The 262585-nt window shown below is 41.7% G+C and overlaps 4 protein-coding genes across 7 annotated transcripts; 2 read left to right on the top strand and 2 right to left on the bottom strand.

Moving 5' to 3' along the window:
* Positions 1-20663: 20663 nt before the first annotated feature.
* NAB1 (NGFI-A binding protein 1) lies at positions 20664-43701 on the top strand. The gene is made up of 8 exons (XM_080347057.1): positions 20664-20940; positions 26186-27019; positions 32207-32340; positions 33354-33405; positions 38572-38682; positions 41005-41146; positions 42299-42448; positions 43539-43701. Exons 2-8 carry the CDS (start codon positions 26201-26203, stop codon positions 43628-43630), a joined length of 1500 nt encoding a protein of 499 aa, XP_080203183.1. The 5' UTR covers positions 20664-20940; positions 26186-26200; the 3' UTR covers positions 43631-43701.
* Positions 43702-92312: 48611 nt separating this feature from the next.
* Positions 92313-151018, top strand: GLS (glutaminase). 2 transcript variants are annotated; one of them, XM_080346420.1, is made up of 18 exons: positions 92313-92713; positions 99669-99765; positions 100256-100377; positions 106086-106215; positions 106930-107009; positions 108251-108414; positions 114308-114366; positions 122159-122191; positions 122448-122506; positions 123309-123375; positions 123894-123944; positions 126320-126496; positions 127630-127761; positions 128848-128940; positions 146506-146567; positions 147194-147270; positions 147435-147498; positions 147761-151018. In XM_080346420.1, exons 1-18 carry the CDS (start codon positions 92376-92378, stop codon positions 147915-147917), a joined length of 1962 nt encoding a protein of 653 aa, XP_080202546.1. In that variant the 5' UTR covers positions 92313-92375; the 3' UTR covers positions 147918-151018. The 2 variants fall into 2 exon arrangements, with proteins under 2 accessions (XP_080202546.1, XP_080202547.1); XM_080346421.1 differs by lacking the exons at positions 146506-146567; positions 147194-147270; positions 147435-147498; positions 147761-151018 and adding an exon at positions 129778-132991.
* A 468-nt stretch (positions 151019-151486) lies between these two features.
* Positions 151487-176202, bottom strand: STAT1 (signal transducer and activator of transcription 1). Of its 3 annotated transcripts, none has more exons than XM_080346836.1 (24): positions 176144-176202; positions 173509-173637; positions 172850-172994; positions 171912-172010; positions 169973-170068; positions 169167-169245; positions 168647-168738; positions 167864-168015; positions 167506-167664; positions 166033-166125; positions 165851-165910; positions 164736-164765; positions 164558-164651; positions 163561-163602; positions 162981-163064; positions 162355-162453; positions 161731-161866; positions 159903-159958; positions 158865-158959; positions 156570-156709; positions 155094-155279; positions 154417-154492; positions 153864-153966; positions 151487-153059 (listed from the first exon to the last, which is right to left on the bottom strand). In XM_080346836.1, the coding sequence occupies exons 2-24, from the start codon at positions 173634-173636 to the stop codon at positions 153036-153038; spliced, it is 2268 nt and encodes a 755-aa protein (XP_080202962.1). In that variant the 5' UTR covers position 173637; positions 176144-176202; the 3' UTR covers positions 151487-153035. The 3 variants fall into 3 exon arrangements, with proteins under 3 accessions (XP_080202962.1, XP_080202963.1, XP_080202964.1); XM_080346837.1 differs by lacking the exon at positions 176144-176202 and adding an exon at positions 175534-175564; XM_080346838.1 differs by lacking the exons at positions 172850-172994; positions 176144-176202 and having other exon boundaries at positions 173509-173614.
* A 2479-nt stretch (positions 176203-178681) lies between these two features.
* STAT4 (signal transducer and activator of transcription 4) lies at positions 178682-213831 on the bottom strand. Its single transcript, XM_080346712.1, has 23 exons — positions 213561-213831; positions 211713-211857; positions 201545-201643; positions 200702-200794; positions 198345-198423; positions 196747-196832; positions 195639-195790; positions 194294-194452; positions 193516-193608; positions 193290-193349; positions 192548-192565; positions 192375-192468; positions 191613-191657; positions 188842-188925; positions 188033-188131; positions 186726-186861; positions 185560-185612; positions 184711-184805; positions 184132-184268; positions 183528-183719; positions 182276-182342; positions 181671-181779; positions 178682-179569 (listed from the first exon to the last, which is right to left on the bottom strand). Exons 1-23 carry the CDS (start codon positions 213686-213688, stop codon positions 179543-179545), a joined length of 2250 nt encoding a protein of 749 aa, XP_080202838.1. The 5' UTR covers positions 213689-213831; the 3' UTR covers positions 178682-179542.
* Positions 213832-262585: the final 48754 nt, after the last annotated feature.

Raw genomic sequence — 262585 nt, 5'->3', positions numbered from 1 at the left:
GTGTTTACTGGCTTACCTATTAAACCCTTAGAAATACGTTACTGCTCAGTTGTGTGTCCAAACAGCAACCATAGCCATGTTATTAGCAGAATCCCTTTCACATTTTCAATTTACAATATTTTTTCTGTTACATTAACCTTCTTGACAATATTTTTCCTGGGAAAGCACACACTCCCATGTTCAGTTCTCGCTTGTATTTTCCTTCCTAGAGCTCTTTGCGCTTCACTGCTAATTAACTTTCAATAACTGTCATAGGGTTACAGTCAGTCAGCATGAATCAGAGCGAAAATGTAGCATTAGGGGACCACACTCTGTCAAAAACTATTAGAAACCTTTGCTTCATTTCCAAGGAGAACGTACTTGCTCAAGCAGGATACAGCAGCTATTAGGCAGCGTTCTACCACAGTAAGAAATCCTTAATAACAGAGACTCAGTGCTTTTGCTACAGCCCTCCTTCCAGGGCGGCTCTGAGTAATTATGCGGCATTTTCTTCCTGTTTGCTTGTTTGACTTCCTGAATGGTGCTGTTGCTTAGGCCAAAGCTTGGGTTCTGAGCTTAAAGGTAGTATTTTTAACTGTTTGCTCACAAATATGATGCAAAATGAGGAGGTTGTTCACAGGTGCAGCTCAGCTCACAGAAGCTCTGCCATTCCCAGGTCTGAGGAGCTGGGGAATTGTTGAACATGACCAGCTTTTGGCAAGGAGAGCTCGGGGAAGAGCCGGCTGTGGCAGGCAGCGATGCTGGCAGTACTGGGAACGGGTTACGTTCCCGGGGTGCAGTGTGCAGGGCTCTCAATCTCCATGCTCTCCGCAAATTCCCACTTAAGGCGTTGGGAAGGCAGCAGGTGAGCAGCACAGAGCCGCTTCCCCGATGTGTGCGTTCCCCTTGGGCTGGGGGAGCTCTGGGTTATGCCACTCAATATGCACACGCTGTTTAATATCATTGGCAATACCCTTATCTAGCTGCTTAGAAGCTGACTGCAATGTCAGGTGTCATATCAAACACACTGCCGAGTCCCTTTTCTTCCACAAAGAGAGCAGTTGCTCACTGCTGATGATTTATTTGGCCTGTGCAACCACAGGAATAGGCTCCAGTTGTGCAAGGTGCTGGTGGGGAAGGTCCTCTGCTCCTCCAAACCTCACCTGCCCTGGGCCCTGGTGCTGCTGGAGACAGCTTTGAATTCCCATGCGTACCATTAAAATCTCAGCGTGTGCTCTGGATGACTAAGGATGCTTCCTCTGATTTATTGAATTTTATTTTATTTCCCCCTTTGCTCTCCCTTCCCCCTCCTTACGTCAGCAACGGGTGTAATTTGTTTGCAGAGTTACAGGGGTTTTTATCTTTCTTTGACCAGCCCCAAGTGGACGGGGGTTTGTTGAAGCGATGGCGTTCTTGCTTTCTTAGGGCTGGTGTGTGGGTGTTGGATTGTGTCATTCGTGGGAGGTAAACGTCAAAGGAAGTGGGATCGACTGCTGGAGGAGGTTTGTAAGCCAGGTACTTAATATTTGGTTTCCTGGAAAAGCAAGAAAAAAAATAGCAAAACAGGCAGCCTTTGTGTGTTTAGTTTTCCCATGTAATCAGAATAACACAATACCTGTGCGTGCTTAAGCACAGGTGGTGAGGGTTTTGTTGTTGTTGTTTTTTTTCCTTTTTTTTTCTTTGGTTTATTCAGGACGGGGAGCTACTGTATTTCCCTTTAAATAGTTTCAGGTGTTTTGGTGGATTCTGTTGAATGTTTATTCCAGTAATACAAATAATTCGTGTTCTGCAAGTGCCCTCGTGAATAATGCAATTTATTATCAGGTACATTATGTTATCTTTTTATTTGATGTAAAATGGTCTCTTAGAGTTAAAATTAGACAGAAGAGCCATTTGAGACTATTTTGTTCATCTTCAGCTGTTTTTTCAGGAGTGCATTAGTCTGAAGTATTTCAACGGGCAAAATCCTGAGTTATTTCTGGGGGAGAAAAATGATCTACAAAAGAAAAGTATAGCTCCCTATTTTTACAGTACTTTTATTGTAATTGCTATTTTATTTGACATGTATAGATACCGCTCTACTAGGAATACTTCTTTCTCCTAAACTACTCTAGGTACTCTTCTGCAATCCTTGTTCGGGCTAAGCTTAAAAATGAACAAGGGAAATGATTTCTGAAAGGTTACCTGTGTCTTGTCTTATTGATTAGGCAAAAGGGACCATATTTGTCCATTATGCTGTTTTTTCTTCAACCTTTGCCTATTTAATCTAAGTGCAAGACGCTTAGTGTAGCTCTCCATGCTTTTGAAAATCAATGTGCTCTGAGACAGTTTTTCCCATTGTAGCACTGGTGGGGTCAGGCGTGTCTGAGATGGGCTCCATGGGAATGTTTTTAGAGAAACCCCTTGGGTAAAGCAGCTTTTCCTTCTTGTAGGGCTTCTGATTTATGCAGCTTTTTTGGCATTTTAACCCTATTTTCATTTTCTCATTGGTAGCAAAGGGAGCTGTGGGTCGGGAGGAAGGAAAGCTCAGTCAGCCGACGGGAAAATATTCACAGGAGCACATGTCTGCGATTTTGGGAAACACAAACCCTCCCTCTGACTTCAGCAAAGTATTTTGGTGTAAATTCATTGAGCTCATCACTATTATTCCTGATAAGCAGCGAGTAAGTAAGCACAACAGTAAGTGAAGGAGCAGTGGGCCTTAAATATTTGGTTTATTTTTAGCATGTTAGTTGCAGCTATTTTTATCACAAGGAAGCAGTGATACAAATCTGACTGGATTCCTCCTTCACTTTGAATCTGCAGGAGAGAGGCAGTATTTTCTTTGACTGTGAGCTCTTAATATGTTAAATTTACTCTGATTAATGTTATAGAGTTCATTTTTCAAGGGCCTCACCTCTCACTTTAGAGCATAAGGGATCTTGTTATTTGTCTAAAGGAGCATTGATGCAGCTTGTGAGATTGCCTTGGGATGCTGTGCAGGATCTAATACCTTACATGGATTTATCCATGGGGAAAGGTCCCAAAATGGTGAGGACACTCCACGGCAGAGCAAACAATTTGAAAGGAGCCAGTACTCTCTAATCACATCTAGTATGGCAAAAAGAAAATGCACATTTATGGTTGGTTATATGCCTACTACTAACATCCTAGAATAAAATATATCTTCCTGTGAGAGGTTTTGCTGGATGTAGGAGCGGTGGATGGTGCAAGGAGATGCTGGAAAACTACGTGAGGTTGTACGTGCTAGCTCAGAAACCGTCACTTTTGGCTCTTAGGCTCTTTGTATGTGGCTCAGCTTAGTGGTTACTGACATCTATTGCTTTCTTTTGGTTACGGATGGTCTGTGGTGAATAGATTGGTGATCCCACCCTGGTCTTTCATTGGCAAATGACCACATCACAAAAGTTGAGACCTTCTGCTAATGTTGGTTGTCACCTTGCAGGAAAAGTTGTCCTGCTGCATCTGTCTTACTGAGAAACAGAGGACTTGCTTGCTGCCGCGGACTTTAAAACACCGTTCCAAATCACTGTGTTTGATTTAAAAACAAATGCTGAGAGCCAGGGAAGGAAAGAGAACTAACGCATGGAGTCAACTTCTGTGTCTGCTATGAGAAGCCACAGGAGGTGGCACAGTTTTGTAAAGAGGCCATGGGAACGAAGTCTTGTTTATGGCTGAGTATGTGTCTGTCTCGTGCCTTCAGATTCACTTTCATATTAACTGTTGTTGCTTGTTACTACATCTATGCAGTAGCCTCTAGTAATTGTTCTGGAATTTGACAAAAAACTCTTGGAAAAATGAATTGGTAGCAGTGTTAAGCAAACGGGAAAAGAATTTCCAACAGTTCTTGAAATGCAGTTTTAGCCCTGATGTGCTCAACTGTCTTCATGATTAATCTCTGTATTGTCAGAGGAGCCTGTCAAGCTCTTTTAGACCAGGGGATGCTGTTTTGTATTACGAAGATTCTGATAATATCTTCTGATAACTTTTGCATGAACGCAGTTGCTGGTGTGCCATTGCAGTGGCCAGGAAAAACTGAGGAGTTTTCATCAGCCATGTGCATGTTTGGTAGACACCTCTTCCAAACTGGGTCCATCCACAAACCAGTGACAGAGTTGAACTGTCTCAAAACCTAGTCCTCGTTCGTGCTCTGAGCTTGAGTAATTGGCTAACAGCTCGTTGTTTTGCGGAAACCTTTTTGTGAGGCTATTTTTTTGGGGCGGGGGGGGGGGGGGGGGGGGCATGTCTCACTGCTTCCTATTTTCTTTTAGGTGCTGGTCCTCCTCAGCCTGACTGTTGTTCACATGTCCATAACCAGCCTACTTCCAAACTACCTAAAACTTTTCTCCTTGCTCTCTCAGAGAGAGAGCCAGGCTCTCTCTGGCCAGGCTGGGTTGTTGATGGTTTCTTTTCACAGCTTGTCATTGCTTACCTGTGCACCGCTGTACCCCTCCACCCGACACCAACCTCACACCCAATGCTGTGCAGCTCCTTTTACTGGAGCTGGCATTTATCTCTTCACTTCCCAGTACGCTTGATGTTTTTAAATTTCTGCTTTTCCTGCTTTCAGACACAGTCCTCCTTCATTATAAAGTTTATATGCATCTCCAGTCAGGCTGCTTAATGACTTTGTCAACTCAGGTTTTCTTTTTGACTGCTGCATTTTTTCCTATCTCAATGTAAACATGGGAGAGACTGATAAATAAGTGCTATTGAATAATTAGGTAGTGATATGTGAGTGGCTTTGCTTGATTGATGGATTTACATTATATGTTACTCATACCCATCCAGTGTCTTTCCCTAAAAGAAGATAATTTACTTAAAGGGCTATCTTTTGTAAAACACTGGTGAGCAAGAGATACTTGGTACATGTGTGAATGTCTAAGTAGGGTGAGCCAGGATGTACAGTCATTTAGCCCCCGCTAGTCACCACCGCTACTGCAGGCCCTTGAGGAATGCAGGATGTGCCCCAAATAGGTCTTTACAAATACTCCCCCCTGCAGCCATCTCAGCCTTTCCCAGCATTCATATCAGTTCTTGCTGACAACAATAGGATCTTCCTGACGGTGACTTGCCGCAGAGTACAAATGCTTTTTTGCCTCTTTTATGCCACCCAGAAAGTGAAGGAAAAGAGTTGTTACACTGACTCAGATGAAAGGTTGAACAAGCCCGGGCTTCTTTCTCTAGCAGTAGCCAGAGAAGCTTCAAGAGAGTCAAAACCAAAGTGAGCATAAAGTAATACTTTTCCCCGCTCCATCCTCCTGGCAAAGTGAGTGTTTCCAGCTCTGGCATATATTCTGACAGGATAAGAAATAATAACTTAAAGAAACGGGGTGGCGAGGCAAGAAGAGAGCCGTTCTCTTCAAAGTACTGGCAGAGTTTAGTTTTCGGATCTGCTGCCAAACACAATGAAGGTACTTGCCAAACATCCTTGTGATGGGCTTGTCCTGGGGCTTTACAGCCTTGCACCTTGCTGTGTGCGGCTGCTCCGCTGCTGCTGGCCTCAGAGGTGTTCCTGCCGTCTACTTATGACCAACCTTGTATCATACTCCCATTTTCTTGGCATGAGGAGCCACATTCAGTCTGGTTATAAATGTGCTAAAGGTTGTGGCGTCGGTACCAGGCTTCTCTGAGGTGCTGGCGCCTGGACAGTGTCACCTCAGGATTAGATCTGCCGGATCATGTGTGTGTTTAGCGCAGGAAATGCACGAGATGGAGGCACAAGCGTGACTCCGGGTTGAAAGCCAAAACTCTGCTCTCATGAGATGCCAGCTTTTTTAGCTGCACAGCGCTCTTCTGGCCTTTCCAGCTGTATAACATGGGCATTAAAGCAAAGAGATATTTTATATGTCTGTCTGTCCATTTTAATGTCAAAGGGTTAAAGTTAACTGGAGAGTGAACTTCTGACTTAGACGTTTTCTTTCATCCCTGGAAAAAAAATAAAGAAGCTTTTTAAGCTTTTAATCTCAAAAGCAGCATAGTCTGAAAGCATCAGCCTTCCTTCTGTGTCATTAAACCTCAAATCTGAGTTTCCAGAGGAGAGCATCCATAAGTACTATTTGCTAGCCGATTTGGACCTTTGGCAGTTCCTAGCTCCAAGCAAGCTTCCTTGGCATGGAGACGCACCGCAGAAGTGGTAAGCTGGCAAACACCTTTCTCTGCTTCAAAGAAGTTATGAGTACCAAACACACCAGGGGACCCTGCCAGCTCCATGAGCCAAGCAGACTGCAGCCTAAGGAGGTCAGAAACAACTTAGTCACACCTGGAAACAATCCTAAAGGACTTGAGCCTCGTCAACGTTGCTCAAGGTGTCCAGCAGCTTTGCAAACATTCAAGCGATGTCTGAACCAGACAGGTGTGGTTTTGGCAGCTTGGATGCCCAAAGAAACTCAGTGGGCTAAAATCACACAGGTAACGCTTGTCTGTTTCTTAATTTGTTTGTATATGTGCTTCTATAGCCCTTACGTAGGGAGAGAAGATCCTGGCTTCTCAAGGTACTGGGGTGCAGAAAAAGCAGGAATAAAAGCACCTGTGGTTGTGTTGAAAGAGGCGGGAGAAGCAGTGCCTGCTGACATGGGGCTGAGGGAGGCTCAGAAATGTCCTGCTCCATGGGGGGTGGCTGCTGCCGGTGGCACAGCTCTGCTGCCGTCCTCCCTGTCCACCCTGCCCACCACTGGAACAGCATCTTCCAGCCCCAAATGCCCGTATTTTCTGAACCGATCCTGTGTGGCTGTGTGGTGCCTCTAGAAGAATGTTAATTTTTGGAGAAAGACATGGTGCTGCCACTTATTGAGAACTAGACACTTCTAAAAAGTCTCTAAGTGACTGAAACTTGCAGTGCTCAAAATCATTGGTACTTTTTGTTGCTGCAGGTTATCAGCCTTGTACCTGAAATGAAATGATGCTTGTTACAAAGCCAAACAGAGCACCTTTTGAGGCCCTCAATCTTGTCAGCAGCACTGCTGGAAGAGGCATTAGAGCATGTCAAAGAGCTGTCTGGACAGAGGAGAGGTGCTGGCAGAATGAGGCGAGGCAATGCAGTACCACTGTGGACAGGATCTGAGTGAGCTGGGCCTAAGGAGTCTTGGTTTGCTGCCGGTGCTTTCAAGTGAGGCTTGGCTACAAAATCGTAAACCTCACAGCTAGAAGCTGTGATTTCTCGCTTAAAACTGATATATTCCTTTCCACAGAAACTGCATTAACTCCTTTGGTAACAGTCTGTAGCACAAATCCTGGCTGTTTAATTGGATTTATCATGGTTATTGGGAGCATAAATGTGTTTACAGATTTGTTGTGAAAGCTTTGTTGTGTGTTTTTCTCATAGCAAGTCAACTTCCATGTGGTGCAATTATGTTCAAGATGTTCCCTGTAGCACTGGAACAATGTCAGATTATTCTGTGTGTGCATGTTGTTCTTCAAAGGGATTTTATCTGAGACACAGTACACCATGTCAGAAGGAGAAGGGAGCTTAGCCTTTTATTAAGAAAGGCAGGCAAAGCTTAAAACACAATAAATTCTGTCAAATCCTGTTGTCTTATAGAGAAATGCTTATCTCTGTCTATTGAAATGTGAAACTTTTTCTCCATTAACTTCCTTCTTGCTCAGTCCAACTTCACCAGAAGCGAGTCTGTCCATCTGCAGCTTGCTGCTTGTGTGCTGCAGCCTGAAAGGTTTAGGAAGTTTCTTAGTTTTCATTTGTTTTGTCATCTTGTGTAGTTTGGCCTAGAAACTTGCAGTGTGTTTGATGCTGTTGTACAGAAACCCTGTGTGAATCCTGCTCCCCACCGAGGGGATGCCATGGTACGGGACCTGCCATCGGATGTCAGGGGCTCCGGAAAACAGGGATGAAGCTGGTTGCTAGTTCTCACTGTCAAGCTTGTAGGTTTTGTGGGGTTTTTTATATTAACTTGGGTAACAATGCAATTTAACAATGCAATTTCCTGTCTGGTGGCAGCTCAAATATTATATGTCACATCTGCTGAATACTTTCATTCTTAGCTATGACAAGTTTTCCCAGTGCTTCTAAGAGACAGTCGTGATATGTTTCATTCCCTGCTGAATGACAGTCAGAAACACAAATTTCTTCTGTAACCCATTATCGGTATTACTAAGTGTTGTTATTAGCAAGCCTTGTAGAGGAGTTACCCGGCACAGCAGCACGACGATTCTCCCTGCCATGTGAAAGGTCAGGATTTTCAGGTGACACCATTTGGAGCCTGTGACCTGTCACTCCCGTAGGAAGCGAACATAAGATGGGCTCAGTGCCTGCGATGCACAGAGCATCGCTGTTGCGATAGGCAGAGTATCTGTGCTGCAAAAACACGTGTACAAAGCAGGAGGAGCTTGCAGCTGCAGGAGGTCCTGGCAATTACCCGCCGTTCTGCCTAAGTGCTAATGAGGGAAGGGAGCAGGAGAAAGGACACGAGCAGATCAAAGCTAAGCAGAAGGGAAAATCCATATGGCAACTGCTTGCTGATAATAATGGTGAGGCGTTGCTGGCAATTGGATTTCTGGTGGCCCTACGCACATTCACAGCAGCTGAGAGTCTGAGTGGGGCTCAGCTGAGAGCAGAGTAGCCGTGTATGCAAGCTTCAGGTAATAGTAATATTTCTTATTGGCTTAGTAAACCCAAATCTGCAGATCTACTTTCCCGATTTAAAATTTGGCTGTGATTAAAAAAAAAAAAATGCCTGAAGCTCTCTGCAGGTATGTAAGAATGTACCCAAGAATGTAGAAACACAACTTTGTGGGCTTCATCAGGTAGATATTTGCCAAATTTTCCAGAACAGTTTATACATTTGGAAGAAAATCACCATTAAAAAGCACAAGGTATACTTTACAGAAGCTCAGTGTCCAGGCCATTTTACGGAATTCAGGTTTTTAATCTGCTCCAAGCTGGTTAAAAAGCCTGAAGGATTTCACAAGACTTCGTGAGTCATGCAAAAATGCTATTGCATTTTTCCCTCTGGTTGAAATCACAGAAGTTACAAATAGTAGAAGAGTTATTAAATCACAGATAAAGAATGCTGCATGATGGGTTGGTAATAATAAATAAATTCATTTTAAAAACTCATTTTTCTTCTAGTTTATAATTCCCTGGGAATTAATTCAACAGGTAAGAGCGAGGTATTGCAGCTCACCCCCAAAAAGGAGTGGCACGCAGCTGCATCGCTCGCAGAGTCGCTATTCCTTCTCTGGCTTTCCTTACCGCTTCAGGCAAATGGATATTTTAATACCGCTCCTTTACCTAGCACAGGTAATTTCCCCACCCTGTACCAGCTCAGCTTCTCTGGCAGGTATGTTGGGGGATGGTGGACCCAAGCTTTCATCTTCTCCCAAGTCTCCTGCTAACAAAATTGCCTGTTTGGGATCCCACAGAACCTGCTCTGCGCCTGGAGCTGCTACTTCTGCACTGTTAGGAGACCTGTGTCCCTAGATTTATTTATTATTATTATTAATATGCTTATTACTAGAGTAAATTCTGCCTAGAACTACTGCTGTGATCTGTGGGTAAGAATTGGTCTGGCATTTTAACATGGTTTTTTTCCCCCCTGTATTCTTACGCCACTGTAATTGTTGAAATCCTTCTCCTTTTAGTTTCTTTCCCAAGAAGCACTGCAGTCAGACTTCCCAGATGTTGTGTTTGTTAGCCACGAATTTCTAGAGACTAAGGAGGAACTGAAGGTAAGCACTAGACAGGGGGTCTTATGTCACCATAACCCATAATCAAAGGGAAAGTCTCACTATTTATTTCAGTCACTGTTTTTGGAGCACATATTGGAGGTCAGAAACTACTTTTAGCACAAATAAAAGTAAATTCCAATAACAGGGAAAACATTTTTGCCAGTATTTTGCGAAAAAATTGAGGGGAAACCATTATTTTTTATTGCTTACATGGTTGAAATCTGTATGATTAAACTGTTTTTTAGCTCAGGGAAAATAGCATAGTTCAGCAACTTGGCTTGTGGCTCAGGGAGAAACAGTTGTGCTTCTCAACAAATCGGAAATGTTGTCACTATTGAATAGATTTCTAATGACTTCTCCTTGCTCCTTTCTTCAGGTTCCCATTTTCACACTTTTTTTTATTATTTCCCACAGTCACTTCATCGTGTCTGTAACCAGTTCCTGCTGGAGAAAAAAAAGAATGGAAAAAAAGAAACCCAGATCGTGTAAGTCACAAAGTTAGAATTGCAGACAATGTTTTTGATGACATTCCTCAGAGCCAGATCATTGCCACCAGCCATGCGATGAACAGGGAACCCCAGGTCCTCAAAAAAAAGTCTCAATGTAGAGAAGGCATACGGGATGAGCAAAAATGTGCATTCCCACAAAAATTTCATCTGTTGCCAGAAACATCTGATCATCTCTAGCTCTCTGTTTCTTGTGGAGTAACACCAGACCTACTTACACCCCACTCCTACATGTAGTAGGGTCTGGTGGGGGATAGTTATGTCTTATATAGCAAGGATATTGATATAAGGCTTCAGAAAACAAGTGCAAAGATGTATTGATTTTAAGAAATCAACTTGAGGTAAATACCTGGCACGGAAAACTCTAATCCAAATGTTTAAAGTTTAGCCAAGATCAAAGCTTCTGAAAACAAGGTTTCATTACAGGAAATTTTAGGCAAGAGACAAAGCTCTCAGCCCAGCCTGTAATCAGCACTTGAAGATGGATCAGCCACCTTGAGAAGATCCTGTATTGTTTTGTCTTTGAAAAGCTGGCGGCTATTTTTGAAAACAAAAAGGCCTCTATGGTGATTACTGGGGTGAACCATGCAGCTATCCACATATTACTCAACAATAACTGTGTCTTTTCTGCTTTGTTTCTCAGCAAACCCCTTGGATGAGGTTCTGCATGTGTTTTTGCTGTGTCAAATCTGTGCAGAGGAAAGCAACCGTGGGCTTTGCTTGTGTCTGTTGCTTAAGGCTAGCTCTCACCTGTCTGTGTTGGCCACCAGCTGCTTTCCACAAGACTGGTCTTTGTTCAGTTCATCCAGTTGTCCTTGGTGCTCTCTGAGGCACCACCACCTGGGTCATATAGCAGGAGAAAAACAATTTTGCTGTTCTACCTCAAGGAACCTAGAAGAAGAAAAGGGTGGGACTCCTTACTTGAGGTCCAGTGAAGGCAGCCAAGAGACTGGTCACAGTTGTCAGAGCCGCTGATGCTGTGACGAATGCATCCAGTTGTATCAGAGGGGTTTGCTTTGACGTGAGGACGTGAGGTGACCAAATGTCTTTATGAAGAAAAGTTGTGGTTGGTTTGTGTGTTGGTAACACCAGGATATCCCAAGCACGGGTCAGAACACCATAGCGCTGGATCCCGTTGAGAAGACAACCCTGGTTTGAAAAAAACCACAAAGTTTAGCAGAAGAAATAAAATCTTCATTTCCTAACAAGAGTAGCTTGTAGGCATTCTGGCAGGACTGCCTTAAAATAGAGCAAGATACTTGCTGTATACCTCTGGACAGATGTTTTGCCATGTGAAGAGCACTCTCTCTCAAGTGCAAAGCGCATGTTTCTTGGTTATTGTGCTGTGGGTTTTCCCTGTGCTGACTTGTCACCATGGCACTGGGCTGGGAAAGCAGCAGATCAAAAGCTTTATGGAGCTGTACAGCTGAAATGATTCTGCTTTCATTGTCCATTAAAAAAAAATATATCTAAATTGAAGATGAGAACCTGCCCGCTTTGGGTTCAGATGCAAGTAATTACAGGACCAGGCAACAGCAAGGTACTTTCTCAAAGATGTGTAAATGGTTGGGCCTCTTCAGGAAATTAGCAGCAAACAGGTGATTCAAAAGTAACTTTTTGAAGCTATGAAAAGTGGGTAAAAAGAAATGGCTAATGAAACGCTGATGAAAGGAAGTGTTTTATCTGATATCAGAAACTGTTTGCTTTCATTCTGATCCTGTTGGTTTTTTATGTAGATAGCTTTTAGAGTGCCCTTAAGTCTTCTCAAAAGGTTATTACTTTTACAGTGGCATTAGAAGGGCTGAAATGATATTTGCAATGAGTGTAAGTGACTCTCTTGAGGTTTTGGCACCCACAGCTCCAGATAAACCAGAAATGCAGGCATTTAGTAAATCTGAAAATCAGTGCCTCTCGGCCCTGCATGCTCCAGAAAAGCCAACCTAAGTTTTGTGAGTAAGACCAGAACAGAAACACAGTATATGCCACAATGAACATACATCTGGAAAAATTAAGCCACCCAGAATGAATGCCAGCTCATAAGGTGGTGGCCTCTGTTCTTTTTGTCTCATCGTTGGAAGTCATGGAAGCCCTGCTGTTGGTTGCATCGATGGGAACAGCAAGACTTCTCTTTCTGGTGTTAGTTTTGGCTGGCCAGAGATGTAATTCTTACCAATTTCTGTACTTTAAAATCACCTCGGGTTTCTAGTTCCCAAAGTAGAAGAGCTCCTTTCAAGGTCTAGAGTTGATTAAAGCAGTGACTACTAATCCAGACCTGGTTCTTGAGATGCTCTGAGTCACCCACGACAAGGTGAAAGGCCAGGGAGGACCTGACAGTCAAAAACCAGCACAGGGGACAAAAGGAGGTATACCCATGAGATATGTGTCTATACATACACCCATATATACAGCTGTATCTCGGTTATAGAGAATGTTCCCTGCCTCACCAGCAGTTACCAACTCGCAGTTTTCATTCCAGAAAGAAAATCCGTGACAGACTTGAAGTGATGAGTAACTATCCACTTTCTTCCATTCCAGCTGCCACACAGGCATGTACATTGGTCCCTTGCTGGCCCAGCAAATTTGAACATCTTAAATGTTCCTTGTTGTCTCACGTCTGCCCTGTCACTAACTGGTTGCTCGCTGTTGCAGTGTATGCACCCTTGAGCTGGGTATGGCAGGGTCTTCTCTTGGTTGTTACAGTGATTATTTTTACAAGAAGAAAGAAAATATCCTACTGGTAAACAGCGGTACATGTCTAGGGAAAATGTCAGCGCTTAAACCCGAGTCTTGCTTTTCCCTCTGAGTTGTCATCGCTGGATCCTCTGCCCTTCCTTCCAAGTGGGTTTGAGGAGGTGGTTGTTTTGGCTGGAATTGGAGAGGCACAGGTGGTACCACCAGCTGTAAACTGGAGGAGGCACTTCCTGACCATGACCACTGCCTACACGCAGATCATTGCCAAGAGAGGAGCTGGAAGGCACAGAAGCCTTCTCCTTACTTGGAAAAAGGGCCTGGAGGATAATCATCACTCCTCTCTCCCGTGGGCTTTCACCTCTAAGCTTCAGGCTTCTCTGCAAGTGCTTGGCTTCCCAAAATGCTGTGGCATGAATAACCCCCAGCTGTCATTGAAAGGTGGATAAAATGAGGCATTGAGTATTTAAACTCATGCACCTGATATTTAGGCACTGGGATTTGCATAAAGGCACCGAGAGCTCAGGAGAGGCAAGTGCATGGATGCATTTGTAAGCCAGACTTCAGTGTGGATTCAGATGTTTGCTTAACTACCGCTAAGTAATTGGCGAATGAATAGGTCCTTGATCTCTGCGAGGTCAAGGTTTTGCCCTCTGGCTTTAAATGCTCGTGGCGAGAGGCTTGTCCCAAGCTGCAGATCCAGCACATGCTGGGGTCTTCTGGGCACAGTTTGGGGTGTTGCTCTTGCAGGTTTGTTTTTGGAGGACGATGCTGGCCATGTGCATAAGCAGGACCATCCTGGTCTCAACTGCCAGCACAGACCCCCATTTGCAGTTATATATTTTTATTGCCAGATTATATATGTTTTGAATTATTGTCTGGTGCTCCTATCTCCATCTTGACATAATGAAGGCTTCTGCTTCTGGCCCTGACTTGCCTTGTCTTCAGGAAATTTGGGGTGCCATGTCTCCTCGTTTGCTGAAAGCCCTTTCCCTGGTCCCTTCAGCCCATTGCTGTCTTGGTTTCCATCTTTTCGGGTTCCCTGCACAGCGAGCAGCCGGCACAGCAGAGGCGTCGGCAGATCAGCCCACCACCGCGTGCTCCTCGCCCACGCGCAAGCTGAAAGATTAAAGTTACAAACCAAAATCCCCCTTGGGCAACTGGTGAGGTCTGAGTGGCTGGCGGCAAAGCCGAACACCCACTTGGGAGGTGCCGGCTGTCGCTCCTGCCGGAGCCACCGGCTCCCGCCATCCCTTCCTATTTTTACAGACTGAGAATTAAATAATAAACCTGAAGGAAGGTCCTGGCGGGTGGCTCAGCAGTACCCGGCGGCTCGGCACGCTCCTGAGGGTCACAAGCCCTTTGGTGGTTTCCTGTCCCCCAGTGAGGTCTCACACAAGGTTCACCCTATTGAACCTACCACTAGATGTGCCCACGGCTTTATATTCCTTTCTGCTGCTTGTTTGTGTAATTTCTCACGTTTTTTTTCCCCACCCGCCCTGTATCTTCTGTAGGACTGGGCAAAGAATGGCCTTTTTGGTTTTATGGCTGGAAGGCACAGAAGTAAAACTGCGTCCCAAACCACAGTATTATTTCTGTGTCTGTAGGTATGGTACAAAATGAAATTAAATTATTTTTGTTTGACCAAAGGAGTGAGTCTGAGCCAAGATGATGATTCCATTTAATACTTTATACTGAGCTCTCAAAAGTAATTTTTCCTCTTTTCTTTTTTTTATTGCTATTGTTTTTAAGTTTTGGGGTGACTTTATCAGAAACAGGCCATTTCAAAGCAAAAAGTTCAGCTCTGCTATTTTGAAAATGTTGAAATGGTATATTTTGGCATCTCAGAAGTTCCTCCTCCTCACTGTACTTTTCAGCCCTTTGTCAGACACAGACTGAAGCTGTGAAGATGTTCAGTTCTCCAGGGCTCCACGTTTCATCGTGTTTTCCAGTTATCGGATATTTTTCCCAGCTCTTCCCAAGCACTTGGGTGACGCCAGAGTGGAGCGAGCACTGGGACCTTGTCACCCTTGCAAGAAGTAGTGTAATTTCCAGGTTCGTGCCTGTTTTGCTGAAAACTACATGAGAAATTTTACTAAAGTTTTGTTTTATGAACTGTATGCTTGCACAGGTCTTTGTCAGTGATGAATCTGTAGCTTTCAACTGATTATAATTAGCACACTTTTATTTACATAGGATTTATCTAATTCAGATGACTAGATTAAATTATTTGATCTGCAGGGTACAAGAGGTGAGACTGTGATGACTTTAAGCAGTTGCTCCTGGCCATAAAATCTATTCATTTGAAAATCAATAGGAAGATACCACTTGCAGCGTTGATGAGATCATTTCCTCTGCTACTCAGCCCTGATCCTGTTCTCCTGGTTTGCACCCTCCTGTCAAGTTTAAATGTATTTTTTTTCTGGAAGCTCTGCCCCAGCCTATCCTGCACAGCTTTGTGTGTGTGCACACACAGTCTTTTTCATCTGAAACCACTTTCTGATTTACGTGCATCTAGCATGCACTCTTCTTCAAATTGTTTTCCCAACCATGCTTTCAGTCAGGTGTTGTAGTTGCCAAAAATACATCTCATTGCATATTTGTTCTGCATTGGGTTGAATGGATTTATAGGTAGTATTTTAGAGACTGTAAACTTTCTGGGATGTGGTCACTAACAAGTGAGGTTGTCTGTTCATCGAGTCGTCCCCATTGCACAATGGTATGAATATTTATGGTGCTAAATAATAAGAATAATCCTTGCCTCTGACCCAGGACTCTTCTTCGGCATATCTAGAATTGCGCCACTGAGGAAGCAGTCAGATCATTATCCAAATTTCCAGATGGGAAAACTGAGGTGCTGGAGGATGAAATAACTTGTCCGATGTTAGCAGAGGAGAGCTAAAAGGGAGAGTGCAGCCGTCTCTGGCCACAGCTACGTGGTCCAGGCAGCCTGCAGCATCCTCAATGGCAGGTAACAAAATTTGTGTTTCTGCACTGCATTTTTGCCATCTCTACTAGCAGTGAACAATTGGAGTGTTTCCTTCCCAGGCATTAATAGCTTCCCTGAGAAATATGTTTCAGCCTGCATTTTCAGCAGTATTTCTGCATGTGTTAGGACCAGCTGGCAGCTGTGCCCCGCTAGAAGGTGGCAGAGTGAGGTGAGGGGGAGAGGTGGTGGCACCCACGTTCCTGCACTCTGCTGCTGCTCCTCCTTGGGTGGCAGTTGGGGAGGCTGGGGACTGACCACGGGGGCATTCTGCGGGGAGCTCCCTGGGGAGCTGTACCAGTTGCTGTGTTGGCAGCCTTGGAGCTGCCTCTGGGTCTGACTTGCCGTCTTGTCTCCTTCAATATAATTGCTCACTGCTGAATTATTTTTTTTTTCCTTTCTCTTTGATTCTGTGACACTTGCATCCTCATCAGTCTTGCAATCTGGGGATTCTGAGGTAATGGAGAACTGATCATCTGCAGATTTCTTCTGTATATTATGAAAATGTCCCTCTGCCATGTGTGATTCCAGTCTTTTTGTTGTTGTTGTTTAATCAGAGGGACCATCAAGGAGTCAGGCTGTACCGGTGAGGTCTGTGCACTGAGCTGCTTCTGCAGAGATGCTCCCAGGTGACAGCACATCTATTGCTTCCCCCTTTCTGACCCTGTGCTTTACCTCCCCATACTCCACATTGCTCAGCCTTGCAAATTTTCTCTTTCCTCTCTTGCAGAGCCTGCTGGGGCAGGACTGCTTGAACAATGCTGGCTCTGGAGATTCCTTGAGGAGTGGCAGAGCATGTCTGCCTGCAGATCTGCTGTGCACGAGCCCCTTTCTCATTCTTTGGAAGTCCTGAGGAACCAAGCTGCTTCATGGAAGTGGCCAGAATTCTGAGAAGAGGCTTTTTTCTCTCTCCTGTGTGTAAATGAGAGCCACCCAGGTACCTTAGTACAGAGGTATCATAGAAAAAGCATGTGTAGAATGTTGGGTGGGTTTATTTGAGTTGCAAGGGTGTGTGTGCTCTGCGCATCACACCGAATGTTCATCACAAGCTTTTCAGCACTCTGTAGGGCTCGTGTCATGGAGCAGATCAGCCTAGATAGTCCTCACGCTAGGTAAGGGTCTTAAAATTGTACATTTATTCCCCAGGTTGCAAGCATTTTAGGGAATAAAGGAGATCTGAAATAGAGGTTGTCTTCTGAGCTGAAGTTCTGCTGTCTCCATCACTGGGTCCACCCGATTTATTTACGTTCTTTGCATTAGAATTTCTTGCTTTCACCTACCTACTCTCAGTACACTACAACTGTTTCACAATCAAAATATAATAGCGTGAAAACAGCTAAAAAATTACTGGAACTCTTTCCATCCCTCCATTCCCATTTGTGTAGGGAAGGCATCGTCTGAAGGAGACCGTTACCTCCAGATGTCAAGATATCTGGGAGAGGGGTCAGGCTTGGAGCTGGTTTGTCCTCTGTGAGATATAAGCAGAAGCAGTACCTGGGCAGGAAAGTGTTTGAATTTTAGCGGTAGGACAGTGCTAAAAAATACCGTAAAAACATTTCCTTGCTTTTTTTTTATTGGGGGAGTCTCTATTTGTCTCATCAGCTGCCTCTGGCTTTTTGCCCAGCGTTCTCGGATCTCCTGGTAAAGGGAGACAGCAGAGCATGTTTGTCCTATTCCTCTTCCCTTGTGCGAGATGCCAGACTGGAGCAGATAAAGGCACTGTTCCTGGTCTAAGCACACACCACAGGGGAGGCTCCAGTCTGCTCATCCCTCTCCTACATCTGCCCTGACACATCCAGTGGCCCAGGACAGGGCTGAGTTACCTCTGTTTGCTGGCAGCCCTCAGGAGCACAGCTCAGTGCTGTCAGCATCCCTGCAAACCTTTGTCAACACTCCTGAAACAGGGGTGGTGGTCTCTCTAGGACAGGCACACACAGTTCCAGGTGCACGGGATCACACTGGGTGGACTTCAGTTCCTGGGAACTTCTTGCAGTTGAAGGGAGTTGCATTGAGTGTTCCTGGTGAAAATTTGACTTCCCCTCTCAATGTGCACCGTCCGTGCTTGTTTTCACTGTAGGAATGGCTGTATTTCTGTTGCACTGGATGCATGGTATATAAAGCATTTGGGACGAAAAAGTCTGTAGAAGCGTGATACTAATAATATTTTACAGTTTTAATTACCATGATTGTAGTGCCTTGAGGCGTATGCAAAAACATTTTGAGTGGGAGGAGAGAAGGCAGCGCTGTGAACATTTTTGTGGTTTTGCTGGGCAATGTGTAATTGAGTTTTCTCATGGGAACCACAGCGTGCCAGGGAGCAAAGCTGCCCCTGCCTCCTCCCCTGCCCCGCCAGGATCCCGGACCCAACCCCAAAGTCAAGGAGATATAACCACAGTTACTCCAGTTTCAGGCAGAAGCTGGGCTGATGGTGCCTCAGCTTTGCAGAGGGGCTTCCAGTGCAGGTGCTGCCTGTTTCTGCAGGCAACAGGTTGTTTTTCCTCAGGCAACATCCCTTCTGTAAAATCAGTGGCAGTTTCGCCTGCGGGATGATTTTAGGATTGGGCAATGGCTGATTTGTGGCAGGGATTCGCTGGCAGCCTCGAGGGCAGCGTTGCCTGTTTCTCGGTCAGGGCACGCAGTGTAGCCGCCCACCCATCTGAGCAGTGCCTGCGTGGGCAGGGAAGGCGAAGGGACAGACAGAGGGACCTTGTGTGGCTGGGCGAGCCCTCCGGCACCCGCCTCGGCACCTTCCAGCACCCTTCCTGCGGGAGCCTGCAGGGCAGCAGCAACAGGCCTAATGCAAAGTGGTCACCACTAATTTAAAGGTAGGAAAATAGCCCATGCAGGAAGGGAAAGTTCTTAGATCTAGGTGTAAGAAGTAAAAATGATGTGGAATAAGGATGCTTGCATTTTCCTAGCTACAGTATATAGTCCTGCATCTTTAGAAAACCTTTTTTAAACTTTGTCCCTAGACCATATATTCATTTTCAGACATATTTATGTAGTTTCTGACAGTGATTTGCCATAGGTTCATAATTAGGATGCTACGAAGGCAGTAGCCCTTTATTTGAAAAACTGGAAGAGGGCATATTTAGGTTAGATAGAAGAAGTTCTTCCCCATGAGGGTGGGGAGGCCCTGGAACAGGCTGCGCAGAGCAGCTGTGGATGCCCCATCCCTGGGAACACTCAAGGGCAGGCTGGACGGGCTCTGAGTAACCTGGTCTAGTGGAAGGTGTCCCTGCTCATTGCAGAGAGTTGGAACCAGATGATCTTTAAGGTCCCTTCCAACCCAAACCATTCCATGATTCTATGAAATTCAGTTTTATCTGGTTACCAGAGTCAGTCTGTGACTCAACAGTTACAACGATGCCTTTGACAGCCATGGGATTGACTGGAGGGCAACAGAACCTAAAAGGAAACCCTGGTATTCCCAGCTAAGAGAAGAGTTGGACGTTGCCTACAAGACAAGTGCATTTTACTGAGGCTGTTTTTCCTCACATTCTATTTTCCCCTTCCCCCATTCCATACTTTTCTATTGTTATCTGCATTAAATATGATTTACGCTATTGAAAACTCAGATTTTAATCAACTCTCCATCAATTAAATACATGGTATTGTTTGTCCTCACTTGATTTGACATTTGGTATTTCTTACAGATTTTTGTGCATCTTTATTGTGTAGAGATTTAAAAACCTAAAATAAGAAATTCTCATGAAATCACAGTATCTTAAAAAAGGGATCGAGTTTTGACCCCAGTGTCACCAAGGCTCCTGTGAGGAGCAAGAATGCGATCTCCCATCGTTGCATTACGTGTTGTGCACCGAGTTTTTACAAAGGTTAAAAATCTACTAGCAGGTAATTGAATGGCTAACGGGGATGAGCTCATGAAGCTGTAGAATGAAATCCTCAGCATCGCCGTCGGCTGGTATTCCTGGGAGAACGAAAGGCGGGCAGAAAGAAGATGGACTTTTCCTTCTGCTTGGTATTTGAGCTCTGCCACTTGCCATGTTACCCGGAGGCACGTCAGGGGCTGGGGGTAACATCGCCTCGTGTACCAGCTGTGGGCGTCCTTCTGAGGGAACTTCCCACGCTGCTGGTGGGGGCCCTGGGTGCCAGGGGTGGGCAGCTCCCCAGGTGTGACACAGGCCAGGACCATCAGGTGCTCACACCAGAGGCGCTTCACACTCCATTAACCAGTGGAGCGGTTCCCAGTGCTGGTGCATTTGGGGTGCACGGAGGAGGACGAAGGGGAAGGAGGTGCTGTTCACCCCGGAGAGGTGATGCTTGGTGTCCGGCAACCCGGGAGATGGGGGACTCAGCCCGGTGAGTCTTCCCCTGTGGAGGCCGGTCCGGGGCAGCGGTGTCGCGGGGGGGCCCCGCGGGAGAGGGGTTTATCTCCAGACGCTACCCCGGGCCGGTCCGCCCCGCCGCGCAGGGCTGTCACGGAGCACCGCGTGCCTGCCCCCGCCCGGCGCGCACCCCGGAGCGGCAGCGGCGCCGGTGCGAGCGGGAAGTTCGAAGCCGCCTTCTCCGGCGGGGCCCCGAACCCCGGCCCGGGGCGCCGAGCGGAGCGGGTCCGGCCGCGGCGGGGCGCGCGCCTCCGGGGTGCGGGTGCCGCTCCCGCCCCCGCGCGGCGGAGGCCCCGCCAGGCGCTGCGTCACGCGGCGGCCGCGCGTGGGCGGGCGGCGGAGCGCGCGCGGGATCTCCCCATGTGACCGCGCGGAGGGGGCGGTGGGGGGGGCGGGGGCCGGCGGCGGGGCCGGGGCCCGGGGCGGGGGGGGGGGGCGGGAGGACGTAGGCCGCTCCCTCCTGCCCGCCCGCTCGGCCTCCGCGCTCGGCAGGCGCGGCCGCGGCGAGGCGAGCTGCGCGGGGCGGCCGCACGGCCCCCCCGGCGGCGGCAGCAGCAGCAGCAGCAGCAGCGAGGCGGTGGCGGGGACCGGCTCGCCCACCCGCCCCGTCGATGGGAAAGGAGGAGCCTGGGCCGGCGGCGCGCAGGCGGGGGGGGCGCAGGCAGGAACTTCGGCGGGGCTGAGTCTGCGGCGCCGGGACGGCATCGAGGGAAGCCCCGGGCGGCCGGCGGCGGCAGCCTACTGCAGAGTACGTGCGGGAACCGGGGCGCCGGGGCAGCGCGGGGCCGGCCCCGCGGCGGGCGGCCGGAAGGAGCGGGCGGCTGGTGCGTGGGAGATTCCCGGAGCAATCCGGTGCGGGGGGGGGGGCCGGGGGAGCGGGCGGAAAGTAGAGAAACGTCCCCGCCGGGGCTGCTGCGCGGGGGGGGCGGCGGCGCGGGGGCGGCGGGGCGGGCCGGGCCGGACGGGACAGCGGGGGCGGTGCCCCGGCGGCGGGGACTGGTACCGGGGGGGGGGGGGCGGCGCTGTGGTACCGGCCGCCCCCCCGCCCCAGGCAGTGCGGTGCCGTGCCCCTCCGCGGCCTCTCCCCCCCGCGCGGTGGTTCACCCCCTCCTCCCGCCCCGCGGCCGCTGCCGGGACGTGCCGGGCTGCCGGGCCCGGTGGCTGCGGGGGGGCCGGGCCGGCACCCGCGCCCCTCGGCGGAGCCTTCACGGAGAAGCGACCTGCAAACTTGGTGGCGGCGGCGTGTCGGGCCCCCAGCCCCCGCGGTGCCCGCGGTTCCCTCGCCTCCGTTCCCGTCCGGGGCCGGTCCCCGCTGACATGCCGGGGCGGTAGGTACCGCGCCCCGCGCCGCGCTCGGGTGGGACGATCGCAGCGAGCGGGTGGGAATCGGGAAGTATTTGGGTTCTTGTTCTTTTTAATCCTTAACGCGATTTTTTTTTTTTTTTTTAAACGTTTGAAGTTTCTTATTAGTTGGGGCGAGATACCCATCTGTATTTGAATGCGAAACTCACTTATTAGGTTGTATTTTGGCACATCTCAGAGCTAGACAAGACTGTTTAATTTGCTAAGTCTCGCTTCTGCAGCTACATGTAATTTTCTTCTGCTAAAAGTCCTCTGGAAACGCTGCAAAAATGTAATGAATATGCAAAGCAGCCAGCTCTCACATCCAAATCCAGTTCGTCTTCAGAGACTTCTCAAAACGCCCAAAGTGATCAAGATGTATTATGAAATAATCACTTTTGCCTAAAATACAGCAATGTGATGTTTCGCACTTACTCCTTGTGCGCGTTCCTAATTTAATTGGTGACAGCCCAAATAGAATTCACCTGAAATAAAAATCTCAGAATCAGTTGGGGTTGATCGGTAGCTTTTACATGTAGTGCAGCCTTAAAAAGCAGGAAAACTGCTGGTGAAGCCCTTGCCGTGAGCCTGTATCCCACAGCTCCCGAGTTCTCCTTCTCCCGGTACTTCACCCACCGCCACCACCTGCTCCCTGCAGCCGCGTGTCTTCCTGAAACCTCTGGGAATTGTGCAGCTTTGAACTGGGAGTAGGAGAATGGGAAGAAACAGGAGTTTTCCCTGGTTAAAGATGTGGAGCTGGGCTGCTTCTGGTTTGTCTTGATAAGAGGGCGCGGGTTGCAGGAATAGGTTGTGATTCCTGTGCTGATGGTTTACAAATATTTAGTAGTGCTGTGTGGTTTTTGTTTTCCTTTTTCCTCGGAGTTGTGGTTGTGGTCAGAGTTCAGGTGACATCCAGCGTTTGGAGGGGAGGGCACGGCGTGTGGGGTGATAGGTAATGGGGGATGAATTACAGTTGGACTTGATGATCTTAACTGTCTTTTCCAACCCAAGTGATTCTGTGAGAATGCATGGTTGTGGGTTGCAAAGGCTGAGTGAAAATCTAACCAGTGATTTCCTGGTTCTTCTGTGGCTGTAAGACTATATAGCCTTGCATGTGTTTTAAACAGCTTTTTGTGTTATGGGGAATTTCCTTGCTGCTTTGTTTGTTCTATATGTGAAAAATGTATAAGGCAGCTGCTCTTGCCTGTGTGTTCCCACACATGGACGATAAGCGAAGAAGGGGGAGAAGCAGCAGCTCAGCTGCCATTGCCTCATTCATTTATTCCTGCAGACCTTCCCATGTGTTCCTGGCTTTTGCCCCCAAAGATTTTGCAGTTGCCGATACTTTTGAAGATCTACTTGCTGGCTCCTGAGGCAGCAGATGGTTCTGGTTTAGCTTCTTGGGGTTTGCCAGAGGACACGATTAGCAGGCTGTCATTCTGAACCGGGTTTGTTTGGGGTGGCAGGTTAGAAAGCCTCAGACTCCGGGAGGAGGCTGTGGAAGAGGGGGAACGTGCGCGGTGCCCCAGGGTCTTACCCGAGGTGAGGAGTACACACGTCTCCTGGCTGTGAGCTCGCCCCGTGTCTTCTCGTTGTGTAACCTCCTCTGGTGCTCACCCTTTGCCCTGAAAGCACAGTTTCTGCTGCACAGAGGAAGGAGAACAGCAGTGGTGGAAAGCAGCGCTTTAGGTCTCTTAGGTGCGGTTTAAAGGCCGCCTGAAGGATGTGAGGTGGTGCTGAGACCTGAGGGGCTGCGCTCAGGCTTTGCGTGGCAGGATCGGTGAGCAGAGCCAGGCAGGAAGAGCGATGCCGTGTGTCCTTTGGGTTAACATCTCCCCTGGTTCCAGCAGTGCTTTCTCAGCAAACCTCGCTTGGTGCTTGTCCTCCTCCCAAGCCTTGTCTTATCCTCCAGGTCAACTAGCTTATCTGTTCTGTAGGCTGAGCTGAGTAGAGCCTGGAAAAGCAGCCCAGCTGCCTGGGAGAGAGGAGGGAGCCTTCCCCTTGTACAAGTTTAGGAAGACTTGGGCTGCCATTGAGGTGCGTGCAGAAGGAGCTCAGTTTAGTGAGAGGAGAAAAGAGGTCAAAAAGGAGGAGTGTTTGAAAATGTGTTCTCTGCAGAAATCGGTAACAATCTCAAATGGAAAATTCGCGTGGCCCTCTCGCAGGAGTTACTGTACTAAATTTGGAAAGCAGAATTGGTCTTCAAAGTACAAAACAAAAGGATTTCAGTCTTGCTTTAAATGCAAATCTCCATGCAGCCTGAACTGTGGACTTGCTGCCGACGCCTCCATAGTACATATTAATCCAGTTTTATCTGTCATGAGGAGATTTGTTGATTAGAAGCCTCCAGGTGAAGGCTGCTCGTGGACTGTTGCTGCTCTTCCAGCCCGTGGGCAGGAAGAATGAGCGGCGTGCTCCTGGAGCTGCGGGGCTGTGTAATTGCGCTGACACCGTCCTCCAGAGTCACTTTAGCTCTCTGCACAAAGTCCATTTGTATAGATTCATGTAGATTTTATGCTAAGATGGATTGCTTTCTGGGCAGATGGCTATTATTGTAACAGTTCTCTTAGTTAATTTGTGGTATTGTTGGTAGAAAGTCAACATCATTTGAAATAGGAAGGTAGAAACGGCTACTGAAATGCCACTAAACAAGACACTGTTAGTTTTGTTTGTCTTGTCAAAGTTTGTATGGAATGGGAGGATTTTTCTAGGAACCTCCATGAAGTGATGGCAATTTAAAAAATACTGAATTATGTACCATTTAAAGGATTACCTTCAGTGGTTTTCCTCATTTTCCTTGTTGCTGTAGGCAGTACTTAGCTGGTTTTGTGCAATTAACTATTATTTTTGAAAGCTAAACTGTATTTCTAGAATATGTAGCTCTTCAATGTTTCCAGTTTCAGCCTTAGTTCCAGAGTGTTCTGTTCATTGGCTCTTGAGCTCACCAGCAGCTCCTTGAGGTGGCTGCTCAGATCTAAACAGCTATTGATGTCCCTTCTTCTTTACAAATACTAGCGTACAAAGAATTATATGAACAGCTGCTTGTTTGGGGGTTTTGTGGGTTTGTTTGTTTATTTTTTTTCCCCCAGGCTTTTCTTCCTGAAAAGGTTGTTTGTAGATATTCTGTTCCTGCCATGTACGTTTTTCTAGAGTTTCTGTTGCCTTCCTAATTTTATTTTTCTCTAGTAGAGTTTAATCAAAGTTTTGTAGCAAAAGCCTGGTCTTTCAGATATTTCCTGAGTAGAAGTTGAGTTCCATTTGTTGTATCTGTACATTTATATTGAGTTAATAAAGAAAAAATGCATATTGTAAAAAAACCCAATATGCTGAAGTGCATACTTTAAAAATAATTTCTGCCTTAGTTTTAGTTTTGATTACCAGTCTCCCAGTGCCCCTAAACATACGTATATTCTTGCATCGGAGTTTCTAGGGGAGGGCGGCTACGTGTTATTAAAATGCTTTCCCCCCAGTGTGTGCAAATAATTCTGTGTGTGCCAATTTTTAGGTTACTACTGTGTGTTTCTTAAACTGCAATGTGATAGTAAAGCCAGAGAAACGTTAGCAGACCAGACCAACTCCGTGTTTTAGTCCTGTTACTTTCCCAACCAACTATAAATTACATGCTTTAGATCTTATTGATTGGTGGTTTAGCTTAACACAGTAATACTGGAAATTATGCGCTCGTGGTTGCGAAAGCCATCGTGGAGTGAAGATGTGTACGTGTGAGATCTTAGAATTCCCTGAAGAGTTTATGATTTGAGGGATAACTGTGGATAACGGGTTTTATGAAGTCGAAACTTGTGCAAATGGTTTTTCCGCAGCCGTAAAGGTAAAATACTGCTGCAGTTTGTCTGCTGGGAGCCCTTGGAGCGCAGTTCTGTGTTGCTGAACAGTATTTCATGTCGAAAGTGTCAGTGACATACAGGCCTGTTGGCAAATGCAACGGGCAGGTGAATTTAAAATACATTTTTTTAATTGTATGTGCTGGAGCCCATCAGTATTTTTGCTTCATCTGCAGACATGGCTGCCCTAATTAAGATCAGCAGAGGCATTAGGTAATTTTTTACATGAAATGGGGAAAACTGTAGAAATACTTTGTTCTGTACACCCTTTTACTGATCCAGCTTCGTTAATCCTCAGGTTCTGTGAAGTGCTTCTTTCTTCTTTGCTTTCCTTTTACAGTCCTCCACATCGCTATGAGGGAAATGATTTGAGAATTAAGGCAAATCTAAACTGATGAGTTTTATTTTCTTCAGGGGATCTAGTATTCAGTAATTCTTCGGCGTGTTTTGTGATCATTTTGATTTGAAGATATAAAAGAGGGTAAAGTAGAAGCAGTGAGCAATATTGAATGACATTCTTGGGAACAAACATGAAGTGGGAATGCTTAAAACAAACTGGCTTCATGTTTGAATCATCTTTTTTTTAGGTGCGTTGCAACTATCTGCCCATTTGTTTTTTCACAGATGTTTCCATTAAGTTAACCAGTCAAAAAATAGAGCTATCGCCCCTTTTTTCGTTTCCATACGGGTTCTTATAATGAAAGAAAAAATCCTATCTGCTGAGTAGAGAATCTTCTGGAAGGGTGGGTGTTGGGGCACCGCTTCTGGATGTTCTGGTGCTCACCTGCTCTCTGTGGTTACCGTTCGCAGGTTCTCTCATCCGTGATGGCGTCAGCTCTACCCAGAACCCTTGGGGAATTGCAGCTGTATCGAATACTACAAAAAGCGAATCTCTTATTCTACTTCGATGCCTTCATTCAGCAGGGTGGCGACGATGTCCAGCAGCTCTGTGAAGCAGGCGAGGAGGAGTTTTTGGAGATAATGGCTCTCGTAGGCATGGCTAGCAAGCCGCTTCACGTCCGAAGGCTGCAGAAGGCTTTGAGGGACTGGGTCACAAACCCCGGGCTTTTCAACCAGCCTCTCACCTCCTTACCGGTCAGCAGCATTCCGATATACAAGCTGCCGGAAGGGTCTCCTGCGTGGCTGGGGATCTCCTGCAGCAGCTACGAAAGGAACAGCAGCACCCGGGAGCCTCACCTGAAGATCCCGAAATGCGCTGCCACGACGTGCGTGCAGAGCGTGGGTGCGAGCAAATCTGACGTGGTGGGGAGCTTATCGCTGCAGAGCGGCAGCGAACCGAGACTCTGGCAAGGACACCACACCACCGAGAGCGAGCATAGCCTTTCCCCGGCTGACCTGGGCTCCCCAGCTTCACCAAAGGAAAACAGCGAGACCCTGGATGCCGCTGCTGCTCTATCGGTTGCTGAGTGTGTAGAACGCATGGTCCCCTCCCTGCCCAAAAGTGACTCGAATGAAGTCAAGGAGTTACTGAAAACAAATAAGAAACTGGCAAAGATGATTGGTCACATCTTTGAGATGAGTGACGATGACCCTCACAAAGAGGAGGAGATCAGGAAGTACAGTGCAATATATGGCAGATTTGACTCGAAAAGAAAGGACGGCAAACATCTCACCCTCCATGAGGTAAAACCCCATGAGTGACAGTGGCCTTTTTCCCCTATTCCTACACTTTCCATGAGCTGCTCATGGTATGTGCTTTTTGTAGGGGCCATTCTCACCAGGTGACAGGAGTTGTGTGTCGTACAGGAGCTGCAGGGAGCCCTGTCTTGGGACGGACATCTTGGGTGCAGCAGAACCCTTTGTGGGTGGCTGTGTGCACACACGCACTGGTGACTTGGTGTCGTCACACTGCTCGGTTGCTGACCCCCTGTCAGACATGGGGCTTAAACAGTTTGGCACTGAAATAGCAAACCAGGACTGCACCGAGTGTGGCCCTTGGGATTCCAAGCGTTTGGCGTATTTTTAAAGCAGTTCTGTTTTGATGTTCCTTTGCCTCTTTGAGAGCAGACTGGTTGGTTGGAAGATGAGTAACTAAAATTGCTTGTGCCTAGTGACAGGATCACCTGGCTTGGTTACAGCCTTCTGCCCCCTTCCCTCACCTCGAGAGCCTGCTCTGGAGCTTGTGCCCTCCAGGTAAAAAGGATTCTGCTGATGAGGTCTCTAAACCCAGTGGAGGTGGGATTGTTTGCATTTAAATTGTGGTGAAGCTTAATTATCCAGCCTGTGGGGCTTTTTGGGCATGGTGGTCTTAAGTGGTCAAGTGGAAGGGAAAGGACCATCTCCAGTGTTGATGAGTGGCTGTAATTTGAAGGTTTGTGCTTTAATACTTGTGTAGCAGCTGTTCCCTCTGGTCCTTAGAAGTCCACGTGGGCCTCCTTCGCTTCTCTGCTGGTGTTCTTGAGGCTCGCAGTGCGTGTGTTGTAACGCAATAGGTGTGTCTGGGTGGGAGCAGTGCCAAAGTACAGTACATGAGGAGAACAAACATTAACTCAAAGTGGTGCCAAAACTCTGATATGAATGCTGCATCAGCGTTTTCACAGTTAACAGTGATTGCAAAATTTCAGTTGGATTTAAGATTTGGCATGTGAGGCTTAGCTCCCAAAAGGAAAGGCAATGTTTATGTTATAGGAGTGCCAAAAAACTGTACTGGCTTTAGCCTTTTTTTGCTTCAAGGAAACGTTTTGTAGGTGTGTGATCCATAGCATAAGACTAGGTTCTCTCTATGCTTCTGAATAGAAGGGCAGAAGGAAACAAGACGCATTTCTTTACATTTTTGTTTAGGTATTTGCATTTATAAGGCAACTGCCCATCGCCAGCAGTGACTTCACTAGAGCTTTTACTGCAGGCTGGGGAGATGCTTCCAAGGGAACTTGTCCGTAGTCAACCGCATTTCTACCACACGGTTTTAGTTACGCAGGTTTGCTTATGTGCTTTGTGGCTTTATGTTGAACACTTACAACGTATGAATTCACCCAGTGTGCAAGAACAGATCTCTTCTTACTCTCCTGACCTTGCGGAAGCCTCTCCCAGAGCAGAACAAGTTGTGTGTGAGATGGAGGCAAGATTTGAAAGGATGAATTGTGTAGGTGCTCTGTACATCGCTGCAGAGTCAGGGTTTGAGGAAAGGGGGTTCTCCCCACCTGAGGATCGAGGAGCGAATAGTGGGGTGTTAGTTCCAGGGAGCAGGGTTGCAAAGAACTGGAAGAAAGGATGAGGGCTCTGCCTTGTTAATCTTTATTTTTCTTTTTTAGTACTGCACTACAGATCTTCTCTACATCATTGTAAAACCATGTTTAAAAATGGAATGAGAGCATGGTTTGGCTTTAGGAAATATTTCTATCGCTATTATGATTAAGGGCACAGGATCAAAGGAGTATGTGGTTGACTTATGCCTCACTTACGCATGTGGGGCCTCACTGAACTCGATGGGAACCGCACACATGCAAGCAAGAAGAATTTGCTCATAATTGGTTTACTGTTTGCTTAAAGAGGCTGGATTTCCCAAAGTTTTGTCTTGAACAGTTTTCTCTCCGCTTCCATTTTAAAGGAGAAAACACACAAATAGTAGCAGCGTGACATTTTTTTTGGTTTCAAATCTGCTAAACCAGAGTTTGCCTTCTGTAAACTCAACTTCAGTGGATTTTATTATTTTTTTTTGGATGGCTTAAACAATTTGCTGCTCAGAAGGCAGGACCTTGAACAACCAGGGAGGTAAGTTTCTGCTTGTCCAGGGACTGTGTTTCTGCACGTGTTAATACATTCCAAGGCTGTCATCCTGCCTCGCAGTTCAAGGTTTCTCCTTGCAGCTGGCAACAAACAGCTGAATAAACCTCGCTATGAATTTAAAAAGATGAAGTAGTGGTTAGCTTCTGAATGTGAAGATCAGGATACCTCCGGCTTCTCAAGCAGAGTGGAGTTGCGTGCAAACTAAACACAAACTTGCTGGAATTATTAGTGGTGAATTAGTGAGAATATTGTCTGTTTCACTGTGAACACTGACGCGTCTCAGGAGGTTTGAGCAGCCGGCAGAGGCTGGTGGGGGCTGTAGACACTGAGCTGGTTTGGAAGCGTGTGCTCTTGGTAGGATTATCCGCATAAGGTAACGCTCTGCCGTGAAATCCGATGCAGAATCTTTGAAAGATGTTCAGAACTAGTAAACATACTGTGCTTAATCCATCCCATTGTCTCAGTATTACACGGCTTTTCGAGCACAGAGAGCACTTTATGTTTGAAGCTGGACTGGAGGAGGGATGAACTCAGTGACCCATGTGTGTTTGAGTCAGGTTTGTAATTTGCATGTTAGTATTTCAGTACTTGTCTAGGTACCTATAAAACCAAAAAAAAATTCCAATTTAATAGTGTGGGAAACAGGAGTAAGAAATGCATGTAATAAATTTTGTCTAGCTTGATCTCTTCCTTTTGCTGACTTACCGAAAGAGTAGGACTTGGTATTTAATTATGTGGTTTTTTTAGTGGAGAAATCGATGAACCCCATCAGATGGGAATATACCCATTCCTCTCTGTGGAGCCTCTATGGTTATGTGCTGCTCCATATCATTAAGGCTTCCAGCAAACAATCTTTATTTTTAGGCATGCAGTTTTATGCCTCCTGAAAAGGCAGGAAGCCATGATGCACTTCAATTCAGTAAGTCTGGATGTGACCTGAAAGAAGAAACCAGGAAAAACAAACAAACAAACATTTGGCTTTTCTCATATATCAGGATAAACAGCATTTGCCTACAACTATCCAAAGCATGTTCAGTCACTTCAGCTCTTTGCAACCTTTCTGCACTTTATTGAGGGATAAAAACCATGCTTTGTAAGCATTAGCCATATTATTTATCCTCTGAAAAGTAATAGCTATCACTCTTACAGAAATCAATGCGTGCTTTGGGTGGTAGTTCTTCTCATCAGCGTTGTGTTAATCTTTTATTTCTGTGCTTTTTTTTCCTTGTGTTTTTTTTTCTGAAAAGACAGATATTGTGGAACAATTTTCCGGTCTAAGGGTAATGGTTTGTTATTCTAGTACATTGTATTGTAGGAACATAGTAACCTAGAGATGTTTCACAGATTAAAACCTAAACTTCCCAGCCTTGTGCATCTGATCTCTGTGAGATATTTTTTTTCCCACTGTACAGAGGCTGAAGGATTAGGCAACATATCTGGTTCACCTGTTAAAGACATGTTTACACTCTGATTAACATTCAGGTATCCCAGGAAATGCCCTACTCAGATCAGAGGTTTTTATACTAAATACAGGAAAAAATGCCTGTGATGTATTAGGAGCAGCAATTCTGTGAGAGGTTTTCCTAGACAAAGCCTATGGGCACAGGCCGCTGAGAGAATCTCAGCTCTTCTGATACGTTTTTGTTGTTTTCAGCCTCCCTGGAGAGCAAGTCTTGCGTTAGGAAAAATATGTTTTCCGTGGGATACAGTGGGGTGAGGGGGCGAGTTGGTCGCCCTCCTGCCCAGAGACACCAGTTCCCTGCCGACCTCCCTCCTCAGCCTCACCTTCCTCTCCTTGCACAAGCAGCGGTGTTGGTGTCCGAGCGCGCACTCATGTGGTCCCACTGTGCTCGGGCACAAACTCCGGTGCTGTGCACAGCCACATGGAGGGCTGGAGATGGCACATGGTGCTCCCTCATCAATATACCTGCCGTGCTGTGCAAAACTGGGCTGCACGGTAATATTCACCAGCCTGAGATGGGTACAGAACGTACTGTTGACAGCAGCAGCAAGGCTTAGGCTGGGCTCATTTGTGAGAAGCCAAGGCCATTCTGAGCAGCTTCATTTCCCCAAATAAAGAAAAAACAGCTGTATGATTCTGTTGGCCTCTTGCTGTTACACCTCATTACAAGCACTGGCTGTTCCTCAGCTGAGGAAGGGTGAAAACGTCTCTTGAGCCCCCGATCACTGCGGGAGGAGCAGGGAATCTCCAGCATCTCGGTTTTGATGTCTGTCCTTGAATTAATAGTTACGTTGTTTGTCCGTGGTGTTGATTGTAGGCTTTTCTGACAGCAGTATTGTTAAGCTCGTATAATTCATGACAGTGTCACCACTTTCTATAGGCTTCTGAAGAGCACTACAAAACCGCTTAGAGACTTAAGGCTTTTTTTGTTGTTGTCCCCCTCTTTATGAAACTATTGCCAGCAGCAGAGGGACTAGAAATGTGTCCCAGCAGGCTCAGGAAAACATCCTTCAAACCAGTTACATTTGATTCATGTCTGAAGATAGTCTTCACAAACATGAGGTTGAGAAACATAGCTAAAAACAGTTTAATCGTTTCTTAAACCATCACCTTCTACAGAATGTGTGCTGTATTCACCAGGGAAAGCCATCTGTACCCACACTGTCAGGGTGGTGGTGGTGCTGTGTTTTTTTGTTGTTTTGGTTTTTTTGTTGTTTTTTGCAACTCTTGGGCATATTGCATTTATAAAAATAGTATTCCCTGTAAACCAGGCTTTGGGAGCCAAATACTGTGAATGTTCAGAGCTACTGTTTTAAACTGAGATTTAATTAATGCTGGGATGAGGCACAAACGGCGCACATTGAGAGTCTTACAATAATGTTTTGCTTTAAAGGACATTAAATGCACCAACCACGTTTATATCTTTTCCTTCCCAGAGGCTTACCTGGCTTAGGAAGGGTATAGATAAATTGAAGAAACCCTCCAGGGCTTAGTATACAATTATAAGTAATTTTACTTGCAACTTCAATTTTTTATTCTTTCAGAAGAACAGGTACTTTTACAAGCACAATGGGTGGAAGTACGCAAAATCATGAATCCCTGGTGTTGTGTTTGATTTCCAGCTAACAGTTAACGAAGCAGCCGCTCAGCTGTGTGTAAAAGATAACGCGTTGTTGACCAGGAGAGACGAACTCTTCGCGCTAGCTCGGCAAATCTCTCGAGAAGTTACGTACAAGTACACGTACAGGACTACCAAGTAAGGTTTTAATTAACTCAAAGGACCTTTACTTGCAGGGAACTAATCAGTCTGATAGAATTTCTTCTGAAGCACTAGAGACGCTTTCTGCTTGCTCTTTAGCTAGCAAAGTGCTCTTCTGAGGAGGGCAGGAAAATGCTGTTTAAATCCTGAAGCTTTCACAATGCTACAATTTAGCTGTCTTGAATTACCCTGTCAATGGCTCTCTAGTTTTCCAGATTTTGGGATGATAGTGCTTGTTTCAAGGCATCCGAGAGGTTGACATTTGAAGTATTTGATGCATTTGTGTATTTCAAGGTTAATATCAGTCGGCAGGGTAGCCAAAGCTGTTCAATGTATAAATTTCTTTTTCATATACGGATTTGGTGTTTTAGTGTCCAGGAAGTGGAGGAGATAAGGTTGTAAGGAGAGGCTTACAGTCTTGTCTTAAAGGAACTGAAGCTCACTCCTAATTTCAGTTGTTACCGTTCTGTTAAGTTAACTGCTGTTACGAAACAGTAATGGAGGTGTCACAGCTTTTAAATATAAGTAAAACTATAGAATTAATAAATACAGTTTAAAATCTTGATACTTTCTATATATTGTTTTAAATGTTAACTCCCTGATATGTAATTCAATATTCTTTCAAAATGCATTTTCCTACACTCTACACTTCTAGGAGTTTTTTAAGGTTCTCCTTTGGTCCCTTTCTTCCATAGTGATTAATGTAAATATGCATCCATTCTGAGTAAGCAGTGCCAAAGGCATTTCTGTAATTCTCTGTGCTCAGGTAGCTTTCCCTTCTGTTCAGAAGAGTGCATGAGTCTCTTGACACTTACAAAAACAGCACAAGGTGCTTCTATTCCTCTATACTTGAGTGACATTTACCGCCAAGTCCAAGTGAATTGGAGGCTTTTTCTGTGCACCTCACTTGTTCTGGTATTTTTTCCTTGACTCTGTTTTTCGTGCTTATTTCTGATGGTCAGGGTTAACGTGCTGTTGTTCGCTGATTGCGTATGTGTTTTCTCTTCTAGATCTAAATGCGGAGAGAGGGATGAGCTGTCACCAAAGAGAATCAAGATAGAGGTACAGTATTGTGACTCCTGTATTCTGACCTATGCATGCTAAAATTCGCTGTGGTTTTGAAGGGATCTCTTAAGGGAAGTTTGTCAGAAAAACATTTGACAGACAGTTGATGGGTGTGAGAGAAAGGAAACATCACCACTGTCTCTGCAAATGGAAGCGCTTGTTGGAGAAGCCTGTGGGAGCAGGGGCAAAGAGTAGGATTTGCTGAATGGTAGAGTTACTCTCAGTGTTTTGCCCTCTGAGTAGGAGGAGGAGGAATGGGACTGACTGACATCTTGGGGTGGAATAAGCTCAAGTTCTAAAGAAAATGTCGTCTTATAAGGCCTCATGTATTTAAGTCAGCGCGAGGTGCGGTTTTCTTAATTTGCTTGAGTCAACTTTTCGTCACGTCTAGAATCCAAAATTCTGGGTACAAATTGGTGGCAGAATACTAGCCGTCTCTGGCTATGCTATAAATTATAAAACTAATAATACAGGAAAGTCAGAAGTTAACTAGAAACTATGTATGTCAACACAAATGGTTGTGCCTGTACATATTAATTTACGCTGTTCTGTAATTAGTTTTATATAAAAAACGTTTATACATGGCTAATGTATACACCTGCACAAGATGTTGCTTAGTGACATGCTGGGAGTTTCTTGTTAGGAGTGCAGGAGCAAGGTATATATAGTTCACCTTTTTCTTCAGTTATCACTACTGGAAAATAAATCTGAGGCCTTTTAAAAAATCACTTAAAAAAATATTCAAAAGTGTGGATACCTATATACCTCATAACAATAGCAGATCTTCCTTTTTAATTTCTTTTTAAAACAAATTACTCTTTCACTGTTACTGGGTATCTAATTCGTCCTTAGCATGTGGGGTTTTTTAAATTTGTCCTGTCTACTCCAAAAGATGTAGGCTAAATGTGCATTAGAATGTAAGCTAGATTTGTGTGACGCAGATATGTGATATATTCTTTAACCACAGAGGAAAGTTTCAACATATTGTGAAATGTATTTCTCATATGCAACTCAGTCTGTGATAAATGATGCACCAAATGTGAGGCTTTAATTTTTTCAGTAGTGGTATAGAGGAGTTAATATTTCTTATTTATTTTGTAAGTTCCATTAAGTCTGTGTTGAGTTGTAGTATGAGCTTATATAATATAAAATATGCATGTGTGTTGAGGATTTACTGGTAGCTTTGATAAGTCAGGAATGTCATTTAGATGTGTTGGGATTTGCTTTGACCTATGCTTGTACTTCAGCCCAGAAATAAGGGTGGAGAGAAGCTGTGTTAAATGGTTTTATCCACCTTCACCATTGTCTGCCTTGACCGACACGTTGCAGGATGGTTGCTCGAGTCTCCCCGCTTTTATTCAGTCTGGTCCTAATTTGTAGGAGCCGGTGGGGACCTGCTGCTTCTTTGCCTGAAATAGTATTTCACTGTTAGATTGCAGCATTAGCAAGTTTTTCCTTGCTTCACTGATAACTGATGATGAGCATGACACACTGCAAAGGAGGTGCTTTTTTTCCCCAGAATCTTCATTGAAAGAAAAAAATAAAATTAAAATATTGAAAAATACAGGCTGGAACTTCAGGATTTTTGGAGAGCAGGAAATCTGTGCGTTCTCTTATTTTCTGTGTGCTGAAATCTCAAGACCCTGGGAGGCCTGCTTTCTGAGAAAGGATGCTTACTTGGTTGTCTTTTTGTCTAAAATTACCAGTCATATTTTAAAATGTGTGTGAAAATTTCATGTCCTAGTGGTGCAAATTACTATTTCAGAGATAGGACTTTTTTTTTTTTTTTTTTCCAAAATAAGAAACTTTAAGTTGAACTAAATAATCTTTCAGCTGATAGCATACCATTAGTAATTATGAAATGACCAGTGTTGTCTCTTTCCTTACAAGTTTGGGAGCCTTCTGAGGAGTAAACCATTACTTCAGTGCATTACAAGTCTGAGTTACACTGGAGATCGTTTAATTTTCTTCAAAGAAATTTTAAAAAGATGCAGAATTAAAACAGTCGATCACCTTTACATGTGGTGTTTCGGTTCTTGTGGCTTGCATCTTTGAAAGAAAAAAAATAATCCTTTTTTAGCAGTATGTTTAGGGATTCTCTGGGTTTTTTTTCATTTGTTTTTAGAAAGCTAGAGGTAAAAATGAAAATAATAGCAAATGCTGCAGATTTTTCCTTTTGTTCTGGATGAGAGTTCTCTATCTTGTTTTTAAAATCGCGATGCTTCATTGTGGCTTGATTACCTCTCTGTCATGCTGGTATCATACAGAGGATCTGAACATGAGTGATGTTGTCGTGGTTGTAAGTAGCTCTGTCTTTTGTGTGTGTGTGTGTGTGGTAAAGGTCGTTTTGCCCCTTTCCGTTTTAAGGCTGAACTCTGTGTTTTGATTCACCATTCCTTTACCCATTAGTCATTAACGTTTCCTCAAAGCATGGCCTATAAAATACTGATGTTAGAATTCGGAAAGACTTCACACCCTGTTTGCGTAGTGTTGAAGATTACTTAAAAAAAAAAGGATGATGAGTTAATTTCCTGAGATATAATAACACTTTAAAAAACCTCCGGAGAGCCTCTGAAGGTCATCCTAGAGCAGAGCTGTGTGTGCAAGCTGCAGCCTTTCAGCCACCACTGTCAATTTATCCTCTTCAGGAATATGAAACGCTCCCGAGCATCACAAAGAAACAATATGCCATGAATTACATCAAATTACCTGTAAAAAGCGTTTCTCTCCCCCTGCGAGCTCTCCCCCGCGTATTCGTCGAGTGGGTGGGCGAGCTGTGGGAGTGAAGTGCGGAGAAGGAGGAGGGAAAAATTCCAGGCGAATGACAGACTAAAGGTGCTGAGGGAGTGAGAAAGGGAATGAGGCGAACTGAGATTTGGGAGCAGATTGTAAAAAGGAGGTTGTGGTTCCTAAATCTGCTCCGGAGAAAGAGCAGGAGAGGGAAATAGGGATGGAAACAGCACATCTTGTGCAGTGAGAGGCTACTCATCACTGCTTGGGAGATGATGGGGTTCCCCTTCCAGAGACAGCGTGAACAGCCAAGAGGGCAAAGAAAAGAGAGTTTTTAAAAATGTAGTATAAAGGAGTTGCTCTGCGTGTCAGCATCTCCGTTTGGCTGAAGGGGAGGAGTGGGGAGGGCTTGCAAAAGCAAATTTGCCACAGCTCCGTGGGAGTGGGGGGAGACAGGTGGGAAGACATGAGCAGAGGCTGCAAGGAAACGTCTTCTCTTGGTGCCGGTACGGGTGGAGGGAGAGGGGAGAAACGGCCCCGCTCCGCCCTCACCGAGAAGGTTAAAAAGAAAACCAGTCCACATGTGTTTGTCACAAAACCAGCAAAAGCAGTAGAAGCTACTGTTTGCATAGGAAAAATGTCATTAGAGGGAGCGAAAAAGCACATGTGGGACTGAGAACATCTGCTGCGCAAAGCCACTTGAAAAACAGCCGCGTGGCAAAACAAGAAGGAGCGGGAGGAACCGCCAGGCAAACGTGGTGCGGAGCAGGTCCTCTCCTGGGCCAGCCTGCTCCTCCTCAGCCCTCCCCGCTGGGAAGGGGTGCGGAGCGGCATCGGCACCCCAGAGTTATGTGACCGACAGGTGACAGTCACGGCAGCAGTGGGCAGTTGGCCCCGCTTCTAGGAAACAGCCTTTGGTTTTGTATCAGCAAGTGATCACAGATACATTATAAAGAGCCGTGTGACCTGTTTTGTTGCAAAAATAGGATCCTGAGTGTTAGGTTTTTGTGTATTCGGTTTCTCATCCTCCTACACATAATCGTTCTCTCCCAAACAAATTCAGGTCTAACTACAAAAATGGTCAGTGCTCATGGAAATGCGCTGCAAAGCCTTTGTTTCTAGAGGATGAGGTTTTGTGGCAATTTACCTAGTTATGAGGTTTTGCATACCTATCGTGTTTATTTTTCCCCTGAGGGAGTATGTTGGGTGGATAAAAGCTGTGTGCAGTGTTCAGACAGATTTTTGTTTTCTGTTTTTCCGGAGCATAAAGAGTAGCTTTATTGGCATTACGTTGCATGGAGGGTCTGGTCTGCTCTGCAGGTCAGTGAGCAGCTTGTGGCAGCACGGACCTTGTAGTCCTTCCACTGGGGTGTTCTGAAAAATCGCTTTTCTTTTTCTTGATCTGAAACATGATTGTCCAGCTGTTGTCAAAAATATTGTTTACATGCATGTGCTTTCAGAATGCACAAGAAAAATATAACTAATTTGGTGTACTTTTGATACCTGCATCTATGGATGCTCAATGACAGATGATGTTGTTTTCAGATTTGGGTCTGCCTTAAGATCTCTGGCTTCCTCTCACATTTTTACAGTCACCTATGTTGGGCTTTTGTAAACATTTCTGGACGTTCTTCTATTTTACATGTGCTTTCCTTTTATAATACCAAGCAGGATAAATTTCTCATCTTTAACCTTTGCTTCGATGATTAATATGTTTTAATGGAGTCTGGCAGGCTTTCACAGAGACTTTATTTGCTTGATTGGTACATATGCAAGCTGCAAAAGAGATTTGCATGTCATAAGGATTTGAGACTGAAAAAAATACTGAATTGTGTCAAAAGCATTTGAGACTGAAAGAATTATTGGATCGGGTCTTTGCTACCCTGCTTTTCAAATGGTCATGTTTCTTGTTGTGATACTAATACCAGTTCTATGTGAAATAATGTTGAATTTTGGGAGGCTTTGCTCAGTTTCTCAAGGTCAGTATGGGCAGCTACTGTGCCTTATTCTCAACTACATATAGACTTGGTATGTTAAGAATCTCCAAAACGGCTGTATGTAACGAGTGACAGAAACCATGGGCTTGAATCTGCCCGGCAAGATTGAATGTAAACTGGCTTGATGTAGTCTGGATTAACCTGAAACTGCCAGAGATGAGATATGATTGTCTGTGTGTGCCATTTTAGATATACCGCTGTTGTTGTAGAGGGGCTGTGTGTGTTTTTTGCACAAATTTAAATGAAGTAAATGGCACAAATATGGAAATTGCAGTCCAGAATTTTCACAGAGGTTCAGGAATGTATTTGTTTGTGTTGTTTGGTTTGGTTTGTTTGTTCTGTTGTTGTTGTTGTTTTCTTTTGAGTATACAAAGAGAGCGAAGAAAAACCAATAACATGCCCTTCTTGCTGTTTGTTTTTTTCTTACGCTCAATAGGATGGTTACCCTGATTTCCCGGACACAGTCCAGACGCTTTATCAGCAAGACAAAATGCCACTTGCTTTGGCTAAAGGGAAGAGTGAAGACTCAGCAACTCTTAATTCCCAGGTAAGTCAACCACACTGCACTGTGAATAGTACGGGCCATGTCTTTGTGCATTAATTTTGACGTATTTTTCTGGTGACTAAAGTAATTACTTTCAGTTTTCAAAGGCTACCTAGCTTAGCTGAGGTTGCATCACTCTTAATTTGAGTTTACCTTCTGAAACTGTTTTAACACTGTGCTACAGCTTTACCCTCGTTAGTTCCAAGGAGGTAGAATCTAGTGTAGTAGGTTTGAAAATACGTGATTGCATATTGGAAGCAAGTAGGGTGCTGTGTAGGGTACTATTGGTACAGTATGTGCTGTGTTACTGGCGCTATTAGCTATGAATAGAAAGTTCAGGTTGCTGAGTCTAGAGGAATAGAGCAGGCGATCTTGGAGTCCTCAGTTCTGACACTTCTTGTAAGAAGAAAGGCCAATATATTTAGGAAATTGTGAACCTCTGGATCGAGAGGATAAATTGACGTTCTAAATAACATCTAGCATGGTGGAAGTGCAGTGTTTTTGAGTATCCGGAAAGCTTTTTATAAATGAAGATGGGTTTCCAACTCTTTCTTTGTCTTTTCTGTAGTGTATCCCAGCCCAGAGGCAAAATACGCATCTCCTACTGCCAGTTGTTGCCAAGAAGGGATTTCATGTTAAGTTGCAACAGATTTATTTTGTGTAGCTGATTTGGGCAAATGCAATCACCAAATTTTCACAGGAGATTACATTCAGGAGTTAACGCTCCTGTTTTCTGAGACTAGGTGTGTTACCCTGTCTTTTACCTTCTTCTATTGCAAAATAGTGTAGAGTCATACAGATCTCTTCATCGTGATACACCAAAAAGCAATTAATGCTGCATGTTCTGATGTCACGTATTGAATAAATGAACTTGATTGTTTGCAAGCTCATTTTCATCTTGTATATGCTTTAAAGTTTTCATTGGTCACTGCTACATAACAACGGACTAGAGATTTATTTTAAGCTTAAATGTATGTGCAACTCCACAAGTTTTCCTATGGTGATCAGAAGCATCATTGCAGTCTAAAATTCTGCTTTCATACCAATTAAACAACAAAGATAGCATGAGTGAAAAAATTTTTTATTGTTTTAAAAAATGTTTTACAGTTCAAAAGTTGTAACAGGAGCGACAGAATATCAAAGTCAAAGCACACTTGAAAGTAAACTATTTGAAAATAGTTTCTTTTTTACTTACCTCCCAAGACCAAGCTTGAGCTTGGTGTTTTTCTGCAGCCTCGATCATGTCATAACCGGGCTGTCAGGGTCGTTGCTGTGCTGGAGGAGCTCAGGCTTTGCTGGTCTGTTGTACTGTCCTTGTATTTGTAAAGTGTCGAACTGTGCTGAGTAAGCAGACTTTTGTGGGAAGTCAGGGCTTTCATCATCTCCCATGAGAAGTTCAGTACTCTGCAATTAATAGACCTCTGTACTAGCTGAAACAATGGTGGCATTGCCTGAAAGAGAAATGAATTTTTTCCTATTGATCATAGATGCTAAGTTTGTACACTTTCTGTTCTTATGTTCATTGTGGCTCTTCTAAATCAACTTTCTTGACTTGTGATTTTCTTCTTATTTTTGCAAGATGCTTTTTTACATTCTCGAGAGCAACTTGATTATATGGAAAGTTAGAATTCTCTTGGCGTTCAAGTCACCGACAAACATTCAGACACCATTTCCTCCCACATTGCGCTGCATTGTTTAGCTTCACTCTCTAGAGGTGTATAGGTCTTGTTCTTCTTCTAGACAGACATTTCACACCTTTATCCCCCACAAACATACTGTCATCCTACACTTTCAGAATGGCAGATTTTGAAGCTTGTGTAGTGCTGTTTCCTAAAATAAAGACTCCAAGATGTCTGGTGAAATCTTGGCACAAGTTGTTAGCAGATGTTGCCATTGCTCTTGGAATACTTTGTGAAGACATATATTTGAACAGAGCTAACTGGATAATTAAGACCTTATTTTTTTATTTTCTTGAGATTCTTTTCACGTAACCTGCAGTCGTATAGTGCAGAAAGTGATTTTTGTGTGTTTTCGAAGAACAGAATTTAATGTTGCTTTTCCACATGGATGAACTACAGCAGCTTACATTTTAAGTATTCTCGAGTGACTCAGATCTACAGTATGAAAATCTTCATGGGTGCAAAAATATTTTGTTTGCTTGGTAGTTTTGAAGAAACTGTAAAGCACACATCTGTACATATGAGTCAACAAAAACCTATATCTAGGCTGTTAGGCTTATCGTTTGATATTGTTTTTTTCCCCTGTGTTTTGACTTGCTAAATGTACAGACAAATTTTTATTTTTTTTCTTTTGCTTTATTTGCAGTCGGAAAAGGTGATGGCAAAACAGATGGAGTTTCTTTGCAACCAGGCTGCGTTAGAGAGACGTCTTTCCACAGGGTGTTACCGGCAAAACTCGGAAGAGCACAGCCCTAATGGCATGTCATTAGATAACGCTGATGGACAAGGTACGCTGGCTTCCAGGCACATACATCTGATATGATGCAACTGCTGTCAGTGGCATTATTTACCTTCTACAGAACAGTGAGCACTGAATGGACAAGACAAGATCTCTGCAGTGCTCACAGTCTAAATAATGCAGTGAGATGTATAGGCAGATTCTGCTCTGTCACTCTGATGTATCTGGGCAAACGGCTTTCCCTATGAATAAAGGGGGGAAGGAAGAAAGGAGAGTGCACTGCTGGTATTGAAGGGTGGAACTTGGCTTTAGCTTCATCCTCAGTATTGAAAACAGAGCAGAATGTTGCATTTAATTAGTGTTCTTGCTTTGTGGGAACTGAAAGTAAAGCAGGTAATGTAGTCGTACCTCTTTTTGTTTACCTGTTTGTGCAGTCTAGGAACAAAACCTGAGGAGCTGGCTATGTAAATGAGAACTAAGCAGATTCTAATGATGTTTTTAGTAGCTTATTATTCTTCAAAAAGCTTACAGTTTTGTGGTTATCTCTGTGATTTACCAACTGGCTATTCCTTAGCTTGAATTAATTTTAGGAGTGTTTGTTTTGTTCAAGCGCTTGCTGTTTGGATTTCTTTTTTTACTGTTGTGAAATGAGACAAAATGTTACAAACACAAGAAATACAACCAGAAGTTTTTGTATTTGTTATTTAAGAGCTTGTTTGTTTAAGGAGAGGGAAGAGAAGCAGTAAGGGGAGAAACTAAGGGAATCAAGGTACGGACGTGTTAAAACATAGGTTTTCATTTGTGTGTATTGGTCAAGCAATGCGGTACACAAGTATACAAGAAGAATTAGGTGTGTGGATCCAGCTCTTCTTGGTAATGCCAGCTTCTTTACACCATGTATCCTTTGTGCAGTAGAAGTGGGAGTTTTTAGGATCTCAAAGGGTTATTTGGGCAGAATAAGAGAGATGATTTTTTTTTTATTATTATTATTTTTTCCCTGTATGGCTGAGTGCCCCATTCTAGCAGTGCCTGTGCAGCAGCATATTTACATAAGCCTTGTTTGGCTAGAAATCTTCCCTAGGCAGCTGGAATTCAGGGTGCACTTTTTGCTGATAGAATTACTATGTCTTTAAGTCTCTACCTGTCTTTTAATATTGCTTTGCTTTTAATGCATCAGTGTTTCACTGTGAACAACTTCCAGGTGAGAGGCCGCTGAATCTCCGCATGTCAAACCTGCCGAGCAGACAGTTGCAGCACATTTCACTCGATGGAGAGCAGCACGTTGGAAAACCTCTGTGCGGAGATTTGATCCGGCTTTACCCCAGCAGCGAGGCAAAGTCCCAGTCCTCAGGTTAGTGCTACCACTTGTAAATTGCTCACTGCTTCTTACAAAGCCTGGGATGAACTTACTGATATGTCATGTCTCGGAGTGAAGGAGTGAGTAGCTCAGCCTGGCGTGCTTTGTGTGTAACCCTTTAATCAAGGCTCTGCACAGAAATTCAAGAGGGGTGTTACTTGTTAATCCAGAACCAGATTGAATATGATTTGGGAAAAGCTTAGAAGATGCAGTAACTAGGTTTACATAAGCAGGTTCTGGCGCGTGTGTGTCCTTAGTGAGCAGTGTTGACCTAAACTACTCCTGTTAAATACTTGTGTTGCTGTCATTGTAATGCAGTTGGATCATAACGTGTCTTCACTATGTATAAAGCAATCTAACTTTTTATAGAAAGACTTTTTATTCAGGATTGTAAGGACCTGGCACTGTTTCTCTACTATGAACTAAATCATGCAGTATGTCTTTGGAACTGGGTTTCCCGTTCATTGACTTCTGCTTGCCGATGATCTTGTCATTTGTCTCTGGCACTGGGAGAAACTCATTTTGAGTCTGACAGAAGACAGCAAGAATCCTTTGTGAAATCTATATGGGTGTTTCCAGTTTAATACTCAGCACACTGAAATAAAGCCAGGAATTCTGCAGACTCGCAACTTTAGGAATAATAGTGAAATTCAATCTGAGTTTGGAAGATGCAACAGGAAAGAGGTTATTTGTGAAACAAGATGCAAAAGTAGTTGTTTTGAAGACTGGGCAGAATCTTGCATCTTCCGCTTTGCTATATCCCAATCGTCACCTTTTTTGCGGTGCGATCATTTTTGCCAGCGATAATTCACTTAGTGAAATTGGCGGTTGGGGATTTTTCCCAGTTCCCTTTCAAAATGCAACTGAAGTAAGTCTGTGGTGACGACTCTGTCATTGCCACAGTGTGACTGAGGTGCTTCTCACCCAGCTGGGTTAAAGCCCAGTAGGAGGAGGCAGAATTTATTGCTTCAACTGCTGCTATCCATATGGTTCATGGATTTCTTTTTTTTCCCTTGAATTAAGAACAGAATATATTTGTTTCCAAGCAGTGTTGTTTAACTTTTCTTTTTCTTTCTTAATGCAGAAGGCCTTGGTATTTTAAAGGATTTTCCTCATTCGGCTTTTAACAACATAGAAAGGAAGGTCATAAAAACAGAACCTGAAGACACAAGATAGTCATTCAGCTCTGGAAAACAGCGTCATAATAAAGAATGAAACTTCACAAGAGAAAAAAACCAGCCTTAATAACCAGCGTTGCCTCATTCAAATAAGAGATTTCAATAGCCAAAGCCTAAGAACTGGTACAGTAATCTGTGGAAACAGGAAAGCAAGAGACACTGCAAACTAAAACAGTGATACAGGCAGATAAACATTCCTGTAAAAGTGGTTTTATAACATGGGGAGATTCACAAATTAATATTGTGGGTCTTCATTATTTAAGAATGTATTATGTATTTGTATAACTTATCAGAGTAAATCTAGATGTTGGGACGTGTATTGAGTCCAGTAGATGTGGCTACAGTTCATTTTACTTGAAATTTCAATGTCTACTTTAAGTGTACCTAGCGTAGATATGGTTGTTAAACATTTGAATTTAAAAAATCCTTGGAGAATTAGGAATGCAAACCTCGTGACACAATTAACAGCAACTTTGCAACAATATTTGTAGAAAACAGGAAAATGCATAAAATATTTCATGGTTTAAAATGTTACGTGGATATAGCATTTGATAGACCTAGACCCTGATTCTGTATTATAGCAGACGTACTTGACACTTAACTAACGTGACATCACTTTAATGGTTTCAGCAGCCTTTGTGTAACACACTTACAGCGTAATTCCTACCTGCAGTTTGGGAGGGTAGGAAATGCCAGGTAGAGTATGGAAGAGTCCATATGATCGGCTCCCATTTTGTTGCGGAAAACTAAGGTTTGATATACTGTACAATTACTAAAATCTCATTTGGTAGGAAACCCAAGAGACCAAGTAGCGTGGACAGGGCTGCAAGAATTGTGATTCAGACCATTGTAAACTTTTGGACTTTTCTGTGGATCTTTAAGAAAACAAAACAAAATGCATCCCAGGTGTGGCAAAGATGAAATACAATGCAGGATTTATGCATTGGTGTAAAAGGTTGCACTTGATATCCAGAAACCATAAGATCTTTTGGAGGAGAGAGACAAGGAGTTATGTCTTCAGCATGTGACTCCTTATTAAGTGCTGTCCAGCCCACATGATTCTATGAATATACCGTATACTGCATACAGTATGCCAATACGTTTCTTTATATATGTGCTTAATTAACATCTGTATTCTTTATTTATTTGACAGTTTTTATTTTTTGTACATTTTCACTTTTGTCATTTTGACTAAGGAGAGACAGTTGGCATATAACTTTGGAATTTACCATGGTGTGTTTGCGTGCATCCATTTTTCCTCTGCGCAGCTCCCTCAATAAGAGTGGCTTTCCCACAGTCAAACTAGTTATATGCCTTAGTTTCTGAATACAGTTTTTGCCTACAACATGTTGGGGAGGGGAAAAGGAGGGCTGAAGAGAGTAAGTTGCCATGCCAGTGGGTAAACTTCCATGTTCAGGTGCGCACTTCATGTCTGCAGTTCGCTCTGTGTCATAGATGTGTATTAATGGTTCAGTCACAGTCTGTGTTGTGCTGAAACAATCAGCAAAATGTGAGCTGAAATGTCTACACTGCAGTCTCTTATCACTGTAAACATATCTAATTATTTTATCACTTTTGATTTGTGGAACAAAGCTTTATAGTAGAAACACCAGTAAACAACTTTTTATACTATTAAAATGTTTGGTTTTTTTTAAAAAAAAAAATTCTTGAACTGTATGGTACTGTTTCACTTACCGGAGTATCTTATTTTAAGCAATGGAGTTTGCAGCTTTGCTGTTAGAAATAAGGGATTGAATGTGTAGTTATATTTCCTCATTCCTGTTGTGTGAGCTAGTAGTACAGATAAGGTATTTCTCCAGTTTGTAACGTTTAGCCAGTGCCCTGGTTAGTATCTGAGTAGCTTTCATGAGACGTGTTTGGAACTTGCTAAAGGATGCGGCTTCAGGTTTGAACTGTACAGCTCGAGTGGTAGATGGTACCAAGCAACGAGGCTTTAGAGATGCAGGAAATGCTGGTTTTTTCAACATCTGGCACGGTCGAAAGTTGCGTGTGGATCGCAGAAGCTCTTAGCTTGCTGGTCTCTTCGCTTGAAGTGAGAGGAAGGAAGAAGAACTTGTTAAGCAACACGCTGTTTCAGTTGAGTCCAGAATTTATTTTGTAAACACTAATGTATTAAATTTGCTATAAATTAAAGTATATAACAGTTATATTTTTGAGTTGTAAATACAGTACTTTGTGTCACGGCCAGGTGGTTATCTCTAGAATGATATTTCAGTTTATAGTCCAACAGGCCATTTCAGTCTCAATAAGCTGGAAGCGATTTTTTTACTGGTTTGCAGCTGTATGGTTTTTAATTTTTTTTTAACCTGGAGGGGGAGGTGGGAGATACATTCCAAGATTGCACATACGTTTGGTAACAGCAAAGAATTCAAGCATTGGTCTTTCCATGACAGAGGCCTGGGTGGACTGCGACCTGGGCAGCCTCTGGAGCTGCAGGTGAAGGCTTGTCCACATCTGCTCTTGGAGGGTTCCTAGGCCAGCCCTGCCAACCATGCCTGTTCTTATTCACATGTTTATGTTGTTGCTTACAAAATAAAATTCACCGTGAGAACTCCTTAGTTTCCCCAGGGTTTTTCCTTTTTCTTTTTTTAATTGTGTTTTCCAAAAGGAGATGTTAATTTTCTGGGCACAGGGGAGGAGGGAGTAGCTTAAACTGCAGCTCTCACTGGATAAATCCTCTTCCTGCTCTTGAGGTTGCTCCTCGTTTATGGGGGCTTTGGTGGGCCAAGGCGAAGAGGGGGGAGCTATCACCCAGCAAAGGGCTGCAGCGTCGTGGTCTGAACGCCCTCTCTACCTCCTGTGCTCTTGTGTGTGCTTCTATTTGCACAAGAATGCAAACACAAATGGGAAGAGAAACAGACTGCAGAGCAAAAATATCAAAGAGAAGGAGTGGGGGGAAACCCCACCAAACAACTTCCAAAAGGTGCAGCTTGCTGAGGTGGCACAGAACGGGGAAGAGTCCCCTCAGCCCAAGGGGGCGGAGGAGGGTGCAGTCCCCCTGCCTTACCCCAGCCCAGAGGAGATGGAAGGTCGGAAATCAGAACCAATGGCTTCATGGTACTGTTTTTTTCACATGTTCAGTGTGATCTTGCCCTGTTCTGGGAGCAGAAATAGGAGGAAGAAGGAAGAAGCTTGTTACTGATGCTTCAAAGGTGCAAGGGTGGAACAGAATATGCCACAAATGATTGATCTTCAAGACTGCAGACATGTATAATTGGAAAACCTTATATATATATATATATATATATATATATATATATATACATATATATATATATATATATATATATACATATATTTTAAACTTGACCTAGGCAGAGCAGTGACTGAAGTTCAACAAAAGCACTGTGATGTCGGACTGCCACGGTCCTCCTGGGGCCCGCCACAGGCTTGTGCCAGGCCCACCAGATCCAGTGCCTTGTCGAGGTGGGTACTGTGAGGTCCTGGCTTGGAGAGCACTGTTGGATCAGACAGCTGTTACAGAAGGGTTCTTAATGTTAGTCTGAAACCTCAGGAGGTGCCTGTTTCTCATGCAGCCAAAAACCTCATAATTTCAAAGTTTTGTTGCTGGCTGCCTATCTAAAATTCCTGGGTCTTTTTCTCGATAAGCAATTTATGAGGGTCAGCAGGGAAAGCATGTGTGCAAGGCCATGCCAATGGCAATGGCTTTGCCCATGACAACACGTGCGGAACTTATTCCCTTCACGTTTTCTTTTCAAAATACAGAAAACTTGTACATAAGCACAACATTCAGATGTGGTGATGAAACACATTCCAGTGGGCCCCAGCTATTAATAAAGCACAAATACCAGGTTTATACGTGACAATGAAACATCTTCCAGTGGGCCTCAGTTAAAGCACTAATGCTCGTTACTGTAGTAATTGAGACTTGGCAACCTTTTGGCTTGTTTTTGGGGTGCCAGCTGGCAGGAGGGGTGTCTGCTCCCCCAGATGCGCCACTGCCAGGGCTAGGGGGCTTGTGCTGCTCCCCATCCTCGAGCTGGGGTACAGCCGGGCTCGCTGGCTGTCTCCTTCAGTAGGAAAACAAGGAGAAGTGCCATGAGTCTCTTTTCTGCATGTACAGAAGGGTTGAAAAGATGTTATGCTGCAGTGATTCAGTGGGGAAAGGATAAATCCCTCACATACACCTACGCACCACCACGAGAAAGAACTCTGTGGGCGGAGAAGGAGCAGAACATGAAATATGAATTTCCTCGAGCTGTTCAGGAGGGAGGGCTCTCCAAAGCCCCTCGTTTTGTAGCTCAGAGCTCTCCATCACCTGTACCTGCAGTCCTCCTGAAAGGCAAGACGCCTTCCCTCATGGTTTTGGGCAGTTCCCACCCAAGGAGATGGGTTGAGCCTGGCAGCTCCAACAGCCCTAGGGCTGAGGGAGGAGGTGTTGGAAATGGTTCCTGCTGTGGAAAATCTTGGGAAGCCCTCATGTAAGCTACTGCTAAATCCTCGGATTATCAGATGGTGCCCCAGACTACTGCTCAACCCAAAACCACTCCCTCCAGCCAAATCTCTGATGCTCACGATTCCCTGTTCTTTGGATATGTCCACAAAGAATCCTGCTCTTGGGTGGGAGGCTGCAGTTGGAGGTGCTGAGAGCATCGACAAATGCTTTCTCCCATTTAACAAGAGCGCTTTTGCCTGTTTAGCAAAATACTTGGAGATGTTTAAAGCGTGTTCGTCTGAGATGTGTGCCACCTGCGATGGTGTCTGGTGGAGCAGGGGCTGTGCAGGGCCTGATGCACATGTGGAGACCTCAAAGGTGTTGCAGTGAAGGTGGGTGCTGCTGGTTTGGGTGGATTTAATTTACATCACAAGGGGGTTTATTCAATTTTGTTTGGTTTCCTAAGTATTTTATATTACTTCCCAGTAAAACTGAATTCCTCCTATGTCTTTAGAGCGCATGTGTATGCAGTTAATTTCCCATTACCTTGGGGATTTTAGACAGCTTCATTCTCAGAGCTATTTAGAAAATTATTTAATCACCTTGGAAAATCCTGTGTAGCCAAAAAATCTTGTGTTTACTTATTACTCGGTTGTAAATTGGTGGTACAAAACATAGCAGTACTGGGTTGTAAAACTGCACAGAAGCCTCCACTGAAATCCAGTGCCAAAATTAAAAAAAAATAATAATTAACTCTTTGCACGCGGTGACACAAATGCAAATGAATTTCTTCATCAGAAGGTTGGGCAGGAATTTCCGAGGTTTCTGCAGAGCCGGTGAGCCCCACAGATTCAGGGTAGCTCAGCAGTGACACACTGAATTAGGATGTGATCGCATTTACGCATTTTGAAACCCCATAATGACTCATCCACATGCCCTGAAAGTTTGCGTTTGGTAAATGTGTGTTTGGCTGCTGAAAAGGGGCCCTGTTGAACGCCCACAGGATCTGGGGAAGGCGGCAGCCCTTCCTCCCTGCCTCCCTCCTGCCCCTGCCCGGGCTGGGGATGCTGTGGGGCGGTGGGACCTTGGACCTCCTCCTGCCTGTCCCCAAGCAAGGACTGGCACAGACACCGTGTCACCATGTCACCCCATACACAAAATGGAGCTCCTTGGGGGTCTGGTGGGCCCCCGACTGAGCCTGGAGGAGACACGGTCCCAGTCCGGGGGCGATGTGGCCAAGGTTTGGCGGAGTGGTGTCAGCGTCATGCTCACAGAGAGCACCCTTGGGATCCACCTCGGGCTCATTCAGCAGCTCCCGTGTTGCTGCCGCGCACGGCTGAGCTCAGCAGCATCATCCATCCCCCCAGCATCTCCCCTCCCTGCCTCCCTTCCAGCCTCTCCCGTGGGCATCCAGTTATTACTTTATTACTGTTGCATCCAGCGTGGTTTACTTCATATTCATCTCTTTTGCACATACCGACCCGCTCACATATTAGATCTGAATTTTTATTTTTTTTTTGGTTGTTGCTCGACAAAGCAGTGAGGCACGACACGCGGCTCTTGTGACACATCCTGACAGGTCTCGGCGGCACAGCACGGCACAGAGCAGCTGTCTCTGCTGTGCCCGGCTGCCTCTCTGGCTGGACCCGCCAGCCCTCGGCAGCAGCTTGACTTTGGGGAAGCAGAGGAAAGCGTTGGATGCTGTGGATGGCGGTGTCACCAAAGTTGTCTCGACTTCTGATATAAACCTCTTGGTATATGGCATGGAAAACCGCAGCTATTTGATGTGCCCCAAGCCTTGCTACTGTCTTTTATAATGTTCTGGCTTTTCTTTCTCACGGGCATTGGTGGTCATGTTAGCAGAAGGTGACTCTGGGGAGACCTGATTGCGACCTTTCCGTACTTAAAAGGGGCCGATAAGAAAGATGGGGACAGGCTTTTTAGCAGGGCCTGTTGCAATAGGACAAGGGGTGATGGTTTCAAACTAAAAGAGGGGAGATTCAGACTAGATATGAGGAAGAAATTTTCTATGATGAGGGTGGTTGAAACCCTGGCTCAGACAGCCCGAAAAGGTGGTGGATGCCCCATTGCCTGAAAACATCCCAGGCCAGGCTGGACGGGGCTCTGAGCAACCTGAGCTGGGTGAAGATGTCCCTGCTTATGGCAGAGGTGGCACTAGATGAGCTTGGAAGGTCCCTTCAGCCCAGACTGTTCTGTGATTCTACGACTCCATAGGGCAGGTTGGGGGTGCGTAGGATTCCCTGCTGTATCGCTAGCATTGCACGGTGAAATACCAGAAATACCGTGAACACAGAGTTTTCAAAGGATTGTGGTCTGTTAAGCACGTGGCCAGCTTTAAAGGGCTACCACTGTGCTTCTCGGGAAGACAAAGCTTTTAAATCTCGACAGGAACAGTGAATTACACATGGGAGGGAGAGTGGATTGTATCTTCTTGCGGAGGAGCTGCCACGAGTGGCTGGGGAAGGCAGCACGGGTGTGTGGTTGCGGCAGGGCTGGCAGCTCTGCAGCTGGATTTTTCCCTTTTTTACATCTTCCGAAAACTCGATTTTCTAGTTGCTGATTTTCCTCTGCTGGAGTGACCTACTCAAAAGGCTAAATAGTACTTTTGCTGGCTGGTGGAGTCTGGGTTTTATTTAAATTTGCAGAGTAAAAAGTTGGAACGATATTCAAAGTAGCCATTTTAAAGTATGCACCCATTGCAGGAGATCTCTGATGTAACTGTAGATGTTTTAGTTATGAGATAAGAGAAGAATTCATGTCAGTGCTTGAAACCAAGTTTAAATCTCATCCTCATGCAAACCACTTTCTCTTGCTGTCCGAGATGATCCCCTGGGTGCCAACAGAGCCAGGTCCCACATCATTTCCCAAATTTCTTCCCTCAAATAGAGATTTGCAGGCTTGAAGATGAGTAGACACTGTGCAAATCTCCTTACTGGCCCCCTGCATACCTGGAGCCATTTAATGTCACCCTTTGCTGTACCCATCACTGGCTGGATGGTGCTGGGTCTCCAGGTGAACACTTGCTGGGGTGGCTTTGGTTTTTGTCTGGGCCATTTTCATGCATTTGGTGGCAATCGAAGCGATTTGATGTCAGCTCCATGGCCGAGATGGAGCAGGTGAAGCAGGTGGCAAACCTGTGTTGGGTGCAGAGAGGCAAAAAAAAACCCCAACCCTGCAAACCAAACTGAAAGGCTTTTAATTAAAACAAAAGATTAGATCAACTAAGTATTACAACAGGTGGTTACATCCTGCGGCTAAACAGCCCGTGCTTTGTTCTCTGAGTCTGATGCATGAAGAGACACTTTCTACAGGGCGAACAAGGGATCCTGAATACATGGCATTAAAAGCTTGTTACTGGTAGCACAGCAAAATTGGCACCCGCATTTCTCAGGGAGAAAGCAGAGACATGTAAATGCACAGCATGCACCGCCAGGGCCTCTCAAACGATGTCAAAAGTTTGCATTCCCATGGGATGGAAGGAGGCTGATCTGGTTTGCTCCAAGCTGCTGGCACTGTGTGTGTGCCCAGAGGGTGTGCTGCTGGCTGGGGACACTGGGTGACACAGCTCCCTTGTGGCCTGCCCCTGGCTGGGCGCAGCCATCCACCCTCCGCTGTATACCCTGTTTGTTCAATCAATAGGAAGGATTTTGCTCCTCACGGGCTGTATATTTATGAAGTGCTTTGAAACACTTGTTGTTGGGACGGGCAGCTCTGCAGCCATGCTGAGGAAGAGGCTGGATGCTTCACCCTGCTCCCGGCCCCACAAGGTGCTGCCAAACTGCTTACCAGAGCTGCCTGGTTCTTTGTGGATGAGCTACACTTTGATTTTCAGAAATGCTGAGCAATGTTTTGGCCTCTTGATCTCAGATGCTTAACCTCATCTACCTAGAGAGAGCCTGAGGACAAGAGGCTGGGCACACCTGATGATGTAGCATCCCATCCCCAACATCCATGCAGGCATGCCTTGCACCTGGTTGCTTTTTAATGATTGAGATGAGGAGTCTCCAGGGCTGTGCTGAGCAGCACGGTGTCCATGACAGGAGACACCCAGGCCACCAGCATGCTTCCACTTGATCGTGCCAGTAGGTTGTCACCCTCCCAAAGGACCAGTCCAGATGGTGTGCTCCCCATGCTGGAGCTGCTGCAGGCGACCTCCATGGCTCAGGGCACTGGTACCCACCACGGCAAGTGCAGGCAGGGCAAGGGCAGGTGATGGCAACGCCGTGGGATGGAGTCGGTGCCGTAGGGACGTGTCTTTGCCGCAGCTGAGCAGCATAGACAAGCCTGAGGGTGTTCCCAGCATCTCTTGTGTGTCTTCCTCCAGTGGCGCCTGAGCATCAGGACTCAGGAAAATGGGGAAATGTTGTGTCTGCTAACCACAAATGATACCAGGAAAAAGAATTCCAGGTCAGAATTGTTAAAATTTTTCTTTGAATCAAGCCTGGATGGAGGGGGAAAAAAAAGAAAACAAAGAAACCCACCACCAAACTGCTTTGTTTGGTTGCTTTTCTCTGCAGTCTGCGTTCAACAGAATTTGGGGAAATGTCCATTTTCCTGAAAGACAGCCTTTCATCAGACAAAAACCCAGCCCAAACCCCTTTTTACAATGCTCCAGAGGGAAGAATTGGATTAGCTATGGCAGAAAAAAAAAACCAAACCAAAAAACAACAGAGCTATCACCCGATGTTTTTAAAGCATTTTAGAAGGCAGGTGAGTCTGGCAGGTCCCAGGGGAGGGATGCAGGGACTGGCAGGCACAGCCAGAGCAGGAACCCCGGGAAGCAATGCCATGCCAAGGCTCGGTGCTGTACCACAGCTCAGTGCCGCCTGCTATTTTTCATGGGATGAGGAAAACGCTCTCGCCTGACCCAAGGGCTTCTTCCCCCCAGGAGAGGACAGATGGTCTCCCGGTGAAGGCGTGGGACTGGGAATCGGGAGCTCTGGATGCCTTTCCCGGCTACATCAGAAACTTGCTATGTGGCACCACCTACTTCTGCGCCCACGTTTCCTCCTCCTCCTTCCCTCTCGCTCGCCGCTTTTTCCAGACCTTTCACCTCACTGCTCGAATGTTTTTTTTTCCTTTCGCAGAGTGCTTTTTGCAGCACTCCCAGCATGCTGTTGCCAGTACCTGGACCAGACGCCCACTCCTGCCCAGGCTTCTCCCAGCTCCTGGCTCTTCCCATCAATCTCATCCTTCCCCTTGCAGAGCTGCTAGAGCTCGATGGCTCCTCCAGACACTGCTTGTGGCCAAAACTTCTCCTCGCTCTGCTTCTGGAGGCACCACTATTGGTTTTGCTGCAGGAGGTGCACTCGGAGGCTTGGGGGATTTGGATGCTGAGGGCAGAGCCAGCACCGGCGGGCAGTCGGCAGCAGGCAGGGTTTAGCCCCCACTCAGGAATACCGTGATATTGGTAGCTGTGACTCACAGCAGAGCAGCCTGACTCAGCTGATGGGTTTTCTGCTCTGGACTGAACAAAACTTGTCCTTTCGGCTGCATTTGTCCCGAGGCTCTGGTGTTTTGCTGTAATTTGCTCTTCAAGGCGATGTTCTCCAGTTTTGGTCAGAAGCATGTGCTTGGTGGAGCTTAGGGCACAGGTTTTTACTCCCCAAAGATGATCTGTGTGACATGACACTGTTGCCCCCCACTTCCCAAGGGCAAAGGCTTCACTTTCCATGCTCCAGCCAGGCTGTGGCTGTCAACGTCAATTGATTTTAAGTGGCTAATCACAACATTTAGGTTATTTATTGCCGCCTCAAAGGATGAGACGCCCACTCCAAAGCAAAACCATCTACAAGATTGTTCAAGCCAGGTCCAGTCCCGGCTGCCCAGCTGCTCCTGTTCGCCTGGGGCACAGGTCAAGGTGATGAGCCATAGTTAGCAGTGCCGAAGCATCAGCAGCATCAAATCCTACAGGAGTGTCAAACCCTGGAGCAGCATCCTTCACAGTCACTGTTGCAGCATATTGCCCAAATCGGGCACGTGGGACCATTTGAGGCTGCGCTGGAGCGTTTCACAGCTGCTCCTGCTTGGTAGGCTTGCTCCTGCTTCAGCCCACGGTCACACAGTTGCGTCCCTTGCAGAGCTCTCTCCTGGCAGCCTTGAAGTGCCACTTGGTGTTTTTCTACCTTGGGCACACACAGCAATGACTCCATGTCCCCAAGCTCCAGTGGAAGCCTCCATGTGACAGACTGAGCATGGCTCTGCCGAGACACAGCAGCCGCTTGGTTAATTCAGGTTTTGGCATCGTGATGCATTGGGATAATAGAATAGAGTCATAGATTAATTTTGGTTGCAAGAGACCCTCAAGATCATTGATTCCAACCATAATTAACTCTGTCACTAAAACATGTCCCTAAGAGCCTCATCTATATATCTTTCAATCCCCTCTGGGGATAGTCACTATGCCACTTGCCCGGGCAGCCTGTTCTACTGCTTCACAACTCTTTCCATGAAGAAATGTTTCCTAATATCCAATCTAAACCTCCACTGGTGCAACTTGAGGCTGTTTCCTCTTGTCCTGTCACTTGCTACTTGGAAGAAGAGACCGACACCCTCCATGCTCTAACCTCCTTTCAGGCAGTTGTAGATTGATGCAACAGATGCTGCAGCCCTCACCTTCAGCAAGGCTTTTGGCAGGGTACTCATCGGCAACATCGTGAACAACCTGCACGGAGGTCTCCTAGATGCAGGATTGGGGCTAAAAAGGCCAGAGGTCCACATCCCAGTGGGAATGGGCTTAAAGAGGAGACTGGGGGCATTTCCCAGGACCATCAACCCTTCCCCAAGACACGAGGGTGAGGAAAACTGGCTCATTTAGTCTGCAGAGAGAAGCTGGGGATGAAGGAATGATGCCAGCAGGATAAGGGTGTGCCAGCAGATAAACCTTGAACTTGCAGCTCGAAACTTCAGTTTTTTGGGATGGGGTCTGATGCTGGCATGTCCCCGAGTGCTGCGGAAGAGCACATGGAGCGGAGCAGCTTGTGAAAGCAGGCAGAGCAAAAGGTGAACCGCAGGACTGCTTCAAAATATCTCTACTTTTCATAACCCAACAACACGTCTTGCATGTAAATGAGGTGTCTGGTGTGTTCCCACCACCATCAGCAGGATTTTTATCTGCTTGCGAGAGAGAGAGCTCAGTAAGAACCTTGTGTTACTGAATAATCCTGCAAGAGAGGAGAATATAAGAACTAATTAAATTAAATCTTATTTAATACTTGGCTCAGGGTTAGGATGGTAATAAAAGAAGAGAAACTGTTTCCTTGTTGTAATATGGTAGAGCGTTAATTAAAAAAAAAAAAAGCCCCAAAATTGTCACAATGCCAAGTTGCATTAATATCCAGCTGTTGTGCTTTGCATCTGCTGAAACAGTCCTTTAAAATATATGGCTTTAAGTCTGCATAGATAAAAGCAGCAACCAAGGCTGAGGGGCGGCAAACAAACGGGAAGGCAGAGATGCTCTGCGGAACAGGGACAGGTTGTTCTCCACAGGAAAATCCAAAGCTGCGGTCCTTTATTTTAAGTAATTCATACAGAAGTACTTTATTTAGATCTTTTTAGCAAATAAATGTTACTTTATTTTGATATTTTGATCTATAAACGTATCATAAATGCGAAGAAAAATATTACGTCATCTATCTTGAGACCTTCTTTATGAAACTGAAATGTGTCTTTGAAATATTCTGAATTTGTCTTTTTTTTTCATGGAGGTCTGCTGGTTCAGAAAGAATTTAGCAAATTCATGTCATAATACATTGCTAAACAAATTAGGTTTTAGCAGAAGTAATTTGAAGGTGATATTTTGGAAAATCAGTAAATGACAGAGAAAAAAAGCTCATCAGATTTCAGGATTCTTATGAAATGTCACAAAGGAAAATAATCTATAGCTACTGAATTAGAACAAATCCAAATATCTCCAGTTTTCAAAAGACTGGAATTTTTAATTTTTTTTTTTTGAATTTTCTAAAAAAATCTATTTTTTTAGAGTTTTGAGGGAAACTTGTTTGGGCATCTCAAAAGGTGGTTAGTGCATAGGGATGTTTTGCCATTTCAACTTTTCTTGTCACACCTGCGAAGGCGGCACATTACGTGCCTTACAATTACTGACACGTCACAGTATGACATAAGAGCTTCAACCATTTTTCTCTTTTTATTCCTTAATTAAGAGCAGTTTGGGCTTGATACTGAGTAAACTACCTTGCCTTTGTTTCTAGATCAAAGTGGCTCCTGTTTGTGTTGTAACAAAACAGTTCCATGGCTTTGCTGGGGCACAAACAGGAGCCACTTTGATCTAGAACAAAGAAAAGATGTCTCAAATAGTACCAGATAACAACTGCTCTTTGTGATTGTAATGGAAAATAAAATGAGAATATTTCAAGTATTCTTCCTGTCATAATATGACATGATACAATGACTATTTCTGACATGTAATTTAATAGGTAAAAAAAATATTATTAGTGGGAAACTCCATAAAATGTGAATAATTTTTTTAAATGAATAATCCATTTATAAAGTGGCAATTTTCGTCAACAAATGAATGCTGTTGCACATGCCTTTGTGATGGAAAATACTAAGTTTGGCCAAAAATAAAGAAACGGTGCGCAGCCGCTGGGGATGCAGAGATGCTCTTGTAGATGTCCCCGTGCTGGGGACCAGGATCAGCTTCGCTCTGCTGGGCCTGGGAGTGGGATGCGGACCACCATTAAAAAGTGAGAAAGCTGCAGGATTTCTTCCTGAGACAGATGCACCTACCCGGGCTTTCTTTCTGAAACTGCATGCAAACAGCTTTTGTGGTCTTAATTCATGACTTTGTGGTCTCGCCTTATGGTTTTAACTAACATCTCTCTGTGTGGAAGAAAGTTGGAGCTGGGGTCTCGCTTTCCTCGCACCAAACCCTGAGACTCCAGGCTGCGGACAGCTGTGGCATCGTGTAGCCACTGTCCATCAAATGTCCCCACTTGTCCTCACCTCATCCCCTCGCAGCTGGCTGGGATAAGGCAGTGGTCCTTCCCCCTGCCCCTTGGCATCCTGCTCCTGCTGCTCGGGGGTACAGCCAGGACCAGAGGAGCTTCCCAAGTTTGGGGGAAGGTTTTTATGCTCCTGACCAGGCGGTGAAGTCAGTTGAAACTTCGGGAGCCGCCAGTGAGGTTTCTGGCCAGCCCCGGCCTCGAGTGCTCCGGCGAGGAGCAGAGAATAAAACATTAATTATTTTGTGAATGTAAATTGTCTCCTGAAGCAGGCGTTTGGCAACCCTAATGGTTTTCTGCATGCCGGGGTGTAGCCAGGCACTAAAATAAATTGGTCTGTAGGAGGGATGGGAGGTGGGAGATAGGGAAAACTCTTTTTATGTTACTCCCCTTGCTATATTAAGAGGCACCATTCCCTTTCCTGGCTTGAGAAAAGAAGCTCTGCCTTGCCTTACAGACGGTCTCTCATCCCGGTTTAACCGCTCAGAAACCAGGATTTAGAAATCCTCATTCTGGGTATCGCCACCCACAACCCTGTGACCCGCAGGGGTGTGAGGAGGCTCTGGCTGGGCAGTCCGGTGCTGGGCAGGGCCATGGCGGGTTGGGATCTACCTCCTGTCCTGTCTCAACCTCTGGTTGGAGATGGACATAATGCGAGGAGCTGGGAGTTACAGGGAGGTCCTGCTCCTCCAGAAAAGTGTGTGGTGGCCAGGGGGACCTCAGGGACCAGGATTGCTTCGAGCTTTTCTCTCCTTTTTTCTTTTTCTCTCTCTTTTATTTTTTTTCCCTTTTCTTTCCCCGCTCCTTGAAGCTCACAGCTGGGTGTTGCCGGAGGCTGGATAACTTTGGATGTGCATGTTTTAAATAATGGCGCTGAGCCCAGAGCTTTTTGGGATGGGCGCCGCCTTCCTATTGTGGGAATCCAGGGGAATTAGTAGCAAATAAGTGACTGCAGCTCTTTGCTTGGTGTCTCTGCTCACGGCTAGTTACCCCTTATAGGTGAATTTTATCCCGTAACAACGACAATTTGCAACCCTATAACACCTACCCTTGGACGTGAATCGATGAACTGTTTAATTGTCGACATCCTCACGTATCTGGAGGTATATTTGCTCAGCTGACACGGCTTCCCTGCCTCTCCGGGAGCCTGCGGTGCTGCTGGAAGGCGAGAACGGTGAGCAGGCTGTTTTCCTCCCGCCGCGCGTGGGAGCAGCAGCAGGCGATGCTGAGCCCCCGCTCGGCGCTGCTGCCGCTGTTGGCTGCCAGGAGAGAAGCACAAATGGCGAGAGCTGGATCGCACCAAACCGCTGCTTCTCCCCCGCCCCCTCAAAGCCAGAACACGGCCTGATCCATCACGCTGCTCTGAGCAGTAATTAATGAGGGTATGCTGCTCCCAAATAGGGAAGCTCAGGTGAAAAGCAGAGTAGGAAAAACAATGAAAAGCAAGTCAGGGGAGTGACCTCACAATGACATTATATATATATAGCTATATATTTATTCACCCTGCTCAGGAGCACAGAAGCTTGTGAGCTACAGCCTTAACATAGGATATTTAACATAGACTTTTTGCAAGGCCTGTTGCGATAGGACAAAGGGTGATGGTTTTAAACTAAAGGAGTGGAGATTCAGGCTGGACAGAAATTTTTAATGATGAGGGTGGTAAAACACTGACCCAGGTTGCCCAGAGAGGTGGTGGATGCCCCATCCCTGGACACATAGCAGTGGTTGGACTGGATGACCTTTGAAGGTCCCTTCCAACCCAAACCATTCTGCGATTCTGTAGCACCAGAAATGAAACCACTTGTCTAGATATTGCTATTAGCATCTACCCATAACAGTAGCATCAGGATCACCCCCCCTATATTTTTGGCAGGGGTAGGGACAAGCAGGCAGTGAGGAGGAGGAGGGAGTGGGATGCTTTGACCCTTTCTCACAGGAATGAAGCTCTTTGCTGGGGCTGTCCCCAGTGGTACATCACACTGGGGGCCGGTAGACACCTGCTCCCTGTAAAATGCTGGTGACTTCCAGGAGTACAGGGAACACATCAAAGAGTTTCTATCAAGACTACCTTGATAATCACAAATTAACTTGCTTCTTTTAAAATGGGGCTTTTTTCAATAAGGCAGTTCCTCAGTGGTGTTTAGAGAATTTTCTCCCTTTGCTCACGCTCTGTAAACACTGATTTACTCAGGAAACCCAGCACGTGTTTTATAGTCTGATGCAGCATTATATTGACTTTGAGTATTAATTCCAGAAATTATCCATTCCCATTGTCGGAACAAAACTCCACCAATTTCCTCCATAGGGACCATTTTTACCTTGTGCTTTGTATAATAACAAGGCATCCAGTAGAGCCTCCAATACAGGAGCAAGGCTGAAACCGTATTTTTCTAAAGGCACGTTTCTAAAAGCAGCAAGTAAGCCATTTGTTAGTCGTTACATCTATATAAGTGTCATCCTGTGCTTTATTCATTTTTTTTCCTTCCTTCTTTCTCCAATCACTCACTTTTTTTTAAGCTCTTTAGAAAGGGCACTTGATGCTCCACGGAGCCCCAATCTGACAGTGTGAATATCGAGTACATCCAAGATTTCTTCTTACGGTATCAGGTATGCTTTGCGGATTAGACAGCAGAGTCCTCACCAGACAACTTAGCTCCGAAGCCTCCCGAAATCTGCTCTGACAGGGGCAGGCGGTCCCCGTGCAGAGCCTGCTGACAAGGCTGCCTGTGATGCGCCTTGTGATGCTTGGGTTTATTTTCAGAGCGCTCTGAGTCTTGAATGTGTGAGGCTTGGAGATGCCATTTTGTTTTCTCCCAAAATAAATTCACAGTCTTTGTGGTTGAGGGCAAAAATGTCGAGTTTATTTTTTTATTTCCATTGTTAAATAGAAAACAGAAGAACCATCTTTTAAAGCTATTCTTTATTTGTATTTCAAAGAAGGACAAGGCATGAGGCCCTTTTTGCTCTGCACCTTGGATTTCCATTTGCCATACCTACACAACCCTTTCGTTGCTTGGTGAATGGAGCCAGATACACTAATTTTTTACTTTTTTTTTTTTACATTTAGCTCCGCAGCTGCAATCAAAGGGGGGTGTTGGTACAGCTGGGAGGGGGGCAGCAGCTGGCCCCTATTTTGCACTGGCTTTGCTGATTACATTTCCTTTGGGCAGGGCTCCTGTCAGGGTCTCTGGTGAAGTTTCTCTTCTGGAATAAAGGCAAAAGCATATTTAAGCATTTCCTATGCTTTGACATCTTCTTTACTGTGTTGAGGGCTTTCCTTGGGAAAGGATGGAGGATGAAAGAGGATGGATGCTATCGCACTGCCTAAGATTTTGGTGTGATGGAGCCTTCCCCGCTGCTGCCAGCAGTCCTCAGCAGAAGGTAAAGGTGGGTGCAACTGGTTTTTGTATTGCTGAGCTTTGCCTTTTGTCAGCCTGTCCTGTGCCAGCCCAATCAGCAGCCCATCAGCAGGACACTGGCAGTCTTGTGACACCAATTTGTGGCAGAGGGCACCCAGTATGGGGACTTGTTCCCCTGTGCAAGAGAAAGAAATGCCATTTAATTCACTGTGGGCACAGCTGGGTCATATATCTCCCATATAGATGTTATGGGTTTCCTCACTGTTGTAGCTACATGGGAAATAAGAAGATACCTGGTGCTTAGGGACATGGTTTATTGGTGGACTTGGTAGTGTTGGGTTTACAGTTGGACTCTGTGATTTTAAGGGTCTTTTCCAACCTCAATGAGTCTATGATTCTAAGATAAATAAGAACCAGCATTCTGATATTAAAAAGGTAGGAGAACACCCCATGAGGTGTACACTGCCACTGGGGTTTAATCTACAGGACCGGCTCTCAGGTGCGGCTATGCACAGATTAGTTGAAGTGTTTAATCAGGATTATTGTAATCAGGTTTACTAGTGCCAGTGGAAAAGCCTTTCTGGCCGCCTTTGTTTAGAAACTACATAAATCCATCTTAAATAGACCAGAGCCACATCCGAAGTGAAATCAGCCATTCTCAAGCTAAATAAATGCTCAAAAAAGGGTTTGGGCTGGTTTGAGAGTTAGTGGCTGGGGTAACACAGCTGGTGGTGAGAGGAATTAAGTGCCAAGACCTGAAAACAGGTGTTCAAAGCCCATAGATGTGTGAGCCTACACCAAAGAGAAATAAATACCTGATCCCAAGAGCGGTTCAGTCCAAACCACTGACAATATGCATCTTGATCGCAAAGAAAAGACATTAAAAAAAAAAAAAAGGAATTTATAAATAAGCAGGGAATGTTGTGCAAGACCCTGGGAAGGCTCTGGAATGTAACATTCAGGCTGGCTCGCTGCAAACCTCTGCTCCAACAGGCAAACACCCACCTCTGCGCCCACACGTGCGGCTGTCACGTTCCCTCCACCTCCTGCATCCCTGGCAGCCCGGGATGCGAGGGATGATTAATGCCGGCAGCACAGGCGTGCGAGTAGTATTTGTCTCAATCTTGAATAAATAAGATGCGCATGGAAATAATTGAATAAACAACCATGTTTTAACAGAAGCTCCTCCAGCGTATCTCATTCAGAGCTGATGTGTTAGGAGTAAGAGGGGAAAATGGGTGCTTTCCATGTGTTTTTATGATTACTTTTGATTCTACTAGCATATTGCACGTCATTTATAGACCTGGAAGACAAGGCACCGGCAAGGGCCATGCGTTGCTTTCTCAGCAGTGCTGATGGCCATCAACACGCTAAAAAAATATTTGAGACCGCTGAGATTTAAGTTGCCATATAAATCCTTTTTCTTAAAGCCTCCAGTATTGCAGGTTGCAGTTTTGGCTATTCAAAAGACTTAATTCAACTTCCAACGAAGACGGTGAAAATTTGGGTTATGCCCAAGGCAGTATTTTTCAGGCTGGTGAAACAGGCTGTTCTCTCCAATTTGCTTGCGCCATTCCCATCGAGAATAAAGAAAAATATGGGGCAAGTGTGATGCAATTGAAATCAAATTACACAGTGTTTATTCTACCCCTTTCTCTTCCTTCTCCCCCAGTTCTCCTGAAAACAAACAAAAACAAAAGGAAAGAAAATGAACAAAAACAAGCAGGGGAAAAAAAGGGAGAAGGGGGTTTTCAGTACCAAAGTGCTACATAATCATAGGAGGATAGATGGGGGAAACAGAAGGGTGAGCCCAAGCCTCAGTCACTAGGAAGCTCTGAATCTAGTGGTGACATTCAGCTTTCAGTTACTAATCTGCAGTGCAGAAGGGAGTTAATCTGGATTTATAGCCAGGGAGCAGAAGGAAGCAATTTGGCCCCGGCTTTCCCATCTTTAATTGTATACCTGCAGCCCTCTTCTCGCAGGGAGATGATGGGAGCTTTGCCACCCATTTCAGGAAGCTCAGGTGTAGGCTCCAAGTTTCACATCTTTATTTTTTTTTCTTAATATTTAGCGTTTTAGGCATGTCTTAGAATGATGTATATGACAACTTCATGAAACCCATCTGGCTCATCTTTTTTTTTTTTAAATTATTTTTCAAATGTATCCTCGCAAATCTAAATGATCTATCAATAGTGACAAAATATACACGCTGTAGAAGAGTGAACTCTGTGTGCCCAGTGGTTATTATCACACCACCTAATGCAAATGTACTAAGTAAGGCATTTCTAACTGGCCATTCAGTCCTTGATAATTCAGGTAGTGTTTGTGCAGATAAATCAGGGCACCAAAGCATTTATTTGCTTTTAGTGACAGGCTCCATCTGCTACATGCCTGCGAAGCGTTCAGAGAGGGATCCTGCCTGTCGCATGCAGAGGCTGTGGTAATGAGAACGATAACAGCGGATTTAGCAGCGATATTTGCAGGCAGATGAAGGCAGAGGGTAGGTCTGCAAGGTCAAATGCAGGTATGGCAGGGGGGTAACTCAGGCACAGGCTGGTGGGACCTGTCAAACAGCATCCAGGTGGGAATGAGCATCCCCTGAGCATACACATCCACATAGCCCCTGAGGTTCCCAGGGCTCATCATCCCCACAACCTTCATTAAGCTCTGCTGCTTGTGGCAGGTTGGCTCTCATCCTACCAAAATGGGTACCTTAAGGTTTGGCACCATCACGTTGCCATTTGCGAAGTGAAGGAAAGGGTATCAGGGTGGGAAAGGGCTGTGTGGTAAGGCCGGTTTTGATTGAAATGGTTTCTGAGCATTGCTATGACCTTGTATCTCAGAATAATGCTGAGATTATATATATATTATAATATATATAATATAAAATAATATATTAATATATTATATACATTATATATATTATATATATAATTTTTTTAAATGATTTTTTTTTTCCAGAGCACATTAGGACTTTTTAATAGAAAATAATTGCTCTTCTTTTTGGACAAGTAAGCAATTCACTCCTGGAAGAGAGTTCCCAGGAATTTTCTGCTCCTGCGTGCCTGTGCCTTACAACCGGGTCAGCTCTCTGTGCAAGTCAAATTAATGCAAAAAAATCAACATACATGTAGGCTCTAGTCTACTGGGTTTAGATCAGAGACAGATCAGATGACTCACAGGAATCTATGGAAATAGATCAAAGTAGCAGCACACGTTTGAAGAGAGAATTTGTGTTCGGCAGGGAATGGGTTTTTTTTGTGGGTTTTTTTTTGACGACGGCTGGGAGCGTGAGTCAGAGCGTGGGCCGGCGTGGGCGGCTGCGTGGGCGGCCGCATCTGTGGGTGTTGGACCGAGACAGACGCGGATAGATGGCTGCAATTAAGTAGTTAGCAAAATGACTGTAATAGTGAAATGAATTTAAAGGGGCAGGTTGTGGCATTCCCAAATAGCTTCCTTCCCAGCAGCTCGGGATGCCGGCGGGCATTCCCTGTCGGATGCTCTGCTCCAAGAGCCGGTTATCCCTGCTGGTGTGGGAGGATGCTGGCTGGAAACAGGCTGGTTTCCAGCTCTGTGCACACCCTGAGGAGGGCATGAGGTGGGTGGTGGAGCTGCAGGCGCTGACCCCGGCAAACTCCTGCTGGGGAAGGAGAGCTGGGGGGAGAAGGAATGCTAGGCAGAGCTGGAAAGGGAACAAGGAGGGGAGAACAGATCTACATTGACTGGGAATAGTTGCAAAACGCCCACACACTTCTGTGGGACTAGGATCATGTCCAGAGCTCACAGGAAAGCTAAAGTTGGTGTCGGTTTTTTTTCATTTTATCATGCCCATTGCTATGCCTTCTAAATACCAGTGCTGGATCCCACTTGTGATGTGACCCCGGTGCTCCAGCGCAGAAAGCGTGGGCTGTACCTCTGCCTTTATGAACCCGTTGCAATTAGCTGCCTCCAAGGGACCTGGATTTGGCTTTTGTCATCAGCCTTGGGCTGCACTGTGATGGCAACAGCACCCGTGTCACACCCACTTGCTCACTCCATTCTCAGGACCTCTTGGCAGCCCCGTACAGCAGCTTTTGGGGGGGAGCAGAGCGAGACTCTCATCCTCGCTGCTATTTTTAGGTATTGCTATTTCATACCCCACCAATCACATCTGATAAGTCCGTGTGGCATGGGAGAAATCTGATTAAAACAAATCAATAAAGCCCTCATTCAATAAGTGATGAAGAAAATGCATATCTTGTGGCCACCAGCCTGTGTGCCCAGAAAATTGTTTGTGTGTGACCTGGGTAATTTTTTCATTGGCATTTGTTCTTGTGACATTTAAGGTTCACTTCCATGTCCCAGTGGCACTGACCTAATTGATTGAATCAACTCACTTGAGTCTGTTAGTAATTTTAAGTGTTTTGGGGGCAAGGGGGAGGGAAGCCATTCCCCAAGCCCAGCTTTACCATTCTGTAAAAATGAGATGAGAGAGAAATATTCCCCTATTTTCCCACTGCATTTAATGATGAATAGTAATTAGATTTGCTGCCAAGAGGGGAAAATGGCTTAGGTATATAATGAGCCATGAGGATCTCCTGTGCTAAAACAGGTCCCAGAAGAGATGTCCTCCCAGCCCTTAGAGAGTTCCTCCACATTTCCAGGCTGCGCAGCTCTGCCACTTCAGAATCACCTCTGCACTCCAGAAAACCTCTTAACTTCTGGTGGAAACCAGCCGTGTCAATCAGTGGTATTTTAATAAAGAACTTCCATGGGTCCTTTTAAAGATATTGCTTAGTAAATACCTATTATTGCCTCTCACTCCCCTCAGCTGGCCCTGCCAGAAAGCATGTATGGTGGGGATTTCCTTCTCTGAGCAGATGGCTGCTATATGGAAGGGAGGATTTATAATTTATTGGTATATTTTTTTGAGGTGTTCTGCACAGACAAGGGACTGAAGGATTGCTTTTCACTCTGATTGCTATACAAAGCACATTTTAGTGGGGAAAAGGGTGTTATTTTGAATAATTAAAAACAAACAAAACCACAAAAAACACCCAACCCTCCTGAAGTAGTAGGTGTGTAAAACTAATGTGTTTTTTAAAGTGTCAGTATAAGTGCTTCTAAATGTGTCCACTGTAGCATACTCTGCCCACGCAGTTGCAGCATTTCCCAAGGAGTATGAGCAACACTGTCCTCTGCAGAGTGTGGTCAGAGCCACCGCTGGCTTCTAGAGAAATCCTGGGTGCAATAGTGTGCTTTTTGTAGCTAAACAAGGTCTCACTGAAACGATTGTCCAGCCCAATACCTTTGTAGGTAGTTACCTGTCCCAGAAGGAAGGACAGACACCCTGTGATGAGCTGGGAGACCTTCAAGATGGGTAATGGATGTGAGCAACGTCTGGCACTTCCAGCTACCCCGGTGTTCACCTTAGTTGCTGTAATTCTTGGGATATAGCCTGCAAACAATTTCATGGAATGTAAATTGCTGGAGACAGCCCAGGTTTATTTATTACATAGCTTTTTAGTTACACTTTTAATTTTCAACAGTCTCTGGTCTACAGAGGTATCATCCTTTGTAATTTAAAGTACTTGTATTTCGAACTGTGGATTAGGAAGGGAGTGAAATTAAATTGCAACATGATTTTTTTTTTTTTGAGGAAGACTTCTATTCCTTTCTGTCCTCAGACTGGGGTGCAATTACAGTGTATGGGAGCTCAGAGTTTCATTTGCCACCTTTGATTGTCAGGCAGTCCGATGTGTGCCTTTCTCCTCCTCTCAGACCTGTAATTTAGATGCTGCTCTGCTGTGACACTTGACTCTGTTTTAATTACAATGATCACTCAATCTGGAAAGCTATTTCAGGGACCTGGGTGTTTGGAGCCCTCACCTCCTTGCAGGCTCTCCCCGGAGCCAGGGCTGCTCTGCAAAAGCAGTGGACCAGGCTGTGGTGGCTGTGTACCCAGACAGGAGTGGTTTGCATCTCACAGGAGAAGTGGTGGAGGTTTCAAACCAAGATGAGATGACAGCAAAGCTGATCTGGGATGCAGAATCAAGCCCAGAGCCACTAACCAGCAGACTCATCTGCTTTCTAGTTTTGTGTAAAATCAGGTCTTTTATATATATATATATATAATTTTTTTTTTTCCTGTGGTGATTTGGGAACATGTATTTTGCAAGGACCCCGAGCAGAGCTCGGTGGGGTGTTCTGCTCACCCCGCCGTACTGTGCCTGCCCCATCCCACGCACAGCCCTCGCCCCAGCCTGCCCACACTGACTCACCCTCTGCAACTTCCCACGCTGCGCTTTGCTGTCTCTTGCCTCCCTGGTCTGCCTTTTTTTTTTAATTATAATTCCTTTTTAAAAAAATATTAATATATTAAATAGTTAAATATTGGAAACAATTTTTGTTGCCATTCCCCTTAGCCTCCTGGGATGGCAGCAAGGCTCTCACCACTGCGTGCGGCTAGGTCAAGATGTTGACTGGCTTGTGGATCTGTCCAGATGGTGCTATGATCCCTGCGACCTCTAAAAATTTAGGGGCCCTTAGTACTCAGGGTCCCACAGCCCCCCAGGTCTGGCACCTCCCTTGGCTTTCATGGTGGTGAAGAATGGCAGATGCCTGACAGGCTCAATGGCTGTGAGATTTGTCTGGTTTTAACCTGTAAAAAACGGGTGTTGTGGAGTGTCACCTCACCCTGCTGGCTGTCATGGGGTGCGGTGTTGGGGGACATCTCCCGAGGGAGCAAGGGACGAGGCTGCTCCTGCTGTCTCCCCACAGGCAGTGGACCAGCTGCCATCAGCAACTGGGGAGAAACAAGGAGTGTTTTTTCCTCTGTTCACTCACACAAATTATTTTCCATTAAAAAATGCACTACTTTGTTGGGTTTTTTTCTTCTGTTTCAGAAAAATGTAAACAAGTATTTATTTTATGCTGCTTCTGCTAAATGTCATAATTGCATAATTGTTGAAGCATTTGACTTTTAATGTTTTGAGAAACTATTGATACCAAACCATCCCTGTCATCTCTTTTCCTGCTTCTCCTGCTGAGGCTTCTCCTGCTGGAGCTGCCCTGCCCAGAAGCTGCAGAAGGACCTGGTGGGGGCTTGGGGTTAGAGAGAAAATAAATAATTCCCATTTAAATGGAGCACTGAGATGAAGAATGTCTTGGCTTGCACTCCCCAGGGCTGTTATCACTCAGCAAATATCTTTTACTGATATTGTTTGTACCAGCTGAGGAGCAGCTCTACATGCCTTGTGAGACCCTGGTTGGCCACACTTTTACAGAGTGGGTTTGTTTATCTAAATAACTTTCTTATTTCCTCCCTACTTGGTAAGTGGTAGATGTTGGGGTATTGGTTATCCTGTGGATAACCCCGTTACGTTTATTCTTGCTGCTTGTCACGGCGGCAGTGGACTTGCATGAGGACATGTTCCCTGTCATGAGCCTCCTGCTTTTCTTGGTCTTTTTTTTTTTCTTTAATTTTATTACAAGTCTCTTCTCTTGCTCAGAGCAGGTTGATGGAAGAAATGCTAGCTGCCAGTTCTTACAAATGAATCATTTCTATTTCAAGGTACTTCAGGTTAGCATGGGCTGATGGAGCCTGTAAGGTGTAGATGGGCCTGAGGATGCTTGAAGCTCTGCAGGGGGATGTCAGATATTTGTACTCCCACACTTCCACAGGGCTGTTGAAAATTGATTGCTATGAAGCAATCCCCTCCACTTTGTATTTCTTCCGGGAGAGGAACAAAATATAAGGCTGTATGGATTCTTGAAAGGACACCCACTTTTCTGGCAGCCAAGTTATAAGTAAAACCTATCTCCAAAGCAAGATAGCATGGCATAATTCAAAAAAACTCCTGCCTTTATGAATCGTAGTAATCAATGTTTACATTTAATAGAGTTATAATTGTCTTGATTTGCTTCACTCCCTGTTGCTCAGCAGATGAGACATTGTTCTCCAGTGACTGCTGCTGTGGAGCCTTCCCAGAGGGAATTCCTGCTTTCTGGGTATTAACAAACCAAAGATCAGGCTTCTCCTTTTGGGAGACAGTGTTTACTTGAAGCTTAGAAATTTCTGTGAGATGAGAAGTCATTATTTGCCTGTATTTTTGTTGTTGTTGTTTTTGTCTTATTCTCACCATTCACAACATGCATCTTCGGAAGGGATGCTTTGGGAATCTCAGTGCTTCCAAAAAGAAACAGCACTCAAACTCTGTGTCAGTAATTATTTGTATGAGAAAGAAGGGTAGTGTGTCCCGTTATAGAACCGCTTAGCGAGAGGCAGTTTCTGATACGCTACCCAGGTTCCCTATGAGGGATTTAATACATCTGTGAGCAATCGTGGTCCTTGTCCAGATGGATGATAACCCTTTATCTCCTATTCAGGACCTGGTACCCCAGATGCCTTGAGCTGGGACAGACTGGTTATCCCTGGGCAGGGGATGTGGTGTCAGCCGAGACTGTATCTTATTTCCATATGACACCTGCTGGTAACAAAAAGACATGGCTGCCCTTCAGAAACAAGATCTGCTTTGCGGCTTTTTATTTTTTCCAAAAAGCATGCATCTCTTACCACTTGCCCGTATGGGGTTTCTTGGTGCTCCGAGATGGTGTTCCCGGTACTCGGACTCATTCTGGGAGGCTGGAAAGTACTTGTCCAAGGCAATTATGTGTGCAGGACCTGTCTCTCTAGATGTCAGATTGCTTTGATTTTGCAGAAAATTAGCTTTCAAAAAAAAAAAAAAACCCAGAAAACCACCACACACAACCCAAAAACCTCTAAACTAATTAAACTTTAAATTATTTCAGTGGCCACAGAAACTGCTCTGAATGTGAACCAATGCAAGGTAGCTTAATGGCATTACCATGAAGAAAGGTGAGTGTATTTTCATGTGGAAACAGACCTCTTTAACATCACCAAATTTTATTTTATGCGTTATTGTTTTGGTGTAAAGGCGTTACCAGCTTTGTGCAGTCTCTGTCCTCTACGTTACCTTAACTGCCTGCTGCATGTGGAGGAGGAAGGCAGCAGTGATGGAGAGCAGGAGCCCAGAGACAGAAATCAGGTGAACTGCTGTGGTGCAGGGGGGGCACGCTCAGCCAAAGTGCTTGGAAGGCATCTGCAGAGCCTGGAAGGATGGTGGAGCTGCAAGGTGTATCTACACACTGGTTTTCTGCTCCAGTTGGAGAGCTGAGGCTGGAGTTGAGCAGTTGACCTGACCTGACAGTGGTGGGCACCTGACTTTGTGTTGGTCTGCATTCAATGGAGGGGAAAATAAAAAAAAACTGTCTGGGAAGAAGTATTCTGTGTACAATACTTGATCACATTTGTGGTGAGGACTGCTCTCTGGCTACGGCCTCTCTCTGCTTATGCAAATTCACCTCAGCTTATTCTTAAATCCAATATTGCCTTGAGTGCACTGGCATTTTTCAAACATGGTCCTTAGTGCTGCAGAGGTTGCAAACCCTTGATTTGCAGTGTTGCTATATTCTTTGGCTGGCTGTTTAAGAAGAACATCATTCAACAAACAGTAGTTGAATGCATTCATGTCAAGTCAAATCATTTCTTTAAAAGGTTTAGTTGTCAGGTATTCATTAAAGCGGGTTTTACATCAAAATGATAGTCACTAATACAGTGAAAACATCTTTTACAGCTTTCAGGATTTTCATGTTGCATTGTATAAATGCCAGATCTCCACTGGTACACAAATGCCTTCATGGACCTACATAGTAGATATGAAACTACATTTCTCTGATCCCCTTTAGAAGAAAACGAATGTGGTGTATCAGTGTGGTAGGAGCAAGGACATTCCTGAAAGTCCTTAATATAAATGGGACGCAATGGGCAGTAGCTGCAAATTCAGCACAGCATTCTCGTTGCTTCTGCAAACCATTTTCTACCTTGTAAACACTAACACTGGAGATTGCCTTTTATTATCTCTGTAAGGTGAAAATCTGGTCACTTCAAACTTGAGTTATCTGGATGCTTTGGAGAATTTCACTATCCAGGAGAGTGCTAAATCAGCATTTAGTACAAACCGGTCCTTTTTTTGCTGGTCCCCAGGCTGGAGAAATATAGAAGACACTGCCAAGGCAGCAATGGGAGGGGGCACCCAATTCAGGTTAACAGGAACTGCAGTGTGCTCAGGCAGGTGCAGAAATCTCACTTCAGAACAGCTATATCTGAAGCTCCTGGCCCTGCTGTGTGAATTGATGGTGTTTCAGTTGCAAAGAGCAGATGGTACTTGCTGGTGATCCAGGACAGCTTCTTTTTATTTTTTTCTTTTTGCATTAGTGTCAAAAATAGATCAAATGCCAGCTGTAGCTTATTTTGGGTCAGCGGAGGTGAAATCAGAGTGATGTGCACAATATTGCAATGTGCAGTGGCAGGGAAAAACCAGGCCTTCCCTTCAGTGGCACAAAGTGCTTTAAAATAGCTTAAAAAGCTATTTCTCATGGGGTTTTTTGTGGGTTTTTTTTTTTTTTTTGCACAGCTCAATTCTTTCTGCGTCTCACTCGGCCGTAAACTAAATCGCATGATGCTATAAAAGTATGATTCTGCATAGATGTAGCTTTCAGTGTGGTGCAATTCAGCAGTTTTGGAACACTTCCACGGCCCCTTCTCAACCCCCATGAGGCAGAGAACCCACTAAATTTATTGCTGCTAAGCAGGGTCTGGAAGAAGGAGCTGGGATGCCCTCGTTTGCCATCCCAGCGAATCCAGTTTTAGAGGCTGTGGTGGGAAAGCTGCCAAGCTGATCCTCCTAAGAGCAGGCAGTGTAAAGAGGAGTTCAGGAGTATTTTTTTTTTAATTAGTAAACCAAAGGTGATTTTCGTTTCTTGGCTTACTGCTCATTTTACCTATTGCTGAAGTTGAGTTGCAATCTTAGTGAGAAACTACAGAAAGGGCATGTAGTATCAGTAAGGATGAGCCTTTTTTGTTAGTTTAAGTGGGTGCATAGCCTTTTTTTTTTGATTGCAGGAAGCTATGATGCATAAAGAAGAGAGTTTGCATCATTTATGGAGAAAAAAAGTTGTGTATGTGTAAGAAAGCTGGTCTGCAGGCACACCCTGCTGGTTTGTAGGGAGAGTGCAAAGAAAATAGATCTATGCTTTAGAAACGGGCAGCTTGCCTGTCTTTTTGTAATCTACACTAATTTCTTTCTTCCACAATAACTCTCTTGGTTTTCGGTTCTAAACATGGGAGCAGCAATGCATGAGGTGCTAAGGACGGATTTGCAGAAGAAAGGGAGGTTACCTGATTGGGAGGATTCCTGCAGCAGATCCCAAAGCTTCTGCAAATCTCTACCAGATCTGCACGACCACAAGAATGACGTTATCATGTGCGTAGCTGAAATGGCCAGGATGTAAAGCAGGTTGTACGTGACACCTCTCCATGCCTTAGGAGAGGTAAGCAACACTGTGAGCTTGACTGTCGTCGGGATTTTTCCACATGAAGAAAATTACCAGAACAGCAACAGAGGAAAAAACCCTTCCTGGATTCTAGTTTGGAATCTCTCCCAGGTGCCTGTGTGATTATTGCCTCCAGACAACTTTCCGCCCCCCACCCCCCAAAAAAAAATCAAGGAAATAATGTTCTCTTTATCCCTGAATAAAAAGTCTGCAGTGATTTGGAAATAGTTATTCCAGTCAAATTCCACATGTAGACTGGCTGCTGGTAACAGCATGACTGAATTACTTGAGAGCAGTGTCTTCAAATAGTATCTGGCCTTCACGGGGCAAATATGAAGGCTGGTATTTTAAAGAGTTGTAGGCGATTGTTGGCCGTGCTATTTGAAACACCTCAAGTGTGGCCAATTTTGAAAAATTGCTATGTAGCTGAAAATCAGGCTTCTTTAGAAATGTCAGACCAGAGACACCCTTGTTTCTTGGTTTTGGAGTGGCTGAAGGCTTGCATTTTTCGACACACATGCTTCAATTTTCATATATTTAGGAGTTATAAGACTGAGAGAGAGAGAGCTGCCTGGGGGGTGGAAATTCAAAGACCCCCTCATTCCTGTTGTGTGACCCCTGGGAGCACAGCTGGGATCACATCTGTTTGAGCATCAGCATCTGCCAGGTTCTCTCCTCATCTTCCCCTACCCATGATTTGGATAATCACAATAACCTGGTGGATTAATTCATTGGGGTTTTCTTGGTGTTGCCTGGTCATTGCAGTGATGTGCCAGGGATGCAGGAATGTGGAATCTGGACCTCTTCCTGTGGGAAAGGGGATGGGGATGGAAGGGGAAGCTGCTGAGGAAGACCCTGAAGAGCAGGAGCCTCAGCCAGAGGTAAGCCACGGTCCTTTTGCCATTTATACTCTTTGTATCCACCGTAAATAATGCTTGTGTGGGCTACAAGTCTTCCTGACTTGTTGGAGAAGGAGGTGATATTACAAATTACAGTGCCTAATTCATTTCTGGGAAAGAAGAGTTTCAAGGAATAATCATCATCATTAATATGATAGTTCAACCTTCATTCACTCTTTTTTCCAGTACCCCATGCTCGTGTCTGTAACTGGTTTGGAAATCCTCTTTTCGACCCTTTTCCAGAAAGGGTAAGTGGAAAACCTTCGCTCTTGTGAGGGTGTATGTGGATGCTGCCTCCTGGGAACCATATCCCTTTCATATCTGTAACTTTTTTATCCCATAATGATAATTTTACCTCCATGAACAAACTGATTTTCCATAAGCTCAGTTTGAGTCTTGCGGCCTGAGGTGCAATATCTGCTTATACCTGCAGGTTGTGCTTCTGGACAGCTTTTCTCATCAGCTCTAGTTGCTCTCCTAGACCACTCCTGTAAAATGACGCACTTTTTATCTTCTGGCAGATTATGTTTGTCGGGGAAATTATTAATCACTTGCATTTGCTAGATTACCTTTGCATTTGTATAAACCTATAATGACCTTATAATAAATCAGAGCAATGGTAAAATAACCAGCAAATACAGAAACAGCCTCAGTAATCTACGCATACATATGCTTGTGTGTATTTTACGATACTTTCATATGATGCCAACAGTGTGCTAAGCACTTCAAAGCCTCGGAAGACAGATCTTTGCCCTGCAGCACTTGCAAAGTAATAAACAGCCATTCAGGGGAAGGGCAGCAAGGAAGTGCCTAATATAGTTGGGATGTTTGAGCAGTACTGTTAGTGCTTGCATAATTAACATTCGTGGCATAAGGAAAATGCTGGGCTTGATAAGTTTTTCTATGGTTGAGGGTTTTTTTTTTTATCTGTTTGATGATGGAAGATCCCTGTCAGTGGCCACACCTGATAAAGTGCCAGTTCTCAAACTGTGAAATTCAGTGAGAAGCCTGGCCTGGTTTTGCTGTTGCAGCAGGGAAGGGCTATGCCTTGTGCTGCTGAATGGAGAAGTAACTTGGATATGGCAGGTGCAGGCGGAAAGGGGGAGACTGGCTCAGAACAATTTTAATTTAGTTACAACAGCTTTTTTTTCTTAATGACTTTGCAGAAGAAACAAAAATATCCCTGATTTCTGCATATCACTTCCAGTTTGTATTGTTTTTACAGCATGTGTCTTTCTCAGTTCTCCTCCTTCTCTCACGGAGACACACAAACGTTATTTTGGATTAAGCCGTCACTGTGGTATGCGTGGTGGTGCTACTTAAGGAAGTAAACAAGAAAATGAAGTGCACCAAAAGTCTTCTCCTTGCACTACAGCCTACCAGCCAAAAATATTTTTGTTGTCCTCTGGTAGCTTTTATGATCTCCTGGCCTTTGTTCTGATTGCTGCAAAAGTGTTTGCAAGATAACCCATGAAAGCAAAGAGAGATATCGCACTCCCTGCCTGGTAGACAGTAACACAGTAGCCCTGGCTATTACCTCCAGTGAAGCGCAGGCTGATCTACAGATACCTTTGATTATCATGAGATTAATTTTGGGTGGAGCGGCAATCTGGGCACTCATTCAGCTGGGCTGACGTGCTGGTGCTGCTGCCAAGCGCCTGGAGCAGCCCGGCTCTGCCGATGGCCCCTGCACTGCTCAGCTCTTCTCCTGCCATGAAAAAAGGATCACAGGGCTCTGGAGGGAGAGTCTGTGATCCGCTGGTTTTGCAAAATGCTTAGCAGTGTCCCTTCAAAAAGGAAACAGCGCTTGGTAAGGTGATGTTGTACCTGGCAGGTAACAAATAAAGAGGGCGGTAGCTGCAAGTTCACAAATTTCAGCTTGTCCTTTCAGCTAACATGATTTTTTTTCTTCCCATGACGTTATTCTAAGTGAATGCTCTTGGGGTTTGAGAAACCACCACATAACTAGTGGCATTTCAGCTTTGGAAGTGAGTCATCCCCAAGCTCACACAATGACTTGCGGAGCAGGGTGACCTGCGTTTGTCCCTCCAGCTGTCAAACTTTGAGCAGCCCAATGGCAGGCATATAGAAAAATCAGTGGGGATATTGCTACTAATTTACAAATAAATGATAAATTCTGTTATTTTGCTATCCCAAAGTAATTGCTGTTTATGTGGAGAAGCCCGAAGGCTAAAGACATTCTTGGCCGCTGGCTTGCTATCCTATCTGCTGCAGATTGTCATCTTCTCTGTCACTTTGCTTCAACAGTTCACTGAATCTGTGCCCAAAACTGGATCTGGGCAACAGGCTTTCTTTAAGAAAAGCACATTTTTTTTTTAGGCAAATGTTTAATACACTTTACACAGCAATGAGGTATTAATTGTTAACACTTCATGGTTATGATGGTTGACACAGAATAACTTTACTTGGGGGCATCACAATCATGTGCAGACCTAAGTACAAACTTACATCTCTGCAGCTTCTTTGAAAATTTAGGAACTGAGAGATCTGGGGTGACACTTACCAGTTCAAGTATGAACATGGTCAGGCTTAAACCTTAAATTTAAATGTTGTATAAATATGTATGTACCCACTGTCTGAATATTCTTTTGTCCCTTCCTTTTGCTTCTCAGGATTGCTCCAGCAGTTAAAGTGCTTGTCATTTTCACACCACTTTGCAGTCCATGGATTTGAGACAAGGGCTGTCTTTGGCTAAAGTTGGGTTGGTGTGTGCATTATTACAGATTTTCTGGTCCTTTTGTGAGATGGCTCAGGGGAGTAATGAGTAAGGGCCCAGCCCAGTAACTCAAGTCATCGCATTGTTTTACAGGGTTTTATCTATTTTCTGTCGTGTTTCCGTGACTCAAATGCTCAGGGATCAGCGACGAGGGGCAGAGCTATGTCGAGTTAAGCGCTGTTCCAACATGTGATAAAAGAGGCAAGCGCTGAAGAGTTTGCAATCTATTGTTGGTGGCAAAGCTAGTGGTACAAATGTTACACACTCTCTGCACTGATTGTTTTTGGGGGATGGGGTGATTTTTTTTCTTCTTTTTTTATGATGAAGTCAGCTGGCATTTAGTAAAGGCAAAAAAAAAGAGGAATTCTGTTTTCTTCTTTCCGTTTTGACACCGGTACAATGGATACTAGAGCGCAGGTCTATTTTTGCAATGGAGACTAAAGACTGAGGGAATAGTTAAACCCAGCTGAGCCCAGAGGTTTGCCTTATAAGGGAACTGTCAGAAAGTGCATTTCTGTGGTGAGCCTCCCCTCGGCAAAAAAATCCATAAAGCAACGCGGGGAGGTGTCAGAGAGGAGGTTGCAGGGATGGCCAGAAAAACAACGCTCCTTTAAATAACTTTGCAAAACCTCAGTGTGAAGGAGGCCCGTGGCTTCCTTCTGAAGAGCAGAGTGTGCAGTCAGGCCAGAGAAATATCTACGAGTTTCCCCAAACAGGAGCCTCCTTTGTGACAGCCAGTGCAGTCTCTATTGCAGACTGGTGCTTCAGCTGCCTTCTCCTCAGCTGGAAGCTATAAACACCTTCTGGGCTACCAGGCACTTTCAGCTAGGTGGAAGGAGCTCCTGCCCCCAGTTTAGGAAACATTCCTGGCTGTAGCTCTTGGTTGTCACCTTGTCCCTCAGTCCCAGCTGTTCTCTCCAACTCCTGGGTCAGATCATTCCTGCTGTGGTCTGTAAGAGCCTTGTCCATCTGCAGACATGCCTGAGCATCCCACTGGTTTTGAGAGGGGAAACTGGACTGACAGGTCCTCTTCTTGTACCACACATCCCTGCCTGAGTTAATGTGGTGGTAGAGAGGCAGCAAAGATGCTTTGCAAAGACTGCTGGCTCAGCAATGAAGATAGTACATTTTTATTTTTTTTAATTGAAAGGGTAAGTGGTTATGAAATGTTCCTGAAACCATAATGTAAATAGACATCGACAGCACTGGTTCTGTTTCAAGCATAATCAATTTTAATAGATCTGCTCGTGTCTGCCACACAGCCATGTGACTTCCCTGGGTTTCAGCGTCTCAGCTACAAGGCAGCAGTTGCGGAGGGTTTGCTGGGATGGAGCGGGATGAAATGCAGCCTTGATGGGAGACTATAAGGTCTTCTTTGTATGCAAGGCAGCTTCCCAAAGCAGAGCATTGCAGCAGCACTCCAGCCCCCGGCTCTTATTGCGCTTCCTCTGGTGCTGCAATTGCAGGTCAGTAAAACACATAGACAGTCAGAAATCGAATTTGCAAATGAGCAGATGTGGGGAAATTCCCTTGCTCATTTTAGAAAAGAAGGGCCAAAATTGAGAAACCACTGCCAGCTTGCTATGTGCAGGCTGTCACCCTGCAGAAGAGCTTCACCTGATCTTACCTGGTGTTGAGCCCGACTTTGAAGACCACAGCACAGGGCAGAGACCTCCACTGCTTTGGGAATTCAGCTTTTGGAGTTAAATGCATCCTCACTGAAGGGGAAAGGCCCCTCTGAGTAAGGGTATGATTTTTGAGGGAGCAGGTTCAGCTCCAGAATACACCTTGAGTGCAAGTGTTGTGTAATATGTGATACCTGCTTGTGTGAGCACTTACATACCATCCGTTGGTGTTACTGGGTATGGGTGATGCTACTCTGTCACACAGCCATAAAGCTGGGATAATTTTTGAGTGGCAATGACAAAAAGCTGGTGTTATTAATCAAAGCTACAGCTCCCCTCACTAAAGGAGCGAGAGTATAAAATGGGGGAAAAAAAATATCTCTATATATACTGCTGTGCATGGAAAAACTTTATTTGTGCAGGAACATCTGATATTCAAGAGCTCAATTAGGTGTGATGGACAAGCCTAAAGTTGCACTTGAAGAGCAGTCTTCAGAAGCACAAGGACGTTTCCCCATGTTAAATACGTACGCACATAAGTGGTTCTGTAGAGGTCTGAAACATCCCCCACTGAGCACAGGTGCAGGAACTTTGCACCTCACCCAAAACTCTTAACAGGTTTTAGCAAAACCTAAGCCCTGGGAACAATCAGGAATAATAAATCCCTTTTCATAACTTTGTTTCTCTTCATGCTGTAAAAATTCCTATTTAAATTAAATCAATCCCTATTTTATCCCCATCAGTGCTTAGTGTGATGTCCTTTCTCCCAGTGGGACCACTTCACTGTGTGCCCGTGTTTAACCTCCTGTGTGGGAACAAGCCCCACCAGAACCTGTCAGATCTAGACACACGATGAGGTACCTTATCCTCAGGGAAGTTAAACCTGTACACTTCCATCTCAGGCTGAGTTAATAATTGATCTTCTTCAGATGTAAGCTACATGCTTCTGAGAAAATAAAAACAAACATAAATTCCTGCCCTGAACAAATGTCCCTGTGTCTGAACATGGACTGCTAATGAGTAACTTTAGCACAGAGTTTGGGAAACAGCTTTTGTATGAGGCTTGGTTAAACTCTTGGCTACGCCTCTGGAAAAGCACTGCTGCACCTAGAAAAAGTATTCTTGAGTATCTTTTTTCTGACCTGTGATTTTGTATGTGCTTTTCCTAACCACTCTTCTGCACCTGATGTCTACCCCTAAATGCACAATGTGACTTTTTGGAGTGGATGTAGTTGTACAGATGTGCTGTTCCAGGTGTACAGTATGACTTGCCTTTGACTCTAACCTGATGGTGAGGATGGTCAAAAGCAGCTGTTGAGGTCCTGCCGGTCCAGAAGCCTCTTGGCTCAGCATCTCTCTTGGCTCAGCACAGTCTTTATAGACATGTGTCGCCTCTGTGATGGTACAGAGCAGCCTTGGCATTTCACAGCACTTTATCCAGCATTACAGGATGAGAGCTTTTAGCTACAAGTTGAAATGTATGATACATTTTCTCTTGTTGCAGATGAAAAATGCCAGCTGATCCTGAGCTGGTGGTCATCGGAACTGAATGCTGTGGAAAATCAATGCCTTACCCTGACAGAAAAAAAGTAAGATTATTGCTTGCTCTGCTCATAATGAAAAAAATTGGTTTTATGCACACATCTTAAACATCTGTCTGTATGATCATCAGACTGCTCAGCCACCATGGCCATCCATTTTTGCATCTGGGAAGATGTACTGTGCTACTGTATTCTTGTTATAGCTGCCTGCCTATTAACATAATCCTTTTGTTGCCATTACATTGACAAATTACACACCGGCCACTGTAATTCTAGCAAGGCAGTTTTTCTTCCAGACGTGGCACTTGTTCCTCCAGGTTGACTGGCAGTGCCTATCAGGAAAGGATGGAATTGTGCCTGGCAAGCTGGGGGGACTTCTGTCTCACCTCCCTTCTGCTTCTTTCACCTGTTGGTTCCATGTCCTTGCTCCTGAAGCAGCACATGTTCACTCTGCTGTATGCATTTTTTTCATGTAAAAGTTTAGGCAAAATTCAGGGGGCTCAGGTCTGACTTCAGTCTGAGAACTGTAATTTTCACATGTACTTGCATGGCTTCCTTTTTTTGTTGTTTTCTTCTTCCCTTGCTCGCAAAACCCTCTGCTCCATCTCCTGTCAGAAGATCTACTGCATCCAAGCTTTCTGTCGGCGTTTCTCTGTGATTAATGCACCCTATCGCTTTGATTCACAACTTCAGCTGTGGCTTCAGCTTCCATACCCGCCAGCCTGAGCAGAAACAGTGGTTTTGCAGGAGAACAATGGCTTTGACTGAGCACCATTTGATGGAGTGCCAGTCAAGTCTCCATGGCTTGGAATATCTGGTTCGGGAGTAAATTCAGACAGTATCATGGTACAGACAGTGAATGAAATCTGCATTACCTGCTGAGCCTGATTCCACAGAGCTGCGGAGACCAAGTATCTACCTTAGTGGTTCATGAATATGTCTCTTGTTTCAGTTTGGATAAGATCTGTACATGTTCTGGTATTTAAGCAGGGACTTCAGAGAATGTAGGTCAATTAGTTGACCTGGGCTGTAAACCTTTATTTTTGGTGTAGGTAGGTGTATTTTGGCTGTGTTGATACAGACTCCTCCATCTAGACAGCTCTGAAAGTAAAGTCTGTGGTATGAATCTTGCCTGGCGCTGCCCCTCTAGGAGGTGATGACAACCATCAAGATGGCCAAGTTGCCGTACGTCTGTCTTCTGCTGGCTTTACCAACTCGTATGTGCTGTAAAGCAGCACCAACTCTGGGCAGCGAGAAGGAACCTCCCTTGATGCTGCCAAATCCCATGAGTTATGCTGGACAGACACAGTATCAGGGGATGACTCACAGGATGATATGTCAGCTATGTGACCTTCTGAGCTGGGGCCTGGAGCCAGCTGGAGAGCAGGGACTCGCTTGCTCAAGATAACTCATGCTTTGTTTGTTATTGTCATGCAGCCTTTTCAGTGCCATGGCTGATACCGCCTGTGTGTCCCAAAGTAGACGATGAAGCACTTGATTGCCGGTATTCCTCTCAGCAGGGCTTGAGTAGTGAAATAATCACGTGGGTTTTTTTTATTTTTGCCTCCAGATGAACAAAAAAGGACACCTTCCACTTGCAGTGTGTCAGAGCTCTTGGGATGATTTAGCATATCCAAAAATGCAAGTGGTTAGTAACACCATCCATACTACTGCAAATGCTCTCCAAACACAAGACATTGCATGTGTGATGGTATGGCTACAGTATTACAGCTTCTTTTATCATGCACCTTTGCTGGGACAGGGGAAGCTTGCTTGGTTCAGTTGTGGCACTATCAGATTGTGGAATGCCCTCACTTCATTTCTCTTCAGTTTCTTGGAAGTGCTGACAGCTGCAGAAGGTGGCTGTGAGGTGAGGGTCATCGTGGTACTCTGTCCTGGCAGCACCTAGGAAGGATGTTTTTTGTGGTGAGGAGGAGCCAGGCACAGGTTTACAGACCCTGACTGTGCACACCTGAGAACACAGAGGAGAAGCCGGGCATGGGTCTGTGTTAATCCTTTGGGCTTAGAGCCAAATAGCTGCATGTGTTGGTCCTGTACAGAATCACAGAGTGGTTGGCGTTGGAAGGGACCTCTGGAGATCATCCAGTCCAACCCATCTGCTAAAGCAGATTTACCCAGAGCAGATTGCACAGGAATGTGTCCAGGTGGGTTTGAATGTCTCCAGAGAAGGAGAGTCCACAACCTCTCTGGGCAGCCTGTTCCAGGGCTCTGGCACCCTCCAAGTAAAGAAGTTTCTCGTCATATTCAGATGGAACCTTTTGTGTTTCAGTCTGTGCCCGTTGCCCCTCATCCTACTGTTGGGCACCACTGAAAGGAGTCCGGTCCATCCTCTTGACACCCACCCTTGAGATACTTATCAGCATGAATAAGGTCCCCTCTCAGCCTTCTCCTCTCTAGGCTGAGGACTGAAGGCAGGAGGGTTGCCCAGAAATGTGGAAAAGGACCAGTAACTCATTTCAAGTGCTTGGGTATCTCATGTCTGGTATAACTGGCTGAGCTGTATCCTCCCTGCATCTGACAAACATTGCTGGGAACACCCAGGGAATCCTTCCTGCAGACTTGGAGAAAGGACCCAGTTGCGCAACATGGAGTTTGCACTCTACTGTGGCTTCCACAGGGATTAGGACAGCATCTGCACTTTCCCTGAGCTAATCTTCAAGTATGCCAGCAGGACCAGGGCAGTCAGCCTTCTTGGGGGTGTCCCCAACAGAGGAAAATGAACTAACGGGCCACCAAAGCCCCGCTTTGCAGGGACGAGCAGCGGCTGCAGGACCTGCCAGGCTCTGGCTTACAGCTGCTTCCAATAATTCCCATATCCTGGGTAATGCTGTGCATTTCCTTCCACATTTCACTTGCCTGGGAATGCAGCAACATCTGCTCCTCCAGGTTTCGTGAAAGACGAGCTTCCTTGTGGCAGAAATGTGTTTTTCTTTTATTTTCTAACCCTCCCCCCCCCGCCTTGTTGCTTTAAGTGAGGTTTAGCTCTGAAAGACTGTACGTTTGTGTTTGGCTATTTGCTAAAGCTTTTCTGCTTCTGCCTTCTCATTACACCACCCTCCGCTCTGGAATTATGTTGGGGGCAGCATGTGGAGCCCTGACGGCTGTGTCTGAGCCAGGAGCGGAGCTCCCATGCGTTGCCTTGCGCCGCACAAAAGCGGAACAGATCGGCACCGCCGCTAAAATGTACCCCTGTGGTAGCCAAGTCTGCTGAGGATGCATAGTATGCTCTGGAAAGAAACCTTGCAAAAGTATGTCCAATCTGCTGCACAAGTAAGAGTAAAAAATGAAAAGGCACAGCAGTGAGACTAAACAGATAATTTGCTTGGTAAAACATACCTCTTTAAAAGGTCACTCCACTGTGTAACCTTCCACTTTTTTTTTTTTTTTTTGAGTAGAATATGACAGTTAATCTCTATAGGATCGCTTATGGAACATAGATCATAAGGGTTTTTTGCATAAAACCAAAAGTAATTTGCTTTATTAAAAATGCTACGTACCTCATGGTTACCAGTAACATCATTCCTCGTTGCTTTTCTCTTCACTGTACTATTACATAGTAAATATAATTTTCTCCTCTCCTTAGTATTATATGGTCACTCTTCCTCTCTAAGAAGTAAGAGTGACATAGTTAAGAATACTTTTATTCTTGTGCAGCCCAGTTCTAAAGAATCCCAACCCCCCAGCTCTCCTCCTGTCTTCAGCAGGAGCCTTGCATCTCCTACAGCTTCCCAACACCTCTGGGGAAGGTGTTTCTACAAACAACCCCTCTCTTTGGGAATCTCGTTGCCTTTTAACAGAGCCGCCCAAGCCTTTGCGCACAGGCAACCTGTGACCCCGTGAACAGGCTGGTTCCTGGGACATCCCTCTCTATGGGGACAGACATCCCTCTGCTCAGAGGTAATGAGTAACAAGCGGCCAGGCCCTTTGGAAATAATCTTCTCCATCCATCTGCAGCTCCGATCCAAAAGCCTCTGAGAGCTGAAGGTTAAGCAGTTTGAGTTCCAGCTGGAATAAGCAGGCTGAGGTTATAAACTCTGAAATATGCGCTCAAAGGCTGCACCTGTAACTTTTCGCAGCACAGCTGCCCATTACCTGTGCCCTTGAACTCAGAAGGACTGCAGGTAACGGAGGTACAGAGAAACTAGTTTTTCCCTGCTCAGGGCAAGCTGAAGCCAGCCTGCTCTGCTGCTGCTGCTCGTTTCAGAGTGCAAAATTCAGTTCTCAGCAGGCTCAGGACTGTCCCTCTGGGTGACAGCCACATGGTGACCACACTGCTTCTACTTGTCATCTCATGTGTGCAACGCCCTCCTGATTTTTTTTTTTCTTTTTAAGATATATGTCCCAATGTGCCAAAAAATGTTGCCTGAACATCAGAAGCGTACAAAGAGCAGAAATGAACAGGTGAGAAAGCTCAGCTGTAGCTCAATTAAAGGTGCTTGTTCTTTTTCTCCTCCCTGTAATGTTTCAAAGACTGCGTTGGAGGCAGTTGTATGCAATCTATTCAGGGATGCAAAAAATCCCGCAAGCAGTCTTCTTTTAGAAGCACTATGTGGGAAGAGCATGGTTGCTTGTGTTTTTTTCCAAACAATGACTTAAGCTGCTGGTAATCCTGAGTGGAGCTGGACGCCGCTTGGCTGGGCTGCGCTGGGCACCCAGAACCAGGCCAAATCCTTGAGAAAGGATCAGCAGCGTCTCACTGCACACATCCCTCAGCTTTCCCAGTACAGGGTCATTCTATGGAGCTGGTAGATGCATCGACTCATCAACTTCCTAAGTTAATAGTTTTTCTTATGCAAATTGGTATTGTGATGTAAATTAATCCCATCCCTGCTAGCTGTTAAAATAAAGGGCATAATCTTTATGTTCAGGATGTTTGTAGAAGATTATTACTCACTAGCATGTGGATTTTGATTATTTCCAGTTCTAGAAATCATTAACAACTAAGTAGTTTAAGAATCATTAACAACTGAGTAGTTTAAGAATTACTTTTTATTTCAAAGGGTAAAATTTATTTGGCTTTACACCAAGGTAGATTAAGTGAGCCACACTGCACTGTTATTACCCACCTCTTCTGCCGTACTGTTGTGTAAAGAGGCAATACATTCTACTGCGTGTGCTTTCTCAATTCGGAAATTCACCTTTAATCTCAACAAAATATGTTGACATATCAAACAATGTAACTAATAGGTAAAGCAGAACAAAATGAGTCACTATTTAAACTATTTTTTTAGATCATGCTTTCTCTGTTGAAGCTTATCAATCAAAAGACAAAGAGATACAACTTAGAAGGTTAACCTGATAACCTGGATAACCAGAGGAAAAACTTGCAGACATGTACAAGGTGAGATAAACTGAATAAAACAACTGCATCAGAATACATATAATGAAAGTCCAAGAAATAAAACATTTGACTTATTGATTAAATTTATGACTAATAGGAAGACACATGCCCTATATTGAGAGCTCGTAATTCTGCCGCAGACATGATGCAGTAAGTCAAAGCTGGGGAGGAAACAGAAAGGTGGCTGGATGATGTTTTCCTAACCATAGGTACATGAATAATTACATGTGTCTGTTCTGCATGCCTTCTGGCCCAAAATACTTGATATAGTTCATTTTTCATTTGTTGTCTTAAAGCCCCATTAGCCCAAAATATTCTCCCTGACACAGCCTGGTTCTGGTCTCGTTGCTCATCTGTACCACTGCTCTTCTGACCTTATTTTAGCAGAGCCCATCCTCAAGTGTCTAATGAGATTTTAGTCTAGCTCATCATATATAGCAGAGAGCCTGAAGACAAAAAAAAAATCATATCAAAGGGCCTACTGCTATGCTTTATTAGATTTGTTCCCAAATTGGGCTCATGATGTCTTGGATGATTACTGTAGGGTATTACCGGGTTACTTTGTATGTGAGTATGTGACAGAATAAAGGATGTTCTAGTAATTACAGAACTACTTATATTTCCTCCCCAAATCAATCTAACCATGTTATCCAGACAGGTCATGCTTTATTATAAGGATATCTCATTGCCTGAAGCTCTGTTTGTTGACCAAGCAATCAGATGAAACTTTATCTAAATATTCAAAATATCCAGGCACTTGGTCATTGTTTAAAAATTGCCTGTGACAGGAAGGCTGTGAAGTCCATTGTCTGATAACATCCCTTTCCTGTGGTGCAAGGTCAAGAATACAGAGAGAAACAGAATTATCAAAATTTCTTGGCTACTGCTCTTACTTTGAGCCATCCTATGGCGTGTCTAATTTGAAGACATGTTTCAGGGATTTATTATGTGAAACTGCTCTGTCTCAAAGAGGAGAATCATCACTCATCAATTTTCAGGCCAGGTTGTTTTGCTCATGCAGTTTACAGTGTGACCCAATTCGGTAGTTGTCTCAGAACAACTGTGAGGGGGTGATGAGCCACGGCATGTGTGTGGGAATGAGTGACTTTGCCACCAGAGACCACGTCGTGTTAGAAACGCTCCAAATTTCAACAGCACGACCCAGTCAGTCAAGGCAGAAGCCCACATAATTGGGTCTAATAATGCTATGGAAACTATGCTGAGGGCTAAAAATACTATTTAAAAAGTAGAGGTTCTGTTCTTGTGTGTTTTTCAATCAACTTGCTTCAGCAAGGGTTGTTTCAAGCCATGTCTGAAAAGACAGAGGATTATGAAGCAGTTAAGGATAATGTCAAAATGCTTCATGACAGCAGTTAACTCTAGAGAAACACAAATTATGCCCTTTCACAAATGTTTCAGATGCACCAAAAATACTTTATAAGAATTTTGAATATTTGCCTTCCAGGAAGTTAAGATGAACATAAAGACATTTGGGCACTAAACTAGGTATTAGCAAAAATATATGCTTAATCCTGCCTAATTTACAACTTTGGTCAATTTTTTTTAATCTTTGAATTCAGTTTTGCAAATCTTCAGTTCCCACTGGCCTAGTGTTGTGGAACTGTTTGAAAGTTCTTGTCTAAATATTAAATGCCCTTGGAGTGTGATGGTACATCGTGCGCTGCTGGTGGCATGTCTGCAGTCACCAGCAACACATTGACTCACCCGCCAGTACCCGGAGTATCTGCTTTGCAGTGCTCCCTTACCTCTTTCCTTTCACCTCCTTAGGGAGGTTAGGTGTTTATAAAGAGAGATTTGGATGGGAAAAGAAAGAAAAAAATCTGCCTTCAAAGTTACATCCTTCAAGAATTAAAAAACCAGTGGGTATTTCCCACTAGTCTTTATGGGACTGTTTTTAAGTCAACAGGAGACTTTAAGGAGACTTGCAAATCGTGGTGGCTGCAATGGAAGGCTGCATCTAAATCACCTCATGTGTCCGTTCCTATTCCCTTCATGTGGCAAAAGGAATGAGATGGTGCCAAAAGTGTCAGGACAGAAAGAAATGTATGGTTTTGCTGATTAGTTTACCATTTCAGAAGTGCTGGGGTTTGGTTGGTGCTGGCATTATTCTCTATGCTTGATCAGAGTGGTTTCTGTGTTCTCCAGAGTAGCCTTCTGGAGGCTGGAGACTTTTAAACTATTTGGATAACTTATGATGAGATGGTTTCTATTAGAGTCCGAGTGCTTGTTTTGCTTGCTTAATTTTATAATTTTGTTTTGTTTTCCTCCAGGATGGGGAGTCCTGCTCCTAAACCTGGGTGTCCTTGTAGACTTAAGCTTCTACACAACCAAAATTTCAACCTTGATTTGTAAAAGGGCAAAATCAGATGTGTGAGAGAGGTTTTTTTCCTACATGTGGCCATTAAACGGGACTCATTAGTGTGTCTTTGCCTGAAAAATTGCATCTGCCCAAGTGCCTTTCCATAAGGTGCTTGAACGAGGTGTGGAGGCAGGACACCATCATCTCCATCGCTTCAGGGCTGAGATGGCATGGGCAGATGTTACCGCTCAGTCAGCAATTGTCCAGCACTGTGTAGCTTTGTTCATGTCCAGCCAGCTCGTGCTCTGACCTTTGCTTAAACGCAGGTGGTGATTTTACGCGTCCGTGCTCAGAAGCAGTGAGATGTGATCTCATGGGCTCGGCGCAGACACCTGAGATACGATGGAGCGGCCAGGTGATGCTGTCACTCGTTGCTATTTGCCAGCATGAGGTTACCAAGGCTAATATTTGAGGATGGGGAACATGAGCAGACAATCCAAGTTTGCTCCCACTCCCTGGCCTGCTGTAGCAGCAAAACCTGGGCTGCAATTTGGCAGGTGTCATCAGAATTAAGTGTTAAATCTGGTTGTGGGCAGAATGCATGGGGTTTGTGGCACTGTGATTGAGGTATATTATAGCGCAAATAATACGCAGTGTTGCTGGATGAAGCAGGGGATACTTCTGCCGTAGGTAAGATGTGGCTTCTGAAGGTGAATGCATACAGAATTTTGCTTCTGAAAAATGCTATAACCCATAACACGCAAGAGGAACAACAGCACTGTCTCACTGGTGAAGATGAATGGAAACACATTAACAAATAGAGTAATAAGGAAAACCGGTGACTAATAGACTGAACGATTATGACCATAATACAGAAATTGCAATGCAAGTTGTCCATGTAGTTGTGAAAGAAGTTTTGTTCCCCATTTGTCTGGTAACGCGGACACACCATATGAATGCAGAAGAATCAAGGTTACCTGTAGGTCAAATTTTAACATTAAAGCTAGAGTCACTTTATTATTTGGGCATATAAAGTACACATATCAAAGTAGTTTCCCTTTGGAAGTTATAGACAGAAAAGACGTAGCAACTGATGGTTTCAGCGCATAATTAGAGTATAATTGTACTCCATAGAACATAAATGAGTTGTTCATATGTATTTTTTAAAAATCTATTTTTTTTCTCCCCTTTAATGCTTATCTCTCTTCATAATTTAATTTCAAGGCAGCTGATAAAGGAGGTCACCACTGAGAAGCAAACCCTTGGGTAAGGAAGTGCAAGACAGCCCATCCATGCCAAGAGTGGGGAATAAACTGTCTTCCGAGACTCTGCTCCTGTGCAGATTTTCAGTGGCAGACAATCTTCCCCCATACTCAGGTTAGGAAATAAGTTAGGAAAAGAAAAGCATTTTAAGTATTATCATTTTGCAGAGATTTGGTTTTGTTATTTTAATAATCACCCTTTCTGTTTATTCAAAATCATATGGCAATTCTATGTCTTTTATCCATTTAAAAAATTTTTATCCCTTGACTTTGTGTCAGCCTTTGCAGATCATCCCCAGTGAACCTACTTCTATGATTTGCTTACTTTGTTATGTACACTAAAAAACATAATACATTGTCTTTTAGTTATTCCAGGAATGTCCCAGGCCCTTGTAATCTCTTTTCATGCCAGTCTCAGCAACTCTTCCAAGCATTTTTCTTGCCTTTGAATCACATCCTCACTGTCCATATTCACCTGGAATGAAAGTGATGAGAAATGAGCTATGGTCTCACTCATGTGCTACATGAGGAAGAGAATTTAGAATTTTTGCTATTGCTTGTCACTTGAGGTTACTCCATCAACTATTACCTTCCAGGTAAATTATGCCTCTGAATGTCTTCCTCCTCATTGGATTTCTGAGCTATTCCACCTAAATATTTTAACCTTCATTTTCTTAGATGAAATAGTAATTTTATTTACTGGTTATGCTTCTATGCTCAGAGGAGGCTGTTCTGTATCCTCTGTACAATCCAACTGGGAATGTTTCTTGTGACTGAGCACCTTTCATTTGAATTAACATCAGAATGTTACCCAAATGTGCAGCAAGTTAGCCTCACAAAGGAAAAAAAAAATACTTTTAGGAACTGCTGCTACTTGAATAGAGTCAAAACTGCAGTTTCTTGTCTTCAGTTCTCTTACCCAGCAACAAATGAAATGGAGCCAACATAACCATTTTAAATAGCAAAGTAAATAGTTCATGTCGTAGCCAAGATAATCCTTAATTTCGGCTGCTTATCTGCAATCTGCCCTGGCGATCTGATGGGAGGATTTAACCTTCCTGAAAGCTGTTATCAGTGTGTGTGCTTGAACTGGGAAGACCTCTTTCCACCTGCTTTTCAGAGCCCTTTCTCCTAGCAGATTAACGCTGAAATGTGGATTATTTTTAGAGTGTTACACTAGGAATATTTAGCTACAATACAGCTTAGGGCAAATACTTAATAATGCCTCTTTAAAATATCCACTTTTTTTTTTTTTGGTCTTTACTGAAGAACCGTGCCATTTTAAATGATCTCTTTAATTTTTGTTTTACAAAAATACACATATAGTTGTGGAAATTAAACGAGAATTATTTGCCTATGGTTGTGTAACCAACTCAAAATAAAAGCTATAGGGAATTTTAATTTCAATTCTTTTTGCACTCTGTTGGAAACCATTTCTGTAATTTTCTGTTTCTCTTGGGATGCTGTGTGAACACAGAACAGTGGAGCAGATGGCCTGGCTTGTATTTCCAAAGAGATGAGCAATATGACTGTGCTCAGAAGACAAGTCTAAAGGGGGTTTCACTGAGGTACAGGGAAAGCCCGGTCTAACACCTGGATCAAAACAAAAATCAGAGTCAGTTTAACAGGTTCAATGTGTAACACTTTTCACAAGCAAATGGATGCATTTCTGATGTTATCTTTACTATGTTTTTTATGGCTTATTTTCAAAGTTAAAAAAATTCCACTTTAAATTAAGAGTCTCTAGCATACCTGCGCCTTTGGGAAAGAATCACTGGGTGAAACTACTTAGGCTTAGTCATAGTAGGAGTGATGGCGTGAAATATGCAGCAAAAGTTCTCAGAACAGGGAATGAGTCACTACTGCCCTTGAACTTTGTGAATCTGAAACTATATTTGTCATTTTGCATTGTTCCTGAGCTGCGTGTTCGCAGTTCTACACACAGAACAACTTGCCTTTTCTGCCCACAGGAGCTAAAACACACACAAGGGACATTCCCAGGAGAGAAGCTGAGGATTAATTTATTGGAGTGACTTTTAGGAAAAGCTTTGTTGAAGAATACTTGTTTTGGGAGATTGCTCGATGTTACAGTGGTACTAAAAGGTTAAGTAAAGGAATGAGGAGATAGCATGTGGAGAAAAAAAAGAAAAAGGAAATGAGTCAAAGAGTTCACGTAGGGTCAAGAATGTGTAACACAGGTTACTGTCATGAGAGGCAAACATTTTTATTAATGTGGTACTTTTTTTTCCTTCCCTTCCCACAACCATATTTGCAACATTCTGAACAGCAACCAAAGCACTAAAGGGAAAGATCCAGATCATTGCATTTTGCATTCTTCCTCTTCTTCCCCCCCTACAGTACAAGAGACTAATTAGACAAGGTTTGGAGCCAGGTCAGTTGCTAAACAGCTGGTTTGTGAAAGACTGCAGCTGTCGCACCAAAAATATCACCTTGGCGCTAAAAAATCAGCGGGGAATCTTGTAAGCGGCCGCAGAACCGCGTGTTCGATTAGTGACCAAATGCACAGACGTGCTTGCTGTTGCTGCTCTTACAGTGGTAGCTCCTGCAGAGAGAAAGGGAAACATGCTTGGGAGACTTCTAACTTTAGAATATTTTACATAACAGAATTTAAAAAAAATGAGAAATATTGTGTGGCAGAATGAAAGAGGCAGTTATTGGCTTGCCAAAAAGGCTTAGCAGATGGAAATTCAGATTCAGTTCCAGGAAATATAATAGGTAATGTAATAAATATGTGAGAACTGTAGGTACTTTGCATTTTTGTATGTGAAGTGACTGTAGGCCAGGATTACACATCCCACACTGATATTTCAAGTTTCCTTGTTCAGTGGGAAGGAAAAATGAGCGCTTCGGCACAGATTACCAGCTATCTTTAAATTTGCTTCCAAAGACTCTCATGGCTGTTGTGGCAATATATTAGCAGAAGGAACTCCCGTGGGCATTTGTGTGGTGGCATAAGTACAGGCAAAGGCTCTTCTCAATAGAGTCCATTTGTAGTGATTATTTCAAACTCAGGAGTGCACGGCAAACAGGCAACAAAAACCCCTCTGTGTTGTATGCGGTTCTGTAAGCACAATTTACTACGTTTAGGCAGCTAAAACTTTCAGTCTAGGGGGTGGTGGAAAATAAAATATAATTATCTTCAGCGTAAAATATTTCCAGTAAGGTGTGCAGTGAGATAATTTAAACTCAGAACTACAACTTCTCCCCCCCCCGCCCCCAAACATAATAAACATACCAAAAGAAATAAACCTTGATGTATGAGGAAATTGTTAACCAGGAAATTTAGCAGCAATAGACTCAGAACTCTACAAGTATTTACATTTTTGCTCAGAAAATTATAATTCCTGGAGAGAAAAAGCTATCAGCAAATTAAATACTCCTTTCCACACTGGTGTTACTGAGGCAGGATGACAACAGTCCTCCTCTTCTAATTTACTAATGTAGATTTGTATTCATCCAGGACAAATTTAGCCATTGGTTATGCGAGCGAAGAGTTTCACCAGGTAATAGCAAAATCTGCGACTTCCAAGATGCTGTGTGCACATGGGAAGCAGCACGTTGGGATGCCGTGACGAAGTTTAAGGGCACAGGAGTGACATTTACACCTCGCACTGAGGCCCTACAGCTATTTTCTGCTCCTCTTCCCGCTTTGGCCATGGGTGTTGCGTTACTACAGGCCGGCGGTTCCCAAATTGAGGCCTGTAGATTAGCGGCAGAATTTTCACGCTGATTAAATATTTGATGATGTGAATGTGAAGAATGGCCGCGCCCAATTCATTTTGGCGTACAGGTGGTTTATTTTATTTTTTAAGGGTTTTTTTAGAAGTTGTACGCTTTGGTAGCCACAGGAAGTTTTGGTAACAAGCTACGCAATGACCATTTTATTGCAAGTGCATGGAAACCCCTTAGTAGACCTGCTCATTAACAGAAGCCCTTGCCAGAAGAGCTTCGGACCTCCTCTTCCCACCAAGGGAAGTTTTTCTCTCTCTTCTGTGTTTCTAATGCTTTTTTCTCTCCCACCCCTTCCCCACAGCTCCCCAAGGGCTATCACGGGCCCTCCGAACCGGGACCACCCCTCCTGGGGCCCGCTTCAGAGTTAAAAATGATTTTTTTTTTTTTAAATCGCCCGTATCCACAGCAACCTGAGCCCCACAGGGCTGCAGCCCAGCCCGCTTCTAACCCCTCGCAGAGAGAAGCGCCGCCGGGACCGTTCCAGGCCGTTCCGGGGCCCGCGGGGACCCCCGGGCGCGCCCGGCGCCGTCCCGCAGGTACTGGCCGCGCCCCGTCCCCGTCGCGGCCCGGCGGCCACTCCAAGTTTTCCCCTTCAGGAGCCGGGACTGAGAGAAGATGGAGGCGGCGGGAGGGGGGGTGACCTCGGTGCGGACGCAGCCCCGGCCCGCTGCGCGCCGCCGCTCCCCCAGCCGCCGTGCGGGGGCCGGCCCGCGGGGGGCGCTGTGCCGGGCTGTGCCAGGCTGTGCCGAGCTGTGCCGGGCTGTGCCGGGCTGTGCCGGGCTGTGCCGGGCCGCTCCGCTACGGCCGATACCGGCCCCGCGCTCCCGCCGCGCGCCCGGGCTCGCGCTGCGCCCCGCTTCCGCTGCGCCGCCAGTCCGCGCGCCCAGACCCCAGCGGCCCGCGGGCGGCTCGTTCCGCGCCGGGGTGTGGCCCGGCGCCGGAGTGACGTCCCTGCTGGCCAATGAGCGCGCCGCGTGCCTGACAGTTAGGCGGCCGCCGCCAATGGGGTGGAGCGGGGGCGGGCGCGGCGAGGCGCGAGCGGCGCCGCAGGCTGGCGGCCGTGGCAGTCGGCGGAGGGCAGTGGCGCAGCATGATGCGGCTGTGGCGCTCGGCGTTGCTGCGGGAGCTGCTGCCGCTGGGCCCGCCGGGGGCGGCTGGCGGCGGAGGCCCGGGGCCCAGCGCTGGCCACAGGCGCCTCCCGCCGCCGCTGGCCGCCTTCGGTGTGAGCCCGCCCGCCTCCCGCCGCGGCCCAGGGCTGCCGCCTGCGGCGCGGGGTTTGTGCACTCGCTCGGAGGGAGCCTTGGAGGAGCCGGGGAAGGGGGCGCAGGCGCCGTCGCCGACCCCCGGCGAAGCCCCCGCCGACAGCGGCCACAACAATAACCACGGCGGCGGCAAGGAGCTGGCCGGAGGCGGCGGCGGAGGAGAGAAGTGAGTGCGAGGCGGGGGTGCGGCGGGGCCGGGCCGGGCGGTGGCGGAGGAGGAGGAGGATGCAGAGGCGCCATGTGAGCGCCGCCTTCCCTCTCGCACGCCGGGAGCCTGCGGAAGGGGGCCGGACCGGGCCGGGCAGGGCGTGGGGGCCGCCGGGCGCTTCCCCGGCAGGTGCGAGGGCCGGGCCGCGGGGTGGGCGCCGCGCCGGGCAGGCATCGCGTCTCCCGGGGCCCTGCCGCGGCGGGCTGGGCTGTGACGGCCTCTCCCCGGGTACCGCCGGCCGTGCTCGCTGCGCCCGCCTCGTGCCGCGGTGGCGGGTGGCGGCCGGCGGGCTCGGAGCGGTGGGCGGTGCGGGGCCGTGTGCGCCTGTGGGGCCGCCCGGCTCGTTGTGGGGGTCCTCGGCACGCCTGGAGCTGCCACCTGTCTTGGGATCTCTGTCACAGACGGCTTTGCATATGCGGGGAGTGCTTGTGTTTTGGGTCAGGGGAGACAGCGTGCGTTAGGGTGTCTTTTTCTAGAGCTGCTCTCGGCATAAAATATTTTCCAAGCGAAGCAAAAGCTGTGTCATCTTACATTAATTATTAAAGGTGATGGATGTGATGTGTAGTTTTGCCTTGGAAGTTTTGCATCACTGTCTTCTCTATGTCTGGTGCAGTTAGGGTTAGGTGTTACTGCTGTTAGTGGTGTGTACAGATGTTCCTAGGTGCTGCAGGATGTGTCTCTGTGACAAGATGTCCTGATTTGTCCCGAAGTGATAAAGGTCCATGCAGGTTATGGAATTATAAGACTGTATGTGTTTTTGAAGTTAATATTCTTTTACTAAGAACCTGAAATATTCTCAAAAGTGTTGGTCAAGGATAGGTGTATGGGCTCCAGTTTGTGTCCCTGGTAGTGACCAGTAGTGGATACCTGGGATAGAGGTAAACGGATTGATGGTTCTCCTTTGCACTCTGCTCTTAGTCCTCAGCATTATGCAGCTCTTGAAAAAGTCCGGTTCATTTCCCACCCCCCATCCGACAGTTTGCCTATTGCTTGTTTGAACCTGCAGCCCCCACGAAGACCCATCTCCTGCATGTGTTTGGAACATGCCCCTTGGCTTTCCAGTAGGCAGCCCACATGTTGTCTTTGCGCTGCTTATGGGGTGGTGTAGTTAAAATCTAGACCCAAGATTTCCCAAGCTTTGCTATGCTTATTACCTAGATGAATAAAGCAAAAGACAGAGGAAGTAAGGCCAAGAAAGGAGTACCTTGTTTTAATACTGAGTGAAGTCTTTGTTAGCCTAATGCTAAGAGGAAGTCTGGGAAAGATTCCCCAAGACCAGTCGGGAAGGCAGCAGCCCTTAGCTCGTTAATAGTTCTGCTTTTGAGTTGTGGTTTTTGAGGTTTTTTTTCAGCATGAACTTGTATTTCTTCAGCATGACACATGGAGAAAGAGGCTGTTTTCTTGTTCTTCTCCCCTTTCTCCCACCAAATGTCTTAGCTGCTCATCTTTTGTTTCAGAGGGATATAGTCTTCTTTAAAGGCATCACTTATAATGTCTGCTGTCAAGCTCCTTAAAAATGCATCCATATCAGGTTATATAACCATATACAATATAATACACAATCATATGTGTACTAGTATTATATTTATACCATTGTTTGACATCTATGAAATCCACTTTTTGAATTAGCACTATACATAATGTTTTCAAACAAAACCAATTATTCATCTGTGGCTCAAGTAGGTGTGGTTTATAAAGGTTGTAGTTCAATTTCCAATGAGAAATATAGACAGTGCCATTACAAATTTAGGAAAAAAAAGTATGCCAACTGTGAGAGGCTTTTGAGGAAAAGGCAGTTTATTAAAGAGGTAACATTTTCTTAAACTGAGCTTTTATAACAGCTTTCTAGAGTTAACATCAATTAGGGAGATCCCATAATTTCTAATACATCTGATAGGGCTACGTAGTCACAAACCAGTTACACACTTTTAATCGTTGCAAAAATGATGTATTTGAAAGTCAGATTGCTTGTTCTTTGAGCCTTACTGCAAAATTAGCATGGAACAATTACATAAAACATACAGCATATAGTTATGAACAAGGAAAAAGCTGGAAACAGTTTCTCTTCAGGCTGTGGAGGAATTCCTGGTAGAACATTAGCCAGGCTGCTGGATACTTTCATTCTTATTTTCTTAATGCAGAATTATGAAAATCTTCTTGTAAGTGTTTGTAAATGGTATATTACATGTGAAAATCATTGCTATATTAAGAAAGAGCACAGAATTCGGAGGAAGAGTGAAGTTCTTTAAAAGACAGTTTTGTGGACTAAATTGGTAACTGGGCTAAGTCAGTGTAGTCTGTGTGTTCTGCTGAGTCCAGCACTTTGCCGTCCAGCAGTATATATCATTTGATTTGTGTTTGGCAGGTGGTTTGTAGCCCCAACTGGGAAGACAATAGTCCTTTTTTATGCTTTCTTTTTTGCATGTTTGGGGGGATTATTATTTTTCTGTTTGGTTGTAATTTTGTGGTTCTAGGATACTGGAATAACCTGCAGTGTCAAAAGACAGCACTAAGATTCTTTTGCTGCTTTGCTTGCCTTACAGTCTTCATATAAAGAAAGTAGGAGTTGCATGTGAAAAGCCTGAAACGTTTTGTGCAAAGCCTGTACAGAAGTTTATAACAGTTTAATTCCTCGTAGAGGGGATAAATTACAAGGTCTGTGGCTGATGAAATAACCAGTATCCCATTGCATAACCAGATCTCTGTGTGCATTTTTTCCTGAACATCTTCCACCACCTCCTTATCCCAGCTATGCAGCCTTTGCTCTGCATCTCCACCTGAAACTTAATATATTTTGGAAAGGAAAAATGTTTGAGTTTAAACTAAAAGTGGTCATAGACTGGTAGTTTTGATTAATGAATGCTCTGAATTGAAGTGTAATCATATCTATGTTCATGCTTAAATACTTAAAACACAGTAACCTAGTACAGCCCTAGATTATAAATTCTATAATATTTAATAGCGTTTACTTCTCCTTTCGGTATAACAACATTGTTCTACTTACAACTTATGCTAGAGAGTAGTAGGATCTAGGTTTATCTTAGTATAAACTGTTTATAAATACAAAGGCCCTGATTGATTAAGGTGAGAGGGAAGAACTAAATGTGAGCAACCCTGATTTTTAAAGTATAACTGAACTGCAGTAGTGATGGGTGCTCGTATATGGAATATAGCAAAATGGTTAATGGAAGTGTTTTATTAATTATTTTTTTTCTTAAAATGGCAAGGGAGCGGTAGCGCTTCTTTTTAAGGGCAGGGTTGAATTCTGGAGATACTTTTAAAATGAATGTTGCTTTTGCGCCCCTATTAGAATCCAGAGGAATAACTGCATAGTAACCAGGCAGCGTTTTACCTCACTGTTAGTCCTGTCAGAGTGTGGATATAATTCTCATAGGTGCAAATCTACTAAAGCTTCCATGTTTTTTTTTGGTTTATGTTTATAAATATGTCGTTTTCTCTGAATCTGGGTAAGTTCTCAGGTAAATGGTTACACACCACTGTTAATGGGATTGGTGTCTGTGGTCAGAAAGTAGTGACACATACATATCTTTTAGTTGAAAATCAGTTATTTGTAAGTATTGTGAGAACTTCAGGGTGCCTGTTTTAGATAAAGCAGCTCCCAACTGCGAGTTGCAGCCCTTGCAGCTTTCAGGTGCTGTGCCCTCCTGTTTTTATGACTGGTGTCTTATGGTTACTAATAAGCCTGATACTGTTATTAGCAGTATCATATCTTTATATTGTTTGTTTTGTAAATCCTATTCTGCATTTTGCCAGTTACATCTTGAAATATGAAGTAGGAATGTTGCACTGTATTTGAAATTTAATCTTTCTTATATTGTAGAAAATATAATTCAGTTTTTGTTGGAATGCAGTCTTCTGTGGAATCTGGTATAAGCACTGTGCTGATGCAAAAAGAAGAGCTGAAGCAAGGCATCATACACACTGCAAAGTCCTTCTGCTTGGAAATCCTGCACTCTGTTCTTTATTTAAATATAAAGAGCAGTGTGGAGCATCTGCCAGTATTCTGGTCCACGCGTTACAGTACCACTGAAGAAGTCCGTTTGTGTAATAGCCTGGTGCCTACTTATTTCCCTTCTTTAAAATAAATAAATAGATATATAATAATTATTCATGAAATGGAATAAATGGAAATTTCCATTTTAATTTGACTGTGGAAATTGCAAGTTCCCTGACTTGAAAAACAGCTCTTTACAATGTGCTGAACAGCACTGTCTTGCAAAGTGTGCTCGCGTTGCCAAAACATAGCTTTTAGGTTAAGCAAACATTAGTTACTGACATCATGGACCTGATAAACTGCAGAGCAAACCTTTCCACTTCTATTTAGCTGATAAACTTCATCGAAATATGGACTATTTGACAAAGAGTGATTTTCTGTAAATATATTGAGTGCCATCCTCTTTGCTATGGCAGTCAGTACAGATCAGTCAGGCTGACTGACCCAATATTGAACAGCAGCAGATGTGAGAGATATGGCAACTAAGTTGAGAGAGAATTTGTGCTGCAAAAAGCACACATCTCTTTAAGAGATGAAAATCTTCGAGAGGTAGATAAAAATCTTGTTTGAATGTCTGAAGTTCTTTTCTGCACCCTTCCAGATAGAAATTGCACGTTTGGAAAAGCTGTACAATTCTGAGTAATAGCTCAGAAACTTGTCATTAAATAGGTTATTGGTTAAAATATCTCAGTGTGCTCTCCGACTTGTTTTGTCAAAGTGAAATATGGGAATTTCCTCTGTCAGAGAGTCCTGTAACAAGTCTTGTAGCAGAGACATTCCTTAAAACATGAGATCTCAACGCTTTGGAGAGCTTAGTTAAATGCTTGGTGTAAATGGGGAAAACATGGGGGTGTAGGCTGTGTAACTCGGCTTTAAAAAACAAAGTACATATCTGCAGAGGTTGTGTGCAGGTATAGGATGAAGCTTTAATTGGTGTGTTATAGTAGTTTTAGTTCTGTTGGCTTGACTGGATGTACTGTTCTCAAAAGATTGAAGGTGCAATGTGCTGCGTGGAAAACTTGAATTTTCTTTAGGAACATGGGTGTGCAGTAGTTTGCTTGAGGTAGTTGCAAGCGTTTGTCTTGGTTGAATTGCCAGCCTGTCTGTGCATTAGTCAGCCAGCATCATTAAAAAAAAATCCAGACTGGAAGACAAGGAAACTTCTGTTGGCTTACAAAGCTGTCTTCTGTTCTTAGTATGTAAGTACAGTGTTTTAAATACATCAGAAAATAAGAAGTGAGATTTTTACTGCTGGTTTTCACTGCTAATCATGAGGAAATGAGAGAGGCAAGTGCAATCTAAAGGTTGTCTTAAATTTAAAAGGCTATTTGGATATAATCAGATTTTTATTAAAAATAATAATAAATCTGTTGTTGAGCTAGAATAAGCTAGCATTGGCAGAGGAGGGAGGATTAAATATCAGTCTGTAAGATTGCATTGGCCTGCCTAGAGTCTGTGCTTAGTTGTGGTATTTGATTTTCATAGTTATAACCCTGAGTACTGATATTCAAAGAACTACTAACCTTAAGAAAACTTTCATGACTGGAATATCGACCTGCTTGTTGTACACACATTCATACACATGTGAAAGTAAATTGGCACTGAGCATTCTAGTTTCAGGCAATAATTATTATTATCTGTTACAGTATAGTAACGAAGTATTGCCAATATTATTAAATTATAAGACTGAACTTTAAAATGGATGGCTAAAATAATGTAAGACTGCACACTCTCCCTTTTAGTATGTTTATGTCTACATTTTGTAGAGAACTGTTTTGTTTTTATCTAGTTTTTGCTTGTGAAACATCCAAACATTGGCTGTCAACTGAATTTGTCTAGAACCAAACCTGAGCATTTTGGGCAGCTGAAGGGATCAATCTGAAGCCCTTTGCTATTGCCCCTCTTGCAGTTTGGAACTGTGTGTTCCAGCTGTGCTTGTGGGGGGAGCGTAAAGAACTGAGTACAGACTTGCGCTCCTGCCTGCTGCGGGTGCTTCAGAATATCAAGGAAAAGGAGAACTCAGAGGTTAAACCTTTCGAGACCCTTCAAAGGCTTTGAGAGACAGCTGTCAGTATTACAGCTGGCTCTCTTGGAAGGAATTTTGATGCGTAATCTGATAGATTTCCTTCCCCTTTCACTTATAATGGAGATGCAAATTAAAAAAAAAAAAAAAAAAATGCAGGCATACATACGCTTGGAGAGGCATTTAAACCTGCTAACCACAGTGAGCATTAAAGAAGTATCCATGCTGCACATTAATGCTTCTAAATATGCAGGATGAAGAGTTGTTGCTGCTGGGGCTGAGCTGGTTCAGGTTACGGTGCTGTGCTGCAGGAGGCTTTGCTTGCTCTCAACACAACTGACGGGGCTTACAGCACCTCCTAGAAGGGCAAGGGCTTTGGGGCTCCTTCTAGGAGTCCCTAAAGCCAGCATTATTTTGAAGAAAATAGTACACATTCATTGTCTCTTTTGCCTGTGGAACCATTGGGTCAGTCTGCCCTTACAGCTTTATCATGAGGCACGTAGGTCTTTGAGTGTTATAAATAATTTATACTCTGTGTGAGTAACATGTCTGTCCTCTGTAACATCATGAAGAGGGAAATGCAATGAGTCTGCTCCAAAAATATCTAAATATAATCTTAATAATAATTGTATGTCAGTGAAAACTATGTTGCAGACAAAAATGTTTGCTATTGTAAAGTATATGTATGCTAGTTTTAAATATTACCCTTTTTTCCTACTTTAAGCTGAATTAAACTTTGTGATCACTGATAAAAGCATTCTTTGAAATTAATGATAGCAGTTACATTGGTAGTGAAAATGTATTTTCTTGTAAATAATGCAAAAATGTGTATAAATGAAAATATGCACTAAACTAACCTATGCTTTTTTTTTCAGTAAAATGAAGCAAGGTCTCCTTCCTAGCTTAGAAGATCTACTTTTCTATACTATTGCAGAAGGACAAGAAAAAATACCAGTTCATAAATTCATAACTGTAAGTTTACTGTTCCAAAGTGCTGTATGAAAGCAAACTACTGCAAGTTTTGTTAATATTCTAAATGCAAGAATACAAAGCAAAGAATTTCTGTTATACATGGTAAGCTGCAGCAAGGAATGTAACTTCTTTTATTTCCCCGCCTCTTCCTCCCCCCAGTTATGTAATTAAGAGAATGAGTATACTACTATTGTTATTCACTTATTTGCTGTGCAGAAGGGAATACTTGGAAAGCATCTGTGGCAGGGCTGGGTAGTATTTGCACTTGTGTAAAAAGTAGTTTGGCCACTGTAGATTTCAAATGACATTAATCCTTTGACATCAAATGCAGCCAAAATGAATGGCAAAAGGATCAATAAGGTGTCAAAATGTCTCTGTGGTGATAATGTGGTGGCAGATGTCTCTTATGTTGATAAATAACTGAGCAGTAGAAACTTTTTTGTTATAGCCCATTTCTTTCATTTTAGTAATGATTGCTTTATTTTAACAGGCGCTCAAATCTACAGGATTACGTACATCAGATCCCCGATTAAAAGAGTGCATGGATATGTTAAGACTGACCCTTCAAACAACTTCGGATGGTGTTATGCTGGACAAAGACCTTTTTAAAAAGTAAAGTTTCTGTCAATAATGTAACTGTATAATGCTGAATGAATGCCTGTGTGTTACTGACTGCTGTCTTAGGAGAGGCATAAGGTATATAAATCAATACGTAATTAGAAAGGGAATCAAACACAAACTCCTACTGATACTGTTTTCATATGAGTTTGTTGTCTGGTTTCATGCAGCAGACAGATTGTGTGTTCCTCACAGGAGTTTAATGTATCAGAGTTGTTTTTGTGTCTCTCTGACCCACTACTGCAACTCTCAGTCAGATGCCAAATAAATTATTTGATGCAGCGTGGAGCATTTAGTGTGAGTACATAAAACTTCTCTCTCGCTGCATCGTCAGTTTTTAATCTGAAGTTCAAGGTATTGCTTCTGTGGAGCGTGATATTCAGAGGATGTATGTAGTTAATTCTAAAAGTGACTGTATGAAAAATAGAGGGAATTTAGATTTCAAGATATGTAGAGATGAGAGCAGTTAGGACTGTAGACACTGTTTTGGTCTGTTTTGGGAAAGACTTATGTGCCATATTTTAGTCACACTTTTTTTTTCTAAAGGAAAGTCTGTGGTCAGATGAACAATACAAGCACTGTTCAAGTTGTCTTCGTGTTCATTCCAAGCACACTCCTTTGCTTCTCTACTCATAGCTTTTGTGGGCCGAAAGATTGGAAGTTTAGAGGCTCTCCTAAATGTCAAAATGAATTGTAGACTATTTCTGAATCTGTATTTTTATTCCATTTACAGGGTAAATTACCTGATATCTAAAACTTGATTATTTCATGAAGAGCATACTTTTGTCAAAATTGGTACATTTTTGTTCTGTAGCTTTTTAAATTTGTGAGCTAATGCTATTGTAGTTACAATTTAAAATATTAATGTGTATTAAAATGTATGTTTATATATTTAATTGTGTGTATATTACATACATGTAAGTATATAAAATATATAGCGTACAGTGTATGCTTATACTATATTAAATATTTAGTTTATATAAACAAAGTATATATGTTATATTTTAAAATACACGTAAACATTTTTTGAACTACATTGAGAAAAAATGAATGTCTTCTCTGTGTGTGACAAAATAACAAACCAGTCAACTCCTTAACCAAATGTGAGATACTTCTTAAAGGTACAACACGGCCTAACTTTAATCCTGTATTTAAGTTCAAGACTGGTTATTTGTCAGCACAGTAAAAACTCTAAATTTGTAGACTCAGAGACCTACCTGAGTGTGTGGTTGGATTGGAAAGTAAATGCTTTTGCTGTTACATATTACACTTATACTAGAAGGCTTGCTTGGAATAGTAAATTGAGTTGTTTTAGGCTGAGGCTTTATACTAAAAAAAAGGACAAGTGATTGCTAATCAGGGGGCTGAGGATTAGCCCACGTTCTGTGTCATATCTACAGGATTTGATGCTCTGAGTTAGGGGAGTGGTGGTTACTGTGATAATACGTGGAAAGATTACATGGTTGCTTTTTGTGTAGGAAGAGTTTTGGACATAAAGACTGTACAGAAATTGGAGAGGTGAATCTCTCTTCACATAGCAGATTCTCTGTTGCAGCAGCAGGTGTTAACCTTTCTATGAATTAAACCACCTCAAACATCAGTGATCTGTTCCTCCCAGGCACATGGCATTTGCTGTGTAGAGACTTGCACAAGTTTTCTGTGTTTTTTGTTCTTCTCTAGGTGTTTAGGGTGTGAAATATAATAATGTATCTACCCAACTATACGTACCTCAGGAATTTGAAGTTTCAGTTCACCAAACATAAAAGTCAGGGTTGTAATTCTCACATTGAATATGAATCCAAAGCTGCTAGATCAAATAAAGCATCAAGGATAGTGATAGTGTAAGCTTGACTAAATAAATTAAGTCCAGTAGAAATTACCTATGAAATATTTTAGCTCATGCTTTTTTACTGTCTGTAAAGAAGTTTGAACACTTCTTCAGCGGTCTAAACATTAAAGTCCAATTTGACTTAAATTGCTTTCCACTCAAATAAAAATTTGGAAAAAAAATCTCCACGTTATGGGGAGAACAACTTGGGTTTTTAACTTTTCATCTCCAGAGTTTCTTGAATTGAAGGTTTCAGTGGTGCACATTTCAGAGTACTTGATGTATTTCTTGAATTAGCTGTTTATGTTCATATAATGTAACATGTAGTCTTTGTGGCACAAATGGTACCTTGCTGAGAACAGCCCGCTTACTGAAAGCAGCGCAGTATGTGAGTTAGCTTCCTGCGGGAATTTTTTTTTCCTTTCCTTTTTTTGGTACCCTAGCTATGGTAGGACTCAAAAGTAGTAGGAGTAGTATCTAATTATTGTTAGATGAGACTTAAGCAACTGAACATATATGGAAGATTGTACTCGCTAATCTTCCTCATGAAGTGTGCACGTTTTGACATATGCTATTTTTTTAGATCTGTTTCTATGACATTGTAGTTAATTTGTAGAAAAATTTCTAATATTCTTTGTAGAAAATCCTCCTACCCCTCTTAGCTTTTCCTTTAATTCACAGCTTGTTACTAACAGAAGAATATTAGACTTGCAAAAAGCCCTATTTCTTAACTAATAATATTTTGGTTAGTGGTTAGGAGGGAAGGAAAGGCGTGAGGCAGTTGTAATTGAGTGACTTTGAAAAAGGTGTAAAAGTGAATGAGATGATAGCTACTGAGTAACAGTTATAACTGAGGTTTAAACTCGATTCTGTTTCAGAATGGCTGACTTTGTTTTGTAGACTTAGCCTTTATCACAAGGTGCTGTCTGTCCTGCTGAGGAAAACTTTCCTTTTAGTTACGCTTAACCCAGGGATTAATAAATGTTTTCATCCTATTTGTTTGAGCGATTAGAAGGCTTTTGACAGAAGATGTAGAGGACTTCTGCTGTGTTATAATATTAATACCTCATTTGTCAAAATGATGTCATGGTAGTGATTATACTATAGCTTTTTAAACAGGAAAAAAAGGTGTCCATTCAGCTATATAGATAGTCTAACAGTTCTTCAGAAATGGTGGGAGTTTAGCCTGTGTTTTTAGCAGATGTCTACTTTGTGTAGAGAAGTAAAAATCAGCGATCGGAGTCAGAACTTGAAAAAGCATAGATAAATGTAACAAGTTGTATCATAAAGGAAACAAAGTAGTCCTAACTTTATGATACAGCCCAAATATTCAGTTGCCAAAAAAACCCTCAAACTGTTACTTTCACTGAGAGTCATTATAGATCATAAGACTTGCATCATAATCTTTCTAACTGAAATGTATCAGGGAAGTTTTATAGCTTGAAAAGATGTGTTTTTAAATGGAGGAAGAAGTGCTTGGATTGGGATTTGGTGAGATTATAAAGTTTGGAGAAATGGAAGAATTTGAGGTGAAAGGTTTTAGTGTACCTAGCTTAAACACTGCGAAAGTATGTGGGGATGGATAAGGACCATGTTGTTTGCAAAATTTGACTGTAGAATGATTTTTATTTGTCAATATATTCATTTATTTAAATTCCTCCCTGTGATCTTTTCCTGCTGCTCCTTTTCTCAGACCATTCATCCCCAAGGAGTTATTTAGAACATAAACCGGTTAGAAACTCCAGTGGCAAGGAGATGCCAGTTGTGGAGTATTAGAGGCTGTCAAGGCGGCTGTCCACTGACTGCAGATATTACTGCCCCATTTAATGACAACGTACTAAGACCCCTCTCACTGTGTCTATACAGTAATTGTTCCAGGTACCCATCTCGATTAATTGAACCCCCGTATTTATTGTCTCCGAATTCATGTGATTTCCCTGGCTTAAGGAGTGCCAGGATAAGTACCTAGACACTCCCCTTGGCAGAAGTCTGGGAACAGTAACTTCTTGCAGAAATGAGTAACGTCCTTAACCAGCATACCTATTTCTGCAGTGAGTTTCAATCTTGAGCTTAAAATGGTTGAATTATTGAAGTGAGCATCCTTGACTTGGTATGAATTTGTAATTGTATAAATGCCCTTCCTGTTTCAGACACATATGTGCTATCAGAGGACTCTATTTCAGTGCAGACTGCCTTGTTGTTTTCCACACTTTGTATTCTTGAGTTGTTCTAATAGTTGTAAGAAAAAAGAAAAAAATTAAATTCACCGACAAGACTTCTTAATGCTGTCCAGGTGATTCAGGCAATGTAGAAGTGCATTGGAAGGTTAAACCTAATGCAGGTGTGTGGTGTTATTCCTTCAGCACACCCAGCTGCCATAACTGTTATTAATTACTTTTGAAAAGGGGTTGTTGCACCTGGAGTGGGTAACACTAATTGGAGGCTGCTGGCAACAAAAAAGAACAGGATTTTTTTTAAGACATGTAAAAAAGGAGTGGATAAGCATGACAAATTATACCAAAACCAAATCAATTGCTGTTCTAACGTAAAGACTGTCAAAGCAGTTTATTAGAGCAATTCTTAAGATGCCCAATGTGTACAACGAAAACTTCTCTGCTTCTCTTTCATTCTTGGAAAGTAGCACCTTCTGGCATCTGAAACGGTTGTCAGCTGAATTTGGGATAAAGTCTCTTAAGCACAAAGGCGTTCAAACTGAAGCTTTGAAAAAAGAGAGGAGGATTCAAAGGGAAGATAATTCTGTCTGTTTGCTGGTCTTCATGCAACTTCATTTTGAACTGATAATGACTTTTAATAATAGGATTATCGAAAGTATCTATCCCTAGTGAGAGTATAGGACAAGAGAAAATGGCCTCAAGTTGTGCCGGGGAGGTTTAGGTTGGATATGAGGAACAATTTCTTCCCAGAAAGGGTTGCTGGGCATTGGAACAGTCTGCCCAGGACAGTGGTGAAGTCACCGTCCCTGAAGGGGTTTAAAAGATATGGAGATGAGGTTCTTAGGGACATGGTTTAGAGGTCGACTTGGCAGTGTTGGGTTAACAGTTTGACTCCATGATCCTAAATGTCTCTTCCAACCAAAATTATTTTATGATTCTGTTTCCCTAAAAATTAATTTTGTAAGTCTTAATTGGAAGGATACATGCTCATTTGTACTATGGGCCTAGATGTTCTTAACTTCCCATTTGTCTGGATTAACTGCTTCTGCATAGTGTGAACACGTTAATGAAGTTCTTTGTTTGATGCTAAACCTTCCTTTCTCTTCCTTGCGCTGGGATAGGGCTGTTAATTCCCTTTATCAGGTCATATTTCAACTGATGTGATAAAGGCTCCTAATTCCCACCCCTGCACCACTTCAAGCAGCAGGTCTCAGCTTGTGTTCTGATCCTTCGCCTCTTCTGTTTCTCCTAGATAAGTCCTTTCCTTTCTGCGTCATCGGTTTTTAAATTTACCAGCTGGGCTGATGTTCAGAGGGTGTGGGTGATAATGTCTTGTGGGTTAAAAGGCAGCAAAGCCTCCCTAACTGGTGGCATTTTGAAGCCAGAAACTTGCAGTACTGCTCAAAGTTTAGTTTAGTTTAGAAGATGTTATTGAGCACTTCCACAGGATTTTGTTCTTGGAGGGGAAACTCATTCCAGTTTGGGCTGTTGGCAGTGTTGTTCTTCAGTTCATGGTGAAACCAGTTGGAATATAGCTTATAGACTGGAAAATTGAAAAGTCTTTCTAATAACAACCTGTTCTTTTGGGCATATAACTTCAAGGGACTGGTCCTTATTTAAATAGCATGTAATTGCTGCTTAAGTAAGCTTTTTGACGGTACTTTGTTAAAATACTAATGAACTTTTAAATTTTTTTACAGGTGTGTACAAAGTAATATCGTGTTGCTTACTCAAGCTTTCAGGAGGAAGTTTGTCATTCCAGATTTTATGTCATTTACTTCACATATTGATGAGTTGTATGAAAGTGCTAAAAAACAATCTGGAGGAAAGGTAACCTGTTTGTAAATTCAATTTCAAACTTCTAGAGATTTCTTGATATTAACCAAATATGTTTGTTAAGTAGATAGTTTTTTCTTGACATTTTAAGCAAAATGGTGAACTGATAACTTGATAAAACAGTTTTGGAAGTTCACTTATATCTGCAGCTTGTAAACTGTGTTAGAAATAAAGCTCCTTACCTCTAATGATCTACAGTTTTGGGGTTATACAGAGAAAAGTCTTTATTTTACATAAGCTGTAAAACCACTATATAATTTGTCAGACTAAACTTAGTCTATAAAAGAATTGTGCTACTCTACACTACTGGCTGGACTGTGTGACAAATAGTTGTCAACACCATACCTACGTTAGCAATTCAAGTTTATTCTCGTGCTTATTTTCAATAAATTAATTGAAAAATCCACGACTTTGTTACAAGCTAAAACTTTATTTTAAAATGCTAAACATGCCATAACATGGAACAAAGCTTCCTCTTAGAATGTGCTGAAGTTTGTACTTTCATTGAAAAGGTATTTTATTTGATAATGATCTAGTGAATATAGTAATTTATAATGAAATTTTAGATGTACTAGGTGATTATTGGTGGAATAATTAAGTTATAACTTGTGTATCCTTTCCATTGGCATTTATTTTGATTAATATATGTTAACATATAGTTAAATAGTCTGGATGTTGTAATGTCTCTTTTATTTCACATTGTGATAGGTTGCTGACTATATTCCACAACTGGCCAAGTTCAGTCCTGACTTGTGGGGTGTGTCACTCTGCACAGTGGATGGACAGAGGTATCTTCTGACTTTCAGATTTTACCGTTTCCTTTCTTTAAATTATCATCTGACATCTTGTGAGGAGCAGGGAGTTGGACTCAATGATCCTTATGGGTCCCTTCCAACTTGAGATATTCTATGATATACAGCACTTGATGGTATCTCATGGGTTAATAAAGAAAAATATTTATTTGAGTTGTTTAAGAAGTGAAATCCACTAGGTCATCTTAACATTTTACTTCCAACTTCCCTCTTTAAACTGAATTATTTTGCTGTTATTATAAAATAGTTTAAATAGTGTTTGTAAATGCTATATTTAAAGAAAGCTGTATTATATTGTGCTTATGATCCAAACACAGTAATGAAGCTGTGGGTAATTCTGGTGATTACCCAAGACCAAGATAGAGACAATGCTTATGTAGCATTAATCTGGGGAAGCTGAAGAGCTTTGAACCATATTATGTTTTCTGTGAGTCACAACATACTTAAAAGTTAGTTCCTTTTCTAGATTTTATGTACTGTAGCTTTATTAAAAAATCATTGTGAGTCACTGGAAAAAGTTAGTTTTTATGATGCCAGAATGCTTTTCTAAGTTACTCTGAAGCCTTTTCACGTTTTCTGCAAAGAAAAGAAGCAAATCCACTTCTGATTTTGCTGTCAGACAAATGGTTGCTTGGAGCCTTTTGCTCCAGATGAGGCATATGCTGCTTGTATGAGTAATTCTTCAGTGCAGTCTGACTTAGATATTGAAAGTAAACCTCTTAAAAGATAGCATTTAATAATTGTCATAAAATGCTTATGCCATTATCAAAGGCAGTATCAATACAGCTGTATAATTATTGCCCCTGAATTCCAAAGCTGAATTGGATCTCATATAGACATGAACTTTTATCTATCTATCTATTTACTATGTTGTCCGCAATTGAGTAGGGTAAGTGTGTTAACAGAGGTCTGGGGTGATTTTTTTTTTTCTTTTTTTTGCTGTGGTACCAACCCATTTCTGAACTTCCTTTTGTTTTGTTGCATCTCTGTAAGGACCAGCAAGTGGCTTTGTTATGCTTAGCTTATGGAGGCAATTGTTAAAACCTTTAAATCTTTTTTTCTGTTCTTCAAAATGAGACTTAATAATATGATTTTTGTTTTTGGGGTTGTTTTTGTTAATAGTCCTGGTAGATCAAAGAATAAATGAAGCTTTTAACACTACTTGTCACAGCTGACAAACAGGGAATTTCCAACCCCTTCATCTGTGTTTTTCACAGGCATTCTGTTGGCGATACCAAAGTTCCATTTTGTCTTCAGTCCTGTGTAAAGCCTTTGAAATATGCTATTGCTGTTAATGACCTTGGCACAGAGTATGTGCACAGATATGTTGGTAAAGAGCCTAGTGGACTAAGATTCAACAAATTGTTCCTGAATGAAGATGGTAAGATATATATAATACTTAATAATGCAAATACTTAATTTCAGAAAATTATAACACAAGCTACACGTGTTTTTTTAGTCTTTTCATCTTACTATATCCTCTGAAGTCTTATTATTAGACAGTGTCCCAAAATGTTTTGCCATCAGCAAGGTAGGCTTATCCTTTGTCACTCACTTTTATCTAATTTAGAATGCTAGTAAAAGATAGTTTACTACTTCTGTTCTGTTTGCTAGTATCCAACTGCAGGAAAAAATGAAGAATTTTGATAATGCAAGTATTTGAAATGTGTATTTATTGAGTTCAGTTGGTAGGAAATGTTCCTTAATCGTACCTTCTGGAAAATGATGGTGAAAGAATCAAAGATGTTCAATTGATTTTAAGAAACATGTATATCACTTCCCTTCTCAGCCCTCTGACAAGCAGGTGCTGGTGCCGAAGGCCAGTGCTGGCTGGTTTCCAGAAAGCAAAATTCAACACATCTTCTCACAGATTATTCTCGAGTGAATTTGGCTACTGATTCAAAACAATGCTTTCATTTTTATTTTCTTTTCCCTGTGACGGGAGTGGTTTAGCAAGAATTTCTCATACATACTGATCTAGATTATTTCTTTTTCATATTGTATTAATTCTCAAGCTGAAAATGTTATTTTTAAAAACAATATAGCAAAAATCTGAGTGGGATGACTCATGTAGCCTTAGAGGAAATGCTGGATGTTATCTCTGAAACACAAATGTTTCTTCTAGCAGATCCTTCTCAGTAAGAGAACAGACAATGTTTCTGTTGCCATGGTATTGCAATTAATATTTAATTAACAGCATAAGGCTTGGATGATATTTTTATCAAGGGCTGTATTGAATTCTGACTTAAATAGCTATATTATTAATATATAAATGGTACATAATTATATTAAGTCCATACATTAAAATCCTCTTTCCAAACTTACAAATAAAATAGATCTTGACAATTTGTCGTCTTTTTTGCTATGTTATTAAGTGGTAGTGAAATACCAACGTGCACATGTATTTCCAAGAGGGAATTAAGCATTTTGTCAAGCTTTGCTGTCTTGTTTTTGCTTTCTGCTTTTTCTAAATACAACGTTGTACAGTGTGAAAAAGACTGCCTTTTATCTCCCAAGAAAGCTTTCATCTAGAAAAGTTTTGATGGTGCTGAAAATTAAAGTATAGTATTTTTTTACCACTTTAGTAGTTTTTATTGCTACTTTTAAAATTGAACTATGAGAGAAGATTGATTGTTAGCCTGTGATCTTTTATTATATTGCTGTTACACTTGAAGAGTGTTTATAAGAGAATTAGGATTATTGAAAGTATGACTAGCATGTGTGAAATTAATAGAGAGGACTAATTGGCATGATAGAAATTTTACGTTTTAAGTGGATGCTTGTGTGGCTACTACAACTGACGTGGAAAAAATAGTGTTAGAACTAACCCAAACAGCCTTTTATCTATACCGTCCCTAAAGAAAAGACTAAAACAGAATGTAAAACTCTAATAAATAGGAGCATTTCAGTTACAGAGAGAGAAATGGAAGTCGAGTTTCCTACAAGTGAAGGAGGAGGGGAGGAGGAGGGAAGAAGGGATTATGCTTTACTTGTAGATTTAAGTTAATGTATGAAGTCTGGATATGCAGAACATTTGGCAGTTTGAACATGCGTAACTACCTTGAAGACCAGATTTTAAAATCTATCTCTATATAATACAGACATTTAATCTATTTGCTTTCTAATGATTGTGATATAGTTGAATTTCATGTTTGTAATCAGGATTTTGTAAAGTGAGATGTGGGTATTTGAAAACTGGTTAGACACGCATCTGAAGCTACTTTCTATAATTACCACAGTAAAGATTCCTAAACCAGGATGTTCTTTCATGTCTTTATTTACTAGTATTGAGATTCAAGCTGGAAAGAGTGGAGAATATTACAAGACATTTAAAAATCATAGCTAAAAATGCCAACATATAACAAAATTTGTTACTAAGAATCATGTATGTTTTGAGTAAGATCTGTTTTGTGCAATGGGAATGTGGAAATTCTGCAGCCTTGTGAATATTCAATTTTAAAACTTTTTTAATCAAAAGGAACATATGGCAAATCAAACAATTCAGATTTCTTGAGAACTAAAAAAATTCCCATGTTAATTAAAACCAGATTATTCTAGTTGATAGAAGTAGATCAGGAATTTTACAGAGTAAAATGTGTCTGAAATAGGCAGTGTCAGGAATAATTTTTATGGTCATTGAGCAGTTTGCAGGTTTTTTTCATGCCTGTTGAGTTGATGGTATGACATGGCTGACTATACCTGTATATATGGACAGTTTGTATCTCTTATGCATACATGGGACCTTCTCTTGATAAGTATTTGTAGAATTAGTTCAGTAATAAAATGGTTTGTGGAACTTAGTCCAGTAATAAATGATTTTTTTTTTTAAGTTTTGAATTTAGATATACCTTCCAAATATATTGCATTTCTCTATGTAAAAGACTTTTCTTGACAAGTATCTCCTTCCAACAGCAAAAACAGAGCACTGTATCAGAGAATAATACATTTACTATTCAGAAGCTGTTAGGTGGGTTGTTTATGCAAGAGGCAAGTCTTTGAATCAGTGCGAGACTTAATCAGGGCACCCCAGTTAAAGTTGAAGGGTTGTTATGACTTGTGCTTTTCATTAAGGATAAAACCATGAATTTACTCCAAAGTATGAGATGATACAGCTATGTAAGAGACTTGGACAAAAGTTGTGAAAAATATGGGTTTTTTCGATCTGAGCAGATAATTGCCTTTATTATTTGATTGTATAGAGAGAGTGTATGTGTGTGTCTTTTTTAGCAATATATCAGTTAGCTTTGCAGAGTTTGATACCTCTTTGTAAAGATTAATAAATGAGTTTGTTCACCTCTTTGGCAAGATCTTGCAATTATAGTGTTAATCCTCATTCCTTGTTGTACAATATGGAATCCCTGTGCTGATGTGAGGTGAATCAGTAGTTGCTGCCACTTTAGAAAGGCATCAGTGTAAGACTTTCCTTAAAAATTATTGCAGCATCAGAACCTGTACATCCCCAAGAGGTGAAAAAATAGCTGGGAATAGGAGTATTATTGATGGGAATGGAACATATCTCTTCTTTGAAATTAGCTGGAATCATTCAGAATGTAAGCTTTTTATTTTGAGGCCCTTAAAAAGGCCAGTGTATCATAAGTCTGGGGAGAGGTTCTTCGTTACAGAACAGAATATTTCAGTTGGAAGGGACCTACAGCAATTGTCTAGTCCAGCTGCTGGACCACTTCAGGGCTGACCAAAAGTTCCTGCATGTTGTTAAGGGTGTTGTCCAAATGCTTCTTAAACACTGACAGGCCTTGGACATCCACAACCTCTGCAGGAAGCCTGTAGCTCTTGTGGCAAGACAGAAGTTTATCTGTCTGTTGCAGATATCTATGGATGGGAAGTATTTGCATAGTGTTATCTGGTGCTATCCAGATAATAGTGAAAACTGCTTTCCTGGGACCTGGTTACTCTGACAGGGTTATTCTGCTTAGGAGAGGCTATAGATTGATAGGAGGTGTCCTCCTTGCTCTGCGATGTGCTGGTGTTAGGCAGCAGTGGGAGAGGCCCTCGAAGAGGAGCTTTTGTCAGTATTTGGTATGCTGGGCTGCTGTCCCCCTACCTTAGCTGTGAACACTCTCACAGTGCTTGTTCCTTGTTGACTCGTCAAGGGGGGAACAAAACACAGCTTCATTTCAGAAGCACATTCGGGAAAGCCCATGTTTCATTTTATCAGAAGGGTCTTGCTATTCCTCAGGTGAGGTCAGGACATGGTGGCATGTTGGTTGTGAAGTGGACAGAACTGGTACATGTAGTTTGCGATGTTAAGCAGTGAGAGACAGGAATCTTCAAAGTAGAGGAAAAGGTAATCAAGAATGCCTCGTGACTTGGAACATAAGTGGTGACATTTTCAAGGGAATGACATACAGTAAAATTTCTGAGGGTGTGTTGTGTGGACTTCCCACATTGGTAAGCTTTTGAGTAGCTAAATGCTAAATAAATATTACACATACCTTTTATTCAAGTCTACACGTAACATGGAGTTCGGGACATTTTTTTTTCTTTATCCTGTGTGACAGATTGAAGGTATAGAGATGTGCAAAAGAATCAAGAGCAAAACTTTTCTAAAAGTACTTTTAGAATGGGTTGTGTATGATTACGTAGTTAATGTGCTTATGGACTGGAATGATACTGATATTGTTAAGAGGAAGCTGGAATCAAGAGAAGCATAGCAAGAGCAAGAATTGAGGGTGACAGTGGGTTTTCACCGTGCATGAGGCCAGTGTTTTGTTGCGTTGGCTTGTAACGTCTGTGGTGGCCAGGTTTTTGGTCCCTAAGGAGATAGAGAGTTAGGAAGCTATGGAAATACTACATTTTTGGTACCTAGAGTCTAGTTTTAATCAAAAGTTGAGTACATTTGACCCAGTTTACTTGCGTTACTGACATGAGTAAGACAGGATCTTTGATATAGGTGGATCTTAAGTACAATCAGATGAAATGAGAACAATTAATGAATCTGTGACGGAGAGATTAGGAATGGCACTAACAACTTCAAAAATAGTATATAGGCATTAAGTTTGTATTTTAGGGGAGCTTCATGTTTTTTTGAACAGAAGGTATTGGTCTCACCTTTTCACAAATAGAATAATGTGATTTTTTGTTAAAAAAGGAACTTTTAATATTGACTTTCTGAAAAATACTCAAAGGAACTTGAGATGATTAGTTTTTGGAGATTACCTGATAGCCACCGATGGCTAAGTGCTATTGCCTGTGACTGGTGTAATTTTCATGGGAAAATACATGTGTGTATATGTACTGTGAGTGTTGTCTGTGTATTATAAAAATAGTGAACACATGGTGTGTATTAAATGAAGATTGGTTTCAAATTTGGAGGCAAAGTAACAGCAAATAAAAAGAAGAATTCAAACCTGTCACAGTATTAATGTATTGAGAATTGGTTGACATTTTCAGACACCAGAACCCTGAAAAATCAGCGTCGTAGTTAGAAGGCACAGCAAAAATGTTAGTTAAAAATAAGTAATAACTGTAGGAGGTAGGTGTTGATGAGTGAAAACTTGTATTTGGGAAAAGCAGACAGCTGATAGGAAAACATTTTTGGAAAAACTTTTTTTTTTTTAAAAAAGGTGATTCATTCACATGAGTAGCCAAGAATGATTGGGAATGCAAACCCACTGTTAAATATGGACATTAGTGATGAAAATAAAAAATTAAGTGTAGCAGGTATATGCAAGTCAATTATAAATTAAATTCCAGTGAGGATAAATAATCTGTTGTTTGTATTTCAGCAGCCACCAATAGAAACCTCTCATTCCTAAAAAGAATCAGAATTTTGTATTTATGTACAGCAGTAAGGAAATTCAAGAATTTTGTTTTATTTTAAAGGGCTTGTATGAACACTTTTGAGATTGCTGAGACTTAGTAACTTGGAGAAAAATGGTAAAGTCCCTTAGAGGTTGTACCACTTGCAGATGTTGCATTGATCAAATCTTGGAATACTGGAGAGGATTAAACATTCTCAAGAAGAGAAATGATGCTAAACTGATGAATTTATTGGACTGTTAAGTAGCATTAGGCTGAGTGTGTTCTAAGCTGTAAAATATTTTGCTCAAAATTACAAAAAAATTGCACAGAATGTTGAGTTACAGTTTAATTTAGGATCATATGCCATAATCAGAGCTTTAAGTCATTAATATATATCAATATATGTATATTAAGTCATACATTTAAGTAATGCATTAATATAAATCACTTGACCGGTTTTGTTTGACAAATGTGTCTTGGGATATATTTATAATTGAAAACTTATTTCACAGACAAGCCTCATAACCCTATGGTGAATGCTGGAGCAATTGTGGTCACGTCTTTAATCAAGGTAAAAAGTTCATTTTCAGTTTCTCTCAGAGTATTTTAATGGAGTGTAGAAAAAGTATCTTCTACAGATTATGGTCTGTTTTTATTTTGTGTGTGTAATACCTAATGGCAGTTTACTCATAAGTGGATAGAGAAGTTCTGATGTTTTGGGAAAAGTAACACTTGAAACAAATGCAATATCAGACCAGCCATTTTTAAAAAGTAATGGTGCAGCTGAAAGACACTCTTTTTCCTTAGTATTTTTACTTTGTTTCCTTCTTTAACTGCACAACACTTGATAGTCTCTCTCGAGAATTGCCTCATACTTGTTGAACACTAAGAGTGTGTTCTCAGGAATATGCTTTATAGCACTCAGAAATATGCTCCTGAATGCCTGGTGTACTTATATAGCATGAAGTTACCCAAATATTTCTTGCTGTGCAGAAGCAATGGAAGATACTGTACTTTGTACAGGAGCGATGCAGCTATATTTGCACCTCAGTCTTAGTACTGAATTTGTCTGCTATTAACATACTGTGCAACTAAATTATGCTTAACTTCTATGTTACGTAGTTTCTGTTGGGATGTTAAATGTTCTTTCGTAAAGAAGTGTATTTGGAAACAGTTACCTATATTTTACTGTGTAAACTGCAACTGAATAATGACTTAATGTCTTTAGCCCGTGATCTTGTGACTTTTGGGAAGCTGTATTTTACTTTTCCTTAGAATAAGCTGTATACATCTTTTCAAGCTGTAAGTGGTGTAAATTCCATGTAATGCTAATGTTTGCTAGATCCTTTACTTGTATTTTTTGCCTTGTTTTGGTAACCACTTGTACAATTTTTTTTTTTAAGGGCAACCACTTAGAATTGTGGGGAACATGTCAGTTCTCTGGAGTTTTGAAGTACAAAACTAAATATTGTCACTTCAGAGGTCTAAAAATCTTGTTTACAGCCTTTGTCTTGGTTTTGTTTCAAATTCCATTAGCTACAGTGTGTTTCCTACCTCCTATTTCCAAGTTGTTGATTTTAAAATTACTTAGATCATGATTTTCTGTGTAACAACTCCTGCTTAAAGACATTTATCTTTAATAGCTGTAGGTGAAAGAAAATGGCCTTAAGTATGACAGGTAAATTTATTCACATTTAATATTTTTCTAAAGGTTGACTGAGCATTGAAATTCACTTGGTTAATAGTGAATTTTAAAATCTGATTTAACACATTTGTCTGAAATGTCAAAATGTTAGTCCTACGACAACATGCCCTCCTGGTTCTAAGGGAAAACACGAGCATGTGCCTCTTGCAGAAGGCACATAGTTCTTGATAAATGGTGTACTTCTCAATAGATAACATGGATTTGTTTACTGCATGCAATCGTGATACTTCTTAGAAGGTTGGGGGATTGTTTTTGCTGGGTGTTTTCTTCTTTATTTATTTGTTGTAATGTTCTTATTAAGAGTATTGCATTGCACTGACATCTTTGCATGTGGTAACTGCACGTCTAATGGGTGCATATCATACTTATCACACTCCATTATTTTCAGTGTGATTAAAATGGAGATTATTTTATGTACTGCTTCCACTAAGATACCATTTATCATTTGAATAACTAACCAAACTAAACATGTTCTGAAGAAAATCACATAGTGAGTCATGGGTAGAAAGTTACTCAGTCATATTTTTTGTGAAATGACTTCTGTACAATCTGCAACTTAACAATATTCCTACTAATTATTCTGTGATTTAAGTGATTCACATTTATGTTTGATCTAATTTAAGATTTATTTTTAAAGTGGCCTCATTAACCCATGTTTTGCCCTCAGTTCCTCTGCATTTGTTATGTTTATTTAAGGTGTTGCTTGTGTATCTTGAAGACTGTGTATGGCTCCCACAGTTGAAGAAAATTAAGGCATTATTAAACATGGTCTAATTCACCATGTATGACAGATTTATATGTTGATAGCTATGGGGAGATTGGTGCTGATTTTCAGTGTTAAGAATGCTTTTACCTCATTTGAAATTAATTTTTTTCTCTCTTTCTGAGAAATTGATATAAGAATTCTTTCAAAATACACATACATTGTACTGAATTCAGCAGCTGTTAGCAGGCATGATCTTGCACACAACTGCCCTTGGAATCGGACATGATTACTTGTGGATAAGAGGTGATACTCAGAGTAATCTTTTTGTCAGAACACATCATATGTGAACATTGTAGGGGGGAAAAAAAGAGTTCTTAGAAGGCACTCAGAACTGCGTATGGGATGCTGAATTTGGTATATACACCTTGGAACAGAGCACTGACCTAAACTGTGATGTTATCTTTAGCCCTTGCTATTCATAATAATAAATAATAATGCATATGTGCATGTTAAGTTGTACATTTGGCTTGCTTAGGCATGACTATATCATACTTTTACCAGCTAAAGTGATCCTTCTACTGTCTTGTGCTCAGAACTACGATATATTTACGCTTTGGTGCCTTGACTCACGGCCCTGCTGTAAATGTACTTGCATCACACTCCACAGACTGTTCCAGCAATTTAAGACATGTATCTACGATAAAAAAGCTTTAGCAAAAAGACATCCCGTGGGCCAGTTTTAATGATATAAAATTTTTGAAGAACCCTAAGGACCTTTCCCTTGTTTGTAATTGTACAGCCATTTGCCTTTATTACTAGCTACATAAATTACATAGTTATAATAATTTAAAAGTAATTGTTATCAAAAGAAAATTGCAGTGGCAATTACAGGAGGTTTTGGAAAAGTGATATTAGATATAATAGTAAATTCTCCCATGTCCCTGAGGAAATCCAGACGCTTGGAAGATGATGATTCAGCTGGTGCAGAGGTTTAGTACAGATGCAGTGCTCTGAACTACACAGCTTTCTGTGCATCACACAGACTGGGAAAGTCTTCATTGCCTGTAGCGTGGGTAGAATTTAATGCTTTGATCTGTTGTTTTTTCTTAAACCTTCAATTCAATTCCCAAAGCATGTCAGCTTCAGGAATATAAGTGGTTGTGTCAGTAATTGCCCATTTCTGGGTATTTTTAGTGCCTGGAGAGGGTGGTGCCTTAGGGGTGCAAATAGGATGAAGAGGAAAGGTCCAGAGTGAAATATGTAAAAGGTGACAAATGGCTGGGGAAGAATTCACCAGAGTACAAGGAATTAGGCTTACATAATTTTTATTGTATACTTCAAGAGTCTATCTGTAGATAAAAGCTTTCCTAGTGTAACAGCAAAGGTTTGGGCAAATATATATATATATATATAGCTGATACGTGCTGACAACGACACACACGATCTTAGACAGTGATGATAGACATGAATGCTCACTGAAGGGAGGTGTTTTATAGTGTGAATTACCATGGGAACATTTAAGACACATTGCGGGGCATAGCAGTATTCATAGTCTTTGAAGAAAAATTAGTGCACAAGAAAATGAAGATGATGATCTTACTGACTTAATTCAATGAAGGCTTTTCTTTTTTTGTATGAAACATAAAGAGGTGTATCTCCTATCACAGAATCACAGAATGTCAGGGATTGAAAGGGGCCTCAAAAGATCATCCAGTCCAATCCCCCTGCTGGAGCAGGAATACCCAGATGAGGTTACACAGGAATGTGTCCAGGCAGGTTTTGAATGTCTCCAGGATAGGAGACTCCATGACCTCCCTGGGCAGCCTGTTCCAGTGTCTGTTACCCTTACTGAGAAGAAGTTCCTTCTCAAATTTAAGTGGAACCTCTTGTGTTCCAGTTTGAACCCATTACTCCTTGTCCTGTCATTGGTTGTCACCAAGAAGAGCCTGGCTCCATCCTCCTGACACTCACCCTTTATATATTTGTAGACATTAATGAGGTCACCCCTCAGTCTCCTCTTTCTAAATATGCTGAAAAGCCATCAAATGAGTGTGTTAGAAAGTGTTGTAAAAATATCTAATACTTGAGAGGTGGGAAAATGCAAGGTTTATTTGACAATATAAATAAATAGTACAGACTTAGCTGAATTGCTCTATGCTACCCAGTCCAGTTATCCTTCCTGATAGACTGATGTGTAAATGTATATGCACACTGCTTTAAAATCTGTGCTGGTGTTGTGATCTTCTCTGCCAAATACTTTATTTTAGTGAAATTTCCTCTTTTCCTGGGTTATTAATTTTCTCATAGTAACTAATTTTGGAGAGAATGTACATTCATATTATTCTGCACTTGTTTTTTATTATAACTCAAATGTATGAGATGTTACTTGACATAGAATATGTAGTAGTGATATAAAATACATGCGATCACATATGCAAGTATTTAATACTGAAGGACACCAAAATAATTCTTACATATATTTGAAATAGTAAGAGTATTGGTCTTAGTGGATCAAATACTGTCTGTGACAGTGTGCTCTCAAGTACTTCAGAGCTGAAAATGTCATGCTAAGCAGTCAGGACACCAGTTCTCACAGAACAAGCCCAGATTAACAAATAAATTTAAACATATATGTAAGTACAGAAAACTAAAATAAGAACGTTAATAGCTAATGTAAAATGCACAAATGAAAAAAGAGGTTTCTTACACACTGACATAGCGTCATGGTTTTTTTTTTTTCCGGAGGTTTTTTGTTGCAGCATAGTGTTTGGTTATAAATTTGCTTTAAAAAAATTCCAGAAATTAATTAAAAAATAATCTTCTATTATTAGAAGATTATAAACTTCTCATGATATAGATGTTTTTATTAGCTTGGCTTAGATTCAAAATTGAAAAATGATTTTAACAAGAGACACATGGTAAGAGCTTATGTGGTCTAATCGTATAAACACTGAATGTTGATCAGTGAAAAGTGGCTAATGTTAACTACTTTTTTAATAAATATTGCCTGATTTTGTCATTGCAAGCTCTGGTAAGTATCCATGGGTCTCTTCTTTCCAATGTACATGTAGGCATGCAACCAGTGCAACTGCTTATATTTTTCTAGTAGAAATACAAGTTATAAAAGTATCTTTTTTTACAAAAAGGGGGGGAGGGAAGATCACTAAAACCTGACACAGTCAAAAAATTCAAATTTATGATTGACAGCCATAGCGTCCATTGTGGCTTAAGTGTTTACAAAATTTTATTGAGCTGTCTTCTGCAAGTTTGAATTTTCTGCCTATCAGTCTGCTTCAATTGCAACATTTTTAGTTTCATTTTGTATTCATTTAGAAGTGTTGTTTTCATATGTATATACACACAAGCATGTATCCAGTAAGTGTGTATATGAACATATGTTCCGGTAAATGTACTAAGTGTATGTGGAGTTAGTGCATGGAATGTTTCCTTTGTTCTAGACAGATAAATTTGCATCTGAACTTCAATAAAAATGCTTTTTAAGAAATACTGTTGCGGTGCCCCCAACCTCATAGGCTTATACAATCAAGCAATACAATAAGAAGCACTTGTGCAAGAACAGAATTTTTCTTGTCTCTTACATTTTTTTAAATTACATTGGAAAAGTTGCTCAGTATTCTGAATGTGAGGATTTTGTATTTGCAATTGCATTTTAATCATAGAATGTGTGTTGCCTCTGTGTCTCTTCAGCTTTTTAGGAGGAGCAGCATAATTCTGTCAGCTGCTGAAAGAGGGAAATTAATATGTTGGGGTTTTTAGTCATCATACATATGGAAGCAAAGTTTTCTGTTTTATTAACACGTTACAGTTAAATCCCTACTGAGGCCTTGGTCGTATGATCACTTAAGCAAATATTTTAGGTATACAAGCAGTGAGATTTCAGTAATGATGCTTTCATGTTTAATACAAAGTACCAATGCGAGTGTGTGGAACGTCACTGACTAGAACCACATCATCTGAGTTAGGAGACAGAAGATTTTCTTCCCAAAATACGAGATTAGATGTTAATTTTAAAAGGAAACCTTTGCTATAACAAGTTGATGTGGAAAAAGTTTGGATTGAGTCTGTTGCCCACGAATTTTATATGCTGCTAGTAAAGCCAGGTTTTTGTTGAAGAGCTAGGAATTTTTTTTCAAATGGGAAAAAAAAGTGAAGTATTATGTATTTATATTTTTGCAGAAAGCATGATCCCTTTCTCCCTCTTCCTTTTTTTAACAAAAGAACTTGTTTCAATTTATTATACATGTCTAACCATACAATTATCAATGCAGCATCCCATAACTAATGCTGACCCACTTTCCCAGAAAAAGATGTTCATTGTGCATTTGAAAGGTTAAAAAGGTTTTTGTGGTTTAAATGTTGTTACATATTTTACAGCATTAGGATCTATGGAATATTTTGACAACTGCAACAGTTCAATGAAGTTGGTAATTTCTTCTTTTAATTATTTTTCATTGAACAGATTTGGAGTTAATTTTTTAAGACTTGTGTTCTGGTATATTATACAGGAACATTTTGATGAAATGTATCATGATTTTTTTTTTGTCTTATTGCAAATTAGCTAGAGATTATTGCCTTTAAAGTTACTAGCCTTTAAGCATAAGGTAACCACTGGTGCATAATTTTGACCAAGCAGCGTGGTGTTCCGTGCAGCTAGTGATGGTACGTGTGTGGCTGCACATCCTCGTGTAGATGAGCTGATGCATGGGCTTCCGAGGTTATCGGCAACACCCTAACCCACGTACAGAGTGGGAAATGAGACTGGCTTTACACAGTTCATTAAGTAAAATATTGGTTGATAGATATAAAGCTTCACTTTTTCCACGTCCTTCCCCATTCCCATATTAAACACAGCGCAAGTAGCGTCTTGAATTGTTTGAGATATGTTAAACAGAGTTTTGTTATCTAAATCAAGTATCTTTAATATTAAAAATTATTCATAAAAAACATCTCCAGATACATTGTTTCCACTTGTGTATGTGATGCCATTGTTTTTTTTTTAAACTTCCTCAAAAAATTCTGCTTGGCTCCTTAAATTAAAAACTCTCCCCAGTAGAACATTTGCTATTTTTTACCTCCCACCCCTCTATCAATGTCTTGCTATAGGAATTTGTGAAAGGTCGCCTGTCAGAGACCTGTAAAGAATTAATACATCCTTAACTGGCAGCTACTAAATCTCAGATTGTTCTTAAACAGGGAAAAAAAAAAAGCCCCAAAATAACACCCCTCGTCTTCCCTGAAAAAAGCAAAACACCCAACACTTAGGATTAAGTTTCGCTAATATCCTTGTTAAGCTGGATTTAGATTTTTCCTTACATTGCTAGCCCAATAGCGTACTCTATGACGTGTTATTCTATTTTTCTAACTGTTTAATTTTTAGTAGGTAGGACTTCAATCAGATATTAATTGGATATATTTGATTAAATGCAATTATTTTAAGTCTTCAATCTAAATTCTTAGTATGGGCTCTAGCCATGGAAATAACTTCAGTAGCCTGAACTTTCCTATGCTCAGCTCTATTAGTAGTATCAGAATACCTTTGGGTTACTAATCTATAAAAAGTTAGTGTTTTCATTATAATTATCCTGACTGTAGTTACTTTTGTATTTTTTTCTTTAACATACTACATTACTTATGCTAAACACATAAAGCTGAATAGAGAGCACTTAAAGCATACCTTTTTCAGTTTAAATTCATTTCCAACATACAGGTGTTTGATAGAACTCTTATAGGATTATTTAATTTAAATGATATTTAAAGATTTACTTATCTAACACTTTAATTTTTTCATTAATATATGAAATGATTGTAGTACTTTATTCTTAATTAGCCTCATACTGTAGTTGTATGCATTAAAAATCCTAATACTGTTAAGTGAACTAACTTCTTTCTTATGTTAACAATTCTTGTAAATTATTTTTTCTTTTCTTTCAGCAAGGAGCAAATAATGCAGAAAAATTTGACTACGTAAGTTAACATTACAATATTCCTTTTTGATAAAATTTAATGGTAAAAGTCCCAAGATTGCAGGGGAATTGCAAGTGAAAATTTTATTAATTTCAAATGTTTTGTCTTTTATCTTGATTGTTTAAACATTGAGTGATTTGGATTGCGTTTGTAAAATTGTGTTACAAGGTTTAGAGTAAGGCTGGATTGAAAGTTGGTTGGTTATAATGTCTGGCAATGTTGGCATGCTTTCCCTCCTCCTTTCTGTCCCTAACAGGTGATGCAATTCATGAATAAAATGGCTGGTAACGAGTATGTTGGGTTCAGTAATGCTACGTAAGTATCTTTTATTTACTTCCTGAAGTTAGCTGGAAAATGCCTCAACTGATAATTGGCATATTGAGCTTATGGCAAAGTTTAGTAATTTACATTGAAACCGTCATTTCATCCCTAATATTAGAGGGTGTCTTTGGCTTAAAATTTAAAAGGATTGAAGTTGTGCATGTCTCTGACAGCAATGTGGCTAAATCTCACATAAAAATCTCTTTGAAATGTCAATATTCTGTTGTAGTGCTTTGTTGGTGCTATGGCAGGCAGAGCTCTGAGTGCAACTCTTACCTTCCTGGCATTCAGATTAAAAATTAAACTCTGCACGTTGATGGCTGCAGATCAGATGTTTAGAAAGCATACTTCATGCAACTGGGACTCTTAATATTTTTTTAAAAAATTTATTTTGCATATTTGAATTATTTTCTACAACACTTCCCCCCGTTAGCTCAGTGTATAGCACTCCAAAAATCTCAAGAGCTTTTAGAGGCAGCACAGGTGCAGAGAAGAAGGAGATAACTAGTGTTTTTCCTGAGCTCTGTTAACATGAAAGTGTTTAGCATGGAAGGAACCAGACAGGAGAGAATTACGCACCCATGTGTCTGTACAGGTTCCTCCTTCAGGCTTCATCCTGAACGTGAGCATCACAACAAACCAGGCAGCCATCAACCTCATCACCATTTGATCTTCTATGCCATTAGCAGAATATTTGTCTTCAGATTAATGTATCCTTTACAAGCAGTTTTATTGAATCACATCTCTGAAGTTCAGCTTTTTTCTGAAAGTTTGACATGTTCTTTTTTTTTTTAAGGTTCCAGTCTGAAAGGGAGAGTGGTGATAGAAACTTTGCAATTGGCTATTACTTGAAAGAAAAAAAGGTTGGTCTCTCTTGTTTATTATATTTTGAAGACTGTGGATTGTTGGTTTTTTTTTTCCGTAGTCTATGAAGATTTCAAATTTATTTCATGTACAGTATGGCATAAATTATTCTAAACTGTGTATGTTTTCATACTGTTACTCAACATGCTGTCATGTAGAAGTGTGATACTTCTTATAATAGAACACCTGTAATCTTTTTTCTGTATCACAGCCATGATAATTTGTTCAGTTTGTCATAAATGCATAATCTGTGCTCTGTAGAAGATGTGGTTTGCAGATTTACAGATATTGAAATCTGTAGTGAAAAGTATTTTAATACGTAGCTTATTGACCTCACTGCACTGTTATTTTAAAATCTGACTTGTTTCAGTATAGCTCCTTACTGCATTTTAATAAATATGTAATTTTAAATCTGCCTAATGCTTAACATACTGACAGTGATATAGCTTAATTTATGTCTCTCTAGAAGTGATATTTTAAAAAAAAATTAACTAAAGACTCTATTTTTCTTTCTCAGTGCTTTCCTGAAGGCACAGATATGGTTGCTATACTAGACTTCTATTTTCAGGTAACTGACTTTAAAATTGAGACTCATTATAGATCTGTATTACTGTTACAAGCAGTAGAAACTGATTTGTTCCTAGATATGAAGGCTCTAATTTATATTTAGTCTTGTCAGCTTCTGTTAAACTCCATTTGGAACTTTTGTGCATTTGATGTGTTCATATCTGCTTTTGTTTAGGTGCTGTATCAGTGCCTTTATTGCTAATGTAAACTAGCAATGGTCTTTGAAACACTGGTAGTTAGAAGCTTAAAATGTCTTGTATTACAAAATGCTTCTGCTTCTTTGGGTTGATGATCTTTATTGTGCTGTGAAGTACTTTAGACTCCGTGTGCATGCTCTATTGGAAGCTCAGGGGAAATGCTATAAACAGAATAATTATATTAATATCATTACTTTTTGTTTAATTCAGTGCTTATAAGTAAAACAAAGAATATAGGCATATATATTCTCCTGTCCACTGGTTGTTTTTTTTTTTTTCTTTTTCACTTTCAGCAAGTTGCTTGCAACTGTCACAAAATGAGAACTTGGCCAGTGTGAGGTGTTTCGTCAGTGAGGGTTTCCTAGTGTCAGAACATTCACAACTCAGCTCTGCTGCGTGAAGTTTTAAAGAGGCAGTTTCAGTTGTGTTGCTGCCTGGGATAGTTTTGTTTGTTTATTTGTTTGTTTGTTTTTTAATCCAGAGTTTAGTTCTCAAAATGAATCTGGTTTTGATTCGTGAGACTTGCTCTTAGCTATGCAAATTACAAACAATATATTTTTAAATGCAAATTTTATCTGAGTTTTTTGTATTGGGATGTACCCACTCTAGTCTTTAAGTCAAAGGACTGTTGATGAAGTAAGGGATACGTGATTACCCTTAGTTGACCTCTTGTTGAGGTACAAGCTAATAGTCCACTCTGAATTTCTGCTATTGCAGAACAAAACTGATAGTTTCTTTGAATTTACTGTTTAAACAGGCTTTTAAAATGCTTTCTGTCTTACTGCCTCGTGTCCTGATTTGCTTCGGAGTGCAAAGCTATTCATAAGAAAAGCTAAAACTAACTTTTCTGATGTATTTTAATTTGGCCTAATTTTTGTACATTGTGATCTCTAATTTCATGACTGTGTGTCAGTTCTTTTTTCCCATTGCAAAATTCCCTTTTCACTCCATACTCAGGAAAAGGGCAGCTCATAGATGAGTGGCAATTCTGTTTTCTTTTCTCCTCACTCTACAACGCTTGCTTTCCAACGCTCTACTGAGATTCAACCTAAAAGGTTATTTATTTCTTTTCTTTGGGTTTTCTGCAATACTCTGTCCTCCTTTGTGTAATTGGGAACTTTCTGAACAGAAATAAACTTATTTTCTTGTTGTCTCTGTAAAGCGGGGATAGATTATTCTCACTTTAGAGAACGGAGGTACAAAATGCAGGTGCTTAAACTGAGAACCTAGAAACACCTTTTTTTTTTTTCAAAGTAGGTGTTATCGTGTAATACTTCATATGTTTAAAACACGGTTGCCATTTTAGATGCGTCTCTGACAATCTCTTGATTTGCAACTCCAGTTGATTGGACTAGGATGTATTGAGTTTGGCACCCGGAAAATAAGAATTCCAGGTAGTAACTACTCATGCAAACTTGGTTTAGGTAATTTCATGAAGTATCATGTAATGACTGTTTGGCAAAAGCAAGAATACAAGCACTAGTTTGTTTACTTTTCAGAGTAGCATTTCAGGTTGAAACCAGCTTATCTTTTGGTTTCTGCAGAAATGAGGCAGCATCAGGTGATGGCATGATATCACATTCCCTGATGTGTCACCAAAGTATGTATAGTCTGTAATGAAGCAGAGATCCTGGGAGAAACTATTATATGGTTGTAGCTTTAACATATCAAGTATATGTGAGAAAAAAAGTGAAATAAGGCTGCATCAGCAGGAGGTGCTGGCATTAAGACTTGCATGTGCTAGAGTTTGCAGCTTTCGAATGTACTTGTAGTAGCGTGTGGGGTCTTCTAAGGCTTAAAAAAAAAAAACCCACACAAAACAAATTGAAGAAAAACAGTCATTCTGTGGCTTTGCGATTTAAGCAGATACACAATACTGAGATTGTTTTCCAGACCTCTTCCTCTCAAAGAAACATAAGGGGGGTGGGGGGAAGAATCAGGCGGAGACACTCATGACAAATACTGTTTCAGACTATTGAGAGGGCTTACAAACATTGTTGCTGGGATCTTTGTAGTAGGAATTCAGACCATATTAATTGACGCTACTAGTGTCACCTGTAATGAATGTTATGCTACAGGTTATTTTATGATATGTTATTTCTGTAGAGAAATATTGTTGATCCTGGCCTTCCTGTGTGAGAAGTATCAGTTCTTATAATCTCTCTTTCTTTTTCATAAGCTTTGCTCGATAGAAGTAACGTGTGAATCAGCAAGTGTGATGGCAGCAACTCTGGCTAACGGTGGATTTTGCCCAATCACTGGGGAAAGAGTCCTGAGTCCCGAAGCAGTCCGGAATACCCTCAGTTTAATGCATTCCTGTGGCATGTATGACTTTTCAGGGCAGTTTGCCTTCCATGTAAGTATTGTTTTCAGATATTTGTTATAGGTGATCAGGAAGATTAATTTGTACTATTGTTTTCCGTGTTCCAAGGCTTGCTTCTGGGGGAGAGGAGGAGGTGTTACATGGATTGTTTAGAAATTGAACACACCTTATGGGAAAATCTCACCTAGGATTCATGGCACTACTAGTACAGTTTACCTTATAGCACTTACTGTTCTCTGCCACTTGATATTTTGGAATCCTTTTCATGTGGAGATGTGAATACTGTCTCTTAAGAAAGGCTGTTAATGATGCAGATGTAGCTGGAAGCAGTAGAAGTGAAGAACTCCTGCTATATGGGAGTAAAAGATTGCACAAAGCCTTTGCAGACAGTTGCTTTTTCTTTACTAAGGCTCAGGAATTGTCCTCGTGTTGTAAAAGTGGCTGTCATACGCAGCATATGTACCATGCTTCTATTTTCCAGCAGTTTGTTCCTCATGTATAAGTATTTTAAGATGTACTGTGTCTTATTTATGTTTTCAGCATTTTGTTTTGAGCATTTCTAGTTTTTTTTCTTATTGCATACATGTGAAGTCAGTTACAATGGTTTATGTGACCTAGAAATTATTGCTTACAGAGCTATGAGGATATGTGACATGTTAGTTTCTGCTGGAAAAAAGCAATACCTTTATCTAGATTGTAAATAAATAGCTATTGTATGATTTCATGGGCAGATTCTTCTGTTTTCTTTAGTTTTGGGGTTTTTTTTACCTTTTCAAGTCAAGATTTTTTTTCAACGTATATAGATTTGTGATACTACCTTGTTGCAAGCTGTTCATGATGACACACTCCAAGATACACTTGTGTACTACTGCTTAGTCATAATTACTCTTTATAGTAGATTTAAATTATCTTTTGTGCTGTATTACTGAATCTGTGTTACTAATAGCAATGATGTGTCATCCTGTACATTGGATTGCCGTGAACTGTGCTTCAGGTTGTTGTCTATCTAAGAAGAAATAAACAAGAATGCTTTCCCACCTTAAAGTGCTTTCCAGATCTACATTTTATAAATGCTGCATAGCAATCTTCAGTAAAATGCCAAAGCATTGTGTTAGAATAGTGAAGAATGTTTGCAGAGAACAGTAATTCTCTATTTTTTTCTGTAGGTTGGTCTTCCTGCGAAATCTGGAGTTGCTGGTGGGATTCTTCTGGTTGTTCCTAACGTCATGGGCTTGATGTGCTGGTCACCTCCATTGGACAAGATGGGCAACAGCGTTAAAGGAATTCACTTCTGTCATGTAAGCAGCATTGCCTTTCTTTATGTTGTTTTGGGTTTGTTTTCCTTTTGCAGCTGATGTTTACTGAGCTTCAGTTAGCATAGCTGAGATCTAAGTGAATTAGTGATTTGTTACTCTTAATACATCATAAGTTTCATTTGAGCCAAGGGTGAAAAGTCAGAGACACTTGCATCTTAGTAATAAATAACACTTTTAATTCAGTGAGCATTAAGAAAATATGATGCCAGAAACACTGGAGAAATTGATTGTGGATAAGCTTTGAAAAGGAACACAAGTTTTGGGCAAGCTCTTCCTGGCTTTTGAAAGGGCTGTGGGCAGTGTTGACAGCAGCCTTAGAAGCAGAAGAGACTTTGTAGAGTACCTTGTAATGATTAATAAAGATGTTTTATGGGAGAGGAAACATAGAAAAATGTTGCCTTTTTTTATTTTCTCCCGAAAACTACCTTGTAATACCAATTAAGTAATTATAAATGGGGGGGTGGGGAATCTTAAAGAATCTTAAAAAGGAGGAATTTAAATATAGAATCACAGATCAAGAGGTAAGTGAAGGATTTACTGCCTTTTTTGTTATAATAAGACCTAAAGCCTGATAGATGATCACGGCATACAAGTAACATGAATGTAACATTCACTTTTAAAAGTAAACAGCATAGCAAAGTTCTGTAATAATAACTTTTCATGTTGTAAATCAAACTGAATTAAAATCCATTATGTCGCATATTTTCTTGTTTTATCCTTGTGTTTAAAGTTTTATGTACTAGACTAGCCCAGACTATTCTTCCTGTTCCTGGGGTGTTTCATGCAGCTGGAGTAGAAATATTTTGAAATAGATATTTTGCAAATTGCTAGTTTTGTACCTTTTTTTAAAAGAGGAGTTTAAAGGTGTTATTAGAGCTTAATCATATCATTATATTAGGTTCAAAAGGCCTTATAAACATTGCTATTGATTTACTAAATCAAAAATGAAGCTTCTGTTGTCACTGATTTGTTATAAGGATATGATGTAAACCATCAGTGTTAGTATAATGTCATATGTATTTGACTATAATATGCAAATAATAATGTGTGTTCTCTAAATATCTGCAGGATCTGGTTTCTTTGTGCAATTTCCATAACTACGATAATTTGAGACACTTTGCGAAAAAGCTGGATCCTCGCAGAGAAGGTGGTGATCAGCGGGTAAGTTAGTATGTGTGTTTAGTGAGTATTGCTTGTAGACATCAGAAGAAACGCAGGAAGTTCTCCTCTGAAGGCAAAACTGCTCAATGACATGTATTGCATCAAAGCTTTCACGTGAACTAGTTAGTATGAATTACTAGTGGACATTTAACCTGGGTGGACCACGCCATCGCAGGGTTTTGTACAGTAGAATTTCATATTAGATTTGTAACTCCATTTCATGCAGTTATCTCCCTTGCTAGACTAAGTGTCCGGTATCTGATAAAAGTCACAAAGAGTTTTGCTGTACTGGCTGCCTTTAATAAAGATTTGACCAGCTGGGGGGCTTAGCTTTTCTGATCTGTGCTGCATGAGCTGTACGTTCAGCATTTTTTCACGGTGTTATCTCTGAGAGCACGTGACTTTGCTGAGAGTTGCACAGGCCCTGAATTCAGGCGTTACAGTGCTGCAGAGAAGTGCCTGTTCCTAAGGACGTGGTATATATTATATAGGCAATCTCTGAGAATGACCTGAATCCACTGCAGCTACATGGACAAAAGATGTGAGGGTTCTTCAGATAAGGAGAACCTCTTTGCTTTTACTCCCAATAATGTTTTAACTAGGGCATGAAGATTTCAGGAAAATATACACTAGAATGATCTTTAAAGTGCTTCTGTTTGCATGCATACGTCTGAAAAAATGCCCAATTTGCAATTTGAATCTTTTTATAACTGGAACAGAGAAAATAACAGTTTATGTGAAGAGGTGAAAACTTGAGTCTGTTAGCATTGACTGCAAGTATGGATTTTTTTTCCTTCAAATACACTAATAAATAACGTATGTTGCTTGAACAACTAGCATTCCTTTGGACCAATGGACTATGAGAATCTCCAGCAAGAACTTGCTTTAAAAGAAACAGTATGGAAAAAAGTGTCACCTGAATCAAACGAGGACATCTCCAGAACCGTAGTGTATAGAATTGAAGGTCGGGGAGAGCAAAACTAAACGAATGGGTTCTAGTTTCGTTAAATTCTTCATTTTAAAAACCCTCAAGCATCTCTAGTTTTAACTTCAATTTGAATATTGTTTGCCTGGTGTTTCATTTATATATACATTTTGTGTAAATTCTGTATGCTATACCAAAAAGACTGTCGAAGTTCAAGGTGGGGGTGGAAAAAGCACATGCAAAAAACTAAACCAAACCAAAAAAACACCAAAACTCGGAACTGTTAACTGACTTTTGTAGTTACTTAAAACACATTTGCTTAAAAAAAAAAAAAAGAAAAGGTAAATCTGAATGTTTTCAAAGATATACCAGTTTTGTGTATATCTGTTTATTTTTGTTTGTATCTGAGAATTTTAAGTAAATTAACTTTGGAGCAAAGCAAGAACTTAACAATGTGTCCTCTCATCAGGGTCAGCATGTAAAGACAGGAGAATTTTAATTAAAATATGAAGTAAAATAGTGTCAGCAAACTACAGCAAATTCATGAATCTCTAAATATTCGTGTATTGAGTCGAGATAGGTTCTGAGTTGTGTTATTACCATAGGCTTTTTTTTTTAATATGAGCTTTCAAATTCCTTTGAACAGAAAAGGATCCTTTGCATATGCCATGCTAATGGAGATTATATAAATATATATATAATTTTTTAACAAACCTCTAATGATTATTAATGATAACATTTAAATGAAAAGAGCAAAAATGGTTTGGGAGAATTGAGAGAAGGGGCACCAAAAATCCTGTCTGATCTGCAAGTTAACTAATGCAGCAGAAAGATTTCTTAGCAAAGTATTTGGAGTGTCTGCTGGAGCGGGTGGTGATGACTCAGAAGCCTGTCGGGCTCCACCCTGCAGAGGAATGTCAGCAAGCCTGGGTTTACAGTGGAAACCAACCAACTAGGAGCAGGAAATGTGTTCCGAGAAAAGCAGCTAGGTATATAGTATTAAAACTGTTTCCAACTGACTTATTTTTCAACCACTGATGCGTGTGCATGTTCATATGTGTCATCAGAGGTTTAATTTCCTTACAAAAGAGCAAATTTTTAAAAAAATCAGCATTAATTGCTGCTTTTAAAAATGAGAGTGAGTTTGCACCTCTGTCAGCTTGCTGAGAAACTGGATTTGCATTATTCTACAGGCAACTGCATCTCTTCATTTGCATAATTTGATAATTTGGAGTACCTAGTCGGGTGTAGCTTGAAAGGCCGTATGTAACCTTGGAATAAACTCAATAGGCAGTGCTGACAGAGGGCACAGACTTGCTAAATTCTTGACACTTGTAGCTATTAGACTTTTAACGATGCTAAAAATCTTAGAAAAATTATTACAGAGTTATCCCCGTTACAATTTTGCAGATAATTCGCTATATTGCGCTCCCAGTGCGCATTGTGCGGAGTCCTGGTTTATAAAACTGTGGAACGCATCTGCAAGTAATGATCAGTGATACTAACTTGTGGAGGATTTTAAGAGACAATGGGAGATAATTCCTAATAACATGTCCAGTCCTTCTCCCAGTCCTTCTCCCTCTTTAGTTTCTCTAAAACTTCTAAGTGCATTCCTAAGTGAATTTTTGCAAAAAGGGAGAGTCAGATTTTTCCTGCCCCTTTTTTTGACCCATCTGTTTGTTTGTTCAGGAAGGTGCATAAAGCAAACCAAATGTTCTCAGAGAAAGCAAGCTGTTCTTAATTACTCTCATTAGGTAGTGTTAGTTCTGCATAAACATTTGAATTAAGCTCTGACTAAACCCTGAATAATCATCTAGCAGGGTATTGTAAAAGGATGGGCTCCCTGTCTTTGAAGCCTAGGATAAATGTTTAAGCAAAACAATGCAGAACATTTTTCAGTGAATTTAAAGTCCTACTGGGATGAAGAGCTAAATCTGTGGTGCAGATGTTGTTAATAAATGTCAGTCACAAATTGCTGAATAATAGCTGTTTTAGAATCGTATCGCTGATGATAAGGTTAGCTTTGTCAGTGCATGTCTTGAAAATCAACTAAACTAAGTAAAGGCAAAGTCTTGAATTATAAAAATGTCTCACCTGTTTGAGGATTTTACAGTAAACTAGTAGTTACAGAGACAAAGCAAGTATTCAAATCCTGCAAAACTACATCTTTAGCTGAAATAGCTTCGATTGCAAGAGTAAACATAATGTGTCTTTGCTGCTAATGAAATGTATTTGCAGTGATGACATGTTGCTGGTTAAATTGCTGTTTTAATTAAAAAAGGAAAATGTATGTTGCAGGATTTGCTTGATCTAATTCAACACATTATTTTCTGATGCTTAGTACTATCTCAAGATAATTCTAAAAATATGGTTGAAGATGGAAAACTATTCCATCTGGGTTTCAATTTGAAAATAAAAATCTTTACTGTGTTTGTGTCACTTACATACCAAATTTATGGTAGAGGCAAGTCCTACCTGGGAAAGATAAGATTAAGGAAACTACTAGATCTTAACTATGCATAATAAGAATATTTAGGGTACAGCTTACACAGTCTTTACTTTAGATACGTATCTTACAGTTCTGTAATACGTGCTTTTGAAGCCTCTCAGAATTTAAGCCAACCTCTAGTTTGGAGGTGTCAGGAGGAGACTCCTTTGGACCAATTATTTTGTAACTTGCCTGCACCCACAGATTCTTGTTCTGGGGTGTCTGTGGAGGGCTCTGGTTCACAGAAGGCTGGGATTATAGTTAGGTCTGCCAGGAGGACTTACCCAAGCCTGCCTGAAGTCTGGTGAGCGGGGCTGAAATAACACGGTGATGGAGGCTAGTCGTTCAATGTCTGAAGTCTGCAACGGTTTTAGTGTTCACCTGTGCTACAGTAATAGCAATTCTTGATATTCAAGCATTTTAGCTGTTTGTTTTGTTTTTCTTTGTCAGCATCATTAACATTTCATTAGAAATGTAAATGCTTTTTAAAGGTTTATTTTAGCATTTGTGTTGTACTTTTATGGCTCAGTTGTTACCTGTCTCGTTTTCCATTTTTCATTTGCATTGTATGTTATTTATGTATCTTGATTTCCAGCATGCTTATTTTTGTATTGTTTAATAAATTTATTTTAAGCTGATTTTTATTGTATTTTTTTCTCTCAATAGAGAACAGATTTGTTCAAACAGTTTTGAGACTGAAGTGAGGTAGTGAGCACTCCATTCTAAAAAAGAGAGGTTGTTGAAAAGTAGATAGAATAAGCAGATTTGGTTAAACCAGTCATTAAAAGACCTTCCTGAGATTTCTTAAACATTTTGTGCAATAATCTAATTATTTTTCTCTTTGATCTGTTATCTTTGAAAGTTGAAAGCAAAAGTTGAAGTAGTGAAACTCTCTCTGTGGCTTTCCTAATAAAAATGTCACGGTGCAGCAGGATGTTAATGTCACCCTGTATTTGTGTGGTTTTGAAGATGCTGATTCAGTCACTTGGAAAATACGTGGTTAATGGTACCAGAGCCAGGGCAGTAACTGGTGATCCTGAGCATTATGAATTGAAAATATAGCTTGACCATAATTATTAATTTGGCTTTTCTGTAGATTGGTTTACAAATTGCAGTTACTTGTACTATGTTTTTAAAATTGGCTGTATGTTCCTTACACATAAAAAAATCCCATGTCAAAAGAGTTTATTCTCTTAAAGTCATAAAGATGGGGAAAGATAGAAGAGTAGTAGATAGAGAAAACCAGGGGAAATTTACTGTGGAATTGTTTTGGCTCTTATATTTTGGTTTTCATTGTGCATTTGTGTCAAAAGACCAGTGGGTGGGTAGATGAATAAAAAGGCAACAAGAGGGTGGGTGGGAGTGGGACAGAGTATGTTGGGTTTTATTTCACTTGGTCTTGATACATACATGTCATTGATGCACAGTAGTTAGCTGTGAGCAAAATAGTTAATTACAAGTTTCATAATTTATATAAAATGTTTTAGTATCCTGAACATTGTTTGTAGGGTTTTACTATTTTTTTCTAATTGTTTAAATATTTTTGTAGTTTTCTGATGGGAGTTCAGAAGCGGTGAAAGATGAATAGACTTTTTTCAGGAGAATTCTTACTGGGATGACTCAATACACGTAGTAATTTATCATCAGTGCAGAGTCTCTTTGTGGAATTTGAATGTCGCAAATGTCTATAGTAGTTGCATGGGTGGCAAGAGGCTTTAAATTAGGTAGAAATCTGACTGAAACTTAATTATGTCTTTTTAATTGTTTATCTTGTTTGTTCCATGCTGCTTGTACTGCATAGCAAACACAGGACTTAAGTAGTGTGTGTGATGAGAGACTTTTAAAGGATGGGTCACCCACAGCCCGTTTTCCTCCAGGAATTTATGTCTTGGTATTTTGGATAGTTTGTTGCAGTCTAAATTATTAAACTACCTACTTAGAATCAAGAATCAAGTAGCATTTGTTTTTTCTAGACAATATTGTGTACAAAATAGAAATTCCCTGTTTCTTTTTGGTTTTCGTGCAAGTAGAAGTTAGTTTTATTATTGGTGTCTAATACTGCTTTATGCAGACTTCTGGTATCACTTCAACACTTGGCGTTTTAAAGTTTTTGCAAGACTGAAGAGTAGCACAGCTCTGTACCTAGTTCAATGACTTCATGTAGTGGTTAATGTGAAACTGAAGTTTAAATAAAGCCCTACAATAGAGTTTAAGGCAAAAGTGTCTTAGTGACAATTTTTTTTTTGTACCACTTTAGGTAGTTTAAACAATTTCATTTAGGTAATGAAGCTGATGTGGGTGCATGACATAGAGTAAGGCAAATAGAGTTAACTTGGACCATGCAAATTTGTATGCACTGGGAGAATAATGGAGACAGGGTTGAAGGAAGTTAAGTAGCACTATTATTTTGTGAATTATTGGCATTTGTTCTCTTCCTGTTAGAGATCACCATATATTAATTTCATTATTATTTGGTCAGATGTGGAATAAAGGATGACTTTTTTGTTCTTCCCGTGTATTTGGACTTCTATTAGTCTGTTTGGCATTGTTATTTTTCAGTGAAACTGTTTGAATTTTATTTTTAGATGTTGAGTATTCTGAAAATTTGAAGTTATTGTTTTGATAATACAGTCAACAAATATCTGTTATTTTGTTTGGAAGGTTCTTTAATAGCTAAGTGCTATTGTTCATTAGGCTTTTCACGTGAGTTGCAAAACAGCCGGTACACACGATTTGAACTGTTTGTGAGTTATTACAGAATTCTTGTGCACACTGTTAATTGGGAATTTATCTTCCTACTGTATCTCTTCTTAAACCAGATCAATTTAGCTCTAATACTTCCATCATCAAGAATTTTTTCTTAACATCTCGTGGAAGTTGTCTCTTTCTGCAGCTGGTGGTGACTCCTGTTTTGTCACTGTCAGGTGGAAATTGTGTGGAAAGGTTCGGCTTTAGGGAGTCCTAGAAGTAGCGTAGGTAAAAAGGGCTTTTGATCAGCAATAACTAACATTTTCACCTCCTGATGTATTTTCCTACTGGATCCTAATTAATGTTTTTAACTAAATCGCTGATAAAAGGTGACTTAAGGGGTTTAAAACTCTGTATTCCCTTTACTTTTCTATTAAAGCATAACAGGCTCAATGCAAACATGGAAGCATGTTATTTGCTGAGGGACAGCGTGTTACTATTGGGACCCTTTGTCATCAGAGCACTTATCAAAACAGTGAACTGAGAACACAAGTGGCGTGATAGGAAGAGATAACATTGCTTGATTCCTGTTGATGTCAGTCACCCCTCCAGCTTTTCCCTTGAGGCTGGCAACTTTATTGTTTGCTCAGGAATTACTCATTCAATATCAGGCTTTTTTGGACTGGTAGACCTGTTTTTGGTTATTACGTGTAGCTGTATGGTAAGTGCACTTCACACTTCTTTTAAAGGACTTATCTTTTAAGCTTTTCCGACCTGTAATTGTTTCAAGACAACTAATTAAAATGTAATCTTGAGCTGAGAATAAATTGTTCTGATCATATATGTTTGAAAAAAATTTAGCCATGCCATTGCAAGAAAGGATTAAGAATGATGACTGAGGAAAAGGAGAAGCAGTTGTAGGAGAAGCTAAAACACCCAAGTACATTTTATCCCATGAATCAAAGGCTTGGGGAGAATAATATGGCTGTTGCCAGGGTTTGGAGAGAAAACTGTGGAGGTAGGGGCTAAGAGACATTCCCAGTGGAAGAACAACAGGTACTGAATAAATAGTCTAAAAAATAGAAGGTTTCTAGAAACTTGTTCCTAATAGTTTTGAAACTATTCTCCCAACAAAAGTAGAGCGCAAATTTCTGGTAAGATTTCACCTGTTCTGCTTTCAACCTGGAGGGTGCAGTCAGTCTCTTGCTTGTAAAGGTTCAGTAAATATCTCTTGAGAACATCCTCCTTTATTTTGGGAATAATTCAATTCCTGCTCTGAATCCTATAGTTAAGAGTAAACTATCATCCATATTTGCAAAGTACAGACAGCCTGGGATGCGGGAGCATTGCCCGCCTGTGTGGTTATCAGTCGCAGTCAACAGGTCCTTGAAAAGGCAGCAGACGTTCTTTTGTCCCTTCTGCTTCATACAGCGAGTGTCACTAAAGCACCCGTCAGCATTCCGCTTTGTTTGGATGGCTGTTGTTGATCCCACTATTTTGGTCCCAAATCTTGCAGTGTTTGTCATGTCTGTAGCCACTACTTCAAAAGCTCTTTCCGCCTGCCCCCCGCCACCGTGCATCCAGAGTCAACTGATCAGTGTTCATTCCTCTAGTTAAGATTTCTGTATATATTCTGTGCTTTTGCTGCAGAAGTGTGTGCAGGGTTTGCTCTATGGAAGGACTGAGCAGCAATATCAAACTCTGTATCATGAGATGATGAGGACCCTAAGATTCCTGCAGTAGTTTTCTGCGAGAGAAACTCGAGTTTCTCTTCCCAGTATTCTTACCTTTTGAAACCAATGTGATCATCCCCAAAACAATGGTTATGGGTTGAAAAAATTAATTATCATCTGTGAGTTGTTCAGGGATGTCTGTGGCAGAACAGTATTGGATGTGTCTGTCCTAGTACCTCTTCCTTAATATTGGGCACTGTAGTTGTGTATAAGGGAACCTTGAGGCCTTTTTGCAGTTGTCTTCCATCCAGAGAAGTTTCTGTTCCTGGGATCTTATCATCTTAGGCTGATGCAGTTGATGACTCTGAATCTTGAGCTTTGACTTGTCTGTTCTTTTTTCCTGTGTTCCTCTTGAACCAGCTCATCCTTAAATGTGATTTTATCTGCTACAAAGGGAAGGACACAAATGATAGTGTGCTGTTGCTCCCACTTTCCCATTTTTTGTGCTGAGAACACCCTGCCTCTAATGGGGCTACAGGCAAGGAGAAATGGCCCCATCCACGCATCCTGGACGTTCTTATGATGCTACGTACTCTTTTCTAGATAAAAATAGAGTTTGAATGTCCTGGTTTGGGGGAGTATGCAAGGATCCACCTAAACTTTGGTGTGACCCACTGCTTCACCTCTGGAGCTCTAGTTCTAGAGTGGATGTTGGTGAAGGGACTGATTCTTCTGCCTCCCTTGGGGCAGGCAGTGGTGGGAGTCGCCAATCATGGCTGCTCGCAACAGCCTCGGCTCTCCCAGGGGGTTTGCACATCTTGGGAGTGCAATAGGTGGTCATGGTCTTGCTGAAAGAATCACAGTTACTGGAGGTAAGTAGATGTTTCACTTAAATCTAGCAAACGTTTTGTTTAATTATTGAACTCTGAACTAATTTTAATTAAATAGTCTTATCTCTAATGTAAACAGAATCAGTTTACTGATACTTTAGAACTAATCAATAGCCAGAAAAGTAAATAATAAGTCAGTGCAAATTCACAGTGTGTGTTGTTGTGGAATAAGGTCTCTGCTTTCGCAGCCTGCCGTCCTCGAGGACAGCCAACCAGTGCCGTTGTCACTGTCTTCCAGGTGCTAAAGCAAAACCAAACATAGTATAATATGAAATAGACTGTTACTTAGGAACTTGTGAAGTATATTGCCAATATATAGCATTTTAAGTTTCTTTTACAAGATGATAAATCTCATTTAAAAATTAGAGGCAGTGAATTTCAGTATTCTCTGAGCATGCAGAGGCAGAATTAGTTGCAGAATTGAGCTCAGTCCAATCTGTGACTCGTGCTTTTCCTCCATATGTGTTGAAAGATTATTTTTAACTCCTTAAAGAGCTTGCACCTCCTGCCTGTTACTATTTAAGACAAATTAGCCTTTTCCCAGGTACTGAGATGTTTTGAGCATCACCAGTGAGACAGACTCTTCCCAGAACTGTGTGTCCCCTTGATGATCATCTTATGAGTGAGAGGTTGGGATTGCAAGACGAGAATTCTGGTTTATTCTGTCTTTCGTAGCTGCAAATTGAGAAGAAAAGGTAACCCTCTGCTCCCAATTACCGCTCCAGTGTTCTTGTTAGACTTTCAAAATTTTACGCAAAATAGTATAACAGCAGAGAAGATGGACAAACAGTTACGGTATTGTGCTAGCTTGTAGCAAGTATCATTTTTAGATGCTTTCAAATACCTAGGTTATTTTAAAGTATTCTGATGAAAAAATGACTTTGGAGATGGGCAAAGAAAATTAGCTTACTGTAAATGTAATATTGCTACTACAATTATTTGCAGTTTCAGGTAGGCATACTCTAGTACTTTAAACCTTTTGACACATCTCTAGAAGGTTTGAATCTGAAGGAAATATGAATGGTTAAAATCCATTGAAACTTGATGAGTAGAGAGAGAGAAAAAAACCAATTTATGCTCAGCATTCACCTACAGGAAGGCTCCTCCTTTACTGACTTTAGCCTATACATTATCCAGTAAAGGCAATTGACATTTGTTCTCCAGCTAAAGGAAGGGGTTTGCAATTTGTTTTGTCTTGGTGTCAAGAGGAATCTTCAATGTATATATTCCCTCTAATTAAATGTTTTTTTTCTATTCAGCTACCTGCACAGCTCCTGTGGCAGGTGCTAAGATTGAGCTACCAGCACAAGCTTGTTCGTGCATTAGCACTTTTGAGACTGAACTGCACCCAGTCAAAACTCTTTTGCTCTGTTGTCAGACTTTTAAAGGGACACTTTTAGGACCATAGAATTGTGTCAGATATCCACCTGCCAACTTTAAAATGTATGAAGTCAGAGGAAGAAACGGCCAGCTTTATTCTCAAAGGTCAGATTTGGATTTGAAACCATTTGAAAAGTTTAAGTGCAAAAAGAGGATATTTCAAAGTGTACTAACATTTTGACCAGCTTGATATACAATTAGAGGGGGAGAAAAGGCTGAGAAGCTGCTCTGTGAACCTGGGTAGCTAACTGGCTTGCCTGAGGTTTTTACAGCTATAGGAGTACAGCAGCTTTAAAGCTGGTTTGGGTATGAATATGTGAAAATACAGCCCCTGTGGCTGCAGTCTCAACGTAGCTCCTGGGAGAAACAGCTTGTGCTGTTTACACAAATGGTGTTTGAACAGGACTGCCGATAACTGTACAGCAGTTACCGAGGTATAAATAAGTGTTTTCTGAGTCTGTTTTCGACCAGCAGCACAAGTTACGTGAATAATTGCTGTGCAAGCGGCGTTTCCAGTTAATTCCACCAGGGAGACTCCAAAAATAAACTTAGTGGTAGCAGCTTTGAAAGATACTCTTGTAGCTTTGGCTCCAGAAATAAATGCTGCTCCACAGTTCGTAAAAACTGAGGGAGCTGGATATTGTCCTCTGTCCTGGGCTGTGGAAAGGAGCTTGCACCATCTAGAGGAAAAGAAACCATGGCTGGTGCATGGACTAAAAGGACAAAAATCTTACTGGCTGTCTTAGTTTCAAAACACAGAGGGTAAATATTTGCAAATTCCAAAGTTATTTTTGCACTTTTTTCACATTGCATTAGGAAACAAGGATCAGTAGTGCAGAAAATAGGCTGAAGAGGTGGAGGGGAAAAAAACCTGAAGAAGAAATGAAAGCTTTATGGACCTGTCAGCCTTGTTTGTATTCTCAAATATAGCTGTATGTCATTAAAGTAAGTGTATGCATTAATTTATTCACACATCCTCTGTTTATTTCCCTAGAAAATACAGCTCACCTTCACATCAAGGAGTGGTGTTTTAAAATACAGCTGTGGCTGTCTCTTTTAGACTGGAACAGTGACTGTGTTTTCCCCCAGCACTACCCTTCTCAGCAGACTGTGGACAGCAGATTTCAGTTTATTGCAAATTAATTGTAAATACAAAATGGTCAAGTTTTAATAAGTGGTCCTGTGTTAGTGTCTGAGCATACAGACACCTGGGTTCCTCACTGAGACTCATCCCTGATGTATTTTTATCCTTCTAGCGACTACTTGCATTTTTGGTTTCATTTTGAAGTTGAGGCTTCAAAATTCATTTTGAGCAGGTGTGTGTTTGTTTTTTTTAAATTTTATTTTGAAATGTTATACGCAGGGAGGAAGTTATCTATAGGCTACCTCTCAGCATAGTTGAATTACGAGTTCAGTGTGTAGAAACTGGATGGCTAAATGTTTAATTTCTGCTCTGGTTTGTCTTTTTTTTGTTTCAACAATTGTCGTCTTCCGGGAATTGTTTTCCATTGATTAAATAAGCATCTAAAATACTGGAGTTTTTCTGGGGAGCTGGAGGATTGATTGCTTTTTGCTACATGTTCTCATCAGGGGGATCAGCTTTGGGAAAAGTAGTACAGCAGCATTAATATAAAGTTGAATTCCTGTTGGTTTGGGAGCTTTAATGACTTTGTGCTGTCGCTCTTGGCTCAGGTGAACTCTTTGCTCTTGCCTCGCCTGTGGTTATGTGGCCATTTGTGAAGGTCGGGAGAACAGGAAGGCTTTACACTCGCCTGTCTCTTCCCAGCATGAAATGCTAATCCTGGTTTGCTAGACAAACGCTCACCTTAGACAGCTTTACAGTCTATTTTTTGCATTTGGGAGTTAATCCAGCGCTGAGCTGGATTAGCGGTGCCGTGGCAGAGCTTGGTGTGGGATGGAGAGGTGTGCGGGGTCCCTGGGTGGTGGGTCAGCGTGACCCAGCTGCCGTGCAGGGTGGGAGAGAAATTACTGCCAGCATGCGCAGTTTTGGGATAATATCTGTCAGACTTTTTGTATAAAAAAGAAGATCAAGCTGTGTCATCCTCAGTTGTTGGTGCAGGTGTCGAAAGAGGACAGCCAAGGTATCACAGAATCGTGGAATGCTAGGTTGGAAGGGAGCACAAGGGTCATCTATTCAAACCTTTCTTGGCAAAATCTCAGCTGAACCTTAACATGTCCCATGTTGCGGAATCTACCACTTCCCTGGGGAGATTATTACAATGGCTGCTTCTTTTTCCCTCTTGTATCTAATCAGAATCTCCCCAGGAGTAACTTGTACCTGTTGCCCCTCGTCTCTTCCATGGGACTCCTAGCAAAAAAGGGAGTCTCCATCTTCTTTGTTCAGGTACAGTAAAGTTCTTGAGAAACAATATGGATTCAAACTACCTTCCCCCACTACAATTTTTTGAATGTCTTTTTGAGAGGCTTTGTGGCATTGTACCTAAATATCATGTAAAGAGCGTTGGAAAGATGAGGGGGGTTTGTCTGTTTATCCTTTTTTGTGTTGCCTCTAGCAGGACCATTTTGAATTATTGGGCTTGACTGTGTTCCTCAGCCACCTGCAGAAACAGTGAAGTTGGGAGCAATGTATTTTTAGACTGTAAATTTTGTGATGTTTTCGACCTAGTGGGTGGGGAGTGTGCTCAGGAAGCAGGACACAGTAGGAAATTAAAATCCACATTCAGTGACCTTTTTAGCTAAGAGCTTCTCATGGAATTAATCCAGCTCTGAGCTAAATTAATTTTTTTTCTGAAGGATTTGTTTCCTTTGCGTGCACAGCTGTCTGGCTTTTCTCTCCTGACCCAAGCAGAGGACAGAGCAGGGACTCATCCTGCTGTGCCGGAGTCATTGCAGCGGTAGTGGAGCAGGATAAGTTTTTAGAATCATCATAGAATGTCCTCACTTGGGAGGGACCCACAAGGATCATCAAGTCCAACTCCTGTCCCTGCATATGACAACCCCACAGTTCACACCATTTGTCTGAGGACATTTTCCAGTCTCTTCTTGAACATTGTCAGGCTTGGGGCCGGGACACCTCCCTGGGGAGTCTGTTCAGTGCTCCAGCACCCTCTGGGGGAAGAACCTTTTCCTAGTGTCCAACCTCAGCCTCCCCTGGCACATCTTTCTGCCATTCCCTTGGGATTGGTCACTAAAGAATAGAGTTCAGCGCCTGCCCCACCTCATCCCCTTGTGAGGAAGCTGTAACCACAATGAGGTCTTCTCTTAGTCTCCTTTTCTCCAGGATGAACAAACCAAGTGACTTTAGCTGCTGCTCCTACAACTTCCCCTCCAAACCCTTCACCAACTCCATAGCCCTCTTCTGGACACTCTCCAGCAGCTTTATATCTTTTTTATCCTGTGTTACCCAGCCCTGCACACAGCGCTGCAGGTGAGGCCGCACCAGAGCAGAGCAGAGCGGGACAATCCCCTCCCTGCCCGGCTGGCAACGCTGTGCTGGATGCATCCAGGACACGGTTGTCCCTCTTGGCTGCCAGGGACACTGATGGCTCGTGTTCAACTTGCCGATGACCAGAACCCCCAGATCCTTCTCCACAGAGCTGCTTTCCAGCCTCTTATCCCCCAGTCTGTATGTGCAGCCAGGGTTGCCACATCCCAGGTGCAAAATCCAGCACTTGCTCTTGTTGAACTTCATGCAGTTGGTGATTGCCCAGCTGTCCAATTTGTCTGGGTCCCTCTGCAGGGCCTCTCTCCCCTCAAGGGTGTTGACAGCTCCCCCCAGTTTTGTGTAATGGCCAAACTTGCTGAGCAATCCCTCAAGTCCTGAGTCCAAGTCATTTATGAAGACACTGAAGAGTGCTGGCCCTAAGATGGATCCCTGGAGAACCCCACTGGTGACTGATCACCAGCCCGACATAGCCCTTTACTAGAACGCTTTGAGCCCGTCCTGTCGGCCAGTTGCTCACCCACTGCCCTGTGTGTTTACCCAGCTGTGTGCTGGACATCTTGTCCAGGAGAATACTGTGAGAAACAGTATCAAAGGCTTTGCTGAAATCCAAAAAGATCATGTTAACAGGCTTTCCTTGGTCAGCTAGGTGGGTGACCTTGTCATAGGACGAAATAAAGTTTGTTAAGCAGGACTTTACCCTCATGAACCTGTCCTGGCTGGGGCCAATGACTGCGTTGTTGTTCAGATGTGTTTAATTAACTCCCAGAACAATCTTTTTGCACCAGTCTATGTTGAGAGGAGTGATTCTCATCTCAGTCTCGTACGGGGATTCTCTATTGACTGAGACTGTTCAAATGAGTCTTCTCATGTGGGCTGGATTGGGTGTGCAGCTCAAAGAGAAGAGGAAGGCTGTTAACAAAGACAATTTTGATACAAATACTCTGTAAAGGCTGTTCACATGTACCATTGAAGCACTTTAGATCAATTAGACATGTTACAATTTCACCTGTAACTTCACCATATTAATACTGAAACTAAACATTTTATAAACAGTTTTAAATTTTTTTTTTTCTTGAATTCGCTTTTTATGTCCAGCTTTGCTTATGGTTGCCTTTCGAGCAGTTTTATTTCATACCTTACAAAATGTGTTAATTTTTGGCCTGGACTGTGCTGCTGACAGACGAGGGTGAAGTTACAGAGTTGGGGTGTGTTTTGTTGCCAGCAGATCCAACCTAATTCTTCCATACAATCGCTGAAGTCTCAGTTGACATGGGGGCACGTAGCCCTAGGGGGTTATTTTAGCTCTGATGGCTGCACTTGGTCTGCTTTTTCCAGCTTCAGTTCATTCCTGACCAGTTCTGGATAATTATTCTGTGAATAATTGCCCTGCTAAATTTGTTTTTCTCCTACTTTTTGTATCCCGTTACCTTCACTGTTGTACAGAGAGCATTCATATTTCCTCTCAAATTTCCTTCTTATCTAAACAAACAGGATTTTTTTGTGTGTGGACTTGTATTTCTTTTTGGTTTGAGCTGTCAATAAGTTTTTGGTTTTTTTTTTTTAATAATAATGTGACCTTGGATTTTGTTATTTATTTTAAGAAAGGAGCAGCTTTAACCTCTCCCAGATTGCCGAGACATGGCCTAAGATTGTGTTAGAAAGCGTCAGGAATCTCCAAATTACATTTTGTCACACCATTAATGAAAATGACTTCTTAGCAAAATGTGCGGCTGAATCCAGAGGGAATCTGAGCCCTACCTGCATTTGGAAAGTTATTTTTTATGTAAAGATGAAATGCATGTTATTTGTATTTTATTATTTCAATACACATTTACATTTCCCAGAAACATGCAGAAGCCTGGCCAAAACAATCAGTTACCTCTGAAATGTTTTTTATTAAAGACAGAATGCCCTTTGCTCATCCTACATTTGGAAAAGGGGAGAGTATTTGGCACCTCCAGGACCCAAAATGCCTGAGTGTGGCCAGCCTGTTCTGCTGGCAGGGATTATCAATTTTAATTCCCCTTTCACGCCCGTGTTTAAATACAGCCTGCAGCCCAGTGTCTGTAAAAGATGCACGTTATTTTAGCAAGTTTTAGCATTTTGGTGTGACTGTGCTGTTTTCTGTTGGAAGCCAAATGGGAGCGTTTGGGCGTTTGCTGCTCGGGGCGGTGCGGGCGATGCCAGCCCCGCGGCAGCTCCGACTTTCCCTCAAAAACGAGGAGACACGACATCCCCAGGGGTGCTCGTGACGGCTTCTCCCCTGGTCTGGTCTGTAGGTGCTGTGCTGGGCAAAAAGCAAGAGAAGAGGCTGTAGGGGTGGGTGAGCTCGGCCAGGGACGGCCAGCTCTGCCACCAGAGCAAAGCCCACGCTCACCTGCTGTACGATTCTTGGGCACACCTGCCCCCTTCTCTTTTTTTTTAATCTTTTCAGAAGCTTTAAACAAAAACTCCATTGTTGTGGGTCCCTTCCAACTCAGGACATTCTATGATTCTGTCAAAAAAACCTTCATGGGGGGAACAGAATGACTTCAGGCCGGTGTGAGGAGCCCTGGGGCCCAGGCTGTGAGGCCAGGCAGGTTTGGAGGCAGTCTAGGGGACACTGTGGTGTCCCATCACAAGTGGTGATGGGGACCTGCAGGTCCCTCTGACACTTGCTGGGCAAAGCTCTGAAGGCTGATGGGCCTTGTGGTGCAAACGGGCAAGGAGCTGCGGGAGTTTGTGGGTGCTGGAGGAAGGAGAGCAGCTCTGGTTCTGTCCTGGCCCTGGCAGCCTGTTTCAGTCTCTCTTTGCGTCAGCACATATTTGAGGTGTAAAAAAATAACAAGCAGTTCCACTGCTTTATGGAATCACAGAACAGTTTGGGTTGGAAAGGACCTCCAGAGCTTATCCAGTGCCACCCCTGCCATGAGCAGGGACATCTTCACCCAGACCAGGTTGCTCAGAGCCCCGTCCAGCCTGGCCTGGGATGTCTCCAGGGATGGGGCATCAACACCTCTCTGGGCAACCTGGGCCAGGGTTTCACCACTCTCAGTGTAAAACATTTCTTCCTCGTGTCTCACTTACTTTGTTTTGTAAGAGTCACAGATGTTGGCTCGTCTGGGGCCCTGTGAAAATATGCCAGTGTTTTTGCAGAAATCTGTGGGAGACTTGCTTGTGGGTGGTGATTTTCTGCGTGTGTTTGTTTCTCCTTGTTGTGGAAGGTCAATGCAGCAGCAGTTTTCTCCTTTATCTCTGTTACTTGGCTGGTGGCAGCAACAAAGCTTTGTAGGCTCAAAAAAACCACACCAGCATTTGGAAAGTTTACTGGAAAATGCTGTGAAATGGTGCCTAGAAGTGGCTGTATTAGTTTCTGACAGAAGCTGAGGTGGGATGCTTGAAACCATCTGTCTTGTCATTTGTAGCCAGGTTGCGTTAAAAATGTGCATGGGACAAAGTTGGTAGCCTAACAGTGCGGTTTCTTGTTCGTTAATCCAGCTGAGAAAAGCACTGCTTGTCTGAGACTTGCCTTCTGTTCTTGGATCTAAAAAGATCTTGTTTTTGTCTGCCTTGAAGCCTTGCTTTTCTTGTAGTGGTTCGTTATGTGACAGAATTGCTAAAATGGTGTATTTGAAGAAAGTCGCTCTATTAGATGTATGCTGTAAAAAAACAAAACCAAAGCAAAACAAACCAAAAAATTGTTACTTTTCCAGAATGAGTTTGTCGTACAAGGTGTTAATGGTTTATGCAAATGGATGCTGTCTTTGTAATTCAAAACTCTGTATCATTGAGCAATCGAAGAGAGAAATATGGTTTGTCCAGACAGCAAAGCTCTTTTTTGTTTTTACGACAGTAGAATAGAAGTGCACATTTTATGATTCTTTAACTGACTTCAACTTAGGAAAGTCAGACATATTATGCAAGAACTGGCAGTGAAGCAAGCTGGAATGCATTCGTCCAGTGTTTGTACAGCAAAATATGGCCAGAGAGGGAAATAAAACTAACAGGTTCACAAGCGCTGGACTGACTGGCCGTGCTGAGCTTTTCTGGGTTTTCCATTTGTTTTCTTCTCGAGGAAAGAAGCTGAATAAACTGGCCTTCATCTCTCTCTGTAGGTGAAGTCTGTGATAAATCTGCTGTTTGCTGCCTACACGGGGGATGTGTCTGCACTCCGGAGGTAAATAGGGGTGCGGGTTTGGGAGGAGGAATGCTGCTTGTTGGATATCTAATGCTGTTGTTTATTATGAATATGCAGCGTGTCCTTGTTGGGGACATCCGAGCTGCACTGGAGATTCAATAAGGTTGCACAAAAACTCAACCAAACAAAAAACTCCAGACTTTACCATCAAAAAGCTACCCTCACACTGTCCTAAAATCCCATCGTTTTCCTGTTCTTTGGATTGTTCTGAAACAAATTTCCAGGATTTTTAGACTTGGGAGTTCTTCCTGGCACAGATTTACTTTGCCTTATATGACTTTGCTTATCCCTCTTATATTTTAAAATCAGATACGGTGACTCTTACAAACCCTGCAAAGACATTTTTATTCTATTTTTCCTTCTAACTTCTAGAGATCAGAAAGAAAATTAAGCCCCTACCTTAATTTTAGAGCCAAAGTAATAAGGGCTGCTTTCGTTATAACTGAATGGGCTCTTGATGCTGTTTATATCCTCTTGCAGCAGATGTTTCATCATTTTAGCGTAGGGGTATCGTTCCATGCTGGTTTTGTAACTTGCTTTAATTATGTAAGGCCTCTTTGTGGCGTGTTTTTTATTTATTTTATTTTATTTTATTTTTTGGTTAGATTTGCTTTGTCAGGAATGGATATGGAACAACGAGACTATGACTCACGAACAGCCCTGCATGTAGCAGCTGCAGAAGGTGATGTCTCCTCACATGTGCTTTGCTCTCTCTTAATGGAATGTGGTCACTTTTCTTTATAGTATTTTCACTATATATATGCATACCTGCTTTTCAAAATGTTGTATGTCTATATGCATATTTATAAATAAATATGTATGCTCACAATCCTGCTTTTCTTACAGGACATGTGGACGTTGTTAAATTTCTGCTGGAAGCGTGCAAAGTGAATCCTTTCCCCAAAGACAGGTGAGTGGTTTTGTTGCCTGTTTGGAACTCTTAACAGGTTCCCTACCAAAGGAGAGTGGGATGCCTGTAATAAAAAGTGGTGACCCATTAAAACAATTATTTAAAAAGTTTTGTTCTGCTTAGGAAGCGTTTTTAGTTACTGAACTTGGTGTAGTCTGTGTGTTGAATTATTAGCACGGTCTATCAAGAACTAGATTTTTTGGGTAGTTTTTGGCTCTGTACTTAGGTGCTGATCTTAGAAATACTCTGCTCCTTCTTGTAGGTGGAATAACACTCCTATGGATGAAGCTTTACATTTTGGACACCACGATGTGTTTAAAATTCTTCAAGAATATCAGGTCCAGTACACGCCATCAGAGGATTCCAACAACGGGAAGGAGAACCGGACGGTTCATAAAAATCTAGATGGCTTACTATAATCATCCTCAGCTAGATCCTAAGAATCAAATCACTTACCTATTTAATTGTGGTATGCATAAGTAATGAAGAGCGTGTGTGTTTCTATCTGATAGTGATATATATTTTACAGAAGTCTCTGTTACTTCAGTGTTATGTTACAGGAGTTTCTATACGCACAGGACAAATCCAATCTCTCTCAAAAGAAACAAAACCAACGAAGAATCTCCCTCCATAATGTGAGCAATATTACCTCATGCTGCATATAATTGATGTATAAAAATATTTAGCTGTCGTTGGCTTTACTGTGCACTACTTAATTTATTTTTGTGTTCTATGTGAACTCTAGTCCGTGGTCAGGAATTTTTCTGCTCAGTTTTTGTTTCTATAACCCTCTGTTTCCAGTTTGGCTGGGATGAGCCAGAGGATTGTTGGGCATGAGTGTCAGTGAGGTTTTCCAAAAGCTGAGGGTGCTGATGTAGATGTAGGCTGGGTGTGTTAAGTAAGGATCTGCACTTATCTTTGGGAAAAAATAGAATAAAACTTCCACACAACCTTGTTTACATAATATAAATATCCACAGAGTATATAGGTGACAGTTGTCAATGGTCTGGGCTTGTTCTTAGAAATAGTCTTGTCAGGGACTCTGTTTTAAGGTTTGTTTGACCAAATGGCACTGGGGAATGTGATTTGTCATTTCAAACTGTGTTTAGTGGGGTGTGGGCTTTTGTTGTTGTGTTTCTTTCAGTTCTTTTTGTCTCACCTCCCTCCTCTCCGTGTTCAGCTGCTAAAGCATTTCCCCGTGGCTGGAGCGAGCGGGTGCTTCGCAGCCGTGTTCCCGCAGGCGTTCTTGCACTACAGCCTCGACAAGCCGCAAAACCCCCTTCTGGGCTCACGGGTCGTCTTGTTGGCGGGTCGCACTGGGAACCAGGGAGGGGAACGGAATTAAGTGAAAGGCAAAGTACTAAACCAAATATTACTTGTAAATCTGACTTAATTCAGGCTTGTGATAAGGAACACGGCTGCAGTGAGAACAGCTTTAAGGAGCATAGAGCCAATCAGAGCATGAGCAGGGCAGGAGATAAGCCAAATTTTGGGGGTATGTTCCCTCCTTGCACTACTGTCAACCAGGGAGCAGGATGTGGCGTCGGTGGGATGGGTCCTGCTGGCGTCGAGTGGGAGTTTGGCAACAGGAGCACAAGCAGGCGATGCCTTTTGTGGCAAACGGCGGCGTTTCTGGTGCTGCCGCTGCAGCCCCGGTGAGGGGAGTATTGGTGCCGGTAGTCATTGTTGGCAGAAGGACGACGTTCTGGTGGTTCCCTGTCCCACACGCAATCGCTTCTGCTGGTGCTGTGGCATCAAACCTCAAAAGTGAGCAGTTAAGACTTGGATATTCACAGAACGCCACAGGGTTTTGGGCACAGCAAGAATTGTAGCACAAGATTTTTAGGCAAGGGTTGTATAGCACGTGGAAAAGGAGACTGAGCTTGAGAATTTCGTATATGGCTATTTTTATTCTAGCACATAGTGTATGAGTCATTAGTAGCTCTCAAAATTCAAATTGTTTTGTTTAGGCACCAAAATCCTCCAGAAATAATGTCCTAATTCTTTCTCGGATGGCTCAAGCACTTTATAAAGATGATCTGAACCACATTATCCCACTTTTGCAAATGAGTCCACTAGGGCACAGAGAGAGGTGACGTCTCCGGGGTGACCCAGCAGATCAGTGTCATTGAGAATAAACCGTCTTGGGCTCTGGCTCTTCACTGAGCCCTGTCGGTCACTGAGGAGCACAAGGTCTCTGCTGCACCTTGAACTCATTTCCAACCTATTTCCTCTGGCACCAGATTTGTCAACTTCAGCACAGAGGAATGTGAGCAGAGGGAACTCCAGTTCAGTGTTCTCTATCTCAGTGCTCATCCGACTGCTTCTGTATTTTATTTTTTTTTCCTATTAAAATGTATCCTTTGGCTTCTCAGAAAATCACCTGATTTAACTTGATTTAATTGAAATTTTCATTGTTCATACTGGCATTTTTAAAATATAGGTATATTATATAATACACATATATACAAAAATAAACCAAAAGGAGTCATTTTAACTGAGTTAGCATTAAAGATCATGGCTGTCCCTAAACTTAATGCTTTCCCAAATCATACTGGGTGCTTTTAGCTTCAGTGCATTTCTGCTGGTTAGTTTTAGTGTTTTCTCATTGTGAGAAGATGCTTTATTTTGTAATGTCCAATTTGGCAATGCAGCTATTTAGACATGGCGTTATTTATAAATATAAATATATGCAGTACATTGGGTTGGCTGTTGATCATTCATGACACTGACATGTAGATTTTTGCCGTAAACAGCTTTTTGGTTTTCTTATCAACTGCTCCAAAGAGGATTCCCCCGCTCCTTTGTTTTTACGTCATACATGTTTCTTCTGTACCACAACCTACAAATCGTTACGCTAACTTAATGCTTTGTACTCAGAAATATTGTGATAGTCTTAGCATTAATTAGCCTCTCTTTGTGAACAAAATGTATTGTATCATATTTTTTTTGCTTCGGAGCTGGGCTGTCGGTGATGACACTTGCTGGCGGTGTAATTCTGGTCACGGTAATGGGGCTGATCTGGACTTTTAGGTTCTGTCTTGTGGGGAACAGACAGTGATGAATGTATTTCTAGCAGTTTCCCATGATGAATCTAAACTTGAGCTGTACTGGTTCTGAAAATGAAAGTTATTTATTTTAAGAAATGAAATCCAGATAGCATTGCTTTTTACAGCATAATAAATGGAAATACCAAGGTGGTGGTGGTGGTGTGATTCATTGGTTATCGATGTGATTCCTGTGGAAAGAAGCTTTTGGTCATGGGGCAGGCTGGCCAGGAAAACCTGCTGTGGTCACTTCCCTTGTGCAAAGCTCACAGGAAACCACAATGAGTTTATCTGCCTGAACTTGGTTTTTTTAAATATTTTTTTTTAAACCTGTGCTTCCGTATCTTTTCACTGGTTGCTTTCCGTTAATGCTGGGGTTCTTAAATTGAGCGCCCTCAACAGCTCTAGCTTTCTCTTGCCGTCTCTTCTCTCCTGCTACCCTTCATCTCCCCAACAGTTTCTTTGCTTTTATTATTCTGGCCCTATAGTTAATAAGTAGTTAACAAGTGTGAGACAAGGGAATTGTGTCATTTAATAGCCCCAGAGAAAAATCATGCAGCAGTGGGCAGCTCGATAGTTAACAGTGTTTAGCTGTAGACCAGTTATCCTACCGACCAACTCCAATTACATATTTGAGTTCATTGAAGTTTGGGTGGGAAAGAAGAAGAACACCACGTGATGTAATAAAAATAATAAAAGAAATTATTTTGCCAACCACCTTGTAAGAACTCTTATTGTGCAGACTGACCTGCAACAGTGCAGTGAATTAAAAGCATCTACATTGCCTCAGGCTTCAGAGCTGTAACTGCTTAGTGGCAGCAGCAAGTTTAGAATGAGATATAAACTATTGGCAGACACATCATCTTTATAATAGAAATAGCCAAAACACAAGAGAAAGGGCACAAGTGTCAACTGACAGTTCCATTTATTTAAAATGGCAAAAGAATGTTCCACTGCGGCGGGGGGAAACATTGCTTCTACAACTACTGGCTGTGTAAAAACAAAGCCAGGAATAAGGCCCCTGCTTTCAACCTCAAATTTCACCCTGGTTGATAATATTGAAATAGAAAAGTAATGAAAACAAACTGCTGTATGTGGAACAGGAGTACAAGGTGTAGCTCAAGAAACAAATCTTTGATTTTTTTATTACAATATAGACGTACAGCTACTTACAATAAAAGCATTAAGTCACCATGTGCTATTCTGTACCACTGTTTACCTCAGTAAGCCCAGCTACCAAAAATAAGTCAGTTTAGCAATGGTTTCTGTTAAAATACATACATAATATGCTCTAGGTCCTTTAAATTTTGCTTCTCTCCGGTTTTTGCAGGGGGCACATCAGTCTTCCTGAGCACAACACACTAAATTGAACCATTCATTTATTTTTCTAAGCAGCAGCTGATTGATCCAGCATCTTCACTTTCCTGTGCCTTATTCCCTAATTGCAAACCCACTTCCTTATCAAAGCCTGTGGAGTCTTCTAGCTCTTCAGATCAACAGTTAAATAAATGCCCTGGTTCATAGTGCATGAGAAAATGAAGCTCTGTTTCACCTGTTACAACCTAAATGGGGTATGCAGTATTGCAAAGGATATGACTGGCTAGATCCTCACTGTGGTACATGAAGCACTGTGAATAAAAACATACTGCACCACCTTTCGCACCCTTTAAAAAGAGGAGGTTCTTGTTTTGTCCAATACTGCTGCCAGACAGCGTGGCTGCAGTCTGTAGGGGCTTTGGTCTTGATTGTGCAGGTTGAGTTTTAAGGTCAGCATGTGCTTTAAGGTGGTCTGCCAAGAAGCGCTCTTTATGAGAAAGATCGTGCTGAACATCATACACAAGAAGACCCTGCCTTAAGAAACAAGTGAAAATGAAATGCAGGTAACACTTCTGACTGCTGTTTTCTCAGTAGGCTGTGCCCTTAGAAAAGATAAAACCAAGACAAACTTGGGCAGTACGTGGATTCAGTGTGGCATATACCTGTGGCGTTTGCTCCTTTCTGTGATGCAGGTGAGAATTCAAAGCTATGAAAATTCCTCAGAAGTAGTAAGGCAGAAGGTGCAGCTTTCCGAACGAGAGCCTCTGCAAAAGAACTACCTCTCCTTTGAAGCCTTTTGTGTAGAGCCAACTCTTTTAAACGTCACATTTAACTAATTCCCTTGAACAAAAAAACCACGTTTCTCCCATCATTCTTGCTGAAGACCTCTCGTTCCCATCCTCCTCTCTTCCTTCACTCCTGCACGTTATTTCACGAACTGAAAATTCCTTAACAAAGAACTTCTAAACAAAAAAGGTGCAAGTAAGGAGGCTGCTCAGACTGCTGTTCATATTCCCATTAGCTAAAAGCTGCTACCAGACCTTGAGGATGAGAAACTGATGTGCTCTAAAATATTTAGGACCTTCCCAAAGAATTAAAGCGTGTCACCAAGTCACTGACTGCAGAGCAGGATGCAGAAGCTAATCAGCTGCGTTAATGATGTAGCAGAAAGCTTTACGTTGTATATGCTGAACACATCTGCAACAAGAAAAGTACATGTCAATTAAACCGAGTAAAGCCCTAGTATTCTAGTCTTTGCTAACTACAGAGCACAACCCAGCCCTCCCCAAATAGCACCGGATTCAAGTATCAGGACCAAATTACCATGGAGGGAGGGAAAAAAAACCAACCCATGCTTTAATTTGGAATTTTTTCTGAAGTACATCCCAAAAGGATGCTGCTGCCCTCTTAACAGGCACTACCTCATCAGTGGGGCAAGACTTGCAAACTGCATACCCGCTCACGCTTCCCCCACACACTGTTACTCCTTCTGCCCTTCCCACTGCCCTGCAAGATGCACACTGAGAGCTTTGCCCTGCAAGATGCACACTGAGAGCTTTGCTCTCCTGTTCTTCACGCTCCTCCCCTCAAAAAACAAAAAAAAAGGAATTTTAGGAAAAAATTATTCACAGAGAGAGTTGTTAGGCATAGAAACAGGCTGCTCAGGGCAGTGGTGGAGTCACCATCCCCGGAGGGGTTTAAAAGCTGATTAGACTTAGAGACATGGTTTAGTGCTAGCGCTAGGTTAGGTTATGGTTGGACTCGATGATCTTGGCAGTCTCTTCCAACCAAAATGATTCTATGATTTTAAAAAAGCACAAAGAACAACTGGTAGCAATCTCATTCGACCTCCAGATTCCCAGCTTTTCCTATGCATCTGAAGAGCTGCATTCTGAAGCGTTAACCTTCTGTTTTCTGATGGATGTTTGAAGGGAAAATAACAGAAAAAAAAAGCCAAGTTCTGGCTCAACCCTCCCACAAAGGCTGGGTTATGATACATACCACAGTATCAATCTCTTCTGGGCCTACTATCCGAGAGACCTCGTAGAATTCTTCAGGAGACATGGGGAGCAGGTTTTCTGGAGACTGGAGCCTGGAAGGGTGGCTGGGGGAAGGAGCAGAGCAGGGACAACCCTTCAGTGAGGGAGCAAAGCACAGCTGGGCCACCATGCTGGCTCAGAGGCCACAAGGGCCACTACTGAGGTCTCCTGGGAAGAAGCCCATGAGCCATACGCCACATTTTGCAAAGCCAGCACGGCTTTAAATGAAAACTGGGACTGCTCACTGATCTACATTCTAAACAAACAAGTCCAACAAGTCTTTAAGAACTTGCTTTTCAAGACATTATTTGCCAGTGCAACTACCTGCAAGTTCCTAGGGTTTTTAACCCAAAAATGGTGTTTCAAACACAGCGCTGCATTAACGTGCTGTGATCAGATCCTGAAAGAAAGATTTGACATGCACATCTACCCCTTAAATACTATAAAGAGACAAGAACTGCAGCTAAAAAGTTATGATCAGTTCCTAGAAATCCAGCGTTTCTGTGGATACTTACACTTCAGATACGGAGATCAACTCAGTCTTGATGTAGCCATTTCCCTTGGGACCATCCAAATCCATCGGCTCTGGTGCTTCAAGGAGGTAAAAAAAAAAAGGCAGCTTGTTTTTTGGGTGTTTTTTTTATCAAGTTTACATCACATTGCCATCTTTAGTGTACCAAAAATAAAGCCTGTGACCCAGATAATATGCAAGTCTCTCTCTTGTGCATTTTACAGCACTATGGTTAATTTATTCCATTTTTTAGTCAATTTTTCCTTTTTGCTTTTCCCCTTTGAAAATGGAGAACAAAACCTCCCCTGAAGTTTGACAAACCACACAGCCAGGATCAGTCCTGTGGAACAGTCACATTTGAGTCACAGTTCTAGCTGTTAGTGGGAACCCACAGCTGCAGGATATCTCACAGGAAAGCTGAATTTGAGGGCCAGCAACAATTACGTTTCCAGTTTTTGATCCGACTACATATCATGTTTTCTAAAACTGACTTTTTCTTAACCTACTAAAGCTGAAGCACCTGTTCTCACCATCCAGCTGAGAAACACTCAAGCAAGAGTTAGGCTGCTGAGACAGCCCAACTCCTACCCTTTCTTTCCACGCTGCAGAAATTATCCAGTGCACAAACATCTGAAGAGCAAACATCACACTTAGGCTGTCTGAGACATTTATAGCACTCACCCTCCTTAGGCCTGGAGTAGTATTTGCCAAAGGCATTGTCTTTAGGTATATCTGGGTACAGAAACCTCAGTGGATTTTCAGGAATGTTTTCAGCTGCCATCACTTTGTAGTTGCGAATGATATCAGGGAAAGTAACAGCAGAGAGCTCCTTCTTGGTGTACGGCTCTACCGAGTGGAACTCGGGCTCTGTGGAGGAGAGAAACAGTGAGTCCTGAACGTGGTTTCCAAGTTTTTTCCTAAAACTGTCCAGAAAAGCTGCAGCCACGTCCACAAATTCAGAGGTCATGAGAACAAACGACTTACCTGGATGACACCTACTGTGCTGCAGGTAAATATTTATTGACTGTCAAAAGGAAAGGACGATTGTATTGAAGGGTAGGAAGGTACATGCGGGGGTGGCTTATAGTGATGGCTTTTGATGTATTTTGTATACATAATGACTGGGGTGACCTGTGTGTGGAAATGAACAGTGGTGTTTTACTAACTAATTGCAGCTGTGCTACCTTTTCAACCTTCTTCCAAATGATGTCATTCAAACTCTGTTCCCTATTAGGAAACTGGATCCCAATACACCACTTGGAGCTTTTGTGAATCATAGAGATAGACAAAGCTGCCCTGAACGCTCCAAATACACCCTCCTTTGCTCAGTTTATGGATGTCTCAGCTATGAAGGCAGCAAAGGGAAAAAGCCATTTGAGCACATTCAGCAGCTTCTCTTCCAGCTGTTGTAGGTCTTGGGCTCATCAAAGTGGTGTCAACAGCAGCAGCACCCTGGCAGGTGGGGGTAATTTAGTTAGCATGATAAGGGGAGGACCCTGATTTGGTACAGGGGTGGTCATAGTTGTTTTGCAGCTTTTAAGTCTCTAGGGTTTCTTAGAAGAGGGGTGAGAGAGGTAACCCAGCTAGTTGAGAAGGCCAGTTCTTCTGGAAATCGGAAGAAGGAGAACTCCTTGGGAAATGAAGTGAGTATGTGGTTTACCTGAAAAGACTGTGGGAAGGAACAAATGTGCTGGACCATGAGTTAAAGCTGTTTGAGGAAGGAGTGTTGCACACAAGGTAATGTGCTGAGAGAACAATAATACAGAGGGTGAAATGTGACTGTATTAAACTTTTCCTGAGAGAGAAATCTGGTGGGAAGGTGATGGGGTTTGGAGGGTGTGTGTGTGTACTAAGGGTCTCTTGCTTGGAGAGACCCCAAGGAGGCTGAGGAAACAACCCAGTCAGTTTGTTTGTCCTCAACAAAATTCCAGGCCAGCAGCAGTACTTGGGAAGTGTTACTGTTCTTAGCTGACACCTTAAAAAAATCCCCTGTATGGTGCTTAAACTACACCCAGTAAGGCCCGTGTCCACTATGGTGTGTGGGGGTTGCTCAGGTGGTGTGTTGTATTGGTTCTCAGTGTGAAAGAGCATAAAAACTGTATATTCTGATGTAAGCTTGTATTTTTAAGACAAAGATGTTCTCTGTTACTGACTTACCATTTTGAGATCCTTCCACCCAAGTAAATGTGATGGCTCCCTCTCTGCTGCTCTCGCTGAATCTCAGTAAAAACGTTCCTGGGCTTTGGTCCTTCAGTAAAGCGCGTTCTTTCTCTTTACTTATGAAACCCATAATGCAGCTGTAATGTTGAAAAGAAAAAGCTGTTTTAAAACTTCAATAAAAGGCTGGGCTAGCTAGGAAAATGAAAAAGCTTTTGTTGCTTAAAAGAGCTGAAATGCTTGTAAAAGCCTGGCAGAAGGCTTTGTCCTGTGACCAGCTGGAGCTGCCCCAGGGAAGCTGTGAATTGCCACAGCTTCCCCCGGCACTTGTCCCAGTGCCTCATACAAATTTTTTCCTGAGCTCGGAATAGAAGAGATTGTCTCTTGCTGTCCAAGCTGGGCTGTGGAAGCAGGAGTTGTATGTGTGTTCAATATGGTCACCTCACAGTTTTACCTTCAAAAGTGTATTAAGAAACAGCTGTTTCTCCCCTTTGGCTGCTGAAACAGTTTGCTGGCTACCAGGTTGCATTCATATGGGTGTGGGGTTTGTTTTGCTTTTTGTGCACAATTTCTAGATGAGCTGTTATGCTACTGTGACTTCAAACCCCCTGCTCTGCCCAGTTTGCTCTGTTCAGCAAATGTCATTGTGTGAGTAAGGAGGCCCATGTGGAAATCATAGAAAATGGGCTGGTATAGGGAGTTGCATGAGCCAACACTAGGGTATAGCCAGAGTCAAAACCCAACTGCTTTTTGAAAAATGCATAATTCTTGTGCACTGCTTCTTATTTCTCAAAATGTTCCATCAATAATGAAGTTTTGAGTACTACTGCTGCTGTCCTGTGCATTAAGTTAGGAGTTAGGGAAAAGTGTTTTTTGCACAGAACCTGCTAAATCATGCTGTTGCTTAGGATTTCAGATGCTGTAAACTGTCTTGGTTTGAGTTTAGTGGTTTCTTTTTTTTAATGGCTTCCTTTAGGTAACATGTGTTTGGCAGTAAGTATCCTGTGTATAAGTGAAGTTTTTGAGTCTTTTGCCTTCCTATCCCTCAAGTATGAAGAAAGGCAAGTGTTCTCGAGGCTATAATACTTATTGTTTTGTATACAAGGGGAGCCTTTATCTTAAGGAACACTATAGATTTGTCTCCTTCCCATTCAAGTATCTTTCCAGCTGGCAACAGCTTCCCCTTCAGTTTCCCTTTTTGCCTTTCTAGGAAATGAAGATCTGTGAGGATCCCCCACAGCCGGCTGAGAGAGGGAAAACTAATAGCACTCAGTTTCTGGTTTTGAATACATTCAGGAGTTAACTTGTACCTCTTCTTTCTGTTTAAACCCTAAACAGGGGATGGCTCTTGCAACTGAGAGCAATGACTAATGATTTAAGACTGCACCATAGTCCACTTAGCTAAGAAATATGTAGGTTTTAGCAAGTGAAACAAGGTTTATATACTATGAAGGGCTTTGGCAGAACTTGTCTGGAGCTGGGGGTAATAATTTGAAGCCTGCTGCTGAATGCAGAAGGACAGAGCCCTCCTGAAAAATTTGTGGGATAGCAGGATGCTCCACTGTGTGTGATTTGATAGGGTTTCAGAATGTGGCTAAACCCAAAATGCAGGATATTGACCTTGGCTAAACCTGTTTCTGGCAGCAATTACTCCTGAAATCAGCAACAGCAGAATCAAAAGTTTACTAAACCACTACTGAAGGGCCAATGGAACTGGTTTTCCATCTGGCAGAGTCTTACTACTTAATACTACTCTATTAAAATCAGTAAAGATTTTCTGGGATCATGTTGCAGATACACAAGTTCAGAGTCTGGCTGCTGCCACCCACAGGACGCTCACAGTAGTGTGTGTTTGTGGGTAAGGTTCTTGTAGTGGTGTGTTTTTTTTATTGTTGTTTTGTTTTGGTTGTTTTTTAAGATGGATGATCCCTTCATGACTTTGTACTTTAGTCTTCCCTGTGAAAGACAAGAAAGGCTCTTTTCTAGGGTGTGAAAAGAACCTACTTACAGCAGGAGCAGAGGCAAAAAATAAATAAATCTAACATTCAAAGCCCTGTTCTGTGACTTAAATGGGACAGCTGAGTCATTTGATTTTTTTTTTGCTTTAAGCAGTCGCCTCATTAGAGGCTTCCTCACCGATAGCAATTTATTTGCCTCCAATTTCCCTGGTTGCAGGTTCCACTTTGGGCAGATACTTTGGATCTAGTAACCTCACAACCTGAGGACGCAACTGCTGGCCTAAATGAGAGGTCTGAGAAAACGACCATGTCTTTGCTAACTTCACTTAGGCCTTACCCATCATTCCAGAGACACAGGAGGTGTTTCTTAATCAGCTCCAGGATTCCCTCAATCCACAGCCAAAAGGGGAAATTTTTATCATTCATATTTTCCTGAAATTGAGATTGCGGGAAGGCGGGGTGGGAGGGGGGATAACAGGGATGATGAAACATGAGTTTTGTTAAGTGGAAAGGAAGCAAGTTCTCAGTCCTGCCAGCATCTCCTTGCTCTTGCATCGTTCTCCCCTCTTCCTTTTTTCCCACCCTTCCAGCATTCTCTCTTTTCTATTTCCCTTTCTCCTTCTCCACTCCAGAAGGACAAACTCTTGGGAATGAACCATGTACTGAATCTTAAGGCGAGATGTGTGCCTGAGCCTGCAGTGCGCAGACACGTGATCCATCACCTCTCCTGCAATGACACTGGTCTGAGAGCAGAGAAAGGGCTCTGGTTCCTGCCTGGGCACTGTCGTTGTTGTCTGCTGCTGTCACCTCCTGTTTATCTATACCACTTCAGGGTCTAAAGCCAAAGAAAATGTAACAAGTTCTCCTTGTCTTGCTGCAGCCAGGGTTGCGAAATGCCATGGTGTGGCTTTCTGCCATCATGCTGACTCTCTTGGCCACCTGTGCTACTCCTCACCATAATGCAGTTGCCCCAAGCCTGGGAAATGTCCTTCACTATGCAGAGAATGTTCATCCTGCTGTGTTTTCTGAGGTTTTTTTTTTTTTCCCCCCCCTGTAATAGTTAAAATGGAGAACTATACTATTAATAGAAACTGTATTAATAGTAATGAAGAAGCTGTTTGAAACATGCTTTTCAGCTGTGTGAACTATATAGGAAAACAATCTCAAAATCACCTACTCCTTGGTACTACCAAATTTTTTTCTCTTTCTACTGTTACTTTAACCTCACCACCCAAACCTTCCACAACCACCTAAGCTCTAGGATAATTAGGGTACACTACTGAAAAAGAAAGCACCCTGGGGAAAAAACAAACAAACAAACAAACCCCATGACAAAGCTCCTTATTCCATCTCAGTTTTTAAGCTGTGTTTGTACCTTGCAGAATCTTGTCCAAGGAATAAGGCCATCGTGAGATCCTCCACTTGTTGGACCTGAACAGAATAAATTGACTTTAGTCATGTTCCCTACATTACTTAGGCTGAAAGCAAATTACTTATAGTACCAAGTTCTGAGTGTTTATTTACAACTCTGAGCTGTTGGATTAAGAAAGAAATGGACAACTACTGTATTTGCATGGTTAGTACAGGGAGAGCTTGCAAAATTCCCCTCTGGAGAAGTTGTCTGCATTGGAATGACCAAACATATTTAAACAGCCCTTGTGTAATGGGAATTGATTCGTTCTGACACTTTCTGTACATGCTAGGGTCAAAGTGTTTCCAGGAAGGAGACTGAACTCTTGCACATCTCTTCTCCAGCAAAACAAAACCACAACCCATAAGCTTTTTTGTAGGAGCTCAGCAGACCGTACAGTATGTGAGATCAAGAACTTTCCTGTCTTAATTCTGGTGACTTGTAGGCTTTTGCCTTACAACTCGTGACTTCTAGGTCTGCCCAACCACAGGCTCATCTCATTCCTGTCACAATCATTTCCCCCTCGCCTTTTTCTTATGTCAACAGTGTTTCATAACCACATCTAAACCACCAAGAAAATCCTATGCTGTGACTACAACAGCAAGAGCTTTGCAGACCCTTATTATATTCAGAGCCAAATTCTGTCCATCACAGATCATGCTATGGATTTCAACAAAGTCACAAATATGCTGCTTCTCCCCTTCATCTTTAAAAATAATCTGGGTTAGGGAGCTTGTTTCTGATGCTGCTGGTGTTAGAGACCAAGATTCTGTTAACTTTTGCATCACAAAACCAGTAGGTGAGTTGTACCCTGGCACCATGTTAGATTCTGTGTCCCTGTGGTCATCTACCTGGGCTTTTTTTTCAGTAGTTAAATACTTTTAGCTGTAGAGCTATGATAATAGCATCCCTACTATTACCAGAGCTTGACAAAAATCTCTGAAGTTCTAAAATCCAAATTTAACATGAATGTATGTCAGTGGTTACTTTGTCTTCATGATAGTTAATTAAACTAAAAAAAACTACTCTCCTTGCAGAATTCTGGGAAGTAATCTATTAAATTGGTGTTTTGTCAGATCTTATGTCTTGGGGAAACTAGAGGAAGGGAATTAGAGACTGGAATGATGTACTTACCACCTAGACCCACTAATGTCAAATCCCTTTAAAGAGAAATGCTTCCTGAAATTTAAGGTTAGTGGAACATACTGAATCAACAGTATTTTTATCTATGCAAACACAGTAGCAGTGTCAAACGCCCTGCCTATCAGGTAAGCTGACAAGGACTTTGTAAACAAAACTAATGGCTAAAATTAAGCTTTTACAAAGGACTCTTGGTTAGGAGATGCTCAATTTGATACCCTTTAATTTCAGTGTTTGCACTTTGATATTGCAACTGTGTTTATGCAGATAAAGCCCCACTGTAGTTGGGGGCATGCATGAAGTTAAAATTAATGGTGGTGGGCTGAAAAACAGTAAAATCCAAGAAGTGGCCACTTCAAAGACTGACTAAACCTGTGTTATTTCAGTAGCTCTTCAAAAGGCAGAAGTAGCCCAAATCCATACTTCCTTAATGCAGAGAACTCCTAAGCTAGAACTACGGGGTTTGTATTTTTCATTATCTGATCTTCATTTGCAAACTCTACCGTATTGAAAACTGGAAAACACTTTATTGCTATGAATTGATATTATATGAGGGAGGGCAAAGTCGTGAGAGGAAATAAAATAGATTGCAGAAAAGAGGTAGAACGAGATTCAGCTCGAACAGGCCACCTGTGATGGAAGCAGACCATACCGAGTAGCTTCTCTCCCAGCATGCTCAGCTGATCTGCATTAAGTCCTCTCTTTGTTACAGATGAAAACTGCCAGCTCAAAACTTCAGAAAGTTTAGACCATTTTGCGTAAGGTGGATTCAGGAAGAAGGACAAGTTCTAGAATGGAAGGGAAAAGTAAACATCTACAGTTAACAAACATGAATTTTGGAATGCCATTTGAATTTATGAAAGTGAATTGCCAAAATGAAATGCAGATTTAAGGATGGATGTTAGCTTGAGACAACTCTGCAGAAGCAGGCTGCTGTTCTGCCAGATGCTCTTCATCAGGAAAAGCAATATCCGGGATTCTGCTTCGGATGTGTCTTTTCCCAGTGGGTGGAATTCTGAGATTACTTAAATTTAGTTGAATTCTTGAATGTTTATTTGGCTTCTCACTGTACTGTATATACTGAGTACAATGTATAATAAGCTTATGTGGGTTTTAAACAGTGCTCTGTTCAGGACATGGAAGTCACTGTCTCTTGCTGCACCTGAAAGCCATTAAGAGTCATCTGCATGGAAAAAATTCAGCAGACACTTGTATACAGACAATGCTTGAAAATTACACAGAGTACTTCTGCTACTTTTTTTTTTTCTGTGAATACCTTGGGATCAGCAGACAGCATGTTGAACCACAGGATAGAAGCCCATCCGCTTGGCAGCTGGCTGACGTTTGAGATCACAACGATGGGAAGGGACGTGGTCTGAAAGGAACACAAAAGGACTCGTGTCAGGTTGTCCCATACTGCTGCTGCCATCCTCCTCCACATTCCCCACAAATTCATTTCCACTGTCATTCCCTGCTGGTCTCATCTTTTTCACTTCAACTTTGTATGTAGGGGAGAAAATGTCAGTTTGATGAAGTACTAGAAAGACTTGGGTGATTGTTCTCTGATAAGGACTTGAATTTAGTGTCAGTTAAGATAGCACTGATAACAACAGTAGAGTTTACAGCCTCTCATTTCCGAAATAAAAGGAAACCAATCACGTAGAGAGCACAAAACACAGTTTATCGGACGCTTTGCAAGCACATCTACTCCTATTTACCCAGAGACTTGACAGCATTTTCACTGTATATGTCTATACAGAGATCTTGTGAAGTGTCATTCATATCTCTTGAAATAACAGGAAGTGCTTGTTATCCTAGCACTTAAAAAAAAAATAAAAGCATAGATTGTCAGCATGAGTGACATCCAGAAATTTAAGTCCATCTCTTTAATGTAAGACATACCTCTAGGTCTATCACTAAGCCAGGCTGGCACAGCTGCGTCTCAAAACTCAGAGAGTGAAGTTCTTCTGTTACAATAAGAGGACCCTTAAAAAAAAAAAAAAGGCAACAAAACAACAAACAAACAATGAAAACCACACACACACACAAAACGCCTCTCAGGGATGGAAAGACTGAAAATTGCTTGGCAGGAAGATGAGGAGATTTATCATGGTGGTGAAAAACCTTTTTCTGGCCAAGGGTTCTTGCTCTAGACCTCAGAGTTTACATGTCAAAGTCAAGTGACAATGTAAAGTTCCTAAAAGTGCCTTTTTCTATTATTTTATTTTTGGCTGGTACACAGAAGCTGTAGGAAAAAAATCTGTCTTTGCCAGAAAGACCTGTTAAAGCCAGTTGTCAAGGAGGACACTGTTCTTGCAGACACCTCCTACACAGATAACTTCCAAAAAATACTGAACCTCCCTCCTATTGATCTGCCCATCCTGTGTGTTGTTTCATGGGGCTGAGCGAGTGTTGTCTTAAATGCCTGTATGCCTTTTTAGTATTATGCAAAAGCTTTACAAATAAGATTAGTGCTGCTTACCTCATTTGTTCTGTTTCCTGCGTTTTTCTGTTCTTTCAGTTGCTGTAAATGAAGAAACAAAAAAAGCCTGTCACTCGCTTACCTCAGCCTCAAATGAAAGTAGGAGAGGGTGGAAATGTTTGCATGCTCTAGTTGTTTAACTGTGTGCAAACTTGCTGCACTAGTGTCTGATTCTGTTTGGTTCTAAGCTGTGGAAGCCAAAGGATTAAACTGTAGCTAAGTGCTACTCTTTTATAAACTAACCATGTGTGAAAACAGCTATTGCACCATTATGATGTAATGTCTTAATGTGAGAGGCCTTGTAAGAACAGCAGTAGTGTGAAATAGGGAAGGATCAGAGAAAATATGGTTTTATCCCCTCTGAAGTGGATAATAAACTCTAGACAGTGTCTGTTCTAAGCAATGAAGGGAGACTTCCATGTGCACTGGTTCAGGACTTGCTTTTTTCCTTTCTTGTTGTAATGATGAAACCAATCTGATTTATCTCACAATCTGCAGATTGGAAGTGTTGTATAGTGTGCTGAAGGCACTGAATTTCTGGTAGCTGCCCACTTGCTGACAACTTTTGTCTTTCAGACTCAAAGCTCTTTAAACTAGAATCATAGAATGTCCTCAGTTGGAACGGACTCGCAAGGATCATAGAGTCCAACTACTCCAAGCTTTCCTACCTACGGACCTTCCTCCAAAAGGCCCAAACCAGCATTTCTAGGCTTCTTTTTCTTCCTCCTTTGAAGAACTCCTTGCAGCATAAGCTGTATAGCAGCAAATACTCTTGTTTGCATTTCTGGCCCCATGTCAGCGACAAAAGCAATAGCATTTAAATTGAAACAGGCCAGTGATTTAAAAAAGAGAAGAACCAAGAAGGAGAGATGATTACAGTTCCTCCTATACAGAAGTAAACAATTACTCCAATAACTAAAGCAATTTGTCTGCTTCCTACCACACCCTCTACCCACACAATGAAATGGATGTGTCAATGAAAAAAAAAATCCCCTACCAAGTGCCTGAATTCTGCTGCTAGGCTTCCGTTAGTGGATTCTTCCATGTTCATTACTTTTGTGTTTGTTCCCAAAATATTAAATTTCCTGAACCTTCATGAAGAAAGAGAATAGAATTAAGTCTCAACTTAATTGAAAGAACCCAACATTAATATACTGAAGTGTGATGCCACATACCCTTTGACTGAGTTCTTCTCGCTTACATCTCTGTCAAAAAAAGGAAAGACAATCTCTTAACAGTTCTGCCACAGACAAAATGTGTTTGTTTTAGTAGCTAAGAACTGGTAAAAACGCTTCTGTGAAATCTTTGGTGCAAAAGAGGAGGCAATTTGTTCAAGCAATTAAAATAAATATTGTGCCACACAGGCCGTCCTTTACTGAAGCTTAAATTTGCTATAGGGGCTTTATAATCAAAGTCCTTTCTTTTACTACATAGGTCTTAACTCTTGCTCTGAGGAAAAAAAAATATATAACACTGCCATTCTAAATCTGCTTTCAAACCACAACTTACTGAATACATTGCTGCATCACTTGAATCTGTTTTCCCACCACTTGGGATTTTACCGAGTTGCATAGTACCTGATGTATTTCTCAGAGCCTCAGGTCTCACATCTACATAATTTATTTTTTCCCTGTTCTCTGCAATTTTCTGGAGCCCTGAGCGGTTTCAGGCAAACAAAATGCCCCCTAAGGACCTGAAAGGGAGGACAAAAACCCACTTGCTTTCTTAAAAACACATCCTCTGCTGTTATTTTGGAGAGTCTTTTATGTTTCTTTCCCTGCCCTTAGAGTAAGTGCTAAATTCATCTGAACTGTATTGCTTATAAAAAGCTGAGCTTGCTTACAAAAGGCTGGTAGTGATCTGTTCAGATTGCTTAAAGTTTTTCACTATTTGAGAATGTCATATGTTAAAGATAGACTATTTATACCCCTAATTCCAAGACAGCTTTAGGATGTGCTAGATCCCTCACTAGAAGCTATCCAAAAAGTAAGATATTTTAAAAACATGGCTCAAATATGTGACTGTTGCAGCAGTGAGCTCTCTCTGGTGCACCCAAGTGGGGCTGGGGGCAAGAAGCTGAGGCCATCTGTGCTTTGTGACATGTCTCTAATGGCAGAAAGAGATTTGGAGCAAGGGCAGGGGTAAGAAAAAAAGAGACTGAACCTGCTGCCATGGACAACCAACCTGCTCCTAGCCAGCTCAATAATTAAAATGAGACTGCCTCTCAGCTTTCTGAACACGGGGACTGCTCAGCATTAATGTACATAGGAATGAGAAAAATGCAACGTACTTATCAAATAGAACTTTCACTTTCAAGTTGTAGTTCAGTTCCTGCAGTCTCACCAACAATCTGGAAACAGAAATTTTTTTTTTAAATGACTGCAATTGTAAAAGACAGGTCATGTATGGCATTCTTATCACAGATAAATTTAGGCTTGCCACAAAAGAAGAATGGGGAAAGGGAAAACATACCTCAGCTTTACAGTAAACTGTACTCCTGTCTTCAAGACTAAGGGCCTCTGAGGGTGTGTTGGCATGCAAGGCTGCCTCTCTACCACAAAGGAGCTACAGAAAGAACAGATTAAAGGCACTTTATCAATGTTGTCTTTAAGGAATAAAAAAATATATTTAAAAAAAAAAAAGTGAACTTTAAAAGAATGGTGATTTACCAGTAGTACTGCACAGCACATTCCTTCAGTTTCAACCTACACAGAGGTTTGTGTGTTGGTTTATTTAATTTCTATCAATGGGGCTAGAAAAGTTTCAAGTCTAAAGTGATTTGTAAGGACTGGCCTGTCCTAAATACATCTGTGACTTGAAGAGAGAGAATGTTACCTCAGACTTCCCTGAAATCAAATGGCAGGTAAACACTGTGATGTAACTAGTGCAACCCAAGTGAGGAGTGTTGCTTTGTTGGCCATTCCCAGCTCTTTCCAAATTCTTATGGTGACACGTAACACATGCCCAGGAGCTAGGTAGGAGAAATGGGGATTTGATAAGGGCTAATGAACTCCACAAAGCAAACTTCTGAGCCTCTGACCTGTTCTGATATACCCCAAGCTGTTGCTGTCTTGGGCACCTTTTATTCATCTACACAGCACTGTGCTGTGTAGACATAAATCCTGAAGGATTTCTATTGCTACCAAGTCCTAGGCAGCATGGAGACTTTTCCTTCTGCTGTTTTCATAGGCAAGAAAACTGAACAGCAGCTTACAGATAACAGCAGCTGCAGTTCAACAGCTCTTTCTCATTGCCTTCACTTTGAAAAGCAGTACCTGTGTTTGCCAAATGAAGATTAGTGGTCAAAGCTTCTGAACATGACTCTGGAAACCTGGGTTTTAGCTCCTCAGGACAGGGTGTTACCTACTTTATCTAAGCCTCTTACCTGCTAGATTCAAGTCTTCTGCAGCATTATTTTGTCTACTATATGTTTAAAGAATATAACTCTGATCTTATGCAAGGCAACTACCAGCTAGAGTAATCTGCATCATTAGAGATGGTACAAAGACAGGGCCAGTCTCTCTATGCTGGAGATTAAAAGGCTGCATCCAGACACAGCAGGCTGGACAATCTAGTGCGTATTTATCTTGGGCATATCTTGGTGTGGATGGTTCCTTGCCTCCAGTTACTTGAGCTTTGGAGGGCTGAAGCTTAAAGCAAAGAACAGACTAAGAGATCGAGAGTCCGATTCTGTGATCGTGGCATATTGCAGCCTAGTTACTGCTAACTTAAATGATGACTGATCATCACCCTTTCCATGGGCCTAATCCTGTTGAAACACTGCATAGGGTAAACCTCAAAAATGGTCATTTACTTTAATGTTTGTGCCCAACTTAGGAAAACCTCAAACTTCAATGTTAGCATGTAGGAAGTATTGAAAGAACAGAAGGGAAGGTGTTCTCCATCTATTTATTCATGCACCCACAAAAAGAGTCTCTTTGTTACCTCTGGATGAGCTGTTTGAAAAGACTGTATGTTCGGTCCTGCAGCACTTGTTTATTTTTGGTGATGGGATCCGGGTCATACGTAAACTTCTGTTCCAGTTCTTCAAGCTTTTTGAGCTGCTGACGAACTTGCTGTAGGCTTTCGGCAACAATGGTGAACCTACAATTACAGGATCTTATTACTTTCAGTGGGTTTTTGTATTGCTCATTGGAAATGTGGTGAGGTGATAAAAATTAATGAAATGTAGTGTCGTGACAGAATGAAAATGCATTATATAAATCACTATATTTCACAGATCTGATGTTCCTTCATAACACTTCAAGTCCCTGCACGATGCAGCCCCTGGCCAGAGACTCACCAGTTCTGTAGCTGGTCAAGACAGGCGTTGGGTGGGCCACCGATGCATGCAGTCTGCTGCCTTTGTTTCCATTCCACCAGCTCCTCCTTAATCAGAGCACTCTGTGTGTGCTCTGTGGTGTTCAGCAGCTGTACAATCTTGTTCACCACTTCCTATAGAGAGTATAAAATTATGCTGTTTATTAAAATACTTCATACAGGAAAGCTATGTACTGTTTTAGCTAATGCTATCTGTCTGGCAAAACTCTGCAAGGAGCTCAAAGTAGTAGTTTCTGTCAACTGAGGATGGTTTCTAGAAACACCTGATGCTTTTTAGCTGGAGTATTTTCTAGATTAAATGGAGAAATGATGGAAAAAAACAAAGCCTGTTCAGTATTCCTGAAATCTGATGAGCCAGTGTCCCACATCCATATATGTCCCAAGTATACATCTGGGACCACCCAGTGTTTGAGGTAGATTTGAGCACTGCAATGAGTGTCTAATATAGCTGCAATTTAAAAAAAATATTTCTTTCCTCAAGAAATATGACTACTGATGTGACACATTTTTTCCCCTCGTTGTTCTTTTAGCTTTACCTGACAGAGTCTGATAAAAGTTGCTAGAAGAGAAATAAAATTGCTTACAAGGATTCTACATTTTGTCAGGATTGAAAGAATGAAATCTTAATTCAGCTGATAATAGTACAAAAGTTTTCTTTTATATAATTTGCTATGTCAACCCAATGAAAAATTAACGTGTTCAAAATGAGGCACTGTTGCCTTCTGAAAGAAAACTTGAGCGCTACCTTTCTCTTGAGGTCAAGTGATAAGAACATCTTCTTGAGATTCATTTGCTCTTTCTTAAATTCCTCCTGTGACACACCATTGGAGTCGTGCTCTGTAAAATAAGCCCAAATTGTGAAGGTGAGGCTGAAGGAGTGCTGACTTTTGGGTGGGGGAAACACTGGGGGCAGGAGGGGACCTGCCTGGCTAGTGTCAACTGAAGTATATCTTTAAAGCTTAAGAGAGGAAATATTTACTGCCTCCTAGATTTTATTTCTTTTTTTTAATTCTTCCTTTCCCTCTTCTGAAAGGACAGAGTCAATACTTAAAGCACTAATTCAAGGAAAAGCCACTATCCCACTGAACTAATTGAGATGTGGGTTTCTTGCTTTTTAGAGCAAGAACCTGATTTAAAATAATGATTATATTGTGTGAAGATACACACCGGGCTATTTGTTTTCAAGCTGACTTCAGACATGAATGATTCATATTCCTTAAACTGGCAATGGAAGCTAATTGTTATTTCAAGGGAGGTTTACTCACCTCTGTTTTGCAAGGTTTTACATTTAAAGTCATATTCATCTTGCATATCCTCTAATGTCTTGATGTCTTGCTCCACATCCTATAAAGCACAAATGAAGGTGGCCACAATTATTCACTATTTTCATATAATGCAAAACTACTTCTGATTAGGAGCTGCCTGGTACCAAACCTCTACAGAGATGAAGTCTAGTTTTGTAGCAATGCCTCTTCCTGGAACTCCTAACAGAAAGCATCCCTAAATTAGTCACCCTCTAGTCACTCTCCCTCCCCCTTCTCAGCTATTAATAACTACAATCTGTTAATTATAAAATATGTAAGTTCACAGAGTTTAGAAGACTCTAGGTTACAGGGGAAAAAACTTGGAACAGCACACAGCATTTTAAACAGACTTTCAAATTCTTAGGTGTTGCTTGGAGAAAAGCTTTCTATCATTAGTGTTAAGACAATAAACATCTATGTACTAAATTAAAATCTTCTAGTTAATGACAAATTGGTCAAGTATGTGATTTTTTTTAAAATTTTTTTTAGGAGTTTTTCCTCAGTTGCTACTATTTCAGATGGGTAAAATGTTTTTGTTGCTAAAATTTAGACATGAGAAATTTGACTTTGCTAAACCAGTCGAATTCCAATCTGTATTATGGTGCTACTGACAAATAATTACCTTCTATTTTCAGACAATTACTGGTTAGAGACTTGTAAACCAAACCATTACCTTATTTTTATTTGTCATTTTAGGAAGTCTTAGGTATTGAAAGCTTTTCAACATCTGTGAATCAACAAACACTACTTTAAATAGTTATACTTACTACAACGCTGTTTTTTACAGCCTTAACTTTCAAATCAAGCTCCTTCTGTTTGTCCAGCATCCCAATCACAGTGTTCTGTACGCTCCCCACTTCCATCTGAGGGAGGAAAGCAGAACACCACAAATGAAACCAGAGCGAATACTTTTTTTTTTCCCCATTAATATAGGTTAATGGATTTTTCTGACAAACAACCTGATGAAGCACAGCTTTGTTCTGACAAATCGTACGAAAGTTTTATAATATAAAATTGAGTTCAAGTGAATTTACAAGAAACGAGGATTAAAAATGCCTGTTGTGTGGTGACGCTGCAGTATTTCACCATAGCATTATAAAACTATAAACATATTCTGTCTTCTCTTTGCACAAATCCATTATTTTGTTTGCATTTCTCCATGTATCTTCTAAATGTACTTCAAGAAACCAGCAGCCCTGAAGGCTGGATGAGAATTAGATTCTTCCATACAGAATATGGGGAGAAATGGGCTAAGAATACAACAGGCCTGTGTGGAGGGTAACTTGATTAGCCATTTCTTTCCTACGGGGCGTCCAAGCATGTTTTAGGTATCCGTGTAGTTTCTTTGAAAGCTGACCTCAGCATCATTCAGGAATCTTATTGCATGCCTTCACTCAGGGAGAGCTGCAGGAATTTGAAAGAGGATTATTTGTTGTTGTTGTTCCACACATTAACAGTGCTAGAAACTTGCTGTTTTTTCCAGTGTGGGACAGTCAGATGTGCATTGTTGTTTTGATTAATTAATGCTCCAACTTAAGCGAAGGTCATCTAAAGTACTGATTTTGGGAAACACTCCCCATCATAGATTTAAGTCAGACTATTTGGGCAATCTCAGCATACTGAAACATTTGGGGTTCTCCTTTGGTTTTAAGATGCTTATAATTGTGCTTGTTCTGCATTTTACCTTCTCTGCTTTGGGAAATACAAATATTTACCAGAAAGTGGAGGTTGGGCACAGTGTTGTACCCAGTGCCAACAGTAAGTTTCTCTTCTTAATGACCACTTTTGAGTGGTTTATGTTATTGTGTGCCAGAAGTGAAACCAAACAGCTGTGCTGCAGCTGCAAGGGCTCTGCTGGAGTGACATTTTTGGAGGAGCTGTTTTGGACATGGTTGCATGAGGCACCTTGTTGAAAGCCTGCGCCCCAGTGTTCTTCCCACCCTACAAACATGCATTCAAAAACTTGCCCTAAAGGGAAGCATTTCAGCATCTAAACTTAACATGCTTGGTTAGTCATTACTTTATTACTACATAAGTGGATTACATCTAGCTATATGGCTTGCATGCCTTTCCCAACTGCAGATTTTTTTTTTAATTGCAAAACAGTTCTCCTTACAAAAGGAAAAAACAAAGACAAAAAGTCAGAGAGCAGATGAGGAAGCAGAAGAATATGGCTTTACCTATGATTCAGAGAAAAGAAATGGGCTTCATTTAAAAAACAAAAATGGAAATAAATACTTGGAGATAACTGGGAAAGGGAATGATGCACCATTTTCCCAGAGAGACAGTCCAGAGAAGCAGCAAGGCTCAGCTGCTTAATAGAGTACACTCAGGGATAAAATACAGAAGAAAAATTATACAAAATCTTGCTGAAGAAATCAGGCAAGCACTAATTATTAAGTTGTAATGAAATCTGATGAGCACATCAGGTTATATGACAGAAGCATTAAAAAAAAGCATGGCTTTTATATCACTGTGGGAATAGAAATTACTTCCTGGGCATTTCCCTTTGAAATGCTTCATACAGCACAAACAAGCCCCACTGTCCAGCTGGTACAGATCTGTGTTGACTCTTCTGTCTTCAAAAAAATATATTGTTGGGCAGAGAGGACAGTCTGTTTCCTCTTTCAATCTTCTTCCACTCCCTCTGTCCCAAATAATAGGAAAGGGTAGATACAACTGCTGTAGACATTCCAAGACTGTTACCTGACTTGACAGCTGGGCACTGTTCAGTATTTTCCTCTCTTCTTTCAGACAGTTGTGGATGATCATTGCCATGTGTACTGGGTCTTCTTGGAAGTTATCCTGGTATTGGAGACAGTCTATTGTTAAGCTTCATAACCATGATTTCTTGTCTTTCAGTAAACTGATTGGCAAAAATATTAGAGCCTTGGGGCACACACTGGTCATAGGATGTTCCAGGACTATGGGGAGCGTGACAGCTGCACCCATGTCCAAGAATGAGCTTCTGTTGTAGTTCATTGGCATACAAAGAGATGGGACTGGGCACAAAGCAACAGGAAAGAGTCAGAGACATGAGTGGGAGAAGGGATGTGCTTCCCTACAGCCCTAGATAGAGCTCATCCTCTCTCCAAAGCCACTCTCCTGTATAAAAAAAATACTGAAATACAGCTGCTGAAGGGCAGCTAGGGATATGTTCTGCACTGTCACTCACTACCACCTGCTTTGGCCCTTTTCCCTGCCAGGGTGCACAGAAGTGCTGTCTGATGGCAAATCCCTTGCTATTAACTCTAGTTCTGCAGTTGCACAGGAATGATTTCTTCCCCTGTGTTTCTTCTGTGTCAGAAGCTTATTAGGACACTGAGGAAACCAGCTGGGGAAGGGGTGGGGTAACTGAAACTACACTCGAATAAGCGCTCCAAATATATATAGTGAACACCTTACAAATGACAACTTTCTTCTTCCTGGAGTTCTCAGAAATTGTAACTATACTGGTAATGAAAGTGTAACATTCTAACCGAAGCCAATGAAAACAAAAATGGAGCAATATTTGAATTCTGGCTTTTAAATTGGGATTCCTACACATTCTCTGCAAAAATCCCTCATGGCAGGGTAATTTGCTTAGAGGCATCCAATTGTGCAACTGAAACATGCAAAAGTACAGGTATATACCCCAGGCATACCTGAAGATTACGTTTGCTTTTCCTTATGTTGTGTTGCAGCAAAAAGTTGTTTTCTATTAAGAATCTACTAAACTGATCATCAAGCTGTGACAGCAGGTCATGGAATAACACTGTAGCAAAAGACACGTTGTTGGCTGCATGTTCCCTAGAATAATTGAAGGCATCCTTGTGTTAAATACACTTTCAATACAACATTCAAGAAATGCATACAGTAGTACTTTATTTTAATCCCCAAGTCCAGTTGTAGTATATGCAAACAGTAAGAATTACCTTCAAACACTTGTATTCTCTCAATTTTGACTTTCCTTGATACATAAATATTGTTTTTCTCTGTATTATTCTTGCCACATTCTATGCAACTTCATTTACTCATTGCATGCACACTAAGAAGCTAAAAGTGAGCTTGATTCATGTGCGTGTTGTACCACTCTTCTAAAATAAGAGAATCCCAAGAAATCTTGGCAAAAGTTTGAAGTCTGCCAACAGCAAGAGCTTGAGCTACCAAGGTAGTAACTGATTGCCCTTAAAAGAGCTGCTTTTGTCACAGACCAACCGAGGAAAATATGAGTACTTGTTAGCCTCTAAAAAGCCCTGGAGGGGCAAGAACGCAGGCGATAGCACCCACACCGAGCTACCTTACAGCCAATTTCCAAGCTTACCAATCCTGGTTTTCTAGCCACTGTGCCAGGTACTGCCTGATTTCCATAGGAAAGCTATCATCATATAGCTGGTGAACTTGCTCCAAGAACTTGGAGTCAAGTTGCTGGAGCTGATACCACTGAGTCATCCTGAAGAGGGAGAAGAAAAAAGAAAAAAAGGTGTAAATGTGTAAGTAGGACTGCTCTGGTAAAAAGTAACTGTTAAAGTTTTCATGAACAATAGCAAAATTGAAGGAGTAGGAAGTAAAAGTGTTTGCAGCAAACAAAAACATTTTCAGTTGTAACTGTTTTACAAAGGTAGCCATTACAATTGAATACTTGTGTTTAATTTAAAAGAAAAATTAACAAAACTGCAAAGACAGTGAACTCTTTAATGATAAACAACTCAAAGCTAAATCACCCTTCCCTGTGAAAACTTGCTTTTTTTTTTTTCCCTTTGAACCCCTTTTCACTGTATTTAGGGTACTGGTAGTGTTATTACTCTCTTGCTTAGCAGGGATGGGATACAGGAATGAGCAGCTGTGTGTTTAATACCTGTATTCTATAGGACTGAGATCCTGTACACGGAGTTCTGCCTTTTACCTGTACTGATGCACACCCCCCCCCCCCCCCCCCCCCCTCCAAGAGGTGAAAAACCAAAGAAACCTTTAATGGCCCATTTTCAGGTGCTATTTGTTTTCACTTACCTGCTCTGAAAATGAACAAAATCTGTAGTTGCTTTAAATAGAGAAATATTGGAGAGCTATTTTTCCTGCTGTATCCTTCAGTTCCCATGACCAAATTTTCAGTTTAAATTAAGTAATGGCTGCAGCAGACGCAGGGTTTTTAAAAGGAACTAACATGATGGAGAGAGGGTATGCTGTAGAATGATGTTCTGTGACAGGCTGGCTGGATGGTCAGATATTTGGTCTGTGCAGACCTGTTACCATCTCCTCTCTGGGCTGCAGTTTAGTGTCTTGTGCTAGAAACGGCACATCAAGATATGTCTGAGGAACAGTTCGGACTCAGAACGTGGGTGCTGAAATGCAAGTCCACTTGCAGCTGCAATTTTTAAAACAGGGTGATAGGACCTATCCAAAGAACAAGGCAGCATCAGGGTGAAAAAAATATCTTAGACACGGCTTCTTGTCAAATGCCATTCGTGTCTGTGTGCCAGCTTCCCCAGCTGCCCTCGGGTGTATGGGTGAGAAGTGAATGAGAGTTCAAAATGCTACTCTTTTTTTTCTGAAGTGGGGGCTTTGAGGGTTTCGATGTGTGTATGTAATTCCTACTACAGATAACGCAACATTTGAGAATGCTGTAGTGGCACCAAAGTGAACAGTTAAACACAACGTTGGTGAGGCAAGCTGGAAGAATTTGTCTAAATGCATTTAGTTAGCCCGTTGTGGTTTTGCTTGTTTTTTCTTTTGTTCTTTTTCTTGGTGTAGTTTAATATTCCTGTGTCTTAAAGCAACCAGAGTGGGAAAAGACCTAAGAGGGGTCATAGAGAACCATCCAAAGGAGTGGTTGCAGAGCAATATGATAACACAGCAAATGCAGTCTTTGGGATGCAAGCAGGGAAACACTGAAATATAGGGAAGTTAACACCTTTTGTGGTGAAGGCATTAGAGAGAGCGACACTGGAGTGCAGTGCTCACCCTGCCACGGACTGACAGGTGAGGTGGGTAGGACAGCCAGCACGTTTTGAGGTCCTGCCTTCCCTTAAGGAAATGCAATACGGTTGCAGCCTGGGAGTGTCCCTGGAGAAAAGGGGACCCGGCTGGAAGCCCCGAAATCGGGGGTGGCTTATTTGCAGGGTCTGTGCGCCTCGGTGCCACCCGTGCTCAGAGCTCGGGCTCCTTTTCTAACCCCATTTAACCGCCTCCTAAAAATTAGATTCTCCGTGCGGTTCTCGGCCGATCGTCGCCGAACCGTGAAACGGCAGCTCGGGAGCAAAGGGCGGCTGAACGCTGTCGCCGTCCCTGCCGCCTCCCCCCTCCTCCGCCCCCGCGGCTCGGGCAGGGCTCCCCGGGACCCCGCACTCACCCGCGAAATGAGGCTCCTCCGGCTCCGCACCCTGACCCCGCTCCTGCCGAGAAATACCCGCACGGCCAGCGGGAGGGGGGGCGGCCCGCAGAGCCAACCAGAGCCCAGCTCCTCCCCCCTAAGCCAATAGGCGCGCAGCAGCGCCGCGATGCCCCGCCTACCGCCCTTTTTCTTTCCTGGGTGGGTGGAGCAAGCGGGGTGTTCCAGCTGTCGCGCCCCCCTCCCTCCGGGGGTCACCGGTCACCCGGGGGCTCCCGCCGGTCCCTGCCCGGCTGGTCCCGAATAACCGCGCGGGGGTTGCGGCCGAGGCACCGCGCGTGGGGCGTAGAGAACGTGCAGCTGTCGAGCAGGCTGAAGAAGCGGGATGTGAGAGCACGTGTGACAGGTGGCTCTGGTGTCTCGATAGGCCCTGTCAGGGTGAGGGTCGTCAGGAGGTGACTCGCCCTTCCCCGAGGAGGGAAGATACTAAAGCGCAGAGCCCCGGGGGCCGTCTCGGGCCGGCAGCCGTAGGTTCAGCTACATGGGTGCCCCTGGGCGCTCACCCCGCTCCCGGGGCTGGCGGCGCCGTCCCGCCGCCCTCTCGGAATCCAGCTCGGAATACTCCCCTCACCTCTCGGGGGAGGCTCCGGGAGCCTTTTCCCGTGCCCAGCCCCCGGTCCCCGGGGATACCGGCTCCGCTGCCTCAGTCAAACCGTCACAGCGGGCGGAGTGCGCAGGCGCGGCGGGCGGTGGGGGTGGAAGCTGCGCTGGGAACAGCCGCACCACGTGATTTCGGGGAAAGGCGGCGGGGAGCGGGAAAGCGGCGGCTGAGGGGAAACCGAAAGCGAAACCCGCGGCGGCGTGGCCCCCTCACCCCCGGGCTGGCCACGCACCTCGGGCTGGCCGCTCGCCAGGCCACCGCTGCCGGGCCAGCGTTCTAAGAGCGGAGGGGCCGGACTCGATGGTGAGAGGGGCTGCTCCGGGCAGACCCTGAGGCGGCGGTGGGCGCTGCGAGGCCTGGCCCGGTGCTCCCCGCCTAGGCCGCTGCTTCACCTCGTCGTCGCGATTTAGGGGGGTTTAAAACACTGCAGGTTAAAAGTGCTTCTGAACTGTAAGCAATAGAAGGCAAGGTGGCCTAATTTTCGTTGTCATCGTAAGAAAATCTCATGTTTTTTAGCTGCATGGTGTAGTGACAGGCTGGCTCTGGCAGGTGGTATTGGGGCAGAGAACCCTGTGAAAACCACTGTTTTCTCAGCCATTTGCATTGCACGGGTGGAAGCAATGCCTGTAAGTGCACTGAAGGATTGTACAGACACAGTTGTCGGCTTATGAACCGTAACCCGGATGTCCATCAGTTATGGAAACTTTTAGGAGTGCTTATGAGTGTCAAGAGGCTGAGCGTTTTAACTGTTCCCAGAATTTTCTTCCCACTGATAATGAGGTTTTCTTTTCCTCCATGTCATCATTCTTTCAACAGTCTTATTTGCCAAGATGCTCCCACAGCTACTTAGACACGCAACGTCTTGTTTGTTCATGTCTAATTATGAAGTGGGAACAAAGACTGGAAGAAGGAAAGTTCAAGTCCAGGCTTTGGTGTGGTTCTCCAGGATACCTGGATCCTTTTTGGTATCCCATGTATACCCGTCTCCTTAGATAGAGGAGACAATTCTTAGTCCATGGAAGAAACAAGTATCTAGAAGTTCTGTTTGCTAAATTTCATGGCATGAAATGCTGAGTAGGGGACATAAATGTGGCTGTAAATGAAAGCTATAGTAGAAGGTAACTGACACTTTTTACCTTTGATTAATTAAAACCGTAACAGTGATGCAGAAAAGCATGAAACAATTACGTGGGGTTTTTTTTCCTGTTATTTTTTACTGTTCTGCTGCAAACCACAGTGAAAACACAAGTACAGTTAGTAAAAGTACTTAAAAGCAGATGTTTCGTTTCTTCTGGCAGTATCTGAGGCATCCCTTTCACAGTTGTTTTCTCTTCTCTTCTTCCGTCATCATTTTACTAGAGAACCCTGTTCTTACTCATAGTGGCATAAAGAGAAAAATGTCTTTTTTTTTTTCTTAACAGAAGGAGGCTTGGGGTGTATATGTTTATCTTATAGAAAATTACTCTGATGTTCCTTTAAAGCAGCAAACTGATTTGAAGTTGTATATATACCTTTCAATTAAATGTTAAACCCGCCCCTTGGAAAATCTGTTTTAAAACAATAGTAGAAATTATAATGCCAAAACCTGATCAACAATGCCATTCAGTAACACAAAGTACATGGTATTCAGGTCAAGACTTGAGAGGCTGGAAGAGTTGCATTGCATGGGATGCAGGGGGGAAGGAGACAGAAGATTGGTTTGCGTGCTGTGTCTGGACCTTTTTTACAGTACTTCTCATGAGTTTCAGGTGGTCAGAAGTATAGGGTACCCCACATTTTGTTTGTGTTAGGATTGTGGGAACAGGCTAGAATGAAAAGGCATGAAATGGGTGATGTGATGTGAAGTTACGTTTGCTGCTTTAGAAGCCTGTGTTACTGCTTCCAGTTTGACAAAAAGATGGCAAGACCGTTTTTGTTGTATTTTGAAAAATTCCACCAAAGTCCAGGTATCCAGCTTTAAGCCAAAACCAGTTTTTATTCTTACTGATAATATAAATTACAGGTGTTGCCAAAGTATATACATAGTTGCTCTAATTGTTCTGGAACATTATTTATACATTATGCTTTCTGAGGAAAAATTACTTACTCTCTGCAGCTTGCTTTGGATCACTCATTAATGAACAGAGATGTGTTTGTTCATTTAAAATCTACTCCTGTGTATCACAGAAGTATCTCATCTTTTTCATTCAGTTGCTTTCAACTGATGTCAATAGTACGGGTGAGAGGAGTGAGTAAAAAAGAAGAAATGAAAGTAAAATCCAGGTCTTACTGATTCAAGGAGGTTATGTTTTCATCTTGCCTATCTGATTTGTATCTACTTAAGAAGAGTGTAAGGTGCAAACATTCAAGTTTTCATATGTATTTTAAGAGCTTTGCATGTTTCAACCATATATTCTGTAGGCAAGAATTAAATCTTGAATAAGCCTGCATACATGAAATGCAGTGGCCTTGGAATTGTCCGTTTATTATTCTATTCACAGAGTTTTAAGGGATGATACTGGGGGGGGGGGGGAAGAATACTTCAAAAAGGCAATTTACCACTTACATAAGAAATAGTTATTCTTCTTATTAAATGAGTCCCTGACAGGCACGTAACGTTCTGTCATGTAGCACAAATTGCCCAGCGGTCAGTAAATGCTGCAGCTCTTCAGTAACTATTTTAAAAAACTGCTTCCCAGTTTGTGTTTACCAGATAGTAAAATGGAGACACCACCAGTTTTGTGTCTCTTTGCCTTCTGGAACTCTGTTCTTTTCCCAGCCTGCCTGGTTTCCACACCTTCTGCTCAGGTAGCAGATAAAGATCTATGTTGAAAGTAGTTCATCTTTGGAACACAAGCAAACCCTGGACACCTATGGCACATCTCAACTCAGAGGAGTGAGAATCTTCGCTTTAAAATAGAAGCTAAACCAATGGTATACAAGATGATAATCAAACAGAGACTTTTTAACATAATAAATGCTAATTTCCCCAAATGCATTAATGTCATCAGTTATCCTTATAGGCTGTTCTCAGAAGTGAAACATTTTGTTATACGCTTGTATTTACAGCAATTCTATGGACGTTAATTCTGCAAGTAAAATTTATCCCTGCTGGACTCCACTGAAGTCACGCAACCTCCAAGCCAGAAAGGATTTGGCCTTTTATCAGAGAGGATAGCCATTCTGACTTGCAGGAGGCTGTGTGCAATCCCTAGGGAGCAGATTCCTGGTTTACATGGTATTCATAACAGAAAGAGCCACCAAGAATAACATAATGTTTTCAAGGAAATGCTGATTTACAAAGAATGACCAAACAAACAAGCAAATAATTACTGCATCTTTAACCCATCCAGTGTTCACAGGATTCCTAATTTTTCCAGGATGTGAACTTCAGTCAGTTGAGTAAGGAGAACTCAGCTAGAAGAGAAGAAAGAAAATATTAGTCTCACAGTAGTTACTGCTGTTTATTCAGAAATAACTGCAGATTAAACCTTGGCAAGGTGACTGCAGTGTCATTTTGACAGTGTAGTACAAACTGGTAAGGTTCTGAGGATCCTCTTTCTGGTCCTTTACAAAGTATAGGAGCGCTCATTAGAAAACACTGTGGGAAACAGTTGCGATAAAAATGACATATATTTTATATGAACTTCTGTGGTTCTTGCAGCCTATGGATATGTATAGCAAGGTTCTTGATGGAGTCTTTGTTTTCCTAATGGGTAAGGGAATAAAAGGGAATTCAGCAAGACTGCAGAAAGTATCTCTTGCTAAGATGGAGTTGAGTAGTAGATATTTTGTCCTACTGCAGATTTCACTTTTGTTCTCTGTGCCTCACGTGATGACTTTTATTGTCATCTCCTGGAGGAAAAGTGTTGCTTTAATAATGCAGATTATTTGCTTGCTGTACTCAGCCAACTCTTCCCCAGAGTAGGTCATGTTGTGTGAATTTGGGATGATAAAAAAACCCCCACAACCTCCATAATTTCCTCATTCCCCTTTAGCGAGGTAAATAGAATAGAAAAAGGAATTCTTTAAACATCTTCCAAAACTGTTTTTCTCCCCTAACTTCTAGGAGAACTTGAAAACACTTCTAGCAAAAGCCTCCAGAGATTCACCTATTAATACTATCTAACAGCACTGAACCACTTCTCTAGTAACCTTAAAAAATGCAGCATGATTGTATTGGACTCTCCCAATTTGTTCGCACTTTTTTTGTGTGGTTGCGACTCCAAAAGATGTTGGTGGTCACAGCTGGTTTGGAAGCTCTGGGCAGACCTGGTTTGAGAATGACCGTGCATGCTAAAAGAAACTAAAAACATCTGCAGCCTGATGAAAAACAAAAGCGAAGCCAACTATTCTTTTCACTAGCAAAACTTTGTGTTCACAAATGCAGTTTGGAAAGTCAGAAGTGTTTTCATGTGTATAAACCAAACAACAAGCAAGTGGGGACATGTCTTAGATAGGGTGCAGTAGGTTTTAACACAGAATTTTCATTTAGGCTAGTATTTCAGTTTTAGGTGAAGAACTAGTTTCCAAGAGTGCTAACAGAGAAAAAGGTGAAGAAGCCAAAAAAGATATTTTGCTCTTGAACAGATCTTCAGCTTGGTGGATATTAAAGAACTTCTCTATTTGTGTGCAAAGTTTAACTGCTTCAAATCATTGACAGTCAGGATTATGGTTTAGTTTTGTTCTGTTTGTGGGTGAGGAGGAGTGTTTACAGAGAGGTATTTGAAGGGGAGTTGGCAGGCTTTTAAATACATAACCATTTTAAGATCATAAATCACTGAACATACAGAAAAAGAGCTAGTATTGAGAAGGATGTTTTCTTTAATAGCTGTTAAAGCCAAACCACTGCTGTGTTTCTGGATAGAAGTCTGCAGAACAAATCCCCAGTGGGTATACAGCAGTGCTCTAAGGACTCTAAGCCACAATGATCCAGAACACAATTTCTAGTCAATAAGCAAAAGAGGAAAATATTTTTAATAGGACATTGGCACAGTATTTTCCCAGTCTTTCTGTATACTAAGTAAATACTAGTTCTATTTGCTAAAAGTGTTTCAGTTGACTTTTAATTTCTGACTTTGGTACCCCATGTAGAAACTTGCAGCACTAAAAGTTGTTCAAGTTTGCTGAATCAGAAATTCCTATGTTCCTTGCGCAGCTTCCCAGAGCAAGTCAAGTTCCTCGTGCTATCTACAGAATTAATGTAATTATTATGCATTTGTCAGTGTAAAGACTTTGTGCAAGAACTCTGAGACCTTTCAGTTATGACATTCATGATTCACAGGCCACCATGTAGGACAGTTTCTTGTAACACAGAGCTTTCACAGATTCTTGCAGCATCCTGTCCTGTTTAGAACAGGTAATGGCTGCACCATCGTTTCAGAATATAATACAGCAAGTGGTCAAAGAGCTCTATTTTTTCCTAATTGTACAAGCAACCTTGGTATAACCAACATCCATGTTGTACATGTCCCATTTGCTTAGTATTAACTTATGAATGGAAAAGTTTACAACGTACAGCAGTTTCGATCACTGTGGGACTCAGGTGTTCTCTCAGCACAGCATAAACACTTGGAGACATTGGAAGAAGATCTGATGGAGAATGTGGATCTGTAGAATCATTTAAGCTTAAAACAAAAAAAACACAAAAATAATCTTAAAAGCAACCTAAATCCCTCTAGCTTGATGCATAGCAGAGGAGTATGGTGAATGCTTATAAAGTTAGTTAAGCCTGTATGAGGCTTGCTGGTGGCACAGGCCAACAACCTGGTATATGTTTAAAAATGTAGGAGATAAGACCGAGGGAAGAGAGAATAAACCTGGCTCTATAATATGACCTGCTGGAGAGAAAAAGGAGACAGTGAAAGACAAACAGATCAGAGTACTGTAAAGTCTGCATTCAATTTTTACAAATGTTTTGCCACATGGGTAGGAAAAGCATTGTAGAAGTAAAGCTCTTTAATTCCCTTTCTTGTCTTTAACAATCTTTTGGCCAAATGAAAACAATATGTTACTATCCCAAACTATTTGAATAGGGGAACGGAGGCAGGGAAAACTTTGAAATAGTATGTAAATTTAACAAAAATAACATTTGAAGTGTAATACATCTATAAGGGTACTTACATTTTGGAGACTGGGATAAAAACAGAAGGAACGTAACCTTTGCCTCCTCCATCAGAGGGCTTTGAGACTAAAAGTAAATATTAAAGAAATTAAATGTTGACTGGTAATTTTATTATTTATTTGAACATTATTATCTGCTTTAAGTGCTGTAGACCATAATATATTAAAAAAGAAACCTCCCTGTTTATGCTCAAATAAACAGCCATAAAAATGAGGGGAATTCCTGAGATTAGTCTTTCAATTCAGGTCTTAGTCATGTAATTGACTGTGCTCCCTTGATATGAATCGACATCTCAGAATGCAATACAGTAACAGATTAAACAGATCTCATCAGGGCTTCAAAAGCAAATATACTGCCGATCTACAACCTTGGAACTTTGAGCATCTAGATTTCAGTCTGTAAATGCTTGTATGGAACTCTTAACTCTACAGACACAGCTTCAGCAATGTCTTCTACATGAAATTAAGCATATACATATTTTTTTTTAGCAGATTGGAGCATTAGGCAAAGTCCACTGAATTAAAATGAAGAAGAAAAACGTTTGTAGCCTCCAAATATTTTTTTAGTAGTGTAGAAAATTGAATTCAAATGGAGTTGTAACTTTTGGTACTGTAAGTTCGGAAGAATGTGTATTCTCTCTTAAAAAATATCAAGGCTTTGAGGGCTTTTTAGAGAGAGTGCGAGAATGATCCAAAACTGGCCTGACTTGGATAAGAAAGAGCATGGGCCTGAACATATTTGGAGCCATTCTTGTCCAGCCTTTTTCTGTTTTCCAGTGCAGTTCTCAGGGGTTATGCTGCTGCAATAAAAGCAGGTTTTCCAAGCTGTTTGGAAACTACAGAATTTCCTTGAAATTAAAGAGACAGCATGCTACAGTGTAACACAATTATGGAGCTGATAAGCAGGATGACTTTCCAGTTTCATCTCATTTGAATGCCTGAGCACTGAATTTTGTAATGCATCAGTCAGGAAAAAAAAAATCTTAATTTTTTTGACTCTTTCTACCCCAAGATGTATTTCTTAGCTTCTTTTCAATATTGTTGTCATTGCCTCTAATATAATACCCAAGACCAGGGATATATTTATAAAATGAAGCTGTCTAAATGATAAGCATGCATTAAAGCAGTTCTCTTGCAGATGCCGATTAGAGGAGGCATCTTAATCTATTCCCTTCCTCCTCCATTCCTCAAATGGCCTCTTGACTTGGCAGCTGCTTTGCAGAAAGGGTAAATACAGCAATGGAACCCAAACCTTCACTTGGCTGACAGCTGTAGTGTTTGCCAAAGGCCTTATCTTTGGGAATGTCTGGATACAGATACTTCAGAGGGTTTTCGGGAACGTTGTCTGCCATAATCACTTTGTAATCGCGCAGTATGTCAGCAAAAGGCAGCGCAGATAGGCGACCTTTGTTATAGGGTTCCACCGAATGAAATGTTACGTCTCCTGTAAATAAAAATACAAAGGCGCCGTAACCACTGATAACTGGGAGATCAGCATCTGGAGGGTTTTTTTTTTACTTTCTTTATCAGTTTACACTAGCGTGGGTTTTACCTGTTTGTACCAATGTTGGTATCTTTCAAGTTATGCTTTCTGCACATGTGGAAAGAAATTTAAAGCTTGCAATAAGCAGGTGCACCTCCTAATAAACTTATATGGTTAATATAAAGAACTGAGAGGTAGACTGTCAGTGTTTTGGTTTGTGTTTCAGTAAATATGATACTACTATTTTGGCCGAAACCATACTAAGGCATGATACACATGAATTTTACTTTTAAACCAAATAAATTGTGGGTCTTGCGTTACAGGTGTATAGCAGAGTTTGATGTTAATATTCTTTTTCAAAGATGATACTTACCATTTTCTAACTGATCCACCCACGTAAAGGTAATTCCACCCAGATTGCTTTCACTAAACCGTAATAAAAAGGTTCCTGGTGTCTTGTCTTTAAGCAAAATTCGTTCCTTCTCTTTGCTGACAAATCCCATTACATACCTGAAGCATAACAGGAAATAAAGGGTTTGCTTTTGGAAAAAAATAGAGACTTCAATCTGTGCAACTGCATCTGGCCAAACTTTATACAGTTGTTCAAAGCCTGGTTACAAAAGTTTTATAAGGTCTTGGAACTATTGACAAAAGATTCCTGTGAGTTATGTGTGGATTGCGGCATTGAGCTCAAAGTGCTATGAAGCAGGACGACATTTATCACCGTACTTGACTGTCCACTGACAGAACTGATAAACACATCTTAATCTGCATTTCTGAGAGATTCAATAGTGTTCCCTTTTGGCAAACATTCCAAAAAGTTATAAATAGGAAAAGAGAGACAGAAGTACAATGTTCCTTACAAATTCTCTTCTGCATAGCTAAAACTGAGCTTAATAAAGAACAAAGACAAAGCAGAGAGAGATCAATATTCAGTTGTTTCTTTGCTCACCCATCAATCCAAAGAGGAAGGATGTGCTTTTTAATTAAGTCCAGGATTGCTTCAAGCCAAACCCAAAAGGTAAAAGACTTCCCGGGCAAATGTTCCTAATAGTTAAAAAGAAAAAAAAAACACACAAGAGAATTGTGGGAGTGGTGTTAACCAATATTCACATGATATGGCCATCTCAATTTCTTAAGAGTAATCTAGTTTGTTCAAGCAAGAATGAAAAATGTGAACTGCTGTTTTGAGTAATGTCTCTGAGCCTGATACAAAAACAATTGGTTTTTAAGATACACACTAGAAGCATCTCATTTTTCAAGGAAACAAAAAATCACATTTGTTTCTTCCTGGTTATGAAATTACATTTTGAGAGAAATGATGACAAAGTTAAATTTCCTTCCAAGGTTCTATATATGTTTAAATAATGTAGTGAATATAAATAAAATGGGTTTACTCTTCTCAAAAACCTTTCCATTCCACATTAAAGTTACTGGATATATCACCAACTTGAAATAATTCAGGTCAGAACTGAGCATATGAAAAAATTTACTGCTTGCTTTATGAAAAATACATGCTTTGATAGCAGAAATTTACATTACAGAAATATATAGGGCATGCTGCGATGGCTGCTTCTGATATCCATAGCAATGTAACTGAGTAGATCTCTTAGCCCAAGCTTTAAACTTCTGGAAATGCTATTTTCACAGTTAATTTTTTAAAAATGAATGTGATTGTGTTGGGCTACGAGTCCCACGTATGGCCAGTGGGAATCTCATCAGTAGCGCCAGAGAGACAGAGTAAAGCACATGTGTGGGTAGAAAGAACAAGAGGAGCCTGGTTTTACTTTCAGAACCGTACCTTGCAGAACTTTGCCCAGGATAGTTGATAATCATTGTAACTGACTTGTTGTCCTGAGCGGGGGGAGAAGAAAAAAAAAGGCAAACTGTGAATCTATTTTTCTGAAGTTTTGAAATAGACATGGGTTGATATCTGTGTAGCTATGGGTTAGCAAGGGGGAGCACATTACATCCAGACTTAGAGAGGCATTGAGAAGGGCATGCTTAGGGGCTGTACAACAGCTTTTCTGTATCCTTTTGAAGCAGCTGATCATAGTAATTTTGGCAATATTTGCCTAAATTAGTCTGGGACTTTGTTTCTGCAACTATGTGCTCAGTTTCAGTTTGTAGCCTGTGTGTTACTTCTCTTGGCCTTCACTCTATCTTGAGCTTCCATATTTTAAGACAATCTAGTTTTTCTTTCTTAGGATTGTTGTTGATTTACAATGGCACCTCTCAAATCCACTACCTCTACTAAGCAAGGAATCTCCAAGAAACCATCAGAGAAAGTGACTGTCAACCAGGGAAACCAGTCTTTGAAAGCAATAACAGCAAAGATTCCCCCTGGTCTCTGACAAATGCTCGTGTTCTTGCCTGACAGCAGAGGCATTGTTACCCCCCTCAGCTAGGGGTTTCTTACAGCTCACGATATATAATTGTTTCTTCTCCAGAAACAGATAAGGCTTTATTTTCTTCTGCAGCTTTTCTTAAGTCCTCTCCCTTCCAGGGGACAGTCACATCAAAGTGTTCGATGGTTCATCTATTGCAGTTATGGGGCCTCTGCTGTGCTGTCACCAGTGAAGGAAGTGTCCCAGAAGTAAACAGACCCACAAGAACAGGTACTTAAAATGAAACAAAACCCAAACCAAACCCCATCAGCAAGCAAAAAGTCTTCCTTTTTGTTCAAGATGCAAGAGATAAATGACTTGCTAAGGAAACAAAATAACATCACAGTTCAATGTGACTCTCATGCCCTCTTTCTTCAGTTTAGCAGTCTGGGAGTTCAGAAGTTGAATCACTTTGTGGTAAGAATAAGCTGACATGTGCTTTTCTTTAAAGAAAAAAAAGTTTTGTGGCATTTTTGAAGGCAGCTCTGGGAGTGGAGGTCATGCTTAAAGTCGTTGCCTGTTAACTATCAACTATAAGAGCCCAAAAGCAACTAAAATCTGTATATTTCTACTGTCTTACCCATAAGTTTCTCCGCCAGCATGTTGAGCTGCTCAGAATTGAGTCCACGACCGACATATGACGAAAACTGCCAGCTTAGCACTTCTAAGAGCTGACTTAAAGTGGCAGCAGGGGGATTGTTGAAGAAAGACAAATTCTGCAACAGAATTAGTAGTTTGTTTAGACAGTTAGCAACCATTAAATATGGTACGGGCTGCCAAAGAAGCCTGCAAGTGCTTGAGCAGAATCCAGAAGTGTAAAAAGGGGAGGTCTGTATTATATATCCATATATATTAGCACAAATTGGGGTAAATGAGTGTTGGCCGTCCCACCTGCAGCCACCCAGCAAGGTCCACTTTGGTGCCTGGGCAGAGTTGGAAGGGAGGAGGGAAAGGGAGCAAGAGAATGTATGTGCACCTTGGATGATAAAATACCTTGCTACGTATCATTTATTAAGACAGTGAAAATGTGCTTAAAGCCTATCTAACAAATGCAGATAGTCTCATCATAGTGTTTAGTGCATGGAAGTCCCAAATGGTTCCATGCTTGTACAGCGATATGTTGTTGAATTGTTTGGCTCATCTTAGTTTTGCATTTGGTTTCTGGACTGTACATGTGATGAACATAGTACAGACTGTGCAGAAGACTCTTTGGAGTATCACAGGGTGATCACAAAGTCCAAGCTGCTGCTCAGCTGACCTGCCATGGTTCTTAGGTGCACTCCATGGGAAACTATCTTACCCTTTCCCTCCTCTGAAAGTCTGTGTGACTGCTGCTAATCCCTGCCTGAAAGCCTGAGAGCTATTGACAGCGCTGTTCTACAATCTGCAAATACAGTGACTGAATCTAAAATACATCCTGAGGCAGCATGCTCATGGCTAGAGCCTCTAGAAGGTGCTACCTGGCACTTCTGATCTTCTTCGTAGAAAGCACCAGCTCCTGGAAATGCACCAGGAAACGTTGCAGAGCCACCTGTACACCTATTTTGACAGTTTTGAATTGTGCTAGTAGGATTATTTTGTACCCTGTATAGTTTTGGTGAATTGTATCCAAAAAAGACAAATTCAAACTAGAACAGCTGTTTAAGAGCTACTACTTTAGTCTACAAAAAGGAAGGCTTAGCGTGCCTATGGTTTTAGGTCTGCGTGGGGAATAAAAGATAAAGTGAACAACATTAAGGTATGCTGTTGATAACAGTGTACATGAGAAAAATAAGGCCAGTTTAAGAGGGAAACACAGCCTTTTTATAATTAATATATTTGGTAACCAAATGTGGAAAAACAGAAAGTCAGTACTTGCATACTAGTACTGACTACCTGAAGACCTACCTGAGGATCATTGGTTGATAGATTGTACCAAATAATAGAAGCCCAGGCATTGGGTAGTTGGCTGACGTTGGAAATCATCACCACAGGCAACGAGCTGGTCTGGTGGAAAGAGCAAACGCAGTATGTAAATGCTGCTATGGAAAGTGTTAGTGCTGGGTTATGCTTTGTTTTCTTTTAGCATCTTCTTTCTTTCTTTCTTTTTTGTTCCTCCACTCCTCAAAATACTGTTCTTCAGCTTGCGGAGCAGGACATGGTTTAGATGTGGACTTGGCAGTGTTGGGTTAATGGCTGGACGTGGTGATCTTAAAGGTCTTTTCCAACCAAAATGATTCTATGACAATGGTAGGCAGCCAGAAGAGTGATCTGTGACAGTCCTTACCACTACCACCTGAAGGTCCATTTTAGGCACACAGGGATGTCCTCAGCCTATAACTTGCAGTTGGTATCACAGACTTTCTCTAAGACATTAACTTAAAATGTGTAATGGAGGGATGTGCCTGCTGGTGCATATGGATTCTGTGACTGGATTTTGTCACTGACTTCAATGGATCCCACAGTCTTTGCTCAGTAAGATGTATTACCTTTGCATAGCATAACAAAATTACCATGACAGCCAGTACTTGGGCTTCTGAAGGGCTAAAAATGTTGCTGTAAACCTGTGCGTACTACTTTCTGTCTCGAACTTCTGAAAATCTCCTGTCTGCTTACGGTTACTGCTGACGACAAAATCCAGGATAGACAGACCTGTAGTCTGGCCCCACAGGTCTGTTCTCATCTGAGGTGCTGGAAAATGCTGTTTATATACTCACTTCCAGGTTGATGGTCAGTCCGTAGAGGCAGACCTGCGTTTCGAAGCTGATGGAGTGCAGCTCCTCGGTCACCATGTGCGGGCCCTGCGGGAGTGAGGGGGTTGGAAAACTGGGAGAGCACAGGTGGCATTTGGCACTGGTTCAGTGGTCCCACTGCTCAGATTACACAATTGGGCAAGAAAAAACATATCCAATATATAAGTAGAGCAGGACAAGAAGTAATTTGTCAGTTTGTTAAACGCTGACATGAAGTTAGTCCAGAACTGGTGTTTTTTTCTGATTAATCTAAAAATCCCCTTGACATTGTTAAAGCAACACTCTTAACTTTTGTTTTTAATTTGTTTAAAACGTTGCTTTTAAACAGTGTTGTGCAGAAGAAGGTAACAGATTAGTTTTTGTGTCTGATAAAGACCATCTCCAACTTTTCCTAAAGTTTCTTCACTGATTGATGATTCCAATTTAAACAAAGATGTTAAACTTCAAGGAGAAACAAAATAGAAACAAGAAGCCACGGCTTTAATGATGAGTAGGATCTCATTTTACAACAGGTTTGTTTTGACTATCCTTAGATGCTACTAACTGAAGGAGTAGAAACCTAAATCATTCATTGAAAGTAAATCTGATTTTTAAAAAAAGAAGGTTTTTTGGACAGAAAAAACCCCTGTTTGATTAAAGTTTGCAGTACAAGCATTTTGTGTTGATTACAAACTAGTATAGCTCTGTAAAGATCTGAATCTCTGCTCCTTGGGGAAACAGATCTTTTGAAATACATTTCCATCCCCAGAAGTCAAAGCATAAAAATCTGTTTGTCCTTTTCCTATTTATTTTTGTCTGTCACATATTTGTTTTGTCAGATTTTCTAAAAGAGAAACAAAAAATCCTAAATAAAAATGTTTCAATTTATTGAAATACTCGGCTTTCAGTCAACGTAAAATAAAATTATTCCTTAGGGAAATGCCTCATACAGGACACTGCAACAGAAGATAGTTGTATAAATGAGAGGTTGAGACTGCAGGAGATCCTCAGGCATCTGAATAATAAATCTGCCTTGATAAACAGAAAATCCAGCTTAGACCTGAAGGCTTTTACATGAAATACTCAACCATCAAATGAGCTCAAATGTTTTAATACAGGTAGAATCAACCTGTATTGCTCAAATAAAGTTAAAAGGGTTGATGAAACTTTCCTTCCCCTCCCGCCCCGTTATGATTTTGCAAAAACTTCATTTTTTTTTTGTTATGGAAAAATCATGTAGGCAAAAAGACACAACTGCATGAAAGGACAAATGGCAGAGAGTTTCCACTTTTTTTTCCTTTTTATGAGGCCAGTCATACTCAACAAGTGCACTCTCAGCTTACTAAACATCCTGTAAGCAAACCAAGTTTTTAAATTATTATATTATGTTAATCAAAAAACCTGCTCATGCTAATGATAATTTCAGACTGTGACTTGACCAAGGAGAAGCCGTTTGAGGAAATCGATTACCAGTGAACTGTCTCACAGCTCAGCTGTCTTAATTCTCCACAACCCTATATTTTATATAGTTATAAAAGCCCTATGTGGGAAGGTGGGAGTAAAATGCTACCAAAAGTAGAGCACCAACATTTTTCCACCTACAGTTTTGCGTTCGCTTGTCTTGATGCAAATGACTTTAAGTAGCAAAGTAGCTGGGAGGCGAGCCCGGAGTTTCAGTCTTGCTAACCGGGTTGTGGGTTATTCCGTTCAGAAACGCCGTGTGAGGCCTTCACAAGTACCTTCTGCGGGAGGGTTTTGGTGAAAATTCTCCGTGCACTTTAAAGACTGCTGGTAATAACTTTTGTGCTTGTATAACTACACTTATTTGGACTGTGATATCAGCGATTTTGGGGTTTATTTTAGATTTTTTTAAGATTTCTTTTTAAACTCGTCAATATGACGTTACCCTCAGCACTTCTACTGTGCAAAAAAATTTACATGGGTGTGGAGATACCTTACTCCAGTACAGGCAACTTCACCTCCTAGGTCACTAGATGCATTCACAGAAGCATCTTATTATTTCAGTGACCTTGGGAGACACTGGTGGCCTTGGTGGCCCTGTCCTGGTGGCCTCGGCCAAGGCTGAATCCTTGAACACAAGCTGATAATGCTGATTTCTGTTCTCTGCAAAGCAAGAGCATATGGATTTTAAGCTCCTCTGCCAGCAGGTACATGCGTGTCTCTGAAGTCTGGGTACTGCAAATACCTGCTGGTTTGTGAGGGTGAATATGTCACCACATCTTGTCACCACCAGAGGGGAACCTACCACCGGGTTTGGATGAGTATTGGTGAACTAAGCACACTGGTCCTGCTTGAGGCAAGCAAACTTCTTTGATGCAAATATGATTATACCCTTACTTCAGCTGTAAACTTGGCCAACAGGATATATATTCAAAGGACAGTTCCTACAGGAGAAATAGTTTCAGCAAAAAACTCAAAAAGCTTATTTTTCTCAAAATGTTAATGACCGAAAAGGCAGCCTTCAAGAGGAATTGCATGCATTCATATTATTACTTCCTCCTTTCTATTGTAACTTTTAAAATATAAATATTTAAGGTATGTAATTTAAACTTATATGAGTAGTTCTGAAAAGTTCTCATTATACTATCAGATGATAATTGGGTCCTATACTTACTGTAAGAATAATGTGTATTTCAAAATCTAACAACATATGGTTGCCTTTGGATTTAAAAAAAATCCAATCTGAAATAATTGAGAGAGTAACCAAAAATAACATGTAAAATAAATGCACAAACCTCGTTTCCTTTGCTTCCAGCACTTGATTTCATTTCTTTGGGTTGCTGTATAAAACAAAAAGATATTTATGTGCCAAAGAAACTATAGACAGAAGTACACGTAAAGAACCTCATTTGTAACCCTGATGTGCTTCATATAATAAGGTTTAATTTAAAATATACAAATATGGTGTAATTAAGGCTATGACAATATGTCTTTAAAAGTCTATTCAGTGAATAATTTTTTGATATTTTTTTAAACATTTTTTTTTAAGTAAGTTAATGTAACAAAGTGTTAATTAGGGTGCTTGCAAAGTGCATAATACACAAAAAAAAAGAACTAAAGACTGTCAATCTCCATGTCCTTTTGCAAGAATACCCCATGGCCCTGCATCTGTGCTTAAGCCAAAAAAACCCAACCCATATTTCCTCTAGACAATTGTGGTGGTGTTTCGTGGTGGCTGTTTGTCTGTCTTGTTTGTTTGTTTTTCTTCTTTTTAACAGAACTCAGTTTCTGAAAAGCTGTAATTCAGCATTACTAGTTTTTTCTTTTTATGGCATTAATTAGGATTTGCTTTGTCATTTCTGTGAAAATATATAGTCTTATTTTATGGAAGGGATAAGTACAGAACAGGATAAAGAGGTTAAGAATAAACTTTCTGTATAAGGAAAAAGAAAATGAGTGTAGACTTGACAGTAATATAGTTCTCTCTGCATAGTTTTTAAAGAATCTTTCATTTCTTTGCCAGAGGCGTACAACCAGACAAAAGCATTCAAACTTACCAAATGTCGAAATTCTACTGACAGGCTTCCATTTGCGGACTCATCCATGTTCATCGCTTTCACGTGCGTTCCGCACAGAACAAATCTGCGATTACTATGGAGGACATTACACTTACGCACTCAAATAATATTGTACTGGATAATTTAAGAAACGTGGTATTTTATTTTCTTACCTTACAGTTGAAACATTCCTGAAATAGAAGAGGGGAAGGAACAGATTGTGAGTCAGTAAATGTGTAAGTCATAACTTGTACTGAGAAACATATCCCCAGAGTAGATTTTACCTTGTCAAAGTTAATTTGGATTACCAATACAACTGCAGTTTTTAAACTAAAGAAAACTGGCTAGCTTGCAGCTTTGGAGAGACAGAGTCCTGGTTCCTCTCCTGGTGTTTTCCATCCTTCTTTTGGGTCAACACCCAGGTCTGTGTGCTCAAGGTGTTTTTTAGGGTCCTGCAGAAGGTGGCTGGGACCTGGGGATGGTGGGTGGTGAGGACTTGGGTCACCTTTGCTGATTTTTGAAGTCAGACCTTGACAGCAAGTCTTCTGTGTCGTGTTTTATCGTGCTAGGGTGCCCTGAGCTATCTGTGACAGAGCTGGCTCTACGGTGCTGGGTATTGCTCAAAATACAGCTTTTGTGTGATGCTACTTTTTCAGACTGACAAATTCTATTTAGCCTTGAAGCAAATCTTAAATAGACTTCTTGCCTCCAATTTCAAAATGTCAATAAGACATAGCAGGGTTTTTTTAAAGAAAACACAAATAAATCTTCCACATTAAAAAAACAAGCATTACCCTGATGTTTTAACTTTTTCTTTTTTCTTTGAGTAACTTCTAAATCAGCTAGAATAGCCATTAGAAAACTTTGTGTCTCTGTAGGGAGAGAGCGAATATCCTCCCTTTAAAGTTTTCTTACTTGTCAATAGTTGCTTTCACTCTGATCTGGTAGTTCAGCTCCGGCAATTTAATCAGCAACCTTCAAAACAGAAAATGGACAAGTGAATATGAACAGAATAAACTTCTTACTAGAAAATATTAGAGAGCAGTAGCTCCACATTAAAGTATCTGAAATTATTACAATCTGAAAACAGATTAGGCATTTAGGATTATGAAGGAGTTTCTATCAGATTCTTTTTCCTTACCTTAATTTAACAGTGAACTGTATTAACGTTTTAAGAACCATTGGCCTCTGGGGATGCGTTGGCATACAGGGCTGCCTTTCGACCACAAATGAACTGTGTGAAAAGAAGTGAAACAAATAGATTGTTAGGAATATTCATAAACAAACTGGTATATATAGGAGAAAAAAAAAAGTGCTGGTATCTCTAAGAGCTGTTTCTCTACAGCTGCTGAAGTGGGAGATACATGTTCTAACTCTCAGTTCTCGGCATGATCGAGTGGTCTAAGTAACAGTTGAGTTGTTCCCATAAGAAACGGATATTTGGAATAAATTAAAAGTCAAACCAAACCAAATTCCATAGTCCTAAAATATCAGGCTGATAAAAGTATGGAAGACTGAGACTTTTACCAGAACCATAAAAGAGAGTATGAAAATACACTGAGCCTGGCTCTAATGAAATGAAACAATCATTTTATCTTTTTTTTTTTTTTTAATTAAAAAAATTGACCTTGTTTTGCTTTCAAATAGTCATTTGAGGTATATCTCTAGTATAGCCAGTACGAAAGGCACAAGGAATGATGATAATATTTTATATATTAATAGAAGAGTGAATTGGGCTGGGGGGAGGAATGGGGGAAAAGGAAAGCAAGGAACAAATTAGCACCCTGCCACTTTACTTTAAATATATTTATACATATGTATATATGTGTGTATATATATATATATTTTAACCATGTTGTCTCATTGTTGCCAATAAATTAGTGTCAGTGCATTATGTACGTTGACAATGGTTTACGCACTTGCGGAAAAGATTGTAGAGCAGAAAGTTGACTTTTTCCAGCAGCTGAGGTCTCTGCACTGGGATAGGGTCCCCATCGTACGTCAGTCGGGTCAACAGTTCGTCCAGTTTTTCCAGTTGCCTTCTAACTTGAAAGAGACTCTCTGCCAACAGCGTAAAGCTGCAGCAAGACAAAAAATTTAGTTTGCGATCTTTGAAGTAAGCCATTTCTTAGAAAATAATGGTTCCTGAGGTTCCTGCTTAGGGAAATCAGAATTGAGACTGATTGGTGCTTTCTAGCTTTATCCAAACTCACTTCAATTCCATCCGTCTTTTGTTTACAGGAGCATAAAAATATATCAGGCAAATTACTTACTTTATTTTGAAATATAAATATTTACACAACAGGCCTCATCAACGGCAATGGAGCACCATCTTTGATAATTTGGAAGAAATATGTATAAGTGGTCCTGATGTTTTTACATGCAGGGCACTTGGGTCACTTTTAATTCTTTCCTACAGTGCAGTAGTTTTGCAAAACGTGCTCTTTAAAAGGATAATATTTATATACAATAAGCAAGTTACCAAGACTGAAGAAGTGTCAAAACAACAAGGAAAATAAAATCCAAACACACTTGCTAACAGTTTAATAGGGTGCGTGTCTATAAAACCACATTTTGGAAGCTATTTTTAACCTCTTAATTGGAAAAATATCAGTGAAAAAAAAATGGGGGGAGGGCAGCAAAAAAATACTTTTTTTTCTTCAAATTGAAAGGGTTCTTGATTGGTTTCCTTCCTTTTTCCTTCTTATTCTTTACGTTTTCCAGAAGATGAGTTTGGGAGAGAAATAACCAGGACATTGACATTCTCTGGCTGCATTATATTTTAAAATACAATGCCATTTTCTTTTTTATTTGCAATCGCTTTTAGAATTGCCACCACAAAGACTCCTGCCGTTCAATTCCTCCCTAGTTTGAAGTCTGGAGGAGTGATGTACCTAGTGAGTCAAAGTATAAGGCGTCTATATCTTGCGAGACCAAACTCCCCCTGTTCTCAGTGACAAAGTCAGTTCTTACTAAAATAAAACTCCCGAGAGGGTACGTATCATCTATCTGGAACAATCGCCAAAGCAAAAAATGAGTGACTGCCACGGCTCAGGCTCAGCAGTTGTTATTAATGATTCTGAATTATTGTGAATAGCAAATATTATCCACCAAACCAGATCTTTTGTTGTTGTTATTTACTTGCTTAGCTGCTAGTGAATTTGCCGCTATGGTAAGGCAGCGGGTGTAAAGGAATGCTTGTTTTGCGCGCAGCAAACTTCCTGTGGTTTTGGGTGGAAACGCGAGCGCGGGGCTGGGTTTTACCAGTTCTGGAGCTGGTCGAGGCCGCCGTGGAGCGGACCCCCGATGCAGGCGATCTGCTGCCGCCTCTTCCAGTCCAGCAGCTCCTCGGTCAGCATGTTGCTCATGAGCACGTCGATCTCGTGAATCACGCGCCCTATTTTGCTGAGCACCTCCTGTCAAATGGGAAAGGGCACAGCCGCGCGATTCGGTGATTAGCATGAAGTGCTCGTTACGTTTCTTTCAATTACTTTGAAACTAACCGTATTTACTCCCCCCAGCTTTATTCTCTTTAAGTCAGAGGTGACTGGATTCACCACCCATGGGATTTGATAATTAATCCTGAATCTCTATGAGCTCTTCCTCAGTAAAACTTCTTTTTTTGGGGGGTGGAAAGGAGTATTGTTGTATTCTCTGTGGGCATAACACCTCCAAGGAGTTGATTTTTACAAATACCGCTAAGGTCAAAAAGTTCTCCTTTTGTTTTGTATCATATCCAGGGCACTGTTTTGTTTTTTGGTTTGTTTTGTTTTTTTTTTTCTGCTTGCTTGTATCTGTAAAAAGCACATGGACTCAAACAAATTGCCTAAATGTGCTGTTTTCTGTGCCAGCAAAGAAGTGGTCAGGGGAATATTTGTTGTATTTGCAAGTCTTGGTTACTGAGCAAAGCAAAGTATAATTTGGGAGCGGGGGGGGGATTGGTGGGTTTTTTTGGTTATTGTTTTGGTTTTTATTTTTTTTTTTAATTTTCTGTTTGGTTCATTTTTTTTTTCCATTATTAGATTACATATACTCTGAATACCTGTTGCTTACTTTAAAAAGAATAATTGACAACTAAGTTATCCATTTAGCGCGGTACATAAGAGGTCCTGTGAGTTGACATCCCCACCTCCTTTCTAAGGTGTGCAGACCCTTATCCTTGATTGAGCCATCGCTTAATTGCCAATTTCTAAACTGCTACTCAAAATCACCCCCACCCACCCAAAACCTTTTGTGGATTTGTACCTCCTGTGTTATTTGTCTGCTCTTCTGAGAGGAGAATTTTAAAAAGCACACATATGCATTTGGGTATTTGGTGTGGGAATAAGGGGAGAAAGCGAACAAACCACAAACGACAGAACACGCCACTGACCTTTCTCTTGTAATCTAAAGTGTTGAGCATCGCCTGCAAGGCCAACATTTCCTGCTTAATGAGGGCGCTGTTTTTGTCGCTCTGCTCTGCAGGGGGATGAAAAAAATCAGTATAAATGCACGTGGGTGCATGTGCGTGCTTATAAAGGGAGGAGGGGAAAAAACCACCACCAGACCACGGTGTTGATTACAGACATCAGTAGATTATGTAATAGTGTGTTTTGTTTGAATGGACTAACTTTAGTACAAGTTTAAGATAAGGTCTTACTACTCCACTCTTTAGATGTGCGTGTGGAACAGGAGAAGGTAGAAAACATAAGGATGATACCTAGAAATCTAGAAATTTCTTATTCTTTTGCATGCTCAGGTGTATTATGTACATCTGGCTTGGACTGATGATTGATCTGTGCACCACTGCAACGTGCTCGTGGTGTCAGCAGTTAAGACTAAAGCTCTTTGGGCTGAGAGAATGGAGGTTGGGCATTTGAAAAGGAGATAAAGCATTCATTGCTGTGGGGATTGCAGCAGCCAGGAGTATTGGGTATATCCCCCTCCCTGTTATTTTTTTTCTTCTCTGGATCATGCATTAGTTTCAAGCTTCCCCAAGCTTGCCCTGTGCTCATTATTGCCCCTTTTGCTCTTCTTGCATCTTTCATGCTACCTTCAAAAAAGAAATTGGTGCCAACTGTGTCTCTGCTAAGCTCTGGTTTGACACCTGACTGTTACATTTGGGTAGATGTTTCAATAACCAATTGTTCGCACACATTTAAGGTACTGCAAGCTGGCTGTGCTGGTTTAGAGCATTTGTTGACATAGTGAAATTTGAAGCCCTGGTTTTTTTTATATAAGCGTGTTTTATTTTGTAAGCAGGGCAGGTTGCAGTCATCTTGCGTGGTCAGTAATTATGACCGGCCTGATGACTAATGACTTATTAAACCATGGAAACTTGATCTCTTCCAGCCATATATCCAGCCTTAAACATATTGGCATGTTAAAGAACTTGGACGTTTTAAGCCTTTTTAAGTCTTTGCTTGTTCAAATGGAGATAATATGAAGATATCTGGGCTGACACAAGTGGACCTCAGTTTCTTTTCTGAAAGAGATCCACCAGGGCTGTTGCCGTGTGCGGATCTCAATCATCGCAGGCTGGTCAAACATGCATTCAGAGTGCTTACCAGCTGGTTACCACCACTGCGGTCAAAAAAAGAACAGAAAGCCAAGTTAGAGGCTAAAAAATCACTTCTGAACAACTCTACTCTGGGAAATAAGAGGCTCTTCTACACCCTGCCAAGGAAGGGCCATGTCCAAGGGGAAGAAATTGAAAAACAGGTTGTTTAAATTAAGGAAACTACTACTTTTCATGCCATTATGCAACTTATCTACAGAAAATTACTATACTTGCTCAACAAGATCCTATTAACCCTCTTAACCCCAAAAGTAACTGTGTTCCAAGACAATAACTTTATATAAACTAAAAATCTGGTTTTTATGTTTACATCTATTATCTGAGGTAATGCTCAAAAAACCCCTGATGCTGAGGTCTATCTGTGGAATCAGCCATTTCCTGGAGAATCTAAAAAGTATTACAAAAACTCTTACCTAAGCTTTGTATTGTTTTATACCTGAAGTCAAATTCCTCTTGCAAGTCTTCCAAGTATTTGACATCTTGATCAGTCATCTTTCCCACCGAAAATAAAATAAAATTATTCGGGTATTCATAGTGACATAAAAAGGAGTTTGTTTTGTGAGGGACAAATGTATAACGTAGTATTTTCCTTTCTTATGAATTGAAAATCCCTAAACAGTTTTAGGAAGTCTGGTTTACTAACTTGTAAACTTTTAAAAAGACAATTGAATTAAAAGTGCACATTTATAACTACGTAATTATTTTACTTGCTCAGAAAGCCAACTATTATCCTCTCTCCCACAGTCAAACAGTAGTTGATGCAATGACGTACTGGAAAGTAAGAATGATTACATTTTCTCTGAGAAAAATTGAAATTATTATGCCAGTAATGTAACTCTCTTCTTGGACCTTTAAAGCAGGGCAAATGGATAATTTTGCACTGACTTACTGGAAATTGAAATGGGGTGTGCAAAGCCAAGAAAGGTGAAGCACAAGAGGGGAGCAGAGCTCAGAGACTTTATTTAGAGAATTACTTAAGATTTTGGGTGAAGAAATGAAACATTCTTGCTGCTTTGGCCTTGTTTTCATATGTACTACAAAAAGTTTAGAAGGTGTTTTCTAGTAACCAAACCATGATAATACAAAAAAAGAAAAGACACATCAAAAGAAGGAAAACAAAACTGTAGGAAATAATCTGTTTGACTTAGAAGGTTTGTTTCATAGGAAACCTTGATTCTGCCAACAACTCGTAAACAATCCTTTTTAGTTCCCTGAGATATGCATGTTAAGTGTTTGTGAAAAAAAACAACAAAAACCTCACTTGCTAAATTAGGACACACAGAATTTGCCATTTTGGTTTCCTCTTTATTTTGGAGACTAAACATTTAAATTATATGTGTAACATATGAAATTACATACACAAGGAGCTGGCTGATTTCTGTGTTCAACTTAAATACCTGCTAAAAAAACCCTTGTCTCTAGAAATCATTCTCATTTTCACTGTTTTTCCAGGGATGTCTGTCTGTTCCCCCCGGCAGAAGGAGCAGCATGGTTGGCTGCTGCTGCAGCTTTGGTTTTGCTCTGCAACCCTTATGACTTTATATGTAGATAGAGATCTAGTATCACATTCTTCTAAAGCTAGCTTTATCCTTTTAAGGGTTTCATAGCATCACAGAATAGTTTGGGTTGGAAGGGACCTTCCAAGCTCATCCAGTCTCACCTCTGCCATGAGCAGGGACATCTTCACCCAGACCAGGTTGCTCAGAGCCCCATCCAGCCTGGCCTGGGATGTCTGCAGGGATGGGGCATCCACCACCTCTCTGGGAAACCTGGGACAGGGTCTCACCTCCCTCAGGGGCAAAAGTTTCTTCTTCCTGTCGAGCCTGAATCTCCCCTCCTTTAGTTTAAAACCATCACCCCTTGTCCTATTGCAACAGGCCCTGCTAAAAAGTCTGTCCTGATCATTCTTATCAGCCCGTTTTAAGTATGGAAATGCCACAATAAGGTCTCTGTGAAACCTTCTCTTCTCCAGGCTGAACAACCCCAGCTGTCCCAGCCTGTCCTCATAGAAGGTTTTATCTCTCTAACCCTTCTTCCGCATCTGGGGAGACACTGCTGAGAGAGCACTACTAGGACATCTGTTCAGTACACCAGAAGTGTTGCTCCTGAGTGGCCCAGGGACTTCAGCACTGAGACTGCTGCAAAGCTGAAAGGAGAGGTGGGACAGCAAAAAGGCCACAAATAATCTGAATTCTTATCCAGCCTTGAACTGAATGGGCAGGTATTCAAGGTCTGAGTTTTCAAGGTCTCTGTGGGACACAGCTACAGGTATGCCTCTGTCCTCTATAGGAATCCCCTGGAGAATCATTAGCATCAGCTCCCAGTGTTCTTCTGCCCTCATGTCTCCAAAACATGTAATTATGTCAGGTGGCTTTCAGCTTTACTACAGTCTTGGTACGTAACTTGGAGGTCCCAAAGGGTAGCTACTGCTGGCCCAAATGAAAGAGGTAAAGTTACAGGAATACATGTACTGAACCCCACATCTTTTTTAGAGACAGTAGGTACGTTCTTCTTGCGCTCAGTGGTCTGCATAGGGATGAGTGTGATAGCTTTAAAATAGGGAGCTCTCACACTGAACCCAGAGCAGCTGTGAAAACCTGAGCATGCAGGTATGTCCTGAGTAGCTGGTCTGGACTGAGGTCCTCAGAAGAATGGAAGCTGGTTGGTGCAGCTTGTCATCAAAACTATTTGTGCAACCCAGCTTAATGATAGTTCAGGTATGTATGAAAATCACAGCTGCATAAACAGCAAACAGGATCAAAAAAAATACCTGAGCGCTGTTCTTGATGGCTGACACTTTGTGTTCTACGTTCCGTTGTCGTTCTGAAACCACAGAGTTCTGCAGAGATTTCTCCAGTGGCCCCTGGAACACATGGAACAGATAATGGGAGGATGAGGAATAATGAGTGATTGTAACTGAATGGCGACTTCCTGCACAGGGAGGGGATTCAGACACTGGTCTTCAACCGGCTGAAGACTGGTGCAAACAGACAAAGCTGCTTAGTTCCACGGATTTGAAGAACATGCGGCTTTAACTTTGAAATCCAGAAGGTGAAAGGGTGTGAGTATACTGCAAACATTAAACACCTAGTCAATTCAAGAAACTGAAAGATAGATTATTAGATTTCTGAAAAAGACCCATGTCACAATGCTTATATAAGAATATGTATTATATCCACAGGTGATTAAAAAGAACACATTTGACTTAAAAATTCTGTCTGGGTTTTAACCATGTAACAATTTCCCAAAAATAAGTTTTACATGTAATTTTTAAGTTTATTTCTTCAAAAGTGAAAACTATCAATGCCTTTGTACCATATCAGATGGAATGTCTTTTGCATGGCATAAATAATAATTGATGCCTTGCATAATTTAAAATATATTTACAAAGAATAATCTTTTTCAAGCCTTTCATACAGATTAAAGTCTTTGAAGATTAGCTGTGACACTTATAGCAATGTTTGCGGCAGTGGAGCCACTAAAGAAGTAAAAACGTGAGTTTAAAGGGCACCATTTGGCAACTCCTTGTGCACACAAATCACTCCGGTAGAACGAGAGGACGGGATGTGGTCCTCAAAGCACGTGGGCAGATTAACAAAATATAATTCATTACCTGTACAGGCATGCTAGCTGCAGCCAATATTCTTCGTTCTTCTCTTAAACAGTTGGAGATGATTACTGCTATATGCATGGGATTACCATGATATTTGCCCTGCAAGCACAAGGAAATACAGCTTTTAAAGATTCAGAATTCAGGGTGTCCCTCTGGCAATCACAACGTGTTTTTGTGTCTACAAGCAGCGGCGTGAAGAGACTCCTGTACTGCTCTTGACCTTTCTTAGTGCTGGTTCAGCCTGGCCACGCAGCAGCGCTTTGTGCCATTGTCATAGAATATTCTTAACAAGGTTCCGCAGAGATTATAAAGATACAACTCGGAGATATACATGATTTGGAGATCAAATTGCTCTGCTGCTAACACAGCTGTTTTGAAAGGGCTTTCCTGTCAGCCTGTTCTGTGCACGATTTTATCATGTCTTCCATTTTCAGTAGCATGTAGCGCTTCTGCCAATAAAAAAATGGTTAGCGTATCAATACGGTAATGATGCAAGCAGAAAAGCCTCCTCAGCATAAAGCACAAGACCTAAATTTTAATATCTATGAATATTTTTTATCCTTCAATAACTATTGTGACTAAGATGAAGGAAGAAGCAGCACTTGTGCCAAGCCAAAGAACAAAAAGTCTCTATTTTTACAGCACCATAAGCAAGGTGCAGTATTGCTGATGTGTGACTGAGGACTGGGCACAATTTGAACAAATATTAGTTTGTGCTGGATTTATCAAATTGGAATGACTGAGGACTCTCAAGCAGCATCTTTCACAGTGATGTATTTGTTCGATGTTTCTGAATATCCTTCATGCCTTCTGTTCAGTATTCACCTATAATTCATTTATTCAGTGCTCATACAGTTTTCAGCCACTTGTTAGAATTAATCCAGTTTTTTATTTTTCCTGTACGGTTGCCACTTTTGGACTTTTTCTATTTTCCCCTCTTTCTGATTAGTATTTATTCTCATCATATTTTGCTGCCACTTGGAACTTCATTTATTCTTGCTTTCTCTGAATGTGACAATAAGTTTATACATACTCAAACCGACGCTCTATTTTCCTTTGATATCTCATACCAATTGTTGTATTAGAAACAAGGGTGTGAACACATCTGAAAGAAATGTGAACACGCTGCTTCTATATTCCAGCTATTACTATGACAGTTATGAACTAGACTGATTTTAGGAGTTTCTCTGGAAAAAAGAAGTGGTAACACTACCCCAGGACACATTGTCTCTGATGAAACGCTCAGTACTCCCTGTCTTTGCGTAGCATCAGGATGTAACTTTGGGAAGGGAATGTGGGAGATGGCTACGATCTTCCTGCAGAAGATGGAGTGGAGCTTCATGGAGAAGTAAGGTAGTGGTAGGGTCCAGCAGCAGCAGCTGGAGAAAATGAATTGCAAAGAAACGCTCATGCTCCTCTCTGTCTGCTTGTTTTGGCTGTGGTGAGTGGTGGCTCTAGGCCAGTCTCATCTATCAGCACCTCAACTAAAGGAGAAAAAAGAATTCCTGGTTTTAATAATGCTTGAGGATGAAAGCTGTGGTGAGAAATCTGTGACTAGAGTTAACCCATCGATGTGCATATTAATTCCTCAGTTAATGTCTGTTTATTTCTGCTTGTTGCTGTTATTTTATTTTTTTTTTTCTGGTAAGACAAGGTCCCACCTTCCACATAGATGCTAATATAATGAGGTCCATACCACACCTTGGTGGTTACAGGCTCTTGGAAACTACAAAGCCCAAGGAGTGTTTAGTCCTGGCGTACCACTGCCCAACAGAATTGGAGCACTCTAAGGTTTGATGGTTGCCTTTTGTCTTTGCCCTTTGACAAAAAGGAGTCAAACAAAAGCTATTTAACGAACTCAAGAAGAAACAAAAATCCCTTCTTGGAGCTGGAAAATGCATTTATGTAGAAGACGCTCTTCTTCTGACAGTGGGATGGTTTAAAATCCCCCAGATAAAATGCCAGTATTGGGGACTTTCCTAGCATTTCTAGAAACTATTCATATGCAAAACTTTAAAAGGTATTTCTCTCTATCATTTTCTTTGTTTCATTAAGAGAAAACCGTCTGAATCAAGAGATGAAGTGGAAATTCTTTTTTTTTTTCTCCTTTCTTCTCTAACTCATAAAGCTCTAGTTATAAGCTGTGCCTGTAGTGATTCCCATACTTGGGCCTGTCTGGTGCTTGCTCAAGTCTGATTCGGTTTGAACAGACACCATCGAGTTGATGAAGAAACTTCCACCCATCTTCCTGACAAAAGCTGGAATAATGATGAATCTGCAGAGGTAATTTGACTTCAGAATGTGCCAGCCAATATTGCCTTATTATCTGTCTACTGCCAGATCTTCCTGCCCTGCACTTACAGTTTGTTGAGGACAGAATTTGCTCAAGATAACCTTGGCTTTTGAATGACTAACTGAAAATCATTTCCCATCATTGAAAGAGCAGTAGAGTTGGAAAATAAAGGAAATTTAACCAAAAAAAGGCTTGAGAGAGGGGAATTCTTACACAGTGTGACATGAGCGTCGGCAGCTAGGAAAGGAGGAAGGGTGTGGATTCTGTAGTTATGCAAAACTGTTTTATTAAGTTTAGTTAGAGAAAACTTACAATCATCTTTTGATAAATACTAACAAAGAGAAATTGAGGATTCACTTTTCACCTGAAGTTTCTAATAAAAACTTTAGTCTTATCTGCTAATACTACTCTAATTCGGTTGTTCTTAGAAATTTTCTTTCTCCTGCCTTCTGCTTTGATGAGGACGTCCCTGTCATGATTTACAACAAACAATAAGTGATCTTATTTGGACTGTCGTCTTCTCAACAACTACCAGCATGATGCTTGATTTAAGCAAATGGGGGAAATTAAACTTTCATTCTGAACAGGTGAAAATTTTCTGCGAATGCCAAAGACATTTCCTCAGGAGAAAACTTTCCTACCACAAGCCAGCACGCACTGTGGCTGCTCCAGGCACAGCTGTTGTGATAGTATCTTACTAGATCATGGAGAAAAACAAAGCAGCATTTCTGCAAAAAAAAACCCACAACAATTTAGACGTTATAGTGTGGAGGGTTTAGACCCTTTAGCCAAATTTTAAAACAGTCTGAAATATTTGCGGTATGTTAAGATGCATGAAACAGTGGTTGAGAAATGCAGGATTTGATTCTCTGGGTTGTGAGATCATGGAAAAACTTTCAAATACATATCATGACACTAAAACACACGTGCTTTTAAAAAGAACACTAAACTGTTAGTTTTAGTATCTGAAATTTACTGTTTTTCCTGAGATGAAGAAATTTAGAAGAGAGAATCATTCTCTTATTCTTCTTTTCTTCCCATTTTTGTAAGTTTCCGAAATTTAGCTTATTTTCCTGTGGGCAGCTCCACCAAGTGGGTTGCTTTTAACCACAGGAATATTGCCCAGCTTTCTTTTCATGTGTCAAAGGTCTCCATATACTGCGCACATCTATAAATGAATACTATATAGGCACTACTTGAGCATCCTGAGTCTATTTTTGGTGATTAAAGTAGAGGATTAGAAATTGGGGACTGTTGATCTCTACGTGCGGTGCAACCTTTAGAAAGTCAGTCAGGGGTTTACCTGGTTATCTCCTGAACTTGAGTAGGTTTTAGTGCTTTCTAATTCTGAAGAGTGTTCCAGAATTTGACTGGGTTTCCCCCTTTTTTATTTTTTTCTTAAAATTTTTTAACTACTGTAAACATCAGCTGTATTTTTCTTTGGTTCTGCTAAAAAAGCCCTGCCTGGGCCTTTTAATTGTATACAAGAAGAGCTTTACTGGAGGCATGGAACTGTTAACTAGTATGACTGTTGATGTATTTGTTGAAGTTGAATGAATATTTGAAGAAGCTGATGGAAAGGAGGTGAGACATGGAGACATAGGAAACAGGGTTACTAGTCAAGCAAAAATACATTTCCTTCCCTGTTGCTCACTTGTGATATGCTTATTTTACTAAGTGTGATATTCAGCATCTTTCTAGACAAGCGGATCTTTCGACTTTCATGTAAAAAAAAACAAGGAGGAAAAAACCCTTTTGTTGAACATATTATTTTTAAAAGAAAAACAACTTTGTTGTAGTCGTGTATCTCAAAGAAACGTGTGGGTAGGAAGGCATAACCACACACGCATTTCCCGTTTTCACCTTCAAATATGGCAAACAACATTTTTGTCTTGATTTGCTTTCTACTTTTGTTTATGCATCCAGACAGAAAAATCTAATAAAGTCAGCACTAGAATAGAGAGAAAGAGTCAGTCCTTGTGATACCCTGATATAAGTAAAGTGGTTGGGACTTTTTTGAAAGCCTGTATTTAAACAGGTGGCATTCTTACTGAAAACATCTTTTTTCCAATAGAGAAGTGGCTCTGTTTTATCTGGGTCTTTTAGAGGAAGTACCTGTGACACTATCTATTTAGACTGCTCTTGTTAGACTTTTATTTTTAGATTTCCCCTTCCCCCTCTCAAAATACATGAGAGAAATTTAAGGCAACCTCATTGTTTTAGACAATGATGTGTGGGACATCCTAAGACATATATCTGCAAAGTTGTAGTTCTGCTTTTCTCTTTTTGTGTTTTGCATAACTTCCAAAAGATTGTACTGGAGGGTAGCGGTGGATGGCATGTGTAAGTAAATTGCAACAGGCAAGGCTGTAAAGGCACCATGAATAAGCTATGAAGACAGAGATCTTTTATTTCCATCCTCCAGTTTGCCCCCAAATTCCAAGGCTGAGTCCCTCCCAATGGACACTAAAAGTAGTCAAGGAACAGCAGATTTCTAAGCAGGTAGTGCGAGATACAGCTACAGAAAATATATGGCTGCAGATCTCATTGTTGGGCTTCTTATTTGAATGAGATTGTTTTCAGAATAAATAAAAGTACAGTATTCCCCATGAAAAAAAGGTAAGACAGCAGAGGGGAGAGAAGACTGATTTTGTTGTTGGTGGTGGTGGTTTTGTTTTCATCTTCTGGACACAAAGACCTGAGAATTATTAACTAATCTCTCAGGGAGACGTTTGACTGCAACTGGACCCTTAATACTCCAGAATGAACAAAGCCCACAAGAGGTTGGTTGCTTGTTTGGTTTTTTTAAGCTTCTATTTGTGAGCTCTTTTATTCCTTCTACAAAACCAAACTGAAACATTTATAATTTCTTAGTTACATTCTTCAAATAATAACGAGGAAGTTAAAATATTTTACTTCTAATAAATAACATTTTTTCAGTCTTGTGTCAGGCACTTTTAAAAATATGTGTTAGCTGATGTGCCATCACCAGCCAGTGATCACTAACACAGCTGCTTTAGCACAGACTACTGTGTGGGATTCCCTATTTGTAAGCAGCTTTAATGCTGGAACTGGAAAACTCACTGTGTTCAAGGCGCTAATATGAAAAACCAAGCTGTATTCTATTACACAGCAGGATGTATTGTTGCTTTTTTGATCTGGCGAGTTATATGAGTGCAAAATACAGGTAAATAACACTTTAAAATGGATTTTCTGTGGTACAGTAGAAACTTTCTCTATTTTGTTCTATTCTCACCTTGTAAGTTTTAACAGGAAACTGCAACTTAAACATCATCTGTTTCCATTCTTCACAAGTGATTCTCAGCATAGTGTTTATTAGAAATACTTGTGAGGTACCAGCTGGGATGTCCTATTTCTGATCTGATGCTATTTTCTCCATTTTCTTTGTTGCACTGAAATAAACAATGTTAGGATTCCTCATGCATGTAGCTTTCTGGTGCAGTGACTTGCATTAACAGTCACCTGAACTAAAATACAAAACTTTATAAGTTTGCTCTAGTTCTCTTTGGAGAAGGACAAAGATGTTCCGTTCTCATTACAGACTGAAAAAGGCTATGCTCTATAACTGAGAACCTGAAACAGAATCAGGAATGTGATACTGTTTTACCATTACAGAAGTAGTATCATGTAAACTAAGAGGCTATAGGTTCGCACTACTGAGAAACAGAGTGAATTTTTTGAATGAAGTGCCACTATGTTAATATATGTTGATTAGGCTGACAGAAGATACTTTTAGATGCTCTTCCAAATCTTTCCGTTTAAAAAGTAGGGCTGTGTACAAGGAAAAAATACAACTAAAATATTATTTCCCAACCTCATAGTGCTTCCAAAAGCTCATTTTACTATAATTGGTTGGTGTGAATTGGCAAATCTGGTTGTTCTGCCTGACCTCACCCTTTGTAAGCACAGCCTAAGATGTTCTTGGTCTGCACAAAGACCTGCTCCTTCAGGCAGAATCCCCACTGCCAAGTGGGTAAAGTTCATCGATACTTGAGAATCTGCCATGAGTATTAAATGGATACCATGAACATAGATCATTTACAGCAAAATGTTCCCCTGAGCACACAGTATATTAATTAACTCAGGCTTCAATGCCAAATGAGCAGTGTAGCACTTCTTCCTATTCCTGAAAGCCGTTATTTCACTTTTTTAGAAAAGAAGATGTATTGTGATCGGATTTTCTCATGAATACCGTAAACAGTGATGTGACACAGATGCGTGTTGCCATTAATGAGAAGGGATTGCTTTCAAAAGTTATCTTGGGATGAGAGCATAAATGAGACATACAATAACGAGTGGGACAATTCTGGGGATTCCTGCTCTTTCCTGATGTAGCTATGGTGTCCCCACTGCTGCTTGGTTCCTGGGAACTCGCCTGAGCCCACACACAGGCTGGGCTACACCCCATGGAGCTGCACCTTGTCTAACAGGTACCTGCTGATTGCTCCAAATTTCCAGCTTAGAACTGGGGGGGAAGAACATCCCTGAGGGGAACATCATTGCATTACTCAGAGACCCACAGTCTTGGCTCCCTGGGGACACTGCAGCCTGGCTGCTCTCCCCAAACAAAAGGTTTTGGCATGCGAGTCATTTGTAAACATTCCTTCTGAAAACTAAGATGTAATTGTTCACAGGTGGAGGTGGTGTAGCTTGTTGCATCTGTGATTTGGTTCCTAGAGCTTTTGGTTCTGAGCTGAACATCTGCCCTTTACGCTTTGTTGTCATGGCAGCAGCAGCATGAACCATCATCTCCTCATGACTAATCTGCTCTGCTTTTCTCCATTGAGGTTTTAAACAGGAGAAAGAACCATAGACATAGTTTTCCCTCTTCTCTGCCCCTCTGACTCCAAACATTGTTTCTTCTCATCCCTTTCCAGAACCGCTGCTGGGGGCACAGGAGATGGACAGAGAATTTAACCTTAGCAAGTGCCTGTGCCATGCTGTCTGCCACCAAAATTCACAGCCACAAAGGCTGCTCTACTATAAAAATGAATCCAGTTTACTGACTAGAGAAGTAAAAGTAATAATAAGGTAAGAAGTAAATATGAAGGATTTTAACCTAAACTACTGACCCTGATTTTAATATAATATCTGCATTTGTACCAGCTTAATGTCAGGAAGCGATGCTTCAATGAAAGCAAGAAACAGTAGCAAATTACTGAGAGCTAGCAGTGACCTCAGCTGCTTAGCTCAGTTTCTCAGCACTTTTTAAAAAATGCTTATAATTGTGTCAAATTGCCTGTTTTGGGTCAGTGTTTTTTACCTCAAGACAATTTTGGAAATGTCAGCTGTCTGAGCAGAAATGCTACATTCTGTAGCTATTTGTCCAACAGTGAGAGAATAGATTGTCCCAGTGGTCTAAATTACCAGGTAGACCTGTCTTCCCACTAAGACTTCTGCTCTTTGCCCTTCCCCACACCTAAAATTGCCTAAATCTTTGTATTGCAAGTATGAGGCAGGCAAGTTCTCACTTCTTCCACCACTTCCACTGATATTTTTGTGGCACAACTGAGATGTTTACATAAAAATGTCTCAGGTGAAGCTCAGAATAAAATATTTTCTCCGTTTTATGACAACAAAATGAATCCCAGGGAGACCTTTCAGATGGGGTGTGCTCGGCTGGGGTGCTGGTAACTCATAGGCATAATTGTCTCTAGATTGAGTAACAGCACCAGGAATCTTGATCCTAACGAGTCCTTTGCTGTTCAGCAAACAGTTGCACAAGCCATTTGTGAAGTGTGCATTGCTTCCACTTCTCCACCTGTTGTATTTCTTGTTCTACATCAGTCCTTCATTTTGCCTCTTTTCAAGAATGCTACAGATTGCTTTTGGATGGCTTTTGTGTGCTCTCTAATTTTAATTATTTTATTATTGCTATTGTCATGGTATTTAGGAACCTATACCATAGCTCAGCAGACTACTCTGCATATTTAGTGATAAACACTGATTTCCAGCATTAGCTAATTTGACAAGTACTGCTTAAAATTGTAACACAATTTGGCTCAAAAACCCCAAACCTTGTGCTCGCATCATGTGTTGAGTTTGAAGAGTTTTGTGTGTATGTGCTCACTGTACCTGTATGGCTGTGTGTGGTGTACAGGGGAAGGAAGAGGAGGGAGCTGTGAAATTTCAAAGAAGTGCTCGCACTGGAGAGCAAAGCGGAGATGAAGGTGGGCTCCTGGTAACCAGCCTTCAGAGAAAACCAAACCAATGTTGTTCCCAGAGCAACCAGCAATGAAAAGTTGTTTACAAATGCAGCTTCCTCTCCTCTTCAGGAGCCCAGGCTTTCCTCTAGCGAAGCCAGTGAAAAACCTCACTAATTTTACAGGGTACCCTCCCAGTTTACCTTTCTCTAGGTGGTGTGTTGGGACAAAAGGGACCATGGCACCTTACTTCAGTCACCTTTTTCTGGTGTCTCGTGAAGCTGTCACAAACTACCTCAAATCACAAGTTAGGTGTCTGCAAGTGCATCCAGCTCTGGGTGGGAGGCAAATGCCCAGTTCCAGACTTCTCATATATTCAGCAATAAAACACAATCCGTGATGCATTAAAAAAATTAGACCCATAATGACATAATTTGCCTACTCAAATTTAAGGACATTACAGCAGTCCATACTGTGTGTCGTGTATAGTTCATAATCCATTAATAATGCTTGACAGTTAATAACAAGGATAGGATGTCAGCTAGTTACAACTACTATAGTATTTTTTTCCTGATGTACTTGACTAACCAATAAAGAAATAATCTGAACAACTGAAACTCAGGGCTGTGCAGCTCTATAGAACATGCAGCACATATTTTAGCTGAAAATGCACTTATCACTTATGTTGCAACTTGTAATTTTTAGAACGTATTTTACAAACCAGAAAAGAAATAAAAAGCAACTTTAGTTTCAAGTTACATGAGACTGCTTGCATAACACCAGAAGAAAACGTGGTAGCGATGGAAATATTGTCACATTTTAAAAAGGCCACCATTAGGGATAAAAAATAGAAAGATATACAGCCGTAAAGAGAACAAAATAATTGGCAAAGTCATGCTAAGATTTTCCAGACCTGTGTGTGTGTGTATATATATATAAAAGAAAGAAAGAAAATATTTTGCAAGCAATATAATTGTCATTTAAGTACCTATGGAAAACACCACCAAAGAAGAGAAAAAACCCCAAACTTTCATTAAACTCAGATGCATATCTGTTTTATGCAGAAGACTGATAGATGTCAGGAAGTAGGTGACTAATGAAGTGGAAGTCTGAGAATCCTTGCCTTAGATAACCCGTTATTAGAGAAACATTCACCCAGTTGAAATAAATATCATTTTGCAGAAGCCTAATGGAAAATCCTTTAAGCTATTCATAACAAATAATGCCAGCTAAGCATAAAGTGGCAAACATGCTAATGATTTACAGGGGTTCCTTTTTCAGGGCACTGCTTTAAGGCCAAAATATGCATGTCTGTTCCTGAGATAACCACAGCTAATCATAGTGAAATATCTGTATGTGTCTGAAAGGTGATAATTACATTTGTAATAAACATGAACATCCATAAGCACTACACAGTGTTATTTTTAAGAGCTGAGTGAAACACAGATTCACCTAGAGCTAAGTAGCCATAGCATTGTTGTATCTGAGCAGAGTGCATTAAAATGTGAATTGTTGTTCCACAAAGTAACAGACAGTGGTATTATTATTTTGAATTATCTTGTCAAAGGCTTGGTCTTCCTATAGCTGCTTGGAGTTTGCAGCAATTGGGACAGCTCTGAGCTGTGCACAAGAACAAATGGTGTTCAGCAGAGGTTGGGCAGTGCCTTTAGAAACCAGAACAAACATGCAATTTGTCATCTGAATGACCTACCTGCAGCAGCTTTCTGATTCTTTTCAGGTTGTGTATCAAGAGAAGATTCTTCTCCTGTGAAACCCGGTCCAGCTGTTCATCCACCTGTATCAGCAAATTCTGTAAAAGGATCGTTGCCATCGCTTCGTTGTTGGACGCAGCCTCCCTAAAGAACCAATGGAGAACCATACATGTTTAAAATATGGTAAGAAGTGTCAATCTGTCTGTACAGAAAAATCATAATCCATTCAGAAATCCAGGCAGAAAAAAAAAAAAGCTTTAAATATACAGTGACTTGCATATAGTTAGAGGTTTGTGATTAATTGATTTTATTTATGTTCATGTAGATATGCAGCTATTAAGACAGTGTGAGGATGTTCTTAGCACAGGCTATAGCAGGGGTGTGAAATTCATTTTCGCCAGAGACCACATCAGCCTCGTGCTTGCCTTCAAAGGGCTAAATTTAATTTTAGGAGTGTATAAATGTAGGAGTAGTTACAGTTGTCCAGTCCTAAAATTACATTCAGCCCTTTGAAGGCAAGCACGAGGCTGGTGTGGCCCCCGGTAAAAATGAGTTTGACAGCCCTGGGCTACATGGTCACCCAGAGGGGAGACAACCAGGGTTTTCTAATCTCTGGTCCAGTGAATATATAAATATTTTTAGCTCCCAAATAGGGCTTATGCATACTGTTCCTCTCACTCTGTCAGTCACACAGACATCATTTGTGAATTTGCTTCCCAGTTTCAGACAAAGTTGACACTGGGCTCAAAGTCCAAAAGATAGAGTGTTCTTACAAATTTCATTGGAAACTGGCAGGTTGGGAGAGGAGAAGGATCCAAATTAGCACCTCCGCTGAGGAAAACGGCAATAATAACCTGCTCCAGGAGGCAACAGCCAGATGGCCAGTCAGCGGATCCGTATTTTCACACCAGGCACCAGATGAGCCTTCGCTCGGCCAAACTATTTGGGGATACAGGAAGCCTCTGAAGTTGCTGGTGAAGGGTATGTAGGGGACAGAGGATGCAAACACACACAGAAACAGGCTTTGCTGCTTCTGCTGTTTATGGAACAGTTTGGTAGGTGAAGGGCGATAACATCAGCAAACAAAACAGAGGAAGATAGACTTTGGACTGCAGGGCGTCCTTGTCCTTGGGACATTCTCCTTGCCCTCCATATGGCAGATGCCTCTTTGAGATACGCCTGGTAAATTTTGCAAAAAGGAGATTTTAATGTTGCCCATGTTCCCATAGCCCTGTAAACACCGGCTATAAACTGTAAGGAAAGATTATATTCCTTACCAGATTGTTTTTGCAATAGTCTTGTGGAATTAGCTTGAAAAATTGAGATGTATCTGGTACAACTAATATTACCTTTTTTTTTTCCTCATTTGGTTCTGAATTTTCTTAGTATAACTATCCAGTGGATTCAATCCAAATTTGTGCACAATTTCATCTTCTAGAGAACAGTTCCTGCAAACAGCTGTCTTGTTCTACAAAATTATATATCCAACTTTAAATGCAATTTTGGATAAATGAATAATTTTATGCTGCAGGAGGTCGATGTGCAACATTTCAATTGAAAACTAACATGTATTATTTTTTTTCTATGAAAATTCTGTAATACCATCAATTTTCTAGACCATTTTTATTGGATTTTGTTTAGGAATAAGTTCAAATGAAAGCCCACCTCCAGATATTCCTTAAATTTAAAGTTTGACAGTTCAACATGCTAAATTCAGAACTAGTGGAATACTATTCTTGCAGTGCAGGTGCCTGCACAGCTCACAAATGAGCATGCTAAAATCTGCCAGATAAGTAAAAAATTATTCATGACTGAAATAATAAGGGAAGGAATAAACTTAATCCTACCAATCTTGGCTTTCTATCCATTGTGCGAGGAGATGCCGGATTTCCATGGGGAAGTTATCATCATAGAACTGGTCTACCTGCTCTAAAAACTTTATTTCCAGTTGTTGAACTTGACTCCATTGGGACATACTGCAAAAAAAAAAAAAAAAGATTGAATATGTTTGTCATTGAAAGGTGAATACAAATTAATAATCTAAATTGCATAAATTGGTTGTTTTCATTGTAGTTCTTATTATATACTTAATACTTTATTCCGTCTTTCAAAATTGATGGTACTTGGCTAAAGTCAGTCAGGTAAAGGGAAGAGGGAGAAAAGCGAGGAAGACCATTAAAAGGGGTTCTAAGTCTTACTCATGGATGGGCACCTCTGCCAATTTCCTTCCTTAATCCAAATGTTTTGGGGCACTGTCTGATGCTTATAAAGCAGGGAGCTTTACACAGCGTCTCTTTCAAATCTAGGTAAAATTATTCTTATGAAACAGTGGTAGAAAGCAATGAATTTGCTCTCTTTTTAGTGAATTCATACCACTCCAATTTTTCCTAAAGCCATAAAGGTTCTATGTTACTGTGCTGTTCTTAGAGCCCCATGTTTTCTGTTTAACAAGTGCTGTTTGGTTTACAACCTTAATTGTTTATCTAGCACATCTTTTCCATTTTTAATTGCCACAGAATTCTGAGATTTGATGTTACAGAAAGGAAAAAACCCACAAAATTGGGAAGAATAAGGTCATCAGAAAACTGCAAGATGAGCAAGAGTAGCATCGCCCGATGACAGCCTGTGCAATTCTTGCTGAAATAACTATCCCAAGGAAGTTTTGGCTGTTTACTGATTTTACTAGAGACTGCACAGGATTAGGTCAACATATTACATTTTGATATAAATTTTGATCACTAATTTTGATAGATTTCATAAAAATTGATGTTTTTGTAGAAAGTTGACCTTTTTTATAAACAGCTTTTCTATTTCCAATTCTGAATCACAGTTTCAGAATGCCAACAGTTTGAAGTGGAGAATTCATCACATATTTAATGCTGTGGTCTTTCATTTCACATTTTCTTAAGTCAGAGGAAAAAAAAAAGCCAACATGAAGTGTCTCAAGGTGTACCGGAGTCCTGAGCACTTACTCATGCAAAAGTAAAAGTGACAGGTTTTAGTTTCTCCTTAACAAAGGCTGGATGGGATGGTTCTGTGTGTGGTAGCAAGGACACTGTATAACGTCAGTGGAAATGTGCCCAGTGACATTTCCCTCATCTTTATAACTTCCATTCAGAGAGGAAAAAATATTGCCTGAACATTCACTTTGTTTCTTTAAATTGCTGAAAAGGAGTAATGCATAGGAGCTTTTCTGTTTCACTGTCTTTGTTGCTATACCCATAGTTACAAAGAATCACAGACCTTATCTCTTGAGATGCATACAAGGAACCAAATCATGATTCATTAATGACTCATGCTCAGAAAAAAAAAAATATATATATTAAGATTTAGTAAGCCTCTTCACTTTCAGTGCAATTTCAGTGCCAATTTCTGGTGAATTCTGTTATTACAATATCCTAAAAAGATTAGTAAGAAAACTTAATATTATCTAAATATTATCTAAACCAGGAAAAAAATATATTTTGCCTAGGCTGCAACTCCCCTTGGCCTTCTCTGTAGGGTGCAGGGATGCTCACATGCTTGCAAGGCACACGGGTACGGTTTGTAAGGGGGGTTTTGTGACATGCTCAGTACAATACATCCAGGCATTTATTCTTCGTTTGTGCAAAAGAAGTTGCACAACAAGTTAAAAAGCTCAGATGGTTATTTTATTCTGGACCCCGTCAAAGGCAGCTGGCAAAGATGGGTGCCATGTAACAGTATTAAGATGCAGTTGATTGCAGTAGTGACAGCACAGCTGCTTGATGTCCTATTTTTCACATGGCGAAGTTCTCACTTAAATGAATCATAGAATCACAGAACAGTTTGGGTTGAAGGGACCTTCCAAGCTCATCCAGTCCAACCCCTGCCAAGAGCAGGGACATCTTCACCCAGATCAGGTTGCTCAGAGCCCCGTCCAGCCTGGCCTGGGATGTCTCCAGGGATGGTTCATCCACCACCTCTCTGGGCAATCTGGGCCAGGGTCTCACCACCCTCAGTGTAAAAAATTTTTTGCTCATATCCAGCCTGAATCTCTCCTCCTTTAGTTTAAAACCATCACCCCTTGTCGTGTTGTAACACGGCCTGCTAAAGTCTGTCCTCATCTTTCTTATCGGCCCCTTTTATGTACTGAAAGGCAGCAGTAAGGTCTCTTCTTAAATCAATCACAGAATAGTCTGGGTTGGAAAGGGCCTTCCAAGCTCATCTGGTCCAGCCCGCGATGCTGTGGGCTCTGTCCGAGCCCCTGTCTAAGCACAGCACCTACACCAAACCCTCCGGGAACTTCCTCCGGCCGGGACCCGCTGCCCTTCCCCAGCCTCTCCCCTGCCAGAGCCGCAGGACAGGACGGCCCGGCCGCCCCCGCTCCAGCCCCCCCGGGCTCGCAGCCCCACTCGCCTGTGCCCGCGGCGGCTCCTCCAGCCCGGCGGCTGCTCCTGCCCGGTCCCCCCCCCGCCCCGCCGCCTTTATACCGCGCCCGCCCCCAGCAGCGCCTTCCTGTGCGTCAGCGCTCCTTCCACCGCCCTGATACCCCGGGGTCCAGACAGCGTGTTCCAGCTCTGCGGGACCCCCGGGGGGTGTGGGAGAAGCAGAAAGTTAGGGCAGTTATTGGGTTGGTGCAAAAGTAATAGTTTCAGACCGTGAATTTTAAACTGTTATAACCAGGCTCAAACACATCTTTATTTATCAAAATAGGAACCATTACAATCAACGCATTTTTGCCAATGAGGAGTAAACTTGTTTATTCCCGTAGCATAAAAATCCATGCTTCGGCAAACCCTTGGGAAGTATTTTCTGCATCCTACTGGTTGTGGAGGCATTTTCCCTGCAAAAAGTTGTCAGGATGCTTGAGGAAGTGGTAGTTGGTTGGCGAGAGGTCAGGAGAATATGGTGGATGAGGCAAAGCTTCATAGCCCAATTTGTTCAACTTTTGAAGCGTTTGTTGTGCGACACGCGGTTGGGCGTTGTCATGGAGGAGAATTGGGCCCCACCAGCCTCCCCACACATGTACTCACCATCTGACTCCCTTGCACCAAGGAAGGTTTAGATTGGATATTAGCAAAAAAATTCTTCCTTGGAAGGGGTTGTTGGGCATTGGAACAGGCTGTCCAGAGAGGTGGTGGAGTCACCATCCCTGGAGGGGTTTAACAGATGCAGAGATGAGGTTCTTAGGGACATGGTTTAGTGCCAGAGCTAGGTTATGGTTGGACTCAATGATCTTGAGGGTCTATTCCAAGCAAAATGATTCTGTGATTCTATAATGAACACTAATCAGATAACCAAAGAGCAGTGCTGAGAGGAGCTTGGCAGTAGAACATGGAAATGTCACACACTGTTGCTTCCTACGGCAGCTCCTGGTATTCCTCATTTCAGGCAGTACCTGGGATGCAGGAGCTTCTTTCCAGGATAATAGACTTGGTCCCTGCCCTCGGGAGTTCAGGATCCAACATTGTACCTGTAAATGATATTACAGCAAGGGTTATGGCAACAGAGACATGCTCCAAGTATTTTTTCCCTAATGTAGTACGTTGTTGGAAAGAGGATTTCTGGAATAGTAAGTGCAATAATGCTAAAACCAAAGTGAGTGGAAAATGCTAAATTATTACTATTTTGAATCCATCTTAACTCATTACAGAGCTTGAGTGGTAGGACTGTGACTCTGGTGTGATACAAAGCAGCTACAATCTGCTGTAAAGAACATCCTTTTGAGTGACAATTGCTTTATTTGTCATATTTTGTCTGACCAGAAACCCCAGTCATGAGCAAAGCTTTTCTGTGCCACGCTGTGCAAACCTGAAGTAAGAAGCGTGCTCACAGAACCTGCCTGGGAGCTGACTGAGTGGTGGGACACACTGCGCTGGGAGGAACATGAATCCTTGGTCAAGAGAAAAAAACACGATGGAAACTCAGGTAAGAGGGAGGTGCATGTCCCTACTGATGCGTTATTGCATTTTCTGGATAGAGCAGAGGGAGAATTGAAAGTGAGGTGAGAAGCTTTGCTAGCCAGGCAGCTTCTAGAAGATTGTACACAGGTGTCAGCAGCTGACCCATGGCTGAATGTCGCCTGGGTAAACATCTTATTCACTGTATGCATCCTTGAAATGAGATTTGGCGTTATGTTTAATAGCATCTAGGATTTTTTCAGGTGCATCTATGTACAGAGAGCCAGGATCATAACAGAATTCTGCAAAATCCTAATTTATAGAATTGTGAAGTCCAGTGCATATATCAGTAGATTATTGATTTCTGTTACTCTTTTATGTTGTAGCATTGCATAATTGTTCATTACTTTTTCTTTTTTCAAGTGAGATGAGGATGTAAAGTACGAGAGGATTTTCTTCAGCTTTTTTTTTTCTTCTTTTAAATGACTACAGTGCAAAATCACATTAGATTTACAACCCAGAAACAAAAGCTAGGTGTGTAAGGCCTGAGGAATGCTTCTGTTGCTGACCAGATGCACATCTAGTCCCAAACTGCATTTTGACTTCTGTAAGCGAGTGTTCTTGATTCTGATTTGACTCAGCTGCCACTAGCTCAAAAGAGCTGACACTACAGCAGGATGATGATATTTTCCCTGCCTTCTGCTGGGAACTGGAGACCAGAGTGAATGTCAGACTTGCTCGTTGAAGAGGTCAGTCCCCAAATGCAGCCCGGGTTTAGCAAGTCTCTGCTCAGACCTGCCATCTGTCCTTTAGATTTCAGCTATATTTCAGCTGCACTTTACCTACATTTCTGCTTTTGTCGATGGGTAGCCCGGCATTTCATTCAGAATGCATACCCTCACACTTTATCATCTTTTGTAAGGCTGCATACTGATATTTTGCATACCTGAAAAATAATCTTAGGGATCAACCAGAGTTTTGTCAAATTTTGTTCCCTACCATTTGATGAATCTTCGTAGTTCTGACTGATTTTGACATGTTTTACTGTGTTAGAGGTAAGCTTGTATAGGTACTGCATCAGGACGTTGAATTCGTAATTTGAGGACCACCCAAGAAATAACATAGATTACTAATTTGATTTCGTGCTGTCAGTAGGGGGAACTATTGCACTGTACTTTTTTCTTTAGCCTTTAAAAAAATATTGGTAACTATTTATTTTTCTTTTCAGGTTAAGTACTCATTCTCTGGGCATCCTTACGTAACTGCTATCTGTAATGCTAAGAAGACAAGGTGGTTCATACCATTCCAATAAAATAAGACAGTAACAGGTTTCCAATCCCCTTTTTTGCTTGCTGTTTCTCTGGTTAACTTAGAAAAGAAGCTACATGGTAGAGTGGTTGCTACTGAGATGATACTATCTGATGCAAATACCTATTTAGGCTTGCTTCAAGAGTCCAGGAGAAAAAAAGTTCAGTTAGGTGTCATTCCCAAAACTTAGAGGTCATTCTTCATATGAGCTTGAGAGATTAATTTCTGGGAAGATGGCAGGAGAACAGGATGATCTTCACAGTGAGGGGTGCAGAAAAATGAGTGGAGTCACCTGTGGCATCACAGTGAGGCGGGGGGACCCCTGGGGCTTTACAGAACCTCGTTGGAGATGGTGAAAGGGACATGCACTTTTTTTTGGAGGAGGGGAATAAAGAGACTCGTGGTCCCAGGTCACGGTTAATCTTTGCTGTGGAACATCTCATCCCACTTCACTAGCGTTTCAGCAGCAGTCAAAGCAAGAAATAGAAGCAAGTGTCTAAATTAGGTGGGCTATTTAAAGGGAAGAAAAAGTCTCAAGTGATGGAGAAGGGATTCAGGACATGGTAATCTTCTCATCAAAGGTTCACAAAGTTGTTTCTAGGAACAAGGAGCCAATTTATTACTTTGATCTGTCTGACCAACCTCTAATCACGATTATCTTCTCTTATGTTTAGCCTCTAGTCATTATACTCCTTGACTAACCTTTAATTAGAGAATGTATCATCTGTCTTTTACATAAAGGAGACATTTAGCTCGTACATGCTATACATGTGTTATGTCTTGTGTCTGAACTGTTCATTCTTGCATTCAGAACATGGACTTCTGGTCTCAGCGAGACCAGTAAACACTGTAATCATGAGAAATCGTCTTGCTGGCAGGATAGTTCCTCCTAGTCAGCACAGCATAAATCAGCAGTTGTGCGTGCAGGTCACGTCCCTTACTGTCTTCTGTTTGGAGAAAAAGACAGGAACAGCAATTTTGTCCTGAAGTTACACGTTGTAACAAGCTGTTTATGAAAACTGGAAAGAACTCTTAGCTCTCTGTTTATGTGTAGCTAAAAGAATGATTGTTATGCTTAGAAAATATGGGGGAGTTCTGGCTATTTGGTTGCTCTCAATTGCTGAAAAACTTCCTGTTTCCCCCCTTCCAGTAATGAATGAACCATATGTGCTGATGTATAAATCTATATGAAATAAAGATACGTATCTCACCCAAATTCAAGATTATATCGGCTAGAAAAAAGTAACTAACATGGCATGTAGAGAATAATGAGAAATCAGGAATTATAGAAGATGAAGTATCCCACTGAGTTAAGTTTGGGTCTCTGCTTTCACGGCAGTGTGGCCTTTCTGCAGTCTCTAGCTTTGCTTTTTTTTTGGCAGAGGTGCAAGTAGAGCAACCACACAGCAATGCAGGACCAGGTCAGGATGAGTGTCATTCCTGCCGCAGGGCGAGGATCTTCTGCGCCACTTCATAGCAAGATCAGAGTGAGAAGTTCTTCTGTCACGCTGGGACACCAGGAGTTCTTTTATTGTTATCTTTGAATAACAGGTATGTTACTTCAATGCAAGCCTTTTTTATCATTTTACTTCTTGATGTCATATTTGCAGGTTTGCACTGCATTATTTAATGCGTATCCTGAGAAAACTCAGAGGTATTTGCTCTAAAGAGGAAAGAATTGGAGACTCTGGTGAGTTGTTTTTTTCCTTGGGAAGGAGGTACTCCTCTTGAGAAAGAAACCTGTGCATCTCTCTCATAGAAGTTAAGGCCAACGCCACTTGGGGTCCTACAGTCACCTTGCAAACTCATACACTGACAAAATTAAGGTAGGAAGAAATTATCTGCAAGGCCTCAATTCAACCTAAACATCAATGGAAATGACATGTGTGGAGAAATGGAGGAAGCATAGAAAGAAGTGAGGGCAAAGAAAGTAGTTTAGAAGAGCAAGGAGAGGAACTCTGAGGGCCTTGTATTAATTACCTTGTAGTGTAAATGAAACTTCCTATTGATAATGAAAAATTGCATGTGTGGAATATCATTGTAAATCTGTTTTGCCTTGTACCCATCCTCTAACTATTTTTTCATCACTTGGTATATATGATTGCTTTAATCCTTCCACTTCCCAAAGGATACAGTGCAAAATTAAGTTTTGCTTTTCCTGAATTACTTTAGAGTCAGGTTTTCTTTTTTGTTTGTAGTTATGTAGATTGTTAGGAATGCTACTAGTGCTATTTGAATGGGCATTTCCCCTCAACGCAGTCCGTGGGTGCTTAGGAAGCTTTTTTTTGTTTACGTTATACAACAGCTTCCTTGTCAATTCGTAATGATCTCTCTCTATTTGCACAGCAGCTGAGGACTTTGTGATTAGTGCTTTCCACGGTAGAGTGTGAGAAAGGAATACAAAGCCAGTGTGATTTGTGGAACGCTTGGTTTTGTATCTCTGTTCCTGTGAGGTAACAGCTTGGAGGGCAAAATGGAGACTCCTGGTGATGCAACTCGATTAGTATGTAAGTCAGTGTTGACTGGACAAGAAAAAAGGGATTTTTTTTCATAGTAAGCTCACTTGGGATTTGTGCTGTCAATAGTTACTCAAGTTCTTCCTTCCTTCCTTACCTGGGATCAAGATGACTATGCATAATGGTAATTTCTGAGCATACTTAGGAATATTTTCATTTTGCAGTCTCTTAGGTCCTTAGAGGAGTCCTTGAGTTTTATTCAGCTTGCTAGGCTATGCTAATTGCAGAAACCAGTTTGATGCTGAACAATGAGTTCCAAATGAAAAGATCAATAATTTTAGAATTAGTAATGGATCGTGGTCTGAGAAGATAACTTGGTTAATTAATTTAATAAAGTCTTTTCACAAAGGGAGCAATTAAACCAGAGTCTGATTATCTCTGCTTGATAATACTTGAAATATTCTATATTAACGTTACAGGTTTTAACTCTGATGGTACCAAAAGAACCTCTTGATTTATGTTACACTCTGAAACTTCTTATCTCTTTATATTATTTGTATAACAAAAAGCATACATCTTCAAAAATAATGTCAGCATTTTCCTCGGCTAGGCAATAAGATATCGACAAATCTGAAGCACTTGTACAGCTGACCGTGACTGTGTTGTTAGATATCACAAGGAGGAGAGCAGTCTTGGGCCCATTAAGGACTCATTGCCTTTGAGTCCCAGTGAAAGCCTTAAATACAGTGCATGGATTTGAAGGGGAGAGGGATGTTTTGCTGAGATCCGTGCGTGTTGTGTGTTATTTGAGCTTGTGCTCTGGGTTAGAGCGGTGCCGAGGCTCTTGACAAACCGGAGAGTTTGGAATCAGAACCAGGTTGGGGCAGGAAGGTGTTGAACAAACCTGGATACAGTTGGCACAGCTTTCATGGCATCATCCAGACTCCCACAAACTCTAGATGTGTAAAAGACTGAACAGCGATTCTGAGGATTGCATTTATGCCACTCAGATTTCGTTCTAAGTGCATTCAGGTTGTCGTCTTTAATTAAAAATGAGGCTAAGGTTCTCTTTGATATGCTGCCTTGTGTTCAGCAACGAACTGCGTGTTGTTGCTATTCTGTGCACGTGGCCGTGTTGAGTTGATGGGTCACAGGAAAGAACTACTTGGGTATTACTGCATCTCTCCTTGTCAGGCCCTTGTGTACCAGGGGAGCATCTCAGCAAGCAGTGTTAGACTCACCCTGCTCTTCCATCCTAAGTGTCTAACAATGTAAATATTGCCAAAATATGGAAGTGGTAGGTAGTATGAAGGTACTCTTTTAAAATACAAACCTTAAATAACTTTTCTGATGTTCTTTGACTCATTTATAATTTCTAATATTTAATGATAGATATTTCTCACATTTCTCAAAACTTTGAACACCGAATAAAGAATTTGTCTTTGTACAGTTTGTATGATTGGCCCTAAAGCCAACATGAGTGGAAACCTGTGATCCCAGTTTTCCTCTCCTCTGGTTCAGGATTCCCAGCATCTGCATGGTGAGAATCTGCAACACTTATATTTTCAGATAGGGAACCCTGATGGTGAGGCCATCTAGACCACTCTTTTACAGGTGTTTTTTAATAATATGGCCTCTTAAACTTATGGAAAAAATCTGAGAATTGCCTAACTTCTTTTTGGGGAAAAATGAATCACAAATGCATTGTGGAGTGCTGTCACAGTACTTATCATTTGCAATCAAAAAGAATGAGGCACAGCTTTTGAATGATCATCATTTTTCCAGTGCTGATTTTGTTCTTTCCACACCTAGGAATGTATGCATATCTTTCAAAAAAATCTCACTTTGTGTATAGTTGTTTTGCAAACCGCTGCACGAAGGTTTATGACCTACTTGTGACCCAAAGAATTGCTGCTCCAACAGCTCCAGTGGTGCAGATAACCTCCACCACTAACATTATCTTTTGTCAGAAGAGAAACCACTGAGCTCTCTGAACCCCTGAGAACCGAGCAAGAAGTTCTCAGTTAAGCTGATGTTAATATCTCTTGTGGTATATATATTTTTTTAACTTTGTTTTACAAACCATATGTTGTTGTGTGCTTTTTTAAAGTGTTTTTACAGGGAAGGAAATAACATAAGGCTGTATTTGAATGCACAGAGCAGCCACATCACTGGGAGGTGCAGAGCGCTGAGCGATGCCAAAAGGTGTGATGTTCTTGAAGGTTGTACTGTTTTGTTGTATATGGCCTGGTTTGTAACTCCTTTCCTTGAAGCTCTAGGAACAAAATGGGCAGCTGAGGGGTTTTGCCCAACCTGTTTGTGGTGCTTCCCTTGGCTGTGTGATGGCTGAGCCCTGGGGACACCTCGGAAGGGACCTGCACAAAGACTTAAGGGAGCGGTACAGCCCAAGTTTGTACACTGTATAGTCTGAAGACTACATCTTGTAAAGTGCCATTCCCTTGTACACAAACTTCTTATTTTTTTTCTTGAGATGGTTGGAGCCAGGAGTGTAAGTGCATGTCAGAAAGGAGAGGACTTGTCCTCTCCGAGGGAGCAAGTCATCTTCACCCCTCGGTGGCTCCTATGTCATCAGCTACAAGCCATACATATGAAAATAGAACAATACATTTCTTAATATTAAAATCATATTTAGCAGCAGGAATTAGCCATATATGCAAACTTAAATGGCCATACTCAGTTGATGAGAAGAACGATCTTGATGCGTAGTGTTAATTTTTGCATACTTCTGCAGCTAGATTTGAATCTTCTGTCTTGAGCTCACTACCAGTGTTGTGTAAGTCATACCATATGTCAGGCATCTTCGAAAGAAAACTGAGCAAACCACATAGTAATTAAAAGTGTGTTTTTTGAAAAATCAGAATGCTTTTTCTTATTTGAAGATTTATTGTTTTGCAGTTCTGCTGACAAGTATCTTTTCATTGCTTTGTGAACTGCAGATTTTTTTCTCAAACCGAGAATCCTAATTCTGACTAAATGCTGGAATCTGTGGTGTTTGTGCCGTGTTCATCAGAATCAAGAGGGGAAACAACTATGAAGGCAGTTCTCAAATGCAGCAGATTATAGCTAGGGGACAGCAAAGCCTAGCGTTGTCTCGAAACTTTTTGTTTCATCAGTCTGAAGAGATATAAGCATTGATAGGTTTAAGGAGGTTCTCAGGTGACAGGAGGTTGTGTGCTGATGTGGGAGTCCTGTAGTGACTCAGAGGTGGCCACACGTGAGTTGCACAAATGCATCTGTTTTTCAGCAATGTGGTTATGTTGCCTGAGTTCACCAAGGTAAATACTGTTTTTCATGTGCCTTTCTTTACGAAAAGCTGATGTTGTGCTAGGTAGCAGGCAGTTAGCAAGAAGGCTGCTAAGAGAGACTTTGATGAAGTTACCAAAATTAAAAGGACTGTGTTGCCATTCAAAAGGTCCTTTGAGAAAGTACATAAAATTAGGTTCTACCTTGTGTTACAGAAAGATAATACTGGTAGGATATAGAATCATGGAATGGGTTTGGGTTGGAAGGGACCTTAAAGATCATCTGGTTCCAACCCCCTGCCCTGGTCAGTGACACCTTCCACTAGACCAGGTTGCTCAGAGCCCCATCCAGCCTGGCCTTCCAGGGATGGGGCGTCCACAGCTGCTCTGTGCAGCATTCCTTATATTTAATCTAAATCCACCCTCTTGCAGTTTAAAAGTGTCACCCCTCATCCTTTCACTACACTCCCTGCTAAAAGCTCTGTCCCCATCTTTCTTACAGGCCTCTTTTAAGTACAGAAAGGCTGCAATAAGGTCTCCCCAGAGCCTTCTCTTCTCCAGGCTGAACAACCCCAACTCTCTCAGCCTATCCTCATACAGGAGATGCTCCAGCCCTCTGATCATCTTCATGGCCTCCTCTGGATATAACTTGTTTCCAAACCAGATCTTGCTCCCATAGCTACTTTCACTGGCCTAAACATTGGCTTGGCTTCATAGCCTGCCAATTGGGTGGGATGTGGAGAACCTCTTGAAAATAAAGCAAAGTAATAGATGTTATGAGGTGTGTTTAATTCCAGTATATTAAAAAGCAAGTCATGTCTCACACTGACATTCAGACTGCCCAAGGAGCTGTTGTCCATTAAAACGTGAGATCAGTATTTTCTTCCATGAGTTGTAAATATTCTTTATGAATATGGAAAACAGGCTAAAGAGAGTACTGGTTGGAAAAGGCATTTGGAGCCATCCAGGAGCAAAGTTCAGATTCAAATTGTAGGAGCCCATTTGGTCTTCTTTCAACATTCAGGGCTGTGTATGTTGCAGTATCTGCCAGATCCCAGCAGTAAGTGTTTCTTTACCGTGATAAAATGTTTCATTTGTTCTACTATCTACTTTACTGTTTTGGTATTATCTTCAAAGAGATTTTTCTACTTATGGCTCCTTTTTTGTTCCTTCTTTTTTAGTGTTTATATCTTAATCTCTAATAGATATGCTTGTTTGACCTGGAGGAAAAAAGCATGATGATGACCACAGAGATGCTTCAGAGTGGTGAGATTGTGCATTAGTTATGCAAAACAGAAGTATTAGATTCATATGTAATGAGTTTTATTACAATAACTTTTCCCTCTTGCATTCCTTTCTTCCAATCCATCCTACAGTCAGACCGAGGAATCTGACCACTCTGATCATGTGTGTGGTGATGGTGCTTAGGGGCCCCGATTCACTTTTGCTAAACATAACATGCATTTCTCACCCAAAATGCTTATTATTGAAAGTTAAATGGGTGGTGCAGTTGAATGAGCACTAGAAACGTTGAAAGGGGAATCAAAGGTGACAGCGGAGTAATGATCAGCATTTGAAGCAGTAGTCACAGTGCTTCAGCTGCCTCTCTGACTCAAACCTTGAGGCAAAGCCGCTTAGGGGAACACGTTTGGCTTCTGGTGCTTCGGTTTCTCCATCTAAAATGCAAATAGTTAAATCCATCTGGCAAGTGTATTGTCCTGCTTGTGAGGTTCTTGTTGGTTTTGCACAAGAACGCTATTGTGATGGCACAGTCATTGTTTTTGTTAATGAGGCTTGTGGTGTAATAGACCTGCCTTATCCAAGTGTTTTTTCAAGTAGATGGTGTTATTAAAATCACCATGATATAGAAAAATAAGGATATTCAAGTACAGTTTAGGTCACTTCAGAGATCACTTTGGGCATTACCTGTCAGCTTTTGTTCTTCCCTTCTTCATTTTGTTGTTTGCTTCCCTGTTAATCTCTTTTTTGGGAGAGCCTGTGCAAGTAGCTGTAAGGGTCCCATGACAGCCAGTGTTTCTGTTCAATTCCATGTGAAGGCATATGACATGTAACAAACCAAGCAAATACTGGTGATATCACAGTGAGTGACTGTTAGGTGTCATTTGGTGGGTTTAGTACTAGAAACGTTTACAGGCATCTTATTAACTAGGAGAAAACTTTCCAGATTATTATTGGTTTAGTGTTCACACTGTAGCTTCTATTCTATGATTCTGTCCCTCATGGATTCTGTGATTTCAAGCCTTAAAAAACTAAACCATACAGAATATATCAATTTGAATTCTGCCAAGATTAGCATTGAAGTAAACTCTTCTGCACAACTTTCTTAATCCTTCTGTGAAATTTTAACAATTCTTCTTTTTTTTTTCCCTGCCTCCTCCCTACTGACCTCGACTATATGGTAAGTCTCTTTGGAACATTTATTTGAAACCATAGCTCGGAGTCATGAACAGACACCCACATACACTCATCACCTGGAGTTAAGTACTTTAATGACAAACCAGGGTGTAGCGTAAATCACTCTGGATAAAATCATTTTAATTGAGCAAGAGTTGCTTGTAGAAACACTGGTCAAGTTGGGTTTTTTGTTTTGTTTTCTGATTTTTTTTAATAAGGGAAAAGATGATGCAAGTGCAAATTGTTGTAATGCTGAAATACTGTAGGTGTAGTTTCAGTGGGAGAATAATACAGTCAGGACTTAATGTCTCTATCTCATCCTCCTGCTTATTTGAAGGTAGTAAAATCCCATTGCAGAGCACATGCTCAGACTTGCCACTACATTGTTTGTGTAACTACTACCATATGAATATTTAATTTGAAGGAAATATGGAAAAAAAACAAAGACTTATTTTTCAGGGCTTCATCAAACTGTCCTCACCTACAAATGATGCCTGAGTTCCCTTTGCATTCCACCAAAGTTAAATAAGAGAGAGCCTGTCAGGATTTTGAGGTGTGCTCCAGATTTAGACAATTCAGCTCCGAACTCTCTGGCTTTGAGACACCCTGAAGTCCATTACCTGTCCTGTGTTGTTCCTCAGCAAAAATTGATCAAGCCTGACATACACTCTCAGGCAAAACTTTGTCTTTGAATGTACATGCCTGTTCATGAGAAGGTAGTCATATTTGGAGCAAAATCACTTCTTCTTACAAAGCTGGGCAGTGAAATAATGTCAGAAATCTGCAGGTATGCCTCGATGAGAGCAGAAGCCAGCCCTCCACTTTAGGCATGTTTCCTGTATTGTATTGAACTTACCAGCAGGGACTTCCAAACTGGGAAAACCAACGTGCACAGTACTATATTTATACATTAGGTGATGTCAAACTTTCTGTTGCAGAAGGGGAAGTGCCAGATTTACTAAACCATGTCATTTCTGTGAAGCCTGCTAATCTCTTTTTCTTGTTTCTTTCCTTCCGTCACAACATTAAATGCCCTGAGCTATCTTTACAATGATTTCAGGCAGCAATCCACATTGTTAGTTTATTTCCCTTGGGTATATTTGGTGTATTTTTGAAAGTAAATTTAAAAATTGCATGCAGATCCATTTGAAAAGAATACAGCAGTTTCCATTCAATTTTGCCTTATGAGTGCCTCTTGCAGGCTGAATTACCAGAGGCACAGAACTTCTTGGAAACCTGTTATGGAACGGTAGAGTAGAGCCCAACAGGAAAGGTGGTGTTAACACATCATGGCTCTGGTATTCGGTGCTCCGGGCAAAGACTTGCAAAATGGGGAAAAGAAAATCACAAATAAGTGATATCTGCAGTTAGTCACCAAGTCTGTATAGGCAGATACACCGCTTCCACTTACGTGTGTGCAGGTAATTGAGCGAGGCAATGAACACAGATTGCCGGTTGCACTGCCGGAAACCTTAGCTGAGACTGAACCTCTGATTTTTCTTGCCATTAAACAAAATCACCTAGAGATTAACAGGTCTGTTACCAAAAATTAGTAAATTTGCTTTTAAATGCACATTTACTGATTTTGTATTTTCCAAACCAGAGCGGATGAAAGCGTTCAGCTCCCATCTGTGTTCCCCCATGCCTGGTGTTCATGTCTCACCTTGCTAGGGAAGGTGTGCTGCTTTCTGTCTTGCCTCTCAGTTCCAAAGATATTTGTGTCTAAAAGCCACCACAGCCTTAAACATCATGACAGCTGGTAGACAATTGTGCATTTCCATATTTGGATTTCTAAAAGATTTTGCACATCTATTTCACCATGGCCTTACTATTTAGTTTGGGTCTTACTCCATAGGCAAACCAGACGGACTTTTTGTCATCTTCTACCAGGGAAAAGTGATTGAATATCAGGCTTTCCACTTGTTAATAACTCTTTTTCTCATAGCTGTGGAAATGTTGTTATGACCGAGCAGAAAAATTAGATAAATGGCTTTGCAGTCCAGAGATATGTGCTCCTCTTTTCCACTGTTATTTTTAGAAGAATTGTTCGTACTTTAATTAAGCTCCTTGTTCAATTTTAGAAGAAAATGTTTGACTGTGTTCTGCGATATAATTGTTAAAATAAGAAATTGCCTTGCTTAATAAGCAAGAGGAAGAATTCAGGTGCTCAGCCCACTGTGTGTGTTGCAATATGCTGAAATGCAAGAAATTATCCTCTTGACGGGGTTTACATTTCCTGCTGAGGCTTGAAGGACAAACCAGCTCACCAGTTTATGAAATGAGGTAAAGCTGGATTGTCACTTGTCTTGCCTAAGGAAAGAGATAATAAGTATGAGACTATACTTTTAAAAAAGGGAGTGATCAGTTCATCTAATAAAACAATATAAACAAGTCTCCTGCTGGCCAAGTGTGATGAACCCTTTACAAACATTGCATTTGTTCATGTGTGTGTGTAAGGTGTTTCTGCTAAAATCAGCCTCCAGCTTTCTGCTCAGTCACTGCACAGCTCTGGAAAAAGCTTCACAGAGTCAGAGCTGGTGGATTTCACAATTAAACACTTTTGCTGACTTACAGGACTCTAATTCTTGATCGAGATGCGTGACATCTCAGTTTGTGCCATCCGACGTGCTGATTGACAGTCGGATAAACACAGAATTCACAAGGATTATTGTTTGATTCTCACAGCATCTCACATGTTTGACAGCCAGGCAATCTACAGAACTTGGGATGCTTCTGAAATTTGCCTCTTTAGTGGCTTGGGTTGAGTTTGAGCTTCACAGAAACAAGGTTTCCTTTGTGTTCAGGTGGAGTAAAGATTTCACTGTTTGGTCCACTGACAGGCTCATATGTTTAGTGAAAAATCTTCAGTTTTACAAGGATGTCTGTTTTTAAGCCATTTCGCAGAATCAAGAGAAAAATTGTGGAAAATGCAGTTTAATTGCAGTGGCCATGTTGAGGATGGACTGAGTGATAAAATTTTGGATGTTTTTGATGAAGTGTAATTCAGATAGAGTTGTAATCCTGTTGGGACAGTGGTGATGTGATTTCTCCCAGTAAATGAGACATCTATAATAAATGGAATCTCTTTTTAAGGAACATGTAGCCCCAGAGGACACTGCAGGTGTGAAACACACAGTCGTGCAGCTCATGCCAACTAATGCTTCTTAAATGATACACTGGAGCACTATTTTATGTAAGTTGCCATCAGATGGCATAAATTCTCTGACAAGTCTTAACTACACTGAAGCAAGCGTTCTTGGAATAGGTTGTAGTTCTGGAGCCAAGCAGTTAATCAGGTGTAACATGAGGCTTTGACGTGATTTACTGCCTGCTGGTAGCTTGTACTGGGACCGTATTGTCCTTCTGTATGTACTGTATAATAGTTTTAAGCTGTCCTTAGACAGGGCCCTATTGTAAACAAGCTGTCTGGCTTAACTGGGATATCCTGTAAAAATATGTTAATAAAAACTGAAGTCATTGTAAGGGATCCTGCTCCTACTATTTCTACTTCCCAAACTATTCCCACCGGTGAAGGGCAGCACATGCTCTTAACTCTTGCTGCACCAATGCTTTGCTGCTGTTGTCATCCTGGTTTCCAAACTGCTCAATCATCACATGCGTCACGTGAATTCTCTCCTGCCTCGGCTTACACAGTTCAGGAATTACCACCGAGATAAAGCTTATTCTCAAAGGATCACGTACTTTTATTAGCACTTGTTTTATTTCACGTCTCTTCATATCTCAGCTTAGTTGAGTCTATTGACTGAGGTAGTACTTTATTTAAGTTAAAGGAGTTTTTTTTGAATAAGGTAACTTTTATTGGGTATTACTATATTATGTTGGGTCCTTGTAGCCTGGAGCCAGTAGGTCAGGATACAATGTTAAACCCTTCATGGGGTGTAATTTTCAGAAAGAGATTCTGGAAAATATTGTCAGACATCATTCACTGAGGGTAACCTCTACTAGACTTTCTGAAAATGCAAGTTCTTGCAAAATGGATGAGATGTGCTTTAAATGGAGAGATGTGCTCTGGTGGGTTTAGCCATGCTGAATTTCTGGAGGAAACATGCTGAAAAGTGCATGCTGAGAGTCTTTTCACAGAAATCACTGCATTTTATAGGCAGGGGAGAGTGTTTAGGAGACCCTCAGAAGAGATGGTGAGCTGCTGTGGAGACATTTCTGGTTCTTCCCTCTCTTCTCACCCTGGAGCTCTGCAAAACACAAATCCTCTGGGATACAGGCACCAGGATTTTAGCAGAAGCTCAAAGGGACCCACGGGTGGCTCAAGAGAGATGCATCAGTTCCAGTTTGAAATGGCCCCAACCCATGCCACTCATTTTTGTTAAAGATACACTTGTGATGTCCTTCCTTTTGTAAAGTAATATGTAATTTTGAATGTAAAGCAGACATCAGATCTTTTCAGTAAGGGCTTGGATCACCCCCATAGTTGGAAACAACACTTGTGGGTTGTGTGGTGGTTTGGGGAGGGGAGGGTTGTGTGTGTGCAGCTGTGAAAGACCATTAAAAAGTGACCTGAGCCCCTCTGAGAGCAAGCCTGAGATTAACTGTAAATTGATATTGCAGATCTCAAACACCAATTTCAGATTTCCACATGGCAGAGTTTTCCTAAATGTTCTTATTCCAGGCATTCTCGTTATGCTAATCTTTTCATGCACTTTTAAAAATAGACTGCACAGCAAGCCATCAGCTGATGATACAATTTAATAATTGAAGAGTTAATCTTTCAAATCTGAATGAGAAAATGAATCCCTCCTGATGCATTTCCAGCATAGTAGTCAATATAGAACTTATATTTAAAAAATAGGACAGAAAAAGGAGGACTGACAGTTTTGGTTTTATATTTCAAAAGGAAAAATTATTTTTCTTGCTTGGTTTTTAAACTTTAAAGTGTATGTTGTCTTTGCTCTAGTAAACATTTGTCACTGAATGCTACAGGACTTACTGCCATAATTGTGCTGTGTAAAGTTCAGCAGAGCTCAGGATAAAATTTGCCAGTGCTGGAGAGAACGAGACGGTGGGTCCCGATTTAGATTTGACAGAAGCTCACAAGCAAAGCTCCCATGATGGGAACACTGTTTGGATGGTGGTGGAGAAGGCAGAACTGCAGACAGGACGGGGCTGTCTAACCACGCTGGTGGATGCTGTGCAGGTGATAGCGTGGTCCAGCAACGTTGGCCTAGCAGATGTCCTACATGTTTGGGTTGACGGACAACTGTTTCCCCATTGATATTTTGGAGACCTTTGGGTAAGCCCACAAAGCACTTCGTCAAGTAAGAGTGAATAATTCTGAGGTGGCAGAGAGCTAGAAGCAACTAAATGCCTCAAACAGCCTGAAAACGGTGGCAGTTGGCCACCAGCTGGCTCTGTAGGTTATACCTGTATTTGCAGTCGCTTGGTTACTGTCCCTTGAAAGGAGGCAGACAGAAGGATGGAGGAGGTGGAAAACCACGTCCTTAAATTCACGTAAGTGTTTCATATTTCAAAGGCCATGTTTTATTATTTCTCTCAATTTCTGTGAGTGGAACAAGTTCCAACGGCACTGGAAGCAGCGCTGCAGGAAAGCGATCACTGCTTTTCCATGGGAATATGGAGCTGAGGAGTCAGTGTGGACCTTTGTTGTCTTTTCCGGTTTTGTTAACTGGTGGTTTAATGAAAACACAAGGAATAGAACCTAATTCTTACAAGGTGACTGTCTTTGAAGCAACAACAACGAAAGCTATCCTGTAATGTTGCGTGCAAATAAGCATCAATCACTGTTTGGGGGAAATACAGGCAAATTGCTCATTTTTAATAAAAGAAAATATTACCCTCCCCTAACATACCTCTTTTTGGTTTTGTTCCTCATCTTCTGTCTGTATCAGTTCTTAAGGGAGTTGCATAACCTCTTTCCAGCAAGGTAAAGCTGAAAGTTTTCTCAGTCCTATAAAGAGGTGGTGAGCCATGGCCTTCAGAATATCGTTTATTCACTCAAATGTGATAGTCATATATTGCAAAACATTTTGCCCTAACTTGTCTCTAAATTTTTCATTGAAGTAGTTTGAATTCATCATTCATTTCCCTCCCCTAAGCCAATGAGACTCAGGAGGGAGTCATGGCAGAGGATTGAAGCCTATTGTATAATCTGGTATTTAAGCAGCATGCCTTTTGCATACAGTAAAAGCATCAGGGATTAATGAAAGCATTTTAATGGATTTCTATATTCACAATTCATAGCAGAACCGTGATATCACTAGAGGCAGCCTGACTACCAGGTTTTCAGACTGGGTGGTGCTACTCTATATTAGCAAGTGTAGCTTTTCTATGTATGTGAAAAACAACACCACCACCACAAAACAAAACAACAACCCCCCCACAATAGTGTTTTTAGGTTTTGCATTGTATTGTTATACCTTTTAAGATATATGATAAGGCTAATCAAAATCATTTTGACAAATAGAGAATTTATGTCTTAAATTTGATCACTTTGTCTTCTATACTAATGAGTCTTCTATCCTTTTCCTGAAAAACTGAAGCCGCTCTAAAATGTCATTTTATGACGTATGTAAGAGACTCTCTGAATTCACAGTAATTCCCACTTAGTGATAAGTGATGTTTTCCTATAAATACATCCAACGAAAAGCATCACAGTAAAATAATTGTAAGTTTATTCAGAGTTAAGGTAAGACGACAAGTTAGATCTCCCCATGACACGTAGGAAATCTCTTACTCTGTGTAGTGCCTAGAAACCAGAGTGCTCACTACACTGAAAAGGTGATGTAAGGAAGGGCAGGAATCAGTTCATATGGCTTGTAGCTCACTTTTTTTTTTAAAAAATAAAATCCTTAAATGCTAGGGAGCCTCACTTCTCCCCTTCTAATGAGAGCCCTTTCCTTCATTCTGGCATTGTCAATGGGTCTTAGGCTGATTTTGGTACCATTCCTTGAAGGTCCTCAGTGCTGCTGGAGAGAATCATAAGGAGTATTTATTATGTTACAGATGGAAATTGGACATAGTGCTCTGTCCGGGAGACAATAGGCCTGTTCATAGCTCTGTTTATGAAGTCATTAAAAAATGAGGAGATTGACTTCAAAATAGAATGAACAGACACATCCAAACTCTGTTAGAAACAGAACAAGTTGGACAGAAACTCGTGTTTTCCTATAAAGTGGTAACTGTTTCCTATAGAGACCATATGGAGTCTGACAAGAATAGCTGAGACGACCCTAAAGGTTTAAGACATGGGCTTTCCTTAATCATTAAATTGGTTAATGGTTTTCTTCCCTGCCACAATGAGGATAAAGTAGTTACAGTGAAGCACGTACAGCGGATGACACATGAACACTTTCCATGTAGATGGAAATTTGCCCATCTGAGCAACGACATCAAAATGTCAAACAGTATTCTGGAGACAATGGTAATATATGCATTTAGGCAGACCTTGGTCTATGGCTTACAATTCTTTGTAAAATCATTGCATGTTTGCAAAAGATGCATGGCTTGCAAAAATGAAGACCTACAGAATATAAGATTTAATACCTAGTGCTAGCCTAAATTGACAGTTTTAGGGCATGGGGGAGAATTCTCATATTGCTACCATGCATATTTTTTTTTCCATTTCCTGATTTAGTTTCAAAGCATAGAAGTACTGTTTCCCCCCTCTCCTGATTGCTCAAGACATTTTGATTATTAAAATACATTTTGTATAATTTCTTCGTGTAGCCTTACAGTGCCCCCTTTGAGCATCTGTTTGAATTGTACTGAACCAAGCTATGATTTTGCTGGCTCAAAAATTTCCAAAACTGGATGTCAGTAGCAATGTTTTTGGCTACTGCCTTACTCTAGTCCTGCCAAAGCAGAAACTCCCCAGGCTATTCACTTCTGATTTTTTTTTTTGGGGGGTGTGTGTGGGTGTCAAACTTTAAACTAAGAGATGCACGATGTGGTGTTAGTTTTGATTGGCTTTCAGACTCATTTATCAACACATGTCCCTTTCTCTCTGCAAAAATACTACATAGGAGTGCCATAATAATGCAAAAAACCCAAAATCTGCTTGCTTTAGCAATGAGAAGGGATTGGAATAGGCCCAGCATGAAAATGTTACGGTGGCGAATATGAAGCCTTGCAGCTACTGTTTACAGCTGTAGAGGATGTTGTCTTGTAATCTTATTCTTGTCTTTATGGTTATTGTTCTGAGTAACTTATTCTGTTTACCCAGGAGATGTCTATGTTTGGCATTCTGTGGAACTGGAATATGTAATACTCTCTTATTTTTTAGGAACAGTACGGTGAAGAAAGAGAATAAGACAATATTTAACACATCCCTTGTGCAAATAAAGTGAGTTACCATAGATCACTGTTACATTTGAAATCAGCTGTAGCTAGCTGGTTAACAAGGAAAGGGCTGGGGGAAGGAGATGCTGCCCAGGATTTCTTTACACAGGTAATGGAAGGACACAAACAGATGGACAGGATTATCCTTTTTTTAAAATAAAAACAACTTGCTTTTTGTTTTCTTTTTAAGTGTCAACTGAAAAAATATGACATCTAAGATGAGTGATTAGCCTTACTATCTATCTATCTATCTATCTATCTATCTATCTATCTAATTATAATTATTATTAGAATGACTGCAGCTCATGCAAGCCATCCTTGTTCTGCTCTGTTCTGCCATGACTGTGTCCTTGGCCATATCAAAGGTGGTTCAGAAGCAGTCTGGGGGCTCCTGTTCATGAGTTCCACCTGTGTAGCTGGTAGGTTTTCTCCTAAATTTAAAAGGTCTACTGGCACTCGGCAGCAGACTGTTTCTCTTTTCCTTTCTCTTATTCAGCTTATGTTTCTGTGGATCCTTTAGGATAATATAGCTTTAGGGAAGCAGTTTGCTCAGCTGTGTCATAGTATTCTGCTAATGAGGACAGGCAAGCTGCATATCCTAAAGGAAAAATTTGCTATTTAAGTGATAATTGGGTGTTCTTGTGTTGCATATCAGTGTGGTGGTGCATTTAACCCTGTGTGAAGCAGCGGCACGATCCTGCGCTGTGCTTGGGCTTCAGGAAGTTTGTCTTGCTTTACTCCTCTTCTTAAGTACAGAGATTATTCTAAACATATTTTTACATACCTAAATTTTCTAAATATGTCTAAATGATTCTAAACAAAATTCCCTGAAACAGGTGCCTGTTTTGAAATATCCATGAATTTCACTAAATTTCCTGAAAGTTTGGTTGCAGCAAGGGGTGAAAAAGCAAGAGGAGGCTGCAGAAGGAGCTGCAACCCTTCTTCCACTCCAAGTGGAAAGGATGGAGAGGACTTAAGTGAGTATCCCAGACAAGTAAGAATGCACTTGCCCCTTAGTTATTTGAATCTTGTTTGCAGAGGATTGGGTTTTGTTTCTGCAGGTGGCTGAACATATTAATTGGTATTTCATACCCTCTTATATGCACATCATTCTGTTGCAACTTTTTTCTTCAAAAACTTCACATATTAGACTGTGGTATTACTGAAACAGTCAATAATAGAGATTCTGAGTGAGCTGGAGCGATAACAAAGGTGTCTACCCTGGGGGGAGGAACAGGAAGCCCCAGGGTAACTGTTTCATCAGCGATATGTCCGTGATTAACAGATTCGTAAGATGCGCTTGTGTGGCAGTCCGCAGAACAAATCAGGGAGTACGCATTTGGAAACCTTGTTTTAGTAGATTGATATTTATACAGGGCTATTCTAATTTCACAGCTGATATCTTAGTGTATGATCTGAGCCACTATATATGAAAAGCATAAGTTCAAAAGGCTTCATAAAAATATTGATAGAAATAGTTTAGTGATAAACTATTTGCATAAAAGCCTTTTTATTTTAGATTAAACACCTGTATGCTTTTTGCAATGATATTATAGCTGTAGACTACTGGCATAATAAGAAATTAAAACAAACAAACAAAAAAACCAAACACACACACACAAAAACAAACACCTCCCAAAGCAAAACCCCAAACAAAACCCTAATCAAAGCATAAGATGAACTTACATAAAATCATCTCACAAATAACTAGTGTTCTGAAGGTTTTTGTTTTAAAACTGACGTGATATTTAGTTTCTTTCTTTCAGTATGGCTTTTAATTTGCAATCCTCTGCTCCTAACATGCACAAACAATAGCAAAAACATAGCTAAAGTTAGTACATCCAGTTATGTTTGTGTTGTTACCTTTGGCACAAAGATTCAGCATCTCTTTTTAGCTTTTTGATATAGAAGCACAAAGTAAAAGCCTTTTAGAGTGAGAATTTGCCTTTCTCTCTTCCAGTTTCTTTCAGTCTCTGGATTTACAAGGACAGCCCAAAACTTGGCTTAGGTGGCTGAGACAAAATTGCATCCAATCCTGAATGTTTCACTATCTAAAGTCCAGATTTCAAGTTCAGCCACTGCTACTTGGGATAAGCTCGTTCCTTTTGGCCTTACTGATGCTTAGCAAATAAAATCTGGCTGCTCAAAAGACCGAGGACATGATAAATGCAGATACTTGCCTATATCACAACCTGGATGTTTAAACAAGAGTGAGTTGTTCATTAACCTTAATTTTAAAAGAAATTCTTTCTTACACCTGAGCTTGATTAAGGCCTCACGCTGCTCAAACTGCAGTGTCAGGAGATGAGCAACTGCAGACTAATCAAGGTTGAAATCCTAGTTTCTGCTTGGAAAAAAAGAAAAAAAAGAAAAAAAAAGAAGAAAACCTAAGGCATTTTTGTCACAAGCTTTGAAATCTCAAAGTGGCAACAGTTAGTGAGTGTTTGTATGAAATGCGCGGTGCTCTCTGCAGCGCTCGCTCATTCCTGTGAGCCCGTCTCTGCTGGAATTTCTCACAAGGAGAAAGTTATGTGCTCGTTAAACAAGAAAATGTAAATTAATGTCTTTAGTAGGAAACGTGCTGAATAAGGATCTCCTACAGACCTAGTTCTGTATGTAGGCTGAGACAGTTTCTGGACTTAAGCCATTCATTTTTCTCCCTACAGTCAAAAACATTCATTATAGCCTACGTAGTTTTACTTGAAGTCTACCAGCTTTGTTTGTAATAAAGAATCCAGCCTTTTGGAGACTTTTCTATCTTTTCTGGTATGCTATCTTGATGAAGTTTCCAGCCTTAATTCTTGTATTGTAGCATGGTAAATGTGTTTTATCCATCCTTTCATCGCATCACAGAAACTCCCTGTCCATGAGTGCTCTTTTCAAGGGCTTGAAAAGCAAATGTGTCCTCAGCATCTGGGTGTCCGTTGCCTGTTCATATTGCTTCTCATCCTGTGTTTCAACAGATAGCACCTTAGTGTGATGCTAAACCATTACCCAGAGTGATTCCCTGTAAGGTACGGTGTGGTAGCCCTCATTATGCACCCTACAGGGAAGGTTTTTCTAGAATTTTCCCTTCTGACGTAACTACCAGATATAAGAGGCAGTACAGTAAGTAGCCTTAGCCAGTCTGGACCATTCTCCTTCTTTTGTAAGGGGAAGGCAGCTTTTTTCCTCTTCTGCATCCCAGTATTTATAAGACATACAGCAGGAACAATACTTATGCTTTACTAAGTCCAAGCCTAACTTCCCCTGGCTTCTGGGATGGGTGATGAGTTGGAGGAAAGGTTCCTTTTTTTCTCCTCTCTTTCTCTCAGGGCCACTCTCTCATAAGTTTTTTAAGGCAAAAAGAGTAATTCATCCCTTAAGCAGATGCTTCAGAGCTCAGAAACAAATTATACAGATGAAAGAGCAGCTTTCTAGTTATTTTCTCTCTATCAGTTATGCTTTCCTAAAGAGAATAATCATAGAAACCACAGGATCTTGTATGAGCCCTTTCTAGCTGTGTGTTATATTAATGCAGTAAATCAGTTTCTTTCATGAATGTGATTTTTCTGTGTGGAAGCTGTTGGGTAATTTAGTCCAAAGTCAACTGAATATCTTGAGTTACTTCAGAGATAATGTGTCCTATGGATGGTTTCCATTAATATTTGTTCAGGGCTGTCTAAAGCAGGTATCTAGTCTGCTTGTTTAGTGAGTGTCAGTTAGAAATATTTCTATTTATGCACGTGAATTTTGACCTTCAGACCTGTTGTGGTTTGGCACAGGCTTTTAATTTATGTCCTCCCATCTTTACCTTTTTTTAGCCTGTATTGGAAGTAGGCACAATACCCAGGGCTTGTGGGATGGTCAGCTGGTGCATCTAGTTGGGGAACAAAAATAGTCATCTTTGTTAAAGCAGTTATTATGGATTTTACAGAGTGTATTTTCAGTGTTCAAAGCCTGGTTCAGCCCAGCTCTTCTGCTTCAAATTAGCAGGCATTTAGCAACAGGACTTAAACATGAATGTGGTTTATGCAGTTCCCTGGCTGTGGTCGTTCAAAAAGCAGCAGGGCCTTTTTAGTTAAACCAGTACTGGAGATAAGGATGGTTTATTACTCGCACAATAAGAGTGTTTCTTAACGAGTGAATATGAAATAACAAAGTAGATGTTTTGAAGAAAAGACAGGCTGTGAGATCTATGAAAACAAATTGTTTGTAGTACGTATTATAGGACAACACGTGCATAAGACCAAACACCATAAGTATATAGAATTTGATTATAATGTGTACATTTTGTTTGTGTAAAAATTAGATTCTATGTATTACGTGGTATAATAATCACAGAGAATAGCCAAATCATACACAATCAGTGAATGCTGGAAGTGTTCTTGTAAGTTACATTTTGACAGAAAGAGTAGTGATTAATCTGGTGTCATTTAATAAAGTATTTTCTTGGATTCAAACAGGGAGCGGAACAGCTTGAGAAACTGCACTGATGAGGAGATAAAAGAGCAACATAGAGGTAAGTTGCATAGATGTGTTCACTCTGTTCCTGTTTGGACAGAGTTAAAAGCTTGGCCGAGGCACCAGTTACATCACCGTTGCCTTGCTGCTTCCAGCAGAATTCCAGCTGGTTCATGCTGGAGCAGCTGGAGCTGGATTCAAGGTCCTTGAACCTCCAGCATCTCTCACAAGCACCGCATTCACCTATGATGGAAGCAGAAACACACCGTATACACATGTTATTAATTTGCTTCTCTTTGGCAAAAATTTGCACTCCTAAAGAGTTCACTATGTTGTAGTAAAGCTGGAGAACAAAGAGATTGCTGTTTCCATGCACATAAGACAGGCATAATCCCCAGTGAGCAGTTAACATTTGGGGAACATAGGAAGGACTCTGGTGCTAGCGATGTCTGCCTGGCGTGTGCAGGCACAGTCTTCACAGCTGGGTTACCTTCCCTAGACTTTTCTTGCAATTAAGCTGGAGGAAAAAATTGTCCTTATGTGCCCTGGATAAGTTGATCTCTTTCTTTAGTGAGCAGGGGAAGCAGAAGGCTCATGGGCTTACAAAATTATTAAGATGGAACTTCCAGAAACATCTCGTTTCTGAGTTCTTTAGCCATTGATTTTTCCATGCTGTACTCCTCTTTATTATTTATACTGCTCTCATTGTTGCTACCGTTCATAGACTGGGGGATAGCCAGCAAAGAATTTGGCTGGATTGTCCATCTGTCTGCACTTTTGCTTGGAGCTTTTGAATCCTCCACAGCTTAAAACTTGCAAAGTCATTTAGGATGCATAGTTGTTTAGGATGAGACCTTTTATAAGATCGTTCTCTTTTAAACTTCCATTGGCTTAAATGGTGCAACCCCTTTTCTAACACTGTCTTCTGTCAAATACTTTAGTAAGAAGTGGGCTTTCATTTTCCGAATTCTAGTAGAAACTGCAGACCAGTTTTAAATAGTGGGAAAAATAATAAAAAAGCACAACTCCTCATTAGAAGGCTTGATAAATATGTTGTAGAAATTTCATATCATTTCATACTATCACACAGGCATGGTAATTCCCAGTGTGCAGCAACTTGTTAAGCCTCAATATATGGCATGTAGGATTTGTTATTGTAATATACTTGGTTTTATTCTGAAAACAAGTCTGCATATACCTACAGTTCAATTCCAATGGTTCTGTGTTGGGTAATTTTGTTAGCAAGAATAGTCATAATCCAATATCCTCAATCCAACGACAAGTTTTTGTTCCAAGCAGAGTCCTTGATAAAAGAGGACCATACAAAGCACAAGAACATATCATTGTTATGTTCATATGCCTATGGGAAGGAGGTTCTCCATGTAAGTGCAACACTAATGCATCATGTATTGTGCTCGGGAATCTACAAAAATGTATACATTACAAACCCAGACTTATCTGTGAGAAGTATCTAAAATCATAGAATGACAGAATCATTTCAGTTGTAGAGACCCTCAGGATCAGTGAGTCCAGCTGTAAAACGGGGAAAGAATATCCACAATTACCCTGCTGCAAAGATTTTCAAGCTGTGTATCCCAGTATGCACAGAGATTACAGTGTGAATACTTTAATGGTGATGTTTGTCTTTTGGTGCACAAAGAGACTCTTCTCCCCAGTGCTATGTGGTTTCAAACTGAAGATTTTTTCCTTGACACTTAATGTGAGGACAGATCTGACATGAAATTTTGAATCTCGCAGGACACTGGGCCTTTACCTCCATTAATTATGCTTTTTATGATTTGCTTGGGGGGGGTGTTTGTGAAGGGGTGCATGCAGCCATGTCTCCAAAACATTTCTTTTTCAGAGAGAAGGGAGATGAATTCTTTGTACTAGGAAATATGAGACCTTCTCCTGTCCTGTAAGATCAACAGTACAATGCTCTGGGCATGTGGGGGAATATTACTTAGGAAGTCTGAAATTGCAAGCGTTACCTCTGGCAAACCCTTCCTTAAGTTGCTGAAAAACATTCGCATTTGCAGAGTTATGGGGTGACAGTTCAGAAGGTTCTCATAGCTTTCTTACAACTTTTTTTCCTGCCTTTTCCGTATTTCAGTGTGTGTACTTTTGAACGGAAAAGTGGAGACATTTGGGTAGTTTGAGAAATCTGTAATGAGAAGAGTTCCTAAGGCAGTTTAGCAGGGATAGCTGTATATTGTTTGCTTAAAAAACAGGAAGAGAAGAAGATTCAGCACCTACTGAGTCCATCGGACCATGTCCGACCTGCTTCCCTGAGGAGTCCATTTTTCTGTGCTATTTTCTGTGGCTATCACAAGACCATTAGAATGATACATACAAGTAAGGTTTGGGGACTTTGGTAGCTTGTGTCATGTATTAATACCAGACTGATTTCAAGCCTGAATTAGCCAGAAAAAAGTGAATGCGGCTTCTCAGATCCTGTCGTGTGCTTAATGCCAGCACACCGGGTGAACTCCCTGGGGGTGACCTCTTCTCTTGGACTCCAAGTCTGGACCCTCGGGCTGTCTCATGCAGGTCTTTCCTGTGAAGGGCAGACATGCGGAGCTAATTGAGGGCATATTGCTGCCTCTTAATGAAAAGGGAAAGTCCTTATTTGGCAAAATCAGGAGACTTTATGGCAAAATGGAAAACTGGTGGTGTTTTGACAGGTGGGAATATAAATCCTGTAAAAGATCCCCAGTTGGAGAAGGTGGATGATCCACCTCCGTCCTGAGTTCACTGATGCTTTCCAAAGCAGCGGAGGAGCATTCCAGTGCGTGGCTGTACAGAACCACCACTTGTTTGTTCTAACTTGCACACAATTTAATTTGCCACAGGTGGGTGAAAGATGAGACCTGTTCAGTTTTTGCTTTCTGGTTGTCCAGTCACAAAACTGGAATTCTCGGGGCTGCTGGCAGCTTGTTTGTTGAATCATTTATTTGTGTGCAGACAGAGCTCAAACCTGTGGCCATTTTCCATGACAAAGAAGCCAGAGACTATTATTGTTAAATCCCTGTGCTCAGTCTTAGAGCAAGATTTCCTGTCATTGTCTTATGAATATTATTTTTGGTTTTTTTGCTTGAAGTGGAAAAGTATTGCAACTACTGTAGGGTATATTTCCATGGCTCTCAGTCCCACTGATTTAGAACAGAGGTGTAGCTGCAATGTTTTATGAGGGTGCAGAATTTTCTTACCGTATATAGGAAAAATGGCTAAACTTGGTGTTGTGGCTGAGCATGAGATTGGAAACATGGACATCTAAATTGTGTTTTCAGCTCTGTCAAGGAATTGCTGTATTTTTTTTTTGGTTGAGTTTTATTTCTCAGCAAGGTTGCCTAGGAATTACTTCTAGCCATTAACTAGTGCTCTTCTAACTGCTGGGGATTGTCATAGGCAGATCTATGGACTTTGAGTGTTTGATTTGTGGTTTGTCAAAATGGGTCCCTGAATGTCTGCAGTTCTGCCCTTGCATTCTTAGCAACAGCTAGTTTTACAGTCAGTTTGCTTGCTTGGCTTGGCCTTAAGGCTGTAATCAAGGGACTATCTGCCCTGTGGAAAGGTCCAAAAAGAGAAAAGTTAAAAAAAAAAGGGTCATCTGTAAATAAGCGTCTCCTGAACTGCTCGATGTACACGGATGTTGGCCACAGCTTCTGCTGAGTCTGTCATTCGGGAGCTGCAAAACAGGGGTGAAGCAACATTCCCCTTTTCTCTCTGAAAATGCTGTTGCCAAATGAAGCCTCTGCCCTTTCAGAGTGGCCTAAATAAACCATATTTAATTATTCAGTAGCTAGAAAATCCCCTTTAAAATCCTCTGGGTTGTATCTAATGTTCAAAAGAGACCTGAATGTGTGCTGGATACTGATTATCCCTGATCTCTTGTATGGTCCAGGATATACCATTTGGCTTTAGAAATGAGCCATTTCTTAAAGAATTCTGAGTATCTGCTTGAGCATCTGTGACCAGACATGTCTTTTAGCTTATTTCAGGTGTTTTTATTTCATTTACTGCAGATTGTGTCAGTGGTAATTATGGTAGTTCAGTAGATGTAGTAAAAAGAAAAAAAACCAAACAGCTTGTGCTATGATACCCTTTGTACTAACGTGTGTTAGTACAACGCAGGTTTCAGGACCCATGTTTCTTATTAAGCCAGGATAAAGCAAAGAGTGTAAAATATAGCAATAGGCTGCTAATTCACATTTTATGAAGAGTGAGAACAGAAAATTGCCCCAGAATAAGGATGGATAATGAGAGATTTTCTTTTGCACAGATCTGAAACAAGGGGGAAATGGAGTGCTGGAAGGCCAGGGGAAAACTCTGGATACTTGTGGTTCGTTTCTTATAGAGGACAAGGCAGCCTCACGAGGACACTTAATATTATCTGTGTATGTAAGTGCTACCAAATATCACCAGCTGTTACAGATGGATATTCTTTTTTGCAGGAATCTAAGCATCCAACGGGTATGAAGAACGCGTCTGAGAAGCAGGAACCATCAACCCTTCTGAAGCGCAGCGGTAGGACACTGGAAGCAAAGCTACACTGGTTTTGTTCCTGTGCTGAAAATTCTCTTTGGATGAAATGGAGAATATTAAACTCTGAGGTAGAAAATTTTGTATTTTCATGCCAGTGCGATATCTTACAATAATTTTAATGTGTAAAGTTGAAATGGATACTTCATTAAATGTTTGCAGTCATTGTACTGTCATGCAACTTTCTGTTCTGGGTGCGTTGTTGATAAATAGTGTTGGCTTGATGGTAACTCCTTTCCTTATGGAAATTTGAATTTACTTTTTATTTAGATTTGGAGCAAAAGGAAATTACTTTTTTTTTTTTCTTCATTAATTGAGAAAGAATGCAATAACCATGTCCCGGAGCAGCAAGCTGAGTCATGAGCAAAGCACTCAGCCGAATGGAGAATGGGAGGGAGGGGTCACGGTGCCCCCGTGCTCAGGAATGGTTCTTACAGACCACCCCAAACCCGAATTCTCTTCCTGAGAACACCTGCGGCGGAACTGGCGCTGCTTCCATACAACCCAGCTTAGACCAAGCTGCAGTTTTTCAGTGGCAAAGATATTTTGTTGAAACAGTTTTGACGACTTCTGATGAAAGCAGTCGCTGTTTTACTGATATATAAATACTGAAGGGCAAAACAAATTTTAGGAGCCAAGCATCTGCTCAGAGTATCTACAGATAATAAAACAGTGATGAGTCTATGCATTTGTAGGGCTGTAGAGCTCTGTTTTCTAGAATTCATCAAAAGCTGTCTCTAATATTTATATAGTTACAGATTTGCAAATTTGTGTGAGAATGCAGTATCTTTCTATATGCAGAAGGGCTAGTAAGGAATAGTATACGTAACTAAAAATACAGTATTGACTTTGAAATAACGGGAGTGTTTTAATGAGAAGGGCTTTTAAAATGCGTTTTGCACCTTTACTGTGTAGTTCTGATCATTCTGAATCTGGTGCTGTAAGCTGGATTTCTGTCCCATATGAAGAGTTTTGCTTGTGTGCCTGGAATTCAGGTCCTCTTCACTGTTATCTGTCAAACACAGGGTTCGCTTGTAGCCGAACTGAAGCTTATGGCTCTTTAAAAACAACATTGCTTGGAAACAGGGCAACGGTTCAGCCCTTTTCATCTCTCTCAGGAGCAAGTGGAGTGTGTAGGTATAAAGAGCAGAGAAAAAGCCAGATTTACCTTTCACTCCTTTTACATCAGTGTTACTGCAAACTTGCAGTCGTTTTTTTGTTTGTTTGTGGTTTTTTTTTTCTTTTTTTTTAAATACAGTAGTTCTTTTTGTGTGTTATTTGGTCAGTTTAAAAAGCCTACTCACAATCATGAAAAAAATAACAAAAAGATCATGTGGTAATTGCTTTCTTAGGAAAAAGTACATGTGGTGAAATTTTTCATGTTGGGGTATTTTGCCAGGAAGTGTGTGAGTGTAATATATAGACCTAAATACTGCCCTGTCTCATCTGTGCCTTGGGGAATTTTTATGGGGGTGGGGAGAAATGTCTGCTTATTTTCCCCCAGACCCACTTTCAGGGCTTTTAACATTTTTTCCTTTCTCTTTTTTTAAATTTTCTTCTCTCTTTTCACAGAATAGGGGAGTCACCCTGCATTGTTGATGGCTGATGGTGCTTATCAGGGGCAGGGTTGGGCAGATAAGATATGTCAAAGCTTGCTGTAAATACTTTGGGTGCTTACATTTAAAATGCTGGTATGTTCTGAGGAGGTGCTGAAAACGTTATTGCAGAAATGTAGTTGGGGATACTGCATTTCACACTAGAATAAGTCAGTCTTTTTATTTAGTTTTTGGAGGCTAAAGGTGAACAGTACACAAAACCCCCCCATCTGGGGAACTTCAGATGATTACAGGTGTGAGTCGTACAGCAGACGGGATGGGCGTGCACCCCCTTCCTTGCAGCATGTGGGGCAGATCGGGGGAGGACCTGTCGGGGTGGGTCCAGAGGAGGCCAGAAAAATGGTCAGAGGTGTGGAACAGCTCAGCTATGGGCAAAAGCTGAGAGCTGGGGTTGTTCAGCCTGGAGAAGAGAAGGTGCTGGGGAGACCTTATTGTGGCCTTTCCGTACTTAAAAGGGGCCAATAAGAAAGATGGGGACAGACTTTTAGCAGGGCCTGTAGTGATAGGACAAGAAGAAATGGCCTCAAGTTGTGCCAGGGGAGGTTTAGATTGGATATTAGGAAAAAATTCTTCACAGAGTGGGTTGTCAGGCATTGGAACAGGCTGCCCAGGGCAGTGCTGGAGTCACCATCCCTGGAGGGCTTTAAAAGGTGTTTAGGCGAGGTTCTTAGGGACACGGTTTCGTGCTAGAGTTAGGTTAGGTTATGGTTGGGCTTGATGATCCTGAGGGTCTCTTCCAACTGAAATGCTTCTATGATAGGACAAGGGGTGATGTTTTTAAACTAAATGAGGGGAGATTCAGGCTAGACATGAGGAAGAAACGTTTGACACTGAGGATGGTGAAACCCTGGCCCAGGCTGCCCAGAGAGGTGGTGGATGCCCCATCCCTGCAGACATCCCAGGCCAAGCTGGACGGGGCTCTGAGCAACCTGGTCTGGGTGAAGATGTCCCTGCTCATGGCAGGGGTGGCACTGGATGAGCCTGGAAGGTCCCTTACAACCCAAACTGTTCTGTGATTCTGTGACTCCGGCTCGGGGGCACCTGCCGTGGCTCAGCCCGTGAGGGGACACCCGGGGGACCAGCCACGGCACAGGGCGAGGCTGGGGGTGGATTTGGCGGAGGGTGGGTGCAGCCCGTCCGCGGCCCCGGGGCGCTTCGCGTCGCTCCGGAGCGTTCCCGCCGGGCGGCGCTGCGGGGCTGGGGCCGGGGGGCGGTGGCGCCTCCGCCCCTCGCAGGCGGGCGGGGAGGGGCCGGGGCTGCGCCCGCTCCGCTCCGCTGTGCCGCGGCTTCTCCGGGCGGGAGGCGTCGGGCAGCTGCGGGACGGCGGGCAGCGCCCTGGGCTGCGGAGGTACGGCTCTCCCGGGACCCCCTGCAAGCACGGCCGGCCCCGGCTTCCTTTGTTGGGGGCCGCGAGGCGCGGATCCCGGGATGGGATGGAGTGAAGGGGGCCGGTGCTGCAGAGGTTTGGGGTGGGGGGGTTCGGCGCCGGGTCCTTCAGGAGAGGGGAGCGGCGGTGCCGGGGTCCGGGTGCCGAGCGCGGGAACCCTGGCGCCTCCTGGGTGGATCTTCCCGGGGCAAAACCTGCGGCTTTGGAGCGGTTTACGTGAGTTTTGGCTTTCGTTAGCGTGTGGTGAATGGCTGTGGGCTTGAGGCAGCTTAAATTTAGGCACGAAAGCTGGTGTGCACACACGCAGGGATGGTGGGGTTTTACCCTTTAAAACAAGAATGTGTGTGTGTGTGCTTTTTCTGGAAAGAGACCGTGGCATCTGTTTCTTCTTGTCTAAAATAATTACCGTGTGTGCATGTCTTCGCTCAGTTCAAAAGAGCGGGCTCGGGGAAGAGGGAAGGACCGTGGGAAGAGCGTCCGTAACTTGGAGCAGGATGATAAATTCAGCCGTCGGGGAACTTTTGGAGAAGAGTCTTAGGGGAAGTGCTTTCCAGGGCAGGGTTGTTGTCCAAAAGAGCTTGCCTTGGTACAGCCTCCCGAGTAAGACCATCTGTCTGCGCCTACGGGGGCTGAGGCTGTCGGGATTCGGGGTAAGACATCTGCTGCCGCTGTGTTTTGGGAAGGGCATCCTTTTGTTCCTTGGAGTGTCCGGACTCCCCCACACAAAACAAGGGCCACCCTAGCAGGGCCCACAGGACTGGTCACAATGTAGGTGCAGCACTTGCCCATGGTACCTATGTGGGCGTCTGTCCATCCACAATGCACAGTGTTTGCTTTTTTGAGTAATTTAATTCTTTGCAATTTCAGATGATGTGGTTAAGTCAATTGCTGTATATGACTGCCATCTGAAAGGACAATCATAAGAGTATGAAACAAAAGCTAGCTGCTCTTACAGTGTTTGTTGCAGAAACTGTGTAAGATACATCTACATTAGGAATTACCACTGGAAGATGTAAAAGTCAGGTAAAATGGCTGACTCTGCAATTTTTATGTTGAATCATGAGTTTCCCATATCCGGCTGGTCCTATTGTTAATTGTGAATTAAGGCTGGCAACAAGCTGCCCATCCTTCCCTGAATGAATCATCACTTTGTCAAGCCCTGTGTCAAAAACAAGGCTTTCCCCAAAAGTGTGCAGTGGTAGGGAATAAAAATAGTCCAACCCATCTGTTAAAGTAGAGTTCAGCACTTGGCTGCTTTAAAACATATTAAAGGTAACAATGTCCTTCTCTTCATGTGTTTTTACTTCCAGTTGTCCCAGGCTTGAGTTTCAGAATGTCTTTAATTTAGTGCTTCATGCAACGTGCTGCCTCTGGCTTGATTCTGTGTCATAGTTGTAGCGTTCCCGTTACTGCCAGAGTACCATCCAGTGGTCACCACTCATGTCAGAGTTTATCATGTAGTAGCAAGTACTGATGTGTTGGTTACCACAAGCTTCCCCCAGTCCTTGGGAAAGAAGATGTTTCTGGAAACACCTTTGTGGTGTTTGGTGGTGTATTTGGTAGACATCCTAACAGCTTCTGGCTCCATATGGGCACCACAAACAGATTGAGTGCTCTGCAAGGCAAAGGTGAAAGAACTTGTAAAATTGGCTTGGATCACAGAAACTTGACTTTTTTGTCTTTTATTTCCTTTTTTTTTTTTTTTTTTTTTTGGTGAGACCTTGTTAAATCACATCTGTGGGGAGGAACTCCGTGAGGAAAGGATGCCAGGTAGTTTGATTTAGCTGTGTGTGTTGGCCCTTTCAAATGTTGTGCAAGACTTGATGTAATTCCCTGCAGAAGGGCAAATGCACATTGCAAGCCTACTAGTGCTTCTGGGGGAAGGGAAAATAAAAGTCTGGCAAACGGGAGGAGGAAGTGGGAGAGAAAAATTGGAAACACAAGCAAAGCCATTAATTTTTCCCACTGTGCACTCTGGAGAAACTGCTGGCAGTGTCGTGGTGATGCTCTGCCTCATGGAAGTGTCATGGACTTGCTTCACATGATCCTCTGAGATCATCCGGTTTCTCTGTGGGAACAGAAATTCCTCCTGGTTGGACTGTGATCTCATCTCCCTTCCGCAGCAGCAACAGCAGTGGCTTGGGAATTGGGGAAGAAGGTGGAGAAGGGACGGTTTGGAGAACAGCTCAGTGCTCGTGCAGGCCAGTCTGGACACCCTGAGATTCCTCCTTTTGCTTGTCCTGTGTGGTCAGAGCTGGGATAAACGCTTTTGACACCCAAAGTTAAGCGCTTGCTTGGTGTGCTGAGCTTACTTAGTGCAGCTCACGTGTCAGACCATCCTATAAGTCTCACGTTATACTTCATTCATCCTTTTTATTGTGCTAACGAAGAACAAACTGAAATGGAAAATGGTGACTTGAGTGATTACATGCGTCAAGCTTAGGGAATTTCCTTAGTTTGATGAATGGCAGAAATAAAGGCTTCCCCCCCACCCTGCTATGTACTTAGTTTTTTAAATTCTCAGAGCCTTCTTACTTGGAAATAAAAGGTATCTAAGTATCTATCCTGTTTGTTGAGACCAAAAAATTGAGGAAGGCTGCAGTAATGGTGACCAGCCCTCGAGTCTGTAACCTGATCCGCAGCTTTTTGTCTTCAACTAGGAAAGGAAGTAACAGCTCCTATTACACCCTTATGGAACCTCTCCATTCACATCCTCCAAAAAGAAGGAAACTGGAGTTTGATTTCTGGTGTATAAACTAACATCAAGGCATGCTTCGTCATAAAGAAGCAGTAAAGAATAACATGAATTTTCTTTTGTTTTGCAGAATGAAAAAAAAAGAGTAAAAGTAAAGATTTTTCATTTGTGCTGATGTGATAGCGGAAAGGATTGCAATTCTCTGTTGTATGCTGTGAAATAGCTGTTAAACAGAATATTTGAACTGCAAAAAGGGTCTTTTTGTGAATCCTTCCTGATGAGTTTGACCATTAGGCCCACTTGGATTGTAGACTGTGGCAGCTTTGCTCTTTTGTTTTTTAAGACTCCAGATTTTGGTGTCTGGATCAAGTGTGGAGACCAGATTGCTTCTTTTTTGCTGTTGGACTTTAGCCCCATCCTGGGGGAGAGCAATGGGGGAAGAGAAGGTTGAGGTTCTCAGAACCTTCCTATGTGCTTTCACATATATAAAAACGTATGAAAGTAGTATATTAAGTTGTTTTCCCTTTCAATAGAAGTGCTTCTGCTCACAGAGCAAATAAAGGAAACCTCTCTGTAACTCAGCAGAGCAGGAGTGTGCTTTTGAGGTATGCATGGCCATTTTCAGCGGCTCCTGCCATTTTTGATCCTTTACTCCATCTTTGAAGAAACTTGTAAGTCCAAGCAGTTTAGCCTCACCTTCTGCTTATCTTTGTTTAAGTAACTGTAGAGTCTTTGGAGCTGCCTGCACATGCGATGTTTTAGACTGATATATCATCCAGCCGCAGGGCTGGAACCATCCAGATTGTCTTTTTGCATGTGAAAAGCTAGTGGCATGCCTTTTGGAGAAAGCTTTGCAGATGCTTGAACTTTCTGTCTCTCCCAGCTCCTTGTTACTGGGAAATTTCTCGTATGGCATCAGCAAGTAAACTTGTGTCCGTTTCATGCTACATTTTAATTCCACTGGCAAAGTCGCTGTGGTGATGAAATTGTTTCAATGAGAGGGATTTAACTTTCAAAATAAGGTTTCAGAGATTAAGTAGATTGAAGAATTGCATCTTTCAGCTGCAGAGTGGTTGGAGCATCATGCTGTGCAGACAGTGTAGCAGAAGTGATGGACCCCAGAGGCAGGAGCAGCATCCTTTCTCTTCAGCGGAAAATGTGTGCACATATGTGTACACACACACTAGTGCTCGAGCCTTTGGGATGAATGCAATCCAGAGGTGGCCTGTAGCCTAAGCAGTCAGACTTAACATTTCAGCAAACAAACCGAGGGCCCAAAGTAAGTAATATAAATATCCAGAGTCCCAAAGAACTGAAGGTGAGAAACATTGCCACAAGTTTTTTCTCCTTTGCAGGGGTGGGGAGTTGGGTGTATCTTGCTGATTGCCTTGTCCCTGATTTTGTGTAGTGTTGCCTCTGAATTGCTTTGGGGTGTGGATGTACTAATTATCTTAATAAACTTTGTCTTGTTCTCCCTCTCCTTTACAGGCAACAGCCCTTACAAGGGCCTTATGTTAGCAGAAATCCTTATGGTGCTGGGTAACAGGACCACAAAAAGCAAAGCTAGCAGGAAGAAATGAAAAGCATATAGGAAGGAGAAAAAGAGGAGATAATTGTGAGGAATAGCTGCTGACTAACAGGAGGATTGGTGGGTCCTTTGCTATCAGAATTGCTTGCTGTAGATTTCTTTATTTTCTAAATACAGTAACAAAGAGAGACTCATTTTTCCCTACTGTCAGCAGAAAGCAGTTTTTAAAAGTTTGAGACCACAGCCTGGTCAGCATTGGTACAAGTTTCCTGGGCTCACAAATATGCTCTATATGCTCTCTTGCTTTTCTCTCTCTGCTCTTTTTTCTGTAATTTTCCATGATTTTCATAGTTTGTATGCTCTAAAGTGCTACTGCGGGTACTTTGAATTAGAAGTAAGAATAATTTAAACTGCAGGGCTTACCACAATGGGGATAAACACAGGTACAGCACAATCACATCCTGAAACATTCCTACCCTTTTATTTGTCTTTATGGAGTCTGTTCTTGTTTCTAAAAGAGCAGACTGGTGTTTGAACGTCCTCGTAAAGTCTTGACCTTAAGGTAACCATTTTTTTGTGCACAGTGGAGCATATGTAATGTCCTGATACTGTGCTATAACTTTTCCACTGACCTTTGAAAAACCCGTATATCAGAAATGAAACAAGGAAACTACTCCATGTTGAATTCTGTATCCTGGGAAAGTGTGGGCGAAGGAAGTTGCACCTGCTCCCTGTATTCTAATGCCTTTGTGTTAAAACAATTTGTAGGACTGTTAATGGGGTCTTTTTAGATCAAAGAGGTATCTTGAAAGTCCTTATTGTGTAAGGACTCTTTGGATGGCACTGTAATGAGAAGTTAGTTCTGGTTTTAGGAGACCTTTTGAAGGGAGTGAAGTTGGTGTTAATCCTCTCCATTCCTCTGTGGAAGCAAATAAAAAGATTAACAGAGAGGTGTTGGTGATGCTGGCTGGGAGATCATAGAATAGTTTGAGTTGGAAGTAACCTTCAGAGCTCATCCAGCTCAACCCTGCCATGAGCAGGGACATCTTCACCCAGACCAGGTTGCTCAGAGTCCCATCCAGCCTGACCTGGGATGTCTCCAGGGATGGGGCATCAACACCTCTCTGGGCAATCTGGGCCAGGGTCTCACCACCCTCAGGGTAAAAAATTTCTTTCTCCTGTCCAGCCTGAATCTCCCCTCTTGTAGTTTAAAACCATCACCCCTTGTCTTATCACAACAAGCCCTGCTAAAAAATCTGTCCCCATCATTCTTATCAGCCCCTTTTAAGTACAGAAAGGCCACAATAAGGTCTCTCTGGAGCCTTTTCTTCTCCAGGCTGAACAACCCCAACTCTCAGCCTGTGCTCATACAGGAGATGCTCCAGCCCCCTGATCATCTTGGTGGCCTCCTCTGGACCCCCTCCAACAGCTCCATGTCTTTCCTGTACTGAAGGCTGAAGAAATGCCTTTTTTTCTGGGGCTCCAGGGGCCAGTTAACCATCTGCCAAATAGTTTTACTGGAGGTTCTTGTTGGAGGGCAGAAAAAAAAGCTTTTTCTAGTGGGCCTCATGCTGCGATGTGAAGGAAGAAATACCTGGGAGTACCAGGTGCTTCCCTTCTCATCAGGAGAGGCCTGGAGAAAGGTCAGAAGGAAGATGGTTGGGGTTGAGAGGCAGAACATTTCTGGGAAAACTAGAAGCTAAATTAGTTAAACCTTACAGCTAAACCACTAACTAGTTGGTTGCTGGTGTCTGGACACCCTTCCTAATTTTTCCCTGTGAAAACAGGTCTGTGATGGATGGAGCAGCTGAGCTTAGTCACACGGGTTAAGCCAGGGAAGTGCTGTTACCAGGTGAAACTTTGGAGAAGGAAAAAAGAGCAGTGAGGAGCGTGAGAGTGAATCCCCCTCTCTTGGAAGGAACATTCAGAGTTGTCATGAGGAAATATCACTGCCACAGCATCCCAGAAATTCTCTGTACAGCCTTGGCGAACCCTGCTCAGCAAAAATGGGCTCAAATAGAAGCGGGAGCAGAAGAGAGCTACTGGGATGGTCGGGGAAATGGAGAAGCTGCTGAGAGGAGAACGAACCATCCCGGCTATGCTTTATTCAGAATGAATCTCTAAAGATTTTCCTGTGAGGCAAGAAAACACATTTAAATTTAAAACAAAAACGAAAAAGGCACCCTATAGCATTAGCCCAAGCAAGAAGTGGATATTAGCTGGCCATGAATACATCTAGGAACTACATCTCATGAAACATCAGCTCTGGAGTAATGCAGTGTAGTACTCATGACTGCATGATACAGTGGTTTTGGCACCGGCCTCAAACACGCAGAACAGTTATAGCTGCTATTGCCGTTGTTCTCTTCAGAGACCATCAGGCTGCGGGAGTTAAAAGGGCTCTGGAGATTTTCCTTCGGTGATCAAGGAGCGCAAGGCTGCGGTAAAACAAAGTTCACTCTGGGAGAAAACCTGGAAAGTCTTTTGGCAAGCAAAGGCAGAGCTGGAGCTCCTCGTACCAGGTTTCTGCCACGGGGAAGCTTGTGTGTATGCCATGTCAATAGATCTTTTTGCTTCCTAAAACCGCCAGATGATAATTCTTGCTGCAACAAAGTGAGGGAAAACTCAGTACATCTGGGTAGATTTTGAGTTTCTCTGCTGTGAGACGGACTGTTTTCATTCTGGGAAAGGGAGGTGCTTTCTGGTGATGTTATAGGAAGGTGTCCCTCTCTAAATCTCCAAAGTGTTACATTTCATTTGTAAATGCCTTTATTTATCATGCAAGATGTTAATCTAAGCACTTGTGTACTGGCTTCTAACTTCAGAGCTGTCTGGACAAGAGCAATATGATTACTGTGTGTTGAAATGCTGCTTCTTGAAGTGCCCCTGTTGTTCGAGGTGTCTCTTGATAAGAGATACCCAGGGATAGCTGGAGAGACCTTGGTTTAAAAACTGATGACTTTGATCCTGTGATTTCAGGTGTCTTACGGAAAATGACTGTTGAGAATGGAAATGACAAAACTCCGGATATCATTTAACACCTGAGACAAGCAAACATGTCTAACAGTCCATGTAATGTGTCTGAGCTTCCTCTGCCCTTAAATAGATTTTTTTTTTTTTTTTAGCATGGATTTAGGCAAATATTACTTCCTTTTCCTGTAACACTTGCATCCTCTAAAAAAAAAAAAAGAAAGAAAAAAATTATTCTCCCCTGCTTTTCATTAAAAATAGCATTGTTTTACTGGAGAGAAACCAATGTGCAGAATAGACAGTGATGGCAAGTTGCAGGGTAAGACTCCGCACTGTTCTGTTACCTTGGCAGCTGGTCCTGGGAGAAATGGGACTAATCAAGTCTGACTTCCCACAGGTTTTTCTCTTGCATAGCTTGACTTGCAAAGAAGCAAAAATTTCCATTCAAAGCTTTTCTGCAACTCGGGAATCTTGTGAAATGCTGCTGCTGTGGCTCAGTGGTACTTAACAAGGTGTTTGTTCTCCTGGCAGCCCACATCTCTGATGGGATGCAGATGCTTGAACCTCCTTCCATGCTTGATTTTACAAATGTGTAGAAAATCAGCTATTCTGTTCTCCTTTACTCCTTTTTTCTTTGAATGAAATTCAGCATTAGGTATGTATGACAGAATAGACACATAGGCCAAGACCTGTACAGCTAGCATAATTTGTCTTATTTTTGTAAAATACTGGGTTAAAATAAGACAAATATTATTAATAGATGTCACAAGGAGCCTGCCGGCTGTGGTTTCCAGGAGGGGAAAATTGCAGCGAGCAAGAATGAGATCTCTGGAGTAGTGTTCGGGTGACTTCTTTTCCTTCTGTTTTAAATGGAAAAGGAAAGTGAATGGTGTGGAAATACACGGTGCTTTCAGCCATGTAAATTTGAGCTTTACTGAGACTTGTAGTGCTTGGAAGAGAATACGGGCATGTGGAAACTTGGACCCTGCTCTGTGGGTAACTCTCTGAGGGTGACGGTGTCTCCCAGCTGCTCGAGGAGTTAACGGGTACGCTTGGTTGTCATGGGTAGTTTGGTGGTGGGTAGACAGAGGCACCAACGCTGCTTCTGGGATCTGCGTTTCCTGAAGTTCCTGATGAGCTTCGTGTTTGTCTGTGCCCAGTTCTAAGTCTGGTTCAGTGACCGCCGCGATGACTTTGGTTCTGTGGCTGCTCTTCCTTCTGCTCATGGCAGCTGAGCGAAGCTGCTGTGTTACCTGCTCTGTTATTTCATATTCTGCATATCTTCAAGGCTTATCATGGACAGGGAATGCACACAAATGTTTGAGGAGAAGATTAGCAGGTGCTCTGGTATTTTAACCCTCTAGTATTAAGACATCTTTTAATATCCACCTTAGTGACATGCCATCATTTGTATTCACTCCAGTTGCCCAACCATGAGTAGATTTCTTTTGCCTGTATCAGGTATGTGTGAAAGTAAAAACCCAATTATAATAAAAGTATAAATGAAAAATACAGATTACAGTTGATTTCTGCCTTGCTCCCAAAGGAGCAAAACCTCACTTGAAAGAAATGTTTTGATTTGTGAGGACTGGTTGTTTTTAAGTGGTATTTTGTGCAGATCTGCTACTGAAGGATCTTTGGAAGGCAGGCACTGGTGTGGTAGCGAGCTGCTGGTGCGTCACATACAACAAATGAAGAAGATTCCCCCAAAATAAATAAGTGCTACCTTGGTTTTCATGACCCTGTTCTGCAACAGCTATGCAAACATAACCTTTGGATCGGGCAGGATCCTGAAAAACTGGCAGGAAACCTTAAGCGGCAGCTTGAAAGATGATCAGTTTAAAAGGGCACCCCCTGCTCAGTGGAGTTCAGATATCCACTAGTAAAAGCTAATTTTTGTGGATTTTATTTCTTTTAAAGAATGAGGGTGTTTTCTTCATGTTCATGTTCTGTACTGTTCTGACAACTTAAAAAAACCCACATCCGAATAACACCATTCATCTGAAATCTAGTCTTTGGTTTAGGGCAAGAAGACTTCTGACAACTTTTAGTTTTGCAGTCACATTTTGCTCCTTATTTTGAGAAAGATTCAAGAGAATCTTAACAAGGCATGTGCCAAAAAGAGACCACCCCTATTCCTGAATATTTTATCCTTTTCTGTAGATGTGGACCTGGAATGATTATAAAACTCCGTGGTTAGACAATGACTAAGAAAAGCCCAAACGTCAGAAACCACTGTGGATCTTGTTTCTGCTGAAGTCAGTGGGAATTTGACCAGAATTTTGGACTGCAAACAGCCTTGTTAGTGAAGACCTATTTCCAGATGCATTAGACATTGAAAATGCCCAAGGTGTTCTCCCTGTCAAACAGAAGTCATTAATAAATAGTAAAAATAGAAAAGTCAGGCTGCAGAATAATATGAAAAAGGCTACTCCACACCAATAGTCTTTGAAGCTTGTCGATATAATCCCAAATATAAAGGAACTTTTGCAGAGTGAAAACGGAGCACCAAGCATGTTTTGATTATTTTAAGCCTGTATTTTATCAGGTGCTACAGCAGAGTGCCTTAGCAATGTTGAAGGACCAAATATTTTTCCCCAAACCTGGTGTGACTGTACAATGGACCCAGGTGAGTTTAAGTGAGGCTGCAAGTTGGTTTAGGAAATAGGTCAACTCCCGAGTGCCATTACTGGTGGCAGTTATTGTGTCGTGGTTGTGAAATAATTATTAGAAGTAATTTGAAAACCTGTACTGCTGGGAGCGTAAAGGCGAAATGGCAGAACAGATATACCCCACGGTCTCTTTACAGCAGGTAATACCTGTGTTAGTGCTATTCAAACTAGTGTGCAAAAGTATAATAAGGGAAAGCAGCCTTAGAGAAATGCAAATGCAGCCCCTCACTCCTTCCTCTGGGCTTATGGATTAGTCTTTAATGGGGAAGTGAAGGAAGGCAAAGCTGTGTCTTCTGCATACATGACTCAGGTTATTTTCAGGTTTTTTTTGTGGTGAGGTGATGTGCATCTTTCATGTGATGCCTGTGTGACAAAGGGTATGAACAGAGGCATGAAAGAGGCATCTCTCTTGCTTTTGGGGGATTGATAACAGCTAATAAGTACATAATGTAGATTGTAATCAAGCGGATGTAAAAATAAACGAACAACCTAAATCCCCCAACAAAACAAAAAACCCCATCAATACCCCCACAACAAATACCAAAAGACTCCAACAACCAAACCTTTCCCCTTTGCATTTATAAAGAACCTGAGTCCTGTTAGTGCAGAAATTTTCAGCCGCTCTTTATGTTGGTAGGAGATGATGTCCCAGCGAATGTTTTGTACGCTTCCTAATGAACTCTCGTTATCACACTGTCAGTTTTTCTAAACTGCAGTTAAGCCTCTGTTGTTAAACGACTAAAAAATTATGTTGGTTCACGTGGCTGCAGCTGTTTGTTCAGCAGTACTTTAAGTGGCCTATTTCTTTCTTGAAAATTGCCCAATCTTTAGCTAAATGCGTGGCTTTTGGTAGCAGGAGCCAGCGGAGCATTCGTCCCTCCTATGGAATTCTGCTGGGCAAATCTGTCATCTAAATTGCGGTCACTGGCGTGCAACACTGCGCTGATCTGATGTTGCTAAAGAGCTGTTCCCATTTAGCTGATGCTGAATGCGAACATTCCTGTAGTCTTAATACAAATATACTCAGTAATGTCACATTTTACTTTTGTAATTTGCTGGAGCTGTTTGTTGTTACATACTCGAGGAATCTGATACACATGCGTGGTGTTCAGTGCCTGCAGAAAATAAAGAGAAGTTGCACGAGGCTTTCAAATAATAGCTCTTGCTTGGTAGGTAGGATGTGAGAAACGTTAGCTAAATCAAAAGCCTCAAATTATAAGCTTTTTTCAGTTTGGAAAGAGCTGATTTGTTCAGTAGGATTGTGGGAGGAAAAGGAATTCAGGGGATATTCAGAAATTGGCCAAACCAAAAGCAAAGCTGGGAAGTCAGAGGAAGCGTTTTGGTTTTTTTGAGAGTGCTTTTTCTGCTCTTGCGATATCTATCAGCATGCCTGCCTTCAATCTGCCTGTCAGGTTTCTCCAGTCCCTTTTCCTGCAGGAAGAAATGGTGGCTGGGAACATTGTTGCTGTTTTCTGCAGGCTCTTTTCTTCAGCGTGTTGATGGAGCCAGAGCCACATCTGTAGCTGGGGAGGGGGGACACTGGTAGATGTTGTGTGCACTGAGCTCCTCCGGCGTCCAGAGTCTAAAAAGTTAGAGGATCTGGAGGCAAAGCAAATATTTGGGATGGTATCAGTGTTTCCCCTACGTGCTGATGCCAGGAAATCTCACTTTGAGGGAAAAGGGCACTGGAAAAGTTGATCTGCAGAGCCTGCCTCAGTTTACCTGGTAAACCAGCACCAGGAGTTACTAAGGAACTTGCAGGTCAGAGATATGTGGGCTTTGTTGGGTGGCAGGACAGGATGAATATAAATCCTGTCCCTCCCTAAATTGATACTTCTGCTTGTCATGAGCAGTGCAAGGTGGCTGTAGTTGCTCTTGGTATGGTTTTGTTTGGGTAATGACACCGTGTCCCCAGCGGTTTGTGCAATGGTGGCCTGGCGGTGTTCCTGCTCTGCCTGAGCCGATTGCTCCCCGGCAGAGAAAAAAGGCAACGAGGGGGCAAGTGTGATTACAGCCTGACGGGAGCCCAGGGTCAGCCCTGCAACATGAAATCACTGTTGAATTACTGGTTGCAGGTTATTCCCATTAACTTTCATAAAAAAGAATAAGGAGAATAAGGTGGTTATTTTCTACTGTGAGTTGGTGGTAGTGCAATCAAAGGCTTTTTCTTTTGTTTTCTTTTTCTTTTTTTTTTTTTTTTAATAGATCTTGAAGCATATGTGAATACCTCTATTGTGACAATTTTGGTGGTAGGGAAAATCGTCCTTTTGCTACAACACCAGAAAAGACGGAAACCAAGCCACCTCCGCAGCGCAGCAGATGCAAACGTGCGCTGAGGGCTGCACGTCTGTTGGAACCTGCTGAGAATTGTCGCTGTTTTACTGTCGGAAGGTGATGCGGAAAACCCTGGACAATTCTTTATGCTAATAATGGGGCATTACTTCATTTCCCCTTGGAGGATGCATGAACTTAATTGTATGAGGCTTTGAGGGTTTTGCCTGCTCTCTGTAGCATCTTCCATTTACATTTTTCATTAGCTCTCATTTCAGATTGCCTGGTACAGGACTGCTGTGGCTGCGTAGCCTAATTTTTAATTTGCCATCCTTGGGGCCAAGAGGGATGAGAATGTTATAGATTCCACTGGCCCAGCTGGGTGGGAATTACAAGTATAAGCTACCACAGCCTGTGTTTTAAAAGGCTACGTGTAACGTGAGAGCGGGTGGATAAAAGCATTTTAAATCCTAGCGTGCTCAGCCGTTCTCCTCTTGAGCACGTTGTCCAACATAGATCAGACTGAGGAGGGTTACTGAATATATTTTTTTCTGGGAATGGGAACGTGTTGAAAGCGTTCTCACTCTGTTGAATGAAGGCCTAGATGGGAGACCAAAGTGAGGAAGAATAGATTTGACAAGTGACTAAAGGGAGATGTTGTGAAATGCTGCTGAGGTTTGCTTTGGGGATGAGAAAAGTAAATTTGGGTGAAGACTCAAGTGGTAAGTGGGTGTGGGAGGGATCAGGGAATATTTGAGGAAGAATCTGATTTGCAGACTGCAAGTGTTGGAAGAATTTGGAATAATTTTCTGAGCTAATTTGTTGCTATATTAATATTTTGCAGCTGTAATCTTTATACAACACTGTTTTTCTTCATCAGAGTGAGATGTTGCAGTCAGAAAAGCAATGCATTAGGTAAATTGAGAGAGCACCAGTTATATTTTTAGGTTATTTTTAATTGAATTGTCAGAATGAAATTGCAGCACAGTTCCAAATAGAGCCTGACAGCAGCACCTTCCCCCATCCAGCAATCTTCATTAGAAAATAAATAAGTTGTCCCTCTTTTAAAGGACACAACCCCTTCTTGCAGCACAGCTCTGGTTTCAACCATTTCTGGTCTCTCTGACACCGTGAGCGTGTTTTGGTCCCATCCCTCTCATAGTTATGGTTCTTGAAAATGGTTCTTGAGAAACCTTCACCTTTTTGAACACATCTATGGGTAGAAGCCGCTGACTTTTATGCGTTGTTCTCCAAAATGTGGTGAGCACGCTGTCACTAGCGCTGATGGGAGAAACTTTCCAGCTGCAAGACGCCTTTGAATATATGGCAAATACTTGCACATGGATTTGGATTTAGTTTCTGAGCTTAGTGACCTGTTGCTAAAAGTCTTGACTCACAATATAGCAAGGGTTTGATTATTTTTATTATTTTCTGTGTAGTGTGCTTTGATTTTTTTTTTTTTTTTTTTTACATTTAAAATGAGTATTTGTTATTTTGAAAGCACTGTATGTATTGATCTTCTGTTAAATTCTTCTACTGGATTAAATTCAGTTCTTGATTAAATTAAATCTAATTGTTTAGTGTATGTTTAAGTGCTTTTTTTCCCCACTCATTACTTCAGGCAACCAAATTATCTCACAAGCTTGCCAGATTTTCCTTTGCTGTTAGTTAAATCAGAGCAGGGATTCTGAATGAATTCCACCAAAGTGGGGGCTAAAAGCATCGATGCATCAGAATACTCATGAATCACACATCAGTGGATGCAGTAATCTTCAAGGAAGATTTTGCAAAGATAAATATTGCAAGTGATTTTGAGAATTCAGCGGTAAACAAGATGTCTAAGCTTATTGTCCAATTTTTTCATCACCCTATGTTTCTAATACTTTCTGGCTCTCAAGTTAATGGAAATATTTCAACCATAGAATGATGTTAAATTATTGTGGAAAAGAAAAGCTGAAAATTAACCTTTGACCATAAAATTGAACTTTTCAAACGTATCGATAAAGTAGTATTTGTATACAACTTTAGGATCCAGCTTTTAGTAGTAAACATGGTGTTGGTGCACCTCTTCTGCAAACCGTGCCTCTGAGCTTGGGATACCGGAATGTTCTCAATAGGTTTGGCTGCTCTTGGTCTTGAAATTCCCGGGTAGTGATGCATGAAGTGTGGTAGGTGGTATGTGATTTCACAATGGTAGATGAGGTATACCACTTAAAACTTAAATTTTAGGTTGAAATTGCCCATATTAGGTTTTTTTTTGTTTTTTTTTTTTTTGACTCCAAACCCAATCTATAATAAGTTCCATGCTTAAGAAGGCCTTTTTTTTTTCCAGCCTTCAAAAATTGAGTGTTAGCCAATGTATGGGAAGTAATTAGGTCATTGAAACAAGAATGGTAGTTTAAAGAATTTGTCTTAATGGGATACAGAAGTTCAAGTGATACCTCTGAAAAGATTTTGGGAATGTTTAAAATTTTTTTGGTGCTTCAGAGAGGTGAACTTTTAAGAAAAGAGAGTATCTTTCTTTACGAAAATATTTGTCCAGTGTTTTTGTTTAAAATAAATGCTCTGTTGTTTGTTTAGCAGAGTTGACTCAGCTTTGGTTGGTTATCATAGTTCAGCACTGTTTTTGCATTTTCATGTGAATTTTTAGTCATTCCCAGGCTTGGTTTGGGTTTTGGGGATCTTGTTGTATCCCTTGCGTTAGCTGCCTGCGGAGCCGCGCTTCTCTTCGCTGAATTTGGAAAAACATCAAACGTGACTTAAGTCTTGATCTGATATCCCTCAAATGTCACTCACTGCTAAGAAAAAAAATATTAGATAACATGTAGTAATGCAGTGGCTGTGGATAGAAGCAAGAGGTAAAAGGCTTTGCTTGTTTTAAATGAGTTACTTGATGAGTAGCTACCCTGTTTCCCCAAAAATAAGACAGGGTCAGTATTAATTTTTGCTCCCAAAGATGCTTACTTTTTTTACATGTATAACTGCCTGGACACTATTTAAATTGACTTTTTTTGATGAACTGTAACTAGGGCTTATATTTTGAACATCCTCAAAAATCCTGAAAAATCATGCTAGGGCTTGTTTTTGGGATAGGGGAAACAGGGTACTATGGGA

Source organism: Nesoenas mayeri, assembly GCF_963082525.1.
Source record: "Nesoenas mayeri genome assembly, chromosome: 6".
NCBI lineage: Eukaryota > Metazoa > Chordata > Aves > Columbiformes > Columbidae > Nesoenas > Nesoenas mayeri.
Note: the sequence above shows the minus strand (reverse complement) of the source record. Positions and strands in the feature narration are given on the sequence as shown.

Bases quoted from the DNA above. Each gene is read 5' to 3' on its own strand.
- STAT4 (XM_080346712.1), bottom strand. From the start codon at position 213,688: ATGTCCCAATGGAGTCAAGTTCAACAACTGGAAATAAAGTTTTTAGAG. The intron at 185,613-186,725 runs GTAAGACAGTAG...CCCCCCGCTCAG, and splicing joins GCTGGCGGAGAAACTTATGG to GACAACAAGTCAGTTACAAT. The intron at 184,269-184,710 runs GTGAGCAAAGAA...GTTATGCTTCAG, and splicing joins CTTCCTCTTTGGATTGATGG to GTATGTAATGGGATTTGTCA.
- STAT1 (XM_080346836.1), bottom strand. From the start codon at position 173,636: ATGACTCAGTGGTATCAGCTCCAGCAACTTGACTCCAAGTTCTTGGAG. The intron at 168,016-168,646 runs GTAGCGCTCAAG...TACTCTCTATAG, and splicing joins CACTTGACCTCAAGAGAAAG to GAAGTGGTGAACAAGATTGT. The intron at 166,126-167,505 runs GTAACAAAGAGA...TTCTTTCTGTAG, and splicing joins TTCAAACAGCTCATCCAGAG to CTCCTTTGTGGTAGAGAGGC.
- GLS (XM_080346420.1), top strand. From the start codon at position 92,376: ATGATGCGGCTGTGGCGCTCGGCGTTGCTGCGGGAGCTGCTGCCGCTG. The intron at 99,766-100,255 runs GTAAGTTTACTG...TTATTTTAACAG, and splicing joins CAGTTCATAAATTCATAACT to GCGCTCAAATCTACAGGATT. The intron at 114,367-122,158 runs GTAAAAAGTTCA...CTTTTCTTTCAG, and splicing joins TGGTCACGTCTTTAATCAAG to CAAGGAGCAAATAATGCAGA.
- NAB1 (XM_080347057.1), top strand. From the start codon at position 26,201: ATGGCGTCAGCTCTACCCAGAACCCTTGGGGAATTGCAGCTGTATCGA. The intron at 27,020-32,206 runs GTAAAACCCCAT...TTTGATTTCCAG, and splicing joins AACATCTCACCCTCCATGAG to CTAACAGTTAACGAAGCAGC. The intron at 41,147-42,298 runs GTACGCTGGCTT...AACAACTTCCAG, and splicing joins AGATAACGCTGATGGACAAG to GTGAGAGGCCGCTGAATCTC.